The sequence below is a fragment of the Myotis nattereri genome (genome assembly GCF_964212035.1).
Source record: "Myotis nattereri genome assembly, chromosome: 9".
NCBI lineage: Eukaryota > Metazoa > Chordata > Mammalia > Chiroptera > Vespertilionidae > Myotis > Myotis nattereri.
The window spans coordinates 60,613,380-60,861,757 of record NC_138084.1 but is presented as its reverse complement, the minus strand read 5'-3'; the positions used below and the strand labels follow the sequence as shown (position 1 = coordinate 60,861,757).

The 248,378-nt window shown below is 41.8% G+C and overlaps 5 protein-coding genes and 2 pseudogenes across 7 annotated transcripts; 2 read left to right on the top strand and 5 right to left on the bottom strand.

Annotated features, from left to right (window-relative positions):
* Nucleotides 1-15,051: 15,051 nt before the first annotated feature.
* Nucleotides 15,052-111,006, bottom strand: PIWIL4 (piwi like RNA-mediated gene silencing 4). The gene is made up of 20 exons (XM_081099020.1): nucleotides 110,833-111,006; nucleotides 105,049-105,153; nucleotides 52,752-52,877; nucleotides 50,211-50,425; nucleotides 48,463-48,584; nucleotides 46,874-46,954; nucleotides 45,214-45,411; nucleotides 42,511-42,622; nucleotides 36,435-36,555; nucleotides 35,177-35,294; nucleotides 33,154-33,265; nucleotides 29,125-29,309; nucleotides 26,999-27,071; nucleotides 23,275-23,475; nucleotides 22,002-22,105; nucleotides 20,477-20,547; nucleotides 18,728-18,881; nucleotides 16,577-16,702; nucleotides 16,318-16,465; nucleotides 15,052-15,607 (listed from the first exon to the last, which is right to left on the bottom strand). Exons 1-20 carry the CDS (start codon nucleotides 110,966-110,968, stop codon nucleotides 15,491-15,493), a joined length of 2,625 nt encoding a protein of 874 aa, XP_080955146.1. The 5' UTR covers nucleotides 110,969-111,006; the 3' UTR covers nucleotides 15,052-15,490.
* Nucleotides 74,181-76,147, bottom strand: FUT4 (fucosyltransferase 4; the record flags this gene model as incomplete). The annotated part of the gene is made up of 1 exon (XM_081098078.1): nucleotides 74,181-76,147. Exon 1 carries the CDS (start codon nucleotides 75,732-75,734, stop codon nucleotides 74,181-74,183), a length of 1,554 nt encoding a protein of 517 aa, XP_080954204.1. The 5' UTR covers nucleotides 75,735-76,147.
* Nucleotides 111,007-126,517: 15,511 nt separating the features above from the next.
* Nucleotides 126,518-135,931, bottom strand: ANKRD49 (ankyrin repeat domain 49). The gene is made up of 3 exons (XM_081099022.1): nucleotides 135,217-135,931; nucleotides 131,807-132,158; nucleotides 126,518-130,608 (listed from the first exon to the last, which is right to left on the bottom strand). Exons 2-3 carry the CDS (start codon nucleotides 132,059-132,061, stop codon nucleotides 130,147-130,149), a joined length of 717 nt encoding a protein of 238 aa, XP_080955148.1. The 5' UTR covers nucleotides 132,062-132,158; nucleotides 135,217-135,931; the 3' UTR covers nucleotides 126,518-130,146.
* Nucleotides 135,394-208,917, top strand: MRE11 (MRE11 homolog, double strand break repair nuclease). Its single transcript, XM_081099021.1, has 20 exons — nucleotides 135,394-135,517; nucleotides 136,250-136,365; nucleotides 138,179-138,311; nucleotides 142,543-142,703; nucleotides 147,115-147,202; nucleotides 148,033-148,174; nucleotides 152,473-152,587; nucleotides 156,533-156,718; nucleotides 158,470-158,641; nucleotides 160,483-160,563; nucleotides 162,768-162,894; nucleotides 166,519-166,619; nucleotides 168,786-168,959; nucleotides 180,923-180,985; nucleotides 193,912-194,149; nucleotides 195,146-195,229; nucleotides 200,184-200,242; nucleotides 202,085-202,152; nucleotides 207,812-207,899; nucleotides 208,174-208,917. Exons 2-20 carry the CDS (start codon nucleotides 136,346-136,348, stop codon nucleotides 208,225-208,227), a joined length of 2,154 nt encoding a protein of 717 aa, XP_080955147.1. The 5' UTR covers nucleotides 135,394-135,517; nucleotides 136,250-136,345; the 3' UTR covers nucleotides 208,228-208,917.
* Nucleotides 208,918-214,276: 5,359 nt separating this feature from the next.
* Nucleotides 214,277-214,637, bottom strand: LOC308525545 (syntaxin-8-like; annotated as a pseudogene). The gene has a single exon. The product of its transcript is annotated as a syntaxin-8-like (transcript).
* A 9,829-nt stretch (nucleotides 214,638-224,466) lies between these two features.
* LOC308525543 (prefoldin subunit 3-like) lies at nucleotides 224,467-231,367 on the bottom strand (annotated as a pseudogene). The gene is made up of 2 exons: nucleotides 231,175-231,367; nucleotides 224,467-224,956 (listed from the first exon to the last, which is right to left on the bottom strand). The product of its transcript is annotated as a prefoldin subunit 3-like (transcript).
* Nucleotides 231,368-231,552: 185 nt separating this feature from the next.
* Nucleotides 231,553-247,996, top strand: GPR83 (G protein-coupled receptor 83; the record flags this gene model as incomplete). Its single annotated transcript, XM_081099236.1, has 4 exons — nucleotides 231,553-231,939; nucleotides 236,741-236,866; nucleotides 239,085-239,218; nucleotides 244,672-247,996. The coding sequence occupies 4 exons, from the start codon at nucleotides 231,553-231,555 to the stop codon at nucleotides 245,294-245,296; spliced, it is 1,272 nt and encodes a 423-aa protein (XP_080955362.1). The 3' UTR covers nucleotides 245,297-247,996.
* Nucleotides 247,997-248,378: the final 382 nt, after the last annotated feature.

Genomic DNA, 248,378 nt, shown 5'->3' with positions numbered 1-248,378 from the left:
CAGCTGAACCCACATGGAGCAGAGAGAGGTGTTCCTATGAGCCATGCCCAAATTACAGATTCATGAGCAAAATAAATGATTGTTATTGTTTCAAGCCACTGAGCTTTGGGATGTCTTGTATGTACAATAAATAACCCAACCAGATGGGGCACCAACAGAGCAGGGGGCAGCAGAGTTTTTCTGTTAAGGACTAGATAGTAAATATAGTAGGTCTTGCAGATCAAAGGGGCTCTGTGGCAACTACACAACTCTGCTGCTGCAATGCAAAAGCAGTCATTGTCAATACACAGATTAATGAGCATGGCTGTCTTTCAATAAAACTTCAACAGTAGGTTTCTCCTGAACATCTTATGGAAGTGCTACCTTGATTGCATGCTTTTCCTGTTCCTGAAACCTTCCACTCTTACATGGAGTAACCGAACTGCCAGGTCCTGCTACAGGTCCTCTGTCCTCCCTGCCTCTGAGCAGGACAGTGATGGAACAAAGTATTTTGCCAAGAACAATAACACATGATGCCTGGCAAGTCACAAAAATATGTATTTGCCTAGCAAGAGGAATGGCTTGGGAAATCACGTTAACAATAGAGGCATAAACAATAGAGGCAGGCATAGAGTCTCCTCTGAAAATCTGGGCCTGGGCCACAGGAGGAATCGAAGCACAATTTGCACATTTCCAGTTAAATTTAATTAAAATTTTTAAAAAGGGGAATAAAGAAAACAGTCTTTTTCTTTGTCTTCTCAGAATGCAGTGTCTGAAAGGAAGAGACTGCAGCTGAAGGCCAGCTTCTAGCTAAGGTTAAGGCTAGGAGACTCATCTTGATAATTTCCAGAAATTCTTGCTAATGTATCCTAGAAAAATAAAACTGACAACAAACACAGCAAAGCTGCATCACTAAAAGCCAGCAGCTTTGCATTTTTCAAACAGGTGAGTGGTTAGTAGTTGGCCTTAATGAGCAAAGGTCTTGAAGTTCATGGGAGTGAGAGAGAGAAAGGAGCTGAACATAAGATTTCTAGTTGGGAACTCAGGCATTCTTGCTTTTTAAACACCTACACTAATAAAAGAGAAAGATGCAAATTGACTGTACCTTCATGACACCCACCAGCCAATCAGGGGGGCGTATGCAAATTAACCCAACAAAGACGGTGGGTTAATTTGCATATGCAGGAGTTGAGCAGTGGGGGTGGGGCAGGATGCTTGCGTCATCGCCATGGTGATGACCCAGGCTTTCTGCACCGCCCCCGCTGCTCCGGGCCTCTGGGCAGCGAGGGAAGGTGGAAAGGTGGCTCAGGGCTGGAATGAAGGCAGAAAGGCAGCTCTGGCCGGAGCGAAGGTGGTGCCGGCAGCCAGGGGAAGGAAGGCCTATTCTTGCACAAATCTTCGTACATCGGACCTCTAGTCTTTTTATAAAAAAAATTGATTTTAGAGAGAGAGAAAGGGGGAAGAGAAAGAGAGTGATTTGTTGTTCCACTTATTTATGCATTCATTGGTTGATTCTTGTATGTACCCTGACCAGGGATCAAACCGGCAACCTTGGCATATCGGGACGATGCTCTGACCAACTGAGATACACAGCCAGGGCAAACCTTCTTTTGATAAAGCATGTGGAAGTCATCCTCGCTCAAGTAAAATGAGCAGCAACAACCTAAAATATGTGTGCTTTTTGAACAAGGATCAAAACTTGAAGCTAAAAGTAGATGCACTGAATAATGGTGAGCAGGGATCTGGGACAGAGTGGGCTCAGTGTCCTGTAAATCAGGAAGCAGGAGAGGTTTCCCACAGCTTTCTCTTCATGTGAGCTGGGTCGGCCCTGAGGGGAAGCCCATTTAGAGTCCCCAGCTACTTACAATTCCCTGACTGCCTTTTCATACCTCCCAGGTCCTCACTAGTCTGTATGTTGAACCCTTCTGTCCTCCCTTCAAACTCGCCCCAACACCCTCCATCCCTCCTCACCTCCAACAGCAGCCCTGCTCTGCGTGACCTCTGAACCTGGAGCATATCTCCGCTGCTGTACTCCGGATGCTGTTTCATGATTTATTGCTCCACATAATTTATTTGTTCACACACCCGTCCCCTCCACTAACCCATGGGATCTTCAATAGAGCATTGTACCCTACAGGTCTGGCACACCGGTGATGCCCAGACAATACTCATGACTTTGAACTGAAAATTGGTTTGAGCCCTCAAATCTCTCACGGTGGGGTCTGTTCTGGCTGAGTTTCTCTGGCAGCAGTTTCTAAAGCATATTTTTTTTAATTGTTGAGAACTCATTGAGGTGTACCTTTTAGATATAGGACAAATGACTTCCGCTTTACAGGTAAATGGCAAAGCAGTGATCTCACACATCCTGAAGCTGCCATATTTTGTGCGAATCCACTCCAGAGTAGCTCATAATTGCTCAGAAAAAAAAATGTTCTTCCTTATTTTGTCTGTGCTAGCAGTTAGGGATTGCTTGCAGACCTGGGGAGAGTGGGTCTTATCATTTAGACCCTGCCAGCCATCGCCCCAGCCTGCCACTCCTGGCAGAGGGCAATCTCCTTTATGAGAGCACCACCCTCTCCATCCTCACTTGCTACTTAGCTGGCATAGACCTGACTGGGCTTCCTTTCTGGGTCTGTATGTCCTACCCACTAGTCTGTATGTCCGTGTCTCATACCTCTTTAGGTCTCTCTCATCACCTTGCAAAATAATCATTTTTATTGAGCAATCACATAGTGGATACTCAATAAATATTTTTCGATTTTTGAAAATCAAGCTACTTCTTTCATGAGCCCTCAATTTCAAATTGAAATTAATTTTTCTGTTATTGCTAAAGAGAGTGAAGAACTTTTCATTCAGCACCAAAGAGTCACAGCATACCAAAAAAAATCATCGTTTCCTTTGAATGTAAGCATACTGACAATATTGTTGTTAACGTTTATTGAATGTGTACTCGGTGCCGGGTGTCATGTTGGTTTTGAATGCATTGTCTCACTTTTCACAATAACCCGTGAAGTAGAGGTTTCTGTCAGTTTTCATCATTTGTGATACAGAAAGGGCGACTCACATACTCAACATCAGGCAGCTAAGGAATGAAGAAGCAGGACCTGAACCCATCTCAGAGTCCAAAGCCCACGAGTTTTCTAACACATCGCTCTGCAAGTCATGGCGAGACATCCGGATGAACTGAACGGCACCCAGTTCCTTCCTTCTCAGTCTGTGCCTCTCCAGACTCTCCCTCCCCCAGAATTTTGAGGAGAAAACTTAAGAACAATTTTTTTTAAAATTCTTAATAGTTCTCTCATCATTCTCAAGATAAGCAATCTTTGGCTTCAGAAACTTGTAACACTAATGGGGTTAACCTCAACATGGCATTTTGAGCATTTTATGTAACGTGACATTTTCCCTCTGTTACCTAACAAGTTTTTTATTTTTTCTGCCTGGGGAGAAGTTCAATGTCTTCCTCAAAGAGCCCGATCAAACAGGTGAGCCTCAAGTGGAAACATTTTGCCTGATGCTGTGGGAGTCCCTAACAATGGGATATTTGAGGAGCCTTTAAAGTTCAGTTGAAAAAAAATTAAAAATAAAGTTGAGTTGATTCTAAGAGCTTTGGACTAAATGAAGGCTTGGCTGGGCTTCCTTTGTGCTCCAGCTGCTGTGTGGAAGGGCCTGCTTTTTCCTTTGTTCTGTAAGATGCAAAGCAAACAGAAGAAGCCCAGGAGATAATGAACACCGTGGAGAGAAAGAAAGCTTTGATCCTGTTTCTCCCTCGCCGTCACATTGCGGGTCACGGAACCCACCCTCTTCCCTGCATTCCCGTCACCATCACACTCACCATGTCCTTTGCTTGGACCACGGCAGTAGCTCCTCATTTGTCTCCCCATTTCCACGCCTCCCCCTCTAGACCTCTAGTCTGTTTCCTAGACGGCAGGCAGTGTGATATTTTAAAAATATAAATCTGAATATCTGACTCCCCTGGCTAAACACCATCAAGGCTTCCCATTGCCTTGAATCACGGCAAAAATCTTTAACCAGAACTTCAAAGTGCTACATGGCCTACCTAGCCCCTGCCTGCCTCCCCAGCTCATCTTGACCCCTTCTTCCCTTTTTCTACCCTGCAGCCATATTAACATAATTTCCTCTTCCATGAAGGGGATAGGCTATTCCCCTGCTTGGAATGCTTCCCCCCCACCACCCCCCACTCCTGCCAGTCTTCTGGTCAACAACTTTTGGCTTTCAGATCTTAGCTTAAATGTTATTCCATCGGAAGAAATGTTTCCAACAACTCAAACTAGGTTAGAGACCCCTCAAACTCTCAGGGGACCTAGCACCTCTTCTCCATGGTCACATTTTAACTAACGATTTCCGTCGTTGTTCATGTGATGGCGATGCCCTGGTCATTGCCACCTCCCCCAAGCACAGCACAGTGCCTGCTGCCTGAACGACCTGGGCATGTCTTTATGGAAGGACCTGGCTTCCAGGCCTGGTTCTGCCACTCAGCCGTGTGACCTTGAGCAGGTCATTTAACTTCTCTGGGCCTCGATTTCCTCATCTGTAAAATGGGGTTGATGACAACTGCATTGCTTCCAGGCCTGTGGATAGAACCAAATGATAAATGGAGCTTAAAGTAATTTGGAACCTGTAGCATGTTATGTGGATGTCATATATTGTCATTCTTTTACAGGAGGATTTGTTACTAGAGGATTCAACAGTACCAATACCCAAATCTCAAGCCCCTTAACTCTCATGTTTTCCAGAAAAGTTCTGAATGTCCAGGAGCCTGCTGGGCCTGTGACACGTGGTCTCTGGCCAGTGGGAGAGTGAGCTGGATAAAGAGGGAGGGCAGTGAGCCAGGATTCCTCTTGCCAGCGCAGAGCATCTGTCTGGTTTCCCCAGGAAGCCCTATGTCTACAAAGACATGAGGAGAGTCCCATCAGGAAGCCTCGGGCTGACATTGTGTGTCAGGGCATCTAATTCCCACGGGTTTTAATCCTTGGGACGAGGCACTCCTAAAAATTCTGCCGCCCACCTTTCTCCTCACTGCTGCCAGCAGCTGAGATGTCCTTTATGAGGAGCCACCAATTCCATGGCAAGCAGAACTGAGCAATGGTTTTCATAAGAGTTCATTGAGGTAAAAGGCTGAAGTGGGAATACAGCTAACTGACCGCTGAGGGTCCATCTAGACCAGCGGTTCGCAACTTGTGGGTCGCAGCCCCTTTGGGGGTCGAACGACCCTTTCACAGGGGTCGTCTAAGACCATCGGAAAACACATATATAATTACATACTGTTTTTGTGATTAATCACTATGCTTTAATTATGTTCAATTTTTAACAATGAAAATACATCCTGCATATCAGATATTTACATTGCGATTCGTAACAGTAGCAAAATTACAGTTATGAAGTAGCAACGAAAATGATTTTTATGGTTGGGGGTCACCACAACATGAGGAACTGTATTAAAGGGGCGCGGCATTAGGAAGGTTGAGAACCACTGATCTAGACAATCAATTGGTGTCTTTATAGACCAGTGCTGGTTGTTGTTCAATGGAGAAAGGTGGGAAGAGGGGGACTTGAATTAAAAATAACAGCACAGCCACTCATTTGCCTTTTTCATTTTTTATTTTCTTTATTGATTAAGGTATAACATATGTGTCCTTACCCCCCATATGTCCCCCCATCCCCCCGCTCATGCCCTCACCCCCTAGTGTCTGTGTCCATTGGTTATGCTTGTATGCATACCACAAGTCCTTTGGTTGATCTCTCCCCTCATTTGCCTTCTGTATTAGTTTTCCTTTTTGCTATGGAACAAATTGCCACAAACCTACCAACGGGAAATGTCCAAGTTTTGGTATATCAGAAGTTCAGGCCTAGTGTAACCGAGTCCTCTGCTCAGGGCCTCACAAGGCTGTAACCGACATGTCAGCCAGACCTGGCTCAGCTGAGGCTTGCGGTCCTCTTGCAAGCTCACATGGTGATTGCAGAATTCAGCTCTCAGCAGCTGCAGAACTTCCACACGTTGTTTCTTCAAGGCCGGCAGCAAAGAATGAGTTTCTGACCTCTCCACCCTTTTCAAGGGCTCACCTGATTAGCTTGGACCAGGCCAGGGTAATCTCTTATTTGATGAACTTTAAATCAACTGATTAGGGACTGCAAACTCCCTTCATTTTACACTAACGATGGATGCCAGAAATAGGAGTCAGGAAGGCCAGCTTAAAATTCTGCTGACCACACCTTGCATTTGCTGAGCTCCAACTGTGTGTGTGTGTGTGTGTGTGTGTGTGTGTGTGTGTGTGTAAGAAGAAATAAACTTGCTCCCACTCACTTAAGCAAACATAGGGAAATTTGTCGAGAGGAAACAAAGATGTCTGCGGCCAAGGGTACAGTGCAGTGGGCCTGAGGAAGGACGGGAGCTGGGATTTGGCATGCCCCAGGGAGAGCAGTCCCTGTGTGCATTTGCTTTTATCACTGTATCTCCCTGTGGACCAACTCTATCTACTGTCCATTTATGCTTTACAGTTGTAGCCACATGCTGCCATAGGTAGAATTAGCCTCTCTCTCTCTCTCTCTCTCTCTCTCTCTCTCTCCCCCCCTCCCCCCTCTGTCTCTCTCGCCTCACCTCCACTTCTAACCACTCAGGGGAGGAATCTTGGGCCAGGTGCTCATCTCTAGGGCAGTCACCTCTGGCCAAGTGGGAAGGACACACGCTGCAGCAGAGCTTGCAGCCATGATGACCCTGCAGAGAGAGGAAGAGGCTGTTTCCGGCAGCTGTCCGCTGCCCAGGGCAAGGCACTGTCCTCGGCGGCCAGGATGTGCACCCTCCGCATCACCTTGTTCATGATTCAGCGGCGAGGCCCTCCAGTTCGCAGTGGAGGGAGCAGACGGGTGTGTTTAATGATGGCCCACAGGTGGTGCCAGGCGCTGCCCAAGCCAGGGTCTGTTTCCAGCCAGGAATGACGGCCCCTGTCAAATGAGGCTAAAACCCCCTCCCGTGACCACAGCTCTCAGAAGAAGGGTCCTCCCACAGAAAGAATGCAGGGGTACAGAGCACGCAGGGACAGGCGGGAGGCCCAGTGTGGAGGCACAGCCAGGCGGCATCTTAACAATCCCTTTCCTAGAAATGGCTGAGAAAGAGAATGCTCTGAGTGAGTGCAGAGAGCAGAAGGGTCTGGGTAACCGAAAGCCCTAAAGGAGGAAGGCAGTGTTCCAGCACAGACTGTACTGTCATGATCTGATAAGAACAAAGAGAGACACAGGAGACAGATAGTCCGGACAAGGCGAATTGTGTAAACTCAGCCGTGCTGCTTAGGCGCGCTCACCAGTTCTCACTTGGGAGGCAATGGAGTCAGAATCCCTCCTGTGTCTGATCGTTGCCTCCTATAAATGTATAGAGTGATGTGTAAACGGAGTGTGGTTCTCTCCCTAGGGCATGGCTGCATCGCCACCACATTCCTCTGTGGTCTTCATATGGTTCAACGTTAAAGAATCATCTCCAGTGTTGGCAAACTTGTGTTCATTGTAAGCCTGGACAAGGTGGTCTCCACTAACCGTCGCAGCCAAGATTCTGACACTCAAGGGGCCAAACCAGCACCATGTCCTTAAAGACCTTGGTTTCCATGAGCTGATTCACATCTGGGGGTTCTACATGTTACAAAAACATTCTCAAAGGGGCATTTGACATGGCTGGTGGTAGAGCCCCACTAGATTGGGGGCGTCTTAGTGACAGGGCCCCAGGCCTGCTCATCTTCATATTGTGGTGTCAGCACATATTAGGTCTGCAAAAAATGTTCATTGAATGAAAAATCATAATTACTTATAATTTCCATATCATATAATCACCATAGTTATAATTTGCCCTCTGTCCTAGTAGGTAGTGATGTCTCTAGAATTGTGCTGTCCAATATGGTTGCCATTAGCCACACAGAGCTTTTTAAATTTAAATTAAGTCAAATGAAATAAAATTTAAAATTCTGTTCCTTCATCACAGAAGCCACATTTTAACACATAATGCACAAGTGGCTAATGGTACTGAACAGAACTTTCCCATGATCACAGAAAGTATTGTGGGACAAGATTGCTCTCAGAGGTGGAAACTTCATCAGTATCCCTCATAGAACCTGTATCAGGATCCTATAACATTGTGTTCAACTACCATTTTTTGAACTAATAACAATTACACTCTCCTTGTAACTCTTAGCCTGGTCTTCATTTCTGGGTGGAAGTCTCCACTGAGTTCGACTATGTGCTCCCTGAGACTAAAGCCAACCTCTGTTTTAGATTCTGACTCATCTCAGACCACACACAACAATCAACTCAAAATGGATTAAAACCTTAAATGTAAGACCTGGAACTGTAAAGCTCCTAGAAAGAAACATAGAAAAGCTTTTTGCCATTGGTTTTGGCAAGGATTTCATGGATATGACACCAAAAGCACAGGCAACAAAAACAAAAATAAACAAGTGGGACCACATCCAACTGAAGGTTCTGTACAGCAAAGGAAACAATCAACAGAGAGGAAAAGGCAACCTGTGGGTGGGAGAAAATGTCTGCAACTCATACATCTCATTTAAAACCATACATAAATCTCGTAAGGGGATAATCTCCAAAATATATAAGGAAATTCTACAACTCAATAGTAAAAAACAAATCAAAACAACAAAAAAACTTATAAGCCAATTAAAAAAATGGCTAAGGACTTAAAATAGACATTTCTCCAAAGAAGGCACACAATTGGCTACATGCATGCGAAAAAATGCTCAATGTCACTAATCATCAGGGAAATGCAAATCAAAACCATCATGAAATAGCACCTCATGCCTGTCAGAATGACTATCATCAATAAATCAACGAACGACAAGTGTTGGCAAGATGTGGAGAAATTGCCCTTGCACAAAAATGATGCACTGCTATGAAAAACATTATGGCGTTCCTCAGGAAATTAAAAATAGAACTGTCATATTATCCAATAGTCCCACTTTGCGGATACTTATCCAAAAGAATTGGAATCAGGATCTGGAAGGGATATAAGCGCTCCCATGTTCATCACAGCCCTACTCACAATAGCTGTGATGTGGAAACAATCTAAATATTCATCAACAGGTGAATAGATAAAGAAAATGTAACACATACAAGTGGAATACTATTCAGTCTTGTAAGAAAAGGAAATTCTGCAATATGAGACAGCATGAATGAACCTTGAAGAAATTATGCTAATTAACATAAGCCAGTCACCAAAAAGATAAATACTGCATGATTCCATTCACATGAGTTATCTAAAATCATCACATTTATAGATTCAAAAAATGGAATGGTGATTGCTGGGGCTGGGGCAGGGGGGTTAGTAACCAACAGGCACACATTTTCAATGAAGCAAGTAAATAAACTCTAGAACCTGCTGTACAACATTGTACCTATAGTAAAAAAATAATGCATTGTACACTTAAATTGAGGAGGGTAGATCGCATGTTAACTGTTCTAACTAAAATAAAACGCAAATGCAAATATTTCTGCTTCACATTGAACTGGCCTGTCCTCTGGGCAATGTCCTGCCGGCAAGGCAGCATAGCCCTTGAGAGCAGGGATGGCTCTGACAGCTCAACCCAGAATTAACAGCTGTTATACTTTTTGTAATATTTATTTTTAAAAGTGAATAAAATTAAAATTCTATTCCCTTTGTTCAGCATCCCTATCTACAGTCTCACAACACCCGCTGCCTCGTAGATGCAATGGTCTTATTTAGTGTGTAAGGTTTCATCGCCATCTTTTCCTTTTAGATGTGTGTACATGCACACCTATGCAACCAGGAATAATATGGTATTGTGTGTATTTTGAACTTTTCCATGAATGGGATTATACACACATCATTCTGTAACTTGGATTTTTTTTTTTACACTCAATGCTATTTTTGAGAACCATTCATGTAAAATCTACGTTGACCTAGCCAGCTCATTTCTGTTAAACTGCTATATTCTCTAATATGACTATTGACAGTGTGGCTATAAATATTCTTTAGTATGAGTATAGTGTATTTCATCCATTCCCTTCTTGTACCCGTGTACAAGAGATGCTCTAAAGTATATACCTCAAGGTAGGCTTGCTGGTTGTTAGGGTCTGAGCCTTCTAATATGACTGCACCAGTTCATACCCCAGCAGCAATGGTTAAATTTGTTTCCCCACATTCTCAGTATTAGGAAACTTTTTAATTTTTCCCAAACTGATGAGAGTGAAATTAAGTCTCATTGGTATTTTATTTTTAATTTCCCTGATTATGGTGAGCTGGAGCATCACCTCCTATAATCATTAGTCATTTAGTTCCCTTTACTATGAATTGATCATTTTTGGCCCACTTTTCTATTGGGTGATTTTGTGTGTTTTTTTCTTTCATTTTTTAAAAACATCTTTTGGATAAAATCCTTTTCCTGTTGTATATGTTACACATATATTGTCCTAGTCTGCTGTTTGTTGTTTAGCATTACTATTATCTCACTTGCCATTCAGAAGCTTACATTTTGACATAGTCAAAGTGATCAGTCTTTTCCTCTATAATTTATGCTTTTTTGTATATTGCTTAAAAAGGTTTTCCTTACCAGAATATCATAAAAATATTCCCTATATTTTCTTCTGGTTGTTACACTTTTTGTTTTTAGTAATAATGAAATTTCTTTTTGTTTTTCACTTAAGATGGAGATCTAATTTCCTTTCTGTAGAAAGCCCAACTACCTTTTATTGAATAGTTAATTCTCTCCTCTCTGATCAGTAATACTAGCTCTAATAGATAAATGGCCCCATGTCTTTAGAATTTCTATGTTCAACTGATCTTTTATCCATGGCTCAGCCAAAGCTACCATTTTACTTCTTTAGCTTTATAATAAACTTTGATACCTGATAGAATAAGCCTTCCTGTCTTATTAATCTTTTTCAGAATTGTATTGGATATTTTCGGACTTTTATTCTACCACATGAATTTTATAATAACTTTACTAGTGGCCCAGTGCACAAAATTCATACACAGGTAGGATTCCTAGACCTGGCCGGCAACCAGGGCTGATCAGGGCCTTCCAGCTGCCAGCTGGGGCCTTCCTTCATTCTGTGCTGCCCCCTGGTGGTCAGCGCATGTCATAGTGAGCGGTCAAACTCCCAAGGGAACAATTTGCATATTAGGCTTTTATATATATAGGTAAGTTTTATGGAAAACCATGTTGGGGTTTTTATTGGAATTACATCAAAGTTTTAGATTTATTTGGGGGAAGATTTCCATCTTTACCATATTCAAGCTTCCTATTGGTGAGCACAGTTCACCTTTTTTTTAAGTAACTTGTTATGTTTTTCAATGCAGTTTTGAAATTTTCTAAGCAACAAATTTCACAAAGTGCTTGTTTTATTTACTTTTAAGCATCAAATTATTTTTATTGATAGATTTTTTTCAATGTACTTGTATAATACTAACTCATAGAAATTTGTTTTTGAAGGTAGTTTTATATGTTCTATTTTGTTGAATTATTTTATTAATGTTATAGGACTTCCTGGATTTTCTAAATAGATAATAATACTTGAATAAATCATGATAATTTTGTCTCTTCCTTTTTGATCTATGTATCTCCATTGTTTTATTGACTAGAAGCTCAAATACATTATTAATAATAGCTCTATTATTATTATATATAATATCTTATAATAAAAAGTATATATTATATATAGACATATAATAATATAATTATATTATTATAATATAGCATTGTTAATGTGGTAGTGGATATCTTTGTCTTGTTCTTGACTTTAATAGGAAAACTTTTAAGCACATGATATATAAAATTTATTATAATAGGTTATAGATTTTTTTGTTAGAAGTCTTTTTTCAAGCCAAGGATGTTCGAGTTTCTGTTTATATTTTGTTAAGAATTGTCTTTTAAAATCACACACGAATATTAAATTTTCTTGAATGCTTGGTCTGCAGCTACTGCAGTGACCATGTGGATTGTGCTTTTAAATCTGCTAATTGCATTGATAGATTTTCTTAAAACTTTTGTGCATTCCTGAGCTAAACATGCTTGGTCTTCTATTTATTTATTTGTTTGTTTATTTGTTTGTTTGTTTGTAATCCTCATCCAAAGATATTTTTCCATTGATTTTCAGAGAGGGTGGAGGAGAGAGGGAAAGACAGAGAGAAACGTTGATGTGAGAGAAACACATCAATTGGTTGCCTCCCGCAGAAGCCTGGACCAGAGCCCAGGCCGGGGAGGAGCCTGCAACTGAGGTATGTGCCCTTGACCAGAATCAAACCCAGGACCCTTCTTTCTGCAGGCCGATGCTCTATTCATTGAGCCATACCAATGAGGGCTTGGTCTTCTTTTTAAAATGTATTCTTCTATTCTGCTACACTGGGTTTGTTCATATTTTATTTGGATTTTTTACATCTATGTTTATGAGAGGTTGGCATATATTTTAATACTGTCTTTGACTGGTTTAGAAATCAAATTATACTGTCTCATAAAATAAAATAAATTAAATGTCTCTATTTGTCTCCTCTTTGGAACAGTTTGTGTAAGGCAGGAATGATCTGTCCCTCGACCATGGTAAAACTCAGCTGTAAATCTTTCTGGCTCTGCTTCCTTCTTAGGCTGGACATTTTGACTACTGAGCAAGCTCTTGATTTGTTATTCCATATTAGAAGTAGGTAACACTTATACGGTGCCCCTGTTCCAATCTAAGCATTTCAACAACTAATTCTCATTCATCAATACCTATTCCTGAAAGTGGACCCAGCATCTGTATTTTTTAAATCTTTTAAATGTCTACTCCAACCCCCCTTCACATATGACAGATCGGGTAACTGAGTCTCGGAGAGGGGATCCCACAGCTAACAGTGTTGGAACCAGAGCTCAGATGAAGAGTTTCCTAATCCTATGTTGGTTTCTGGGAGCCAATTTGACATTGGCTCTTCTTCCACTATCTGCTACACCACACCTGCAAAGGGGAGGGCTCTTGCTCGCACACAGTCCTTGTCTGCCCCCTGGTGGGGTAAAATGGCAACGAATCCTACCTGGAGCAAAACTTTAAGTTACAAAGCTCTACAGAGTCCTTCCTGTGTGGATTAATCCTAAAGCCGGCTGCTGGTGATGGTGCTTTATAGCATCCTTGTACTTGGAAGGAGAAAACAACATCATCGACACAAAAATCCAACCACTCTGGATTGGTTTAGTACCTTGCCCTCACTTGCTAACTTCAAATATAAGGCACTCCCTCACCTAAGAAACTCAGGGAGAAAATTTTTAAATCTTACTGTACCTTGTGGTTCATCTCACAGGTTTTGGAGTCCAACACACCAAGGACAAATTCTAACTCCACAATTTATTCATTTTACAGTTGGTGAGCCATATAGCATCTTTAATCCTCAGTTTTATCATCTGCAAAATGGTCGTTATAGTGCCTAATTCACACAGGTGTGAAGATTAAGTGTGACTGTAAAGAGCTTGGTTTGGGGCTGTGCCTGGGACCCCCCTCACACCCACACTGGTTATCATTTCTCTTACTCTTACTGAAATGGACCATGTTACCAGGCCTGAAAAACACACTCAAATGGGAAAAGAATGTTTTCCGTGCCATCGTATATCTCTGCAGAGGGGCTTGCTCTCTTTGTCCCTCAGAAAGAACCTTCGGCTCTCCACACCCCCTTCACTACAGCCTTCCACCTACTCTCTCTCTGTGAGAAAAATCTAGAACTCTGATTTTTTCCTACATAACAATAGATTTTGCATGTGGTCATATTCTCATTCCTGGGGAATCTCCTATGAAGGATGAGATGAGAAGATGAGGAGAAACCAGCAATGGAGACAGGGAATGTGTGACTGATCTAGTGGGAGAGAAACTAGGAGAGTGCCTTATCCTAAGGCCACACAGGGTCCCAAGACGAAGGAAACCGTCAGTTGGGCCAAACGCTCTAACAGGCTGGGCAAGACCAGGACCTAGAATTGACGATCAAATTTCACAAAGTGGAGGTCATTAGTAACCTTGGCAAAAGAAATTTTTTAAATCCTCACCCAAGGATATGTTTTTACTGATTTTTAGAGAGAAAGAGAAACATTGGCTGCCTCTCGTATGGGCCCTCACCAGGAATCAAACCCGCAACCTAAGTATGTGCCCTGATTGGGAATTGAACTCGAAACCCTTTGGTGCATGGGACAGTGCTCCAACCGACCCACCCAGCCAGGGCAACAAAAGCAATTTTGATGTGGTGGTTGTGAAATTCTGATTGGAGTAAAGAATTTAATACATTGCGGATAGACTATTTTTTTTGAGAAGTTTTTCTAAAAGGAGGAGCAAAGGACTGGGATGGTAAGTGGAGGGGGAAATAGTTTCTTAAGCTGGAAGTAATAGCCCAGCTAAGGTGGCTCAGTGGTTGAGCATTGACCTACGAACCAGAAGGTCACGGTTCAATTCCCAGTCAGGGCACATGCCTGGGTTGCGGCTCGATCCCCAGTGGGGGGCGTGCAGGAGGCAGCCGATCAGTGATTCTCTCTCATCATTGATGTTTCTCTCTCTCACTCCCTCTCCTTTTCTCTCTGAAATCAATAAAGATATATATTTTTTAAAGATGGAAGAAATCACAGCACATTTATCATGCTGATGGGAATGATCCGGTGTGGGGGGTAGACTGAGGATGCAGCAGAGGGAGGGAAGAAGTGCCAGAGCAGCGTCCTTCACCATCAGAGGGAGCGGGAGCGAGCGCACAGGTGACAGCCGTCCATAGGGCAGAGACATGTTTACTTATGACAACAAGGGGAGGGGTCTGTGCACACAGAGGCCTTCAGATGGATGGAATGGGAGCCTGCGCAAGTCCTCCCGGAGGGAGTGTTTTCTCAGTGCAGTAGGAAGCAAGGTCTTCAATGAGAGTAGTTGTATGAAGGGAAATAAAGTACCATCAAGAGAGCAAGTGGTATGTTCAGTCTTAGGAACAGAACTCAAAGAGTGACGGTGATGATGTCTAGTGGGTAAAAGTCTTTGCTGAAAACACTTATGGTAAATACCGAGCTTCACAGGTAACTTCAACTGAAATCCAAGTAACGATAAACACAATATGCGATGCTCTAAATTGTCTTTATTTTCTAATATCTACTTACACCACTCTACAAAATGCTCTATACCATTGCTTAAGGAAACTTCTGAGACATTTATGCTGGGAATTAGACCCCGTTGACCTACCCATCAAAACATCATGCAAACACTTATTTTCTTAGAGGGTATTCAGCTTTGTGGACTTACTAACGTAACAGGTGATGGTACGTTTTTAATTCCACATACCACAGTGAGAATCTAACCCAAGCATATCGTTTTCAAATATAAACAGCACGCATTCCTCTTGAACCATTTCAGATTAAATTGTTTTTGTTTTCCCCAGAAGTTAAAGCTGGCTCCATCTCCTTTCCCCAGTCACAGCCTCGAGGTCATGGCAGATTTGTAGAGAGTATACTGACTACTCCTGGGATTCTTCATCCGGCAATGCCGACGGTTCATGTCCTCACAGGTAGAAGAGAGAATTGGCCAGCTGCAGACTTGGTTCTTTGTGGATGCTCTGTGCCACGAGGAAGCTCAGCTTGTGTGCGTACTGGCACGGTGCTGGGATACTGACTAAGCCCTGAGAGGAGAAAGTATGGGTGGTAATTAAGAGGATAACTTGTTCTTCAAAGCGATTTTCCCCTGAGATTCTTCATCTACTAGTTACATACACAATAGGATATGTTTGTGAGTAAACAGTAACTAGACCCAACCAACAAAGGGCATCTGCTCACTGGACCTTATGCTCACTGGGCAGAATGGGGCACAGGCCAGTCTGACTTCATGGCGCTGGGAGCTGGGAGCTACTACACTCAGGGCTAATATATGTTTCCTTCAACTTAATGTTCCAAGGGGCTCGGGACAATTCTTGGCCTTGGACTCTGAGAGCAGATCTTGGCCTCATGCACAGGCACACAGAACAGGGCCAGGCCCGTCACTTTCCCACCAGACCTCTGAGCTGGCTTCAACTTCCACTGTAACATGGAAATAACAACATCCTCATTTGCTCCCAGGCTTGTGTAAGATAATGAGTGTATACAAAAAGTCCTCTGGGAATGATACATATTAATGTATTAATAGTTACTGCCATTTCATTTCTGTGGCAGACTGGGTTTCTCCCATTGTGGACTCAAGGAGTCAGTCATTCATTCACTCATTCGTTCATTTCTCCTTTGTGAAAAAGTCGGGCATTGTGCGAGGTGTAGAGATACAAAGGTAAACTGGGGGAGAATTCCTGGGTGGGAACCTTGAACGTCGGTACTCGAGTGTCAGTAAACGGCTGTCACTCACCGGCCAGTTGTAGTACAGGTGGCACAGTTTGAATGTAAGTCTCTGCATGTGGTCGGGCTTCAAGCCGTTGTCATCATAGATGACATTATAGTGGGTGGGATTAACAGTTCCCCGACAGGCGGCTTGGCTGACCAAGTAAAAGTCATACCTGAGGGGGGAAATGGAATGAATGTGAGAAAGAAGGCAAACAAAATAAGACCAAACTTGTACAACACACAGCGCATGTTTCACTGAACATCCGTTTTCGAACAGCACTGACCATTCAGGACGCGTGGCTTCTGAATCCACCACGGTGCCGAGTGGTGGGTTCTGTAAGGTGCGGTTCTGTTCCATGAAGAACCGTGGCATGCACCTCTTCCTGACCACAATCACCGACAGCTTGGAGCTTGGAGCCAGAGAGACAAGAAAGTAAGACAGAGAACGGAAACCTAGCCATGCCGCTTCCTATCTTTTGATTTTTAAAAAAAGATAAGCTGACATATAGTAATTCTAAGTTTTGATGGAATAAATGAATAAATTCATTAGAAAAGCACTGCAACAACAAAGAAAATAAAAATCACCCTCGCCTTAGCAGGTTTGGCTCAGTGGATAGAGCGTAGGCCTGCGGACTGGAAGGTCCCAGGTTCGATTCCGGTCAAAGGTTGCGGGCACATCCCCAGTGGGAGGTGTGCAGGAGGCAGCTGATCGATGTTTCTCTTTCATTGACGTTTCTAACTCTCTCTCTCCCTTCCTGTCTGTAAAAAAAAAATCAATAAAATATATATTTTTAAAAATCAACCTCAATCTCTCCTCCCCCAGAGACACATGCAATTTTTTCAATTAGGTATTGTCCTCATTTGCTGCGGACAGTGTGGGAGGTCCAATCACCTGGCTAGTTTATATCATTTAAGGGGGGAATGGTCAATAGGACAATGAACTTAAATGAGCACTTCTAAAAAATGATTTTCCAGAATTTTCTGTGGAGACAAGATTCTTTTCCATTAGGAACAGTCCCTCTATTTTCACCCTCAGTCTGCCTCCCTCTCAATTTCTGAATAGGAACGGAAGAACCACAAGTCCCTCTTACTCATCAAATCATCGCTTTTGAACCATGCAGAACACGCTCTTGAAAGGATGGAGGGGTGAACCAAATACACATTTGGGCCAAATGCTGAATGACCAAGTGTTAAAGTCAGCATTTGGGAAAGACAAGGCCAAGTCCAAGCATCAGCCATCATGGAAGGGGCCTCTGGGATGCAAAGGTCACCGTGAAATTTCCCCTTAAGCATTTTAATTATTTAAAATCCATATTATTGTTTCCAATGTTGAGATTTAGACGTTGATGTCCTACTCCAGTGGTCAGCAAACTGCGGCTCGGCAAACTGCGGCTCGCGAGCCACATGCGGCTCTTTGGCCCTTTGAGTGTGGCTCTTCCACAAAATACCGACTTCTGCGCATGGGCCACGAAGTTTCAATCGCACTGTATGTGCACACCCGCACATTGTATTTTGTGGAAGAGCCACACTCAAGGGGCCAAAGAGCCGCATGTGGCTCGAGAGCCGCAGTTTGCGGGCCACGGTCCTAGTGCTAGAAAACTAACTCCTTAGCACCCTCAGCAATCCCTAAATGGCACACTTGTGATTCAGAATAGACACATTCACTTGCCATCAGTGAGCAGGGAGAGATTTGGGCTCTGACAATTTAGATGCAGCTGAAGATGACCTTGCCCTCAAACCATTCTGCTCTGCCTCCTAACAGTCACTGATGAGTTTAAGACAGCTCCTTTGTGGCTCTTGGCTGCCACACTTGGTTGATGGAGGTGATGGTATAACCCTACAGATGCCCACTGTGCACTGCTTGGAAGATGCTTTCCGAATATTTTCAGATGATCATCCTCCCCCACTTTCCAGTTCTGATATTTTTCTTGCACTTGACATAATGAATGTTGTACTGAAACATGGAAGCTAGACACGTGGCAGTGGAGCAAGGTGCCTGGTGTTGAAGACGGTCTGATTTCCACGTGCAGCTCGGCATTCACAGCACTCACTCTGCCTGCCACAGACCTCGGCCGCACACCAGTGCCTGCCCTGTGTGTGGATTTGGGTCTTGAGCTTGAAGCCATAGCTTGTTTTTTCCCCATGGCACGTTAACATGTCTGAGCAGCTTCGCCTGCCAGCAGCCCCCGCAAGCTTTCTGCTGCATCTCAGTGTCAGGCTCTGGAGGATGTCCCCCAGGCACCCAAAGCTCACGCCTTCCAGGCTATTTACATAAGACCATCCTGATTACCCTCCAATCTAGGGGAAATCAATCCATCCAGATGCAGAAACAGAGCAAAACTTAACTGCATAGAAAGGATATGCTGACAAACAGCAATTCTAACAGTTACAACAAATGTGCTCAGGAGTTGGAGAAAGAACGATGCACTGGATACCTGGTGTTTGAACGTGCTTCTGCCACACTGCTCAGCAGCTGTGGAACTTCATATTCAAGAAGTGCTTGGAGCTGACCATTTCCTACACCATCACGGTACACAATAATCCGTGCGGGCAAACCCTGATTGTACTCGTACCATTTGTTGAGTGCTCCTGCAGAATTTGGTATAAGAAAAGAATGACTCATGCAATGCTAACAAAGAATACAATTCCCATTAAATTTTAATGGTTAGCCCTAGATGGTTTGGCTCAGTGAACAGGGCATTGGCCTGCAGACTGAATGATCCAGGGTTCGATTCCAATGAAGGCACATGCCTGGATTGCGGGTTGACCCCAAGTGGGTGTTGTGCAGGAGGTAGCTGATCAATGATTCTCTCTCATCATTGATGTTTCTATCTCTCTCTCCTTCTCCCTTCCTCTCTGAAATCAATAAAAAAAAATATTTAAAAATTTTTTTCAATGTTTAAATAAGTTTGCTGTTTCAGACCACTGTGAAATAGGGTAATACCTAACTTGGGTTGTATTTGCAGTAACATAAAAACAAATAACTTTAGGGAACATTCCTGCCTCTTTGCTATTTGAGGAATCATAATGATTTCTATGGCAAAATAGATTCTTAAGCTTAGCATATTGCAGCAGTAAAATTTTAATATTTAAGCAATAAATTAAAACTTAATTCATGCAACAGACATACAAATTCTTTATATGAACCAAATTAACACTAATTTAGTTTTCTTAAGTCTTTAAATCTTCTCAATAAATACAGACTGGATAAGTTTAGTTCATTTTCTTCTTTAATGAGCATGGGTATGAAAATATAAGGAGAGACCTTGGCTGTTCCTCTGGAAGTATCTCCACAGGGACTCACCCAATTAGATTTCACGTCTCACTGACAGTATAAATTTTATACACATTTCCACCCACTCTAACCAGAAATCACCAAAAGGCAGAGACCAGACAGTAACTCCCACCCAACAGAAACTTTTCATAACCACTAAAAAAAAAGACCGGGTTTTGAAGTGAGAAGAAAGTAATACTATCATAAAGATGCAGTGATTCTTTTTGTGTATATATTGTATATACAATTTGTATAAGTTTATCATCCAGGAAATTAACTTAAATTCACTTTAAGAAGACGATCATACATGTAAGTCCATTCCCAACACCTATCACCAAATTCACTTTCTTTAAAAACCCCCAAAGTTTACAGATGGGAAAATGCAGGTCGGGGAGGGAGTGAGGTGCACACACACCTTTCAGGAATGACAACGCCAGACCCAGGCCTGGGCTGGTAGGGGTGGGAACTCCGGGTCCCTCTTTTCATCGGTCACACTGTGAAGAGGGCACCTTCCTCACCTGCTGTCTTCCCCATCTTCTCCTGCTATGCCACCCTGCCTGCTAGCATCCCCAAAACTTCGCTCCTGTTTCTACACCTAACACTGCTCTGTCGTAATCCTTGTTCCTCTGCAGTAGGTTTCTTTTGGCCTTCAAGCTGCTTGCGAGAGCCACCAGCAGCTACAAACTCTCCCTCCTCCTGGCTTTCTGTTTATCACACGCCGAAGACAATGTGAATTCCACAGTCTGACTGTTAGAGTCAGCACACGGCTCTGGGGATCTGCAACTGGCTGCCCACGGACTCAGGTAGGCTGGGGGAGTTTGCCTCCTCCTATCTGCTCTACTATCAGCACACGGACCTTGGTCTGAAGGAACAGTCTTGGAGCCCACCCACACTGTTACGGTTTCAGTACCGATCATGAAAACTTTTAAGCAGTCTGCAACCTCAGCGGTTGTTCTCTGAAGGATACAGCGGGAAAACCACCTAAAATAAGCAAAAAACAAAGGTAAAGTTCAAAAATGTCTACTAGACACATGCATTAAGGTTAAATTAAGAAATAAACATTACAAATTTAAATCAATGTTGTTCACAATTTTGTATATGCTATATGGTCACAATTACATTAAAATCTCACCCTCCCCCCAAAATGAAATTTATTGAAAAGAGAAAAAAAAGCATTGTGCTGACATCAGACACATCTGGGTTCAAATCCTGGCTGTATACTCATCAACTACGTGACTCTGCTATGAGAACCTAAACTTCAGTTTCCTCACCTGTAACAAGAACATGTACAAGCTGGTATGATAGTTACTACCTCACAGGGTTACGGTAAAAATTAAATTAGATAATACACATAAAGTGCTTAGCACTTGCCACATAAAAGCACTAATAGAGGCCTCTAGGTTATTATTATAAAGGAATTTATTAAGCAGTAGATTTCTACTTTCAAAATAATCAAAGATTTCTCAAGCATAAGCTTCCACTTCTAATGGTGAGCCTTTTGGACTTAAAAAAACTTAACATGATTAAGTTATTTATATTTCAGAAGCAAGTTTTCTTGCTAAAGTCATCAATTAAAGTAAAGCACTTAGAAAATGAAGGTCATGACAATACTATGTATGCCGTCCACTTTACTATACTCCTCTAAAAATAGGCAACAATAGTGATGCAATTAGGATGCTGCTAACTGGCTGGACATCCTTTATCTGCTTGATTAGGGAAGTGATACATGTAACAAGGATCCCTTTCAGCCTGGAATGAGGTTGGAGGCATGCAGCTATTTTTCTTATTTTCCACAATCCCAAGTAGATACCTAACCACAAACTTAATGGAGTAAATCAAACAGCTTAAGTCTAGGAAGAAGGAATTTGCCAACAGCTCCTACTGCCTCAAAGCATTGTTTAGTTACAAATATGGGAACAATTCTAAGAGAACTTAATAAGAACTATGAGCTCATGTTTAACGTGTTGTCCCTAATCCTGCCTATGTTTTTTCCCTGCTATGTTTTTAATAGTTGTGCCAACAGCCACCATATCAAGTGTCTGTGAGCATTAATAATAATATAATCATAAGCATGAATCCAGGCAATCTCTCAACTGCTTGACATAATGTATGTAAAGTTCCTAGTACAATGCCTAATACAGTGCAGATGTTCAGAAAATAAATGCACAAGAATTTCCACATGGCCATCCTTTTGGGAATATGACTAGTATGAGCAATAGCTTGTCCTAATGTATGTATAAAAATAGTTTTTTAATGCGGCAATGTATTGCCCCAATATTATCAATCATTTATGTCAGTATAATTTATGACCTTAAGTATTCACATTTTAAAAATAAGTAAAGAATACAAACTATTCCTTGCTGCATAGTCTTTAGTTAAACCACAATTAATAGTCTAAATAGTGGAAGAATATGTTAGAGTCATTGTAAAAGTACCTGGTGATTCTGAGGTTAATACTGGCCACAAATCCAACCACCACCATTCCCTTGTTGAACGCATCTTTACAGACATCGATGCCAACTACCATCAGGGACTTTAACTGTAAAATTAAATGTTTCATGATTTTAATGGGATGAGGTATTATTTCCTCAAACAACTTAATATGAAAGTTTTTAAAATTGCCACCATTGTTTAATTATTCAAGTTAAGCTATGTGCCAGGAAGATCAAGGTCCAGGTGAGGCAGATATTTAACCAGAAACCAAAGAGACTTAAAGAGGAAGGGAAGAATATGGTACATACTTTGCTTTAAGAGATTCACTACAGTCCAAAATAGCAACCATCCTCTGTGGAGATGGCCATGAGTCATCAGTGGCTCAAAGGATTCTGGGGAAGTGCTCAGTCCATTTATCCCTTGCCTCTGGGCTGAAGGAATCTGGAGAGGAATTCCAGCCCCCGTTCTTCAGCTCTCTAAGGACTCCTCACCTGGCTATGCAGCTGGGGTCACCCTGCTTATGGAAGCGTAAGAGAATGGGCTACATTCTCTCACTTCTCATTCCCGCACTTCCTCCCACAGTGGCCACAGTTCAGGAAAGACAAGAGGATTTTCTCAGTTCCCCACACCGTTTGGAGATTCAGATGATAGGCTCTGCCAGCTCTCCAAGGTTTGGGGAGGCCCAACCAGGATACAAGGCTACTCTGAGAGTTAGCACCTGGTGGAAGCAGATAAAGGCAAAGGCCGTGGAATGCAGATTTTAAATAGCTGCTAGAGGCTCTAAAGCACATCCTTCCAAGTCTATGCCAAACTAGATTCTCTCCCAGGATCGATTCTGTTATCAGCTTAACTGAAGCTCCTTGAGAACGGGGGCTACGCCTCACCTGTGCACACCTTCACAGTGGCTGTGGAAGCCAAACCCAGAGCAGAGCTCAACAAGCAAAACAAATACCTCTGGGATCCTATAAAAAATCTCCCACTTTGATTTCATTTTTTAAATGAATTAATCAGCCCGGCCAGCGTGGCTCAGTGGTTGAGTGTCAACCTATGAACCAGGAGGTCACAGTTCAATTCCCGGTCAGGTTACATGCCCGGGTTGCAGGCTCGATCGCCAATGTGGGGCGTGCAGGAGGCAGCCAATCAATGATTCTCTCTCATCATTGAGGTTTCTCTCTCTCCCTCTCCCTTCCTCTCTGAAATCAACTTTAAAAAATACATTTTAAAAATGAATTGATCAACTGATTACTAAAAGGACAAGAGTGACAGATTCCTCACAGGGATCTCAACGGCCCACAGCTCGCCTCCGAGTTTACAGGTCATCTGCATGGCAATCTTGGTGGCAATACTCATCATCATCCCCTGTTTACTCAAGGTCCGGACAAGCACACACTGGCTTGGGACTGGGCAGTCGGAGCTCAGATATTTTTTAATGGATTCATAATAGTTCTGCTGAGTGGAAGGCAGAATACACATGACCTAAAAGCAAAGCAAAAAAAAAAAAAAGAGTCAATTTACTTATGCTTAGGAATTGCTTTTTACAGAAAAATGAATACATGGATTCTTCAAACATCTTTTGCCCTTAAGTTCTCAAGCGGAAAATGTGAACATGCCTACAGGTCTTTAAACTTTGACAATTAATCAAGGCCATTTGAAACGCCTTCTCATCAGCCATCCACTCCACCAAGCCCAACTCTGTCTTACCATCTCCCTCAGTGAACCCTTCCCTTCCCCTTCACTTCTCTACTGATTTCATTCTGTCGCGGCCTCGAGTTCCCTTCTAACTGAGCTCTTCCTCCAGCCACCTGCCCCCTCTGCATGACCCTCTATGGCTCTCCTGCCTCACCCCCTCTGCCTCGCAACTTCACCCACAGAGAATTGGCTTACACTGTATTCTTTTCCCCATTAGGTACTGAACAACCAAAATAACGGACACAAAAACAACATATGTTTTGTTTCCTGGTGCTTGAAAGTAGGGGTATGGGAAGAGAGAAAATAAGGAGAAAGAAACTCGGTGTCCCCTGATATTTTTTAAGTCCACCCGGCTCTGTCACTGCCCTAGTTATCAGGTATTTCCCTTAGAGAAGGATGACCCCTGGACTACCTCCACCTCCTTTCTACCTTCTATTCTTTACCTTCAAACCCCCACCCCCTCAACTATAGAAAAGATAGGTACTGTCATGATAAGCTAAAGAAAACAAATAAAGTTACTTTTCACCTATAGATCTGTTCAAAATCATAATGTCCAGTGCTAAAGTTATTTAAGTAGGAAATTATAGAAAGTAGGAAAAGGTATTCTTAAATGGTCAGCAAAATTATCTTAGGAAAATTCCTTGCTTCCATCCATTGAGTTTGGGGCCAAGCAAGGTAGGTGGTAGAAGCAAGGCAGTAGCCCAACAGGACCAGGGCCAAAGAAGGTGGGAGCCAAGTGAGACTGGTTACACACCAGGGATGGAGAGATAAGCATACATTTAGAAAATAACAGCGGCCACTAGCAGAGGAGGAGGGGTACAAATTTGGAAAGGGAGAGTGCCTTCCTGTGGAATTGAATCAGAACTGGAGGTGTGAACATGTTTTTAATATATACATAGGTACATATAGTAATAAAATAGATGTAGTTATGCATAATATATATGTATGTACATGCAGGCACATGCACACATATATTTGCCCCAATTTGCCCATTGAGAGAGCCTGGGACAGCGACACTCCAGTAGCACATCCAATGCCCAGATCTTGGTTTCCAAATACTGTTCTCTACCCAGAGGAATCAGGGCTCATTAGAGAAATTTCTGATTCCAGAGCTGGGCAGCAAAACTTCAAAATTAGCCTGGCATATCTCATTGTGCCAGACAGTGAGGATGTGTTCCAAGAGCGATAGGGACATGTCAACAAGACGTAGAAGCCAGCTTGAATGGGGCTCTCACTGGAAAAACCAGGGACACTCTGGGCATAAAAATAAATAGTAGTAGTGGACTATAAGGTAGTAAAATAGGGATCTATATAAATAGATGAAGAAAGAACTGGAGAGAAAAGGAAGCTTTTCTTTATAATATAATGGCACCTAATCAATGTAAAAGGAAGTATAGAATTAGAAAGCCACCATTTGGCAACCATCATAGTAATAATGGATTCAAACAAGAATTACTAATGGATTCTAAAACTAGTGGGTAAAAGTTTGATGAGGAATAGATATTTACAGAGTCTCAAAATATCTCCCTATCAAAAAGAAGAAAAAAACTAATTATAAAGAGAAAAATAATAACTTGACAGGTACCACCTATATCCGTGGGGTACCCTATCGGACACAGTGAGAACACAGATTCATACTTCTGCCCAAAGTCCATAACCTGAATTTAATCATAAGGAAACATTGGACAAACCCAAATTGAGGAGCATTATACAAAATACTGGTCTATACTCTTCAAAATTAGAAGGCCACCAAAGGCAAGGAAAACACTGTGGAACTGTTCCAGATTGCACACGAAACTAAAGAGACAGCACAGCCAAGTGCAACACATTAGATCCGTTTACTAGACAGGACATAGAAACGGGAAAATGTTCATGGAGTCTGTGGATTAGCTGCTCATACTGTTTCTTGATGCTGATGGTTGTCCTAGGGTCCTGCAGGAGAGTAACCTTGTTTGTAGGGAATATGCACTAAAGTATTCAAGGGGAATGGACTAGCATGTCTGTAACTTACTCTCAAATGGTTTTTGGAAAAAAAGAGATAGATAGACAGACAGACAGATAGGACAATAAATAGATGGTAGATAGATAATGATAAAGAAAATATGATAAAATGTCAACAACTGGGGAACATTGGTGAATGGTATATGGGACTGTTTTGTACTAGCAACTTTTCTATAAGTTATATTTTAATTTTTATTGATTTTAGAGAGGGGGAGAGAGAGAGAGAGAGAGAGAGAGAGAGAGAGAGAGAGAGAGGAAATATTGATCAGTTACTTTCCATATGAACCCTGACCAGGGTTCAAACCCACAACCTGGGTATATGCCTTAACCTGGAATGGAACCCGCCACCCTTTGGTGCACAGGACGATGCTCCAACCAAACTGAGCCACACCAGCCAGGGTAAAAAAAAAAGTACATGCTGTGAGAGTGAGAATTCCCTGTGTTTCATACAGCATCCTTACGGACCATTTATGTTGTGTCTGACTACAAGAGCTGAGCTGCTCTGCCTGAGCTATGAGCAGGAATGTAGGGAGCTGGTGTGAATGAGCTAGGACGCAAGAGGAGGGGATGGGACAGGAAAGGCACTGCAGTGTAGTGCGAGGCCTCAGCCTTGGAGAAGCGCACACACTTCCAAGAAATAGGTGTGGCTGAGGTTTTGTAAGAACAGGGATGTCAATTTTAACTTGTCTGCAATGTTGGAGTGTGATGTCATCAAACCTTGGCCCCAAACCCTGTGCAAGGTCAGTCTCACCACACACACACACACACACACACACACACACACACACAACTACTTTGGAAAATGAGACACTTGTGGAAATCCCACAGGCTGATGCAATGCAGGAGGACATGGCACTCACAAAAGTTGAAAATACACACAGGAAGGCAAGAATGCAGGGGAAGCAGGAACATGGGGCCACAGGTGACATGGAAAACCCTCACCCTCCAGGAATCCCTGAAACACCGGAAAGAACACGGGTGCCCCAACATTTATGGGTTAAGATGGGAATCAATTTATCTTAAATCTCAAGTGAAAGATGACCCCCAAGAAGTAGAAAAATATGTAGACATCCAAGAGGCTGATAATAGGGGTAACAACAAGTATTTTCAAATTAATATTAGAAATAGGGAAAAAAAATAAACTGTTGATTAAAATGCTAAGATTAATACTTTCTTGGATGCTTGGGGAAATGCACAGCAATGTGTAAACATCACGGGAGATCATGTTCAGATTCTTTCTTTCAAGACTGTTATCTACAAGGAAAAATAAAAATTATACGTGAAAACACAAAAATGATCCTGTACTCACCAACTGAACATCAGGATCAACGTGTTTCTGTAAAGCGCCAAAAAACGCAGCTGGACTTTCCTGTACTTTTATGCTGCGTAAAAAGATTAATTTTGAAGATATAAAATCCCCTTTGTAGTAGCACATAATATAGAGTTAAAATAATACAAGTGGATTTTTACAACAGACTGGCAATTTAAGAAAAGAATCATTAGAGAAAAGTGACAACCTTTTGAGTCTAAACCCATTTCTCACACACCAAGATATGCCAGAAATATCTAATAACCATTTTTATTACCTTAAAAATAGTTTGGGGGGACATAAAATTTTTTGAATTGCCTGGTATCCCTACAATTAATAATTCTGTTGCTCAAAATGAGATTGAAAGTGAACTTTGGAAACCACAAGTCTCAATAGCAAGTGTCTGAAACGGGATTCAAGTTAAACTAGGAGTAAGATTTCTCTAATACCAAATCTCCATAAGAATTTTAAAATGAATGTTTCAAAATCATCAGGTTAATGAGACCAACATATTCAGCTAACCTTGAAACTGTATGATTCAGGCTAAAAGATTTTTCCCCCTTCGTGACAGCTTGTTTGAAGCCTTAATCAATCAGTCAGCAAGTGCTTATCAATGCTCTGTTCTGTGCTTACATTAAGTCAGGGGTCAGAGACTACAGAAATAATTCCCACACAGAGGAATTTCCAAATCCACTTTCTTCATGTATAATCAGACTCTTTTGAGTGTCTATGACTGGACTGCCCCAATGCGCTGTGACCTTTTAAAACTTGCCCAGCAGGGGGCAGGACCACTGTCTCCTGCTTGCTGATTCCAGTGAGCTGTCGGAAGGTTTACAGCTCTGTTAAAACGACTAAATGCTTCTGACTTCTCCAGTTCAATCTCTTGAATGCAAAGACCGCTATCTCACTGCCCATTTCTTCCCCAGTCATCTGGCAAATGTTTCAGGTGGGAGAAACCATGCACATAATAAGTCTAACGGGTAAATGGATACTTCATTGGGGGAAGGGGGGAAGATGGAACAAAATACGGGCTTTCAAATAAAACCGTCCAGGGACAGACATGAGCGCGGGCTTGCTGGTGGAACTGGTGTGAGAAAGGTGCCAGCGCAAGGTCTGCTGGCTGTGGCTTCTTCCATTAGTCTTTCCCTGCCTTATTAATTAGCTCATGGTTTAAGAGAAATGAGAGCAAGTGAAACTCAAACCAGGCAATCTGTTAACAGATTTGGTAAGAGGAGAATTCTAAACTGCGGTGTAAAATGAGACTTTGGGAAGACCTGTGGTTTTCAACAATGCTGATGTAATTAATTAGCAACTATGTGTTTAAAGAAAATTTCCCATCCTGCTAATGAGGACATCTACATCTCCACCATCACAAGAAAAGAAGTATCCCTACTAAGGATAGAAAAAGCTCCTTGCTAAGCATATCAAGCTCAATAAAATGAGACATGATCAACTTTATGACTTTTTAAAAAGCAAAACAATGTTCAGTTTGGAGTGTGCTTGGGTATGTCTGGATCCCTTACTAAATGAAAAGCAATTAATTTGTCTTTCTCATCCCCCTCCAAACCGGCATTATCTAACATAGAGTAGATACTCAATATATGTTGAAGAACTAAATGAGTGGCCTTGGTTTTATCAGAAAACTATGTAAAGGACTCATTTTATACTAAAGTAACAGCATCAGAAAAACTTATTTCAGATCTATTTTTACATTCAATTGTAAAGCATAAAATTTACCAAATAAGTCAGGAAATGCAACTTTCATTTTTTTCATATCCCATTTGCTATTAAGTTTTATAAATAACTAATATGAAAGAATTAAAGAAAAAAGTTGAGAGGGCAAGATATGGGTTTATACCCGAATTACTACTGACTTTGAAGTAATGAGACTATTGCCTTAAAAAACTGAAAAAATAAGTTTTACAAAGACCAACATAAAGTATATTTAAACTATATGAAAATTTAATCATTGCAAATGTCTATTTACTTAGAACTATCTTCTTGGCACTTCATATTAGGAAACTTTGCTGAGATAAAGAAGCTTTTATAGCTAAATCAGCTCTTATTTCCTAGATTCTAACCAAACTAAACACATGTAAGAAAGGTTGGGTGACTGACATGCTCACATTTTGGGATAGTCCACATTAAACCCCATGGAACTTCCAACTCTTCTCAAGCAGCTCAGAAAGTTATCAATCACGTTTTCAGCTCTGCTGCTACATATAATCAGCCATTTATTCAGAGACTGTGCGCTTAACAGCTTGCAACTTCGAATATCCTTGGACCAATCAGCAGCAGACACAGGTTGACACTGGGAAAAATAATGATCATGATAGGGCTGAACATTTTATTCAGAAAACAATTCAATAAAGAGTGTGAAGATGGTCCACATTGTCTTAACTATTTAGTACCGTTTGCTATTCAGACTCGAAACACTGACACAAGCTCTGCAGGTGTAAACAGAACGCAAGGTGCTTCCTAGGAGTGGAGGCATCTGAGCATCTCCCCAGGTCGGCCACTCATGGCTGCAGAGCCTTAGACAAGTCCCTTTACTTCACAGGCCTCCACTGTGTGCAAAAAAGGGGGTCTGGTTCAATGATCTCTAGGTTCCCTTCCAGCTGTAAGGATCTCTGATCCTGACTATGAATGGCTCAGGTGAGCAGACTGCCCAATTTGGTCTCTTTACTCTAGGCCAGTGGTTGGCAAACTGCGGCTCGCGAGCCACATGCAGCTCTTTGGCCCCTTGAGTGTGGCTCTTCCACAAAACACCGGCTCTTCCACAAAATGCTGACTTCTGCGCATGGACCACGAAGTTTCAATCACACTGTACGTGCGTGCCCACACGTGGTATTTTTTGGAAGAGCCACACTCAAGAGGCCAAAGAGCCGCATGTGGCTTACAAGCCGTGGTTTGCCAACCACAGCTCTGGGCATCTAGATAGGTCAAGCAGAAAATGCTGGTCACTGATACTCCAGGTCCTCATAGTAAAACCAACAAACCCTACAGGGCAGTTAGGAATATATGTATACAAGGAGTAGCTACATCTAGGGGCAAAAATGAGCCAGGATGCAAGCTCCTTGCTCACTCAGGAGGTTCCCCAGGTGACCAGGGAAAACAAGCTCCCTGCACTGAAGAGGGGAGTCATGAGACTGGCACGCTAGTCACCAGGCTTCTGCTTATATCCATGGGCTGAAATTGAATAGAAGCGTCCTTGGTATGGTGAGCCGGGAAGAGCCTCTGTTAGAATTTAGAAGAACCACACTGGAATCGACTCCCTCGCTCCTCAAAGTGCTGTCTTCAGCAGCATGGCTAGCTGCTGTGCACTTGTTGGAAACACCTAGTTCTGGGCCCCGCCCGAGACCCACTGAATCAGGATCTGCATTTACTAAGTTGCCAGGTGATTCATCTGCACATTCATGTTTAAGAAGCATTATCATCCCCTTGTTTTACAGACTCCAAAGCTGTGGCTGAGACAGGCTATGGAGCAGTTGGTAGCTGTGACAGGTTCAGAATGCTGGTCTTGACATTTCAGCCAGGGCACTTCCCACCAAGCACTCTAACTTTCAACCATCAGCACCTATCCTCACGATGCCTTGACATTAGGTGGTGAGGCAGGGACTCAGCTCCAAGAGGAGACGTTAGCCTGACAATGAGGGGGAAGGGTTAGCCCTCCCATGAGTGGTTCTGTCTGGAGTCAACGTTTATTCCTTCCCATTACAGCCAGTATGAGGAGAGCCATGGCCCTCTCACCTGCACTCCCACCTGTAAGGGCTGAGAGGAGACCCAGGACAAATGCCCAAGGCCCACTCTGGTGTCCATGAACCTTTAGTTTACTCGTTTCCTGGAACCCAATTCAGAAAAACAGAATTGGTCAAGACATCAATGACCCAGCCACCTGTAGCCATCCCCCACCACCTCTAGGGGGCAGCCTCTTCGTTTTAGTGCTCTGTCTATGGAAACCTGTTTCCAGGCCAAAAAATGCAAGAAAATCTCTGACAAACAGGACTTTACTTATGGAGATGATGAGAAAAATAATTTTAAATATTTAAATCCTGCTTTATATGTGGAACTAAAATTGAGCTTCTCTTCACTGACTCCTGACCAAAGTCCTAACAGGGGCTTACATATTAGTACTTTGCAAAGTTACATTTTGTTTTTAAAAGTAGTTTTTCCCTCAGCTTCTCCAGTAAGGTGTTGGTAATTTGGAATAGATTATCAAAAAGAAACGATGAAAAAAATCTGCATTCTGCCAACACAAACCTTTCGTTGCTCAGTTACATTAGTTTAGACATGTCAGTTTATATCAAACTAGAGGCTCAGTGCACAAAAATTTGTGCACTCGGGGGGGGGGGGGGAGGGGAGAGGTCCCTCAGCCCGGCCTGTGCCCTCTTGAAGTCTGGGACCTCTCGGGGGATGACCACCTGCTGGCTTAGGCCTGCTCCCCTGGAGACTGGGCCTAAGCTGGCAATCAGATATCCCTCTGGCAGCCCGGGAGCCCTCGGGGGATGTCCACTTGCCAGCGGGGAGCAGGCCTAAGCTGCAGTCGGACATCCTTAGTGCTGCTGAGGAGGCAGGAGAGGCTCCCACCACCACTGCTGTACTGGCAGCCATCAGCCTGGCTTGTGGCTGAGCAGAGCTCCCCCATGTGGGAGTCACTGACCACCAGAGGGCAGCTCCTGCATTGAGCGTCTGCCCCCTGGTGGTCAGTGTGTGTCATAGTGACCAGTCATTCCCAGTCTTTCTGCTGTTAGGGCCAGTTTGCATATTACCCTTTTACTATATAGGATAGAGGCCTGGTGCATGGGTGGGGGCCGGCTGGTTTGCCCTGAAGGGTGTCCCGGATCAGGGTGGGGGTCCAGCTTGGGTGCCTGGCCAGCCTGGGTGAGGGGCTGATGGCTGTTTGCAGCTGGTCACACCCCCTTCAGGGTGGGGGTCCCCACTGGGGTGCCTGGCCAGCCTGGATGAGGGGCTGATGGCTGTTTTCAGACTGGCCACACCCCCTTTAGGGTGGGGGTCTCCACTGGGGTGACTGGCCAGTCTGGGTGAGGGGCTGAGGGCCGTTTTCAGGCTGGCTGGTGACTGAAGCTCCCAGCCTCTCCTTTTTTTCTTTTTTTCTTTTAATTCTGGGATTTATTTACCTTCTATAATTGAAACTTTGTTGCTGTCACTGGAGCTGAGAGCCGACTCCTACTTGCTCCAGCTCTGAGGCCACAACCTGCTGAAAGTAGGTATCTGGGGTTTATTTACCTTCTATAATTGAAACTTTGTTGCTTTCGGAGCTCAGAGCCAGGCTGTGGCAGCCGGGGAACCTTGGCTTCCTCCATCACTGGAGCAAGCAAGCCTCCTGCTCACTTCAGCTTCGTGGCTGCCGGCCACCATCTTTGTTGGCGGTTAATTTGCATAGCGCCCTGATTAGCCAATGGGAAGCGTAGCGAAGGTATGGTCAATTACCCTTTTGTCTTTTATTAGATAGGATAAAGCAAGAAGAGAGCCTTTACAATAAAATAAAACATAACTGGATTTTGAAATGGGGAGGAACATGGAAAAAGTAGAAAGATAATGCACAATTTTGCATAAAATAGATTCATTTCTTCAACTAAAGCCCTAAAGAAGCAATGATTGGTCTTTTGAAGTTTCAGGATGCCTTCCTCCCTAAACACTATAGCTGGGGATGTGTCCTGTGTGAATTTCTTCATGTTTGTGCCAATTGAGCAGCATTTTACTTTGGGATAAAAACAACTCTGGTATCAGTGAAAATGTATTAAAATTAGCCTCCACCAGTTAGTAGAATTTTCCCAGGTATTATGATTTTTTTTTTTAGTGACATAAGAGTACTAACAGTATCTTATAATAGGTGGGCATGTTGTAATTGCAGTGGCTTAAAATACCATTTTTTAAAGTGCATCTTTAAATGTGACACCACATCACACCGATTGACCTAAATCATGTCCCCTGGATGCCGCTAAGCTGAGCAAATACCCTGAAACTGAAAAGAAAAACAAAGGGGACCTCGAGGTTTAGGACAAAGGGAGTGTATGAACATGGGCACAGAGAAACCTAATGAATACAAGCCCACTTGGCCACTCTGGCATACGATGGGACTTACACCCATTCAAGCAAACACTGTTAAATAAATATAAAATCACTGTACTTACTATGTGGTCTTGCATGAATATTTTTTCAGAAGGCACAACCCGGCCAGTCAGTGACATTTGGGATCCAAAATGCAGCCCCCAGGTCTCCAGCTCAAAACGAGCATCCTTGTTTCTGTTGATAGAGTTGAGTCTTAGATCATTGAAGTGCTTATTTTCTAAAGAATTTAGTAATTAGCCGAAACCGGTTTGGCTCAGTGGATAGAGCGTCGGCCTGCGGACTGAAGGGTCCCAGGTTCGATTCCGGTCAAGAGCATGTACCTGGGTTGTGGGCACATCCCCCGTGGAAAATGTGCAGGAGGCAGCTGATCGATGTTTCTCTCTCATCGATGTTTCTAACTCTCTATCTCTCTCCCTTCCTCTCTGTAAAAAATCAATAAAATATATTTTTTTTAAAAAAAGAATTTAGTAATTAGAGGCAGAACTGTAACTTGCCGAATTATTCAGAGACTGGTTTTTTGTTTGTTTGTTTTAGGATTCCCGACTTATTTCTAATCACTAATGGTTTTTCTCCTGCTCAAAAGAATCACGGGGCACCTGTGCCCATCTGGGACTGGCAAGGCTGGGAAAGGCTTCCAGTGCAGCATGTTGCTTAGCAAAATGGGCCTTTGAGTGAGACGACCAGGGCTTAACTCCCAGTGCTAACATTTCATGATATGTGACCTTGAGCTAACTCTTAACACTTTTTTAAAGATTTATTTTTTATTTTTGGAGAGAGAGCAAGGGAGATCAGCCCAGCTGGTATAGCATGGTGGTTGAGCGACCACCAGTGAACCAGGAGGTCACGGTCTGATTCCCGGTCAGGGCACATGCCTGAGTTGCGGCTCGATCCCCAGTGTGGGGCATGAAGGAGGCAGCCGGTCAATGACTCTCTTTCATCATTGATGTTTCTCTCTCTCCCCCTCCCTTCCTCTCTGAAAGCAATAAAAATACATTTTTGAAACATCATTCTACAACAATGTTGCCCAGTAGAAATAAAAAGCAAGCCACATATTTCATTTTAAATTTTCCAGTAGCTGCACTAAAAAAGTAAAAATTAACAGGTAAAATTACTTATATAGGGTGTCCCAAAACTCACGCAAGATTTGCAATTGAATTGAACTGCAAATCTTGCGTGAATTTTGGGACACCCTATATATATATATATATATATATATATATATATATATATATATATATATATATTATTTAACCCAATGTAGCCAAAATGCAACCACTCCAAGATGTGGCATTAACCACATTTTAAGTGCCCAATAGTTATGTGAGGCTACAGTACTAGACAGACAAGTTTTAGGAGGCCAACAGGGAGAACCAGGGAGCAGCTCAATTTTCCCATCACAGGTTACAGCTCATTGTCACAAATGAGTGCAGGAGTGCCATCTGAGAATCAGGTGTGCTGAACCGAAGGGCACAAAGGTATTCCTAAGTTTAAAGAGTACACAGAGGAGTTTTCCTACTGATCAGTGTGCTGAGGCCACTCTATTAGGATCTCAACAGTCCTGACCCTGAATGTTGGGGGCCTGGAGTGGTAGTTTGGGAGGATCTTGTTTTTGTTTTTTAAAATATATTTTTATTGATTTCAGAGAGGAAAGGAGAGGGAGGGAGAGATAGAAACATCAATGATGAGAGAGAATCATTGATGGGCTGCCTCCTGCATGCCCCTTATTGGGGATCGAGTCCACAACCCAGGTATGTGCTCAGACCGGAAATCGCACCGTGACCTCCTGGTTCATAGGTCGGCACTCAACCACCAAGCCACGCCAGCAGGGCAGATTTCGTTTTTTCAATTACAGCCCTTTTCTTCATTCAAACTTTTATCCAGAGCCTCACTGTACTAAATGGATGAAAGCAGAGGCGTCTAGTTGCAGTGGGTGGTACTTCTGCCAGTGTGACCCAGGACAACACAATCCACAAGTGCCTCACTCTGAGACATTCTCACCAGGGACTGAAACATTCCACAGATCTGCCAGTTCCACACTGAGGCCTTCGGCGGGTACACCCTGGTCCCAGGAAGGCACCCCCGTACCTCTGGATGTCATCAGCAAGCCTGGCCAGGCGCTGCTGCCTTCCTTGTGGACTGAGCCGCATTTCTTCTGCCACAGCCTTCATCAGCTGGAAATCCGACGTTGCCTGGCTAGTCAGTCCTATGAAATGTAAGCAAAAATAAAGTGAAAAAAGTGAATAGTCTACAATGTAATCCCAACCCATCTCAGGCACAGTGTAAGCTTTTCAGAGTTAGGGTCTGGATAGCACTCGCCAATAGAAATGATGCCACATGGGTCATTTTACCTTTCCTAGTAGCCACGGTAGGAAGGAAAGAAAGAAGGAAGGGAGGGAGGGAGGGAGGGAGGGAGGAAGGGAGGAAGGAAGGAAGGAAGGAAGGAAGGAAGGAAGGAAGGAAGGAAGGAAGGAAGGGGTGAAGTTACCTTAAATAGTATGTATTATTTAACTCAATTTAATCCAAAATACTATAATTTCAACATGAAATCTATGTAAAAAATTTATTGAGTTATTTTCCCATTTTTTATACTAAGTCTTAGAAATCTAGTCTGCATTTCGCACTCATGGCACATCCCTTAACCACACTCATTACATTTCAAGTGCTCAGTGAATGCATGTGCCTATTGGCTACCATATGGGACTGTGCAGATCTGGAATATCAGAACATCACTAAGACGAAGCATCCCTCCCTTCAAGGAATATATCCTTACGAGTATTTCTAATCACAAAGTAAACATTTACACACCCTCACTGGTTCGAGCAATACAAAAATGTAAAAAGTGAAAGTCCTCCCTTAGTCCCACCCTGTTAATCACATGAACATGAAGAAAAGTACTCGAGACCATTATTCAGATTCCACTCCTCAGTGAAGATTACCTTCTGGAAACACAAGCAAAAGGAAAATAAGGGTCCTTTGGGCACAGGACACGGGAGAAACAGTCCAATCACTTCCTAAACTAGTGAGTTTCAAAAAACGATGAAGAGCAGCAACTTGGTTTTAGGAAAACATCTGGGGCCTATCTATTTATTTTACATGGAAATAACAAATGGAATACACGAGATGCAGGAAACAGGTAACGTTTACTAGGTGCCAAGCCATTTCCCAAGGGCACTCCATCCTCCCCACTTTCTCTACTACCAAGTAGTGTACTTAAAAGGGTCCATCCTCCATAGGCTGAGTTCATGCTCAGGCGTTCAGCTAACTAAGGAGGCCCTGCCGCCTGCTAAGTGTCAGAAGCCTGTGATCAGGAGGAACCTGCCCGAGTATAAAACCTAAACGTTACCTGTTAGGAAGCAGAGCTCGGGTATCAGGTGAACCATCCGAGCCTCAACGTCATTTCTCTTGCTTTTCAACAGACTAACAAGCATTGGCTGATGTAGGTCAGATAAGGTAATATCATATTGCTGTAGAATGCAAGATTAATGAGGGAAAAGTTAATATGGAAACTGTAAAATGAGCATCTTTGCTTATAAGCAACAAGGTAATCGCAAAATGAACAGGTAAGCAAATATTTCAATGAATAAAAAGAAAATCCCATGGTTACCTAGTCATTTCTACCTCCTTCTTCTTGGGTTCTAGCTTTTATATTGGAGGGCCAGTCTTTAATGATCTTTTACTAGAGGCCCGGTGCACGGATTCGTGCATTGGTGGGGTCCCTCGGCCTGGCCTGTGGGGATCAGGCCAAAACTGGCTCTCCGACATCCCCCGAGGGGTCCCAGATTGTGAGAGGGCACAGGCCAGGGTGAGGGACCCCACCCATGCACGAATCTATGCACCGAGCTTTTAGTATGCATATAAGATCTTTGGTGAATCTCTTCCCACCCTCCCCCATCCCTCTGAGATTCATCAGTCTGTTTCATGTTTTCATGCCTGTGGTTTCTGCTCCTGTGTGAGCATCTGCCCCTGGTGGTCATTGCACATCATAGATGTGAAGGTCAGCCGGTCCGGTCGCTTAGGCTTTTATATATATAGTTCGGACAACATCATCCTGTTTTGTTTTTCATCATTTCCATGCTCTCTCTTCTGGGTTTCACCCACAGCCAGAGGAGCTCCAGCTGGCTCCATACACTGTGCCCGACCCTCCTATAGCTGCCTCAAGGCCAGCATCTCCACTACTGATGACTCAGTCAGGCTCCAAGATCCCACATTCATCTTGAAAATATCGATACACAAGTTGGAGGCAAGGGTTATTTTAAGTCAACCTCAGCTTTCCCAAAAAAGAGCTTAACTTCCAGGACTGTCAGATGTTATAGGGAAGCAGCTATGAAATCTGGCAAGTGTGAATCTGACCCCTGACCCTTCTACTTAATTGGATGAGGACATTGGAGAAATTACCTAACTTTCCTCATCTATGACATGAGAACAGTAGCTCAGAAGTAGCCCATGGAACCACTAGCATTGTGTCTGGTTTTTAATGAGCTCCTACCTCACCCCCTTGCTTCTCCCAGATTGAATTTCAGTATTTTCACCTTGCCAAAAGTTCATTTCTCTTCCAAAGGCAAAGGTTCCAATTAACATTCACTTCCAGTAGAATTTGCTCAACACTAATGACCGAACAACTGGAATTATGAATGACACCATGCCCGGGCACTGTGATGCTGACATCAATGCACATAATTAAGTAAGAAGTGGGAGTTTCTCCACTTCAATAAGGACTTTTAGTCCTTAAAATAAAAAACAATTTAGAAAATTGCAATTTAAAGTGTTATAGCTACAAAGCTTGGAGAGCCTTTGTAGAAGAAGGAGTGTTTACACATGACTTCATTAATTCAGTGCACGTCCTGGGCCACCACGTTCCAGGAACTGCGGTGGATAAGTCACCTATAAAGCAAGGTAGATGAGAAGCACAAATGATGACAGGCTAGGTTCTTATATTTTTCCTCATTTAACCTTAACAAACCTACGAGACATATTATCATCATCCCCTTCACAGATGAAGAAAGATTATGAGAAATAAACTTTCCCAAGGCCCCATAACCAGACATTAGCATGGCCAGGATGTATCCCTTAAGGCTTGGGAACCTCTGCTTGTTACACAATTTAGTACTGGGTCCTGGGGAGGGCGATGGGAGTTGGGGGAGAAATGGCGAAACCAATTTATGGCTTTTAAACCAGAGAAGACGTCGGGAAGGACGCAGAGTCCAGACGGCACCTTGAAGAAAATGTGGGAGGTGTAAGGACTCCTGGTAACAACCTGAACAAAGCTGGGACATGTTCCAGGAAGAGAGTAGTGTGTGTGTGTGTGTGTGTGTGTGTGTGTGTGTGTGTGTGTTGTGTTGTTTTGTTTTCTTTTTGTTTATTTACCTTCTCATTGTGGGGGAAGGGGGAAGATTCTATTTACCTGGAGCATGGCCAGAATTCTCCCCCCTATGCTAAGTCATAAGGTGAACTTTACCTTCTTCCTTGCTCCAATTTTCTCAGCCTATGAAAATATCTTTTATGAGAAAATAAAATAGAGAAATACAAGAGCCAATTATCAACATGTCCTTCACTTGGAAAGTGGACTGCATCATAATTTAGTGTTCCTTTCCTGGACAGAGAGGAGGACATTCTAGGAAAAGGCACAATGTGTTTCTTTCCCTCCCTAATTACAAGATAAAGGTAGTGAACAAAACTCACTTCAGAGAAAGTGAGTGGGTTTTTACAATGCCTCCCTCTTCAGCGTGTCACCGGTCCTGACATGCATCCGCTCAAGGAAGAACCAACCTCACCACACAGAACAGAAACCCAAATGTCGCACACACTTTGTGTTCAACAAACACACGCACTCGGGAGCACATTTTATGCACAAGATGCCGTGGGAGGCACGAGGCCTCAGGGGTTAGCCAGGCGCCAGCCCTGTTCTAGAAGGAAGAGTGTTCTGGAAGCCGTGGGATATGTGGTACAAGAGCTTCGAGAACAGCCGGCTCTTCTGTGACTGTGGCAGGAAGCAGAGGCAGAGAGGACCTCACCAATGAGAGGACAGTGACCTTGAAGCTAAGGTTTTACCTGCTGGCGAAGGAGAAAGGTACCGGGTGGCTTTCGGCAGATTTCTTTCCTGAACCTGAGCAAAAGCTGAGGAGCATTTAGTGGCAGCAAGTGGACTGGGCCACAGCAGCATGTGGTGAGGGGTGGGAACGCCTCTGGGCATGAGGCTGAAGCTGAGCTGGGACCAACTGTGTGATGCTAGAGATGAAAAGGGGAGGCTGGGGGAAGGGGGCAGCGTCTCCTGTTTACCCAGCGCTCCCAAGGTGCAGGCACAATGTGCCAAATGCTCCGTGCGCACTATCATCTCGCTCAGGGTTCACACCGCACCATGACGGCAGGCAGGTGACTCCCCTTACAGACGACACTTCACATTTCGTGACTTGCCCAAGGTTACACAGCTATGCCGGGGCCACCTCATTCCAGGGCTAAGCTCTTAACCACAGTTCTGGGCAGTGCTCCAGAAAGCTCTCTGGTGGCAGTGAGGATGACGGTCCGTGAGGGTGGGAATCCGGAATTCCTCGGGGTGGGGGGGGGATGGTAATCCATGAGAGGTTCTGCACCGAGGCGTGAACCGGGCTGGGGAGGGCACGGGCTCCAGGGAGAGTTCAAGGACAAAGGAGGCAGTGCAGTACTCATCTTGGTGACAACCGGAGGAGGTGAGGGTGAAGCAGAACAAGGAAGCCAATGATTTCCTGAGACGCAGAAATCCCAGGAGGAGCAGATGTAAGACAATGAATTCAGCACAAATTATGTTAGTTTGAGATGCCTGCAGGATGCTCATGCAAACATGGTCTGAAAATAGAGATGAGTGTGTAACTGAGAAATGAGGGCAAGGCAAAAATAGTGTGTTTGAGAGGACTCAAAATACGAAGAACAAATCCTGTATGAGGGGACCATGGAGAATAATAGCATTTAAGGTTTGGCGGGGGGGGGGGGGGGGGGGGTGTCGGGGAACCGTCAAAAGAGGCTGAGAAAAACCCATCCGAACCCTCATGGAGAACCCCCTGGGATGTGCCCCAGAGTCAAGGCGGGCAGGCCAGCCAGGCGGGCGTGGCCACTAGTGTCACATGCCACCAAAGGACCATTAGGATGAGAGCAGTAGTGAATTTGACCTTTAAAGAGCTATTTCTGAGGCAGAGTAGTAAGAGGCTAGGGAGACTCCTTCACAAATAGAATAAGGGAAACGGAGACAAAATAATTAATCAAGGCGAATAACTGAGCCATTTACAGCTCAAACTGAATCACAAGGTTTCATCTCCCCTCACCAGGGACACTTAGGATCAAAAGGTTTACACAGGTCAGACCATCCCCGGGCAGACGGGCCTTGGTCCCAGTCCCTCTTTGATGACTTTATTTGAAAAGAAAACTAATCAGAAAATAACCCTGATGCCCCCGTTAGCACATTTTGGTGGATCAACATACCGAAGGACACACCTGGAAAGCTAATATTCTGTTGAGACTCTCCCCTCCACCACCACCCCCACCACCCCCACCCCACAAACCTCCCCTAGGATTCCCACTGGCCAAAAAAGATAAAAAAGCCACAAGACAAAGGAGCCACAGCCCGCCCATGCCTTGTATCTCTGCTCTCTTTCTCATAAACTCTAGGGTCCCCACGAGACTTGCAACCTGGGGAGCAGTGGGCAGAACTCAAGTCCTGAGGTTGCTGAACCCAGGTCCCGTCTGACCCCTCAGTCTAACACCTGGTGCCATTCTCACCGTCACCAATAAAAGCAGCCCACCTGGGCTTTCTTTCCTATAATATTTCTAAGAAGCCAAAGCAGCCTCATCTAGGCTCTCTCCTGTTGCTACTGCCATCCTAAGTCCTTCCTTCATTCCATTGTCCCCAGCTATAATAAACATACTCTCAAAATCACCTGGACTCATTTGTGAAATCTTTCCTGCATGATGTCAGGAACCCACACACTACAGGACGGCCCCAAACAAACCCGCCCCAGGCCTGGTCCCAGATACCAGCCTGCGGGGGCTTGGGGAAGAAGAACTGAAGAGGTGCTTGAAGCTAATGCAGGTGACTTTCTAAAGAAATTAGTAAGGAGGAGAAGGAGACCACTTTTCTTGGAGGTGCGGAGAAGTCAAGGAAAGGATGTTGCTTTGTGTTTTTTGTTTTTCAGAACATCTGTGAGGTTTTTCAGACTCCCTGGAATAGGACTGTCCATTAAAGAGAAGGAGCCTCTGAAGAGAACCGTTGGTGGAGGTGGGGGCAGGGGTGATTGTGATCCTTGTGAATCAGGCTTCCAGAGGCAGCAGGGGATTCCATCAGTAAATGTTTGAGTATCTACTAGTGCAAGGCACAGTGCTAGCCACGGGCATCCAGAAATACAAAGCTCAAAGTCCAGAAGGGGAGCTGGACCATTCACATCCTACCTGTAATGACCTGCTGTGGCTAAGTGCAGGGAGGGGGGGCCATGGGGAAAGCTTCTGGGGGCCTCCCCAACACTTGACAGCTGAGCTGAGTTTTATTTTTTTTAATATATTTTATTGATTTTTCTCAGAGAGGAAGGGAGAGAGATAGAGAGCCAGAAACATCGATGAGAGAGAAACATCGACCAGCTGCCTCCTGCACATCTCCCACTGGGGATATGCCCGCAACCAAGGCACATGCCCCTAACCGGGATCGAGCCTGGGACCTTTCAGTCCGCAGGCTGACGCTCTATCCACTGAGCCAAACCAGTTTCAGCTGAGCTGAGTATTGAAGGGTGTTTAGTGGTTGGTTGACTGCGAAGGTGTGTCCAGGAAGAGGAAGCAACGTGTGTGAAGATGCTCAGGAGAGTCACCACAGACCATCTGAAGGGAATGGGAGTGGTAAGGGAAGAAGCTCAAGAGGCAGGGAAAGGTCATATTATAAAGGGTCTTGGGAATTCTGCCCAGGAGCCCCTAAGGCAATGGGGAGCCATAAAAATATTTTAAGTGGGGAAGTGACATTATCAGATATACTTATAAGGGCAATTGCTCAGCCTCCAGCAAGAAGGACAATAAAAGACAGGATGAGGGTCTGGGCCAAGCCAAGAGTGACAGGGATGGAGAAGGGACAAGTCAGAGAATCATGCTGGAGGCAGACTCAGCCTGACCATCTGAGGAACCTGTTGGACGTGGAATGACAGAGGGAGAGTTCTCTAAGCCAGTGGTTCTCAACCTTCTGGCCCTTTAAATACAGTCCCTCATGTTGTGACCCAACCATAAAATTATTTTCGTTGCTACTTCATAACTGTAATGTTGCTACTGTTATGAATCATAATGTAAATACCTGATATGCAGGATGGTCTTAGGTGACTCCTGTGAAAGGGTCGTTCGACACCCAAAGGGGTCATCACCCACAGGTTGAGAACCGCTGCGAGATGAGGGAGATGAGGATGACGGGAACAGAGTCCTACCTGCTTGTAGTAGTCCACGTAGGTGATCTCCGTGCCGTCCCGCCTCTGGAAGGAGTGCGTGGGCTTCACCGACCAGTCAATGTCGTCAACGCGATAGGTTCGGTTATTGTATCTGGTAAATGCCAGAAGTCTTAAAATTTATTTCAAATCATGTAATGTAAGCAGCAGTTCCACTACACGTTTAATTCAAAGCATTAGACTCCAGAATTTCACGAATATGAGAGTAACACAAAAATAGTCACTTTAAAACAAGTGATCAGCTCTTATCTGCAAAGAGTAGTAATTAACTCTTCACTCTACAGGGCGATCTCTGTATTCCAACAGAGCTGGTGGAAAACTTGTTAGACCACAAACTATTTTTCTCACTGACAGACACTCTGACTCCCGGTAAATCATTGATAAATGTTGGAAGGCCAACCATTGTTCAAAACTTTCCCATCAGCTTCCAGTGTCACATAGATTTTTTTTGAGCCCCTAAATAACTTTTGTTTTTCTTTTTTTAAAAAATTTCTTAAAATTGATTTGAGAGAGAAAGGAAGGGAGAGGGAGAGAGATAGAAACATCCATGAGAAAGAAACATTGATGGGCTGCCTCCTGCATGCTCCGTACTAGGGCTCGAGCCTGCAACCCACGCAGGATCCCTGACCTGGAATCAAACCTGCAAACTCTTGGTGCATGGGATGATGCTCAACCAACTGAGCCACACTAGCCAGGCCCCAGATAGATTTTCTGTTTAAAGAAACAAACAAACCACCGAAAACACACACACATACACACACACACACACACACACACACACACACACGAAGAGGGTTGATGAACCGCTGGATTCTGGGATGCCGCTCTATCTTCCATCTAGGGTTGGCCCTCGGCAAAAATGCAAAGCAGGTCAGCTATGATCACTCTAAGCTTTTGTCCCCTTCAGGCTGTGTGGCTGGAGTAGCTCCTCCTTACCCTGCCGGGTGACTTTAAATCAGTGAGACAAACCAATCAGGAAGCTCAAGATAGGAGAAGAAGGAGGCCTTCTCACCCCAGGTAGTGTGGAATCTAACCAGTCCCACCTCTAAACCAGAAAAACAAGAGCCTGACTAGGAGGCGGCCAGCAGGTCCTCCACAGGAAGTGTTGTGGATGAGCAACAATATGCAGAGAACTTTTGGGTACTCAGGGAGCTACAGCATCTGCCTGTGTGTGATTCAGTTAAAGGTGTATGAAGGCAAATTATGTACAGGCAAACCTGGAGGCTTGAAAGGTCTCAGCCTTAAAGACATCATACTCTTCTAGAGAAGAGGACATAATATTCTATCCTACACTGTCATTAAATGAAATAAATGACAATGAAGAGGTGGCTATAAGCAGTGTGCTATGAGAGCAGCACAGGGGAGGGCACTGAGGAATTCCAACTGGGCGGACAGGTGTTGGCAGTGACGTTTGAGCTGGGCTTTGTGGAAGTATATTTAAAAGGCAGAATTAGCCTGGCTGGCGTGGCTCAGTGGTTGAGCGTCGTGGTTCCATCCCCGATCAGGACACGTGCCCAGATTGTGGCCTCGGTGCCCAGATTGTGGCCTTGATACCCAGTGTGGGGCATGCAAGAGGCAGCTGATCAATGATTCTCTCTCATCAGTGATTCTCTCTCATCTATCTCTCTCTCCTTCTACCTTTCTCTCTGAAATCAATAAAAATATATTTAAAACAAATAAATAAGAGGCAGAATTAGGGGTAGGGAATCTAGGCGGAGTACAGCGAGAGATAATTCAGGCCCATGTCAGACTGTGGACAGTCCAGAACGCCACTCAAGGAAGTCTGAGCTCTCGACACCTGAGAACAGTCAGGTCTTCTAAACAGATGGTGAACTGATCAGATCTGTGGTCAGGCCAGTACCCTTGAGACAGGCCAGCAAACCAGGACAAGTAGAATAGGGAAACTGAGATAGATTAAACAGCCGAGCAATTTACAGCCACCTATTTTCCCTAACCAAAGACACTTAAGAGTAAATGGTTTACACTTTCCTTCCCAAGCAGAGGGCAAATAGCTTAAATCACCCTGCTCAGGCAGACAGATGGCAGAAATCCAATTAGTGCCATCTGTGACAACCACACCCAAGGACAGATGAAGTTAAGGAAATAAATCTCAGTTTGGTGCATGAGCATCAAGCTGATGAATATTCTATTGAGATCCTCCCCAAGACTTCCTTAAACTCCCAGCCTTTAAAATCCCTCACAAAGGACTCAGGGTGCACTCTCCCTCTGGTAGCATGCCCATGCCTGACCCTTCCCCTCTTCTTTCCTCTCAGACATTCATCTCCTCAACTCTAAGGGACCCCCAGGAGCCTTGCAATGAGGGGAGCAATGGGCCGTGGCAGCTAGTCCCGAGCTAGCCTCTGATCCTGTCTCCAAGACCCCCTTTTCTCTGACTGCTCAGTGAGCCAGAGCAGCCCTGCCCAGGCTCATTTCCCCACCTGTTCTCTCTCCTCTTGCTTCTTCCATCCCAAGCCCACCCCTGTCTCACTGTTCCCAGCTTTAATAAATGCACTCTCAAAAACCACCTGGGCTTGTGTTGGGAAATCCTTCCTGCACAAGGCAAGAACCCACACATGATAAGCTAGCCAGGTCCCTGTCCGGTCACAACGTGATGCTATTCCTGTTCCCAAATACCATAAGTAATTCGTTCTCTGTGGAAAAGGTTATTTGAAAGCAGGCTCTCACCTTGTAAGGACAATGAGCCCAACAAGCTGTTTTTCGCACATCTGGGTGAAGTTGGACATGCCAGTTTGGTAGCAGAGAGCAGTCATGAATTCCAGAACAGTCTCATTCCGCAGGATTTTGTAACTCACATTAGCACTGAACAGGAGCTTGCTTTCAAAGTATGACACAGAAATGGCGAACCCCGGCCAAAGGGACAACCTTAAAAAAAAAATTTAAAAATTGTGATATAAAAAAAACCCCAACACATTTTAAAATGGTGATTTGGCATTCCAATGCTCTAGGTTTTTATGAAATATTTTTTTTCTTTAGTCTAATTTTCTTCCATTTGCTGACTAAAACTTTAGATATTTCCAGCTGGAGTGTCTTTAAACACATATTTAAGGTAAAATATATTCCTGTACAGCAGGGCTTCTCAATCTTGACACTAGTGGTGTTGTGGACTGGATAGGTTTTTGTTAGGGGTCGTTCTGCGCATTGCGGGATGTTAGCATATCCTGGCCTCTGCCCACTAGGTGCCCCCCACATCCTCAGCTGCAACCCAAAATGTCTGTAGACATTGTTACATGTCCCCCAGGGGACAGAACTGCACCTGGCTGCGAACCACAGCATGAAAACGCCTGTGCTCCGAAGAGCACAGTGACTCGGTGGTGAAGACAGTGGAGAGTCTTATAACCAAGGTCAGGAAGTGATAGATACCACGTACAGACACACAAAAGAAACTGCAGCGGAGGCCAGCTCCTCCCCACACTTGTGAACATTCTAGACTGAAGTCTTAAATATGAAAAAGTGACAAAACGGCATGAAAGAGTAAACAAATTTTTTTAAAATCATTTCCGTTTATATTTTGTGTACTTCAGTCGCTGGGATACGAAGCCAGCCTTCACTCACTCCAGCCCAGTACACACTGGACCTGCGAGAATTTCTAATCCAGGTGGAAAGACAAACGCTGGGGATGAACAGCAGGCCTTTTGTAGACCACGCTGCCACTCTGAATTAGCATACAGAAAGGCCCACCTTTTCCTCCGCCTGGCAGACACCCTGCCCGCATTTCCAATCTTTATGTGCTTCCCCCTTTATTTACGTATCTGTCCTGGGCTGCTGGCGGCCTCTGTCATCAGCTTGGCCACATAGTTTGGAGAGCAAAACACCCAGTGAAGACACAGCTGAGCACTTCCTCTGCAGCGTCTACTCCCCAGGTTAGAGTGAACATTCTGCAGGCGTTCCTAACGGTTCTATCCTGCACTGGGGTAGTTGAGTTGACTTGTTTGTCTGACCTCTGCTTACCCGATGATTTCATGTCAACCTCCCGGCCACGCTAACTTCCTGACAGCGAGAAAACAGAACACTAACCATGTGGTAAAGCATAATATAGCTTATTCCCCTGTGACAAGTTATTACTTGTCACACAGAGAGCACTCAGTGTCTGAATTCTTTCTAGGATGTATGATCATGACCTAGCACTCTGATATAAGAAAACTGGCTGCTGGCTTCACGTGACCACTCCCCCATTCTATAAAAAACTTGAAATTAAAAAAAACACACACATTACTTTCCATGCCATGGAGTCTCTCATAGGAGGCATAACAGTATAATATTGCATCGTAAATTATGGTGCTCACATTATAACAATTTCAGAGTAACAGAATATAAATAAACCTACTTGTGCTGGGGAATTTCCACTGGCTCCGAAGGCTTATAGAAGTTCCGTCCAATTTGGTACATGGACAATTTTTTCAAGATCCTGCAAGTATATATATATTTTTTACTCTTTGGTAAACATCAGTGAATAAGAGTGTAATTCTAAGTTTTTTACCCTTCCTGAACATAATGGTAAAAATAGGTAGAAAGTCAAGATCTTTTATAGCCTTGGGAAGTTCAGATACTAAAGTACATATGAGTGTGTACATATAAGAACGATAACTTTATATTTGAGAATGACATATGATTATCTGTCTGGACTTAACTGCAATGGTAAGTATGGGGCCACTGAAACAGTTACGATGCTGGTTCTAACCTTCTGGTTAGCATGGATGGGGTGAGGCAGGCCATATTTGAAGGCTCTTCTGGCCTCCCCCCCGTTTTGAGATGAGAAGGCTGTTTCTAAGGAGGCTGTTCCAGCTGCCCAGGTGCTGCCAAATAACACGGGTGCCTCTTCAGCAACTAATCCTGGTCCCCTCTGGGATCTGCCACATCAACGCTCTGAGGCTGTCTGGCTCATGCGGGAAAGGTAAGGGTTGGAAGTCAGAAACAGGGGCTCCAACTGCGTGATTTTGGTTGTAGATATCACTGAGCCCCAGCCTTCTCATCTGTGAAGTGGGGGTTTTCATAGACCTGCTTCAGGGCACTCGGGTGAGGATCAAGTAAGATCAACTACCAGCGAAAGAGCTTTCTAACTAGACAGCACCTTCAAAATGTCAGCTGACTTAACAGAGTCCCCTCTCAGGAGGGTACACACAAGACTGGCTCCTGAAAGGCATTACACGGCACTGAACTGAAGCCCAGGTAACATCTGAAGATGAGAAGCCTGACGAGAATGAGAAGATAATGTATCCGTGCAGGGGGAGCGCCTTCGTGTGCCCCACTCAGCAAAACCCCAAACCGCCGTCATCGACATCCTGTCTAGATTCAGTGTTGAGCAAAGAGCTCGAATCTTCGGCTAACAGATCACCTGGCTGTCCACACCGGCACCATGGGAAACAGCGGTTCGCCTGCTTTGTGTACCCACGTGCCACCGGGCAAGCTCGCTAACAACATGCATTTTCAGATCCCACTCTGCGCGTCACCAAGCCCCACGCTACCCCCAAATGACTCTGAAGTCAATGATCTGCATCCGTTTGAAGGACTGAGCAGCTTAGCCATCGCCTCCCTTCTGCCTGAGAGAGAGAGCAGATGGCAATGCTCTTTTATCAACTAGGAGAAAAACAACCCTTCGGTACTAACCCAGACATACACAACTTTTAAGAGGAGGAGGTAGAGGGTCCAGAACAGGAAGAGAAGGGGAAAGGCACCCTCCCTGCTACCATGGGACATCACAACCCTGGAGTTCTGTCTCAACTCAGGGAACACTGGACAACAGCTAGGAATGCCAGTTAGCCAGAGACACGAATACGTGAAGGCACATGGGAAATGGCTCCAAGGATGGCGTTGTGGCTGGCAGATTGCCTACAAAATGGTTGATAACCTTAACACCCAGGCTCCGTGCTGAAAGGCATCAGCCTGAATTAAATTCCCATTTAAGGCAACATTTACTTTTTGAAGATGATGCTGAAGACCTGGATGCACACGGGGGAGCTTGCCGGCAGCTCCCCGGTCAGAGTGACAGTCATCTTTACGGTCTCGCCTCTTCGAGTTTCACTTGACAATTCTGTGACCTGGGAAAAGAAGTACTTCATACGCACGCCACCGAATATCCCCACGTGTGCAATGCGGCTGTGATGAAGCCGCCGCAGCTTAACACAGGTTAGCAAGAACACAGCTGCAGTTTGCCTTCTGAGTAATAATGTCATCAACACGTTATGTCTGAAGGGGTTATTGTCTCTGTATCTTGCTAATTCTAGAAACGCAACACGTCTCACTACTCTGTAACTTCTTAACGGAGAATCAAAACCAGGCTCAGCGTTCAAAGATTCTATCCAAAGTGAATTCCAGGGTAGTGGCTCTTGACTTTTTTGGGGGGTGCAGGTGGAGGTGGGAGAATGATTAGGTCACAAATTAAGAGTCTGATAAAAATCACAGTCATTCTTCCAAGAAAGTGCCACACATGTATATACCACAGTGATGTACATAATGTATCCGTTTTCAGGGAGTTCATGGATCTCAGAGTACCGCCTCTCAAAAGTTTATTCATAAAAGAAAAGAGCAGAGAGGAAGAGAGGAAAAAAGCGAAGGACAGGATAGACAAGAGGGGCAGTAAATGTGGGGAAAGAGAAGAAAGTGGTGGAAACTTAAATAGACTAGAAATCTGATTTTGTTGATTTTGAAAGGTCTAGAGAAATCCCTAGGGCTCTAATAATCTGGAACAATGTTCTAACACTAAAATGAATGCATGAATAGGTTTCTACATCAGCTGTCCAACTAAAGTTAAAGTCCCTAAAACTAGACAGAGCTCTGTACAGATTTTAGGAATAAAAGAATAAACACACACAGAGAGAATAAACAAATCAGTCAACACAAATCAATGATTAAGGATTTTTCAGAAGGGTAAGCAATTGGAAGAGGTCAATTCACTTGTAAGCATGTATGTATTTTGCCCTAACTTTCTATAGTTAAAGTGTAGTTTTAACCACTTTTAGGTTGAACCAAGAATGTAGGGTAGGCATGGCTCATTGCGTGGAAACAAAGAAAAGCAGGTTCTTTCCCAGGAGCTGAAATGTTTCATCGAGAGGACTTCTTGCTTCAGATAAAATTGCAGAGAAAGCAGAGGTGGGGAGCTGCAGAAAGAGCTCACCCACGTGTGGGAGAAGTCTAGCAGCCAGCAGAGCTGAGGGGCTCCCACTGCCGCAGGGTTCAGGATTAAGAATGAAGACAGCGAAGGATGGTGACCTGGGTGCGTGGCTAGGATGGAGGGGCAGCAGATGGTTTCCCTATTAAAGCATACCTTTAAGAGTGACACCAATGACTCATATTTCACATCATGGGACAAGCCATGAAATAAATTACAGTTTTAGAATCAGAGATTGATGTAACGTTATTAGGATACATGAGCACAACTGTGCAGGAGCAAAAAAAGATAGTAAATTTAAAGCCCTGAAGCCATAGGCCAAATGGTGTTTCTTACAGCCTTGCCTATTTGGGGAAAAGTTTTAAGAGGATGCCTATTTCACCAGACCGGTGTGGCTCAGTCTTTTTGCTCTTGGCCATGGGAACAGGAAAGAAGAAAGGAGTGAAACCCTTATTCCAACTGTCAGGAAAATCAGCTGACCTCATAAATATAGATGGATGAGCATTAGTATATGTGCATGTGTGTGTGTATGTATTACAAAGTAACCATACTGTACCCTTTCTTCTAGCTTTTCTGAGAGAAAAAGGATGACACCATCAAATGCCTTTGCTTTGTTGGAAAGTTCCTTCTGACTATACAGCAAAGCAATTCTCATGCTTCTAGATTCCAAATCCGGCATATATGTCACATGATACTGGTACAGCTTCCAGTCCTGGGGCAAATCTAAGCTAAAAAGATTTGTGACCAGTTTCACAGGTATTCCACTGGAACCTGAGGAAAAACACATAAAAAACATTTTATAACAAAATAAAACAAAAAAATATCACCAAGCTGAGATTAATCACATCATTTAAAGATGTATTTGCATATGCATAGCTGTTTCTGTAAAGCCAGGATTCTTGCTCGGGTGACACAAGATAAGCTAATCACCTGCAGCCTGATAGCATTTATGGAGTCCTATAAACATAAGTTTTGGGAATTAAAAAGGGATTCTGAGTTAAAAATGAGTTAAAACAAGTCTCATAAGAACATGCAAGCAGAGCGGACATTCCTGTCCCTGGGAGAACAGAAGCATCTGAATTCAGCTACCCTCGAAGTCCTTCCAAAGCCCTGATTCAGTGCAATTCAAATCAGGTCGACTGCTATTTTAGGATGCTGCTCTGGAATTATGCTGCTCTCAAATGGGGAAGACAGTGTTCCGTTCTTACCACGAATACAACCCCCAACCTCTTGGAAATCCAGGTAATCAAGTTAACCATACTTCTGGAAGTTCTCCAACAGTTCAATCAGTGGCTAGACCAGTGATGGCGAACCTTTTGAGCTCGGCGTGTCAGCATTTTGAAAAACCCTAACTTAACTCTGGTGCCGTGTCACATATAGAAATTTTTTGATATTTGCAATCATAGTAAAACAAAGATTTATATTTTTGATATTTATTTTATATATTTAAATGCCATTTAACAAAGAAAAATCAACCAAAAAAATGAGTTCGTGTGTCACCGCTGACACGCGTGTCATAGGTTCGCCATCACTGGGCTAGATGCTCTGCAAATCCCAGAGAAGGCCCTCGGAGACTGAGGGCAGGAAGCGTTGTATCGAATGGGCACTATTTCGTTTTTCTCATGGAGGAAGGGGAAACATGAGCCCCCATGGTGGTAAGAAAGAAAAAGTAAAATGTGTGTTTCAGTATTTCCTCAGCTTCTGCCTGTGGCATAAATCTGTTAGGAGCAAGGGATTATTGTGTTATTTTAATTAAACAAAAGCTTCCTTTTGTTCTTCCAGATCCTGAGGAAATGATAACATATTTTAGCTGCTCATATTAATGGACAAAGAGACGTCATCCTAGAATGTCAAAGCTGGCAAGGTGCTTTGAGGTCATCTACACCACTACTTGCAAACTAATCATGAGCTGTTCGTGCTGCAGCTATGAAAGCTCATGGGCAAACCCCCGCGTCTTCTGAAAGGACTAGAACACAACAGAAGCGGAGTGCCTTGCACGTAGTTGGGACAAGCACTGGTTCACGAAACTTTGTTTCAATTATATGTGTGCACTTCTGGATAACCATACTAGTACATGCATTTCTTAGTTTGTTGCATGGTTTTAAAAAGTCTGAAAAAGGCCCTAGTCCGTTTGGCTCAGAGGAAAAGAGCGTCTGCCTGCAGCCTGAAGGGTTCTGGGTTCGATTTTGATCAAGGGCACATGCCTGGGTCTCAGGCTTGACCCCCAGTAGGGGTGTGCAGGAGGCAGCCAACCAACGATTCTCTCTCATTGTTGATGTTTCTATCTCTCCCTCTCCCTTCCTCCCTGAAATTAATAAAGAAATATATTTTTTAGAAAACAGTCTGCATCAAGGAGTCTTAACTTTTGGGAAGGAGTCACAAAGCCTTTGGAGAATCCAATGAAAACAACAGACCTATTTCCCTGAAAATGCATATGCCCACAATTCTGGGGCAATTTCTGGGATAAGAATTCCAGAAATAGGCAACACTTGACTTTTTCAGCTCAAGTCCAGAAACGTTATTATTCTTGCACAGGAAAAGGGCTGGGAAAGAGACAAAACATCTTTTTAACTCCTATCCCAGTTGTAAGGAGAAAATCTTTTCCACAAGTGAAATGTCACTTTGGGGAAAATATTACTATTTCTATTAATAAAAGAGAGAATGGAGACTAAAACAACTGGTATCTAGATAATACCTTGAATATAGCAGATGTTCAATAAGTATCTTTTAAGTTAACATATGAACTTATTTATTTTATTTTATTAAATATGTTTCTTTATTGATTTCAGAGAGGAAGGAAGAGGGAGAGATAGAAACATCAATGATGAGAGAGAGAATCATTGATTGGCTGCCTTCTGCGCACCCCCCCCCCCGCACCCTCCCCCCTATCCCCCGCCAACTGAGGATCGAGCCCGCAACCCAGGAATGTGCCCTTGACTGGAATCGAACCTGGGACCCTTCAGTCCAAAGGCCAACACTCTATCCACTGAGCCAAACCGGCTAAGGCTGAACTTATTTATTTTAGATCTAAAAATTAAAATTCCTTAAGCAAAATTTGGTGACATTTAAAAAAATAAGTCACATGAAGACTAGGTACCTGTTTTGCTGTCTCTCACATGGGCCAGTTTCTCTCTGGTACAGACCCCCAAATCCATGACATCCGGGAAGATTTTCCCTCCTCTTTTCATGAGAGAACATTCAGCATTACCAGAAGATACGACATCTTTACCTAAAATATGAAGAGAATGCCATAAAAAGTCATATTTTTTTAGTGATATTGTTTGTAGCTACTATATAAAAAAAGGCATCTACAACTAAAACTCAGATTTTTGTGGTTTTTAATAAAATCGGCCAAGAATGCCCAAAACAATCATGACTATACAGAAGTCTTCAGCATAAAAATTAAAAATTGGGGACACCTGGCATGTTTTGTTAGAAATAACAGACCCTGAGTTAGTCCTACCTCATAATATTTTGGTCTGCTCTGATTCCCCTCGTGGCTAAGCTCTATCTCCCCGCGTCCCACTCCACGCCCACTGATGCTGTCCCTCCTTCAGCGCGTGTGTAACACCCAAAGCCCAAGACTGTCCACACCAACTTCTGCACAGACGGGGGCGGAAGCTCTCAGCGTTCCCAATCACAAGCAGAGAAATGCCCAGGACACTGCCATCAGTTTTTATGCCAGATCATTTCCTGGGGAATGCAAGCCAACATTTCATTCACCTTTGGGCATATTCCTCACAGTCAGGTTCTGGGAAATATAAAATTAAAACCCAATGACTATTTTTGTTAAAATGAGTACAAAGAGGTGTTGATTTTTAGATATTACTTGAGCTTTCTGGAGATAGCATGAAAATATAAAAATAAAGACTATTCTCACAAAGCGATATGACTCATAGTGTGACAAATCTCTGACTTGACCACCAGCCTTTGATAGTATAACTCAGTGGTCGGCAAACTGCGGCTCGCGAGCCACATGCGGCTCTTTGGCCCCTTGAGTGTGGCTCTTCCTAAGCCTTAGGAGTACCCTAATTAAGTTAATAACAATGTACCTACCTATACAGTTTAAGTTTAAAAAATTGGGCTCTCAAAAGAAATTTCCATCGTTGCACTGTTGATATTTGGCTCTGTGGACTAATGAGTTTGCCGACCACCGGTATAACTAAATGCAATACCCCAAACAGCACCATCCCCTGCTCCAACGTGTGGTCCATTCCTTTCTCAGTGGAGTCTGAGTCTACCCGGAAAAATATCAAAATTTATTTATTTTTTTAAAGATTATCCCCACTAGATTATCCATAGCATTCACTGATCATGGTTTCAAAAGATATTGGGTGGTTTCTAAAAATTCAATCTACCGCAGACTATCAGTTGCCAGGGGTGAAGGGGAGAGGGGAATGGGGAATTCATGAGTACAGAGTTTCAGTTTTGCACGATGAAGAACATCCTAGAGATGGATGGTGCGATGGCTGCCACTGGACTGTACAATTAAAAATGGTCAAAATGCTTAATTTTGCATTATGTATATTTTACCACCATTTAAATAAATAAAAATGCAATCTGCCCTCAAAAGATGAAGGGTTTGCATCACTTGGTAGTCACAAGAATGTGCGGCAGGCATGGAGAGAAAGCCCCGAAGAGCAGTTGGGGTAGGTTGGGATGGTGGCAGCAGCACTGCCTGAGAGCAGGTCTTCTGAGGGACCACGTGCACTTCTGTGGGTCCAAACCACAAAGGGCACTTGAGCAGGGCTAGGAAACCTGGCAGAGAACAAGAGAACCAGGCACAACATGGGTGGCACGGCCGATGGTCCTAAGAGTCTAGAACCAGGGATGGGCAAACTTTTTGACTCGAGGGCCACAATGGGTTCTTAAACTGGACCGGAGGGCCGGAACAAAAGCATGGATGGAGTGTTTGTGTGAACTAATATAAATTCAAAGTAAACATCATTACACAAAAGGGTACGGTCTTTTTTTTCAATAGTTTTATTCATTTCAAACGGGCCGGATCCGGCCCTCGGGCCGTAGTTTGCCCACGGTTGGTCTAGGACAGTGGTTCTCAACCTTCCGGCCCTTTAAATACAGTTCCTCATGTTGTGACCCAACCATAAAATTATTTTCATTGCTACTTCATAACTGTAATGTTGCTACTATTATGAATCGTAATATAAATATCTGATATGCAGGATGGTCTTAGGAGACCCCTGTGAAAGGGTCGTTCGACCGCCAAAGGGGTAAGTGCTTAGCATGTACATGGATGGTTATTAGCAATTAACCACTTAACTTCAAGGCCAGAGCAAGGGAGATGGCTAATAGACTGCAGCAGTGGTTATGAGCTGAATTGTGTATCCCCAAGTCCTAACCCCTAATATTTCAGAATGTAACTGTATTTGGAGACAGGGTTTTTTTAAGAGGTAGTTAAGTTAAAATGAGCTCATTAGGATGAACCCTAATCCAGTTAGACTGGTGTCCTTATAAGAAGGGATTAGGACACAGACAAGGACAGTGGGAAGGCTATGTGAAAACACAGAGAAGACAGCCCAGCCATCTAAGCCAAGGAGAGAGGCCTCAGAAGAAAGCAACCCTGCAAAAACCTTGATTTTGGGCTTCCAGCCTCCAGAATTATGAAATGGTACATTTCTATTATTTAACCCACCCAGTTTGTGGTACTTTGTCATGGCAACCTGGAGCATGCCAACTCACACCGTGTGACAGCAGCTACCTGGAACAGCATGTTGACAAGTATCCTGAGGCCAAATCTGAATTTGCAGGGAAGAGAGCCACCATCGAGTGGTGACATCTTCCACGGGTGGGGAAGGAAGAAGAGCAGTGGCAGCGGGCACTTGCGGTTTCCACTATCCTTGCAAACTGACATGTACATGTCGTAAAGAATTTTTTTAAAATTTGTGAAAAATTATTCAGTGGACAGACAGAATCTGAAAACTAGCATCCTGATGTCTGTAGGTATCTGGCTGCTAAGCCCGGTCCGCAAATTCAGCGGCAAACTCTGCTTGGGACTCCCAAAGAAACACAACAAACACAGGGGATCCTTCCAGAAAAGGTGAACGGGACGCTCACGAAGAGACCCTGCTGCGGTGAGGCACGGGAGACTCGCTCCTATTCCCGTCAGACGGAGCGGAACTGAGTGGAACAGAATACTGCACTTACATTGCTGTGAAATCCTACTCGTTTCCTCCAAGCCGTTGTTGGACGATGCTTCATTGTCACTAAGATCAGCAGAGACGGGCTAACATGGGCCAAAAACAACGTTTGGTCATATTTGAGATATTAACTCATTAACCAAAAAGTTATGACAAAAATAAGAACTCTCTATGTCCTCAGTCATTAGTCAGCATGAGCTTAATGTCAACAGGTAAAATGCTTGAGAGATGATTCTAGAAATTGCCCCCTCTAAAAGAAAGGATAAGGACAAGCTATAGTACTCCCCATTCATCAACGTTTAGTACCAATTGTGAACCAGAAACAGCTTTTGGACGCTGGAGGTGTAAAGAAGTAGAGAAGAGACCCCTGAGTCAGGGAGCTAATCAGGGGGGAGGTGGTACCCATGAGCACCACCTCGTGCTTCCACGGCTGTGGGCCTCCAAGGTGAGCATGTTTATAGCAAGAAAATAAATTGAGCTGGGGCAGCTCGCTCACCAGCTCAGGTGATGACCATCGTGAATAAACTTTTCCAAATTAGTTCATAAAATGGGTGAAGGGAACCATTCATAGTTTCTCTCTTAAAAAATATTCTCTTTTTCACAGTAACAGCTTCTCTTTGCCCAAAAAGAAATGTATCTCGGCCTGCTAAAACACGTAGGAAGTCAAGGGAAGCCCTTTTCGTGAGAGTAAAGGCATAACCAGACTACTCACTTGAAAATGTTTGAGTACGGCCTAAGAGATTGCTCCAAATACGAAAAGTATGTAGTAACATCACTCAGGAGTTGCTGATTTACTGGTCGGTTCATTCTAGCTGCCTAAGTCAAGCAAGGAGCCCTCCCCAAGGAGGCTGCTCAAGAAACAATGGTTAAACCAAAACCACACCTAGGCGTAAGATCTCTTATTTTTATAAATGAATTAACAAGAGGAATCATATTAGATTACACGCCATATCATGGCACCACTGAAGGCACAGCCAATTTTACCAAAAGACTTAATCCCAAATCAAGTAATTTAAAATTCAGAAAACGGCCAAGGACGCCATGCTTGCCTCCAATTTTTAGTCCTCTCCACTGGCCAAAATACCGACGTTAATATCTTACTGAGCTAAGACCCCAAAGGAAAAAAATTGAGAAGCCCTGGAAAGACTCAACGTTGAGAAAGGAGATAACCCGCTACTTCCCAGGAGGGAAGAAGACGCGTCCATGAAGAAGACAGAGAAGAGAGAGCAAGACAATGCCAGGTAAGCCTGTACACACCGTGGGGGGGGCCTGGAGGCACCCCACTGCCGCGGCACTGGGGCTGCGGGTGATGCCTCGCGCCCTAACGCGGGCACGTCCCGTCATGTTCCGGGTGAGCCTAAGGTGACTTCCAAGGCAGCAACGCTTCAATTAGGGTCTTTCTCCCCCTTGGCATCCACAGGGCAGGGCTGCGACCATGGGCGGTGGGGGTGGTGGGTCTCTGCGTAGGTGGAGGGAGCATGCACAACACGTGGGGTTCCGGCACAGTGAGGGTGGAGCAGCGTGTGGGGGTGGAGCAGCGTGCGGGGGGTGGAGCAGTGGGGGCGCAGAGGGGTCTGGGGTGAGGGGAGGCAGCTCTTGGGGTAGGGGAAGAAGCACACAGTTGAAGGGCTGTAGCACAGGGGAGGTAAGAGGGGAGGGCTTGGACCCTGACTTTCACTTTCTTTCATCATTCCCCCCAAAATCTGGCATTATCCAGTTCTCTAGCTTTTGCCCATCTTGTGTGTGTAAGGTTGCAGCACACTGTTACGTTGTTCAGTGTGTATTTTCTGCTTGCACCTGCGGGATAGCTGTGACGTTTTCCCTTCTGTCCAGTGTTCACATACATTGATGTTTTTAAAACTGGGCTTCTCATGTTTTCCCTTGTGATTTGGGAGAGATTTTATCTGTTTTCTTTTTCTCTCTTTTTTAAAATCCTCACGTGAGGATATTTTTCCATTGATTTTTAGAAAGAGTGGAAGGGAGGGGAAGAGACAGAAAGAGAGAGAGAGAGAGATTGGTTGCCTCCTGCACACACCCGGACCAGGGCCAGGGATTCAGCCTGCAAACGAGGTAGGTACCCTTGACCAGAATGGAACCTGGGACCCTTCAGTCTACAGGCCAATGCTCTATCCACTGAGCTAAACCGGCTAGGGCTCTTTTTTCTTTTTAACATTGCAAATGTCTACTCCCAATCTATCACTTGCTAATTTTGACCATAAAATCCTTTATCCAACCAAAATCCTTAATTTTCACAGAGTCAAATTTACCATTTTTAATTTTATGCTTTATAGGTCTTTATGAAAGAAAATTTTTCCTGCCCTAAGTTTACAAAAACATTGTATGACATTAAATGTCTCATACCCTTTAAGAATACACACACACACACACACACACACGAACATACGTATGCATATGATGTGAGGAGGGATCTAATTTTACCTCTTTAAAGTGAGCCATTTCCTCCCTGCCATCATCTATTAAACAGTATACTTTCTGTAATGGTTTGTGACAAATTCCTATACATACCAAGATCTGGTCTGTGCCTTCCATTTCTGCTCTGCACCAGTACTTTACCACTTTTTAACATGATTTCTTTATAATATTCATAAAACCTGGCAGAGTGAGTCTTTTTCCCCCATTATTTTTTAAAATAAATTTGTCAAGCTTCTTTTAAAATCCTGCTCTATTTTTTTTTAATTTTTTTTTTACAGAGAGGAAGGGAGAGAGAGTTAGAAACATCGATGAGAGAGAAACATCGATCAGCTGCCTCCTGCACACCCCCTACTGGGGATGTGCCCGCAACCAAGGTACATGCCCTTGACCGGAATCGAACCTGGGACCCTTGAGTCTGCAGGCCAATGCTCTATCCACTGAGCCAAACCGTCAGGGCATTGCTCTATTTTTAATTGGCATTGTATGGAATCTATAAATTAATTTAGAAAGAACTGTCATCCTTACAATTTCTCCATTTATTCAAGTTCTCTTTAATAGCATTTAATTTTTTTTCATAAAAGTCTTGTGTATTATTTAATTTCTGGAAATTTTATCGTTTTTGCTATTACTGTGAACTAGATCTTGTTTTCATTATATTTACTTACTAGTTATTTGTATAGACACATTGTATTGATTTTTGTATGTTGATATTGTTTATCAAGTTTGCTGAACTCCTTCATTCTTATAGCTTGTCTTTTGATTTCATTGAGTTTGAATGTAGATGATCAGATCATCTATAAATAATAATTTGGGCCCTGGCTGGGTAGGGCAGTTGGTTAGTGTGTTGTCCTGATATGCCAAGGTTGTGGGTTCGATCCCCAGTCAGGGCACATACAAAAGTCAACCAATGCATAAGTGGAACAACAAATTGGTGTTTTTCTCTCCCTCCCTCTCTAAAAAAAACACTAAATAAATAAATAAGAACCTTACCTTTTTTTAAAAAAAAATCATTTTATCTCATCCTTTCTTATTCTTATTTTTCTTATCATGTTGGTCAAGTTTTCCTGTACAATGTTGAAAGTTGCTGTGGTAGCTGGCATTCCTGTCTTCTTCCTGATTCCAAAGGAACTGTTTTGTTTGACGTTTGCTGTGAATATCTGGTTTACAGTGTTTATTATTTTAAGGAAGCTCCCCTCTATTCCTCGTTTTCGAAGATGATTTTAATCATAAGTATGTGTAGAACTTAATTAACTGTGTGGGTCTAACAAAAAGGTTGTGCTGAGGTTATAAAGGCACACTACAGACAGTTCATGAGAGTATTTGGGGTCCATAAGAAGGGGCAATAAGTGGGCAAAATGTGGTAGATACAGAGAGTGGAATACTAGGGCAACAGTCACAAGGGATGACTTAGAGATACATTCAGCAACAAGAATAGCTCTTCAACACATTGTGTTGGATGAAGAAAAAGCAAGAAAGGATTGAGATCTATACTATGGCAAAATATTACGTAAATTTTTAAAACTTAGGAACACATGTAACTGGGTATGTACTAATTTTTCTCAAGTAAACATACATTCAAGGATATCCTACAGACAATTGAGTACCAATAGAAGGAAGAAAAATAAGAGTGGGAATGAGAGAAGGGAAAGGGAAAGCAAAATATAATACAGTATAAATAGAACATGCACAGACCCATGAGACTAGTGTACCGTGAACTGAAGAATGTGATTCATTTAACTTCCTGGTTTTAGACCCTAAAATGAAATAAATATAATAGCTAATGTTTACTGAATACCTAGAGTATGCCTGGCTCTGGGGCAAACATGAATGTCCCCATTTTACAGTTGAGGTGTTACAGCTTTGTGTGGCAGAGCTGGGATTCCAACTCAGGTCTGTCTACGTGTAAAGCCCACACCATACCCCTTGTCTCCCTCCAAGAAGGTGATATGCCTTACTTCAGGTACTGGCCAAATGCTGTGTTCTATACCTTGCTCTGCCTTCTGTTTAGTCCCCATCAGAAATTCTTTTATCAGGTTCTCCTGGGAAACCATTGACCCTGAGGGCTGACAAATGCAAAAAGTACTGATGGCCTTGGGCAGAGGTGCCCAGTCTTGGACTTGGCTGAGTGAAGCTGCTGGGGTCCAACCCCAGCAGGTCCAGGGGTCCCCAAAGGTGTGGACGGAGTCGGCGAAGAAGGAATGACACAGAGACAGCGTTCAGTTGCTCAGCAGCCTAGCCAGGATCTCTAGCCAAGTTCTGGTCAGGATCTCCTGCGAAGTTCTGGTTAGGATCTCCAGCCAGGTTCTGTGTCCATATTCTCTTGCTAGGTTCTCCAGCCAGGTTCTGTCCAGGTTCTCCAGCCAGGTTCAGTCACCAGGTTCTAGTCAGGTTCTCTTGCCATGTTCTATCCAGGTTCTGTAGCCAGGTTCTGTCTCTAGGTTCTTCAGCCAGGTTCTCTCGCTAGGTTCTGTCTCCAGGTTCTGTGGCCAGTTTCTGTCCAGGATCTTTTGCCATGTTCTCTTGCTAGGTTCTGTCTCTAGGTTCTGTCTCCAGTTTCTGTCCAGGATCTTTTGCCATGTTCTCTCCAGCGAAGTTCTTCTGTCTCTAGGTTCTGTGTAGGTTCTGTGTCTAGGTTCTGTGTCTAGGTTCTGTGTCTTGTTGTCTTGTTACATCTGTATTTATACCAGTTGATTCCAATCCTATCAATCAGGTTTAGCCTGATACTATGGTAATACTAGGCAAAGTTCCTGGGACTCAGTGGAGCTTAGTCATTGAGGGAGAATTTCCTTGGAAGGGTGAGTGAGGAGAGCAGTGGGTGAGGCTCTGTCAATACACCCCAGCCCCAACAGGGCTGCTCTGCTTTAATTTGTTTCATGTATTGAGGTTCTACGTACAATTTTGTTTGAAAATTAGATTTTGCTCCTGAAAAAAGGTTTGAAAGCCATCCATAAAGGCTTTTCCCTTACTTTACGGAAAGAAACTACCTAAACAATCCTATACAACACTGAGAGATTTAGTGTGGCGATACTCCATCCACCTGAACTCAGTGCACAATGAAAGCAATAGTCTTCGACTCCAAGAGAATCAGCCCTAGCTCAGCAATGATGAGCTGTGTGACTTTAACCCTGTAGCACAGCCTCTTTGTCACCTATAACATGGGGATCATAAAACTTAACTCACAGGGAGAGTTGGGATTGGAAAATGAGATAACGTATGTGAGGAACTAGCCAGTTTAGATAGCAGGTCCAATAAAGTTTATCTTTACTCTGTGCTCCCTATTCCCCTGAGGGGGGCCCCATGGACTTGCCCTGTTAAAGGAACTTCTTTCCTACCCTATGGTTCAAAACCCATTTTCTCCTATTTGAGCCCCAGCAATGATAAAAAATGTTGGATATCATTCTGAACAATGCGTCCTCGTGTGTTAGAGAAAATTATTTTATTTATTTGGTTACTTATTTGTTTTCTGTTCCTTCCATATGGTTCCACCATGAGGACCTGAACTTTGTGGGTTTGCTGCTTATCCCCAGTAACTAACAGGGGCCCAGGACTTGGCAAAGTATTTGTTGGATGATTGAAGATGCTTAAAGACCATGAGGAAATTCCCATTAGTTTTTTCTTCTCTGCCTTATATTGTCCTATCATTTCATACTTTTCCATAAAGAAATTTCAGGACAACTCTGTAATCATCTTTTCTAAATGACTCAGCAATTTTAGCAATTATGAGAGCAAAATACAAAATCAGTATTTCGATGCTTTATAATACACAGAAGTAAACTTTAATCTTACTTACTAAGTGCAACTTGCTCACTGCTTAGAGTTTAGGCTGTAGACTAATATACTTAATAAATAAAGCAAGATATTATAACCATAATCCCAAGAGAATGCAAATGGAATTTCAGGCAGAATGGCAGGTTGCTAAAGTTGATGTCTAAATAATTGTGGTTTATGGTATAGGCTACATGCATATAGAATTACTAGGCAAAAAAAGGGCCTTAATAAATCTTTCAAGAGGGAACAGAATATTACTGATTTCCAAGAATGCCATGTAATACTTTTGATTCTCTTATTATAAAACAATTTTTTTTATATTTTTTATTGATTTTTCACAGAGAGGAAGGGAGAGAGATAGAGAGCCAGAAACATCGATGAGAGAGAAACATCGATCAGCTGCCTCCTGCACATCTCCCACTGGGGATGTGCCCGCAACCCAGGTACATGCCCTTGACCGGAATCAAACCTGGGACCTTTCAGTCCGCAGGCCAACGCTCTATCCACTGAGCCAAACCGGTTTCGGCTATAAAACAATTTTTAAAAGTTTAGAATTTTATTAGTCATTCGAGTACTCCTGGTAAAGTGGTTTCAAATGAAATAGGCAGAGATAATGGTAAAGACACTTTTTTTTCTTCAAGGGGAATATATCTGTTAAGACTAGGGGAAAGAATAAATATAATGCAGAAAAGTATTAAAAAAAAAAGGAGAAATTGATTATTTAAAAATCTGTTTTTTATTTCAGAGTGAGGAAGGGAGAGGAAGAAAGGGCCAGAAACATCAATGATGAGAGGGAATCATTGATCGGCTGCCGCCTGCACATCCCAACTGGGGATCAAACCCACAACCCAGGCATGTGCCCTGACTGGGAATCAAACTGTGACCTCTTGGTTAATGTGTCAACACTCAACCACTGAGCTAAGCGATTTTTGATTTTTTAAATATATTTTTATTGCTTTCAGAGAGGAAGTGAGAGTGAGGGAGAGATAGAAACATCAATGATGAGAGAATCATTGATCGGCTGACTCCTGCACGCCCCCTACTGGGACCATGCCCGCAACCCAGGCATGTGCCCTTGACAGAATTGAACCTGGGATCCTTCAGTCCGCAGGCCAACGCTCTGTCCGCTGAGCCAAACCAGCAAGGGCAAGCTGGGCGATTTTTAAAATTGGACACTTTTTAAATGGCATCTAAATCATGTGAGCATTTCTTGTTTAATTATGGATGAAGCATGATAAATAGATGCTCACTTAAAAGTGTAACAGAAAATACTGAGGGCAAAGTGTTTGTGTACTGAAAACACAAATAGATAAATGGCTAAGTGGAAATAAAGAGGAACTTTGTAGTCAGTCTTACTGACTTACTTACAGGTTGAGAATGAGAGAGCGAAACTGCCTGTGCTACTATGAATTAATCATCCTAATCTCATTTCAATCCTTTTCTATGAAAGAATTACAGGACTTGCCTGTTATTTGTATGGGGTAGTCTACTCTGGGCTTCCTAACTATCCTGCCCAAATCAGCAGTATTAACTTAAAACCAAGAATAGCACTACGCAGAGTTGACCTATTGGCCTTTTAGTGTCCTGGATACCAAACCAAGCATGTCAAACTCAAAGACTAACGTGGGCCAAATAAATGAGGCATGCGGCCTGTGGGCTGCATGTTTGACATGCTTGCCTTAAACCATTTCCTTTCCAGTACATCAAGTAAAAAGGACAGTATTGTCATATATTTAAAGAACAATATAGAAGAAGAAGAATGTGGCAGTAGCATCTAAGTCAACAATAAAATAACAATTTCTTCTTATTCCTTAGGACATAAAAACCTGAGAAAATATGGTTAAGTTGCACAGTTCGAGATATAAACTTAAATAACCAAATTCTTACCATATGGGTTCTGCAATGGCTTTCATTGCTATTTACCTAAAGGAGTTAAAACTTCCCACATGTAAACCTGCACATGGATGTTTATAGCTGCTTTATTCATAATTGCCCAAACTTGGAAGCAACCAAGATTTCCTTCAGTAGGTGAATGGATAAATAAACTGTGCTAGCTCCAGATAATGGAATATTATTCAGTGCTAAAAAGAAATGAGTTATCGAGCCATGAAAAGATATGGAGGAGCCTTGCATACATACTAAGTGAAAGAAGCCAATCTGAAAAGGCTTCACAGCATGATTCCAACTATAAGACTTTCTGGAAAAGGCAAAACTATGGACAAAGTAAAAAGATCTGTGGTTGCCAGGGCTTGGGGGCTGGGAGGAATGAATACATGGAACTCAAGGGCAGTATGAAACTATTGTTGTGAAAACATGTTATTATACATTTGTTCAAACCATAAAATGTACAACACTAAGACTGGCCCCCAGTGTAAACCTTATAAACTTGGGGTGACTGTGATGTGTTGACGAAGTGAATATACCATGCTGATGGGGGATATGGATAATGCAGTAGGCCATGCACATGTGAGGGCAGGGTATATATGGGAAATCTCTGTACCTTCCTCTCAATCAATGTTGCTGTGAATCTGAAACCACTCTAAAATATAAAGTCTAATATATATATGATAAAAAATTTGTATGCAGAATATAAAGATTTAATGGAATACTCTTCATCAATAAAAAGGAACTACTGCCTGGCCAGTGTGACTTAGTGGTTGAGCATCAACCCATGAACCAAGAGGTCACTGGTTCAATTCCTAGTCAGGGCATGTGCCAGGGTTTGGGGCTCGATCCCTGATAGAGGGTGTGCAGGAGGCAGCCAACCTATGTTTCTCATTCTCGTTGATGTTTCTATCTCTCTATCCCTCTCCCTTTCTCTTTCTCTGAAATCAGTAAAAATATATTAGAGGAAAAAGAAAAAAGGAACTACTGATACATGCAACAATACTGAAGATTCTCCAATGAATTAAGAAGCCAGATTAAAAGGTTACATACTGCCCTAGCCAGTTTGGCTCAGTGTATAGAGCGTTGGCCTGAGGACTCAAGGGTCCTGGGTTCGATTACAGTCAAGGGCACATGCCCAGGTTGTGAGCTTGGTCCCTGGTAGGGGGTATGCGGGAGGCAGCCGATCAATGATTCCCTCTCATCATTGATATTTCTACCTCTCTCTTCCTCTTCCTTCCTCTCTGAAATCAATAAAAAAATATATTTTTTAAAAAGTTACATACTACTCAGTTTCATTTATGACATTTTTTTTAAAAAAAGCGAAGTACAACCATAGAAGAGATCAACAGTTGTCAAGAGAAGGATGTAGTGGGAGCTGTTTCTAAAGAGGCATGCGGAACATTTGGAAGATGATGGAACTTGACCAGAAGACCTGCTTCCTGGATCCTGAAATGGCACAGTGCTGCACAACTGAAATGCCTGAAGTGAATTAATTGAACTAAGTTTCACTAGGTTTCAGGCATGCACATGGAACATGGTGAACTGAACACCTGAGAATTCCTTCTACTCAAAACCCTATAGAAAGAAGCACTGGCAAAGGCCATGTCTCCTATTTGGGATTTATTCTTGGCAAAGCAAACTAACTCCTTCAATGGTTCCCCTGTTAGGAAACACTCCAAAATTCTTAGCCTTTTTTTCAAGGGTCTTCCGGATCAGATCCTGAGCTCCTCCCCAGAATCACCTCTTACCTCCCATTCCTGTTCCCCAGCACACCCTTGTCTTCTGGTCCAGTTCCTCTAGCCCAGTGGTTGGCAAACCTCGGCTCGCGAGCCACATGTGGCTCTTTGGCCCCTTGAGTGTGGCTCTTCCACAAAATACCATGTGCAGGTGCGTACGTACAGTGCAAAGTTGACTTAAAACTTTAAAGTTTATTAAGTTAATTTTAGGGAACGTTGTGGAGTGAAAGAAGATGTAGTGTTGAGGATTGAGAAAGGTATGTTGAGATGGTTTGGACATATAGAGAGGATGAACGAAAGGAGATAAACGAAACAAGTATACAAGACGAGTGTGGATGGGAGAGTTGGAAGGGGTCGACCTCAGCAAACGTACCTCAATCAGATTGAGGACTTTTTTAGCAAAGGACAGCTTAGGAGTACCCTAATTAAGTTAATAACAATGTACTTACCTATATAGTTTAAGTTTAAAAAATTTGGCTCTCAAAAGAAATTTCAATCGTTGTACTGTTGATATTTGGCTCTGTTGACTAATGAGTTTGCCCACCACTGCTCTAACCCAAGCATGTCAAACTCATGAGGCAGGCCGTGAGTTTGACAAGCTTGCTGAGTTTAACCTATCATATTCTCTCCCAAGTATGAGCTTTTGCCCATGCTAGTTCTTCCCAATACATATCTCCTGTACTCACCTCTTAAGGGTACTTGGTAACTTCTCTTCATATTTAAAAATTCAAGATTCACACAAACATTCCTCTAGATCAGGAACATCTGCCCTAATTTCCACTCACTCTTGACACCCTCTTTGAGTTAGACACCCCTCATCTATGCTCCCGTTGCACTCCAAACATTGCTATGCCCTGATGCTAATCAAGGCACTTGAAAATCATTGCTTCATTAGTCTGTCTGTCAGTTCTAGACTGAGGTCTTCTTGAGGGCAGGGACCATGTTTTTCACTTCTGTGTCCCCAGAATCTAGCATAATACCTATTGTGTGTAAATATCTATAATAATAAAAGGGTAATATGCTATTAGATCGGATGTCTTCCAGACATCCTTCCTGACAAAGGCAGGGCCAGAGGGAAGCCAGCCCGGGTCTTGGGTGCCTGAGGGCAGCCCGAGAGAAGTCAGTGCCATCAGGAAGCCAGTGCCAGCAGCCGGGGAAGGAAGGCCTACTCTTGCATGAATTTTCATGCATCGGGCCTTAGTCTTACCTAATAATAGACAAACATGTAAATTAACCATCCCTCCACTACCCTCACCAGCCAATCAGGAGAGTATGCAAATTAACCCAACAAAGATGGCGATTAATTTGCATACGTAGGGGTGAAGCAGCGGAGCGAAGACTGAAGGCTCCATTTGGAGCAAAGGCCTGGGTCCCGGGTGCCGGGGAAGGGAAGACCTATTGCACGAATCTCTTCGTGCAATGGGCCTCTAGTCTATATATATAAAAGGCTAATATGCAAGTGTCCCCACTGGAGTTTGACTGGAATTCTATCGCTCGCTATGATGTGCACGGAATGAAGGAAGGCCCGGGCCAGCAGTGGAGCAGCCGGCAGCCAGGGAAGGAAGGCCCCAGCCAGCAGCCAGAAGGCCCCGATCGGCCCTGATCACCAGCCAGGCCTAAGGACTCTACCTGTGCATGAATTTTGTGCACTGGGCCGCTAGTATATTATAAAATGAATGAATGACTGGCCCAACTGGGTGTGACTCAGCAGTTAAGCATTGATTCAAGAACCGAGAGGTCACCAATTCAATTCCCAGTCAGGGCATATGCCCGGGTTGTGGGCTCGATCCCCAGTAGGGGGCATGCAGGAGGCAGCTGATCGATAATTCTCTCTCATCATTGATGTTTCTATCTCCCTCCCTCTATGAAATCTCAAAGAAGGAGGCTTGATAAAATCATTAGATAAGACTCATTTTTATCTAACAGTAATTCTGTTTGATCACTAAGCTGATTGTGCTTATTTGTATTTCAGATTAAGTTTCACAATAATGAAACAGATTTTTAAAATGTTTATCGAACATTACAAGAACAGAAAACCACAGGGTAAGAGCAGGTGTTCCTAATTGCTAGGAGAGAAAAATCCCTCTAGAGATGAGTCATTTTGAAGATGATGTTAATAATGATGTTTATTTTTAACTGTGGAATTATTGAAAATAATCAGGTAAGTATTGAGACCAGAGGCTGGCACACTTGTACCTTTTGGAAAGACCATTTCTTAGACTTAGTTTCTGATGAAGGAGTTCTAGTCCTGACATGTAATCCTCTGGCCCTTCTGCGGCTCCTACTGAGTTTGCTTTGTTTTCCCCTTAAATTCTGTGATTCTGCACATGATCTTTCTTTTTTTATATATATATATTATTGATTTTTTACAGAGAGGAAGGGAGAGAGAGAGAGAGTTAGAAACATCGATGAGAGAGAAACATTGATCAGCTGCCTCCTGCACATCTCCCACTGGGGATGTGCCCACAACCCAGGTACATGCCCTTGACCGGAATCGAACCCGGGACCTTTCAGTCCGCAGGCCGACGCTCTATCCACTGAGCCAAACCGGTTTTGGCAGCACACGATCTTTCTATGATATACCTTTATTACAACAACACTTATGTGTTAGGATTCTCTGCCACCATGTCGGTTTCTCCCACTAGAATAGACACTTTTTAAGTGCTAAGTCCTCACCTTAGTGTTATTTACATCCCAAGCCCTGGCACATACCTAGTCCTGGGCGTAGCAGGCACTGAAGCAGTATTTGTGCTGTTGAGTAGTCCATTTCTCCCCTTTTAAAAGTAATTCAGATTGAAATTTTAGCACTTGTGTTCAAATAGGGCATTATTGTTTAGCATATTTAGGTAAGATTCAGTAATTTTAAAAAACATTAATTCAAAGATCTCAAAATTAGATTCTTTACAACTTAACTTGAAATGGTTTTTACAATAGGGTTCCACATGAAACTCTGAAGTGTATCAAACGTACTGAGTCTTTTGACTCTTCTTCAAAGAGTCAATTTGTGATTATGTCTGTAAAGAAATAAATTTCCCTGAGAGTGGATATTAAGTACAGTTGAAGTATGCCCATTGGGAATGTTTTAAAAACTGCAATGAATGTGATTTTTCCAAGGTGAAAAAGAAGCATTCATCAGAGTTCAAGAATCTGTTGTAATTAATCAAGAGATCGTTTTATATTTCTGCTGAAATGTTAGTTTATTCCTTGTTAAGTTCCTAACTTTCCCCGTCAGTGAGTTCAGACTTCCTGATTTCATTCTCCATTTGCCACCAGATGCTGCTTTTCAAGCTGGAACACAGGTTTCTCTTTAGAAAGGTGGCACTGAATGGAGGCTCTGACCCCACTCCCTCATTCTCTGAGCATATGTTCCTCCTTTAGCCTACCTCCTCCATTGTCTTACCCTTATCTTATCTTCCCTCTCCTTTCTAATCTCATTTTCTCTTCAAACACTTTACTCGTTTCCTTTTCCTCTTCACTCCCCATCTATATTCACCATCTGTTCTACTTTATAGTGCACTGTTGTTTTCACTCATTCACTACTGATTCCTCTTTACTTGTCTCTCCTCCCCTCAAACGGCCGTCATCATTTTTCAAAGTCTGTGGTGAAATGAGCATGTCAGTGGTGGTGTGTGTTGGAGGAGGGAAAGCAGAGGAAATATTCAGTGTTTTTTCCAATTTCATATTTCCCCCTTTCAATAATTTGAGCACCAGCTGTTAAGAAAGATACCTTTGCCAACTATCACACTCCCAGACTTTATTCCACCTCTTTAAAAAATGGCATTTTTTAAATTTAGTGAACAGGAGCTAGAGAGGGCATCTGAGCACTTCGTAAGTAAGATGGAATGAAAGAGACGGACCTACTACTTAAACACTTGGAGAGATGAGCAAGAAAGACAAGAGGACCAGCCCAATAGAACCTGGTACAACTCAGAGGAGGCAAAGCCTTTGCATTTCAGTTACCCACCTAGAACCAATGAACTTACAGAAAACCCTTGGACCAAGTAAATCCCACATTAGTGCCTGGGAATACACATGATAAACAAAGACTCATTTTCCATTTCATTACTTTAATTATTTTGTCAAAATAACCTGAACACGTATACAGAAACTGATTTATTATAAGAATGTGTAGCATAAAAGTCCCTGAGACACATCCAAGAATGACTTGAAATGGATTCAATGCAATTATTCACCAGACTAATTACCAAGGACCTGGCTCCCTTCCCTGCCATCTAAAGCCTGTGACACTACATCAGTGTCCCTCTCTGGTGCCTGGTTTTCTGCCAGTTTACAGCTGCTGTACAGTAGATCATTTCCAGACTGTAAGGAAGGCACGTGGGGAGGTGAATTAGTTCTTAAAGCCCCAAGGTGCCAGTTAGTAGAATGATGGCAAGAGAACTAGAGGTCCCAGGAGACCTTGTACAACCCTCTCATTTTGCAGTTCAAGTGACAGAGGCTCCAAGCGGTTGTGACTTGCACAAGCAAGGCTGGTTCTGCCACTTACTAAATGCCCACAGCTAATATCTCCCAGGTGCTTCCTATGTGCGACACAGTCCTGAGTACTGTAAGTATCTTATCTAATTCTCCCAGCACCTCCATAAATTGTATATGATTACCCTCAATTAGATATGAGAATATCAAAACACAGAAAGCTTAAATAATTTGTCCAATATAAGACAACTAGAGGCCCGATGCATGAAATTCGTGCAAGAGTAGGCCTTCCTTCCCCTGGTTGCCGGCACTGGCTTCCTTCTGGCACCTGGGACCCGGGCTTCCCTCCAGCCTGGCTTCATCAGGAAGGACGTCCATCTAATTAGCATATTACCCTTTTATTATTATAGATTAGGAAATCTTGCAAAGCTGGTCTAGGAACCAGGGAATATCTGCCTCTAAGATTTTTAAGTTACAATTCCTAAGTCCATTCTAAGAAACCCCCATTAGGTAGGTTCTCAAATCCCTTCTATCTCTAAAAGTCTAAAACAGAGTTGACAAACTGACTGCAGGCAAATCCAGGCACCTCATTTGTTTATGTATTGACAACGGCTGCTTGTGCAATACAACGGGAGGTGACACTGCATGTCCGGCAAAGCCTGAAATGTTCACTCTCTGGCCCTTTATAGAAAAAGTATGCCAACCCCTCTTTGAGAGCCTTGGAAATGTAGAACATCCTGTAACTGTATAGCAACTTACAATGTACAAAGCACCCTGGCATGCATCATCACATTTAGTCCTTGTTTTGTAGGGGCATTCCTGCATTAAAAAGGAGGAAGCCAAAACTCAGAGTTTATTTAGGGGTAGAATGTGGCAGAACCGCTTACCCAGGTTCTGACTCCAAATTGCAAGCTCTTTCCATGAAGCCTCCGTCTCTAAATTACGGCCAGGCAAGGGCTTGGAAGCTGGGAAGGATCTGCGAATACTGAAAGCCAGTCAGACTGTCTTTCCTGATGCAAATTCATTCCAGATGCACTCATGTAATTAGGGTCATCAAGTGCTAAAAATACTCAGTCTGTAGTAAGTTGTAAAGAAAAGTGTATGCGTTAAAGGAAGGGCATGGCAATCATAGGAAAGCTATTTTGATGCATTTTTATACATTTTATATCAGTGCTTGTGAAATTTTAAGCTGCTCAATTTAGAATATGAAAAATAAAATGAACAACTGCCGCATTTGTCTTGCTCTCTGATGAGATTAACCTTTTAAAATATTCATTTCACACCCCAAATTTTCAAATAAATAATGCAATGATACCTTCCTCATGCTAAATATTCAATACGTGGTTACTTTTAAATGGACAATAGTAAAAAGAGCATTAGTAAAATAATATTTACTTATATAACCATATAACTCAACCAAAGCAAAAACAACCTTTTTTTGTTTGTTTGTTTTTCAAAGAAAGCATAGGCGGTTTGCAAATTCAAGGTCAGTCTAAATGGCAAAGATTTTTGAAATAATAGGCTTAGCTTTGGGGATTCATTTGAAATACATGATAGAAGGTCCCTTCCTTTTATTTCATATAGATTTAATTTTAAACATGTAAATGAATAGGGAGGCACCCTGAAACCACTGCAGGGAAAGGAGGAAAAAATATATTTTTTTTTCCTCACCAATTGAGTAACCACCTTTAAACCTGTTTTATTTCCTGACCTGCTCACAATGAGCTGTGGAGTGTTTTCTTGCCCCATTTTACTGATAAGGGAGCTGAGGTTCAGAGTTATTACTAATTTGCCCAAGGTCACACGGCTGGAATTCAACTCTAAGCCAGGTTTCCCTCAAAACCTAAACTCTCTCCCACTGCCTCATGTAGATTCCCAATAACACCAAGATCACTGGCCAGTATCCCGTAAATATTCATTTTAAGAATAGAATTTTTCCTTTTTCTTTGTTGGGCAGTTAATACCTTGTAATTATAATTCTGCCCAGGCCATAATATTTCAATAAGGAAGTCTTACCCACGGATTTTAATTTCTCCTTTTAAGGATAAAGAGAATTGAACCACTTTTTAGATTTTAGTGATTTTTTAAGTGAGTCTACAACAAATGCAGAGATAAAATTCTATGATTCAACTAATTGAAGTAGTCAAATGCAAAATTACTCTTCATAGCAGAACCATGTGTAAATCTAATGAATCTTGGACCCTACCCACAATAATTAGTCACTGAGGGTCCTTATTATAATAAATCAAGAAACATAAGCTATTATTTCGGGTTGTAAGTCAACTGGCTTTCTAATAATTCACTTGTGGTGTGTGTCACTAAGGATATCGCTTTAAACAAACAGGTACTGCCAGTTGATTTATCAAAGTTCACTGATTACTTGTTGGCAGTGATAGATTGTAAGAGCCTTAAAGAGAGGCGCCTTGCCTTACATATTTTTGTTTCTCCTGTGGCACCCCAAGCCCATTGTTTGGCACAGAGTAAGGCACATGATAACACCTATTGAATGTACTGCTCAAACAACTTTTAAAGTCAATGCATATATTTTCAAAGTTGGTCCCATGGCACAGTCTCAAGGGCATTAGAAATGTGAGGCTATATGTACCACTCACTACGCAGACTAGGAGGGGAACCAGCTGGCCCCAAGGTGAACTGCCGTTTAGCCTTTAACAAAAGACAAAGTTCATCACAGACACCAATTCAGTTCCATTCCCTAGCAACTAAACATTTAACAAAAAAACTAACAACAGATCGAAACAAACACTGCCATTAACAGACACCATGAAACTTTTTTCCTTTTGCATGATTCCACAATGCAGTACAATCTTTCACTGTTCTGCGGACAGGGAATGCCAGCTCCCCTGGAGGAATGATATTCCAGTTTAAATTCCAGGTCCAGTAAAGACACAAAATAAGTAATTTTGTGGAAGATGACACTGTGGCTTCCTTCTCTTCTGTCTTGTAAACACAGTCTGGTTTTCTGGGAGGTGGGGAGAAGAAGGTTGCTTCTGCTTTATTTTCACATCTGTAATTTTAATATGCTTTAAAAAAATCCAGGTTATAGAAAAATATAGACATAGAAGAAATTAGTTAGGGATGATTATTCACATTGTAAAGGGATTCTCCATAAGGTTGTATTAAATACTGAATTCCCCCTAGCGCAGTGAATTTGGGACGTGACTGATAAGCAGCTTGTTGGGCCCTGTCGGCTCAGTTGGTTGAAATGTCGTCGGTACACCAAGGGTTGTGGGTTTGAGTCCCGGTCAAAGCTCATACCTGGCGATTTTGGTTTGATCCCCAGATGGGGTGAGTGTGGAGGCAACCAATGGATGTTTCGCTCTCTTCCTCTCTCTAAAATCAATAATAATAATAAACATATCTTCAGTTGAGGATTAAAAAAAAAAAAGAAGGAAAGCAGCTCTTCAAGAACACATTTGTGTAAAGAGAGGTACACTTATATATTCACCCTAACTCCTCTCCAAGGACAATCCAGCATCTTGTTTCCATTCACTGGCAGGGGAACAAACAGTACTTGTTAAGAAACAGTCAACGGATTCTTGGATGACCCTCCTCACCTTTCTTAGGTGCTGAGGCTTTGAGGAATTCAACCAACAAAGAGAAAGACTTCCTTGTGGCCACAGCCACAGTCTGTCCACTATCCAACGACAAGGATCCTTCTAAAACCAGGGGTTTGCTGCACCTTGGTCCAGTGAAATGTGAAACGAGCAGCAGTCCTGACATTTGGACTCAGCACAGGCCACAAATATGACCTGTGGCAGATGAGGAAATTCAGAGCAACTGACTCAATGGCTTCTTGTAGTTAAGCTATTTCTTCACCTCTGCACTGGCGAAGTTACAAGGGGAGGACGCACCCCCCACCCCCCGCCTTCAGTCCTAAACACTGATGCCCATCAACAGCAGAGAGAGCCCAACTCCTACTCGCGCAAAAAACATCAAGAACTGAACGGGGATCCTACCCACCCAGCCTTTGTGCTGAGTAACATTGGCAAATCACCTTTCTCCCATAAGCAAAACCTTCATCCAGGATTCGGCATTCAAGGAGATGCACAGCAGAGGATCAAAAAGCGGATGGCTGGACCTCCCTGGGTGGCTTCACCGCTCGAACCAGCGAGCCAAGTTGCGTTTGCTTTGGGGCCGGTCGCCAGCCCTCTGCACTGCCTGGCAGGCCCGGCACCAAGGCTCATCCCAGAAGGAGGTGATGTGCACGGCGTAGCTCCGGCGCCAATGGAAGTACCGGCGGTAGACAGCTGGGTTGCGGTCGAGGAAGAGCAGGTAGGCGGCCAGGGCGGAGGCACTAGGGAAGTCGTCCACGTGGATGAAGGCACCGCGGGGCACAAAGCGCTCATAATTGGCACGGTCGGGGCCCAGCACCACCGGCACGGTCCCAGCCAACAGCGAGTTGCGCCAGAGCTTCTCCGTGATGTAGTCCAGATGCTGCGAGTTCTCAAAGGCCAGGTAGAACTTGTAACGGGCCACCGTGTGCAGAAGCCCGATGTCAGGCACCGGCCGCCGGGCCCCACCCTTGCCGAACACGTCCACGGACACGTGCTGGCTCAGCTGGTGGTAGTAGCGCACCCGGGCCTGGCGCTCATCCCAGTTGCTCACCACCCAGGCCACCAGCCCCCGTTTCCGGGACAGCGGGGGGACCAGGCCTGGGGGCTGGTCGCTGGGATGGGTCCTGGGGTAGAGGTAGCCATAAGGCACAAAGACGTCCGAGTCGGCCCGGTAGGACAGCGTCCAGTTGAAGAGGTTACCTGCCAGGCTTCGCAGTCCCGGGGAGTGGGAGGGCGACTCGAAGTTCATCCACACCCAGCGCTGGCCCGGGGGTCTGTGGCCCGACGTGGCCAGGGCTTCCTCCGCCTCGTTCAATACCCGCAGCTCCAGCTCCTCTGCCGAGCGCACGCGGACGCCCCAGGGCGGGGGCCAGTCCAGGGGTCCCTTCACCAGGTCTCGGTGGTGGAAGAGCACAGCCTGGGCTTCCCCGTAGGCGGCACGGTCCGTGAGCAGGCGGCAGCCGCTGATGTTGAAGCGCAGCCAGCAGTCGGGGGGCGGCCTCGTGGCGCTGTGGCGCCCCGCGAAGGGCTCCCACCACAGCAGCACGCCCACCGGCCGCGGCGGGGCGGGGGAGGCCCAGGGCAGCGGCGGCAGCTGCCCCCAGCAGGCGTAGGCGGCCAGAGCGGTGCACAGCAGGCCCGTGGCCGCCAGCGCCGAGGCGGCCCGCGGCAGCCCCCGCACTCCGCGCCGCGCGCAGCTCGCCGGGCCCCACGGCGCCCCCATGGCGCGCGCAGACGGAGCCGCCGCCGGCCGCGTGTCCGCTGGCGTGGAGCAGCGGCGCCCGCTCTCATACTGCCGCTGCGCTTCCAGCCGTCGTTGCCGCTCGCCACCGGCCCTCGACCCGGAGAGGGCGGGTCCCGGATCCCAAGGTCCGCAGAGCCTGCTCCCCTCCCCGCAACGCCCCGCGGGGCGCGCCGCCAGGGCGAGGTGTGCGAGCGCGGCAGGCCAGCCGGGCGCCGCCCCGACCCTCCCCTCCGCCGCGCCCCCAGCCCAACCGGCCCGGCCAGGCCCCGGGCGTTTCCTGCTGCCCCTCCACCCATCCCCATCCCCGTCCATGGCTCCCGGACTCCCGGCTGCGCCCCGCAGGCTCATCACCCGTAACTCCGGATCGTGTCTCCCCGGGGTCCCAGGCCTTTCAGCGCCAGCCCTGCGCACCGCGCCCGCCCCGCGCCCGGCCCGCCCGGCCCTTCCAGATCCGCCCCAGCGCTCAACCTCTGTGGCCCGAACCCGCGCCTTCGAGTGAGGACCCGGCTCACGCCTCCGTGCGCGCAGGGGACCAGAGACTCTTCAAAAGTCGCTACGGCGCGCAAGGGCGGGCGCAGGTACCGCGGGAAGGCGAGCCTGGGCTGCCGAGCCTCCTGGCTGAACGGAAGATCGGAGTCCACTTCCTTCCTTGCGGCTCTGCTGTGGCCAGCGACGCCTGTCGGAGAGAGCGATCCAGCCAGTCGGCGGTGACCTTGACCTTGTGACCCACTGAGACAGGCCAGATGTCTTGCAGAGGTTTTGCATTTTGTGAAACCAGGTTTGAATGTTAAGCCCTACTGCCGTAAGAACCTCCCCCTTGCCTACTGCCCCAGCAGAGGGTAGAGAAGAATAAAACGTTTTCTGAACAATTGAAACCTTTCTCTCCTTTGCTCCCCCACCGAACACTTCAGGCTGCCCAGCTCACAGCATTCTTTGTACTAGGGGTACGAGGACTCATTAAACCAAAGATAAAGATAAGATGCTGGAGGCCTTTGTTCTCAGGGAGCTACCTGCCTATTCAGTGAGGTGAGTGAATGTACATCACCGTTAATTTTACTAAGCACTAAAGAAACAATTCCCGCGTTTAAGACTATGCAGAACACTCTGGACTATAAAAGGATGACTAAGATAAATATTATATCTCCAAGCACGCTGTCCTGATCAGATTTATTCATAAGGCAACAATCCAGGCATCTACTTCTCCTATGGCTTGAATTTAAATGTCTGGGTTTTAGCCTTTTATTCAGCAAAATTCTAAATAGGCTGTGGATGAGCTGTTGACTTAAGGAGAGGAGGCAGTTTTGAGAAAACTTTTAGTAGATCACAGCTGTGCATCGGTGATGGCCCAGCCCAGTGCCATATAAGTTACAGAATGTTAGGGGAGAAATTGACTTTCTGGGAATGGGGCCAACCTGTCAGATGTCTTTAATGTTATGCATACGGAAAATAAACTTGGGTTTGCTGTTTGGATTTTTTGTGAAGAACTTTATCATTAAAAATCAAGTCAAGCCCTGGCCAGTGTGGTCAGTTGGCTGGGCATCTTCCCAGGCACTGAAGGGTTTCAGCTTCGATTCCCAGTCAGAGCACATGCCAGAGTTGTGGGCTTGATCTTTGGTGCGGGGTGTGTGGGAGGCAGCTGATCCATGTTTCACTCTCACGCTAATGTTTCTCTCCCCCTCTCTCTTCCTCTTTCTAAAAATCTAAAAAAATCAACAAAAAAATCAACTCCAGATTATAAATGCTTCTATGAAAAATGGTTTTAGGTGGCCCTGCCTGCTGGCCTGCAGTAACCATTTGGGAGCTGGTGTGAAGTGCTCTGACTACTAGTATACCCATCAACCTAGTAACACTTTCTTCTACACACTAACACCTTTTATAATGTTTCTACATTTTTTTATTTCATAGAATCATCTTCAAATGATTTAAAAGCAAATTGTCATTGAAACCAGGAAACCAGGAGCTTCAGTGGTTCTCTCCTGTTATTTCTAATTAAAAAGAAAAAGCTATAAATGCATAAATAACCTTTTTCAACCAAATGAAGGAAAGGACATATTGGCTTTTCTTTTTATTCAATTCATTAATCTATACATGTATGCACCTTCCTTCCCCACTTTAGTTAAGTAAGATAGATTTGTGTCCAGTGCATAGTAGGTAGGCATTTGGTAATGTTAACCTACTTCCTTGCTTCCTCCCCCTACTCCATGTTTACCCTTAAGTTCTGCAGATATTCCAATTAAACCAACAGAATGGCTTAGATCTCATGAATATCAATTTCCATTGTGTTCACTTACCTTGGTTGGGTGCAAGACCACAAACTGCCCCTACTTTAGTCTTATCTTGGTGTGTGGGGGTGAGGTGGGGGGGAGATACCTAGCAGGAAGATATGGCTGGGTCAGTGGAAGCCAGTCATGACTTCTCTACAAACTAGTCATGCACCACATAAGGACATTTCGGTCAATGACAGATTGTATATGTATACTATTATGGCCGTGGTCCCATAAGGTTTTAACATCTGAAAAATTCCTATTGCTTAGTGACATTGTAGATATCATAAGGTCAAATAGCACAATGCATTACCTTTGTGGTGATACTGGTGTAAACAAACCTACTGCACCACCAGTTATATAAAAGTACTAGAGGCCCAGTGCACAAAATTCATGCACTCTGGCAGGGGGGAGGGGGGAGGGTCCCTCAGCCTGGCCTGCACCCTCTCGCAGTCCAGACTCCTTGGGGGATGTCCACCTGCTGGCTTAAGCCAGCAGTCGGACATCCCTCTCTCAGTCCAGGGCTCTCACAGTCTGGGACCCCTCGCTCCTTACCGCCCACCTGCAGCAGAGGTGGGAGAGGCTCCCACCACCACTGCTGTGCTCTCCAGCGTGAGCCCAGCTTCTGGCTGAGCAGCTCTCCCCCTGTGGGAGCGCACTGACCACCAGGGGGCAGCCCCTTCATGAGCATCTGCCCCCTGGTGGTCAGTGCACGTCATAGCGACTGGTTGTTCTGCCATTTGGTATATTTGCATATTAGGGTTTTATTATATAGGATAGCCCACATAATCATGAGCAGTACATAATACTTGATAATGATAATAAATGATTATGTTACTAGTGTATGTATTTTCCATTTGATACTTTTTGTTATTTCGGAGTGTAATCTTTCTATTAATTTTTTTTAATGTTTGTTGTAAATAGTTGTGGTATTACATGGGCAGCAACCTCACCCATCTCATCTTCACCTTGTCTCCTGAGTGTGTCATTTCTCTTGTGTTTTATTTAATCTCATTTGTTTTGTACAGAAACATGCTGTACAGGCTTATAGCCTAGAACAATAGACTATACTGGCTAGGTTGGTGTAAGTACACAAGATGTACTTTCTCTTCAGGTGTTTGCACAAGGACAAAATCATGTAAGGGGTGCATGACTGTACTGATTGAAGATCAAACATGTTGATTTATTCACAAGGCAATGTTTTGTTCTTATTTAAAATGAATGGAGGGGAGGAGGATATGGGAGGAAAGGCGTTATGGGAAAGTAATAATGCCAGGTGTTCCTATTTATTCATTTAACCAATTGGGAAACTGGGATGAAAAACACGACTTCTACCTTCAAGAATCTATAAGAGAAACAGACCAAGGAGAGGAAAGGGATCATGGAAGGCTTTGAGAAGATGGCTCCAGGAATAATTAGGAAAGATTGAAATGGGGAAGGAAGAGGGCTGAGGGTTCATCTTAAAGGGAGCAGCATATGCAAAGGCCAGGCAGTGAGGACTAGGACAGTATGTTAGGAATTACTGGGGTTCTGTTTGGCCAAGGAGATGGAGTGTTATGCTGTGGAAAGACCTTGAAGGAATTTAACAAAGCAAGGAAGCAAGGTAGAGATCAGTATTTTTAAAGGCTTATTTAAAGGGGACAGGAGGTGGGCTTCTGGTGCGCTGACCATGTTTATTGATATAGGCACTGGTTAATGGGTGTGTTTGCTTGGGGAAATTCATCAAGCTACGTGCTTTTATATATTATACTTTAGTAAAGTTTTTTTTAAAGAAAAACCATTCTGTTGTTAGTAAAGGATGAATTGGGTATTAAGGAACCAGGATAAGAGTAGAAATAAATGAAGTTGCTGTTATATAGATGTGAAACAAAAAGCTGCCTGAACTAAGATACTGGTTGTGAGAATAAGAAAGAAAATTAAGGGAGAATAGGACATTAGGAATCCCTCCTCCAGTAAGCCTTTCTGGATGCCCCTATGCACATACCCAGGGTAGGCTACATGCCCCTCCTGTGTGCTCCCACAGATGCATCTTTCTGTTTCAGTCATAATTCCATTCCGTGCACAGATCTAGGCATCCAGTAGTATTTATCACCTCAGTGAATACTTATTGAATTAATAAGTGCTTTTTAAAAAAATATATTTTATTGATTTTTTACAGAAAGGGAGAAGGATAGAGAGTTAGAAACATTGATGAGAGAGAAGCAGCGATCAGCTGCCTCCTGCACACCTCCCACTGGGGATGTGCTCGCAACCAAGGTACATGCCCTTGACCAGAATCAAACCTGGGACCTTTCAGTCCTCAGGCCGATGCTCTAGCCACTGAGCCAAAGCGGTTAGGGCATGAATGCTCTTAATTACCTTTCAGTATCTGTTCTCCCACTAGAATGTGGGTAGGTATCAGGAGAAAATGGCTATGTGAATGACTTGCTGTAAACTTAAGAAGCCCCTTAAGCTTTCAGTGTAAAATGCTGCACGTGTACTAATCAGAACCCTGGTGACAGGCATCACATACTCGGTCAAATTAGGCTGGCTCTCACTGACCCAACCTGGATCAAGAGCTCATTCTTGAAGCAATCACTGCAATCAAGGGACATCGCTGTAGACCCTCTTTTAGAGCTACAGGATGGAATCAGCTCCATCTAAACCTCAGGCCTAACAGTGGGGGGGAGGGTAGTTCTCCAAAGGAAAAAGTACTGTTACCCGAAGAAGAGGTGGGAGTGCAAAAACAACATAGCCTTGTGTAAGTTATTATTATTCTAAACTAGAGGCCTGATGCACGAAATTCGTGCAAGGGGCTTGGCCCTCAGAGCCACGGCGGCTGCCCAGCCCACAGCCCTGGCTTTGTCTGGAAGGTCGTTCGGCTAACTAGTCTAATTAGCACATTACACTTTCATTGTTATAGATGAACTCTAAGCCACCTTAGAACTGTAAACATTCTGATTCTTTTTAACTTGGTAACAATCAACACACGATCCTTTGTGTACCGAAAGTCCTCTTCACTTCCACAAAATGTTACACAGAAAAACTAACTTTCAGTGGCAACAGGAGGGCAACGAGGTCAGGTATAAAGGAGGGCTTTGGAACCTGAGGGTTGATAGAGCAGCAGAGAGGAGAGCTTCAGACATCAAGGCTCATTTTTTCAAGCTGAATGCGTAATCACTCACAACGTGTCCAAGAATGACCTATTCAGTTCCCAAATGTAATATAGGACACGATTCTCTGGGGGCAAGAACCAGGCCAACTGTGGTTCCTAACAGACCAACTCATTCTTTGTTCCTCCCCAGGGGAATGGTTCGTTTTAAGCCTATCCTGGTGCTCCTCACCAGAGACATTTGGTGTTTCCTAGGGAAACCCCTAGACACACTCCAAGTGCTTAGGGCAGCGGTTCTCAACCTGTGGATTGCGACCCCTTTGAGGGTCAAAAGACCCTTTCACAGGGGTCACCTAAGATCATCGGAAAACACATATATAATTACATATTGTTTTTGTGATTAATCACTATGCTTTAATTATGTTCAATTTGTAACAATGAAATTGGGGGTCACCCCAACATGAGGAACTGTATTAAAGGGTCGCGGCATTAGGAAGGTTGAGAACCACTGGCGTGGGGTCTTCCCCACAGCACCCAGCTCTGTCAGCCTGGGCTCCAAGAGGCTACCCTCAAATGGTTGCTAATTTTTATTGGGTCTGAGATTTCTGTGACTTAATATTGACCTGAAAAGGATACTTTAAATTTTGTTTTTTTCTTGAAGAAAGAAAAGAGCAATTCAGAGTCCCTCCCAGTATGATATACTTACTGGGAAATGGGGAACAACCAGTGAGCAGGCGTGGTCAGAAAGGTTAATCCCTATGCAAAAAGGTGGGGATTGTTTCCTTTGGCAGATGAGTATGAGAATGATTGTTAAAAATGATCAAGAATTGTGTAGGTTCACCCTAACTGGTTTGGCTCAGTGGAGAGAGTGTTGGCCTGCGGACTGAAGGGTCCCAGGTTTGATTCCAGTCAGGGGCATGTACCTTGGTTGCGGGCACATCCCCAGTAGGAGGTGTGCAGGAGGCAGCTGATCGATGTTTCTAACTCTCTATCCCTCTCCCTTCCTCTCTGTAAAAAAAAAATCAATAAAATATATTTTTTAAAAAAGGATTGTGTAAGTTCAACAGCAACACATTGTTATTGCCCTGCTAAATCCTGGATAGAAAAATCCTTGTTTACCTAAGTGCAAAGAACATACTGCCCATAAAAGACATTGTTATAAATGGTACATATGAGAATGTACTATATTTATTGTAGGGTTTTAGTGTTTTGTGCAGTCAAGTTTTTCCAGTACGCTTACTTGACTGAACAGGTAATGCAAGATTTTTGGATGTTCAGAAAAATGTATGCAATGCAATTTTGATTAAAGTCAGATATGTTTGCATAATATTTTGAATATTTAGAGGGCTTACCTCTGAATTCTTGTTAAAATCCTCTAAAATACAGATTTTTCAGTCACATGTAAAAATTATAGAAATCATGACTCCCACAAAAGAAAATTATTTTGACAGTGAAATGAACATGCTAATATCACACAGTGCAATATGTGTGATCTAAGTGTAGGGTGAAAGTGGCCTTTCCAAATCCTCTTCAGATTCACCAGTACTATCCTCTTACCCCCACCCCAAAACTACTTGGGTCCTCAGTCAAGTGAGCCCAAATCCTGCACGGTCAGGAACTTCAACTTATTGGATCTGAGCCTACTACGGCACCCGCCCTATGTCAGTACTTATGTGTGACCACACTCCAGGCAACCAGACCCTGACTCAAGGAGGCAGCCCAGCCCACCTCTCTGAAGATGGAGGAAGGATCTTGACTACTCTCCCTCCCCCCTGTCCTGACCCACTTTTCACACAGATCCAGGCCACAACTCACAAAAGAAAATGGAGGGAAAATGCATTTTTCCCCAGAAGTCAGGTAATTCTGCCCTGACTAGCAAATTCCCCCCAAGCAACCAATCAGACCACAACAGTGGGGACTGAGTTCCATCACACTCATTCCTGTGACTCTTCCCTTAAGAGGGGTCTGAGAGAATTGAAATATTAGGAAATACTTGTTGGATTAAAGTAAACAAAATCAATGACCTATAAATGATTTTGGAAAAGTGTGGAAATGCGTGTTGCTCATACAGCAAGAAAAAAAAATTCTGAAGAAGTAGGACAGCCAAATTTATCATTCTAGGTTAAGCTTATTGTGGCTGAATACACCACAGCCCAGAAATCTTACATGACGCATGAAGGTGAAATCACACTGAAAATGCTGGTGATAACAGGATTCTTTTCAACCGCTCCGAAAAGAACCTTTGGTCTGTATTTACCCTTGGTGATGTTTATGGCAACTTAACAAACATAAAATCTTGGAGAGAAAGGGAAGGACGGGTGAGTGAATAAACACGGCCGGCTAACTGCATCGCAGGAGCAGCTGCTGTCCTGGCAGTGTCTCTGGGCTTTGCATAAAGAAGAGATTTCTTTCTTTCTTTCTTTTATATGTTTTATATATTCTTTTATATATTTTATTGATTTTTCACAGAGAGGAAAGGAGAGAGATAGAGAGTTGGAAACATTGATGAGAGAGAAACATCGATTAGCTGCCTCTTGCACATCTCCCATTGGAGATTGCCTGCAACCAAGGTACATGCCCTTAGCTGGAATCGAACCTGGGACCTTTCAGTCCACAGGCCGATGCTCTATCCACTGAGCAAAACCAATTAGGGCAAGAGATTTCTTTCTTAAGTGAGCTCACTGTTCAAAGACTTCATTTCCTGGGTCATCCGAGACAGCAGGGAAATGGCAGCAGCTCTTTAAATCAGAGACATTCGATGTGAATGACAGAGGGAGACACTGTCTGACCCCCCCACTCACAGAGCCCACCGCTCCTCACTCCCACCAGCTCTCGTGGCTCTTTGGCTCCCTTGAAGCTCCCCTGGGCACATGTCCCAGGCCACAGGTTAATAAAGAGCGATGAGGGTTGTTGTTAGAGTTTGATAGGCTGACCCTAGGACTGGCTGCGTTCCTTTGAAAAATAAAATACTTTCATTTCCCCCCCCCCTTTACTTTGATGGACGGTGGACTGAGAATTGTCCTGCAATGACATTTGCAGGACTACATTAGAGTCAGACCTTGTTTGAGCTTATAAACCCACAAAAGGATAACTTCATGCAATAAAGTTTATTGAATGCCGATCATGTGCCAGGCACATGAGGGACAGCTGAACAAACAGACCGACATTTCTGCCGTTGTGGGATAGCTAACTACCACACTCAGCCCACCCATTTGAATTATAGCTTTAGAGCAATTCCAGACCTGAAGAATCCAAAGATTGACGTGAGACACTGTGATGTGTTAGGCCAGCATACCGTTTCTCGAAGCACCATTTTCCTTTTTTTAAAAAAAATATATTTTTATTGCTTTCAGAGAGGAATGGAGAGGGAGAGTGAGAAAGAAACATCAATGATGAGAGAAAGTCATTGATTAGCTGCCTCCTGCAACCCTACACTGGGGATCAAGCCTGCAACCCAGGCATGTGCCCCAACCAGGAATCGAACCCTGACCTTCTGGTTCATAGGCTGACGCTCACCACTGAGCCACACTGGTCGGGCCTGAAGCACCATTTCCTTGATTGCCTTGTCACTCTGAGCTTTGTCACTTCTGCATTGATCAAGTGTCATTGTCAGAGTAGAAAGCCCTTTCATGCCTTTACCTTTATACCTTTTTCTGGTCCATTTACAATTAGGTAGGCAAGGTTTGTCAGATTGCCAATTAAATTTTTCAAGTTAAAGGGAAGACGGTTCCATTGGGTGGGGGGGAGGAGGGGTAGACATGAGTCTCTCCCCGCAAGTTCCCACTGTCTCCCTTTTAGTTATAGAGATGTGGAATTACAAACCAGAAGGAAGCCATTTAGCCCACACATGTGCTCCAAGCAAGCACTATAATTAAGTCAGATAAAACTAAAGGCAGTTGGTGGTATTAGTAAGAATTCTTTTGGTTGTAATTATAGTGACTTACTGGAGGCAGCTTTAGACAGAAAAATAGGTGGGAGGAGGCAAAATTTACTACCATTCTAAGTGGCATCGTCTATTGCATAGACACCAGAAAAAATAAGGGTTTGTTATTTCGCATATGTCCTTTCCATTTATCATCAAAAAGGCATCTGAAAGGTAAGAATATAAAGACTAAAAGTAACTGAGACATGGTAAGAAATAAATTTTGATATTTTGATGAATAAACAGCATATTATAGTATGGTTTGTATTCGACCTTCTTCCTTTAATATAAGCTTTGTCCCACGCCTTTCAATGCACATTGAAAACATGACTTTATCATGGTTTCACCATGTCACACACACACACACAAGAATCTGTAGTTGTCGCTGGCTGGAATTCTCTCTAAAAAGAGGCACACCCTGGACCGTACCCTGTATAAGGAAAACCACCAGTCAACAGCCCTTAAGTGAGCTCACTGTTCAAAGACTTCATGCACACAGTTTTAGTATCTATTTTAGCCACTTACTTTTTAAAATTTTATATTGGTGTCGTAAGAACACTTAACATGAGAGCTACCCTCTGAACAGATTTTTAGATATGCAATGCAGTATTGTTACCTGTAGGCACAATGTTGTACAGCAGATCTCTAGCGTGTACTCATCTTGTGTGTAACCATTGATCAGTAACTCCCCCGTTATGCCTTCACCACAGCCCTGGCAACCACCATCCTATTCTTTGCTCCTATGAGTTTGATTGTTTTAGATCCCTTATGTAGGTGGAATCATGCAGTATTTGTCCTCCTGTGACTGGCTTATTTCACTTAGTATGATGTTGTCCAGGTCCATCCATGTTAACCTCCAATTTCCTGTCCCGTGTGTGTGTGTGTGTGTGTGTGTGTGTGTGTGTGTGTGTGTTTCAGACAGGTGTGTGACTCTGGCTGAAATATTCTGGGAACTCAGGGGATTGGGGCTCTTGAAGAGACAAGGTGGACTCTCAACTTGATCACCTATTTTTATTCAAAGTCCTTCTGGTTTATTCCTTCTGGGGTATAAACACGCAGACTTCTATCAGGATTAAGGAGAGAGTCATCTGGGCTATGAGAAACATCAAGGGGTTTCCTATTTGTTGCATGGAAAGGAGGTGGAAATACTTCTTAAAATAGCAAGTTTAGAAAAATTGGGACACAAAATGAATGCCCATCAGTAGGAACAAGGTTAAGAAAATTTTGGTACTGTCATACCAGGACATACTAGAGAGCCTATAAAATCATGATTTAGACAAACATATGTTACATAGGAAAATGGCCATAATGTATGACTAAGTGAAAAAAATGCAGACTATAAAGTATGTGTAATGTGATAGTATTTTTTTTACAAACCTCCCCATTGTATGATTTCTATCTCTGTAAGTATTTTAGTTGTAAGATAAAGGATATTGTTATAAGATAAACCAAGGGGTAGATTTCTTCAAAAGACTAAAAAGTTGCCTCTTCAGAAAAATTGTGTCCCCTTTCATGCAGCTAAATAGTCTTCCCAATCATTTGGGCTTTTCACTTTCTACTGCTAATCCTTTTACCTGTGTGGCTCACAGATACTTCTGCCATGACTGGTTGGTCAAATGAAGAAGTGGGGTGCAAGCCCTATGACACTAAGTTACCCAGGAGCTATAGCAACTGTCTCTGGCACACACTGAGGACATTCCAGGGTTCCTGGGGCCTGGAGCATATAACATGAAGAACGAACGTGAGCAAGTTGCAAACATCTTTAAAAGAAAAAGAAAGCAGCATTTTTGTTTCATTCCTGGACTCAGAAGGAATGCTTCTATTGTATATCATCAACTATGAAAATGGCCGTAATCTAAGGTTACTATAGATTTTTATCATCTTCAAGAAGTGTCCTTGTAATCCTGGTTTTCAAAGAATTTTTATTTTTTTTAAATGCTTACTAAATTAAAAACTCAAAAAAGATCCATCAGATGTAGTAATTTTTAGAGCCATCCTCTACATTTGGTGTTTAGATGGTTTCAGTTATTCATTACTATAAATAATGCTGGCATGGATAACCCTGTACATGAATCCAGTTAGGAAGATGTGCAATGGGGCAACAAAGAACAGAATTTAACCACAAAAGGAACCAGGGCCCCAAGGTGGATTAAGGATGGTTACCCTAGCAAGGAAACAGAAATCAGTCCTCCGTGGAGCTCCCAGTCCAAGCAGCAAGTCTGAGAATGAATGGGGCTTGGGAAGGGCGCTGGGATGGGGGTTGGGGAAGGGGGGGGGAGGAGCTTGATTATGGGCAGTAGTCAAGTGGAAGAGAGGAAGGAAACCCCTCAGCAAGTTTGTAAAGTCACACTGGGAGCTCAAGTGCAAACAGGACATCATTTCTAATGGGTGAATAATATGCTCCAACCACTGCACTTTTTCTATGTCATCCTAACAAACAAGCAAAAAGGTTGAGGGTAAGTAGTTTTACAAGATTAAGATCTTTAGATTAGTAATGCTTTACCCCAACTCCAGGTCATTTTTTGGAGTTATATTTCTTGACTAACTTAAGGTGTAATCTCTTCAATTTTAGCCACTGGCCCCAAACACTGTTATGGAAGTAGCCAGTGATGCGAGAGTTCCATAAACACGGTGGTGGCTGGAATTGGCTTACACGTAGGGTCTCTGCTAGTGTGTATTAGCTAAATGGAAATTTTTATATTAAATCTGGAGAAGTTTGGATCTTGACTCAGAGCTTATTGACTGTGTCACAGTGTAAATATTTTTAAGTAGGGAAGGGACATAACCAGTCAACAATCTTTGTTTATCTGACTTGGTTTATTACATCAAAACTGAGAAATAGAATTGAGAACTGTAAACTGGAGGAAGTTTTTAAAGGTGATCTTAGCCCAGAGAGGAAGGAGAATGAAAGGTGTGTTATAACCAGAATACTGGGGGGGAGGGGGGTACCTTTTTTATTGGAGGTGGTGGTGGTAATTAAATCACAACAGTTACATATAAAATGAAAAATCCAAAAAAAACCCAAATATAAAAAAATAGATGAATAAGTGCAAAATTTAGTACAAACATATAAAGATTTTAATATAATTATTTAGAGTTAAATTTTAATGAATGGGAAATTATACGATGTTATGTTAAAAGGGATAACAGCTCAGCTCTGGCCGGGTAGCTCAGCTGGTTAGCGTGTAGTCCCTATGCCAAGGTTGCAGGTTCAGTCCTGGTCAGGTCACATACAAGAGTCAACCAGTGAATGCATGGATGGGTGGAACAAGAAATGCATGTTCTCTCTCTCTCTCTGTTTCTCTCTCTCCCACACACACTTCCTTTCTTTCTCTAAAATTAATACATAAATAAAAATTTAAAAGAGATAATAAATATAAATAGTATAAAATGTGATTTCAAACATGTAAACTAAAACATATTCATAGGGAAAAAGAATTAAAATGTTAAAATGTATCAACATGCTATCAATGGTTGTTTCCAGGAAGTGAATTACAGATTTTTTTTCCTTTATTTTCCTTTTTTTTTTTAAACTACATATATATTATTTTTGACAACTGGGGGTGGGGTGGGGGAAGAGATTGATCTCCCCCCTTCTTTTAACCTCTGTTTAACCCAGGAGTATTAGTAAAATATTTTTTTATCTCTCCATAAACTTCTGGCTGCTTAATAATTAGTGGACAAATTCTAGAAAAATGAAGGACTCTACCAAGGCTAGCACTAAAACGACTGTTTCTGAGCCGGAGACTTTTCATCTGTGTTATTTATTCACTTACCTGTATAGGCATAGCTGAATGGATGTTTTGTTTTGTTTTGTTTTAATGGATGAATAACGATACCCTAATGAAAGATTTAGGTTTATGTTTATTTGAAGTAAAGACAATAAATATGCCTTTGTTTTATCATGCTTTACATATTTAATAAAATAATCTGAATTAGAAGCCCAAAGTATCCCAACTGTGACAACTAAAAATAAGTTTATTTTTTCGTTGTTTTCAGGTGCTTAGTAAGCTTTACCAATAGTCTGTGATAACTTTGGCTTAATTTATAGATAGGAATTAATAGCAATAATAAAATTTATAGACACTTTTTTACACATCTTAAACTGTGAAACAAGTTTGGGGTTTCTTCTCTGTCTTTCAGACATTAGGAGAAAGAGGTTTCTTCTCAATGGAAAAATGTATTCTTCTTATCCTAAAGTAAAGAAAAATGTGAATAAGTAAGTAAATTTTCACTCTGGGGAAACGCCCTTTAAACCCAACCCCACTTTAATCTAAATTGGATTTGTTCCCAAATGTACTTCATTTCGTAGAGCAGAATGTAAAAGCCACAACCACATGACCAAGTGACCGAGAAACCCCTCCTCCTACCATGGGGGCTCGTTAGAAGCACAGAATGCCAGACCCCTGGCCAGACCTACAGCCTCCGAATCTGAATTCTAGTAAGAGACCCATGTGATCTGTAGGCACATTGAAGCTTGAGAAGCACTGGGCTAGACAACTTCTTGTTGTTTTCACACGCCACAGACTGAGAAGGCAATTGATCAAAGAAAATAAATGAAACTTGTGAGGATGGTGAAAGTGAAACGTCTGTTTGCAGTTTCTAACAGAAATGTGTTTTCGAGCTACAAATGGATGATCGTAATTCTAAATTTAAAATAATGTGCGTGAAATATTGGAAAAGTCATAGCTGCAATGATTGTGTTGTGCATGAGAAAGAGGAAAGAAGCCCAAGTGAATAATAATAATAAAAAAAAGATGACAAGTGAGGACTGATTGGACTATCTAGGTGAAGTACATTTTATAGGAGAAGTTCCTGGAAATATTGTAACCCCTGGAAAACCTCTCTTTGAAAGCATTAGTTCAAAGGTGTTTGTAAGATACGCGAAACTTATCATGGTTCACACACTAAAGTCAGTAGGTTCCCTTGCTTTTCCCTCTGTTATCGGCATTCTGTTTAATTTAGCAGTCTCCAGTGGTGGAACACCCTATGCTTTTGTGGAGGGGGAGATGTGAGTTAGCAGCAAGAATATTCTGAACATATAGTATGCATCATCACACACGTGCCGGTTCATCATTCATTGGTCATTCTCGTGACAAAACGTGATTGAGCACTTAGCCTGTCAGGCCCAGTGCTAAGTTCTAGATCAGTGATGGCGAACCTTTTGAGCTCGGCGTGTCAGCATTTTGAAAAACCCTAACTTAACTCTGGTGCCGTGTCACATATAGAAAGTTTTTGATATTTGCAACCATAGTAAAACAAAGACTTATATTTTTGATATTTATTTTATATATTTAAATGTATTTAACAAAGAAAAATCAACCAAAAAAAATGAGTTCGCGTGTCACCTCTGACACACGTCATAGGTTCGCCATCACTGTTCTAGATACACAATGGTGAGTCAGAGAGACACAGTTCCTGCCTTCATGAGCTTCTGATAGTGTATGAATTACTACTGATCAAATTTTGAGTTACCTGTAGATTTTGTTCATCCATGTTATTTCTGTGCCTTGTACCTCTCTACCTTTTTTCATTAATAATGAGAAATGTTTTATTCTTAGTTATTGGTCTGATTCATATTGACCAATCAGTTATAATTTGTATACAGATAGTGGCAGTTCTTATGGCAAAATGTGGCTGGCAGCTTACTGATGTGAAGCAAAGATAGATAACAGTAACAGTTACATATGGTAACATGATTACTATAAGGGCTTGACATGGGCTGGAGATAGAGGGCTGAGGCCTCCTAGGAAGGCAGTCTGGGTGAGTAACAATGAGCAGGAGCCATGAACAAGTCTCTCCTACATTGTATGGATGGAAGTAATGCAATTATGGTCAAAATGAAACATATTTTTAAATCATATGTCCCCAATTGAGGAATTGGGTAAATCTATTTTATGTCTTCAAATGAAGGTAATTTTGTTTTTTCAAACCAGTCTTGTAAGACGGCATTTAGAAAATTATTCACCTTGAAAATAAATTGCTTTAGAAGTTTGCTTGGAATGATGGATTTACCCACTGTAAGTGGACCTGACAACTTGGGTGGAAAGTTGAAATCAACAGCCCCCAATGGGCATGTGGCCCAGACTTGGGTTGAATCAACCATTGCTTCATGACACATATCTTTGTAGATTTTGAGTGTAGTTGCCTCCCAGCTTCTAACCCTGCAATCCCATAGCCCTGGCATTGTGCCTGTTTAATCACCACGACTCGTTCCACCCTTGTTTTTCAGCGACTGGAGTCTCTGCCATGATGGCCCAGTGATTCAGAGTATAGTCTCAGAAGTTGGGTGGACACAAAGTTTGTAGTTCTGTCCTCGCTACCTCCTAGATGGGATCTTGGGTAAGGCAATGTCTCTATGCCTCAGTTCTCACCTGGAAAACGGAGATTAAACATCTCATCTCATGGGATCATGTGGATTACAGAACTATATAAGACACTGCCAGGCCTGCCACATGGTAAATGGTGGCTATTACTACCTATTAAACCCAGGCCTCCATACTGGTTCCTTTTTGCTCCATGAATCTCCGATAGCAGCAAGGGTTTCTGTTTATTTGATTGTATTAACTTGTGTCTTAGTTTCTTAGTGGCAGTATTTTCTTTCTACTGATTTCATATTCCAGAGGCTGTCTCCCTGGGAACCCTTCTCCTTTGTCCCACTTTTGCTGACCTCTCACTGTACTCCAGGTTCAACAGACACCCAGGCTTGGTCACTGTTTGTCTCAAAGAGGCAGTCATGCCTAGTGGTTAAAAGCCACGAAGACTAGCTGCCTGGGTTTGAATCTCAGCACTTCCACTTACCAGCTGAGTGACTCTAATAAATTATTCAACCTTTCTGTGCCTCAATTTCTCATCTGTGAAATGAATTGTACCTGTGTCATGTGATTGTTGTAAAGATGAGAAAGATTAATATATGTGAAGAATCTAGAATCGTAAGTGCTACACAGCATGTGCTATCATGAATCTCACTTGAGTAATCCCGAGCTTGGCACTTACCCTCTTCTCTCTTCTCACTCTGGGGTAACCTCCTAATTGTAGAGATATTTTTTAGGATTTGTATACCCAGTTTCATGTCCCTAGACTATCTGGACACTGCTTGTGCTTCCATGTCAAGACCCCTGCCTTCTCCACATCCTGCCACAAGTGTTCCTGGAAGACACTGGCTGTGACAGTGAAGAATGAGGAATATTTTGTTCCAGACGTTATGTCTGTGAGGAGCAGTGCACTGCACCCAGCTTGGTGGCCTCCTACGTAAAATAGGGTGAAACCAAGGGAGCCCAGCAAAGCGGTTGCCTTATTCTCCCTTATTTTCCTCACCCCCCTCTCCCCATTTCCACTGGTAAACAAAGGTCATCCATCTGGAAGAAAGATTCCTCCCCACTGAGGCTGACTGCGTGCTACAGTCTCTTACTGGCTAATACAAAGCAAAGGAAAGAGAAGTGCAATTCAGAGCATGAACGTCCGTTGCATACATGGGGTCAGTTGGTTAGCTGCACTGTTACTGTTTAAATTCCACAATGAGGCAATGTGGCTAACCTAAAAGTAACCAGAGAGAAGCAAGGCAAAAGAAGACTGAATTTTGATTGAGAACTCTGACTAAAGCATATACCACTGGTGTGTAACGTGTTCTGTGCCTTTAGGGCCTTGGAAGAAGTCGGGGTATTGGGGTCTTACTTCTCAGCCCTCCGTGCCTCGAATAGTACTTGGCTTGTGGCAGTAACGTGTTTCTGCTGGGCAGTCCTGGCTTCAAGCCTCCCACGGGGAAATTCTTTTTGATGCTCCAAATCCCTTCCAGGGCCACTGTTAATATTTTCAAAAGCAAGATGATTATTAGCTTATTCTCTTTTTAGCACAAAGTATTTTTAAAATATTTATGTGGTAATTATTTTTGTCAGTCATTTGGGCGGCAGTTTATATGGTTTGATTAATCAGACCAAAGGTCTTTATTATTTGTTTAATCTTTTATTCCAGTTCATTCATTTCATTATTCCTTATGCAGTTAAACCTCTACAGTGCTTAATTAGGTCATTTAATTTGATCTTAAGAAGTAGATGAAAACCCAATATGGAAATATAAGTAATAAAATGCAGAAAGATCAAGAATATATAATAGTTAAGATATAGATTCCATTCAGTCAACTTTGTTTGACTCTGACTTTTTAAATTAAATCTTCATTGTTGAAAGTATTACATATGTCCTCTTTTTTCCTCCATTGACTCCTTCTAGCCAGCCCATCCCTGGCCTTAGGCCTTCACCATTGTCTCTGTTCAAGGGTTGTACATACAAGTTCTTTGGTTGATCACTTCCCACCCTCCCCTGCCTTCCCTCTGAGATTCTACAATCTGTTCTATGCTTCTATGTCCCTGGATCTATTATTCATCAGTTTATGTTGTTCATTAGATTCAACGTATGAGTGAGGTCATGTGATATTTGTCTTTCTCTAACTGGCTTATTTTGCTTTGCATAATGCTCTCCATGACCCTCCATGCTGTGTCAAAGGGTAAGAGATCCTTCTTTTTTTCTTAGAAGTGCAAATATTTCTAAAAATAATATAACCCAAAGTGACCACATTAATTCATCCAGGAGGTTCAATAATCTTCTAAAAGCCACAAACTAGATGCTGTTTAATCTCCCCTTTAAAGAAACATAAAGTCACTAGAAAACACTATAGCAAAATATTTGGAATGTGCTGTCTACACATTGGCAGATTATAGGCCTAAATCCTGATACCATCCCATAAGCATTGGTTTAGTAATGATTTGCACTGGGCTTTCCTCCCTATCCTAAAGACAATTAGTCCGTTTTCAGAGTCAGTCAACACAAATTTGGTGAAAATCTACTGTGTAGAAACCTGTGAGCCAAGTCGAGTAAGGTCGTGAATTCAGGTTAGCGCCCAAGTTGTTTTTCCCATTTTGGAAGCTGCAAATTTCAATGGCAAACATTTTCTACAGATCTCAGGTTGCCCACGGGCATCCACGCTGACATCCGATCCCTCGCTAAAGGATTTCATACCATGTAATAATTAGGGGCACAGCCTTTGAGTTGGTAGGAGATCTGGATTTTAGTCTCTGCTCCACCACCTACCAGTTGTATGACTTTGGGCAAGTTATTTAACCCAGTATGTCCCAGTCTCCTTGTCTATGAAATGGGGATGATAATAACTACCTTAAAGGCTTATTATAGGCCTGGGATAAAATGGAGAAAAAGTGCTCTACACTTAATAAATAGAAGCTATTATTTGGAAATGGGAAACAATTTTCCAGTCCAAGTATGGACTTGGGTTCCATTTCTAGGGGCATCGTGACTGAGCTAATTCTCTGAGCTGAATGTCAACGCTTGCTTCTCCTTCCCTCCCCTGAATAGAGCAGCTGAAGCTATCTGTCAAGGTTAGTTTCTTCCTTCTTCGTCAAAGACCTTCAAGGAAAACTCCACAATCTCCTTCTGTCAAGACTTACAAGGTTTGTTTCTTGTATCTAACCTAAATCTTCCCCCACCATTCAAACCAGGTTCCTCTTCTTCCATCAAATCTAGAGATAGAAAAGGGCTGCTCACCAGCCTCTGGATAGTAGACTCTCAGATCTAGGAGTCCCCAAACGATGATTAAGTACCCCCTGTGCAAGGCACCCCGTAAGAGACCAAAAGAAGATGATTTAGGTTTGTTCTGCACTATGGGAATGTCAGGTAAATGGAATACAGTTTAAAATCAGTTGGTAGAACTATGTAATAAAACCATGGCCAATTCGATAGAAGACCTGCACTAGTCTGATTTAGTTGTGGTCTTTTGGATGCAATCACAGGCATAGCTGGAAGTTTACAAGTAAATAGGAAAAATACCTGAAATGCAGATGTTCAGAAATGCATGAAAAAAAAAAACACCCTAAAAGGATAATATGTGCATAAGCATGTACTGTACTCAAGCGTAGAGGCTGCTGGAAAAAAATAGCATTACTTTGATGTGATGTTTGGATGAAGAAGTTACGAAAGAGGATATGTTCCACTGGAGAAAGATGATATATTCATCTGGAAAGAAGCGCGGATGCCCTGGGAAGCAGCTGCCTCTTTAAAGAGAAATCCAGCTCCCTCAGCTCCAGCCATGGTCATGGCCACGTGCATGCCAGGAGCAGGAAGGAACACAAGGGGGGGCAGTGTCAGAGACCTGTGTTGGCAGCTGGACCCGCAAAGGAAAAGGGCAGCAGGCACAAGAGAGAAGCTCCGAGAGAGGAATTAAATTCTTCCTCGAAACTCAGAATCTTCCAGACATTCTTCTTTCTCCTCCTCTCATGCCCCCAGCCCTTTCTAGTCAGAGACCTTTTGAGGTATGTGGTTTTTTTTAATCCCCACCTGAGGATATGTTTATTGATGGGAGAGAGAGAGAGAGAGAGAGAGAGAGAGAGAGAGAGAGAGAGAGAGAATGAATCAATGTGAAAGAAACATCGGTTGCCTCCCCTACTCGCCCTGACCTGAGATTGAACCTGCAACCCAGGTGTGTGCCTTGACCGGAATGAACCTGCAACCTTCCGTCGTATGGAATGACACGAGTCAATCAACCGAGCCACACAGCTAGGGCTTAGGTGTGTTTTTATTCTGAATTTTAAAGTTACTAAACCATGCCTTTATGCTGGGAAGTGCAGCCAGTGGGGCCTGGCCTGGTCTCTCAGGGAAGGAAAGCTCACCCTTTAAAAATACTTGTGTTCCCTTCAGCTATCTCTGGACTGTGCACAATAAACATCAGAGCCTGAAAAGCCAGTTTAGAGCCATATCATGTATGCCTCCTTTGTGTAAACACGGAAGGATCTGATCAGAGGAAGAAAAATGTAAGTGATTTAAATTTATGTTTGTTGGCTTCCAGGCTCTCTAATTATCTTGACATGCCTTTGGCATGGAGTAAATTCCTTGCATATTGTAGGTAAACGAAACATTTTTGTTGAATGAATTAACAAATAACAAACATATCCATTCTCACTGAGCAACATTTTACATTTTCTCAGTTGGTACTAAACATAATAAATAAACCAGACTCTAAATTAAGTTTCCGTGCATTAACACACACAGAGACACAGATGAATGGATTTGGCAGGACACTATTGAAAGTCATTGGGAAAGGAAATGTGGAAGAGGAAGCTAGGAAGCTTCATTAATCAAATTTATCATGACTACTTACTAAAGTTCTTAGCCAGAAAAATACAAAAGGCCTTGCAATGTGAAAACATGAAATTAGAATATTAGTTTTATTTCTGCAAAGTCCTCTGTAGAATTTCTTAGAAACATAGAAATCATTTTAAGATAAATCATTCCATAATGCATGCCTCCCAAACGTACCTCTTCTTTTTAAAAAGTTGTAAGGAGGGGGAAATCTTCAGGAATCACTAAAAATATGTGAATGATGATGTCTGTTAAATTCTCATATATCCAGAAAGTTCCATAAGTTGCCCCAAATTCCATTTTCACCTGACAGGAGATCTGATCAGAAAATTGCATTTCTTTTCTTTTTTTCCAGGATGCTGAGAACCTTTCTGTAGGTCCTGGCCCTGTTCTCACCTGTCAGGAATGTGTGTGATGAAACCTCCATTCTGAATCTAAACTGAGAAATAGTACATATTGCTTCTCTATCTGAGAGAACTTCTAGAGAGAGCAAAACCAGGCAGGTAATATAAGGAAGTAAAGTCAGGGGTAAAAACTAACTGGCTCTTCCCGTCTTATTTTCTTTCTACTTTTACTGAATCTAAACTGGGGAAATGTGCCAACTTTTGTTTTGGTGTTGGTTTTGTTGGGTGTGTGTATGTGTGTGTGTGTGTGTGTGTGTGTGTGTGTGTTAACTGAAGAGAGTACTATTTGTAATGTAGTCCTGTTTTTTTTAAAAGGGACAATATAACTCAATGGTTAAGAGCCTGCATTCAAATATCAGCTATTTCAATGTGTGACAATGGGCAAGTCACTGAACCGCCCTGAGCCTCGCCTTCCAGATCTGCAAAATGGGAATAATAAGAGCACAGGGTTGTTGCAGGAATTAAGAGAGATAATTTGTGGCCGAAACCGGTTTGGCTCAGTGGATAGAGCGTCGGCCTGCGGACTGAAAGGTCCCAGGTTCGATTCCGGTCAAGGGCATGTACCTGGGTTGCGGGCATATCCCCAGTGGGAGATGTGCAGGAGGCAGCTGATTAATGTTTCTCTCTCATCGATGTTTCTAACTCTCTATCTCTCTCCCTTCCTCTCTGTAAAAAAATCAATAAAATATATTTAAAAAAAAAAGAGAGATAATTTGTGAACACTATCATGTCCAGAAGACACACTGTGAATGCTAGTCATTATGATAATAATTAGTATTCCCATCATCACCATCATATATATAGACACCCTTCATCTACCTCACCCCTCACCACAGCATCCAATGCTTCTTACTGAGCCCATATGTCTCTGCTTCAGGAGCCTGGAAAAAAAATCAAAAGCCCAAAGAAGAGAAGGTTTAGAGGTCTGGAAGCCCATTTTTTCTGTGGCCACTGATGCCATTCCCTAAACCCAAGTATGGGGACACAGCAACCACCACCTAGGACATCTTGGCCACTGCACCGTCTTCGCAGCTCTTGTTAACTGATGTTACAACACAGCCACAAGAACAGATGGGACAGCGCGTGCAGCTGAGGGCCCCAGGAGACTGCACAGCTCCTTATCCCGAGTCCCCTGTTCCTACCCAAACAACAGCACCCCAAAAGAAACGTGTTGCTCACTCTGTTAGATGTCCATAACACCTAACTTCTGGATCTCCTGATTTTTTTTTATTGATTTTTTACCAATTTCACTCAACCAAAGGAGAGAAAACTTTTGATCATTTACCAACCAAAGAAAAAGAGAAAAAGCACATAAATAATTTAAATCTAATGCTTCTGGATACTTGACATTATTAACTCAGTCACAATTAAAACGTGATATAATGTGAGGTGCTTAACTTTGGAACAAACCCCCCTCTTAACAGATGGCATCATCTCTGCAGTAGGTTTACCTCCATGCACTTTTATTTATTTATTTATTTATTTATTTATTTATTTATTTTTATTGCTTAAAGTATTACAAAGAGTATTACATATGTCTCCTTTTTTAAAAAAATATGGAACGCTTCACGAATTTGCGTGTTATCCTTGCACAGGGGCCATGCTAATCTTCTCTGTATCGTTCCAATTTTAGTGTATGTGCTGCCGAAGCGAGCACTCCATGCACTTTCTTATGTGCCCATGTGTAGGTGCTTTATCACTGATTGAGGGGAAGCCCAGTCTGGACATTTTTTGGAATCTCACCTTCAGCAACCGTATCATTGTGAGAGTCTGTGAAGTTGATTGTTTAAAAATTCAAATGAACCAACTAATGTATACACAGCTCCACAAACATGCTCGGATACATGTATATACCTTGGAGTCCCTAGAATTGAGATAGACTAGGGTATACCTAAGAAATAGTACATATTGCTTCTCTATCTGAGAGAACTTCTGAGAGAGAGCAAAACCAGGCAGGTAATATAAGGAAGTAAAGTCAGGGGTAAAAACTAACTGGCTCTTCCCGTCTTATTTTCTTTCTACTTTTACTGGAAGCATGAATGCCAGAGAAATACTTTATCCCTATTTCTACCACAAGAAGAGGAAGTCTGCAGTGAATGTGTAAACATTGAATAGCATGTGATATACCCCACTTGACTGCGGAACTGGGTGAGCAACGTTTAACAGTTGGGTGGAGAGGCCAGCAGGGACAGTGTGACTGCGAATGTCGACTCTGTTGTCACATCTTTCTTTCTCTTCACCCAAGATAATCTAGAAATCTAGATTATGTAAAATGTTGACAACTCATTCATATATTTAAAAAACACAATGCAGAACAAATAAATATGTCCATATGTTTACAAGAGGGAGCTAGCATATGAGCCAACAGTTTGGATCCTGAGCCAAGCTAAGATAGCCCTGATAGCCTAATGAGATGCGGGATACGGTGATCTGGAGTGGGATGGAGGATGGCTCACCGGTTCTAGACTTGGATAACAGGCCATGGCATTCACTGGGATGGGAGACACGTGGGAAGGAGCAATGGGGAGAGGTATGAGTTTAATTTTGGACGCGGACCCTAGGTACTTATGGGACATCTGGGAAGAGAGATTTAGCTTGGAGACACAGATTTCAGAAGCATGGCAGTGATATAGTAGAGGAAACTACAAGAATAGCTGAGCCGATTCAGGGAGAACTCATGAAACAAGGTGAGAAGACTCTGGGTAATACCCTGGCAAACATCCACATTTGAAAATGGGGGTGATTTAAAATTATTCATAACTGGAACCAAGATGGCGGCATAGGTTAACGCCGGAGTTTGCTGCTTTGAACAACTACTTCAAAAGTGAAACCAAAAAATGGAAGGGACATCACCCAGAACCACAGGAATGCTGGCTGAGTGAAAGTCCTACAACTAGGAGGAAAGAGAAACGCATACGGACACTCAGAGGAGGCGCAGTGCTGAAGTCAAATTCTGAGGTGCGGAGTGCGCGGAGCGGGCTGGCAGCGGAGGGCGCGGTTGGCGTTTTCAATCGGGAGGGAGTCGCAGACTCTGAGCTCCAGATACAGGTGAGTCTTTAGGGACCCAGACTCAAATGGGAGAAGCGGGACTGTCTGGCTTCGGTCAGAGCGAGTGCAGCTTTCTCTCCGAGCTTTGCAGCCATTGCTGGGACTCAGAGAGGCAGAGCTCCTGGGGACCGGACTGAGAGCCGCCATAACTGCTCTCTCCGGCCCACCCTGTTGATCCTGTGCGACCCGCCCCGCCCAAGCCCTGCACACAGGCATTTGCCGGATAGCCTCAGGCAAAGGCTAGATTAGCACCTCCCTAGAGGACAGAAGTTCTCTCACTGCAGACACAGCTGATTCTCATAGCCACTTGGCCTGGAGGTCAAACCCTCCCTGGTATTAGCTACAACAATCGTTTAACTATAAGACTGCGCACAAAGACCACTAGGGGGTGCACCAAGGAAGCATAACAAAATGCGGAGACAAAGAAACAGGACAAAATTGTCAATGGAAGATATAGAGTTCAGAACCACACTTTTAAGGTCTCTCAAGAACTGTTTAGAAGCCGCCGATAAACTTAATGAGATCTACAAGAAAACTAATGAGACCCTCGATCGTATATTGGGGAACCACCTAGAAATTAAGCATACACGGACTGAAATAACGAATATTATACAGACTCCCAACAGCAGACCAGAGGAGCGCAAGAATCAAGTCAATGATTTGAAATGCAAGGAAGCAAAAAACACCCAACCGGAAAAGCAAAATGAAAAAAGAATCCAAAAATGCGAGGATAGTGTAAGGAGCCTCTGGGACAGCTTCAAGCGTACCAACATCAGAATTATAGGGGTGCCAGAAGATGAGAGAGAGCAAGATATTGAAAACCTATTTGAAGAAATAATGACAGAAAACTTCCCCCACCTGGTGAAAGAAATGGACTTACAGGTCCAAGAAGCACGGAGAACCCCAAACAAAAGGAATCCAAAGAGGACCACACCAAGACACATCATAATTAAAATGCCAAGAGCAAAAGACAAAGAGAGAATCTTAAAAGCAGCAAGAGAAAGACAGTCAGTTACCTACAAGGGAATACCCATACGACCGTCAGCTGATTTCTCAACAGAAACTTTGCAGGCCAGAAGGGAGTGGCAAGAAATATTCAAAGTGATGAATACCAAGAACCTACAACCAAGATTACTTTATCCAGCAAAGCTATCATTCAGAATTGAAGGTCAGATAAAGTGCTTCACAGATAAGGAAAAGCTAAAGGAGTTCATCACCACCAAACCAGGATTATATGAAATGCTGAAAGGTATCCTTTAAGAAGAGGAAGAGGAAGAAAAAGGTAAAGATACAAATTATGAACAACAAATATGCATCTATCAACAAGTGAATCTAAGAATCAAGTGAATAAATAATCTGATGAACAGAATGAACTGGTGATTTTAATAGAATCAGGGACATAGAAAGGGAATGGACTGACTATTCTTGGGGGGAAAAGGGGTGTGGGAGATGCGGGAAGAGACTGGACAAAAATCGTGCACCTATGGATGAGGACAGTGGGTGGGGAGTGAGGGTGGAGGGTGGGGTGGGAACTGGGAGGAGGGGAGTTATGGGGGGGAAAAAAGAGGAACAAATGTAATAATCTGAACAATAAAAATTTAATTAAAAGAAAAAAATAAAATAAAATAAAATAAAATAATTCATAACTGTCTAGGGCGGGGGGATAAAATGGACACATATGTAATACCCTTTGTAATACTTTAAGCAATAAATTAAAATAAATAAATAAATAAATAAATAAAATTATTCATAAAGGAGGATTAGAAGGACTATCCAGAGAAGAGAAGAATGAGGACATTTTAGTATCAAGGAATTTGAGGAAGGAAGAAGGGTTAAGGAGAGAGCCATCAACTATGTCAAATGTTGCAGAAATCCCAAGCCACTAGATTTAGCCATAATATGTCACAGGAGGCACTACAGTGAATAGAAAGTCAATGGTGCCCTGGCCTGGTGCTCAGTTGGTTAGAGCATTGTCCCAATATGCCAAGGTTGTGGGTTCGATCCCCAGTTAGAGTATTACAGAAATCAACCAATTAATGCATAAATGAGTGGAACAACAAATCTCTCTCTCTCTTTCTTTCTCCCTTGCTCTCTCTCCCTCTAAAATCAATCAATCAATCAACCAATCAATCAATCAGTCAATCAAACAAACAATCAAGAAAGTCAACTGCATTTGGGGTCAGACCTTAATTTGGAATTCGGTTTTGCCATTTACTAAATGCATAACCTTGGACAGTAAAAAAACTCTTAAACTATTAGTTTACTCATCTATAAAAATGGGTAACACTACTAATATATCTCAAAAAAGCCATAACAGCTATAGCACATGGCTTTGTGAGAATTTGTGGTAAGTAAAATAGAGACTCTGTCCTCAGGTGGCTTATGTTCTAGTGGGAGAGTCAATAATGGAGTACACAAATTAACATATAATTCAGGAAGTGATAGAAAAAAGCAGAAAGAAGAAAGTAATATAAAGGCTCCCGCAGTGGTTCTTTCAACCTTCCTAATGCCACGACCCTTTAATATATTTCCTCATGTTGTGGTGACCCCCAATTTCATTGTTACAAATTGAACATAATTAAAGCATAGCGATTAATCACAAAAACAATATGTAATTATATATGTGTTTTCCGATGGTCTTGGGCGTCCCCTGTGAAAGGGTCATGACCCACAGGTTGAGAACCGCTGGCTTAGAGAGTAACTTGGGAGGGTGGGTAGTTTTCATTTTAACTTGGTAGAGAGGTTACCTCCAAGTGAATGACATTTGAAGTGAAATTTGAATGGAGAGAGAGAGAGACATTTGATGGTCTAAGTGAAGTGTAAAAGTATGTGTGTGTGGTGGGGCCGGGGGGTGGGGGGTAGGGGCGGGGGGAGAGTAGGTTTGGCCTGCTCCAATATATCAAGAAAGCCTGTGTGGCTAAAGTGGATTAGGAAAGTATAGGAGATGAGTTCAGAGAGGTGAGTTGGCCATACAAAGAGATTAAAACATAAACAAAGACTAATATGGAGCCATTGGAGAGTGTTGAGCTTGGAGGTGATGTGCGAAGATTTACATGTAAGAGGTCCCTCTGATGTCTGTGCAGAGAATAAATGACAGTAGAAGCTGTTACAGGATTTTACTGTTGAGCCTGCAAGAGATGATGGAGGCTTGGGCAAGGCCGCAGTTGGGGAAATTTAGGCTATATTTCAAATGTAGATTCAATAATATCAGTTGATGGACAGGATGTGAAGTTTGAAGATTTGACTTCTAGGTCTTTGGCATAATCCACTGAGTGAATGGTGGTACTGCTTCTTGAGAAGGTTGGACCTGTTGAAGAGTGGGATTTCAAAAGCTGGAGTAAGAACATGAGTTCTGTCTGGGCCTGTTAGGTTTGAAGAACTATTAGATATCCAAGTGGAAAGTTAATTAGGCGTTTGGGATTTTAGGGGAAAGCAGAAACAAGAGAGATCAATCTTGGAGTACAATATGATTAGATATGACCACCCAGGGAGTCAGTGTTAATAGAGAATAGGGTCTGTGATTGAATTCTTCAAAGTTTAGAGCAAAAATTCTCCAAAGTGGTGTGAACGAAAACAGGAGATTGGAGCAGGGTGGTCTGGAGGCTACTTGAGAACGTGTTTTAACAGGAAAGGAGTAAGCAATGTGTCAGATGCTACAGAAAAGGTGCGTTTGATGAGTTTGTGGATTGTATATGATCTTCAAGATCATTGGATTTGATCTTCATGAGGAAAGCCATTTGAAAACTGGAAGGGAACAGTTATCCTGGATTCATGGAAGCAAAAACCTAATTGAAATGGGTAGAGGAACAAAGGATAAATAAAGAAGTGGAGACCATGGGTCAAGTGTACTAAACTCTCTCAACATCTATAAGAGCTGTCCAATCCCTAAAAGTGTTGTTCAGAATTCTGGGTGTGGGTAACAAGCTGTGTTTTCAGGAAGAGAAGCCATGACTTCACCATGTATTTAAAGAACTGCGTCACAGTAACCCTGCACCAGCAGGTCTGGTGGCTGGCCCAGAGCTGCCAACACTCTGAGACTAAGCTTGTGGCCAAGGGCATGGGGCTTTCAGCCATTTAAAAAAAAAGAAGAAGAAAAAGAAAAAAAAATAGCAGTTTGTTTTCCATAAGTAGAGTCCCTTTAAAACTTAACCTTAAAGAATTTATTTTCAGCTTTGAAAAATATTTCTAGGCTAAAATAGTATCTCTCTGCCACCTCTAATGGATATTATTAAAATGCAGCCCAAGCATTCTCTATTTTATTTGAACATATTTGAAAAGATTGCCTATAAAAATGAATTTTTATAAGCCAAATGATATTTCCTATTCATGTAGCCTGTCTTATAATCAAATATATACAGTAAGAATAATACAACATATGCCCAGCCGGCAGAGCTCAGTGGTTGAGCTTTGACCTATGAACCAGGAGATCACAGTTTGATTCCAGTTGGGCACATGCCTGGGTTGCAGGCTCGATCCCCAGTGGGGCGCATGCGGGAGGCAGCAGATCAATGATTCTCTCTCATCAATGATATTTCTATCTCTCTCTCCCTCTCTCTTCCTCTCTGAAATCAATAAAAAAATATATATTTAAAAAGATTAATATGACATCCAAATAGTATATAAATCATAAATTTATAAGTGTATAAATGAAAGTAAACCCCAAATATAATAGTATAGACTTAAACAATGTTTAACCACCAGGAAAATGGTATGTAGTCTGGGTTTCGGGGAAACAGGTTAGTGGTCATTCTCCATCCATTCACAGGAGTTCAAACTAGACTGTAGCTCTCCTTCCAGATACCACATGAGCAAAATTGCCCACTTTGCTGCTCTCTCATTCTGTAAGACTCAGTGACATGGGAGACCTGTAAAGATGTTTCTCTGGCTGGTTTTGAAAAAGAGAGCAAATATGTCAGGGGTCTGAAATTATGCACCTTGCGGCCTGCAGTGTCTGCTCTTAGGGATTTTTAGAGAATTCAGGCCTTACCTGCTGGGTGTTCAACAATCCTCAGGGTCATGTTTTCAATTCTTTTATTTCTCCCAGCAAAGCTGGTACCCAAGAGAGTTTCTATAAAAAACTGATGATTTGAAGGGCATGAAGTATGCACCTAGTAATCACTAAGAAAGAACTGTGAAAATGAGGGGCTCCAGCAGTTTCGAAATTACATCTGTGAGGGATTCGGATTCGAGAGCATGTCTTTTCCCCCAGTGAACCACCAGTGAAAGCTCTCCTACCATATAACTCATACACTCTATGTATGTGCAATAAATCCTTAGATAAGTTGACTTATTTAAATGACTTAGATTCTTCTGGGTCAGTGATTTGCACAGCAGGGCTCCTTGACCTGCAGCATCATCACCTGGGAATTTGATACAAATGCAAATTATTGAACCCCACCCTAGACCTACTGAGCCAGTTTCCAGCAATCTGCTTTTGATGAAATCTAACGCTGGGACCACTGTTATTGGTCATACTTATGTTGATAAAGATCAAAGATGTTATTGTGTTTTTCAGGCAGTTGGGGAAAAATTCTGCTTGTCATTAAATAGAAATCACTTCAAAAGACCTTAGATAGCAATGTACATACTGATATTTAATAATTTTTTCTTCTATATATAACAGCTTATTTGGGTATAGGCAAATAATTATAAAATTAGCTCAATAATTTCCTCAAAGAACCATTTTTCTTTTGATAGTCATGATTTTGCAATAAATAATCACTCTGCAATCAAATAGGCAATTTCATATCCATTTCACAAATACTGTACACTCATTTGTCTCTGAGATTACCTGCAGGTGTATTTTTAATGTGGCATTCATCTCTCTTAATATAGAGTTCTTCTTCCAGTACTTCCTTAATTCTCTTGTGTGGCTCACAATATAAAAATTTCTTCCCTATAAAGACATTAACGAGGTTGGTTACATACCATAAATTCTTCCCAACCTTCTAGCCATTACACTTATATGGGTAATTATTTTTTTTTAAAGACATATCCTTTTATATCAATGCAGATGATAAATCCTGCAGACTCTGTTTTGGGAAGATATCCTGGTTCTTTTGGGACTTCATACTGTTATATAATTCCTGAACTTTTGGGTAGTTTAAGATATCTCTTTTAGGTATTATGTGGAAATACATGGAGTTTTCTTCATTAGCTTCAAGAACACTTTCAGCCCTAGCCAGTCTGGCTCAGTGTTGTCTGCAGACTGAAGGGTCCTGGGTTTAATTGGGGTCAAGGGAATATACCTCGGTTGCAGGTCCTCCCCGGCCAGGGGCCTGGACAGGGCACGTGCAGGAGGCAACTAATCGATGTTTCTCTGACATCAATATTTCTCTCTCTTCCCCCCCTCTCTTCTACTCTCTCTTCAAATTAATGGAAAAATATCCTTGGGTGATAATTAAAAAAAAAAAAAGAAAAGAACGCTTTCATTTGTTCTATAAAATCCTATTAAAAACTTACTCTGTGCCAGGCATTTGGCTAGGGGCAAAGGACATAGCAACGAATAATTCAGATGTGTTCACGGAGTCTCCAATGCAGATATATAACAGAACAGCCTCAGCACTATTTAATCGTCACTTTTAGAGCCTGAACCTGAACTGTGGTAGTGAATCACTATGGGCCTATGACTTTGTCCTGGCCTCGAACCTGGCCCTACCGGACATCACTGCAATGGTGGAGAACCGTGTTATTTGTTCTAAGTACCTTAGCTATATTTTTTCAGCTCTGTGCTCTCTGACCCTGTCTGTCTCCCCAATCGCTCCTGTTGGCCTTTCTCTCTTGTTCTCTGAGCTGTAACATGGCCCTCTTGCCCATTCCCACATCTATTTTCTCTGCCTAAGGTGTGGTTCTCCTAGTATATTTGCACAGGGAACTTCCATTCAAATTTCATGTGTAGCCTTAAATTTTTCTTTTTTTAAAAAAAATATTTTTATTGACTTCAGAGAGGAAAGGACAGGGAGAGAGATATAGAAACATCAATGATGAGAGAGAATCATTGATTGGCTACCTCTCGTACACCCCCTACTGGGGATTGAGCCTGCAACCCTGGCATATGCCCTGACCAGAAATTGAACTGTGACCTCCTGGTTCATAGGTCAATGTTCAACCACTGAGCCACACTGGCTAGGCAAATTGCAGTTCTTTAGGAAAACCTTCCCTGACTCCACAATCTCAAAATGCTCCTGGTTATTTCTCCTCATAGCATTCTCCTCTTTCTTTAATTTCATTTATTGCCATTTATATATGGTTTTATTTATTTTACACGCAATTACTTATATAACTATTACCATATCTTCCTTACCAGACCATAAATAACCTAACCTAAAGGCAGGGATGTCTATTTAGTCACAGCTTGGCATAATAATAGATGCTCGGCAAATGTGTGTTCAAATAGTATCAAGCATTGTTAAATTAGATAGAGCTCGCCCTGGCCGGTTTGTCTCAGTGGATAGAGTGTTGGCCTGGGGACTGAAGGGTCCTGGGCTTGATTCCAGTCAAGGGCACATGCCTGGGTTACGGGCTCATCCCCAGCGGGAGGAGTGAGAGAAGCAGCTGATAAGTGATGTTTCTATCTCTCGCTCCCTCTCCCTTCCTCTCTGAGAGCAATAAAAATGTTTTTTTTTTTAAAAAAAAAAAAATTGGATAGAGCTGAAAACTATTCTATGTGCATGTCTGCCAATGCAGCCTTGTGAATGTCAGGGAACCAGTAGTTCTAGTCTCAGTACTCAAAAGCTCAAAACAAAGAACCATGGAACACCTAAACAATAAAATAATTTAGCTATTTAATATTTGGCTTTAAACTCCCAAAGATATGGCAGATGCATCATCTTTTCCAAACTAACCAATAGAGAACACAAGTGAATAAATTTGGCTTATGTGCAGACTGGCCCAAATGGGGCAAGGGACCTGCTGCTTCTGGCTGTGGCCCTGGGTCATGCCTGGTCATGAAGACCCCACACACCCTTAGACAAGGACAAGGTAGAGATACTTTCTGCATCTCATTCTTGTTTCCCCAAAGCTAGGAGTCATGGGAATGAGAGATGGGATCAGCATTACTCCAGCTTAACTTTGGTTTAAACTTTTTTGGTTAAAATTTAGGCAGAAAAGCTTTTAAGAAATGTAGCTAAGAAGAGAGAAGAGCCTAAAACTGGTTAGTAAAGAGGAAGAGACCACCTGCCTTAAGTTCAAGTCTCTTGGCAATTTCAGCCCAGCTGCTAGAAGAATTTACATAGGAAATCACTAAAGTTTTGAGGAGCTAGTATAAGCAAATATTTCCTGACCCCAAAAAGAAATAGGAGGGAAGGAAAGAAGGAAGGAAGGAAGGAAGGAAGGAAGGAAGGAAGGAAGGAAGGAAGGAAGGGAGGGAAAAATAAAAAACTAGCAGCAGTTTAATGTTGATTCTTTACCAACATTGTGAATGAACTGGTCAACAGATTGATTGTGAGTACAATGAGGAGCTGTGATTACTGTGTTAAGGACTGCTGAAAACAATATTATTTCAGATAAAACTGTTTTGTTTTTTTGTTAGGAGCTAATAACAATTGCTACAATTTATTGAATGCTACCATGCCCTAAGCATCATACATACATTATATCTTTCTCACAATCACCCTATGGGTAGGTATAATTATTCCTAGTTCATAGGTGAAAAAGTAACTTCCATAAGTCACAAAACTCATCGAAAAAATTAAAAGTCTTGCCCACCTGATTCTTCCAAAACCAAATTACTAACCAAGCTAGATTGGGGAGATGTGGCCACAACGTATCTGCATTGCAGCCAGGCGTTTGATAAAGTGCATCTGTAGGAGACGGAATGCCCATGTCATAGATGCTGATTGACAGGCCAGGGGCTTCTAGAGGCTCTTCTTGGAACTGTTGAGATCACCATCTAATTTGCGCACTTGGATGCAGAAAATGCCAGCAAACTAACCAAATGTGAGAATGGCACCAACTTGGTGAAGGGCAAACTCAGGACTCAAAGGGCTACTTCTATACCTGGAATGAAGTGCTAAAATCCATAGGGGGATAACTATACCAACTTGTATTTAGGAATTATGGGTGCCATAGACTGCTTTTGTTAATGTATTAATAGTATAACGTGTCTGCCAAAACAGCTAAGGCAATTTTGGATCCCCTTAATAGGAGTGTCATGTTCAGATCAAAGGAGGATATAGTCCCACATACTATTCTAATCTGATCATACCTAGAATACTGGATTCAGTGATTCAGTAAACTGGAGAGCATCGGAAGAGGTCAACCATTATGGTGTGTGGGCTACAAATTATTTTAAAGCTAACATTGAAGTCCATGAAAGATTTGATAGGTCCTCAAATGAACCTTTATACAATTCAAGGATGAAATTATATCATTTTAATGGGAAAGGACTATATACTATCTGTGTAGATTTGAGAACATATCTGTGATTAGGGAGTGCAAGCTGTAGAGAGACTGCAGACCTTTCCAAAAAATAGACTGAAAACATTTGAAAATTGACAGAGTATTTTGTGTGGGTGTGAACGGCCTGTCTCTACTTAGGCTGAGGCCCTGAAAGGAGGTTCTCGGGGAGGCTGAGGAGGGAACTCTAAAGGACTCTGTGAGCTTCCAGAAAGTTTAGACTCCTGCCTCAATTCATTACTCACTTCCCTGCAACTTGCCCAATGCCTGGCATGAAGTAAGGACTCAGTATTTGTTGAGTTGATGAGTGAATGGTTAATTCTACCTTTTACACCTACAGCCACAGGAATAAAGAACCTTTAAATTCAAGCATCTTTAATGAGAAGAGTCCCAGATAAGAACTTTGTCAAAATAAGGAATTATTTAACTATACTAAATACTTCCATATACTGAATTAAGTTGCGCTAAGGCAGCGGTTCTCAACCTGTGGGTCGCGAACAATGAAAATACATCCTGCATATCAGATATTTACATGACGATTTATAACAGTAGCAACGTTACAGTTATGAAGTAGCAACGAAAATAAGTTTATGGTTGGGGGTCACCACAACATGAGGAGCTGTATTAAAGAGTCGCGGCCTTAGGAAGGTTGAGAACCACTGCAAGGCCTCTGCGCGCAGAGAAATAATGCAGATAATCAGTTACAGTGGAAGCTGATGCTGAGGGAAGAGGCCCTTTCACCAGGAGGCAGAGGTTTTGGGGCTTCTTGATGAGGTCTTGCGGGAGGACTGTGTGTGATCCCCTGGGCGGGAGACTGAGCCTCTTCAGCCCAACTCTCCCTCCGGGGAACCGCTGAGCTGGGAGGTAGCTGCAGGAACGGAGACAGCTCTCCAGAGACGCAACAAGGAGCTGCAGAAGGGCTGGAAACCGCTGGGATTCCAACCTCTTCGGCTTATTATCTTCACCATCATCATTCCTTAGCACCTGCTGAAAACCTGTGGGGCGCCAGGGCCTGGGAAACATCTGTAAATCCATGGAACAATATGGATGAGCACTGCGACCTGGCACAGACTCAAGTTACTACGGCGTCGGCTGTGACTGTGGCCCAGCACTGCCTTCTGTGCGTTTGGCAGGACAGGGAGGAGACAGCAGGGTAAAACGTGGCCTGAAATTGTGAGATTCTAAAAGGATTAGGTAGTAATTTATGGACTGAAAGTCCAAGAGATGAGTGTATGTGTTTGAAGTGGTACAGAAGACCGGAGAAGAACCAAGCAATGCTTAGAGAGATGGAGTTACACTTTATTATTATTATTATTATTATTATTATTATTACTATGCGCGGGCTGAGAGAAAACTGTATTTCAAATTCTGGGCCCCAACATGGAGGAAGTTTCCTTATTTGTATCTTTTTACCTTCTTTGTCTCCCAAGTATGGGGTTTTCCGGTCCCCTTTGCAAGTTCTTAAAGAGACCTATGTGCTGGGGCTTTGAGACCTCAACCAAAGGAAGCCTGGCCTGGTGCCAGCACTGATAGCTTCATCTGGGGAAGGTTTGGCCTCTGGATTGGGAGTAGTCTTATTTTCCTTATTATTTAAGCCAGCAAGCATTTCTAGGAGCCAAAATGGCAGGGTTAAAATTTCAAACGGCAGTTTTTATATAAGATGGATGCTTCAGAAGTATTTCTCCAGCACTGGCTGAGTGACCGTGGAAGAGTCACTTCCTTTCCTCTAGGCTAGACCTGTATCCTGGTCTGTAAAACGAAGGAATTGGCAAACATGATCTACATGTTTCCGTGTATAAATTTTATATATTGTATTATTTACATTATATATAATATATATGTAATATATATAATATATATATAACATTTTAATGACTTTATATTTTGATACATTTTTATGTATACATTTTTTCCCCCCAATACCTTCCAGGCCAATGACGGGGCCAATTAAGTCGGAGGCTGGGGTGGGGGGGGGGGGTGGAAATGGCCTGGGTGCTTTCCACCACAGTGCCATCACCTCTCCTTTTGCCAAAACAGCAGCTCCACCCCCGCCCTCCCAAACCTTCCCGGCTTCAGCCAGTCTCACTCCGGTCCCCCCCCCCTCCCCCCGTTTCCTTCTCACCGGTTCTCCACACGGCAGGTCCCTCTGCGCAGGGTCCGCGGCTGCAGGGGAACTCACACTGTTTGTGGGACTCCCGGGGGCCGCCGTCGCTGGGCTCCCCGCGCGCCCCGCACTCCAGCCCGGCCGGCTGCCCAAGCTGCTGCGGGTCGCTGCCCGCCTCTGGCGCCGCCACCGTCGAGTCCTCCACCCTCATGCCGCGGGCGTCTTCGCGGCTGGCCTTCCCAGCTTCGCCGCAGGGGGCCGAGAACGCGAGGCGTCTCCGGTTGCCATAGTGACTGCGATCTTCCCCGCCCCCAGCAGCTCTCAGCCGGCTTCTCCCCGGCCCCAGGCGTCCTGCGCGCCCAAGAAGGCGTTGAAGTTAGCCGGCCGCGCTTAGCTACTGACCAAAGCAAAGGATTTGCCATCAATCTCTCCTTTGCTCCACACATCAGTTTGGCAAGAGAGGCTCTACTATTCCCGGGTAGGGAAACTAAGATTCAGAAAAAGCTAAGGAAAAGGTCTGAGGCCAGTCAACACAGCCGGAATACGAATTCAGAAAAGTCTAGCACCAAAGCCCAAAGAATAGATCGCCACCCAGAACAAGTAGGAGCGGGGGCAGGTACTGGGCAGGTGGGTTGAGGGTAAGGTTATGCTTTATGGCGTCTCGCTCCCTGCTACACACAGAACGTGATGGAATAAATGAATGTTGAGGATTCCCAACTTTTGGATTCTAAGTTTTTAATTGTTGTTGTTGTTAAACAACTCTTGTAGTTTTCAAGGGCTTTTGTATTCACAATCCATTTCAATCTATATAACAACCAATTTTACAGGTGAGGAAATCAAATTCAGAAAAATTTGATTTGATAGCAAATGGGAAAACCGAGAGTTTTGTTGCTTTTGTTTGTTTGGGTGGTTGTGTGTGTGTGTGTGTGTGTGTGTGTGTGTTTTGGCAGCCATATAAAAGAGGGAATTATGCTGTGTTAATTTTATGAAAGCTAAATGTGCATTATTTTAGAGTTAAATAGTTCTACAAGGCTGGTAACCAAATACAGGGGACCACATCTGCCTCCATTTCACCCCAGAGGCAGCCACTTTCACTTCTTTTGGCTGATAACGTACTATTTACAACCATATAACCAAGTGCTCCTTTTGCTGCTTTTTATTTTTCAATGTTAGGTGTATGTTGATTTTCTACCACGGAAGACAAGAAGTTAGCAATCATTCATGCTCACCATCTATTCATATCCTTACTGCCTCCTTCACCTCCTCATACAGATAAGCTGAAATTTTGGCTGGAGCATTTTACATAATCATGACTATGTAAACTCCAGTGACAGCCACACCAAGTCATATCCTTTTCCTTCCTGGAGTTAATAATTGCCTTGTTTTTTAATTTGCTTGATTTTTAATGTCCATATCACTAATCAATTCCCACACTCTTCGTCCTTGTGTAAATCTTTTTTTTAAAGAAGAATTTATTGATTTTTAGAGAGGAATGGAGCAGGAGAGAGAGAGAAACATTGATGTGAGAACATAACATCCATCACTGTCTCCTGCACTGGGGATGCAGATGCAACCCAGGCATGTGCCCTAAGCAGAAATTGAGTCGGCAATCTTTCCATGCACGGGAGGACACCCAACCAACTATGCCATGCCTGCCAGGGCTGTAAATATTTTAGTAAGTTCAAACACATGAGGAATTCTATCCATTTCATCTTTTCTAGAAAGTCTCTTCAGAGTCCGGACTGGTTGGTTGCTCTGTATACCTGTGGTTGCACAGCTGCTGTCTAAGAATTTCCCTTCACCATCATACCTCGCCTGAACTGGATCCCTTACTTGTGCATCCCATCTTTTTCTCTTTCTTGGTTGATTCACTTATTTGGAAGAGCGTATCTCCAGTTGCCCTTTGATAACTGGTCTATGGGAGATAAAAGGTCTAAGTCCTTACAGGATTACAAGGGTCTTTATTTTATTTTCTATTAAAGTGGAGGTCTAGCTGGATAAAGAACTCTAAATTGGAAATAATTTTTCCTCAGAATTTTAGTCATTGCACCATGGTCTTCTGGAATCCACTGTTACCATACAATTCTGCGGTCATTCTATTCCTCATCTCTTGTATAGAACTTGTTTTTTTCTTTCTAGAAACTTGGAGAATCTTCTCTTTGTCTTCATTGGTTTGAAACTTCATGATGATACACCTTGATATGGGTCAAATTTTCAACCATTTTACTGGGCATTCAGTAGATCATTTCAACCTAGAAACTCATGTCCTTCACTTTAGAGACTTAAAAAAAAAATCATTTTATTGCAGTGTCTGTTTTCTCTGGAACCCTGTTATTTGAATGTTAGATCTCCTGATTTGTCCTCTAATTTTCTGACCTATTTTATATCTGAACTAGAGGCCCGGTGTGCAAAAATTTGTGCACTTAGGGGGGCGGTCCCTCAGCCCAGCCTATGCCCTCTCACAGTCTGGGACCCCTAGGAGGATGTCCACCTGCTGGCTTAGGCCCGCTCCCTGGGGGAACGGGCCCAAGCTGGCAGTCAGACATCCCTCTGGCAGCCCGGCAGCCCTCAGGGATGTCCACTTGCCAGCGGGGAGCAGGCCTAAGCTTCAGTCGGACATCCTTAGCGCTGCTGAGGAGGCAGGAGAGGCTCCCACCACCACCGCTGTACTGGCAGCCATCAGCCTGGCTTGTGGCTGAACAGAGCACCCCCTGTGGGAGCACACTGACCACCAGGGGGAAGCTCCTGCATTGAGCGTCTGCCCTCTGGTGGTCAGTGTGTGTCATAGTGACCAGTCATTCCCAGTCTTTCTGCTGTTAGGGTCAATTTGCGTATTACCCCCTTTTTATATAGGATAGAGGCTTGGTGCATAGGTGGGGGCTGGCTGGTTTGCCCTGAAGGGTGTCCTGGATCAGGGTGGGGGTTTGCTGCGCTGCCTGGCCAGCCTGGGTAAGGGGCTGATGGGTATGTGCAGCTGGTCACACCCCCTTCAAGTTGGGGGTCCCCACTAGGGTGACTGGCCAGCCTAGGTGAGGGGCTGATGGCTGTTTGCAGGCTGGTCACACCCCCTTCAGGGTGGGTGGTCCCAACTGGGGTGCCTGGCCAGTCTGGGTGAGGGGCCGAGGGCTGTTTTCAGGCTGGCCAAGCCTGCCGGCGACGGAAGCTCCCAGCCTCTCCTTTTTTCTTTCTTTTTTTATTCTTGGATTTATTTACCTTCTATAATTGAAACTTTGTAGCCTTGAGAGGAGCTCAGAGCCAGCCAGGGCGGGCGGGAGGAAAGCCGTCTGCTCGCTCCAGCTCTGTGGCCACAGCCAGCTGAAAGCACGTATCTGGGATTTATTTACCTTCTATAATTGAAACTTTGTTGCTTTGAGTGGAGCTCAGAGCCACCGGGGCAAGCAGGAAGCTTGGCTTCTTCCATTATTGGGGCAACCAAGCCTCCTGCTTGCTCCAGCTCCGTGGCTGCCAGCCGCCGTCTTGGTTGGGTTAATTTGCATATAGTCGCTCTGATTGGCTGGTGGGCATGGCTTAAGGTGTAGCGAAGGTACAGTCAATTTGCATGTTTGTCTTTTATTAGTGTAGATTTTTGCACTACATTCTGGGAGATTCCTCATTATTTTCCAAACATTCAATTTTTCATTTCTGCTATCATGTTTTTAATTTCTCAGAGTTAGTTCTTTTTAAAAAATATATATTTTTATTGATTTCAGAGAGGAAGGAAGAGGGAGAGAGAGATAGAAACATCAATGATGAGAGAATCATTGATTGGCTGCCTCCTGCATGCCCCCAACTGGGGATTGAGCTTGCAACCTGGGCACGTGCCCTTGACCGGAATCAAACCAGAGATTCTTCAGTCCACAGGCCAACACTCTACCCACTGAGCCAAACCAGCTAGGGCTCTGATTATTCCTTTTTATATAACACATTGACTTTCTTTATATTATATCTGAGGATATTAATAATATACTTAATTTCCAACCTTTTCCCCTGTATAATTGCTGCCTCCTCCAAGTTATCTATTTCTGTTTTTTTTGTTTGTTTCTGTCTTAGTAGCTTTCCTCTCTCTTCAGGTGATCCTTTACCATCTTGCCCTACCTAGTAGTGCAGAATATGAATCTGTACATACAGGTGGAGATTATTGACTGGAAGTTTCACTGATGGTTTATCTGTCCGGGAGGGTTAGTTGGGGAACCCCTGATGTCTATTTTAAGATCAATCTCTCGAACTGCTCAGATTCTCCATGAGGTGACCCCTTTTGTCTCCCTCCTGGAGGGTATCTTCATTCTGGTGCCAGCACCCTGGGAAGTGAGTGGTAGAAGAGAACTGAAGACTGAGTATGAAATAACCCTGTTTCAATGCGGTGGTCCTGCCCCCAATTGTGCTTTATACCTTCCAGTCTGGAGAGCCCGTTTGACTTCCTCCAGAGCATTACCTCCAGTCATCATCTGGGGTGAAGTCATCCATCTAGTTGCTTAGAATGAGGGGCCTGGGGGTCTAACTGCTTTATTATTATTGTGATAAGATATAGGTAACATAAAACTTACTATTTTAACCATTCTAAGTGTAAACTCAATGGCATTAAGTACACTCACAATGTTGTATAGCCACCATCACTATCTATTTCCAGAACTTTTTCATTGTCCCAAACAGAAACTCTGTACCCATTAAACCCAAATTCCCAATTTCTTCCTCTCCCAGCCCCTGGTAACCTCTATTCTGCTTTTTGTCTCTATAAATTTGGCTACTTTAGATACCTCTTATAAGTGGACTCATACAGTATTTTTCCTTTTGTATTTATCTTGTTTCACTTAGCATATTTTTTAAAATGTACTTTTTATTGCAGGGGTCCTCAAAATTTTTAAACAGGGGGCCAGTGCACTGTCCCTCAGACCGTTGGAGGGCCGGACTATAGTTTAAAAAAAAAAAACTATGAACAAATTCCTATGCACACTGCACATATCTTATTTTGAAGTAAAAAAACAAAACGGGAACAAATACAGTATTTGTATTTGCATGTGGCCTACGGGCCGTAGTTTGAGGACCCCTGTTTTATTGATTTCAGAGAGGAAGGAGAGGAAGAGAGAGATAGAAACATCAATGATGAGAGGGAATCATTGATTGGCTGCTTCCTGTATGCCCCTCCACTGGGGACCGAGCCCGCAACCTGGGCACGTTCCCTTGACCGGAATCGAATCTGGGACCCTTGAGTCCACAGACCAACGCTCCATCTACTAAGCCAAACCGCCTAGGGCATAGATATGTTTTTAAAGTTAATCCATGCTCAGCATGTGTCAAAATTGCATTCTTTTTAAGGATGAATAATATTCCATTGTATGTACTATATACCACATTTTGTCTATCTGTTCATCTGTTGGTGGACATTTGGATTAAACATTTCCACCTTTTGCCAATTTCCAATAATGCCACAATGAACATTAGTGCACAAATTGCTTGTTTGAGCCCCTACTTTCAATTCTTTTGAGTATGTACCTAGAAACTGAATTGCTGGATGATATGGTAATTCTATGTTTAACTTTTTGAAGAACCATCAAACTTCTTCAAGTCACTGCACAATTTTACATTCCCACCAGCAATGCACAAGGATTCCAATTTCTCTAACCCTTGCTAACATTTGTTCTCTCCTCTTGCTCTCTCTTTCTCCTTTCATAATGCCTAGCTATCCTAATTAGGGTGAAGTGGTATCTCTTTGTTGTTTTTATTTGCATTCCATTAATGCCTAGTGATGTTGAGCATCTTTTCATGTGCTTATAGGCTAGTTGTACATTTTTCTTGGAGAAATGTCTATTCAAGTATTTTACCCATTTTGAATTGTGTTCTTTGTTGTTGAGTTGTAGTTCTTTATATATTTTGGATATTAATCTCTTATGATAAGTATGGTTTTAAATATTTTCTCCCATTCCATTGGTTGTCTTTTCACTTTGTTGATAAGAGTACTTTAAATGTTTTAATTTTGCTATAGTCCCTACTTATATATTTTTTCATTTGATACCTATGCTTTTAGTGTCATATCTAAGAAATTATTGATAAATTCAATATCATGAAGATGTTTTCCCTATGCTCTTCTTTTAAAAAAAAAAATATTTTATTGATTTTTTGCAGAGAGGAAGGGGGAGGGATAGTTAGAAACATCCATGAGAGAGAAACATCCATCAGCTGCCTCCTGCAGACCCGCTACTGGGGATGTGCCCGCAACCAAGGTACTTGCCCTTGACCGGAATCGAACCTGGAACTCTTCAGTCCACAGGCCGACACCACTGAGCCAAACTGGTCAGGGCCCTATGCTTTTTTCTAAGAGTTCTATAGTTTTGACTCTTACACAAGGTTGGGCAAAATTAGACTTACAGTTGTATGGAAATAATACAATAATTAAAAAATAATAATATAAGAATAAACTTTCACATACTCACCACTGTAAACCTACTTTTGCCCACCCTGTATTTAGGTCTTTGACCATTTTAACTTTTGTATTAACATTATAGTGTGATGTAGGAGTTCAACTTAATTCTTTTGCATGTGGATATCCAGTCTTCCCAGCACCATTTAGAGAAAAGGCTATTTATTTTCTCTATGGAATTGTCTTGACACCCTTGTCAAAAGTCAATGGTCCATAAATGGGAAGGTTTATTTCTGGGCTCTCAATTCTATTCCATTGATCATATGTCTATCCTTAATGCCGATACCAGAATGTCAGTTAACATAGTTTTCTAGTACATTTAAAATAAAAAAGTGTGAAGCCTCCAACTTTGGTGCTCAGTAACAATTTAGTGCTTCTTTCATCATGTTTGTAGTTCTCAGAACAAAGGTTTTGCATTTCTTTTGTTAAATTTATTCCAAAGTTTTTAAATTCTTTTTGATGGTATTGTAAATAAAATTTTCTTAATTTAATTTTCAGTTTGCTCACTGACAATGTTTAGAAAGGCAATTTATTTTTGTACATTGATCTTGTATCCTGAAAAATTGCTCATGTATTTATTAGTGCTAGTAGTTTTTTCAATGGATTCCTTATGATTTTCTATATATAAGATCATATTATCTGTAAATAGATGTGCTTTTATTTCTTTTCCAATCTGGATGCCTTTCTTGCCTAATTGCACTGGGTAGAATTTCCAGTATAATGTTTAATAGAAGTGGTGAGAGTCGACATTTTTGTCTTGTTTTTGATCTCAGAGGAAAAACATTCGCCACTAAGTTAGGATGTTAGTTTTGAGTTTTATAGATGCCCTTAATTGGGTTAAGGAAGTTCCCTTCTATTCCTAGACTGTTGAGTGTTTTTATCATGAAGATTACCTTCTTTGTGTATTATTTTAGTGGTTGCTTTAGTGTTTATAGTATACATCTTTAACTTTTCACAAACTACCTTCAAGAGATATTATACCACTTTAGGTATAGTTTTAGGACCTTCCATTTCTCTCCTCCCAGCCATTATATAATTATTGGCATACATTTTACTTTTAGATATGTTATAAACTCTGTAAAAATGGTTATTTTTGTTTAAACAATTATCTTTTTAAATACTTATTTTATAAATCTGTTTTATAACATTTACTTGTAAAATTAATCTATGAGGCCATTTAGGGCATTCTGAGAATCACAAACATTTGAAACTTTCTTTTTTATATGACTAATAGTTTAAGTGTTACATATATTTACATTGTTGTGTAACAGCTCTCTAGAACTTTTTCATCTTGCAAAATAGAAACTTTATACCCACTGAAGACTAACTCCCAATTTCCCCTTTCTCCTAGCCTCCAGCAACAATCCATTCTACTTTCTGTTTCTATGAGTTTGAATACTTTAGATCTCATATGAGTAAAGTCATGTGATATCTTATTGTGAACTGGCTTACTTCATTTAGCACAATGTCCTCAAGAATCATCCCTTTCTTAGCATGTGACAGGATTTTCTTCTTTTTAAAGGCTTGATAATATTTCATTTTATGTATATGCTACATTTTCTTTATTCATTCATCTGTTGATGGACATTTGGGTTGCTTCCACCTCTTGGCTATTCTGAGTAAGGTTTTAATGAGTGTGGGTGAGCAAATCTCTCTATTTTGGATATTGACCCCTTATCAGATATTTGATTTGCAATTATTTTGTCCCATTCTGTATGTTCCCCTTCTACTTGAATCTCCTCCAGATTTCTATTAGCTATCTTCTGTATATTGACTTTTCTTTCCTAGTAAAAAATATACAAAATCCTTGCCACGCTAAATATCCCAAGCCTATATTATTCTACTTCTTTTCCTTTATGGCCTATTTTCTTAACAAGATCTTTTATATTTGGTCTCCAGTTGCTCACACCCAATCCACTTTTTCACTTCCCACAGTCTGTTTCCAATCTCACCATATTATTAAATTTAGTCTTTTGAAGGTCACCGAGCACCTATTAATTCCCAAATAAAGCTATGCTTTCTCATATCTCTTGGCCTCTCTAACAGCATTTGACAATGATTTATACCCCATTTTTCTTGAAAGCATCCTCTTGGTTTTCAAAACTGCCTTTTCCTGATGTTCCAGTTACCTCTCTAGTGGTAACGTCTCCCTTGCTGTCATCATTTTTAGAATATGAACCTCATCAGTGTAGACATTCCTTTAAATTCCCTTTTTGCTCTTTTCTCCCCTTTTACTAATTCACTCAATTCCAACACTTTTATTATCACCTGAAGGTGCTAAGCCTTTTAAATATCTCCACATTCAATCTTTATCCTGACTCCAATCCTACATTTCTGCCTGCTGGTTGAACATCACAGTCATAGAACTTTGGAGCTGTAAAAAGCCTAGAGATCACCTCATTCAATGTATTTCAAACTGCTCCACAGCACCCAAGGGATTTCCTGCACACAGAGCAGGTGTGTCTGTATCTCAAGCAGCTCCGTTTTTTTCTGCATTGTTTGTTCATTTAATATGTATTCCTTGAATGATTCCTTAATGGCTTATAGAAATTTAAAAGATAATAATGTTATAAGTAATTTGATGTTAGTAAATCTGACAATTTTGATGAAGTGGACAATTCACTTAAAAAACACAACTTTTAAAAATGGACACAAGAAGAAATATCACTTTAATAGAAGTAAATATAGAAATATAACTATTAAAGATATTGAATTCAAAATTAAAACCTATTCCACAAAGGAAACATAAAGCCTCACTACTGAATTCTTCCAAACATTTACACATATTGTAACACCAATCCTATTCAAACTATTCCAAGAGTTAAAAAAAATGTTAACTCTTCTCAACTCATCTTTATGTCAAAATCAGAAAGAACACTATAAAAAAGTAAAACTGATGAAACTCATGAAAACTGATTCAAATATTAAATAAAATATTAGCAAATATAACCCAGCATGTTAAAAGAGAATAACACATTATAATAAAGTTGTGATTGTTCTAAAAATGCAGTTTGTTAAACACTTGAAAATCAAGCAATGTAATTTACTACATTAAAATGTTTTAAAGGAAGAAATGAAACTGTCTTTACTATCAGTCAACATGGTTGTGCACATAGAAAATTCACATGAATGCATGGATAAGCTATTAGAGTACATTTATTAATGTACTGGATACATAGTTAACAAAGAAAAATAAAATTTACAAATAAATAGAAAATAGAATATAAAAAACAACATATTTATAATAGTATCATAAAGCCACCAAATACATAAGAATAAACCTAAGAAAAAAAAAGAACTGCACCCAAATGCTCTAAAATATTACCAAGAAAATTTAATGAATACCTAAGTAAATGGAGAAATATATTATTTTCAAGAATTGAAAATTTTATGTTAATTGTTCTCAAATTGATCTATAACTCCAATCTAAATCTCAGCAGGGTTATTTTAAAAATAGAATTTGACAAGGGAATTCTAAAATTGAAAAGTACAAGTAAATACAAAGGGCCAAGAATGGCAAAAACAGCCTTGAAGAATAAAAACAAAGTTGAAATATTTACACTACCAGATCCCAAGACTTACTGTCAAGCTATAGTATTAAAACTTAGGTATGGAAAAAATAGAAACAGACCAAACCATGCATGATCACCAGATAAATAACAAAGTTGTCACTGAGGGGGGTGGGGGGAAAGGGGCGGGAAGAGGGGATGGTCTTTTTCATAGGTGATATTGGATAAGCTGGCTATTATTATGGGGAAGAATAAATATTGACTCCTATCACACATCAAACACAAATATAAACTCAAAATGAATTATTTCACTAAAGGTAAAATGCTAAAGCATCTTCTGATAATATGTTCATGATCTTGGGGTAGGCAAGCATTTCTTAAGTAGAAAACAGAAAGCACTAACCATAATGACAATTGACAATTAGAGGTCATTAAAATTAGGATATTCTCTTCATTAAAATCACCACTAAGAGAATAAAAAGGCAAGCCATAGACTGGAAGAACATTTCTGCAATCCCTATATCCAATAAATGACGAGTATCCAGGTTATATAAAGAATTGATTATAAAAATCAGTAAGAAAAGGGCACACAATCCAGTAAGAAAACGGAGAAAGATGAACAAGCACTTCACAAAAGAGGAGATGCAGATGGCCAATCAGCATCCAAAAACCTGCTCCACATACGGAAATTAAAAAACATTGAAAATTAAATGTACAATGAGATATTACTACATGACTATTAGAATGGCCATTATGAAAACCACCCCACCAGGTGGCAGTAGAAGGATTGGGAGGCTATGGACAATTGGAACTCTCATTCATTGCTGCTAGGAGTATAAATTGGTACAACTTTGGAGGATTGTTTTGACAGTATTTACTAAAACTGAATATAAATATATCCTTTGGACTAACAGTCCTAACACTAGGTATATACAGAGGTGTATAATGTGCACACCAAAACCATATTCTAGAATGTTCCTACCAGCACTATTCATGAAAGCCCCAAACTGGCCCTAGCAGGTTTGGTTCAGTGGATAAAGCATTGGAGCGCAGACCAAAGGGTCCCAGGTTCCATTCCGGTCAAGGGCATGTACCTTGGCTCCTCCCAGCCTGGGCCCTGGTCAGGGCCCTTGCAGGAGGCAACCAATTGATGTGTTTCTCTCACATCTATGTTTCTGTCTCTTGCCCTCTTTTTTCCACTCTCTCTAAAAGATCAACAGAAAAATATCCTCAGGTGAGAATTAACAACAAAAAGCCCCAAATTGAAAAGAATTCAAAGGCCCTTCAAAAATCAACAAAATGGCCCTGACTGGTTAGGCTCAGTGGATAGAGCGTCGGCCTGCGGACTGAAGGGTCCCAGGTTCCATTCCAGTCAAGGGCATGTACCTTGGTTGCGGGCACATCCCCAGTAGGGGGTGTGCAGGAGGCAGCTGATGGATGTTTCTAACTCTCTATCCCTCTCCCTTTCTCTCTGTAAAAAATCAACAAAATATACTTTTTAAATAAGAAGAAAGAGCAGTACTTTCTTTCCTATTTAAAAAAAAATCAACAAAATGTACTTATAAAATATTGTATGTTCAGATAACAGAATACAACAAAAAAACCCTCTGCTAATGCAAAAATATGGATGAATCTCAATAGATGTCATGTTGACTGAAAAAAACAAACACAAAAGTATACATAACAAATGATTCTACTTATGTAGGAAAATGAAATGATGGTGACAGAAATTGCCTTTGAAGGAGCACTGAGAGGGAGCACACAGTAAAGTTTGGGGTGCTGGTTTTGTTCTGTCTCTAGATTGGGTTGTAGTTACGTGTGTTTATTTTGTAGAATTCACTGAGATTTTTGAACTACTGTTTTCTATACCTCTATGAAATTATACAACTATTAAGCATATTTGTTAAAAAATTAGTCTGAAAGTTTTACTTTTAAAAAAGTGTTGTTTGCTTTGATCAAATAAAAAGGAATTATGCAATTATTTTTTTCTTTTTGTATCCAGTATCAAAAAGCTTGGAGATAAGTTAACTGTTAATTGCAGTAACTATATTAATTTAAATGGTTTATTTCCTTCTTTCTCCTTCTAAATGGCTTTTGATTATCTATTTCTAATTATTATATGTGTTTCAATTATACACCATCTTTAAGTTTTTTAGGAACAAATTATTGATAAAAATAAGTATAAAATGTACTGTTTTATCTAGAACATGTGGTTACAATTTACTATTTTATTAAAAAAAAATGAACAGCAAAAACAGCAGAATGGCTTATCCTATTTTCATTTTAATTAAATGTAAAACACTAATGTGACCAATAGAAGGAGGCAAAACCAAAGACTAAAATTTTCTTGTAATAAGTTAGAAATTGTATCGGTTCTATATACTTATTAGTTATTGGTACATTAGTAAAAACTAGGTGGATTAATTTTTACATTTTTTGGTTAATTTTATAAATTTTGAACACATCTCCAGAAGTCACTTCAGTCTTTTCTTCTGCTTAATAACAGGGCAACTGAATAACAATGGATTTTTAATGCTATTGTTTTTCCTCCAGAAAAGTAGATGCTAGAATCACTTTGGTATCCTAGATTCTAACATTCCTGATCTAAATTATTTTAAAGTCAACAAAATCCTTCTTATAATAAGTAAGCCATCTTTTCAAATTTGTTGAGTGTTGCCAAATGGACTATTTTAAATTAGTTTGTTTCCTACTCTACCATTTAATGGATAAACTGTTCCTTCCAGTTACAATGGGCTTTAAAAATTCCAGTGAATGAAATCTTTTTTTTTTCTTTTTTATAATTCACAGGACTCTGCAGCCCCTGAGGAATATATACTCCTAAAATCTGATGAAGAGATCCTCATAAGTCCCTACTTGCTGTGGAAAAGAACAAAAGGATGAAATTAGTCGTCGCTGGATAGCTACTTTTAAAAATCAATTTTATTGAAGAATAACTTAATGTACAAAAACTTAATTCCATTTAAGTATAGAATTTAATGACTTGGGCAGCTGTATACACCTGCAAAACTACCACTACAATGAAGATACAGAACATTTCCACCAACTTCCAAAACATTTTCCTGCCCTTCTCCAGTCCAACTTCCATCCCTGTCACCAGGCAACCACAGCTCTGGGGTCTATAAATGAACTAATTTTTCCCCAAGTAGATATTCAGGTGTTCCAGCACTATTTCTTTAAGGGAATTTCTCATTGAAATCCTTAGATGTTTTGTCAAACATTAATTGATCATTCATATCTGGATCTCTTTCTAGACTCTATCCTGTTGATCTATATATGTCTATTCACACTGTCTTAAAACTGCTGCTTCACAATTAGTTTTGAAACCAGTTTCTATAAATTTACCAACTTTATTATTCTTTTTAAAAATTGCTCTGGCACTTATGATTTAATGAAACATTTGTATATTTATATTTTATGCCATAAAATGCAATTTGCTTCTAATAATGGTAATTTTTACATCTTAAACACGACCATAAACTACATAAAAATAATACTAAAGAAAATGGAATCTTTGTTATGATTATTTGATAGACTAACCAGTGATACATGGATATTAACATTCAAGAACCCCACTGATGAACGTGAGCTTACTGGAAACTTACTTCATGAACACGGGCAATTTACTTAGTCTCCATAGGCTCAATTTCCTCATTTCTATCATGTCATCTACCTCATGGGGTTATTGTGAGGCTCCTGAGATAACATGTGAGCACCTATAGCACACACAGTAAGCACTCAATAGTTAGCTGTTAATATTATTACAGTGCGTCAGTATGTCACATCTTTGATATATAAGACTTTCATAAATAAGATCAGAGGAGAGTATTTCATTCATGCATTATATAAATGATGATTGGGGAAGGCTGTTAAACAAATGTGGAATATTTTTTACATTATGATTTTGATATAGTTCATCTTGGAATTAATTTTTAAAGTGAAAGTAATTGCCAAAATTAGTTACACCACATTATTTTTATATTTAAATAACAAACTAAAAGAATTTTACATCAGTGATGGCATTAAGACAGTATTGTCTAACTCCCCAGTGGTTTTATACCTGGAACCTGCTAGCTCTCTTCCCATCTCATTCTCCTCTGACAAAGGCTGTTGGCTTTGTTTATTCTTTTCCTTCTAGAAGTAAAAAGCCTGTGTTATCAACTTGGTAGCATTTTATTCAACAATGCAATAAAAATTTACATTTGTAGTGGTGTAACCTATTAAAAATCAGAATTTGATTATCATCTCCATTAATACCCAGAAGTAAGAATTTCTCTAAAAATAAACTAATCCGACCTAAGGGGTAAATCTCCTAGAGGCCAAATCTAGGAGCAGGGAGTGAGTTTTTCTTACAAATGACACTCAATATTGAAGCGCTTTCTTTTTCTAATTGTATGTTTTAGCCAATTTTGAAATGTTTAAATGACCTCATTAATAAAATACTAAAAACTTAATATAGAATCAATGATTAGAGTCTGAGTGTACACTGATGGATATTTGGTCTCTAAGAAAAACATGCTTTAAATAAAATTTAATTGCACGTTAATAAAACAACTTTGAGGCTAGCCAAATAATGAATCTTCTGCCTTAGAGATTTTTGATGACAGAGCAGGGAACATCTGGCAATGTCTGGAGACATGTTCGGTTGTCTTAAGTGGGGAGGAGGAGTGGGAGGTGCTACTGGCATCTAGTGAGTAGAGGCCCAGAAGGCTGCTAAAGATTCTGCAATGCCCAGGATGCCCCCACAACAAAGAACTATTTAGCTCCAATGTCAACAGTGTGAGAAACCCTGACATACGATTACCTTTCTCGATGAATTCCAAAACCACCTCATTTTCTAAATGTGCAGACTAAAATAAAAGGAATGGAAGGACCCTAAGATGTTTCTTCCTTTTGGATTCTTCTTATAAGCTTTTGCCTATCTTCAAATAAGAAATATGCAAGAGCACATGTAAGCAAATATGAGCTCCAGTGCTTTTTTTTTTTTTTTTCTGGAATGTGCTCTGAAGGATGTGTTTCTCATATCAGTTCTTAGTATGATTTTCACAGCACAGTTACATCTTGGTCTAGAGTCGACCCTTCAATCGGGATATGCTTTCTCTGTGAGTTATTAAATTGGAGTGTGAAAAACCCTGAGAGGCATCTGATTTTTAAAATAATGGCAGGCTCACTTTCTAATTTTTTTGATTGCTAAAAATTGCTTCTGTTTAAGGCAGTTATATCTGAAAAGGGAACTCTAATGACTGTTCAGGACACAGTGCTCTCAAGAACTCACATTAATCCAGTGATGTTTTCCTAATTTTCAAGTACTTACATCTAGTAGAGATGAAATGCTGAACCTATTATAACACAAAGAGAAGAAAACAAATTAGGTAACACCTTGCTCTTAGATTTTTATAGGCTATACATTTCATTAAGCAGATTTTTCTGGCCTACATATCCTGCTACTCTGAGCTCCTCTGGAGGTCATGGTCATGTCTATGTCATTAAATTCCTAGCAAGAACCATTACATTTACCTGAGTTTCGATTGGATAATTAAAGCGATCAATGACAAATGAATGCTTCTGCATTTTTATTCCATTTGCTTAGTGTTAGCAAGACCCACCTTAAAAGGGGGAAAAAAATTAGGTTTGGATTTAAAGAGCAACTCATCTGCTAGGTATTGAGAAGCTGCATATAGAAAGAGCAATAAGCCATTCTCAGTTCCCAGGCTCTGGATCCATTCTGGAAATACATTTTCTCTCAGAATCTCATTATCTTTAAGTCCTTGTAATTATTTGCTGAACTTCATTTGCCTTATTTTGCTTAGTTCCTGAGTTCTCTCTTCTGTTGGATACTGTTGACACCTAGCAGGGACCTTGGAAGATGAGGTAGGCATTTCTTCTAGGTGTGGAGGAGTTTGGATTCTATGCAGCACATTTTTTTTTTAAATATATTTTATTGATTTTTCACAGAGAGGAAGGGAGAGAGAGAGAGTTAGAAACATCGATGAGAGAGAAACATCGATCAGCTGCCTCCTGCACATCTCCCACCGGGGACGTGCCCGCAACCCAGGCACATGCCCTTGACCAGAACCGAACCTGGGACCCCCCAGTCCGCAGGCCGACGCTCTATCCACTGAGCCAAACCGGTTTCGGCTATGCTGCACATTTTACTGGAAAGTCATGAGAGGAACCACAGGAATATAAAGGAAGAGCTTCGGGATATTCAAGGATGCAAATACCTAAAGCAGGAAGGGCATTTCTGATTGGAATGCTGGGTAAGAGAACTACTCAATACCATTTTTTTTTTTATTGCAAACCTACCATGTAATAGGTATCTCATCCATATTATAGCTCATATATTCCTTACAAAACTGTAACAAGATAGATTATCTCCATTTCACATATGAGAAAACCGAGTTTATTTGCCCGAAGTCACACACAGGTGGCAATCATATTTGAACCCAGATTTGTCTGGCTCAGAGTTCAATGCGCCTCCCGGCTATTCTGCTATGCCTCCAGGGAATGTTTCAGGTGTCTGGACCTACCCTGTTCATTAGAGTAGCCATTAGTTAAATGGGGCTAGTCTGAACTGAGATGTGCCACAAAACATATACTGTTTTGAAGACCTATATTACCCAAAAAAGTAAAATATCTCCATAATTTTAAAATATGTATCTCAAGTTGAAATGAATATTTTGGATTTGTTAGATTAAATATGTATTATTAAAATTATTTAATAAATTAGTTTTTGTTTTAATGAAGCTACTAGAAAGATTACACAGGTGGCTCGCATTATGTTTCTGATTTAGATTATTTCTTAGGTTCCCAAAAGTAAAATTTTAGGGCTTCAAAGGGATATTTTCAGGAATTTAAATCATTAATAGTTACTGAATACTTCTTAATTTACTGTTTTCTAAATGTAATAAACAGAAATCTTAAATTCCTTAGGCAGAAAGCACTTGATATTACACAGGTTGAATGGTCATCTGGTCATCCTACAGAGGGGTTAAAGCATTCCACAATAAACTTATAGTAAAGGCATAATCAGTGACTGTGATCGTGCTTTGTACCTCCAAGTTCCACCAATTCCTAGAGCCATTTTAGGCAGGGTGACGGTGGTGTATGTGTTGATGAGGAATCAAGAACTGATACAGAGGTTTCATTTTGATTGGGACTGAATCAGAGTACATGCTACTTCTCTGGGTTTCTTTTGATCATGATGTCCTAGCATAGTGGTGGATATTGTGCTAAATGCCACCACATCCATTTAGACTCAAAATAAAGACTCAAAATACCATCACTGTGGTAGGTTGTAGGCCAGTAAACTCTCCAGAGAATTGTATTTAAGATTAAAAATAACAAAGCCATTTTATTTCACTGTGTGCCTATGAATTATGATGTGTCCCTTAAACAATCACAAAAAAGGCATATAAATTAATCACAATTAAGGCCTTAGTTATGAAAAGCATATACTTTATTTTTTTTTTTAAGTACAAGATATGAGAAAATTTTGTTTGCAAATTGAGTTATTTAGCCTTCTTAAACTAGAAAGTACAGGTAAGTAATATAGTAAAAAGCGTGATTAGTGAATGACTTCTGTAGACAGAAGAGTCTAGTAAATATTAAGAAAAGTATAAAGGAAGCAAATGATATAAACTCTGCCCTAAGGGATAGAAGGGATTTCCATGCACTAGTTTAGTGCTGAGGCCTGAAAACCAGGGAATAGTTACATATCAACTCACCTCCTGATCAGAAAATAGGTGGCTTCTTTGGCCCTACACTTAAGTGGAAAGCTTATATAAAATCATGGATGCAACTCATTCCCAATTAAGAAAGGAGCCATGGGCTCTTTGCCTTCCAGATAACCAGGCAGCCTCATTTAGCAGTCTACTGGGATAGGAGGGGTCCTGTTATACCGTCTATTAGCTGTATCTGTCATCTGGGTCAGATTAAATACAAAGCAACTCCCACTTTCTGCCAAAACCCTTGTATCATAGATACTGATACTCTGAAACCCAGACATCTCCTTGCCAGGTGTCACAAAACAACTGAAGTTCTCCTAACTCTTGAGACCTGTTTGTCACAATGATTCAGTCCATATATTACCTTGAACTTTTCAGAGATCATGCGATTTTATTCTCATCTAAAAATTGCCACACATATTTGATTAAACAACATTACTTAGTCTAGGTTGGGTTACAAGTGCTGATTCAAAATAGACAGACATTGAAAAAATATAATTGAAATAAGGGATCACTAATTTAGTGCCCTTTGTCTAGTGTTAGTTCTGGTGTTGAGAAGATATGAGAAAAGCCTTCAGGAATAGTCATAGAAGGGCTTGGTAGTCAATGGGAAACTGCTGCTGGAGAGGCTGAGAGAGCAGATACTTAATAAATGTATGCTAGATGAACAAATATGCTATGGATTCAAGGATGCTTTATACAGTTAATAAAAGAATTCATGCCTTTTTTGTTGTTGTTCAAAACTTCTTTTTGAATATTTATATTTATGCTTTTGTCACTATCCACACTGTAGCTTTTTAAAAAAGCCCAAGCCACGATGCGGTTCTAGCCCCAATATAATCATCATCACCTCACTCTTAGAATTCCTTTTCATTTGTCACTTGGCCTTTGTGTGGTTTGTATAAAAAGAGGACCCTGGAAAATCAGTACTTCCTGTGAACTTGAAAGGCTATAAGAGCAGTGCCCAAATCCGCAGGATTAGGCAGGTAAAACCAGCAGGGTAGCAGATATATTACGATCTCTTGGACCAAGGTTTAGGTGTAGGCATGTCTAAAAGTCATGCTAACTCACCAGTTGAATAAGGATTACGTAGGTGGACCCGGGTGAGGTAGGACTGTCCTCAGGACTGGGTGAATTGTGGTAGGAGAGGCAGTATATAACATTCATGGATTAAACATCCAGCTACTACTTTCCTAAAAGTCTAGGTTCTAAAACACAAAGATCTAGGCTCTAGACTTTATTAACTTATGAAGATTCAAGTCACTACGTTAGCTCTTATGGTTTAAAATGAAAGCAAATGGCTATGATAGCTGAACTGCACCAGTATATTTAAGACTTTTAAATTGAATTCTGAGTTGCTTTACCTTATAAAAATACATGTCATTATACTAAATGCTCAACAAAAATTCAGGATGGGGATATTTAAAAATACATTTTCCTTGGGTCAGCACCAAAAATATCAGTAGTTTTCTGTACAACCCATGACAAATTTTTAAGTATAGGTAAGTTAAAATTTTTCTGATAAAAACCACAGAAATAATTTAAGGTATATCCAAACAACTTCCAGATACATTTTGACATCAAGGTCAGGCAATTCACTTGGAAGGATATAACGAGTACCACTGAATTTTTGTAGTAAGACTTTTGATGTCAACTTTGTCTTATGGGGATTTTTGACATTTCACAGGAAGGAGGCACTGGCACTAAATGATTAGAACCATTAAGACTGAGGTGAAGAATTTGTGCAGCCTTCCACAATTTCAAAGAGGTAGTGATAGATACTTGTCCTCCTGGCAATGTCAAGTGCAGTTTCCTCCAAGGTGTTTTTCAGACCTGGTTTGACGTAGCGGTTCATCAGGAGGAGTTCTAGGGTATCTTTGCTGTCTCTGTTTCCAGCAGCAAGGTGTAAGGGGGTCAAGAGGCCTTTTGTCTGGGCATTGATATCTGCATCATGCTGAAGTAGGAAAGAAGCTACTCTAGCATTATTCCACTTACAAGCACTGTGCAGGGGTGTCCAGCCATCCACAGTCACCGCATGAACATCTGCTCCGTGTGCAATTAGCTCACGGACAACCTCTAAGTGTCCGCCATAGGCTGCTCGATGAAGAGGGGTATACTCATCTTCATCTCTAGTGTTCACAAGAGTGGCCTTTTCAGAAAGTAGTCTCCGTACTGTAGACAGCTGAAAAGAAAAGAGAGATATTTAAAAGATCCAACTCAAACTAAACAGTAAATTGAGGAAATTAAACTGTCTAGTGGTGTTAGATTTAATGAAGTTTAAAAAAAAGCTTGTTAGCAGATGACTTTAAAATGAAAACAAGATTTCATTTTTGGAGGGAGAGGGTCAATAATTTAAGAATGAACCAGTTAGTGTTAACCATAAACTGTTGACTCTAAGAATGTGATTCTCTGAATATCAAACTATATATTTACTCCCAGGTCCAACTAAGGCTTATTGCATAAAAGCTTTAGTCCTAGATGAATAATTATATTTAATCTTTTATATGTCACTGTAAAGAAAACATAACAGGTTGATTTTTTTTCCTGAGGAGCAGCACACCAATGTACATAATGTATAAAACTTTAAAAAATAAACTTCTTTATCAGAGTGTAATGGTAACAGAGAAATCTAGAGATTAAACAGCTCAATTCCTTCTAACTAAAACAACCTAAGACACGTTTCAAGGAAGTTTGGTCTATGGACCTGCGGTGGAATACAGTGTGCTCTTGGGTTAAAAAGTTATGCAAAAATGCAAGGCATTTTACTTATTAGTTTATTAAGACACATGAGGGGAATTAGTAAAATGAGGTGAAAGTGGCTGCATGGGAAGAACAGACTTTTGATGTTAAGTAGGACTATCCTACTTGGATGATCCTGGGCAAATTAATATTCCTGAATCTCAATTTCTTACTCTGTAAAAGGGAATAGTATCTATTTTTAGGAATATAAAAGCATTCAATCAAATAATAAGGCATATGGTATAGTTGGTATCCAACAAATGTTAGTTCCCATCCTCTTTTTCCTAAATAATACTTATTTCTAGGATGATCCTGACAATATAAATGATTTAAAAATACAGATGATTGCTTGTGATCTTCATAGTTAATTATCCTTAAATCCCCCCAAATACCTAACTTGACTTTTTGTAGCTGAACATGTACTTTCATGTACATTGCCTCATTTGATCCTCAAAACCCTGCATAAAAGAGGCAGATATTAAAATGGCCACTTTTACTGATAAGAAAATAGAGGTTCAGAAATAGGATTTCCCCAGAGTTACAGATCAAATAGAGGCTCAAGGACAGGTCTTCTGGCTCCAAATCGAGTACTTTTCCTATTATATTACGGTTTCTTCCTTAACTGTTTTTTGTTTGTTTACCCGATTGTTTTCAGCAGCCCAAAGAAGCAATTTGCTTGGATCGTTTTCCATTTTTTTTTCTTTGAATTGATACCACTCTTCAGTCTTTTCATCTTGTTCCTCATCTTCATCAGAATTCCCTACCCAGAGACTTTGGGTACCAGTGGGGATAAGATGTCCATGTGTTTCCAACAACTCAAGTTGGTTAAAGTGTTCAGAAAAGTCCAAGGAATTCTCTGGGTTTGGTTGTCCATCATTTATTTGCTCTTTTTCCATTTTTACTACTATTCTACACACAAAGCATTTCAAATACCAGCGTATAAATAATCTTTTTAGAGATGAATTATGTCTGCTTTATTTTATCCATCAAGACCTGAAAACACAAACAAAAAATGATTAGGAAAACAGTAATTGAGGCTTTATTAACATCATATATAAGTCTTATAAACACACACACAAATAAACCTTGTCTAAACTTTTTGATGTTTATTGATACCCTTTACATTTACTAGATATCAGAGTTGATGGATTTCAGTTATCTATATATTTAATAACCTAATATTTCTTTTTTGTTATTGTTTGCTCCTACTAAGACAGTGGTTATAACTGTACAGTCATATCTCATTTTACTGTACTTTACTTTATCATGCTTCACATTTTTTTTTTTTACAAATTGAAGGTAAGACCCTCCACCAGCAAAAAGATTACCATTTGCTTCAATGCGGTGGTCTGGAACTAAACCCACAATATCTCTGACGTATGGGTATATTTATTTTGAACCTATTGGTTTAGATACTGTTGTATTATGCTAAGGGTGATAAATGCTTGAAGCTTCTAAATTGTAACTAATAAAGACAGGCACATTTCAAAAATCCTCAGCCGAGGATATGCTTATTGATGTTAGAGAGAGGAATAGAGAGAGGGAGGGAGGGACGGAGAGGGGGAGAGAGAAAGAAAGAGAAAGAAAGAGAGAGAAAGAGAGAGAGAGAGAGAGAGAGAGAGAGAGAGAGAGAGAGACACAGACAGAAACATAGCTGAGAGAGATTGGTTGCCTTCGGTACATGGCCCAACTGGGAATCGAACCTGCAACCTAGGTATGTACCCCGACAGGGGACTGAGCCTGCAACCTTTCAGTATACAGGATGATGCTCCAACTGACTCATTGACCAGGGCAAGCCAGACACATTTTAATAAAACAGACACCTAGATGCTATAGAGAGGACACAAAAACTTCTAAACAAAAACTACTTAAAACAATCAGGGATCCTTCGAGATAGAATAGCCCTCAAAGGACATGTGTGCCAAACTCTTCAGTGCAGACCTATCTTTATCATGACATCTGTAATAGTTATCCTATTTCTACTTAAATAATGTCAGGCTTGGGAAAACTCATTGCTTGAAAAGTAGTCCTATTCACTGATACACAACTATAATTCTTAATTAGCTTATTGTTTTGAAACTGAATTTTGGCTGTCATTCACGCCTTCGTTTAAGAAATATGAATAGAATGCCTGTCTCTGGCTCCTGGGATTCAATAATGAACAAGATCCACATCGTAACCTCGAGAAGCTTACTGTCAAGTTGGAGTGACCGGAAGACAGCCGGTTAAAGGCTACGACAGGACCATGTCCAGGTACCATGAGCATTCTGGAGGGCCGCCATTAGCCCAGTCCTAAGGGGCTAGAGAAGGCTTCCCAGAGGAAGTGATGCTTATTTTGCTAGGCTGCCATACTGATTTATAAATCAGTATCAGCTTAAAGAGTTACACGGCATATTAAACTTCAACCAAAGAAAATGAGAAGAAAAAGCATTTTAAAAATATCATTTTTACTTATCGAAGTGATCACTATGTAAGGTATAAATGGCTAATCACTTTGTACACCTGAAACTAATATAATGTTGTACGTCAATTGTAACTGAAAAAATACATTTTTTTAAAAAAAAATACCATATTTTTAGCCTCCCAACTATATTTGTTTGAATTCTTATCTTTTCAAGGCTCTTCTCAGATGTTAAGTCTTTCATTAAGTCGTTCTTAATCCTCAGATTAGATCCCTCTCAAATTCTACATTTTTTGTGCTATATATGGTTTTATTTCTCCACTAATTTTGTTTTTTGGCTTCTTAAAATATAGTAAGTGTAAGTACAGGGACTATACTTAACTTATAATTATGTCCCACTTAAATACAGCAAGAAATATTGTAGAATTAAATTTAAATAAGGCCCTACATCACTTGATTTTGACTGGAATGGATTCTGAGAAGTTGGAGAGTTAGTCATACCCCTATGATACTTATTTCTTTCTACCTAATTTTACAAGTTTGAGAGTATACCATCCTAATGCGGTAGACGTTATTAGTAGTGCCAAGCGCATTAAACTCGAGTTTAAGTCTATCACTCATGTCTAGTGCCTTCTCTGGGCCTGTTATTTCATTTTAAAATGTTAAGAAGGATTTTACTAAAGAATTCCCGAGGCCTGTCCAGCTTTCAGTCTATGAGAGACACTCTCAGAACTGCTTTATGTTTTAGTAGTTCTCACTTTTTTCTTTGTTCTCAAACGATGCCCTGAACTTTGCAACACAAAAATGACCATACATCTAATCATGAAACAATAAACACCAGTACATAACATGAACTAGTTATCATATCAATTTATAGAACAGATCTCGTGGGCCACCTCTCCTTTTTATAACGCCTCTCTTCTTGTAAATTTTGAATTTACTGCTCCGGATACAATGAACTGCACATAAAATTTTCTTGGTGGATTTAGTCTAAAACAGTTAAAGCCAGGTGCACGCCCTGGTTCAGGATTTTTAAAAGTCCATCAGGATTCTTACTTGGTGATATTCCACTAGGGAGAAATAGGGTGGGGTTTTGTTTTGTTTTTTTGCTTTTTTAAAAAATAAGGTGTTTCTTAACCTAATGGACACATACACGACAGGTGGGGCCATAAACCCCATTTTACAGGTGAAGGAGCGGAGGTTCGGAGAGATGAAAATAACTTGCCCTCGATTAAGGAACTTCAATAGAACCGAAAGCCCAGATTTCCTCAAAGTTTCACTTCTTTTTTTACCGCACTAGACTCTCCTGCTGTCAGCACAAAGCCATGCGGCTGCGCTCCATCCGAGGTCGCGGGCTCAGGGAAGCGGAGAACGGCCTGTGAGACGGAAGGTCTCCAAGTTGCACCTCCGGGGAGTGGGAGTGACCGGGGGGAGTGGGGGGGCACCTGCCCGGCCCGCCGGGACCCGGGCCACTTCCCAGGCCCGGCGTCGCCTCCCCGGCCTTGGGAACCACCAGGAGCAAAGGAACGGCTCCAGCCCCACCTAGAACCCGCGACGCGGCCGGCGGGTCGACAGGTGACCCGCCCAGAAGCGGCCAGGAGGCCTCAGGTGGCCCCAGGCGGCCAGGGTGAGCCAGGAAGAGTTACCCACCTTACGGAGGGGAGTTCGCCGCCGCAAACCTCGCTTCCGGGGTTCGTCCCCTCGGCTGCTCGCGATTGGCTCCTGTGCGGGGGCGGGGCCTCGCTGCTAGTTTCCCAGCTCCCTCACGGAGCTCGACAGCCAATGAGAGCCGAAGAGGGCTTGAGGCGCCTACGTCATCAATGAGGTATCGCGAGAGGGAGCGAACTGGCTTCTGGCTCCCGCCGAATTCGGGTTTCTGTCCAAGCGGATCTCAGAGGCGAGCTCTGGCCGGGCTGTTGCTTTTCTGCTCACGCATCTCACTCCTTTCCGGGTAAAAGACAGCCTCGGTCCCGATGGTGTAGCTTCGGAGAGACCTAAGAGTGGGGTAACTCAGGAGTCGTACCCGCCTCCTATACGTGCAGAATCTCGGGCGGAAGCCCCGAGTGGCTCACCCTCTGAATAGAATGGGCTGGGTGGGCTGGGAGGAGTCCCGGGGGGTTCCGCGTTCTGCTGCCCAGAGTCCGGTGGCGGCGGCGGCCTGATGAGGCTTGAATTCCCGGCGCTGCGAGTCTGTACGTGGGAGAGGTTCTGCCCCAGCAGCCTCTCTCCCACATATGCTGCGCACTCGTCCCGCTGGCGGCGGAGGGTATTTCTCCGCAGACCACGTGTTTCTGTTTATTTGCTCTAGCGTTACGGGTGCGGCCGTGCATTCTCTGTTCAGAACTAGCCCGTTCCTTTGCTGTCTGAGCCGGAAGTGCGGGGTCGCCTCCCGGTTGCAGAGTAGCCTGCCCAGGCTCCTTGGACATTCACTCAGAGTTGTTCGTGTGCTAAACCAGAACCACATTTTGCCCATCAGTTTAACAGCTTCCCACAGGGAAAGGGAGGTGGTCCACGAGCTTAATCATAAACTAGAACGGCACGAGAGATGTGCTATTTTCTATTCTTAGCTCTTAAAAAGTACAGTAGGTACTTGGTTGAAAATGAGACTCGTCCACTATTGCTAGTCTGCTTTTTTTTTTTAAAAAAAAATGCGTGTTTTGTAATAATGTAATTTTGTTTTTAGAATTTGGAATCGAGTGAGTTTTCTGACTTTTGAGCGCAGAACCGGGGATTACTCGGCGAGAAAGCTGGTCCTAGAGGAACTGGCCTGACCATAGAAATGAGTCCTGCAGATGCCCTGTAAGCATCCGTCTTCTGGAATCTTTTTTGTTGCTCTGGGTTTTTTAAAGCCCATCAACTAAGATCACCCCAAAAGAAAACATACTTAATAAATTAGCAGTGAGTAGCTTAACGGAGCAGAAGTGATAGTCATCAAAAAGAATATTTGGACTGTTTAAAAATTAATACTATGTGTTTATTAACTGAAAGATTGGGTCTTGCAGCAGTTTGATTATGTTGCTATAGTATGTAAGCTTATGTTTCTTAGGTTTGTCTTAAAATATATTCTTGAGCTTTCATGGTAAAGTCTTACTAGTCAAGGCAAGTCTGTTGAAGCAAATTTTTAGAGGAGTAAATTGCTCTAGTATTGAATAAATTGGAAATTATTTTGGGAAAAAAGAAAATAAGTAAAAGGACAAGGAACAGGTATGTGGAAAAGCTTTCGACTTGGAGTCTTTCACCCAGGTTTTAATTTCTTGGTTAATACTATGACCTTAAGCAAGTTAGCAATTTTCTAAAGTTTGCCTCAGTTTCTTCATTTGTATAATTGGAATTAAAATGTCTTTCCTAGATTAATTTTGATGTTTAAGTGAGAGAATCCTATGAAAGTAATTCATAAGTTGCTGTGGAAGCATAGGGTAGTAATATGAGCTGAAAATATTCAGACCTGCCTGTGTGTACATAGCAATCAGAACTGTGTGCAAAGCATTTTTAAACTTTCTGAAGATAAATCTTTTCTGGAAGAATCTCTTGCATATAAAGATTTGAAGTGCGTGTATAAAATATATATTTTGAATTATATATACATATACATATGTATATCCTATGTAATAAAAGCCTAATATGCAATTCAACCAAATGGCGGAACCACTGGTCGCTATTACACGCACTAATCACCAGGGGGCAGACACTCGACATAAGAGCTGCCCCCTGGTGGTCAGTGCACTCCCACAGGGGGAGCACCGCTCAGCCAGAGAAGCTGAGCTCATGGCTGGCAAGCACAGCAGCAGTGGAGGAAGCCTCTCCCGCCTCCTCTGCAGCACTAAGGAACAGCGAGCCGAGCGGTAAGGAGCCAGGGGTCCCAGACTGCGAGAGGGCACAGGCCCAGCTGAGGAATTCCCCCCCCCCCTCTGCCCCCCCACACTTCGTGCACTGGGATGGATGGCTATATATAAACAGTTTAGTGAAAAATAGCCTGAATCATCCACAGATTGATTCCATGATTATTTCTTGATTCCATGATTATTTCTTTGCCCATTCTTCACTTTCTTTTCTTTCCTGAATAACCTCTTTCAGATATGGTTCAAGGTAGAATTTTGTGTCCACTGCTCTTTAGGCAAGATCTGCTGCCTCACAGACAGGTCCAATGCTCTCTTAAGGCAAAACACCTTGTCATTATACAGGTTCTCAGGGAACTCCCTTATGGCTTCTTTTACATCTTCATCCACACGTATTGTATTGTCTTGCATTAACCCCAGTTTATTGAATCATGCAGCATTTTAATACCATTTTCAAATACCCTGTAGCCACTGGCTTGATGCTGCAACAGCAGGCTGGCTCAGTATTTTGACCAAGGTTTTACATTTTTTAAGCAGTCACAGACCTTTTAAAAATTTGTATACATTTGTTATGTATTGAATTAGTGGTAGGCAAAACTATGTGACATTAAAGATCTTTTGAATACTTCAAATTCAGACTTAGTTTAAAACTAGAAAAGTGATTTACTCCAAAGTGATTTATTGCCATTATTTGCTTTATAAATTTAGATTTCAATTTACTTGAACATTCTTTTAATGAGTTATATTGAAACATTTCTTCTTCTTTTTTAACACAGTGATGATGAAAATACATTTAAAATTTTAGTGGCAACTGACATTCATCTGGGATTTATGGAGAAAGATGCAGTCAGAGGAAATGATACATTTGTCACACTTGATGAAATTTTAAGACTTGCCCAGGAAAATAAAGTAAGTTTGGTTTAATGTTTTTCAGTGTTCCTTACTCAGCAGGCTCTTTTCCCTTCTTAAAATTTGAGGTTTGTTTTATATGCTTATGTGCTCACATTGCCTATTTAAATATCAATATACTAAAAACCCAAAGCAGGTTTTGTGTGCTTTGTGCCCTTAATTCAAGTAGGAGTTACTTTTGAAAATAGTCTGTAAAGATTTACAGATATTGATGGGGCATTTTCTGAGTGCAGAAATGTCATAGTTTCTACTTTCAAAAAACATATAGCAGCCAAATTTGAGATAAGACAAATATCCAAAATGCTCAGATGCAAGGTCATATGTGATAAAAGTCATAAGAAAATTATTAAGAGCCTTTTCTGGAATTTTAGAGGAGGAAGAGATGGTATTTAGAAGGGGATAGCAAGATGAGTTCAATGAAGGAGGTAGCATTTAACTTGAGCTTTTGATGGGTGAAGAGTATAGAGAAAGTACATGTCACAGGAAGCAGGAGGAAGGGCACACAGGTAAGCCGATATAATGTATGTCGGGAACAGCAGGTCTGGTGCACTCACTGGTAGGCCATGTGTTTGTTAGAAAGCATCTTGAAAGACCAGAAACCTGATCTGAACTGCATTGAGGGGAGCTTCAAATGCCAGATTGAGGAGTCTGTACCCTATTCACTAGCATGTCTTCTGGCAACAAGGAATAGCATGAATTGGAGACCAGTTTGAGACCTCTTTAAAGTGATAGCACGGGATGGAAAAGAGGAAGTGAATGCAAGAGATATTCCAAAGGTAGGATTTGCATACTTTGGTTAGTTGTAGGAGGTGGGGGTGAGGGAAAAGAGGATGACAGTGACTGAAGTGTGTTAAGATTGGGTGAATGTTGGTACCAATAATAGGAATAGGTTTTAAATAAGGAAGAGGTACTGCTTCATGTGGGAAGGTGATGAATTCTGATTTAGACCGTTTGGGTTTAGAGATTCCAGTAGGACATTCAAGGAAACTGTTGAATATTTCAACGGCAGGCAGTTGAAATATCAGTCTAGGGCCCAAGAGAGAATCCTGTTTCCTTTATTTTCTAACTCTTAGGTGTTAAATTATATCTTTCCTTAAGCATAAGCTTCCCCCCCCCCCTCTACTTTGCCCTTTCCTTCTCTTTTTTTCTTGTTTTCCTCCCCTGCATTCCTTAAGTTTAACTGCCCCCTCCCCTCACAGCCCTATGGTTAGTATATTTACTTTTTGCCCCAGATACATAGTATATTTACTTTTTGCCTTAATTCTTCCTTACTCTGAAGTCCTCTATTTAGTAGGGCCTATGTATGCTATGTAATCCGCCTTATTTCTACAACCTAGTTCCTTGGAGTCCTTTTTTTTCTTCCTTTCTTTATCCTTTAATTTTGAAACAGTATCAGCCTTATAGAAATGTTGCTACAATAGTACAAAGAACTCCTTACCCTCCACCCGGATTTTCCTACATTTTACCACATTTGCCTTAACTCTCTTTACACACACACACACACACACACACACACACACTTTTCTGAACCATTTAAAGTAAATTGCATGTTTAACAATAGTGCACTTACCAAAACCAGGAAATCAATATTGACTCAATACCATTATGTAATTTTAAGATGTTACTACGTGTCTCATTAATGCATGTTATACCAGTCTGGGGGCAGGTAGGTTGTATCCAAGCCCTGAGCCAGGATTGCATTTGGCATTTAGTTGTCATGTGTCTTTCGTCTCATGTAGTTTGTCTTTGTTTTTCGTGATTGACATTGTTGAAGAGTGCAGGCTAGTTATTTTGTAGAATAGTCCTCAGTTGGATATATCTGACATTTACTTCCTCATAATTATATTCACTTTTGGCCCGAATACCACAGAAGCCAATTCTGTCCTTCTTAAGATTCCCTGGATCACAAACCAGTTCCTAAAAATATTTAAAAAGTTTTTCCTGCCCTAGCTGGTTTGGCTCAATGGATAGAGCGTTGGCCTGTGGACTGAATGGTCCTGGATTTGATTCTGGTCAAGGGGACATGGCCAGATTGTGGGCTCGATCCCCAGTAGGGGGCGTACAGGAGGCAGCCAATCAATGATTCTCTCATCATTGATATTTCTCTCTCTTTTCCTCTCCCTTCCTCTCTGAAATCAATAAAAAAAATATTTCTTTTTAAAAAAGTTTTTCCTTCTGGTAAAATACATAGGATAAAAGTTACCTTCTTAACCATTTTTAAGTGTACACTTCGGTAGCATTAAGCACATTCACATTATTGTATAATAAATCTCCAGATCGCCTTTCAACTTGGAAAAGTGAAACTATACCATTTAAACAACAACTCCCCTTTTCCCTTTCCCCCTAAAATTGTTTTTTATTTGTTTTGTTTCTTCTATGCCAGTAATGGCGAACCTATGACACGCATGTCAGAGGTGACACGTGAACTCTTTTTTTGGTTGATTTTTCTTTGTTAAATGGCATTTAAATATATAAAATAAATATCAAAAATATAAGTCTTTGTTTTACTATGGTTGCAAATATCAAAAAATTTCTATGTGTGACACGGCACCAGAGTTAAGTTAGGGTTTTTAAAAATGCTGACACGCTGAGTTCAAAAGGTTCGCCATCACTGTTCTATGCCTTTGATGTTGATTTTCTTCTTTTACTCAAATCATGTACATTTTTGAAGACCTAGCTTAAATCCCACATTTTTATTAAAGCTTCTCTGACTACTGTAGGGATGGAAAACTTTTCCCTTCTTGTCAAGGTTCTTTGGCTGGTCTGATAATTACATTGACAGATTAACAGGAGAAAAACAAATTTCATACATGAAAGTATGAGACTCCCTGGTAGTCAGGTAATGGAGGCTCACATACCATCTGAGCAAAAAGAAGACGGGATTAGGGGTGTGGGGCTTCAGAGGGGTGTGGGGAGGAAGGCAGTTCACGGGAAGATGGGAAGAGCAGATGTCGGGTAATGCAGATAAGGCTTTCTGATACAAAGAGTTGTCTCTGATAATAGTCTCTTCCTGGTATAGGCTGTCTATCTAAACTTTTTCAGGCAGTTGAGGGAGAGGTAGAAATGGTTGTCTTGAGTCAGCTGGGTCTTAATTGCCTTCAGCTCAAAACAGTCCCCATGCCAAAATGGTGTATTCGGCTCCCCCCGCCCGCCGCCCGCTATAGCTCGCAGTGATCTGTACTGCTGGGTTCTTTTGTATAATTAAGAACTTCATCAAATTTCTTCAGGCAGATGGAACACTTACTGAAAGCATCAGTGTTTGGTGTGGTTTCTCCTCTCTGGTTGCTCCTTAGAATGCACTTCCTCAGAATCTCATTTAGCCTCATAGTAACACTGTGTAGGCAAATCCTTCCCAGACTTACTGTTCTCAGAGGAATTTCCTTTCTTCAGTTAGAATTCACTGTAATGGCATCTCTGCTCCTGGTTCGTTTACATACCTATTCTAGTGCATGTCAGTCTGACTTATCTCTAGATACAGAAGAGTTTGTCTCTTCCATTATATTTTGAACATTTTTAGTTAGGATAGGAATTGTATTTTATTTATCATTGTATCCTCAGGGCTTAGTACAGGGTATTTATTGCACATTGTCAGTATTTAATGAGGGCAGGGCCATTATTGATTTTGTACAGGGGTCCTCACACTTTTTAAACAGGGGGCCAGTTCACTATCCCTCAGATCGTTGGAGGGCCGGACTATAGTTTAAAAAAAACACTATGAACAAATTCCTATGCACACAGTGGCGGCAAAAACACCTGGCGGGCCGGATAAATGTTTTCAGCCGGCTGCATGTGGCCCGCAGGCCGTAGTTTGAGGACCCCTGATTTTGTAGATTATGGTTTCTTTAGCTGCCAGTGCCTGTAGGAACTCTAAGTAATTGTTGAATAAATTGAATGAATAAGTTGGATTGAATTAACTATCTCTTCCATAGGTTCTATTAAAGTGCTACATTTATCCTTGATTTGAATAATGGAAAAAATGTGGTCACTTAGGGTTGCATCAGTTAAGAGATTGGTGTTGTAATTTGAAGATAGCTTGTTTGAACGTAGCCGAGAAAACTGAATTGGAGTCAGATTCATCACCAGATTACAAGGTGCTTTGAATGAGTAAAATGTAAAAATATAAATTTTCATATATAATGGCATCTTACATATATATATATTTTTTACCTTTCATCTATGGAAATACTTTGTCTATAAAACATACTAATTTTAACACTTTTCTGCTGACTAGGTGGACTTTATTTTGTTAGGTGGTGATCTTTTTCATGAAAATAAGCCCTCAAGAAAAACATTACATACCTGCCTCGAGAAATTAAGAAAATATTGCATGGGTGATCGTCCTGTACTGTTTGAAATTATCAGTGACCAGTCAGTCAACTTTGGTTTTAGTAAGTAAGTATATTTATGTGCTTACGTGAAGTTTCTTTATGTAGAGTATCTTCTGTTAAAGACACAAACACATCAACAATGAGCCATTTCACATTTATTATAGCCTGTTTTCATAGTAAATGTTCTTTGAATGTTCTGTACATCATATTAATTTGCAATTCCCTAATTAATTGTGGGAATAATATCTTCTTGAATTTTTATTGTACATTTTGATATCCTCTTCTGTTCATATCCTTTGCCCATTTTCTAACTTGGGATTTTTGCCTAATGCTACTGACTTTGCAGAAGTTATTTGTATATTCTGTATAATTAGTATTTTTCCCCCCAATCAATGGATTACCTTTTGACTTTGTTAATGGTGCCTTTTGTTGATTGAGATATTTAATTTTGATGTAGTCAAATATATTATAATGTGGGTTTTTTGATTTTTTTTTTTAGATTTGTGCTTTTGGGACTTATTTATGATATCCACCAAGAACCCTATGTCATAAAGATACTCATGTTTTTTTCTTAAACATTGTATTAAGATACCACATTGCATTTAGTTGAAATGTTGTTAGTTTTCTTCAGCCTATACCAGTTTCTCAGTCTTTCCTTGTCTTTATGATCCTGAAACTTTTTTTTTTTAATATATTTGTATTGATTTCAGAGAGGAAGGGAGAAAGAAATAGAAACATCAATGATGAGAGAGAATCATTGATTGGCTGCGTCCTGCATGCCCCCTACTGGGGATCAAGCCTGCAACTGGGCATGTGCCTTTGACCGAAATTGAACCCGGGACCTCTCAGTCTGCAGGCTGACACTCTATCCACTGAGCCAAACCAGTTAGGGCTTGGCTTAATCCTGATACTTTTGAAGTGTACTGGCCATATATTTTATGGAATGTCCCTCAATTTGGCTTTTTCTCGTGATTACACTAGGATTACGGTTTTTGGGGAAGAATATTCCCCACAGAGATGAAGTGCCCTTCTCATAGCCTATCAGGAGTACATGCTATCAACATGGCTTATCACTGGTGAGGTTAACCTTGATCATCTGGTAAAGGTGGTTGGTATATGCCAGGTTTCTCTGCAGTCAGGTTCCTTTTTTTCCCTTTCTATACACTATTTGTTAGAATGCAGTTGCTAAATCCAGCTGCACTCAAAGAGAGGGAATTAAGTTTCACTTCCAGGAGAGAGGAAAGAGTGTCAAAAAATTTATGGCCATAGTTAAAATTACCACTGTTACTAGTAAATAAAATATTTTGGGAGGGATATTTAGAGGCCGTGCAACTATTCTGTTTCTCCTTAAAGCTTGTCCACTAATTTTAGCATTCATTAGTGGCTCTTTCCTATAGCAGTTATAACTGTGCTGTTCTAATAGTGATTTTTTATTTTCCACATTCTTTCTGCATTTATTGATTGTCATTCTTTATTCAGGAAGATTTGTCCCTTGTCTCCCATTTATTTGTTTATTCAGTTGTCTCTGTCATTAGGAGCTAATTCAATTGTTTATTAGTATGAACTCATTTTTCCCCCTTTGGGTTATAATTTAAACTGTTGTAATCTATTTTGTTGTTCAAATACATTGTACCAGCTTTAGTCATTGGGTGTTCTTTCAGATTGCCTCCGATGTCCTTTTGACATAGTAAATTCCAGAAGTAGTTTCAATATATGTAGGAATTTAGTATTTGATGAAGATGGCATCTTGTATCTCATATGAAAAATAGGGATTATTCAATAAAAGTACTAGGAGAAGCTGTTACACATATTTTGAAAATCTAAATGTGGAAAGGGCTTTCTAACTATGACAGAAATCTAGGAGCCTTAACAGAAAAGATTGGTACTTTTGTCTTTGTAAAAGTAAATTTCTGCATGACAAAAACTGCCTGAAGCAAAGTCAAGAGTGAGTTCAACAAGGAAGAATATTTGCAACTAATTCCAAATTAAGGTCTAATTTCCACAATAGATAAATAGTTCTTTCAAGTCAATAAAAAAATCCACTAGTTAATACAAAAAAATAGGTAAAGAATATAGACATAGTTCACAAAAAAGGAAATGAAGTGGCATTTGAACATGTTAAAAGAATATGGAAGATATAACGTGAAGCTCATTCATAAGAAAGATACAAGCCCTGACACGGTTTGGCTCAGTGGATAGAGCGTCGACCTGTGGACTGAAAGGTCCCAGGTTCAATTCCAGTCAAGGGCCATGTACCTTGGTTGCGGGCACATCCCTAGTAGGAGGTGTGCAGAAGGCCGCTGATCGATGTTTCTCATCGATGTTTCTAACTCTCTATCCCTCTCCCTCTCTGTAAAAAATCAATAAAATGTATTTTAAAAAAGAAAGATAGAAAATGAAGTATACTGAAATATTTCTCTCCTATTAGATTGGCATAGATCAGTGATTCACAATCCTGGTGCTCATTTAGGTACTTAGGAATCTTAAAAAATACTTATTTCCAGATGTTAGGCCAATTAATCTCATTGAGTGTGTCATGGGCATTGGTATTTCTTAAAAGATTTCTTAGATAACTCGAACATACAGTTAGCATTTAGAACCACTGGCATAGATTTGAAAGCTTGATGATAAAGTATTATGTTGGTGGAATAAGGGGAAACTGTCTATTATGAATTGCCATCTATAATAATAATAAAAGTGTAATATGCTAATTAGACTGGACAGCCTGATTACCTTCTGGACGATCCTCTGGATGAAGCTGCGGCTGAGGCATCCGCCGCGGCTGCGAGGGCCGAGCCCCTTGCACGAATTTCATGCATCGGGCATCTAGTCTATATATAGAAGGCTAATATGCAAAGTGTCCCTGTGGGAGTTCCACTGGGAGACCGGGAGTTCTATCGCTCGCTATGATGTGCGCTGACCTCCAGGGGCGGCGTGGAACGAAGAAAGGCCCCGGCCAGCAGCTGGGGAAGGGAGGCCCAGGCCGCCAGCCGGAAGGCCCCGATTGGCCCTGATCGTCAGCTAGGCTAGGGACCCTACCTGTGCACAAATTTTGTGCATCAGGCCTCTATTTGTATTATGTATAAATTTGTACAACCTCTATGGAGGGAAATTGGCAGTGGTTATCAAATTTAAAAAGGCACAGATACTCTTTGACCAGTAATTCCCTTTTAGATATTTTCCTGTCCTCTTACAAGCACAGCTTTGTACAGGATTACTGACTTGAGCATTATTTATAAAACAAAAGACTGGAAGTGGTCTAAATGTCCATTGGTAGGTAACTACTATAAACACATTATAATCAATACTGTGGAGTACTGTCCAGCCGAAAAAGCACAAGGAAGCTCCTTATGGACAGTGCAGAATGATTTCGAAAATACGTTAAATGATAAAGGGAGGGTGCAGTAATCGCTATGGTGCTGTCATTTGTGTAAGAAGGAAGAAGGTGTATTTATGTGCTTGTACAGATACAAGGTAATTTTGCAAAGATAAATGACAAATTAATGTCATTTGTCCCTGGGAAGGCGAGCTAGATGACTAGGGACAGGAGTGGATGGAGATATTAAGTTGCATAAGTAGAAAGTGATAGAGCTGGAATTTTTAGTCTAGGTCTTTGGATTTAAAAGTGGATGTGTTGTCCTAGCCAGTTTGGCTCAGTGGATGGAGCATTGTATTGAAGGGTCCCAGGTTTGATTCTGATCAGGGACACATGCCTTGGTTGCAGGCTTGGTCCCCGCACCAGTCGGGGTACTTGCAGGAGGCAACCAATTCGTGTATGTCTTTCACATCAATCACATCAATGTGTCTCTCTGTCTCTCCCCCTTTCTTTCTCTCTAAAAAAAGAAAAATCAATGGAAAATATACCTCAGGTGAGGATGAAAAAATACAGAAAAGTGGATGTGTTTATTGCCCTTCCCCTTCTACAAATAAAAACCTTGCACAATTGCTTTTAAGTTTTTGAAACCTATTAATGTCCCATTATTTAGATATATCATTGTTTTATACAATTCATAAGCATTGTTATGGTAGGGTTTTATTTTTTTTTTAATATGTTTTTCATTGATTTCAGGGAGAAAGGGAGAGGAAGAGAGATAGACACATCAATGATGAGAGAAAATCATTGATTGGCTGCCTCCTGCACTCCTCACATGGGGGATCGAGCCCGCAACCTGGGCATGTGCCCTGACTGGGAATCAAACCGTGATCTCCTGGTTCATAGGTCGAAGCTCAACCACTGAGCCGCACGGGTTTTCTTTAATAAAGTGTAGTACTTTGACATATTTTCAAACTTGAATTGAAATAAATTGTTGCCTTTGATTTTATTTTTTAAACTTCAAACTTGTGGTCATTTGCCAACTTAAATCTTCCAGTTTGCCTATAATGAATTATTTTTTAGAGGATACTGGGGAAACAGCTTTTGTCTCTTACAGAACATTTAATTACCTTTAAAAAATTTTTATTTTTTATTTTTTAAGGTTTCCATGGGTGAACTACCAAGATGACAATCTCAACATTTCGATTCCAATATTTAGTATTCATGGCAATCATGATGATCCCACAGGGGTAATTATTGGGTTCTTACAGTTGAAATTTTAGAAATGACCAATTTAGTTTGTCTGTGGAAAGCAATTTTTATTAAAATAGAGTTAAAAAGTTAAATTGACTTTTTATCATTCATAAAAGCTTTTATACTGCTTTTTAGATAATTTTTAAAAACCTGGACTAACAATTGGTGTGTGAAGTATGCTTTTATTTCATTAGTGCTGAGATGAACAATAAGTAACCAGGAGTAGCAAAAAGCAAACATCTATCATTTGTACAATGCTTTACAGTTCACCATGTAATCTTGTATCTCTTATCGCATAGAATCTCAGCTGTAGGAAATGATTGTTTCATATACAGTTTTAAGTGTAAATTAGGTCATCTTATTACTTGTTTATTTGGAAGTAATAATAGAAGTCCTAAACTCAAAATACCTTTTTGTTTTATTTGTTAATGAATATTATAAATCACTAGTTATCTAGTCTCCCCCCCCACCACCCCCCCCACCCCCCGCATCTTAAGAGGCCTGCTTAATATTACAAAGCACTTATTTCATGGCTAGCTTTTATTTTTCAGTGGCCAAGCCATCATAAATTTTGATGAAATAATGTTTACTTTGCATTTAGCATATGATCCCAGTTGGAGGTCATTTCTAATAGAAAAAAAGGTAGCAAAAACTTTAGTACTGTAATTTTGTTTCGAGAAGACACTATGTTAATCTGTTTTTGTAACTAGTATATAGAATCTATGTTTTTGTAACTGGTATATAGAATATACTTTAATAGGTAATATGATATGCAGATTACTTATTTTTAATATACAGTAATGTTCTTTGAAAATATTTTACGTAGGCAGACGCGCTCTGTGCCCTGGATATTTTAAGTTGTGCTGGATTTGTAAATCACTTTGGACGTTCAATGTCTGTGGAGAAGGTAGACATTAGTCCAGTTTTGCTTCAAAAAGGAAGCACAAAAATTGCTCTGTATGGCTTAGGTAAGATGGTTTTATTATTTATGCCAATAAATATTTAATTGTCTAAGGAACTGGGAAATCAAATTCAGGAGTTAACTTTGTTGCTGTTTGGGGAAAAAATGAGGCAAATCTATATTCTCTATGAGTTACTATAAAAGTGATAGGAGGTTTGGTTAGATTTTTTTAGTATTTAATAAGAACTAGTAGACCTGATCCTTGTTTTCAACAGCAGTTTCAGTGAAGAAAAATTTTTTTAAAATTAAATCTTTATTCAGATTATTACAGTTGTTCCTCTTTTTTCTCCCCCATAACTCCCCTCCACCCAGTTCCCACCCCACCCTCTGCCCTTACCCCCCCCCCACACTGTCCTCGTCCATAGGTGTACGATTTTTGTTCAGTCTCTTCCCGCACCCCCACACCCCTTTCCCCCCCAAGAATAGTCAGTCCACTCCCTTTCTATGTCCCTGATTCTATTATAATCACCAGTTCATACTGTTCATCAGATTATTTATTCACTTGATTTTTAGATTCACTTGTTGATAGATGTGTATTTGTTGTTCATAATTTGTATCTTTACCTTTTTCTTCTTCTTCCTCTTCTTAAAGGATACCTTTCAGCATTTCATATAATACTGGTTTGGTGGTGATGAACTCCTTTAGCTTTTTCTTATCTGTGAAGCTCTTTCTCTGACCTTCAATTCTGAATGATAGCTTTGCTGGGTAAAGTAATCATGGTTGTAGGTTCTTGGCATTCATCACTTTGAATATTTCTTGCCACTCCCTTCTGGCCTGTAAAGTTTCTGTTGAGAATCAGCTGACAATCGTATGGGTACTCCCTTGTCGGTAACTGACTTTTTTTCTCTTGCTGCTTTTAAAATTTTCTCTTTGTCTTTTGCCCTTGGCATTTTAATTATGATGTGTCTTGGTGTGGTTCTCTTTGGATTCCTTTTGTTTGGGGTTCTCTGTGCTTCCTGGACTTGTAAGTCTGTTTCTTTGACCAGGTAGGGGAAGTTTTCTGTCATTATTTCTTCAAATAGGTTTTCAATATCTTGCTCTTGCTGTTCTTCTGGCACCCCTATAATTCAGATGTTGGTACGCTTGAAGTTGTCCCAGAGGCTCCTTACACTATCTTGATATTTTTGGGTTCTTTTTTCTTTTTGCTTTTCCGGTTGGGTGTTTTTTGCTTCTTTGTATTTCAAATCTTTGACTTGATTCTTGCGATCCTCTAGTCTACTGTTGGAACTCTGTCTATTATTCTTTATTTCAGTCAGTGTATGCTTAATTTCTAGTTGGTCCTTTTTCATAACCTCAAGGGTCTCACTAGATTTCTTGAGGGTCTCACTTAATTTATCGGCGGTCTCACTAGACTTATTGAGGGTCTTACTAAATTTATCGGCAAATTCTAGAAAATTCTTGAAAAACCTTATAAGTGTGGTTTTGCACTCTATATCCAGTAGTTTGCTTTCCTCCATTTCTGTCTTTTGTGATCTGTTTCTTTGTCTCCGCATTTTGGCTGCTCCCTGTGTTGGTAGAGTGGCTTTGTGTGCTAGGTGTCCTATAGGGCCCAGTGGGTCAGCCTCCCCAATTTATTACCTGAGGTGGACACCCTTGGTGCACCCCTTTGTGGGCTGTGTGCACAGTCTTGTTGTAGTTAAGCCTTGATTGTTATAGATATCACTGGGAGGAATTGACTTCCAGGCCAATTGTCTGTGAGAATCAGCTGTGTCTGCAGTGGGAGAACTTCTGTGCTGGAGACACTCTTCTGGGACAAGACTTACTTCAGTGGGGCTTTGGTGCTCACTGAGTCTGCCCCCTGAGTGTGTCCCTTATGGATCTGAGGACTTATAATTTGGATGGTCCCACTCTGACCACTGGGTACACTGGTTCTAAGGAGGTGCTAATTTAGCCTCTGCCTGAGGCTACCCAACAGGAGCCCAGCTGTGAAGCAATGCAAGCTGCTGTGGAGCCTTGGACCTTCTTTTGGATGTTCTCGGTTTCTCTCGAAAATTTTTTCTTTAGTATCTACCTATTTTTCTTTTTTTCTTTCTTTCTTTTAGACTTAGAGAATCCTGAACATTACAATTAGAGAGTAGATATTTTGGAAGTCTTTGAAAGGGCTAAAGCTTCACTGTCCAGTGCACTAACCAACTAGCCTCATGTAGATGCTGAGCACTTGAAATGTGGCTCATCTGAGCGCTAGCAATGTCAAATATACGTCAGATTTCAACGACTCAGAAAAAATGTAAAATATCTTACCTGTTTCTCTTTACTTGTTTTACTTAATGTGGCCACAAGAAAAATTCAAATTATAGATTCGGACTGCACTTGTGACTCACATTATATTTTTATTAGGCAGTGCTATTCTAGAGCTGTCATCTCTAATGCTCAGAAAATTTGCCTTATCAACTTCACTGTCTTCAATTTATTTAGTGTCCAGTAGGTAAAAGTCTATTTGCTAGGCTTTATTCCATATGAATGAAAGACCAATGACATTTTTAGAGTGCAAAGTTTATTTATTGTGTTTTCCCTAGGTTAAGTTCAGCTTGATATTTTATTTGTTTTATGGATACAAATAGCTTTATTATGTATAGAGTATCATAAAAATTATATTCCATGTTAAATCAACCTTGAAGTACCCTGAGAGAAGTTGGGGGAAAATTTCACACTGTAGCCTCAATGTAGTTTTTATTACTTTTTTGAATGATTTTAGTATAATAGAAGCCTTAGAAGGTCTTATTTACTTCAGTTGTCTTTGAATATGTTCATAAAATAATCAGTTATGATGGATTGGTTTATTTAAACACTTTTTCTAGGGAGCTTACAGTCTTTGTCCATTTTATAATTTCTCTAACAAGTAGAAAAGCGTCATGATTATATCTTCAAGTTACGAAAAATGAGATTGAGGTATATGTCTGATTTTGCAAGTAATAGAGCAGAAGGTTTTCTTAAAAAGAACTGGTATTTTAATCATTACAGTGTTAGGGTTCATAACTTCAGAAAATGGTTGATCCTCTCACTTTCAGACCAAAGACATCTCATTATGCTTCATTCATTCATTTTCTCTCTAACTCTCATCTCATCCTGTCTTGTTTTCCTTAACTGGACTCTGCCTACCCTCCACCCCCTGCTTTCACCCCAACCCTTCTCTATACACTCTAGAACTCTTTTTACAGTTAGCAATTCTCTCGTTTCATCAGGAAATTTGCTGAGTCAAGTATTGAATGTTGCCTCGGCTCTCTGGCCCTGAGGTTACTGTGTCCCACACAGTTCTCTCACAGCCTTTTAGGGGTTCAGGGCTAGAGGGTGGGCCAGGACGATCCCTGTTCTCCTGGTTCCCTGCTGCCGCTGGTTCCTGCCTGCAGCCTTCCTGCTCCCTCAGAGCTAATTGACAACTGGCTAAACTGCCCTTTCCTTTCCCTCAAAGTTTTTCTCTACCTACAAGTTTTGTGAGTGTTCTCAGTGCTTCAAGACTTAAATAAATCCACCTTCCAATGCCCTAGACTTTGTATGCCTTGACTTTTCCTCTCTAGTTACGGGTTCTGCGTTCCACCATCTATTCTGTTGGCCACACTCTAGGAATCCTCTTCAGAAACTAGGCCTGTTCTAGCTCTTCTACTTTTGCATTGTTGGCTTTTCTCCAAAGCCTTGCCTAATCTCTACATAAAGTAGCAAGCTTGTCCCCTCACTGATATTCCCCATTTTAACATTCTGACTTTTTCTCCTTTTTTAAGTCTTAAAATTGTAATCTGTGTGTTTGCTTACTTGTTTGTGTTGGCTTCCTGTACTAGACTAAGCTAATCCTCTGGGGCGGAGGAAGAATTATTTAAAATTTATTAAATTATTGAACAGCATAGTATTTTTTTATTGTAATATTCAGCACAGTATTTTTATTTAAAAACAATATATATGACTATTTACTTATAAATCCATTTATTTTTTATCTCATCCCTCTTTTTGTGTATATTTGTTAGATCAGAAGTGCTATGTGCTTATAGTAAAAGGATAATGAAAACAGTATTTTAAATAGAAATGTTAATAACAATTTAATATAGAAACTCAGATTTTTATTCCACATTTTTCAGATTTTGAAGGTGTATATGCTTGATAGGAAAACAATCTTTGAATGCATTTAACTGCTTAGCAGTTGTTGTGCAAGAACCTGGAACATATTCATTTGCAAGTAATGATTCAAGATATCAAATATACCTCTAATTGGAAAATGAAATATTTAGAGAAGCACATAATTTAGAAGCAAAACATATTCTTTTTTTTTTAACCAAGTAAGGAACCAATTTTCAAATAATGTCATGTCCATTTCAGGATCCATTCCAGATGAAAGGCTATATCGAATGTTCCTCAATAAAAAAGTAACAATGTTGAGACCCAAAGAAGATGAGAACTCTTGGTTTAATTTATTTGTGATTCATCAGAACAGGTAAAAATATTCTCTGGAAATTGTTGAGTCCAGTATTGAGGTTCTCCAAATCTGTTTCCAGACTTACCTATTTGAGTAAAATGCTTCCCACTTTTTGAAAGTCGTCAGTGCAGGGTCAGGCAAGACTTAAGATATGCTTTGTGTGACTGTATTTTAAAAGTTTTCAAAATACATTTATACCTATAAAAGAATATTTAGGGCATATGCATAAGGTATAAGGATAATCATAAAATGAATATGCCTAAATATAGCAAAGAAGTGGAAGTAGGGCCCTTCTCTGACCCCATTTCTTGCTGCATATCCCAGAGAGAAGCACAATCATCAGTTTTTATTTACTCAGCCCATTGCTTTTCTTTATTGTTTAATCACATATATATCCTTTGGTATAACTAGAACCTTGCTGTAAATTTTGCAGCTGGCTTATTATGTTCAATACTAAAGGCCCGGTGCACAGATTCGTGCACCAGTGAGGTCCCTCGGCTTGGCCTGCGGGGATCGGGCCAAAACCAGCTCTCCAACATCCCCTGAGGGGTCCCGGATTGTGAGAGGGTACAGGCCAGGTGAGGGACTGCACCGGTGCACGATCAGGGCCGGAGAGGGACTGCAGGAGGGCTCCAGGGCATGTCCAGCCCATCTCGCCCAGTCCTGATTGGCCTGATCCCAGCAGCAAGCTAACCTACCAGTCAGAGCATCTGCCCCCTGGTGGTCAGTGCACATCAGCCACTGGTCGAATGGTCGGACACTTAGCGTATTAGGCTTTTATATATATAGATTATGTCACTCAGGTGTATCCATTTTGCTGCCTAAAAGTGTAATCCATTTTTACTGATGTATACAGTTATATTTTTTTCCTGTTAGTGAATGTTTTATATTCTTTTCAGATTTTTGCTTTTTAAAACCTTATGCACATCTCCTGGTGCATATGTGCAGGTGTTTTGCCAGATTATTACATATAGCTGGATCAGCTTTCTTTTGTTAGTAGTTTTAAGAAGTTTAATCTTACTGATAAGGTGCAGGAATGGCGACTTGAAGAAGCAAGATTTATTATGTGATCATTAAAGTAAAAAAGTGTGAGATGGTAACAGTGAGGTCAGTGAGAAAACTGAGCAGTTATTAAGGAATAATCTCAAGGGATTTGGGTTTGATTTTTAGACCCTAGAGATACGTTTTCTACATAAAAATATTCCTAGGTACATGATCTTGCTCTAATTTCACTTCCTGCTCTGCCCTGCATTCATTGTGCTCAGTCACACTGATCTCCTTGCTGTTTTGAACTCACTGAACACATTCCCACTTCTGTACCTTTGTCATCTGCTCGTCCCTCTGCCTAGGTCTTTCTTCCCTTGCCTGCTTATCCCTTACATCAGTGTTCTGCTCACTTGTCACCTGTCAGAGAGGCCTTTCCTGGCCACACTGTAGGGCATCTCCTTTCCATGTCCCTTTTATTTATCTTTATCATATCCATCACTACCTGGCAAATTATACACACACACACACACATATTTACATATAGTCTCCAAAAATGTATACACACACTTTGAATAATTATAAAGACAGTGTTTAAAATACATTTCATTTTCAAAATTGAGCTGTCAGCTGTTAAAGTGTGTATACATTTTTTTAAGGATACATCTTGTATTGTTGTTTGTGTCCCTCACTAGGACAAGGACTTTGTTCACTTCTGTGTCTTCAGTATCTAAATATTTGTTGATTGAATATTGGTTTGCATTAAGTGAATGTTAGATCAAAGTATTTGAATATTTTTACTTAAATTCCCAACAATATAAATTAGTGTTAGGAAAAACTTTTCCTTCTTGTTTTGACTCACATTGGTTTTCACATATCTATACTAATAAAGAGCTAATGTGCTAATGGTCGGGACGCCTAGTAACGTGTACGACCAGACCATTAGCATATTAGCTCTTTATTAGCTCCTATCAGCAGGAGGCTGCCTGCCTGTGTGTGCCGCAGGACAGAAGCGGGAAGGCACCAAGAGGAGGCGGGACCATCCCGTGCCGGGGAGGGTGGGGGTGAGAGCTCCTAGCAACCCCCTCACCAGTCCTTCGCCACCCACCGCTTGTACTCATAGCACCCCGCCGCCCACCTGCCAGGGGAAGGAGCACAGCGCAGCACGGGGGAGGCTTCCATGCTCTCCTCTGGCACCATGACAGGGCGGAGCCTTCGCATTGCTCCGGAGAGGGGCAGAAGCGGGGAGGCGCCTCGGAGAAGGTGGGACCAGCCTGAGGTGACTCGGGGACTAAGGGCAGGGCTTGAAGCGTCCAGAGAAGGCCAGAGGGGTCGGGGGCTGGGCCAGGCGTCCTGGAGCTCTGCGTGGAGAGGTTCGGGTGTCAAGGCAGGGCAGCAGATGGGTGGGCGGCGCCACGCGACTTCATGCACTGGGCTCCTAGTCTTTTGTAATAATAACTAACCTCAGAATAAAACCAGAGTTTGCAAATCACTTATTCATATGATATTTTGTTTAATATGGAAAACGCCTATCTCTTATGTAAGTTTAACATTCTTTTTTTAAAAAAATATATTTTATTGATTTTTTACAGAGAGGAAGGGAGAGGGATAGAGAGTTAGAAGCATCAATGAGAGAGAAACATCGATCAGCTGCCTTCTACACACCCCCTACTGGGGATGTGCCCGCAACCAAGGTACATGCCCTTGACCAGAATCGAACCTGGGGCCTTTTAGTCCACAGGCCGACGCTCTAGCCACTGAGCCAAACCAGTCAGGGCAACATTCTTTTTTAAAAAATATATTTACAAATACATTTTTATTGGTCAGAGAAGAAGGGAGAGAGAGTTAGAAACATAAATGATAAGGGAGAATCATTGATTGGCTGCCTCGTGCATACTTCCTACTAGGGATCAAGCCTGCAACCCAGGCATGTACCCTGACTGGAAATCAAACCGTCGCCTCCTGGTTCATAAATCAATGCTCAACTACTGAGCCACAATGGCTAGGCAGACTTACATTACTATTCTAATTTTTATAATCAGTAATAAAACAGATGATGTTAAAAAAATGATTGAGCATATTTAGATATTTGATTTTATTCTACAAAGTTTCAACTTAACTCACTTTTATTTTCTGTGTTCTTCCTTTTTTTGCTGTATAATTCGACCAACTTATAGGTTTTTACTGGTGATAGAGCTCATGCTTTTCTGACTTGCCCAAAGCAGGTTATTCCTCTTTAAACCTTTCGTAATTTGTATCTAAAAGTAAAATTGACTGCTTTCTCTTTTGGGTCTCCTACTTGTCTGTGTCCTGCAAATTTGTCAGCCCTTGGAGGAATGAGATAATACCTTTATATTCCCATTCCTTTGCACACAGAAGGGGATGTAACAATTCTTTAATGAAAGGAGAATAAAGATCTGTATAGACCAGTCGTTCCCAACGTGGGGCACATTCCCCACAGGGGGGCAATTTGATTTTTAAGGGGGGCAATTAGAGAATGAGTTATTAACAGTGAATTTTTTGCATTTCTTATGGTTCTAGTGGCTTCATATAGAGTATGTAAATATATATTGTGACATATTTATCTGTTTCAGTTCTCTAATACATGTTTTGAAACTTTGCTATTTTTTCATATCACTTCATATTATTATTATTTTTTTTAACAATTTCTTAGTGATTTCTTCCTCAGTGATTTCACCTGTCCTTTCGTTCTTTTATTTTTCTCTTTCATGGATGTCATGTTCTTTGGAAGCTTGTTTAGAGCAAGTTAATGGCCTTTTCGGCTTCCTCTCTGTAAATAGGAGTTGACTTTTTGAATAATAAGAATTATATATCACAGAGGGGGCATCAGGATTTTAGAGATGCTTAGGTGGGGCATTGCCTAAACAAGGTTGGGAACCACTGGTATAGATACTTAATATGAAAATTTTTTATATCTCTGAACATTTATGTTATTTATTTTTTAAAATCTGGGTATAGGAGTAAACATGGAAGTACTAACTTCATTCCAGAACAGTTTTTGGATGACTTCATTGATCTTGTAATCTGGGGCCATGAACATGAGTGTAAGATAGCTCCAACCAAAAATGAACAACAACTCTTTTATGTATCCCAGCCTGGAAGTTCAGTGGTGACTTCTCTTTCCCCAGGAGAAGCTGTGAAGAAGTGAGTAATTGTTATCTTTTCCAAACCAACTTAAAAAAAAATCTGCTAAAATATTCTAATTATCCCAGAGTTTCAAGGTGCTAATGGTATGGTTATTTGTATGGTAGGTTTATTTATAAAGATGGATTTTTAAAAAAAATTAAAAATATATATATATATACACACTCATACATACATACTAGTATATCTTTATTGGTTTCAGAGAACAGGGGAGAGGAGGAGAGAGATAGAAACATCAATGATGAGAGATAATCATTGATCAGCTGCCTCCTGGAATGCCTTCTACTGGGGATTGAGCCCAAACCTGGGCATGTGCCCTGACCAGGAATTGAACCATGACCTCCTGGTTCAGCCACTGAGCCACACCAGCCGGACGCATATCTCATTTCTTTTGGGGGGTGGGGGATTCCTATATAATAAAACCCTAATATGCAAATACGCTCAATGCAGGAGCTGCCCCCTGGTGGTCAGTGAGTTCCCACAGGGGGAGCGCTGCTCAGCCAGAAGCTGGACTCATGGCTGGCGAGTGCAATGGCGGTGGCAGAAGCCTCTCCCAGACTGCGAGAGCCCCCGACTGCGAGAGGGATGTCTGCTTGCTGGCTTAGACACCGCCCCCCTCCCCCGTGCACAAATGTCGTGCACCAGGCCTCTAGTTATATAATAATGTAGTTAATAGTGATTGATAGTGGTTTATCCTTTAATCCTCTCAAGTTCTGGTTGTTAAGATGATAATAAGTTAAAGAATATGATAATAGGGTGTAAGTTAGCTGTTTTTTTCTTCATAGTGTGCTGCTAATTTATTTTATATGTGCATGTGCACGTATGCACACACAGATAACACATGTATATGTAATAGTATATACTATATATACTACTATAATAGCCTTGATAACATTTTATTATACTTACTGTTATGCTTGTCTTCTACTAAATTGAATATTTGTTCAGGCAGGAAATGATGGAACAGTGGATTTTATTCTGAGGAAGAAGAATATTTAACAGTTTTTCCCTGTGATATAACATCAAATTGCTAAAAATATTTTTAAGGGTATGATTTTATAAAGAACTAGAGGCCTCGTGCACGAAATTCATGCACTTGGGGTGGTGTGTTCCCACAAGGAGCGGGCCTAAGTCATCAGTTGGACATCCTTAGCACTGCTGTGGAGGTGGGAGAGGCTCCCACCATCGCTGCTGCACTTGCCAGCATGAGCCCGGCTTTTGGCTGAGAGACGCTCCCCCTATGGGATCGGGCCAAAACTGGCTCTCCGACATCCCCTAAGGGGTCGCAGATTATGAGAGGGAGCAGGCCAGGCTGAGGGACCCCACTGGTGCACGATCGGGCCGGGGAAAGACACGGGGAGAGCCAGCCAGGGAAGGACTGCGGGAGGGCTCGAGGGAGTGTCTGGCCCATCTCGCTCAGTCCCGATCGGCTGGACCACAGCAGCAAGCTAACCTACCAGTCGGAGTGTCTGGCCCTTGGTGGTCAGTGTACGTCATAGCAATTGGTCGACTGACTGACTGTCTTCCCCCTGGTGGTCAGTGCATGTCATAGTGAGTGGTTGAGCAGCCTTAGTATGTTATTAGCATATTACGCTTTGATTGGTTGAATGGCCAACTGGACACTTAGCATATTAGGCTTTTATTATATAGGATTATTTTGTAAAAACTTAGAAATGTGGTAGTTTTGGTGTGCACATTTTCCTGGGGAAAGTTACAACGTGACTAGCCTTTCCTTTCTCTCCTCATTTCAGACATGTTGGCTTGCTTCGGATTAAAGGAAAGAAGATGAATATGCAGAAAATCCCTCTTCGCACAGTTCGGCAGTTTTTTATGGAGGATGTTGTTCTGGCTGATCATCCAGACATTTTTAATCCAGATAATCCTAAAGTAACCCAAGCCATACAAAGCTTCTGTTTGGAGAAGGTAATTCTTCTAGGTAAAGGGCAATGAGATCTACTTTAATTGAGAGATTATTTACATTGAATTAAATAATTCAGTAGAGGTTAAGTCATTATACAGGATAGGATAAAAGTAGGTTTACAGTTGTTTGTATGGATAATAATTAATAAACGATACAAGAATAAACTGTTTCACATACTAACAGCTGTAAACCTACTTTTGCCCCATCCTGTATTTGTTACAGTCTCATGGAGCCTGTAAGGAACCACCTTTGTTCAGTAAATGAGCTTAATTGTATAAAAAATCTTTTAAGTCTTCCAGATGAAGGAATGTTATATATAGTAGAAATTTGAGTTAAGCCCCTCTCCCAATTCCTTTCCTCCTTCTCAAAAACATATACATAATCATTTCTCTCTTTTTACCCTGATTTGATCATTTATTTTATTTATGAAAGCAGGCAGTGGCTTTGATTGCGAATGGGAGAATATTATAAGAGATGAGTAGAACCTTAACCTCTCTAATAATCTGCATTAGGCATTCCTTTCACCCTTAAAGCTACCCCAAGTAAAGTCTTAAAATGTGTTTGCTATGTACCTTAACCCTCCCCTTTCATGCATTTGCCACCCCTAAACCTCTGCAGAAATTCTAGAGCCACTACTGAAGTTGGTGAATGCACTTAATAATATGTAAGTTAACAGCTTAATATTCATTGCTGAAACTCCATTCTTACTCTGTGCTAACTCTTCTGATTTGCATTTTATTCTCATAAAAATCATATGAGGTAGTAATAATGATAATAACAATTATCACTGATATTCATTGCCTGCTTATATATTCTGGGCACCATTGACAACATTTTGCATTTAATCCACTCAACGATGCTGTGGATAGATTGCCCATCCACATTTTATAGAGAGGAACTGAACCTTAGATAAAGTAACCTGCCCAGTGTTGAAACTTTACCAGCAACATGTAACTCACATAACTGAAAAGGTTAAGAGTATGCTGGTTTTAAAATGATTAGATCCAGAAACTCAAATTAAGATTATGGGTTTCTCTATCTCTGTTTCCAGCCCCGTGCCACCCATTCTGATGGTTTTTGTCTTAAACTTCACTATAAGGAAGGTGTTTTCACATCGTGGCCCACAGACTTATACCTGTATCATTTCCCCCAGTAGATCCAGATAAACCCCAACATTGGACTGAGGTCATGTGCTTGTTCCTAAACCCAATATCTGAAGCCAGGGAAATGGGAAATGAATAAACTGGTCAGGCCTGAGTCAGGGAACCCAGGGTCTCTCTACTTTAGCACAGCTGACAATTTTTTTTAATTTATTATTTTTTAAAATACATTTTTATTAATTTCAGAGAGGAAGGGAGAGGGAGAGACAGAAACATCAGTGATGAGAGAGAATCATTAATTGGCTGCCTCCTGCATGCCCCCTGTTGAGGGTCGAGCCTGCAACCTGGGCATGTGCCCTTGACTGGAATCGAACCTGAGCCAAACCAGCTAGGGTGAACAACTGACATTTTAGATTGGGTAATGTTTTGTTTTGGGAAGTTGTTCTATGCATTGTAGGATTTTAAAAAAATACATATTTTTGTTGATTTTTAGAAAGAGAGGAAGGGAGAGAGAGAGAAACATTTATTAGGCTGCCTCCTGCATGCTCCCTACAGGGAATCGAGCCCGAAACTTGGGCCTATGCCCTCACCTGGAGAACTGGCAATCATGGGACGATGCTCAACCAACTGAGCCACACCAGCCAGGGTGCATTGTAAGATTTTAACAATAGCCTGTCTGACCTCTACCCACCAGATGCCAGTAGTAACCCTCCCTCAAGTCATGACAATGTTTTTATTTTGAGATTGAAGAAATGCTTGAAAATGCTGAACGGGAGCGTCTGGGAAATGTTGGACAGCCAGATAAGCCTCTTATACGACTGCGCGTAAGTCCTATTTTATTTTATTTTTGAGTAGCTTCTGTTTTAGATAAATTGAACTTTATTGACTTTTCAGAAGATAGTATTGCAGAGTTTATTTCACTCCTTCGCACCTTTGCCCAACTGATCCTGCTGCATGGAATGTGCTTCTCTCCTTTCGTATTTCCTACAACACCCACTTAAGCTTCCCATCTTCATAGAAGCCTTTCTTGACCTCCCTTTAGATTCGATATTTCTTCCTTTATGTCCTCAGTTTATTCTGTACATGCTTTTTACAGCATCATTTCATTCTGCTTGCAGTTATTTATTTACATGTTTGTCTTCCCAGTCAGCTTGTGAATTTTTTGATGACTATGTTTTATTCATGGCTGTACCCCTGACCCTCAGCACAGTGCCTAGTACATTGTGAACACTCGATAAAGTTTGTGTAATGAACAAGCTTTGTGACTCCTAGGAGGAGAAAATCACAAATAAAGCTAGGCTGGAGTATAATTGTTAAAACAGCTGAAGAATCTGGGGAAATCCAGTAGCTTGAGCATTTCACATTTTCTGTTTTATAACATGGCAACTGTGGAGATGGTCTGGGTACCACAAACATAGTTGCTCTGGGAGAACCACATGTTCTCTTTATCAGGGCAGAAGGTCCCATGTTTCTCATCCATGTCTGCCTAAAACCATTAGAACCAACAGACTGAAATAGAAAATCGGCATTCCTTTTCCTAAGCACAGCCAATTACTAATTCATTTCTGAAACAAAAGAACAGATAGTTCATGTAAGTAATATTCCAAAAGTACATTGTATTAACCAGAGGCCCCTCATTAATTCATTGACTCAGTGGATCAATATTTATTGAATACATTCTGTCCTGCATGCTGGGAACATAGTGATGATAACACAGAGGAGCTGTTGAACTTGTGGAGCTTATGGGAGGTGGAGCTGCGAGACACAGTAAACAGATAGCAAGTAAATGAACAAAAGTTGGTTCGTGCTGAGTGTGATGAAGAGCCTAAGTGGTTGGGGAGTAGTGTGGATAGGCTGGTGATCAGTGTAATGCTGCTTCCAGTGCATTGCACAGCTAGTTTAGGAAATGATTACAGTTGACCCTTGAACAGAGGGTTTGAACTGCGTGGGTCCACTTATATGTGGGTTTTTCATGAAATACTGTAAATCTATTTTCCTTATGGTTTTCTTAATAACATTTTCTTTTCTCTAGCTTTATTGTAAGAATATAATATACACATAACGTACAAAATATGTGTTAGCCAACTGTTCATGTTATCGCTAAGTCTTCTGGACAACAGTAGGCTATAATTTTGGGGGGAATTAGAAGTTATATGTGAATTTATGTGTGGAGGGGCAGCATTTTTGACCCCCACTTTGTCAACTGCCTATCTCTTAGAAAGAAATGTAGTATTTTTCTTTGTAAAGGTCTTTGTACCACTATATACTTTTTAAAAAAGAGAGAGCCTTGAGGGTGATTGTTAGCTTTAAGTAGATCCTGTGTTTTGAAGGGTAATCATTTCTCAAAGCTCACGGATTTGATTCTTTTTCTACATGGATTTTCCCAGCATTTATTCTTGTCAAAGTGAGAGAATATACCTAAGAGGATAGACCCCTTAACTAATGCATCTGAAGCCAGCATTTTATTTTGGTGGAGAATTTTCTTTCTGTTTTGGAAGTTTAAGATTTTGTTTAAAATTCCACCTCCTTTTCAGATGGTACTTCTGGTGCCTAGGCTACTAATGTTTTCTTTTTTTTATTATTATCCTCACTTGAGGATATGTTTTTATTGATTTTGGAGAGGGGGGAGAGAGACAGATAGAGAGAGCGAGCGACAGACAGACATTGATGTGAAAGGGAAAATTTGATTGGTTGTCTTCCATACACATCCTGACTGGGCATCGAATCTGCAATCTTTTGGTGTATGGAATGACACTCCAATCAACTGAGTTATCCAGTCAGGGCACTACTAGTGTTTTCATGGGCAGATGTAATTATTCCAATATTATGAGAATTCTTGCTATATCTTGATTCCATCGAACAAAGTGTTTTGCATAAGCTTATAAACTTTCGAAGCTTTGTTTTTGCAGTTGAATAAATGGTATAACACTCTTAGGATCTTTAAAATGAACTGTAGAATATTAATTTATTAACTTAAAAGTATTGAACATAAACCTAAATACTGAAATGACTTATTCTGTATTTCCAGGTGGACTATAGTGGAGGTTTTGAACCTTTCAATGTTCTTCGCTTTAGCCAGAAATTTGTGGATCGAATAGCTAATCCAAAAGATGTTATCCATTTTTTCAGGCGTAGAGAACAAAAGGAAAACACAGGTATGCTAGTTATTTTTACAAATTTAAAAATGTTCTTACAGGGTTTATTGTAAATCAGTCTTTAATAAAAGACAGATAATAAATTGACAGTTGAATAATTACTTTTTTTAAAAAATTAGATAGCAATATTTTATTTTATTTTTTTGAATGTGGTATTTTTATAAAATAAATCTTTATTGTTCAGATTATTAAAGCTGTTCCTCTTTTTTCCCCCCCCATAACTCCCCTCCATCCAGTTCCCACCCCATCCTCTGCCCTTACCTGCCCCCCCTGTCCTCATCCATAGGTGTACCATTTTTGTCCAGTCTCTTCCCCCACCCCCCACACCCCTTCCCCCCCCCCCGAGAATTGTCAGTCCACTCCCTTTCTATGCCCCTGATTCTATTATATTCACCAGTTTATTCTGTCCATCAGATTTTTTATTCACTTGATTTTTAGATTCACTTGTTGATAGATATGTAATTGTTGTTCATAATTTTTATCTTCTTCTTCCTCTTCTTAAAGAATACCTTTCAGCATTTCATATGATACTGGTTTGGTGGTGATGAACTCCTTTAGCTTTTCCTTATCTGTGAAGCTCTTTATCTGACCTTCAATTCTGAATGATAGCTTTGCTGGATAAAGTAATCTTGGTTGTAGGTTCTTGGCATTCATCACTTTGAATATTTCTTGCCACTCCCTTCTGTCCTGCATAGTTTCTGTTGAGAAATCAGCTGACAATCGTATGGGTACTCCCTTGTAGGTAACTGACTTTTTTTCGCTTGCTGCTTTTAAGATTCTCTCTTTGCCTTTTGCCCTTGGCATTTTAATTATGATGTGTCTTGGTGTGCTTCTCTTTGGATTCCTTTTGTTTGGGGTTCTCTGCGCTTCCTGGACTTGTAAGTCTATTTCTTTCACCAGGTAGGGGAAGTTTTCTGTCATTATTTCTTCAAATAGGTTTTCAATATCTTGCCCTCTCTCTTCTTCTGGTACCCCTATAATTCAGATGTTGGTTCGCTTGAAGTTGTCCCAGAGGCTCCTTACACTATCTTCATATTTTTGAATTCTTTTTTCTTTTTGCTTTTCCGGTTGGGTGTTTTTTGCTTCTTCATATTTCAAATCTTTGACTTGATTCTTGGGATTCTCTTGTCTGCTGTTGGACCTCTGTATATTATTCTTCATTTCAGTCAGTGTATGCTCAATTTCTAGTTGGTCCTTTTTCATATCCTCAAGGGTCTCACTAAATTTATCAGCAGTTTCCAAAAAATTCTTGAAAAACCTTATAAGTGTGGTTTTGAACTCTATATCCAGTAGTTTGCTTTCCTCCATGTCTGTCTTTTGTGATCTGTTTCTTTGTCTCCGCATTTTGGCTGCTTCCCTGTGTTGGTAGAGTGGCTTTGTGTGCTAGGTGTCCTATAGGGCCCAGTGGCTCAGCCTCCCCAATTACCTTAGGTGCACACTCTTGGTGCATCCCTTTGTGGGCTGTGTGCACAGTCTTGTTGTAGTTAAGCCTTGATTGTTGTTGATATCACTGGGAGGAATTGACCTCCAGGCCAATTGTCTGTGAGAGTCAGCTGTGTCTACGGTGGAAGAACTTCTGTGCTGAAGACACCCTTATGGGTCAAGACTTGCTTCAGTGGGGCTTTGGTGCTCACTGAGACTGCACCCTGAGTGTGTCCCTTATGGATCTGAGGAGTTGTAATCTGGATGGTCCCACTATGACCAGTAGGTACACAGGCTCTTGGATCTCTAAGGAGGTGCTAATTTAGCCTCTGCCTGAGGCTACCTAGCAGAAGGTATGGAGAGATCTGCAGGTTCCTCTTCCTTGTTTGGGGTTTGGAGGTGCCCAGATGAGGCCCAGCTTGAAGCAGTGCAAGCTGCTGTGGGGCCTTGGGCCTTCTTTTGGATGTTCTGGGTCTCTCTGACCCAGCCTCAGTTTGTTAGGTAATTTTAGATCTCAAAGGGCCGGCCCATTCATATGCAAAAGTTTCTGCCGCAGCTTAGGTGTGGCAGGGTCTCAGGGAATCAACAGGGCAGAGCAAACAGCTATGGCTGATCCTCAGTCCTGCCCTAACAGGCCCCGGTCTCAGTGTCCCGAGGTAATCTCTGCAAGCCCCTCTGAGGGAAAGCCACCCTCGAGTTCTGCCTGCTGCCAGACAGTCTAGTTTCTCCCCGTATGAGTCTGGGTCCCCAGATACTCCCCCGGAACTGGAGTTCAGAGCCGTCGGGAGCTTGTGTCCCCCTCCCGATTGAAAAAGACACCGGTGTCCTCCATTGCCAGCCCTTTTCACGCGTGCCTCCGTACCTCTGCACTTTACTTCCACACCTCCTCTGAGTCTTTCCTTGTAGTTGTAGAATTTCCACTCAGCCAGCTGTGTGTTGAGTTGGCATCCCTTAGCCCCAAATTGTTCAAGGGGCAATTGTAGTGTTTGTTCATAATAAATATTATCCTGTTAAAGATAGCAGCTGTTTTTCTTAGAGCTATTTAGTCAGAATTTTCATAGAAAAATATGGCCATATTTACAAGTAAGCTACCTGGGTTCTTATTAACTTGGATTTAGTGGCCTTCTATATTCATTGTCAAATTGTGATAAAAATTGTGTATGCTGTTAATTTAACCTGAAATAGTTATGTAGATATTTAAATGGAGCTCATAGAATACTGTTTTAGGGGGGGAAATCTGTATCTGATAATTGTATTTTCATGCTATGAATTTTAATGAATTACTTATTGATAGTGTTTTACTTTAATGGTTCATCCTTATTAATTTCTTGAAATTTTATAGGTGTAGCATTTGTAAGAACAGAATATAGAACTAGTACCTTATGTTACTTGAGTTTTATTTATAGTCAGTTATGTTCTAATGATTTCTTTTTCGCATAACCATAAATTGCTCAATAGAAACAATGACCCCTTTGACTGTTTTATTGAAAGTATTTTTGTTGCCCTAACCGGTTTGGCTCAGCGGATAGAGCGGCAGCCTGCGGACTCAAGTGTCCCAGGTTCGATTCTGGTCAAGGGCATGTACCTTGGTTGTGGGCATATACCCAGTGTGGGGTGTTCAGTAGGCAGCTGATCGATATTTCTCATCGATGTTTCTAACTCTCTATCCCTCTCCCTTCCTCTCTGTAAAAAAATCAATAAAATATATTTTTTTAAAAAAAGAAAGTATTTTTGTTATTTTGACCCACTCTACTACTTAAATACAGGTGTTACATTTTGTAAATTACTTTACCTGTCTGATGTCTATGGAATCAGCACAACTGCTTTAGTATTATCAGTGCAGATGTCATTATAATGGAAAAAATAAATAACATCTTAGTATTATTATTATTGAGGGAATTTTTACCTTGAGCGATCCTTGAAATGGTTTGGGGACCCCCAGAGGTCTGTGGACCACAGTGTGAGAATAGTTGCAAGAGATATACTACTTGGAGATATGGAAAACAAGTACAGACTTTAGGGAAAAGACTGTGGCTATTAGCAAAAATGCCATGGTTTTTTTTTGCCTCAGAATTTACCACATTGAGCAAGCTGACAGTTGATAACGTTTGGCGTTCCTCCTGTACTGACAGCAGCCGCAGTGAGTTTGGGTACTGTGCCTGATAACAAGCTGCTCCTTTTTCAAGAAGTTCTTTCTTCTAGGAGAAGAGATCAACTTTGGGAAGTTCATTACAAAACCTTCTGAAGGAACAACTCTAAGGGTAGAAGACCTCGTAAAACAGTATTTTCAAACTGCAGAGAAGGTAATTTCTTAATTACAATGCACAATTTGAATAATGTCTATCTTATAATCGCAGACTTTTACTTAGGATATGTATAATTGAGAGTTGAAATAAAAGGGATCTTCAAAATGGTGGCAATTAATTGCATTCATTTATAGCTACTATACACCAAAAGAAATTATATGCTTAGTTAATGTTATTAATATTATTATTATTGTAGCTATTGTTGATGTTGTTATCCTCTTACTTTTTATTGCTATTGCATAAGTCTGAATCCAGGATTTACTATTCTTGCACCTGGATATAATTTCAGAATTACATTATTATTATTAAATTTATCTTTGTTATTGAACGTATTATAGATGTCCCCTTTTCCTCCCCATTAATCCCTTCTATGCTGCACCTACTCCCTGCACACCCCCTCCCCCCTCCCCCTCCGCCGCCTTCACCACACTATTTCCTGTGTCCATGGGTTATGCATATGTGCATATAAGTTCTTTGGTTAATCTCTCCCCACCTACCCACCCCTGCCTTCCCTCTTAGATTTGCCATTCAGTCTGTTCCATTCTTCTGTGTCTCTGGGTCTGTTTTGTTCATCAGTTTATTTTGTTCATTATATTCCACATATGAGTGAGATCATGTGATACTTGTCTTTCTCTAACTGGCTTATTTCACTTAGCATAATACTCTCTAGGTCTCTCCATGCTCTCTCAAAGGGTAAGAGAGCCTTCTGTTTTATAGCTGCATAGTATTCCATGGTGTAAATGTACCACAGCTTTTTTATCACTCATCTACTGATGTGTACTGGACTGTTTCTAGATCTTAGCTATTGTAAATTGCTAATTACAATGCATTATTAATATAGGAATCACATTATTAACATAGCTACCACATTGTGAAGCTTTTTTTTTTTAACCTTATTACTTAAGTTCTGGCTAAGAAAAAATTCAGAGACAAGACTGAAATTATAAGAGAAAGTTTATTTATAAAGTCACAGAGGTAGAATGAAGTGAACGGTAGAAGAAATGGGTTCAGAAAACAAGTTATAGAGGCAAAAGAAGGGTTGTTGGAGCTTAAAGAGACAGGCAAGGAAAACATGCTTGGGGGGAGGGGAGGAGAGAAAGATGTGGGCGTGTTTTATAAAGAGAGCTGCCAAAGCTACTCTTAAACCGTAAGTATAGGCCACTTTAAGATCCTCCAGTTGTATTAGTTTCCTCTTGCTGCTGAAACAAATTTTCACAAACCTAGCGGTTTAAAACAGCACAGGTTAATTATCTTACAATTCTGTAGGTCAGAAATCTGACACTGGTCTCACTGGACTAAAATTGAGGTGTCAGCAGGGCTGTGTTTCTTCTAGAGCAGTGGTTCTCAACCTGTGGGTGGCGACCCCTTTGGGGTCGAACGATCCTTTCACAGGGGTCACCTAAATACATCCTGCATATCAGATATTTACATTACGATTCATAACAGTAGCAAAATTATAGTTATGAAGAAGCAACAAAAATAATTTATGGTTGAGGGTCACCACGACATGAGGAACTGTATTAAAGGGTCGCGGCATTAGGAAGGTTGAGAACCACTGTTCTAGAGGCTCCAGGGTAGAATCGATTTCCATATCTTTTTCAGCTTCTAGAGGTGCCCACATTTTGTGGCTCCTGGGCTTCTTTCATCTTCACAGCCAGCAATGTTGTATCTCTCTGGCCATTTTCTCCCAGTTACATCTCTCTCTGACTCCCTCTTCCACTTTTAAGGATATTCATAGTAACACTGGGCTTACCTCGATACTCTCTGATAAACTGATTAGCAGCCTTAGTTCCATCTGTAATCTTAGTTCTCCTAAGCCCTGTTACATATTCACAGGTCCCAGAGATTAGGTGTGAACATCTTTAGGGTTAACACGCCGGTTAACATCATCTTTTTATCATTAGCTGCCACTTCTGGTCTCTGTATTTCAGCCATTCCGGCCTCTGCATGTTCACCAGCCTTGTTTTCACTTTACTTTTTCTGACTCCTAGTATTTATCAGTTGGCTTAATTACTGTCCATTGTTTTGTTTTCCCTTCAATAACTAGATAACTTGTCTTTTTCTCTGGAAACATTACTCTTTCATCTTCCTTTCTCATTTAGAATTATTTTGTAAGGGATGGATACTATTTTCTGCATCCAGTGATTTATATCTCTCTTACAGAATGTGCAGCTCTCACTTCTAACAGAAAGGGGGATGGGTGAAGCAGTACAAGAATTTGTGGACAAGGAAGAGAAAGACGCCATAGAGGAGTTAGTGAAATATCAGTTAGAAAAAACACAGCGATTTCTTAAAGAACGTCATATTGATGCCCTAGAAGATAAAATTGATGAAGAGGTGAGTAACTAATTTGGGGGGGATAAGTCTATTTAGATAGTCTCTCCTTAAGAGTAGCTCTGAGTTTCATTCTAGTAAACTGGTCATTATTTACTCTGATTTGTTTAGTTTTCTTTCTTTTTCTTTTTTTTTTTTAATTAAATTTTATTGGGGTGACATTAGTCATCATGGGCATATAGGTTTCATTTGTGGATTACTAATTTACAAAATCTGTGTATAGGACCATGTGTCCACCACCCAAAGTCAAATCTCCTATCACCTCATATTAGGACACCTTTCTCCCCCCAAACCCTTCCCTCTGGCAGCCACCATACTGCTGTTTGTGTTCATAAGTTTCAGTTTTATATTCTACATATGAGTGAAATAATATAGTTCTTAGCTTTTTCTGCCTGGCTTATTTCACTTCGCATAATGTTTGCAAGGTCCATCCATGTTGTTGTAAATGACGCTATTTCATCCTTTCTTATGGCCATGTAGTACTCCAGTGTGTATATGTACCACATCTTCTTTATCCAGTCCTCTGTCACAGGGCACTTTGGCTGTTTCCAAGTCTTGGCCACTGTGAATAATGCTACAGTGAACATAGGGTGCACATATCTTTGTGTATAAATGATTTCAAGTTTTTTGGGTATATAACCAGGAGTGGGGTTGTTGGGTCATATGGCAGCTCTATTTTTAATTTTTTGAGGAATCACCAGACTGCGTTCCATAGTGGTTGTACCAGTCTACATTCCCACCAGCAGTAAATGAGGGTTCCCTTTTTTCCACAACCTCTCCAACAGTTGTTGTTGCTTGTCTTGTTGATAATGGCCGCTCTAACTATATAAGATGGTAGCTCATTGTAGTTTTAATTTGCATTTCCCTAATTGCCAGTGAGGTTGAACATCTTTTCACATATCAATTGGCTATTTGTATGTCTTCTTGGAAGAGGTTCTCTGACCACTTTTTTTTTTTTAATATATTTTATTGATTTTAGAGGGAGGGAGAGAGAGAGAGAAAGAAACATCAATGATGAGAGAGAATTATTGATTGGTTGCCTCCTGCACGCCCCCTACTGGGGATTGAGCTTGTAACCCAGGCATGTGCCCTTGGCCGGAATCGAACCTGGGACCCTTCAGTCCACAGGCTGACGCTCTATGCATTGAGCGAAACCAACTAGGGCGTCTCTGCCCACTTTTTGATTGGATTGTTTATTTGTTTGGTGTTGAGTTTTACAAGTTCTTTATATATTTTGGAAATTAAACCTTTGTCAGAGCTACTGTTTGCAAATATCATCTCCCATCTGGTTGGCTGCCTGTTTGTTTTGTTGTCCATTTTTGTGGGGGCTTTTTTTGCTGTGCAGAAGTTCTTTAATTTGATATAGTCTCATTCATTTATTTTTGCCTTTACCTCCCTTGCCTTTGGGGTCAGGTCCATAAAATGTCTCTATCACCCAGGTCGATAAGTTTGGTACCTATATTTTTTTCTATGTGACTTATAGTTTCGGGTCTTATGTTTAAGCCTTTGATCCATTTTGAATTTATTTTTGTACATGGGGACAAACTGCAATCCAGTTGCATTTGTTTGCATGTGGCTTTCCAGTTTTTCCAGCACCATTTATTGAAAAGACCATCTTTACCCCAGAGTGCATTTCTGGTTCCTTTGTCTAAAAATTATCTGTCTATATACATGTGATTTTATAGCTGGGCTCTCTTTTCTGTTCCATTGATCTGTGTATCTGTTTCTCTGCCAATGCCATGCTGTTTTTTTTAAAATAAATCTTTATTGTTCAGATTATTACAGTTGTTTCTCTTTTTTCCCCCCATAGCTCCCCTCTACCCAGTTCCCACCCCACCCCCTGCCCTTACCCATCCCCCCACTGTCCTCATCCATAGGTGTACCATTTTTGTCCAGTCTCTTCCCACACCCCCCATACCTTTTTCCCCCAAGAATTGTCAGTCCTCTCCCTTTCTATGCCCCTGATTCTATTATATTCACCAGTTTACTCTGTCCATCAGATTTTTTATTCACTTGATTTTTAGATTCACTTGTTGATAGATATGTATTTGTTGTTCATAATTTTTATCTTTACCTTTTTCTTCTTCCTCTTTTTAAAGAATACCTTTCAGCATTTCATATAATACTGGTTTGGTGGTGATGAACTCCTTTAGCTTTTCCTTATCTGTGAAGCTCTTTATCTGACCTTCAATCCTGAATGATAGCTTTGCTGGATAAAGTAATCTTGGTTGTAGGTTCTTGGCATTCATCACTTTGAATATTTCTTGCCACTCCCTTCTGGCCTGCATAGTTTCTGTTGAGAAATCAGCTGACAATCGTATGGGTACTCCCTTGTAGGTAACTGACTTTTTTTCGCTTGCTGCTTTTAAGATTCTCTCTTTGCCCTTGGCATTTTAATTATGATGTGTCTTGGTGTGCTTCTCTTTGGATTCCTTTTGTTTGGGGTTCTCTGCGCTTCCTGGACTTGTAAGTCTATTTCTTTCACCAGGTAGGGGAAGTTTTCTGTCATTATTTCTTCAAATAGGTTTTCAATATCTTGCCCTCTCTCTTCTTCTGGTACCCCTATAATTCAGATGTTGGTTCGCTTGAAGTTGTCCCAGAGGCTCCTTACACTATCTTCATATTTTTGAATTCTTTTTTCTTTTTGCTTTTCCGGTTGGGTGTTTTTTGCTTCTTCATATTTCAAATCTTTGACTTGATTCTTGGGATTCTCTTGTCTGCTGTTGGACCTCTGTATATTATTCTTCATTTCAGTCAGTGTATGCTCAATTTCTAGTTGGTCCTTTTTCATATCCTCAAGGGTCTCACTAAATTTATCAGCAGTTTCCAAAAAATTCTTGAAAAACCTTATAAGTGTGGTTTTGAACTCTATATCCAGTAGTTTGCTTTCCTCCATGTCTGTCTTTTGTGATCTGTTTCTTTGTCTCCGCATTTTGGCTGCTTCCCTGTGTTGGTAGAGTGGCTTTGTGTGCTAGGTGTCCTATAGGGCCCAGTGGCTCAGCCTCCCAAATTTATTACCTGAGGTGGACACTCTTGGTGCACCCCTTTGTGGGTTGTGTGCACAGTCTCATTGTAGTCAAGCCTTGATTGTTGTTGATATCACTGGGAGGAATTGACCTCCATGCCAATTGTCTGTGAGAGTCAGCTGTGTCTACGGTGGGAGAACTTCTGTGTTGAAGACACCCTTATGGGTCAAGACTTGCTTCAATGGGGCTTTGGTTGCTCACTGAGTCTGCCCCCTGAGTGTGTGTCCCTTATGGATCTGAGGAGTTGTAATCTGGATGGTCCCATTATGACCAGTAGGTACACAGGCTCTTGGATCTCTAAGGAGGTGCTAATTTAGCCTCTGCCTGAGGCTACCCAACAGGAGCTACGGAGAGATCTGCAGGTTCCTCTTCTTTGTTTGGGTTTTGGAGGTGCCCAGATGAGGCCCAGCTTGAAGCAATGCAAGCTGCTGTGGGGCCTTGGGCCTTCTTTTGGATGTTCTGGGTCTCTCTGACCCAGCTGCAGTTTGTTGGTAATTTTAGATCTCAAAGGGCCAGGGCATTTATATGCAAAAGCCTGTGCTGCAGCTTGGGTGGGGCAGGGTCTCAGGGAATCAACAGGGCGGAGCAAACAGCTATGGCTGATCCTCAGTCCTCCCCTAACAGGCCCCGGCGCGTCTCAGTGTCCCGAGGTAATTGTTGCAAGCACCTCTGAGAGAAAGTCGCCCTCGAGTTCCGACCGATGCCAGACAGTCCAGTTTCTCCCTGTATGAGTCTGGGTCCCCAGAGACTTCCCCGGAACTGGAGTTCAGAGCAGTCAGGAGCTTGTGACTCCCTCCCGATTGAAAAAGACAACTGCGTCCTCAGTTGCCAGCCCTTTCCACATATGCCTCCGTACCTCTGCACTTTACTTCCGCACCTCCTCTGAGTCTCAGTGTGCTTTTCTCTTTCCTTCTACTTGTAGAGTTTCCACTCAGCCAGCCTTCCTGTGGTTCTGGATGATGTCTGTTTTGTGTTTTAGTTGTAGTTTTGAAGTGGTTGTGCGAGGCAGCAATTTCAGTTGTTTGCTTATGCTGCCATCTTGGTTTCCGCCCATGCTGTTTTAATTATCGTAGCTCTGTAGTATATTTTGAAATCAAATCCTAACACATTCTACAAGGCCAATATAACCCTGATACCAAAACCTGGCAAAGATAACACAGAAAAGGAAAACAAAAGTCCAATATCCCTGATGAATACAGATGCAAAAATCCTAAACAAAATACTAGCTAATCGAATACAATAGCACATCCAAAAAATAATACATCCCGATCAAGTGGGATTCATTCCAGGGCACAAGGATGGTTCAACATTTGCAAATCAAGCCACATAATACACCACATTAACAAAAGAAAGGATAAAAATAATATGATCTTGAAAATAGAATCAGAAAAAGCATTTGATAAGATGCAACATCCATTATTAAAATGCTCAATAAAGAGGACTAGAAGGAAAGCATCTTAACATAATAAAGGCCATTATATGATAAACCCTCAGCCAATATCATGCTCAATGGTAAAAAACGGAAAGCTTTTCCCCTAAGATCAGGAACAAGACAAGGATATCCAGTTTCACCACTCTTGTTCAACATAGTACTGGAAGTTCAAGCCAGAGCAGTAAAGTAAGAGAAAGAAATAAAAGGCATCCAAATAGGGAAGGAAGAAGTCAAACTGTCACTTTTTGTGGATGACATGATGCTGTATATAGAAAACCGTAAAAACTGTACCAAAAAAACTGGAAACGATAAACAAGTACAGTCAAGTTGTAGGATAAAAAATCAATGTGCAAAAATCCATTGTCTTCCTGTATACCAACAACAAAACTTCAGAAAAAGAAATGGAGAAAACAATTCCTTTTCCAATCGCAACCAAAAGAATAAAATACCTAAGAATAAACTTAATGTGAAAGACCTATATACTGAAAATACAAAACATTATTAAAAGAGGTTGAAAAAGACACAACAAAATGGAAAAATATCCCATGTTCATGAATTGGAAGAATCAACATAGTTAAAATGGCCATTTTACCCAAAGCAATATACAGATTTAATGCAATCCCCATCAAAATTCCAATGTCATTTTTTAAAGAAATACAATAAATTATCAGATTTATATGGAACCACAAAAGACCCAAATTAGCCAAAACAATCCTGAGGGGGGAAAAAAAAGAATGATGCTGGAGTTGTCATGCTACTTGTTTAGTTTTCGTATCTATCAAATTGATATCATAAAATGGGATTTAAATCAGAAAATGTTTAATACGTGTGTAGAACAGTGTTAAATGTGATTGACACCTAATAAATGTTAGTTTTGGTCCCCATAGATTGTATCTTCTCTTAAAGATCATGAAATGCTTTAAATTGAACTTTGTAGGATGCAAATTTCTGCTCATTTCAATTCTTTAGTAGTTTGAGATTTTGAATTTCATGTAGAAAATGCATCCTTATTTTTTAAAACATTTTTAAACAGCTTTATTGAGGTGTAATTAATATCTAAAATTCACTCATTAAAGTATACAGTTCAATGACTTTAGTAAAGAAAATGAATTCTAAGCATAAATACAGTGAAATAATCACAGGAAAAACACATTAGATTTGGCTACATAATAATTTTAAATGTTTGCATGTCAAATTGTAAAAAACAAAACAAAAGGTATTGACATGGAGAAAGTATTTGTATGTGGGCAGAAAAGGGTTAATATTGGTATAGTAAATTGTTCTAATAAATCTTAAGAAACATATTAAACATTTCAATAAAATAATGAACAAAGGATATGAATAGATGGTTCACAAAATAAAATGGTGTTTATCTAGGATAATCAAAGAAACTCAAATTAAATATGCAGTTGACCCTTGAATAACCTGGAGTCAAAATTCCATGTATAACTTTTGGCCCAGAAACTTAACTACAGTTGTCCGTGGGTATCTGTGGGGGATTGGTTCCAGAACCATCACCCCCAATACCAAAATATTCAGATGGTCAAATTTTTTATGTAAGATGGTATAGAAGATACTATAGAACATTGCATCCAGTAGGTCCTCTATTATTGGTTGAATCCACAGATGTGAAACCTGGGGATATGGTGGGTCTACTATATTTATTGAAAAAAATCCTAATATAAGTGGACATGCACAGTTCAAACCGCATTGTCCAAGGGTCGACTGTTTTTTATTGGTCAAAGCAGCAACAACTTGAGAAAAATATTTAGTATGCTGCTGCTGAGAGAACGAAGTTTTAACAGTTGCCCTGAGACACAGTTTAATAGTGTTTGACCCTTTCACTCAGCTCTGGGGAATTTTTCTAAGATAATTGTGAGGTAGAGATCGGTATATGGAGAAACTCATCCTAGTGTTATCTGTAGTGGGAAAAATTGGAAATGTATTATTAAATGTTGACACATGCACACACTATAGAATACTATGCAGCCATTAAAAATCACACTTTTGAAGAACATGCTTCCACTGTTAATGAGAACTTAATTTCAAACATGTAAAACTATACACAATATAACCTCAATTATTTTTATTTTATATGTGAGTGTGTGTATATGAAAAAAAGGAAAAAAATAATTTCTACATTACCAGTGTTTATGTTTGGGTAGTGGTATTATAGGGAATCATTTCAGTAGTTTCCAATTTCCTCTAAGCAGAGCAAAACATATTTTTTAGAGCTCATTTCATTTGACTTGAATTTTAATGCTTTTAGTTAGTTGACAGTTAGGTCACAGTTAGATTCCCAGGCAACTGTTCAAACTTCTTTCTCTCATGAATCTCTTAAAGCCTTAGGTTGTCAAGGAACAGCTAGTAATATTCATTGCCAAGTGCTTTCTCGGGACAGATAATCCACATTCTAAAACCACTCACTCTGTGACCCTGTATGTGTTGGGTTCATAAATTTTTAGCATGAGCAAATTTCTCAGTTAAGTACCAGAAATAAAGCATGACCATCCCATCTAAATGTATTAAGTTATAAAGCTCCTAGGAAATACATAGGAGAAAACCTAGATGACCTTGTGTATGGTGATGACTTTTTAGATTCAACATCAAAATCATGATCTATGAAAGAAATAATTGATAAGTTGGATTTCATTAAAATTAAAAACCTGCTCTGAAAAGACAGTGTAATGAGAACGAGAAAACAGGCTAGAGACTAATAAAAATAGTTTCGAAAGACACATCTTAGTTTTGAAAGTTCATCTATGAAAGACTATTGTCCAAAATATATAGAAATGCCTAAAATTTTAAGGAAACAAATAGTCCAATGAAAAAATGGGCCAAAGACCTTAATAGACACCTCATCAAAGAAGACATTCAGATGACAAATAAGCATATGAAAAGATGCTCCACATCATGTCATTAAGGAAATGCAAATTAAAATAACAATAAGATATACCACTATATACTTATTAGAATGGTCAAAATCCAGAATTCTTGACAACTCAAATGTTGGTGGTGATATGGAGCAATAGGAGCTCTCATTCATTGCTGGTGGGAATGCAAAATGGTACAGCCATTGTGGAAGACAGTTTGATAGTTTTTTATAAAAGTAAACATACTTGCCTGCCTGGTGTTGCTCAGTGGTTGAGTGTTGACCTATGTACCAGGAGGTCACAGTTAGATTCCCGGGCAGGGCTCGATCCCCACTAGGGGACATGCAGGAAGCAGCCAATCAATGATTCTCTCATCGATGTTTCTCTCTTTCCCTCTCCCTTCCTCTCTGAAATCAATGAAAAAATATTTTTTTAAAAAGTAAACATGCTCTGCTCATGTGATCCAGCAATGATGCTCCTCGGTATTTCCCCAAAGGAGTTGGAAACTTAATGTTTAGACAGAACCTGCACATGTTGTTTATAGCAACTTTATTCACAATTGCCAAAATGTGGAAGCAACCAATGTGTCCTTCAGTAGGTGAATGAGTAAGTAAACTGAAATGTCCAGACAGTGGAATATTATTCAGCACTAAAAAGAAGTGAGCCATCAAGCTATGAAAATATGTACTACTTAATATTAATTGCATATTATTAGTTAAATGCATTAATATTAAATGCAATTATTATTTATTAAATGCATACTATTAAGTGAAAGAAGCCAATCTGAAAAAGCAACAAAATATATGATTTCAACTATATAACATTCTGGACAAGGCTAAACTATGGAGATTAAAAGATCAGTGGTTGTGAGGAGTTTGACAGGGGTAGGGTAACGGGATGAATAGGTGGAGCACAGAGGATTTTTATGGCAGTGAAACTACTCTATATTATAATGGTGGATACATATCATTATACATTTGTTCAAACCCATAGAATGTGCAACACCAAGAATGAACCCTAAGATAAACTATGGACTCTGGATGATAATGATGTGTATGTAGGTTCATCAGTTAAAACAAATGTACCAATTCTGGTGGGTGATGTTGATAATGGGGAGGCTGTGCATATGTGGGGCAAGTGGTATGTGGGAAATCTCTGGTACCTTTCAATATTGCTGTGAACCTCACCTGCTCTAAAAATAGTAATAAACCAAAACATTTCCCCTAAAATGACCATCCCCACTTGGACTAACTTCATGACTCCTGAGAGGTTAAATCTCACTTGACCTCTTCCTAAGCCTTTCTCATGGATTTTAGGACTCCACACTCTTCTGGCTTTCTTTCTTCCTCCTTGTTTGTGCATTCTCAGTCTGTGTTGTTGATTCCTCTCGTCTCCAACCTTTTAAGTTGGAATCCCTAGAACTCAGTCCTTGGACTCCTTGCTATCTACACATCCCCTTTTGTAATCTCCAGCTTCCTGGCTTTCAGTATCATCTGTTTGTTCGGTGGTGACTTTCAAAGTTTAGTCAAAACCTCTCCTCTCAACTCTTCTATAGCAACAGCCTACTAGTTATTTCCACTGGAATGCTTAACAGACATCCCAAACTTTTTTTTTAACCCTCACTCGAGGATATTTCTCCATTGATTTTTAGAGAGAGAAGAGACAGGAAAAGAGAGAGAGAAATATCGATGTGAGAAAAACACATCGATGGGTTGCCTCCTACACGAGCCGGACCTGGGAGACCTGGGAGGAGCCTGTAACCGAGGTAAGTGCCCTTGATCGTAATTGAACCTGGGACCCTTGGCTCCGTAGGCCGATGCTCTATCTGCTGAGCCAAACTGGCTAGGGCAGTGGTTGGCAAACCGCGGCTCGCGAGCCACATGCGGCTCTTTGGCCCCTTCAGTGTGGCTCTTCCACAAAATACCACGTGTGGGCGCGCACGTACAGTGCGAAGTTGACTTAAAACTTTAAGTAAAGTTTATTAAGTTAATTTTAGGGAACGTTGTGAAGTGAAAGAAGATGTAGTGTCGAGGATTGAGAAAGGTATGTTGAGATGGTTTGGACATATATAGAGGATGAACGAAAGGAGATAAACGAAACAAGTATACAAGACGAGTGTGGATGGGAGAGTTGGAAGGGGTCGACCTCAGCAAACGTACCTCAATCAGATTGAGGACGTTTTTAGCAAAGGCCAGCTTAGGAGTACCCTAATTAAGTTAATAACAATGTACCTACCTATATAGTTTAAGTTTAAAAAATTTGGCTCTCTGCCGAAACCGTTTTGGCTCAGTGGATAGAGCGTCGGCCTGCGGACTGAAAGGTCCCAGGTTCGATTCCGGTCGAGGGCATGTACCTGGGTTGCGGGCATATCCCCAGTGGGAGATGTGCAGGGGGCAGCTGATCGATGTTGCTCTCTCATTGATGTTTCTAGCTCTCTCTCTCCCTTCCTCTCTGTAAAAAATCAATAAAATATATTTAAAAAAAAAATTTGGCTCTCAAAAGAAATTTCAGTCGTTGTACTGTTGATATTTGTCTCTGTTGACTAATGAGTTTGCTGACCACTGGGCTAGGGTGACATCTCAAACTTTTAACATTCCCCTCATAATTGCTAATTCTCAGCCACTACTCTCTCTGTAGTGTTCTAATAGAAGCACCATTCTTTCATTTGCTCAGACAAAAATCCTTGAAGTCATCCTTGACTCCTCTCTTTCTGTGCCTGTCTCCTGTCTGTAAATCCTTTTGGCTCTACCTTGAGAATATATACTGAATGTGACGACTACCTACATTCATCACTGCCAGTGGGCCAAGGCATTGCCATTTCTCAGCTAGATTATTCCAGTAGCCTCCAAACTGGTCTCCTTAGTTTCTACCCTTGCCCTGTCTCCACCCCCTATTCTGATCCTAACATATTTCAGATGAAGTCATTCCTGCCTTTAAAAAAGTTCTCCCAGTTGCTTGTAAAAGGCCTGGCGTTCTGTTACTTCTTTATCTTCATATCTGTTCCAGCCCCAGCAACCTTCTTGCTATTTCTTAAACATACCAGTCATGCTTCTGCTCCAGTGTCTTTGAACATAGTCTTTTGAATGGAGTGATTTTCTCCAGTTATTTGCAAGATTTGTGCCTGCCTTTTAAAATTGTTGCTCATACATTACCTTCCTGGTGAGACCTTTCATGATCATCCTATTCAGATTTTACCCCAGTCCCTCTTTATTTTTATTTTTCTCTGAGCACTTACCACCTTTTGCAGAGATTTCACAGGTTCAGATATTTAGAAGACTCACAGGACTCCACTGAGCATACTCAAGGTTTTTATTTAAAGGCAAAGGGTAGCCCTGCTGGTGTGGCTGGTGGTTGAGCACCTAGGAACCAATAGGTCACCAGTTTGATTCCTGGTCAGGATACATGCCCGGGTTCAGGCTTGATCCTCAGTAAGGGGGCATGCAGGAGGCAGCTGATAGATGAAGTTTCTCTCTCATTGGTGTTTCTGTCTCTCTATCCCTTTCCCCTCCTTTCTCTCTAAAAATCAATAAGAACTTTTTCTTTTTTTAAGGCAAAGGATATAGTACAGGAAGAAAAAGAGTGTAGGGACTCATTAAGGATCTTATTTGCATATAGTGTGTCCTAGATTGAAAACCAAAATTTGTGTAGAATTCCCAAAGGGGTGTTTTATGCCCCTCTGGTCACAGAATCAAGTAATGGCATCTAACTGGTTATTTAGATTGAAAAAACTGGTCTTAGAATTGCCAGAGGCTCCTCAGAGATAAAAATAGAGCTCTCCGGGTCTAGCTTTAAATTAAATGGATCTTACATGCCTTCTAAAATACAGTATAACTTCTTATTTTGTTTATTGACTATGCTTACACACACACACACACACACACACACACACACACACACATACACACACACATATCACACACCAGACTGTAAGCTCCATGAAGGGAGAATTTTTTACTATTTTGTTCACTATTTTAGTCTCATTTTCTTATATGCACTTGTGCATAGTAGGTGCTTAGTAAATACGAGCTGAGTACATTATTAAATGAGTGGAGCTTCTCTCTAACTACATAACTATTATGAGACCCTTTTGAACCAATATAAAAGGTATCTCTAGTATACTTCATGGTACTAGGACCATGGTCAGCAAACATTCAGTAGTTGACTGTGGATCAAATGGATCTTCAGGGGCCCACTACTTCAGTTACCATTTCAGAAAGGTTCCTGAATGTCTGTAGCTAGATGTTCAAGAATGGATTGAGCAATATAATAAATAATTCAAACCTCTTAAAAGTGAGATTTTTAACTATCTTGCTGAAATATAACACCGGTAGGATATTAGAGTATTTTCCTCTGCAGTTTGACACTTTTTTCAGAGACATGGAACATTTTGGCAGCAGGTAATAAAATTTTGATTAGGACCAATAATATTTTTTGGAGTACATTTCTGAAATGTTAATGTAAGTCACTGGGAAAATATGATTTCTCTAGTCAATCTTTTGTGAGATAAAACGATACTTAAATTTCCAAGTTGTGTTGTAATGGAAAGCATCTGTTGTTAACCACTTGTAGCCCATATTTTACAATTCACATAACAGGAATAAGCAATATGTTTGTTATTGACTCTGTTTAACCCAGGTACGTCGTTTCAGAGAAAGCAGACAAAAAAATACTAATGAAGAAGATGATGAAGTTCGAGAGGTAAGTTTTCTGCTCTGAATTCCTATGCTTACGTGTCAGTTTGTTAAGTTAGAATAACGAGTAGGTGTATTTTGAGTAATTAGTCCATGGGACCTCTATTTGGTGGATAGGACTGAGCAGGGGTGGCTGAGGACAGGTGCCTTTGGCTTATTCCAGGTCAGCCTACAAATATTCTGCTTGTTGATATTCCTTTTTTCCCTTTGGCTCTTGCCTAAAGTTTATTTAATTGTATGCTATGGGGGCAGGGTTTTCATATACAACAAGAGCCCTTAATCAAAATAATACCTAATTGTTATCAGAGCATTTTATCAGTAAGATAAAACCTTATCCTTACTAAGCTGATCTTATTTTGGGCGAAAAAGAAGAAGCTTAGTGTTTTGGTTAGCAGTGTTATCATAGGTAAATGTACAGTGCCTACTGGCCTCTTTAAAATGTTGGCATTAGCTTCATCACCATCATTGCTGTCTTCTTGGTCTCGTTGAAATTTAGGAGCTTGAGGTTAGCAACCATTTGCTTCAGTTTTGGGTCTTTATCTGATACTTGGTGGATTCATGATTGAAATATATCTTCTTATTGTCCTTAGTGTTTAATGATTGCTATGTAGTATTTAAAGTTATTTTATAAATTGCTTACTGTTGGGATTTTGCACTGATTGCTTTCATTCAGCATTTTGTATAGGACCTGTAATGGGTAGCCATTCTCCTCTATATAGGGAATACAAATATGAAAAAGGTATGGTTTGTGTCCACCAGAGATACGCAATTTAGTAGGTGGGACAGACATGTGTAGAAAGAAAATATTAAATCTTATGACCTGAAGTTTCATCCTCATGGAGTTAATACAACTCTATTTTGGTTTCCTAAGTATTTCAGAGCTGTAGCTGATAGGTGATGAATCAGAAAGAATTGAAGACATATCCTCTAACTTTTACAAATTCCACTGTTTCCTCTGCTACAATAATGGAATGAATAGGAGTCCTTCCTTTCTTTCAAATAATATATTTTGCCTTATTTTAAGCACTTTCCTTCAGTAAAAATCAACACCTGAGACACTAAAGGAAAAGGAAAAGAACGCTTAAGGAGATGGGACTCGGTTTACCTTTTTCCCCTGAACTCTTCCAAAGGAACCCATGTTTTAGTAGCTGATATATTAGTGACTATCAGGTACTACCACAGGCAAGCAGTTTTAGACTCTGACATGGGAATAATCATTCTCAAATAATTCTGTACTATTTCTGTGGGCCATGAGACAGACTCGAAGCCTTTTTTTTTTTCTTTTTAAAATATCTTCCAAGCCCTATCTAATTTCCTTCACTCACTTCACTTCTAATATTCCACACTTGCTATTTAGGATTTTAGATTGATCCAAGAATGTCACTTACCTGAAATTTTAAAGGATAGAAAAGTGACATTTCTGGTATTGTGGTTTTTTTCCCCTTCTGTCTTAATATAAAGTTTGATGTTCTCTGACTCCTATACTCCCAAATTGTGTCCCAGTTCATTAGAATTTGTGGAAATGTGAACAAGATAGTAAGTCAGTTAATAACCTTTCTCTACAAAGAATATGCTAGGGTAATCTAAATGTCTAGTTGTAAGTTTCACAGATATTGTTCCCTTGTATTTCTTACAGTAGCTCTATGGGAGCAAGTTTTGCAACATAAACTAACATTACTAGCAGTAAGGGCCAGTATTGACTACAGTCTTTTTCCCACACCGTGCCTTTCATTATTAGCCTTCAGTAATAGATTACAAAGTGAAAAACCACCGCCATCCACTACATTTCACACTCAGCATTCCCAATATCAAACTCATTCTCCTAAATAAAATTGGAAAAAAACAGAACTGATAACCTACTTGGCTTTTTTCATTATTTGTTTCAAGGGAAAAAGGGAAGATGTATTTATTGACTTTTTGCTATGTGCATTACTTACACTCCCAGTTTCCATTTTATAGATGAGAAGACTAGGCCCAACTGAAGGACACATGGTAGGGCTGGAATTTGAACCTGACAATTTCTATCCCCAAATCTAGACTACAGTACTGTGTCTTATCAGAATTTTATATGATAATAACATTAATATAATACATGGCCAATGACTGGCTAAAAAGCTAAAACTGCTAACCCTATTGTGCAGCACATCAAAAATCACTGTTCATAATAAGCACAGGTGCAACTCCTGCACTGAGTTTTGGAGCTAAATGGAAGAGGCTATAGATTAAGGATCCCCTACCACCCTTATTGTATTCGTACTCATTTTACAGAGTGCCCATGAAGTAGAAATGAGTTCTGGTTCTTAGATTATTTGACTTAAACTTGCTTAAATCCTTCAATTGAAAAGATTGCAGACATATTTTGTTACAATGGATCCTTTGTAGAGAATCAGTTTTTCATTAATCTTTTAAAGAATAAGAGGGAACAAATAACACATTCAGAAAGATCCATCAATTCAGCCCTGCAGAAGTATTTGTACCTCTAGTAGCCAGCTAATCCCCTTCCCTACAGATTTTATTAATCAGACCTTACAAAAGAGCTCTTTTTTTTTTAATCCTCCCTTGAGGATATATTTTTATTGATTTGAGAGAGAGCGAGAGAAAAAAACACACACATCGATTGGTTGCTTCCTGCATGTGCCCCGACCAGGGATTGAACCTGCAACATGGGTATGTACCCTGAATGGGAATTGAACTTGAAACTTTTTGGTGTAGAGCAGTGGTTTTCTACCTGTGGGTCACGACCCCTTTGGGGGTCGAACGACCCTTTCACAGGGGTCGCCTAAAACCATCGGAAACCACATATAGCATATCAGATATTTACATTACAATTCATAACAGTAGCAAAATTACAGTTATGAAGTAGCAACAAAAATAATTTTATGGGTGGGGGTCACCACAACATGAGGAACTGTATTAAAGGATCGTGGCATTAGGAGGGCTGAGGACCACTGGTGTAAAGGATGATGCTCCAGCCAACCATACCACCTGGCCAGGGCAAGAGCTTCTATTTGCATATCTCAAGAACTATGCCATAGTTTGCTATTAATTGTTCTTTTCCATATAATTATATTTTTAAAAATTGAACTAATCACCTGTAGTTTTTTCATTATAAATATACTAGAGGCCCAGTGCACAAAAATTTGTGCACTGGGGGCTGGGGGGTCCCTCAGCCCGGCCTGTGCCAGCTCGCAGTCTGGGACCCCTTGGGGGATGACCACCTGCTGGCTTAGGCCTGCTCCCCGGGAGATTGGGCCTAAGCTGGCAATCAGACATCCCTCTGGCAGCCCGGCAGCCCTCAGGGGATGTCCACTTGCCAGCGGGGAACAGACCTAAGCTGCATTCAGACATCCTTAGCACTGCTGAGGAGGCAGGAGAGACTCCCACCACCACCGCTGTACTGGCAGCCATCAGCCTGGCTTGTGGCTGAGCAGAGCTCCCCCATGTGGGAGCGCACTGACCACCAGAGGGCAGCTCCTGCATTGAGCGTCTGCCCCCTGGTGGTCAGTGTGTGTCATAGTGACCAGTCATTCCCAGTCTTTCTGCTGTTAGGGTCAGTTTGCATATTACCCTTTTACTATATAGGGTAGAGGCCTGGTGCATGGGTGGGGGCCAGCTGGTTTGCCCTGAAGGGTGTCCCGGATCAGGGTGGAGGTCCCGCTTGGGTGCCTGGGTGAGGGGCTGATGGCTTTGTGCAACTAGTCACACCCCCTTCCGGGTGGGGGACCCCACTAGGGTGCCTGGCCAGTCTGGGTGAGGGGCTGAGGGCCGTTTTCAGGCTGGCCAACAACTGAAGCTCCCAGCCTCTCCTTTCTTTTTTTTTTTTATTCTGGGATTTATTTACCTTCTATAATTGAAACTTTGTTGCTGTCACTGGAGCTGAGAGCTAGCTCCTGCTTGCTGCAGCTCTGAGGCCATGGCCTGCTGAAAGCAGGTATCTGGGGTTTGTTTAGCTTCTATAATTGAAACTTTGTTGCTGTCACTGGAGCTAAGAGCCAGCTCTGTGGCCACCACTGGCTGAAAGCAGGTATCTGGGGTTTGTTTAGCTTCCATAATTGAAACTTTGTTGCTGTCCCTGGAGCTGAGAGCTACCTCCTGCTTATTGCAGCTCTGAGGCCATGGCCTGCTGAAAGCAGGTATCTGGGGTTTGTTTAGCTTCTATAATTGAAACTTTGTTGCTGTCACTGGAGCTAAGAGCCGGCTCCGTGGCCACCGCCGGCTGAAAGCAGGTATCTGGGGTTTGTTTAGCTCAGGGGTGGGCAAACTTTTTGACTCGAGGGCCACAATGGGTTCTTAAACTGGACCGGAGGGCCGGAACAAAAACATGGATGGAGTGTTTGTGTGAACTAATATAAATTCAAAGTAAACATCTACACTAATAAAAGAGAAAAATGGTAATTGGTGTACGACGATACCCTTTTCATTGGCTAATCACGGCTATATGCAAATTAACTGCCAACTAAGATTGGCAGTTAACTGCCAACTAAGATTGGCAGTTAACTGCCAACAAGATGGCGGTTAATTTGCATATGTAGGCACAATGCAGGGAGGCGAAAGGGAAAGCAGGAAGAAGCCCCCTGCCACTGACAGTGATCGGAAACCCAGGGGGGAGCTAAGAGCTGGGGGGCAGGGCCGCCTTTGCCCTGCCCCCCAGCCATGATCGGAGAATCAGGCACCTTTGCCGCTCTGGCCAGTGATAGCAGGAAGTAGGGGTGGAGCCAGCGATGGGAGCTGGACACAGTCGAAGCTGGCAGTCCCAGGAGCTAGGGGTCCCTTGCCTGGGCCTAAAGCGGAGCCCACGATGGCGGGGCCGCTGCAGCTGCGGGTCCCCGCTGCCCGAGCCGGACGCCTCAGCCAGAGGCGTTAGGCCTGGGCAGGGGCGGAGCCTGCAACCGCGGGGAGCTGGGGGTCCCCTCTGCCGGAGGCCTCAGGCCTGGTCAAGGGGCCGATCCGGTGATTGGTGATCGGCGGGTGATGAGGGTCAACTCCTCTGGCCGAGGCATCAGGCCTGGGTGGGGGGCGGAGCCGGGGATTGGGGGGATATGATGGTCCCCTTGCCCAGGCCTGAAGCCTGGGTCAGAGGCGTCAGGCTTGGGCGGGGGGTGGAGCAAGCGATCAGAGGGAGATGGGGGTCCCCTGCCCAGGCATGATTCCTGGGCCAGAGGCCTCAGGCCTGGGCGGGGGCCAGAGCCAGTGATCGGGGGGAGATGGGGGTCCCCTGTCCAAGCCTGACACCTCTGGCGGAGGCGTCAGGCCTGGGCAAGGGGCCGATCAGGTGATCGGAGGGTGATGGGGGTCTACGCCTCTGGCCGAGGCATCAGGCCTGGGCAAGGGGCAGAGCCAGCTATCGGAGGGGTCTGGGGGTCCCCTGCCCAGGCCTGACACCTCTGTCAGAGGCATCAGGCCTGGGCAAGGGGCCGATCCTGCGATTGGAGGGTAATGGGGGTCAACGCCTGAGGGCTCCCAGTATGTGAGAGGGGGCAGGCTGGGCTGAGGGACACTCACCCCCCCCACCACACCCAGTGCACGAATTTCGTGCACCGGGCCCCTAGTCATTACATAAAAGGGTACAGTCTTTTTTTTTTTTTTTTTTTTTTTTTTTAGTTTTATTTATTTCAAACGGGCTGGATCTGGCCCACGGGCCGTAGTTTGCCCACGGCTGGTTTAGATTCTGTAATTGAAACTTTGTTGCTTTCGGAGCTTAGAGCAGGCCGTGGCAGGCAGGGAACCTTGGCTTCCTCCATCACTGGAGCAAGAAAACCTCCTGCTCGCATTAGCTGCGTAGCTGCCGGCTACCATCTTTGTTGGCAGTTAATTTGAATATCTCACTGATTAGCCAATAGGAAGCGTAGCAAAGGTATGGTCAATTACCCTTTTTGTCTTTTATTAGATAGGAGGATTACAGTCACAAAACTTACAAAATCAAGGGGAGAAAAGAATCACAATCCTCCCATGCTGGCACAAGCAGCTGTGAACATGGAAATACATTTCTATAAACATTTTGATATATTTAAAAAAGAAAGAAATAGGGAATAAGAGTAAACATTTTATTCAAGGAAGGTAGGAAAGGACATGACACATTTTATATGGGAGTTTTTCAGAAGAAAGAACTTTTGGGTTTAGATTTTCAGCTTTATTTTAAGACTGCTCAGGGTTTCCTAGGTAATTTTTTAGCATGTCATGGTGTGTCATGTTTAGATTATTACAGATGTTCCTCTTTTTTCCCCCCATAGCTCCCCTCCACCCGGTTCCCACCCCACCCCAGGCCTTTGCCACCCCACTGTCCGTGTCCATAGGTACTGCATACATGCATATAAGATCTTTGTCCCATCTCTTCCCGCACCCCCCACATCCCTTTCCCCCCGAGAATTGTCAGTTCACTCCATTCCCATGTCGCTGCTTCTATTACATTCACCAGTTTATTCTGTTCATCAGATTTTTTATTCATTTGACTTTTAGATTTACTTGTTGATAGATATATATTTGTTGTCACTTTGTTGTTTGTAATGTTTATTTTTACCTTTTTCTTCTTCCTTCTCTTTTTAAAGAATACCCTTCAGCATTTCATGTAATACTGGTTTGGTGATGATGAACTCCTTTAGCTTTTTCTTGTCTATGAAGCTCTTTATCTGACCTTCAATTCTAAATGATAGCTTTGCTGGGTAGAGTAATCTTGGTTGTAGTTTCTTGCTATTCATCACTTTGAATATTTCTTGCCACTCCCTTCTGGCCTGCATAATTTCTGTTGAGAAATCAGCTGACAATCGTATGGGTAGTCCCTTATAGGTAACTGACTGACTGTCTCTTGCTGCTTTTAAGATTCTTTCTTTGTCTTTTGCCCTTGGCATTTTAATTATGATGTGTCTTAGTGTGGTCCTCTTTGGATTCCCCTTGTTTGGGGTTCTCTGCACTTCCTGGGCTTGTAAGTCTATTTCTTTCACCAGGTAGGGGAAGTTTTCTGTCATTATTTCTTCAAATAGGTTTTCAATATCTTGCTCTCCCTCTTCTTCTGGCAACCCCATAATTTGGATGTTGGTATGCTTGAAGCTGTTCCAAAGGCTTCTTAAACTATCTTCATATTTTTGGATTCTTTTTTATTTTTGCTCTTCTGGTTGGGTGTTTTCTGCTTCCTTGTATTTCAAATCTTTGACTTGATTCTTGGGATCCTCTACTGTTGAATCTCTGTGAATTATTCTTTATTTCAGTCAGTGTATGATTAATTTCTGAATGGTCCTTTTCCATTTTTTTGGCATTCTCACTAAGATCCTTGAAGGTTTCACTAAGTTTCTCAAAGGTCTCACTAAGTTTCTCGGAGCTTTCTAGAGGATTCTTGAGTAACCTTATAACTGTGGTTTTGAACTCTATATCCAGTAGTTTGCTTTTTTCCATTTCTTTCATTTGTGACATGTTTCTTTGTCTCTGCATTTTGGCTGCTTCCCTGTGTTTGTTTACCTCCAGGCCAATTGTCTGTGATGACCAGCTGTGTCAACAATGGAAGATCTGTTGCGCAGGAGACACCCTGATGGGGCAGGACTTGCTTCAGTGGGGCTTTGGTGCTCACTGAGTCTGCCCCTTGAGTGTGTCACTTATGGATGTGAAGAGTTGTAATCTGGTATGGTCTCACACTGACAACTGGGTACACTGGCTCTTGGATCTCCAAGGAGGTGCAAAGTCAGCCAGTGCCTGGGGCCATGCAGCAAGAGCTACAGAGAGATCTGCAGATTCCTCCTCTTTGTATGGGGTTTGGAAGTGCCCAGATGAGGCCCAACTGTGAAGCAATGCAGGCTGCTGCAGTCCTGGCCTTTGCCTTTAGATAGCTTTGGAGCACTCTGACCCAGCTGCAGTTTGGCAGGTTTTAGGCTGAGAAATGATAGGCCATTCATATGCAAAAGCTGCTGTGCACATCTTGGGTAGGGTTGTAAATTGGGTGGGGTCTCAGGGAGTCTCCAGGGCAGAGCAAACAGCAATGGCTGCCAGTCAGTCCTGCACAGAAGAGGTCCAACCGCTGCTGTGCGCACCTCCGTCTGGAAGAAAACTGCCCCTGCCGCATTCCTGCCCCAATGCCAGACAGTCCAGTTTCTCCCCGTATGTATCTGGGTCCCCCAAAGTCTCGCCCAGCACTGGAGCTCAGAGCACGTGGTAGCTTGTATCTCTCTCCTGATTAAAAAGCCGCACACCCGGGTTACAGCCCCTTCCGCGCCTCCACACCTCCTACCAGTCTCAATGCTCTTTCTTCTTTATTCTTTTAATTGTAGTTCTTCCACTCAGCCAGGTTTCCCACGGTTCTGGATGATAGTTGTCATGTATTTAGTTGTAATTGTATATGGTTGTGGGAGGCAGCAAGTACAGGTGTTTACCTATGCCGCCATCTTGGTTCTCCTACGGTCCTTTAAAAATATAAAAAGTGTTCTTAGTCTGATCCACAGTCCATAGTTTATCTGGCCTCTGTTTTCTTACGTTCTATCTGAATTTGAGGCAGGGTTGGTATCTTCTTTCAAGTGGTAATATCAAATCCTGTTCTTTGCCTAGAATTTTCTTTGTGGGGGAGAGGGTTAGGGCATTGGTCTTTCTCTAATTGAATTGTAAGAGTACTCGTGTGCATGCTGTGTGTGTATATGTAGCATATTTAGGGTTTTTGTCATGTAAAAGAGTATCCACCATTCCTGAGGGTTGTGTTTTTTCTCTCTTTGTTTAAATCCAGAATGAGTGATGAACTAAATGACTTTATGGCATCTGTGGAGATAAGCATGGGGGCGGGGGTCCCCTACTATGTTCTGCTAATGTGGTGAATCATAATACATGTCCTATTATTAACCCATCCTCAATACTACTTTGTGAACCTCCTGGTAATGGGTGTATTGGTCTTTCCATAAGCTTCTTGATGCTCTTTGTTTGCTTTAATATTCATAAGTAAGATATTGTAATTTTCTTTTTGTACATGCAGTCCTTTGTCAGTTTTTAATAACATGTTCTGCTGGCTTTATAAAAAGAAATTGGAAACTTTCTGTATACTCTGGGACTATTTAAATAGCAGTGGAATTATCTGTTCTTTGAAGATTTGGTAGAATTTACTTGTGAAATTTTCTGGTTGTTGTTTTTTCGGGAGTGTAGTTCTTTTAGCAATTTTTTTTTGCTAATTTTTTTGATAATTAGTTTTTTTGATAATTAGTTTATTGAAGCTGTCTTTTTTTTTGCTCAGTTTAGGTCATTTATTTTCTAAATTACTTAGATTTGAGCATAATATTTTATCATGATTCTTTTTAATTTTTCTTGGATCTTTGTTTTCTCCATTGCATTTCTTTGCTTTAATTTAATAATTTAATGTTTTTATTTGTTCTGATATGCAGTATTTTTATTGCCATTATTTCCTAGATATTATAGAATTTTAGTTTTGTTTTTCAGTTTGGAGTTAGGGGTTTTGTTTTGCTATTATTAATTTCTAATTTTATTGCATGGTTATTACTCTTTAGACTTTATTGATATATTTTTAGCACCCCATTATATATTACTTAAAACAGTTTATGGGGTCTTGAAAAGTATGTTATTTTCAGAGTATATAGTTCAGCACATATCAATTAGATCTAGCTTATTAATTATGTAATTAGGTCCTTTTTTTCTTTTAAAACTACTTTTTTAAATGTACATCTGAATCTTATTAATTTGTGGTAGTTATGTTATAGAAAGTCACTGTAAACACTAAATTAGTGAACACTGAGCAATTTCTTAGAGGGGAAATACAGGATTAGGTTCCTGCCAGCCACTGGTTACAACATTTTCATCAGCTTAATAATATATAACCTTTTCATATGTGTTTCTGTTTAAAGGCACCATTTTAATATACATTCTTGATTTGTTAACATGGAACTCATGGCCAAGAGCCCTATAACTCAGGACAAAAGGGGCCACGTGCTAACCTGACATGCCTGGAAGTCTTGTAAACTCTAAGACCTAAAGTAACCACAAGGATGGTCTGAAATTAAAACTTTAACTAAAAGCAGTTATGGTGGGTAGTTATGTGCTAGGCCAGTATCTTCATTGACAAGTCAAACTATACCTTAACTGAGCCTATTGTCTTTTTGCATCTAAGATAGCATACCTATGAAATGTCTGGGTAACTTGTAACTTATCTTTTTCCGGACCCCTTGGGGCATAACCAAATGCTCCTGGGTGCCAGGAGAGAGACCATAAATTCCTTCATTGTTATTGTTACCATGTTGTTGTTTTCTTTTTAATATATTTTATTGATTTTTTACAGAGAGGAAGGGAGAGAGAGATAGAGAGTTAGAAACATCGATGGGAGAGAAACATCGATCAGCCGCCTCCTGCACACCCCCTACTGGGGATGTGCCCGCAACCCAGGTACATGCCCTTCACCGGAATCGAACCTGGGACCCTTCAGTCTGCAGGCCGACGCTCTATCCACTGAGCCAAACCGGTTTCGGACCATGTTAATTGTTGACTTAACTATCCTGCACCCACTTAAGTAAAAGAAGTGTGTGTCTATCATTTTACTTTGAATCCAATCCCAGAGGTTTCCCCACTTTGCTTTCTCCCGCCTTCCTAATCTATCACCAATGGATTTCATGTAACCCACTTACATCTCCTCTTTCAATTGTAATGTATAAAACAAGGTGAAAAACTGCCATTCTCCAGAGCATTATCCCAGTCCGTTGATATTCTGCTTCCCGGCAGTTGTCGATAGTTTGGCTCATATAAACTCACAAAAATACTTTACAGGTTTGAATTATTTTATGTTTACAACAGACACTTGTTTAAAGTACAAGAGCTGAAACAAAAGGACTGATTGTCACTTTGTTTGACTTCATCTGTGTACCTGTATGTCAGACTTAGAATTTTCCCTACTTTCCACATGTCTATGAATGACCCTGAAAGTATCAGGAATGTTGTTTTGCGATTACAAGTAAATTTTGGCAAATAGGTGAATTTGCAGATATGGAACCCAAGAATGAGGATTGACTGTACTTCAGCTGGGATAAGAAAGATGATTTGAAATATTTTTCTACTATTTAAAAACATTTTTTGTTGTGTTTTCTGAAGTTTTTTTCCTTTTGTGTTATGACATCATAATGAGTCCTTCATGTAATGATTTGGCTGTTATTTCACGTCAGCTAAGATCATCATTATGAAGCTGTATTACTTCCCGCTCCAAACATCCACTTCCTCCTGTTTCTACCCTGCCTGCTTTGTTCTCATCTCCTCATTTAGCTCTGTCTCTCCTTATTTCATGGCCTCACAGAGAGCTTGGAAATGCTTTAGCCACTGTAACCGGACAAACAATGGGTCTGTGCTGCCTGTCACTACGTGAGCCAATTAAGCAGAGACAGGGTTGAATCATATGTGAGTGTTTATTCCAATACTGCCAGCAGCACAGGAGAGGCAGCAGGTCATCCACAAAAATCTGCTCTGCACCCCACCATAAGCGGCTGCTTATATTGGTAGAAGTACAAAAGGAAGTAGGCAAAAGGGCAAATGGGCAGTTTACAGACATGCAAAGGGCTGGGGTCTTCAGAGGGCTTAGTGATCTGCAAAGCCTGGGGCCTTCAAAGGGCTGGCTATTCTGGTTTCTGCTGCAAAGTTGTTCATCTTTCCATGATAATAGGCAGCTCCAAAAAGGGAGGAAGGGCTGCATTTCCAGGTGAGCTCCCAGGTCCCGAGTGCGGCTGCAGCCAGGTTAGAATGTGCCTTCTTTAATCAGAATAAAACAATCATGGTTAACAGAGCATGATTAATATTTCTTACAGTTCTAGCTGGTTCCCTAACATTCTATTTCTGCCCCCATCACCACCTCTTTTAGACCCAGAATTTATCATTCCAAGCAAGAGAAACTGTTGTTATGGTCTCTTGATAAATAAATATATATATATATATATCAGTGTTGGAGAGCTCTACACTCCTAACACTCTTCTCAACTTTCTCCCTTTGCCAGGTCACATATTCACCATATCCATCAACTCTTCGTAGATTTTGTATTTCGGGGTTAGAACTATTTTTTTATTTTAGTGAAAATGTATTGTGTTTTGTTTTTGTTCTCCTTGTTAAATTTTGTTTGACTTCAGAGAGGAGATCAAGGCAGCATTGCTTTTATTCTATTTTTAATAAGAAAATCTGTTTTCATTTCGGCACATTTTGTTAAGTCTCAAATGTGTCTGTCTAAACAGTTTATTTCCCTTCCGTTCCCTTCCCTTCCCTTCTTTTCCCTTCCCTTCCTTGTTGCTTAATCCCTTCACCGTTTTTACCCACCTTGAAACCCACCTTCCCTGACAGCTGTCAGTCTGTAGACAGTTTTTTATCAAATTAAAATTTGTGGTATATTCTTGATTTTCATTCTTTCTCCAGGCTTTCAATTGCTATATTTTATTTAATTCTTGTTATACATTTATGAGATATTGCTCATGTTTTTCTGATTGCAAATGTAATATTTTAGAAAAGGTATATTGTAGAATAGTTGTAATATTTATGAATAAAGGAGAAAGCAAAAGCATCCTAAAATTTTGTCATCCAGAAATATCAGCTATTGTTTGTGATTTTTTTTCTTGTTATTTATTGAGCCCATTTTACAAGGTAGCTCAAATGGTGACAGTCTCTTACAAATGGTGGTATTGAATTAGGGTCATTGGCAATATGTCTCTCAGTTCTGACAGTTTAGATTCTGTGAAATTTTATCTTTATTGGTAAGCCTTTCAAAAGATCTCATTTTGCAGGTAGTATTATAAATTGATCTGACAAGTTATAGGTTATGAATCTGACTGATGGGGGAAAGAGGTTTTCTTGTTTTCTACTCTTATAAAGAGTTAGTGAAAAATAATAGCATAGACAGTTATTCAGTATTAAATGTTCATCTCAATGGCCAGACTAATGACTTTTAGGATGCTGCCTTATCTACTAATGTGTAACTTCTTCTTGTTATTCTCTCAGGCCATGAGTAGGGCCAGAGCCCTCAGATCTCAGGCAGAGGACTCTGCTTCCGCCTTTATGAGTGCCAATGACTTTATGAGTGCCGATGACTTTATGAGTGTAGATTTGGCAGAACAGATGGCTGATGACTCCGATGATAGCAGCACAGCATCAGCCAGCAAAGGAAGAGGCCGAGGAAGAGGCCGAAGAGGAAGAGGGCAGAGTTCAGTGTCAAGAGGAGGGTCTCAGAGAGGACGAGGTTAGCACTGACGATAGGACAGTCTTTGCACACATTTAGACTCGGCCCTTGAGTGGGAAATATAGTACTATATTCCTGTTGGTATAAGTGAGTTACACAGTCTTCTAACAATTTATTTTGATAATGCATAAAGTCAACTTTAATGTAGTTCTGACATGAACATTTTAATTAAATAAATTTTAATGGCTGTATGCACAAAGGGTTTTAATTGCTCTAAATAACGTGTGTGTTTTTTTTTTAAAAAGAACACTGTGTTTTTCACACAGCACCTTTGGGTACATTTGATGTCTTATTTTACGTGTACAAAGGAATAGTGAGGCAAATATGTGCTGTTGAGGAAAATGGCTAGCTAATGACATAGCAGCAGGAAGAAAATTCCAGATCAGAAAAATTATTATTTTTGTTACTGTCATAGATACAGATGCCCACCCTCAAGTGGCTTCATAAAATTTGTTTGAAAAAAACCCCACCCCAAATACAATTTGATTTCTTAAAGCAATTACTAACATTAATTGCCATCATTGTGTTTAATGTGACTTGTGTTTACTGTTGTTTCTACTATTGTCACTGAATAGTCCAAACAATAGAATATAGTCATCCAGTGACCTCGTGATGCATTATGTAAATCCATCCCTAGGAATATTTAAGCATTATATTTACTACGTACTTTTTCATAGGAAAAATGGATAGTACTTTAGTTAAAAATATCCAGGGAGAGAAACCTTAATCTTCTAGTGATAATCCTGATCATTTTCCTTACATTTAGAGAAATTTTTCTTAAATTTTAATTGGAAGAGTATTAGCCAAGTGTGGTAGAAATATGTAGTTTCTGAAAATTGACTGAACAAACTCTAGATGTTTCTTCTTGTGTATGTCTTTGGCTTTTTAGAAGGAAGTTATGTTTTGACATAACTTTATAAAGATTTAATTTGGTGTTGTTTCAAAAAAACCTTGGCTGCTGATGTGATTGTATGTTGATGCTCATTATTCTCACAGCAGGCACTCGTCTGGAGACTTCTACTCGAAGCAGAAATTCAAAGGCCTCTACATCAACATCTAGAAATATGTCTATTCTGGATGGTGAGTATAGACAACAAATGATTATCTAGCAGTTATTTGTAAATTTCAACAGAGGAAGACCTAGGAAACTCCTTTAGTGAATCTCATTCATTTGTGTTGCCATCACTGGGGAGTCAGAAAGGCTATTAGAATACAGGATAAATTATACTGATTTAAAAGATCTTCACCATTGATTGGAGCTCTTGCAGAGGGTGAGCTGAATTTGTTTTTTTTCCTTTTTTTTTAAGTAATTTTTTATTTTTGAAAGTATTAAACATGTCCCCTTTTTCCCCTATTGACCCCCATCCAGCCTGCCCCCGCCCCTGGCCTTCATCACCCCATTGTCTGTGGAGAGGGTGAGCTTTAAAAAGTAATTATTATAGCCCTGACTGGTTTGACTCAGTGATTGGAGCATTGACCTGTGGACTAAAGGGTCTCTGGTTCGATTCCCGGTCAAGGGCACGTACCTGTTGCAGGTTCAATCCCCAGCCCCAGTCTGGGCATGTGTGGGAAGCAACCAATCGATGTGTCTCTTCACTGTTTCTCTCTTTCCCCCACTCTCCCTCTTTCCCCGTTCCCCTTCCTCCCTCCTCCCCACTCTCTAAAAATCAATGGAAAAAATATCCTCAGGTGAGGATTAAAAAAATAATTGTACTGGGCTGCATATCTGGCACTTCGGCCAGATGAGGTGCACTGTGCTGTCTGTTCCTAAAACACACAGATAGGAAGGTACTGACATCAGGCCAGGCCTTGATATATGGTCTCATGGCCCCTTCCCAGCACGTAGGCCTTCTTTCTCAGAAGGCCTGGAAGTCTCATTCCAAATTTGGGAGACAAAAGACTGGAGAAAGTATAAATAAAGAGAGTTTCCTCCATACTGGGGGCCCAGAATTTGAAAGACACATTTGTCTCTGGGCCTCCACAAAATTTAATAATAAAATGTAACACCTGTAGTCATCGCTGCAGTTCAGCCTCTCTTCGGCAGGGTGCTGTAACTGTAGTCAGCTGGCCAGCTTAATAAAGGCTCTTAAATTTAAATTCTGAGTCGGTGGTCTATCTTGCTGAGTGAACCCATAACATAATGATAAATCTATTTTGAGTTATGGAGTCTTAAGAATCTGATGAAAGCTATGTCTTCTCGTTAAGTAAATACTTATGTAATTGCACTCAATTTCAAAGGGTTAAAGACCCGTGGCATCTATCCATGAGTCCAGATTGATAACTACTGGCCCAATGAGGATAGATGGGAAAAGCTATAACAATTCAGATATTTAAATTCATTATTTGATAAAATGGACTTGAAAGACAAGAACAACTTTGCCTATTCCCTCATTTATAAATGGGAGAATTGAGCTAAGCAATTTGCCCTAGGTTGATAAAACCACTAAAACTACTAAGAATACCTTATATTTATGAAACAGTCCATGCCTCCCAACAGCTCTATGGCACTGGAACTTAAATTATCCCTGTTTTATATAACTAAAGCTTTGAAAAAATAAGGCAACTTCCCAAGGTCTCACAACTAGTAAATTCTAGAGCTTGGATCGGTCTCACAATCTCTAAACTCCAGAACCAGTAGTTAACCATCGTGCTAGCTTCCAGAGCAAGATAAGATTAGCAGCCTAGCTACTGGTTCTCAGCAGAGGAGTCTTTGCGTTACACACGATAACCTATCAATGTGGAGGTGGAGAAAGCCGCTCAGGAGGAGTTGAACTGCGCCTCAGTCAGAGGAAGTTTTCACCATTTATTGGAGGAAACTGCCACTGGAGAAAGGATATAAATATAAGATCCGTTAAATGAATAAGGAACTTTCCTATCAAGTCTCGCTGTATTTTGATTCAAGGATTGTTCAGTATTTAAGGAGAGCCAGCTGAGATCCTGGTCTTTTGACTTCAGAAGCATGTTGTCTTAGTACCACTTAGGAAATGGCATCTAGAAAGGTCCTGTTCCGTTCTTGGCAGACTTAAGATAGAAGCAGAGAAGGAGAAAGAGAAAAGACAGCATGGTAAACATCAAGGCCGAGTTCACCATGTCAGAGCTTTGTGACCGTGGCTAGTCACTCTCCTGGTGTGTTTACATGTACATTGGGACTAATAATCTCCACCATATTGGATTATTCTGAGTAAAAACAAAAAACCTGGCACTTGGTAGGCATTTATGAAATGTTAGTTATTGCTATTAAAAAAAGAGAAAACAGAGGGAGTTAGAAAAGTAGAGCTAATAAAATATAATCCACCATAAATTGGTTAGCATGCAACACATAGGCATAGGTGTTATAATGACCAACCTTCACCTTTGCCCAAACTCCCTTTTTTCAGCATGATTTTTTAAGTGTTTTATGTGAAGCTTCTTGACATCAGTAGGTAGAATTAATCACTTAAAATGAGTCTTCAGGTTTCCATTGTTAAGAAATTAGTTAAGTTTATTGCTCTTTAAAAAAAAAAAGTTTGTTCCCCCTCCAGCTGGCTGTCCTTGATGTTCTGCAGTTTCATTATGATGAATCTAGAGGGGGATTCGTCTTTATCCTCCTTAGGATTTATTGGGTTTCATAAACTGTGAATTGGTGTCTTTCATCATTTTTAGAAAATCCTTAACTGTTATCCCTTCAATATCACCTCAACGTTATTCTTTTTCTCAATGTATGACCTTTGCACTCTCTTCTTCCATGACTCTTTACTTCTCTAACCAAGTTTATAAAGTTAAAAAGTTCTGTTTTATTTTCCTGTGCTACTTTCTGAGTAATTATTTCTGATCAGTCTTCCAATTCACTCATCTATTCTTAAAACTCTCCATTGAGTTTTTCATTTTTTGGAGGGGGAGGGAAGAGGAAGTTGAAATTCTATTTGGTTCTTTCTAAATATGCTATGTCATTTTTAGTAGTTTTTAAATTCTCTGAAGATATTTTTAAGCCTGGCTTTAATTTTTGTGTGTGTGCATAGTATTCTGTGTCTAATATCTGAATACCTTTGGCCTCTTTCTATTGTCCATTTCTGATTACTGTTTCTCATTTGTGGTGTCTTCTTTCCTTGCATGCTTTGTCATCTTATCTGTAAGAGTAATTTGACATCTTGGGTGAAGTTGTCTCCTTCAGAGAAGACTCATTTATTTTGGCAGGCTTGTAAGATTACCACTAGTCTTAGATCACTTTAAATTTAAAATTATGACTTGAGGACCAGCCAGGGGATATGTTCTTGTAAAATCCCACTCATCTGGGTCGCTAGTGGCAGTGGGTTTACCTTTCCATGCTGGGTGCTAGTGGTCTGGTTCTTACGAATGAGTGATTTTTAATTGCGTGAAGTTATATTTCTCAGTTTCAGAAGTCCCATCTCTGTTAAACCAGTCCTGGAAAAGGTGCAGCTGGGGCTTCAGCAGAGCTAGAAGCAAAGCCAGTGTCCAACGTTTGCATTCCACGGTGGAGCTGGGTCTGATGTAGCCTCAGACTAGTCACAGTCCGTTAGTCCATTGTGTGAAGGGTCCACCTGGATGTGGGCGAGTACGGAGTAGGAGAGCACACCCCTTGCAGCAAGAGTCTCAGGAGAGCAAGAGGGAACTCCGTTTGTTCAAGAGCTTCTGTATCTCAGATTCCGTGCCCTTGCAGTGGCCACACCTAGTCTGGCCAATGACCTGTTCCAGGTGTGACCGACATGTAATCACCTTTGCCATGTCATTCAGACCTTACTGGTCATTCAGACCTCACTGGGCATGCATCTGTTCTTTCCTTGTCTAGTCCCTTCCCCCAGGATCTCTGGGGAACAGATCTGGAGAGTGTTAAACCAGCTTTCTGGCAAAGCTATACAAATGGCATGCCTATGTTATCTGGCCTCTCCTTTGCTCCTTTTCTGTTAATTAATTAACTTATAATGGTATCAGACGTGGTCTGGTTCCCCACCTGGAAGTCCTCTGAAGCCCTTCCTTTGAGTTTTAATGGAGGCTTCATTACACAGATACCATGATTAAATCATTGGCCATTGGTGGTAAATACAACTTCCAGCCCATCTCCCCTCCCCAGAAATCAGGGAATGGGACTGAAATCCTAGCTTTCTATTCAAGGTGAGTTTCCCTGGCAATCAGCCTCCCCTTTAAATGCAGTCCTAAAGTTAACATAATAAAAGATACCTCCAGGCATCTCACCATTTCGGAAATTCTCTGTGCCAGAAATAGGGACAAAGCTAAATATACAGGGATGCGCAGGAGTGGGTTTACAGTTGTGAGCATGCCTATGTTATCTGGCCTCTCCTTTGCTCCTTTTCTGTTAATTAATTAACTTATAACGGTATCAGTTTATTCTTGTATTTATTATTAGTTTTTATTATTATTAACCTTCATTTGTCCACCTTGTGTATTTCTTATTGTAAAATCATAATATCACAGTTTGGGAATTGGAAAAAATCAGTGGTTTACTAACCTTCATGTTTCTAACCAAGTTTATAAAGTTAAAAAGTAACTATTCAAAGGAAAGTTTTATCGTGGAATAAAATTTAAGCTGTTCTCTAGAATTCCCCTCTGGACTATTTCTTAGGTACTGAATATGGTTAGCAAAGTAGGAGTGAATAAGAAAGCTCTCACTGGAACCATAGCTCCTAACATAGCCACAGGGAAGGGGATTGCCACCTATAAGAGAAGGGAGACATTAGGAGGGTTACCTATGATATATTTGGAATTCAGTCTGTTAAATTACCAGATTTTATTCTTTAGGTATTTATAAAATATTTTTATCATAGGTGTCTTTATGAGCATGGCTTGTTTGCTATATTTCAATAAGCCGAAAAATCATATGAAACTGGCAGCGAGGCATTGATTTATTTTAACATAATTGCACCTCCCTTCAGATTTTAAAAAATTTAAATGGTTTTATAATTAGGCATCACAGGTTTTTGCAGATAGGAGTTAGAAAATCTTCCGCTAAAGAAATGTGCAAATTTTTCTAAGTTATTTTAAGAACAACATAATGGATATTTCATCTTTTTCATTATAGCCTTTAAATCTACAAGACAGCAGCCCTCACGAAATGTTGCTACTAAGAATTATTCAGAGGTAAGAAAAAGTTTTATAGCTGTGTTTAATAACTTGTGTATTCTGAATTACAAATTGTCTGTTCTTTGACAGAGTAAATAAAAGAAGAAAACCTGTGGATCATTAAAGCTGGAGAGAACTTTACTAATTATCTAGACAGGGATTTTTTTTGTTTTGTTTCTCTTTTTTAAAAAATAATAGATTACATGATTAGAAATCCATCATGTCTGCATCTAGTAATATTTTTAAGGATAACAGTGTTGAAACAAAAGAGCCCGTGCATGAAATACTAATTTAGAAGTATGCTCAGTGCAGACAAGGGCTTTATTTATGCCTGGCTTCCTTTTGCTGCGTATAGTCTCATAACTCTGTCCTGTGCCTTAATGGCTGCAGCTGGATTCAAGCAACTAAAAGGCTGAAGTCTAAGGACCTCAGTTCTAGATATAACATAGGCCTCTTCTCTTCCTTTGCCTCCCAACAAGAGTCCAGTCTGGGCTTGGCTCTCCTGTTACCTCACTTTCAGAGCCCAGGTGTGTTCACTCCAGGCCAGTGCTCTTTTTTCTATATCAGGGTTTCTCAGCAGCAGCACTGTTGGCCTTTAAAAGAAATTGACTTTTAGAGAAGAAGGGAGAGAAACATCCGTTTGTTGCTGCACTTTCTTGTGCATTCATTGATTGCTTATTGTATTTGCCCTGATCGGGAACGATGCTCTAACCAACTGAGCTACCCAGCCAGGGCATTGTTGACATTTTGGACCCAAATAAGTCTTTGTTTTGAGGGACACATTGTAGGATGTTTAGCAACATCTCAGCCTCTACCCACTAGATGCCAGTAGTACCCACTGAGTTCTGACAATCAGAAATGTCTCCAGACATTTCCAGATGTTTATGGGATGTAAGTGGGGGTTAAAAATCACTGCCTGTTGAGACTCATTGTTCTATATCATACTGCCTCAGCAGCTTTTTCTAAAATATTATTCTTTTTAATATGTTTTTATTGATTTGAGAGGGAGAGGAAAATTTCAACAAAAGAGTGCATATGTGCCAGCAAAGCTGTGGAGGCCATTTACCCAATATGCTATTCCATACATAACCCTATACTGTATACTTTATGAATCGATAAAAAATTTACAATTTTTAATTATAAACCTGTGTTTTCTATCAAAATTACTTCTTGCGTGAATTTTGGGACACCCTTTATCTTTTTAGTATTTTGTCCTTGGCTTTACGTTAGGTGAAGACATAGCAAATGTGTGTATTAAGTGTCAAGACAACACAAAATGTAGATAAATGAGTAGCATTTTGGATGTTAGCATCAAGAATCACAAATATCTTTAGTGGGGCTTAAAGCCAACCAATTGTATTTAACAGGGGTAAATGTAACAGACAGATAGATACCTGGCACTTCCTACCCAGTCTTACACCTCATTTAAAATTTGAGCTGGATCGCTTCTCGGCCTTTTGGCTAAGATCAAGTGTAGTATCTGTTCTTATCAGTTTAAAATTTGAGCTGGAACACTGATGGTTGAACTCATTAGAACCCAAGAAAATCACAAGGCATTGTCTGCACTTGACCCTCTGTGAGTATTCAGCAAACCAGCTACATGTTCCTCTAGGTACCCAGGCTGCCCTGGTGGCCAGGAGAGAAGTGAAGTCACACATGTATAGAATACTGTTTGTGAAATGAAGAGGGACATTGGAGGAGTCCAGGTTGAGCTTTAGTTTTAATGGTTGCTCATTATGTGATTTTTGCCTCCTTTATTTTGACTGTTTTCGTATATTAAAAAGAACAACTTGAGATTCAGTTGTTTATTTTTAATTTAAATTTATATTCCCATTTGCTGCTGTGTTCTCTCCCCCTTAGGTGATTGAGGTGGATGACTCTGATGTAGAAGAAGACTTGTTTCCTACCACTTCAAGAACAGATCAAAGGTAGGTACAATGACTTCCTACAAAAAGAAACATCTGAAAAAATTAAAAGTTATCCAGAATTTTACTAATACATATTACTATGCCACAGATGTTTAACAGATTTATTTTCAACTAGTCAAGAATGTAGAGAAGTGAAAAATAGACCCAAGGACTATTTCAAAGAGGCGATTCAGCATTATTACAAGTATTTTCATCGAAAATTTATACGACTGTAATTTGTTTCCTTCTGTCTTTATTAGCCAGTGATTTTCTTGATGGAGTACTTTGTTCTCCCCAGTGAACAGAAAATAGTTTTGCATTTTGTTAATACTTGATTTCAAATTCTCTTCATCATCATATCTTTATATACCGCGTTAAACAGGATGCTGTGCTAAACACTAAAGAGAGGATCACGTTGACTTTCTCTGCCATCAGAGTACTGATACTTTTCCTGTCCTTTTTGGGTTTTGCCTCTTATCCAAAGGCTTGACTTGGTTCAGTGTCACTATTTTCTGTTTGTTAACATTTTAGATGAATGCTGTTTAAGTAAAGCTCACTTAATGAAAATTTTTACTTATGAAAATAGTCAACAGTTTTTTAATACTTATTTTCTGTGTGAGCATTATATTAGGTCTGATGGAGGACATAAGTGTTTTAATAAGCTTACTGCTTTCAGGCAACAAATTATAGTGGAAAAGAGATAAACACATTTCAATCCATTAAGGGATGATTGAGTCAGCACATAATTATATGTGAAATTTTATTACACAAACTAGGTCTGAGTGCATGCAGGTTCTCAGCAAGAGGAGCAAGTAGTGTGGACTCTCTTAGAAGAAGAAGCTTTATAGAAGGAGTAAAATTTACCTGTGATTTTAAAGATGGGAATTGGTTGGATTAGTGGGGTGGAAAATGACAGCTGAGGGTAATGCCATGAGCAAGAGCTATAGAAATCGGGGAGATCGAGGGAAAAGCTCTACCTCAATGCATCTCAAACTTTTTTCATGATCTTAACTTCTCTTTTCATTAGCTACGGATAAAAATTAAATTTGATTTAAAGTAATTAAAATGATTTTAATTTACAAATTAAATACTAAAGAATGACATTTTGTTGGGTAGGATTGAGCTTGAGAGAGCCAAAAACCATTGTAATATCCAAAATTTTTCACCTCCTCCATTCCTGGGAACTAATTTTCGTTCTGTGGATGTGAGATTGTATGGTTTATGTGAATTAAATGTCGATCTTGGAAAAATTGGTACGTATAGTTCCACATCCACTTTCTATTCAGTTAAACCCAATGCTAGGATCTGGGGATAGAAAGACGAAAGAACTTTAGACGTGGAAACTGTGAAATGCTTGTGAACTTGACATGAAGGAAGGGTATAGATCCGTGGTCGGCAAACTGCGGCTCGAGAGCCACATGCGGCTTTTTGGCCCCTTGAGTGTGGCTCTTCCACAAAATAACACGTGCGGGTGCACATACAGTATGATTGAAACTTTGTGGCCCACGCGCAGAAGTCGGTTTTCGGCCTGGGTGAGTCTATTTTGAAGAAGTACCGTTGATATTTGGCTCTGTTGACTAATGAGTTTGCCGACCACCTATACCAGTGATGGCGAACCTTTTGAGCTTGACATGTCAACATTTTGAAAAACCCTAACTTAACTCTGGTGCCGTGTCACATATAGAAATTTTTTGATATTTGCAACCGTAGTAAAACAAATATTTATATTTTTGATATTTATTTTATATATTTAAATACCATTTAACAAAGAAAAATCAACCAAAAAAATGAGTTTGTGTGTCACCTCTGACACACGTGTCATAGGTTCGCCATCACTGACCTATACTATAGGTGATTGGATATAAGACTCCAGAATTCAGATAAGAGGTGTGAATGGTGCCTGTATTTACCTCTCAATAGCTTGTAACTTGATATATAAAGTCACTGGAATGGATAGATCACCTTGAAAGAGAATGTGGAGAGAAAAGAGAGTTTATGTTTTGATCCTGAGGTAACAACCTTTAGAGTGTAGGTAGAGTAGAATGGGCAACAAGAAAGACATGAGAAAAACCAAGGAGAATATAGAGTTGCCGAAGCCAGTGCTGGCCTTTGCAGAAGGAGTGAAAAGTACTGAGGGGAGCTCACGTGCAGGTCAGCTTGTGTAGTTGTGTTAGGTAGTTGAGGATAATTGAGGTAGTTAGGTCTTGCTGAGAGATTTAGTGGAAGGATATCAGCATACTCAGTCTATCAAAGGAAGGAAGTTCCTTTCTGAGTACTTATTTGGTTGTTCTTATCTTTGTAAATTAAAACACACACAAGCAAAAAAGAACGGCTAGCTTTCTGTTTTGTTTTCCAGTAGTGAATATAGTTGAGAAGAATATAGTTCAGCTTGTGTAGGTCCTTATTTTTTATTACCAGAACTAATGAAAATACTGTCTTACTATGTTTGACATATATTTAAGGATATTAAAGGAAAAATATCTTGATTTTGTTAGCATTTTGGATTGTCTACTTCCCAGTAGAATGTCTGTTGACTTCTTATTTACTCATGAGGTGGATAATAACTGAGTTATTTAGCACTTCCTATGTGTCAGGCACTGTTCTCATCATTTCCATATGAATTAGCTCATTTGGTGCTCACAGCCACCTCAGGAAGTAGATATAACTACTACTCTCTTACCCCATTTTACCTTTGGAGACAATGAGGAGGGTAGGCGAAGTAACTTACCTAAGGTCACCCAACCACATGGCCGCGCAATCAGCTCCAAAACTTGTCTCTGCTATTGCTTCTTAACACAACAGACCAAGCTCTCAGATAGCAGTAAGAATCACTTAAGTGATGAGAGGCAGTTAGAAGTTAACATTCTGGCAAGAAATCTGACTTCAGCCTTGCAGACTTGTGTTTCTGATGACAGCAACTAAATGACACAAATTTAGGCTGTTTTTTTAATTACAGTGGAATCTCATTCATTCCGGAAGGCTGTTCGAGAAGCAATTTATTCATAAACCAAATCATTTTCCCCCATTAAAAATAATGTAAATTGAATTAATCTGTTCCAGATGCCCAACTAAGTCCCTGTTTTAACCTTTCTTATATACAGTGGGTGTCTAATGTATTGTTTAATCTATAAATAAACACTTCTTAAATGTCTCGAACCACCCCCTACTGACCTTAAAGGAATCACTTTCAGCACTCGCTCCAGGGGGGTCTTTCAGGTCAGCACACAGCATCTTTGCTTGTCCACATTTCACTGCGTTTGAAATGGCTGTCACTGGCTAACTGCTTTTTGTTTATCCAAATCAGCAACAGTTTTTCTACCTCGTCAATTGCCCGTGATTGTGCTTTTGTAAGCACTTTCACACCCTTAGCAACATTAAGTACAGGAACTGGCACATAGTAACAACGATATGAGTGCTTATTAAATAAAGAAGAGGCCAGGGAAATAGAACAAGAGTGATAGGAAGAGTGGTAAACAGTAACAGCACTAATATTTTCTGGAAGTTAAGTTTAAAAAGGAAATAATTTCCAGCTGTAAAAGTTCCTTCTGCCGGATGGGCAATGGAAAGCCTGATTTTCCCTGGAAAAATTGTTCTAAATTCTGCCATTGTTGTACTGGGACTACGAGGACCCTTTCAGATTTGATACTGGCAGATTTAAAACGCCCTCTCCTTAAAGCAGCAAGCAAGAGAAGAACTGGCTCCATCTGACCAGCTGGAGGAGGAGAGACTGAGGGGATTCTATTAAGCCTTGCAGTAGGAGAACTAACATTTTTGGGATACTGTTTATGTGTCAGGCACAGCTTAAAGGCCAGTTCAACATTATGCTTACAGCACTGCTGCACCTGACTTATTGGCTGACCGTCTCTAGACAGCATTCTAATATATGGCTCTCAATTTGATACAACCCATCCCTTATTTTTGAGCCACACATGAGGCTAATCAAATCAAACACTATCTTTTGACATCTGGGACAAAAGCCCATTTATTCAACCCTACAATCAAAACAGTATAGCCATTTCTTTCCCTTCTCACCATTGGTTTCTGGGGATAAGGGGTCTGTCACAGGTGAGGTCTCTAGGTCTCTGGAGTCCTCTGATAGAGAATTAGGGCTCTTGCTACGATCAAATGAGCCAGCGTTCATCGTAGGTGCCTGGCTTGTTTCTGGGCCCCATTGGTTATTTGTCTAGGGCAGGGGTGGGCAAACTTTTTGACTCGAGGGCCGCAATGGGTTCTTAAACTGGACCAGAGGGCCGGAACAAAAGCATGGATGGAGTGTTTGTGTGAACTAATATAAATTCAAAGTAAACATCATTACATAAAAGGGTACGGTCTTTTTTTTTTTTTAGTTTTATTCATTTCAGACGGGCCGGATCCGGCCCGCGGGCCGTAGTTTGCCCACGGCTGGTCTAGGGCGAAATCAGAGAGCAGAGTCGGGTCTCAGTGGGTGTTTCTTTCCATAACCTCCTCCACCTTTCCCCAAACCCCCAACAGGATCTGGTCACCTGAGTACATGCTTTATGCTTTTGATGATCTCCTCTCTGGCACAGATGGAAACAAATGAGCAGTTAACCATCGCCTGCTTATATCAAGTACAGAGAGATGGATCAGTGGATAAATTCCTTGATCCTCTACCTCTAAAGCTTGACAAATCCTCCTGTCCTTTACTTTTGTGCACAAGAACCTGTGATGTTTCTGCTTCCTTCTGACGTAAGACCGCTTGATTCTCAACCTGTTTGTCCAGAGAAGAGTTTCAGACATATTTATTTTGGCAAAATACCATCCCAAAGCATCCCAGAGTTAGCTAAGAATTCACAAACACTGTTTTCATTTAAGACAAGAATCAGCAAAAAAATTTTTGGCTTTGCAGACCAAGAGGCAAAAACGAGAATATTAGATAGGTACTTATATAACCATTTTAAATGTGACCATTTCAAAATGTGAACATTCCTAGCTCACTGGCGAGCTGGATTTGGCCTACTAGCCATTGTTTGCTGTCCCCTGAGCTAGGATGACTTAAATTTTTATTAATAAAAAGACCCAGGAATATGAGTTCCACTACCACAAGTTAAGCTTCATGAGGGTAAGAATCATGATTTTCTTGTGCACTGATATTTCCCAGGACCTATCATAGTACCTGGCCAGGAGCAAGTACTCAGTAAATATATGCTGTTTGGTTTGGATTGAACATGAATAAAACGAACAGGCAACCCTAGGAAGTGGTGAGCCTTTCCTAAGATCCTTTTATCTGTAATAGAAACATAACTGAGATTTGAATGAAAAAATATTTCAGTATTGCCACAATTTGCAGGCGTGGGGGATGGTAGTAGACACTAAATGATAATACAAGTAAGGATCTATGTAGTGCTTAATATGTCAGGCACTGACCTAAGTGTTTAAGAATATTAACACATTTAGTCTTGAAAAAATTATTATCCTCATTTTACATTTGAGAACATTGAGGCACAGAGAGGCTCTCAGTAAATGGCAGAACTGGAATTCAGACCCTGGCCTCAGAGACTGTTTCTCACCATTAAGTTTTTACTGCCTCTCATGTAGATCAAATGCAGTGTGTGGTTATTTTTATTCATGGCTACTACTAGAATGGAAAACTTAGTTAGAAAGGTATCTTTGCTGAGTTCCCTGGTTCATTTTCTTTGTTTTTCCCATGTTTTTGCCTCAGGTGGCTGAACACATCATCATCATCATCATCAAGCAAACCCGCATCCCAGAGCCAAACAGCTAAAGGGGTCAATTTTGAATCAGATGAGGTAATAAAGTAATATTGTTAAATCTTAATTTTTAACTGCTTATAAAATTTAAACAAGGACTGCTAAGTTAGTTGCTGGAAATTATTTTTAAAAATAATTTCGTTGGTAATTAGAAATTGAAGTTCATATTTATAAAGGAAATAGAAAAATGAAAATCCACCTCAAGTGAAAGAAAATTACTCTTACTGGTCTTGGTTTGCCATAAGAACTTCTATCTTGTCTCAGTGCAGTGTGGTGCAGCCATCACTAAAATAACATTTGTATGTCATTTCAGGACGACGACGATGATCCTTTTATGAACATTAGTGCTTTAAGAAACAGAAGATAATATATTCAGTGGCACTTGGAAGTTTTCAAGGTTCAGGAAAAATCAAAAATGTTACAAGCTAAGAGTTTACAGTTGAAGATTTTTAAAGTATTGCTGTTAACTGAAGAATTTGAAAGAGATGTACTTAACAGAGAAACTAATGTATGAGAATTTCAATTTTTGAGTATCATTTCCTGAAGTGGCTGCATTACTTGAGAAACATCCCAGCTCAAGGACATACAATATAGCCTTGGTTTCCTTCATTTTTTAATCTGGTTGTTAACATTACCTGGAGATGCTCTATAAAATTTAGACTGTTATTTTCCTGACATATATTAGTGTATGTCTTAGTAAGAACGTTGCTTAAATATTAATCTTGAATAAGGATTAAAATAAATATGCCATTATACATTTCTGCTTCACAGTCAGACTATGTTAGTCTTTTAATGCAGTTACATTTAGCTGCAGTTGAGAAAAAGAGCTTATAAATTTTAACCTCTTTATAATTTTAATAATTATTCTAGAGATTCTCAATCTGCTGAAGGTGAAACAGTCTACGCTGTGCTGAGCTTGCTGTTTGTTACTGAGTGTGTTCTCTTTCTAATGCTTGTGGTAGTGTTAGCCACGGGGACTTTGAATGGTTCAGATATACCTTATACCTTGAGTAATTAGATAGAAGTTAGTATTAAATAAAAGAACAATCAGCCAGGATTACTGACTTTTTTTTATTTCAGTTGTAGCAAAGATTTTTGAAGATTGTGTTCCCCTTGAGTGATAGCAGTTTTCTCCATTATTTTCCATTCTTTATGGTTCTCTCTCTCATCTGTTTCTAGGACAGTGGTTCTCAACCTTGGCTGCACATTAGAATCACCTTGGAATCTTTTTAAAATCCTGAGTTCTGGGCCTCATCCTCCAGAAATTCTGTTTCTTTGTTACTAATGTTGTGGCCCCACTCCATAACAAAGAAACAGAATTTCCGGAGGATGAGGCCCAGAAATCAGGATTTTAAAAAGATCCCCAGGTGATTCTAATGTGCAACCAAGGTTGAGAACCACTGTTCTAGGAGGAAAAGAAACTCTGTTAAAAGGCCCCTGAGAGTATTCCTTCTCTTCACCTGTGAGGCAGCTATAGTTAAAGAAAGACTCCTGTGGAAGCTGTAGATGGCAGTACAGCAGCCTGACATTTCGTCCCATGCAGAAACAAACCCTTGCCTGAGCAGTATCCATGTTCATTGGCATAGTCAGATCTGGAATGTGTCCATTATAAAAGAACATTTGCATAGTGGCTGCCTTTCTATTATGCTTCTGAAATGGCCTAGATAAAGAATTGTGATGTAGCATTCTAATGAGTTTCTTTAATAACATTTTCTCTATCTAACTTGAGCAGGAGGATTATTTTAGCAGGCATCATGAAGTCAATGGGAGGCATTGTGAAATGTTCTCAGACACCTCTCCCCACGTCTTTAATATTCCAAGTGTTTGAGTGAAGCCGAGGGGAAAGAGGAATGAGAGTTGCTCTCCATGGTGGAATGGACACTAGTTTGGATGGCAGACCAGCGTCTACTACTGGCTCTTCTGGCCTGCCTCTGAGACATGCTTGAGTGAGGGTCATCATGAGGGAGGTGGCCACTGAAGCATCCTGACAGGGTCCTGGGGAAACAGAAGAAGGCTTTCTCCCTGTCTAAAAATTTCCTCTGCAGTGTGAAAGGGGCACGAATGTGATGCAGTTAGCTCCGGGGAAAAGTGATTACACAGCCGAGAGGTAAAATTCCCTTGAATTAGTCACTGGTTAGTGTGTCACTTGCTGGAAATATGGTAAATAAAACATGAGAGAAAAACTTTTGGTGAACTATTGTTTCACAGTTAAATATACTGTATATCTTTGTTGTTCTGTATCAATAGGGTCCCATCTAGGGGCTTGCAGACAGTTTCAGACATGTTAGTACAGGTGTGTGGAGGTGATTCCAGATGATTGGGGAGCATCAGCAATCGCTCTTGGAGGCCGAGAGCAGCGATGAAAACATCCTGAGGAAAAAATCCTTCTATCATTTACCAGAGAGCATATCTCTGGTGTTTTGTTCCCTATCATAAAAATACAATAGTGCATTCACAAGGTTATGGATGCACTATGGTTTTAGGAAATATAACTGGTGCTTAGAAAATTCAAGCATATAGGCATGTAATTTTTTAATTCAGGTACATTCACATTTTCTAAACTTTTTAAATTGCAAAATACAATAACAGAAAAATCATGTGGTTTAACAAATAATTATAAAGTGAGCACTTATGGCATCTCTGCGGCTCAGGAGATATCAGTGTGTGTGGAAGTTGGCTGAGGGAGCTCTCTGAGTAAGTGCCTTGACTTCTGTAATTCAAAAGCTCTTTCTTTTGCCACAAGGGGGTGTTTCCACCATTAGATGGCAGATTGAAGATGCAACTGCAAATCTAAAATTTAAAAAAAAAAAAAGCGTTGTTTTGCAATAAATTTGGGACTTATGCAATAATACTCTCCCTGTGCAGTAATACCAAAACTAGCCTTCTAATCTTATTTGTACATTGCTTTAACTATTTTACCCGGCTCAGTCTGTTACTAAGGGAATTGATGGTTTGATAGATTTTACATATTATAAAATAGGTTGAAGAAGAAAATGTTTTTTTAATAAAGAACCTTTTATTAGAAAGGTTGAATTAAAAAGTCTCCCATTGTAAAATTTTTTTCTGTTGAAATGTACTATATTTAAAGATATCTTTACCCCAGCGTAATCTGATGCCTTTTTTCATGTCTATCATATATTTAATTCATAGTATTTTGTGGCATTTTTAAAGCTACTATTAACAGTATTACAAAAGTTTTATAGAATAAAGATTTGGTTTTTTGAGTCTAGAGAGCTTCCATGTTCTTGATGAAAAATGTACACATTTCATTGTTTGCTTATCACACCCCCTTCTAATATTTTTGAACTTCATGTCTATTAGCTAGATCTGAAAATACTAGGATTGTAGTTGATCTCTGAGAGCCAGTTCAGATAGCATGCAATTGCCATGGATGATATTTGTGTATCTTTGGCATGACTGATCACTAAATCTGATTTTAGTTGCTTTTATTTTGTTGTTGTTGTTGTTGTTGTTATTAATCTTCACCTGAGGATATTTTTTTCCCCATTGATTTTTAGAGAGAGTGGAAAGGAAGGAGGGAGGTGAGAGAGAGAAACATCCAGGGCAGGGATTGAATCTACAACCCAAGTACATGCCCTTGACCTGGAAATTGAACCTGTAACATTTCAGTGCTTGGGCTGGTACTCTAACCACTGAGCAACACCAGCCAGGGCTGATTTTAGTTGCTTTTAAGTTGTAAGGGCAGTATGTATTCTTCAAAATTTAGACATTGAAATATATATCAAAACATGGATATTTCCCTGTAACCCTCTCCCCAGAAATAACCCCTCAAGGATTAAGTAAATATTTCTCCAATTACTTTTGGCATGACTATTAACAAAATAGGACTTAATTTAATTGTTGAATTAGAACCCCAAATTGTACAGACAAATATTTTAGTCCGCATATCAAGGCATATATGTTTGCCTTGCTGTTTATCTTGACATTCTGATTTTTCCACATCAGCTTTTGATTGCACCGTCCTTGTCTGTTTTGAGGGGTAATTACATTGCTTTCCAATGTGTAATTTCAGAGTTATCACTCAATTTGGGTCAAATAGGAGAATATTTAATCTGTGTGCCTTGATGTCAGAAGTAGTAGAGTGATTTCCAAAGGGCTCTTGGCCATTGACTGCACATAATGGTTGATTAGCTGAAACAGATTGGCCCAGCCCCACTCTCCTGCCTCCAAAGCCACTGCAGTGCCGATGATTCATGTGCAGATGCCCAGCACTAGGGCACTAAGCACCCTTATCACATCCTGGCCTGTTTAGTTTCAAGGGTTTTGTTTACAATATTTAAACATCAGCATTTTCTCCACTATAAGCTGATACATGTAACTCCAGTCACCCTATTAATGCATGTGAACTGATCGTGTGTTTGGACTTGGACCAAATTGCTACAGGCAGAAAGCCATCACTTAATAGAATGAGAGGCTCTACTGTATTTCTGTTGGTCCTGTGATAATCTAGAGATGGGGCTCATGAAATGAAGGCATCCTTTTGACATTCATTAAAATGTCTTACCATAAATCCTGAAATCAGTCTATCCATCTGTCCATCCATCGTAGATATATCTGAAAGCCCACTTTTTATTTTAATATATTTTATTGATTTTTTACAGAGAGGAAGGGAGAGGGACAGAGAGTCAGAAACATCGATGAGAGAGAAACCTCGATTAGCTGCCTCCTGCACAACCCCCACTGGGGATGTGCCCACAACCAAGATACATGCCCCTGACCGGAATCGAACCCGGGACCCTTCAGTCCCCAGGCCAACGCTCTGTCCACTGAGCCAAACTGATCAGAGCTGAAAGCCCACTTTTGATTTCCAAGTTTTATAGTAGCGCTTTAAAACATCCTGTTTTTTAAACTTTTAATTTTGAAATAATACTGAATTGATGGAAAATTTGCAAGAATAATAGAATTCCTTTTACTGGAATTCACCTGTTTTTAACATTTTGTCATTTAAAAAGTATCCTCTTTCTATGTGTGTGTATGTTACATACATATTCATATACACACATATATAATTTTTCAATCATTTGAGAGTACATTGCAAAGGACAATGCTCTTTTACCCCTTAATACTTCAGCGTGTATTCTCTAGGAATAAGGATATTCTCTTACATAATATCAGTACAGTTATCAATTTCAGAAAGTTTAACATTGATTTAATACTGTAATCTACAGTCCATATTCCAATTTTGTCAGTTGTCCAAGTAATTTCTTACACAGCATGTTTCCCCCTCTAGTCTAGGATTTGATTTGATTTTCTGAATATGTAGAAAATGAACATGCTTCCAGCAACCTGATGCAGCAAAACCATTCAAGATGTGTGCTCAGATCTTACTCCCTTCTCCATCCTTTTACTCCTTTCTGCTCCACTGGTCTGTCTTTTCATAGACCGCCAGCACAGGTTTGAATATAGAACCTGTGTTGTGTGTTTTAATGTCTGAGAGGACTGAGCAGCCCTCATAATTTTCCGTTTTCAGTGTTTTCCTAGCTGTTTTTTATGTTTGCTCTCCCAAATGAACTTCAGTATCAGTTTCCTAGCTCCGGCAACAAAAAAGCTTTTTGGTATTTTTATTGGGATTGCATTAAACGTATAAATTAGCAAGAACTGACATAAGGATGTCCTGTCTAAGAACAAAGGATGTCTTGACATTTATTCAAGTCTGTTTTGTGTTTCAGAAATGTTTTAATGTGTTCTTCATAGAGGAGTTGAACATTTTTCAAATTTAATCTTAATATTTTGTCTTTTATGTTGCTACTGTGATTAGAGTTTTTCTCTTCCATTAGGTCTTTTAATTGGTTTTTACATATGAAAGCTATTTTTGCACATTCATTTTATATCCTTCTAACTAACTGAATTCTGTTTTCTAAATTTGTTTTATCTTTGATGCTCTAGGATTTTCTAGATATAATTTCATGTTACCCACCAGTAAAAATATTTTTACTTCTTTTCAATTCTTATGTCTTTAATTCTTAATTTTAATGAAGTCCAGTTTATTAATGATTGATGTTTTGTGGCCTATTTGAGAAAACCATTTTTCCATCTTAAGATCATAAAGAAATTCTTCTGTGTACTCTTCCAGAAGCTCATCTGATTGCCCTTTCACAGTGAACTCTACATCCCGTTGGACATTGATTTTTATGTGTGGTGTGAGATGGGAATTTTGTTTCATCCTGTTTCATATGGAGATGCACTTGCCCAGCAGTATTTGGTGAAGTGACTGTCCTTTTCCCCTGTTCTGCAAACTTCCCTCCCCTCCCTCCCCCCCCCCCCCCCCCCTCTCTCTCTCTCTCTCTCTCAGAACTTTAAGGCAATGTATTGAGAGCAGCTTCTGTATATCCAAAAGGTGCTGAGCTTTTCTCCATCATTGGCAGCTGTTATAGCTGGTGGTTCCTTTGTTGCTATTAGCCGGTAGGCCAGACTGCAAGGACCACATTAGCCACAAGCAGCAACAAAATCACCATTATCGTCCCACAAGCTGCTGATTGTCTGTCCACCATATTCACCCACCTGATTTCAGTGCAGACTCTCACCTGTTCCTCCACCAGGTTGGCAAGGTCATCATCTCATTTTGTCCATTCAGCTCATTCCCAATCTCTTGCTCCATTTGTCTTTGGCGACTAATGGAAGGAAGGGCATTGAGGCTTGTGTCCTTGGATGATTTTCTGCTGCTGCTGCCAGATTTCATCAAAACCCAAGCCTCTGGTCTCCTGGCTCCTCAAAGAGCACGGGGTTGGGTTTGCCTCTCTTAACCCCTCCTGTCATCAGGCTGGACCATGGTTGTATTTTCACCATTTCTTTCATACTGGTTTCGTTGTTGCATTTTCTCAGCAATCTCTTGTGCCATCTTTGGCAAGTGGAATCATATGTGGAGAACCCTGGCCTCCAGCAGAGGGAGGGCAGAGTGGACTAGAGTGTCTGTGAGGAGACGCTGGGGTTTGTGGCTCTCTCAAGAGAGCTGAAGGGCCAGCTGCCAGGATCCCTGTGCTGAGTCCCTTTCCCACGCCGCAGACACCTTCTTTCCTGCAAGGCTATCATAATCGTTTCTTAACCCGTAGAGTGCCGGGGAGCGCGATCACGCTCCTCCTGTCTTTCGCCAAAAGTGCTGGGAGCACTATTGCGCTCCTCCTGCAGTGTCACTATTAGATGCTAGTAGTTCACTCTTTATTGGCACCTAAGTGCAGATTACTTATGATGCCGAATGTTTGTAGTTCTAAAATTGACCACTGGCATTTATCTGCCTAATTTTTTACAGGTACTACGATTTTATGAAGTTTACTCAGATTTTGTAGCCCTAAAGCTTCAAAATGGCGTCCAGTTCTAAGCCTGCTTTTATTAGTGATGATAATATTGCTAAATATGTCAATTCTTGCTGTGAAGATGACTATTTTGTGGAAGATACTGGAGAAGGGTGTCCCTCTATTTTAACATTATATATATATATGTTCAAATTTTTTTTTTACTAGTATTTTATAATACAATCAGCAAACAATATATGTCAAAGATGAAAACAAATGTAGTAAAGGTTTCCTTAAGTTTTTGAATATGTAACTTCATTTACTTGCGATTCATAATTTTTTTCCTAAACTGCTATAAAATCAGCAAAAATGCCTTAGCAATTTTAGCATAGTTCCTAGGATATTGGTTGGCACTCAAAGGGTTAAGAGACCACATACATACAGATCTGGTTTTGGACTCTTTACTCTGTTCCATTGCTCTATTTGGAATGAATTACTGTAGGTTTATAATGAGCCTTTTTATCTACCATAACCTTAGTTTTCTTTTTCAAGGGTGTCTTAGTAATTCTTGGCTCTACAAATTTTCAAGTAAATTTTATAATTATATATGCTGCTGTAAGCTAATATAAGGTTTATCAAAAATAACTGTTTAGTTTCAGTTTGGTTATAATTCTTAACTATTGTCAGTTGTAGTTGATTTAATTTTCACCTGATCTCATTCCCAGGGTTGACTAGACATTTCCTTTGATAGCCAAAGAAACTGATTTTGGTGATTTATTAATGATAGTCATTCTGACAGGTGTGAGATGATATCTCATTGTGGTTTTAATTTGCATTTCTGATGAATAATGACATTGGCCATTCTCGTTGTAGAAATGTCTGTTCAGGCCCTCTGCCCATTTTTTAATTGGTTTGGTTGTATATTTGATTTTCGTGTTAAGTTGATGAATTCTTTATAAATTTTGGCTGTTAACTCCTTATTATATGTGTCATTGGGATATATTCTCCCATTCAGTGGGTTGTCTTTTTGTTTTGTTGATTTCCTTTGCTGTGAAAAATTATTTAAGTTTGATGTAGTCCCATTTGTTTATTTTTCTCTTATTTCCCTTGCCCAAGAAGATATATCAGAAAAAAACATTACTAAGGACAGTGTCAGAGGTTTACTACCTATTTTCTGTTAGGAGTTTTATGGTTTCGGGTCTTACAGTAAGTCTTTAATCCTTTTTTTGAGCTTATTCTTGTACATGCTGTGCAAAGGTGGTCTAGTTTCATTTTTTTGCATGTATCTGTCCAGTATTCCAGCATCATTTATTAAACAACAAGTATTGGCAAGTAGTGGAGGAAAGGAAACCCTCATTAACTGTTGGTGGTGAGGTTTACTCAAAAATTAAAAATAGAACTACCTTATGACCTAGCAATTCTACTTCTGGGTATTTATCCAAAGAAATCTAAAACACTAATTTGAAAAGATATAGGCACCTCTATGTTTATCGCAGCATTATTTACAATTACCAAGATATGGAAGCAACCTAAGTGCCTGTCAGTGGACGATTGGATAAAGAAGATGTTGTATGTATATACAATGGAATATTACTTGGCCATAAAAAAGAATGAAATCTTACCGTTTGCAACAATATGGATGGACTTAGAGAATACTATGCTAAATGAAATAAGACAGAGAAAGAAAAACACCATATAATTTAACTTACGTTTGGAATCTAAAGAACAAAATAAAACAGAAACAGACTCATAGATACAGAGAACAAACTGATGGTTTCCAGATGGAAGAGGGGCTTGGGAGGCTGTGTGAAAAAGATGAAGGGATTCAGAAGTACAAATTGGTAGTTACAAAATAGTCACAAGAATGTAAAGTACAGGGAATATAGTCAATAATATTGTGTTATATATATATATATATATATATATATATATATATATATATATATATATGCCTAAGTAACCATTCGACCAGTAGCTATGAGTGCACTGACCGCCGGGGGGCAGACGCTCAACACACAGGCATGGAAACATGGAACAGACTGATTGATCTCAGAGGGAAGGGGAGAGGAGGGGAAGAGATTAACAACTACAGATCTTATATGCATACTAGCCAGTGCGGTCTGGATCCCCAGTGGGGGGCGTGCAGGAGGCAGTTACTCAATGATTCTCATCATTGATATTTCTCTCTCTCTCTTCCTCTCTGAAATCAGTAAAAATATATTTTAAAATAAATAAAGGTTTCTTTCAATGATTTTTAGGAAAATGAAGACAAGAACTGTTTATTGAATTGCTATTCTATGCCAGGCTAAGGATATGTGTGTGTGTGTATGAAATTATCAATTCTCAGGACAACACTGCAGAGTAGGCATTATTATTTTTTGTATAGGTAGAGCTAAGATTGAAATCTAATTCCATCTGAATCCAAATTGCCTTCTTTCTTCATCACCACACTGTCTCCCATAACCGAGGCATGTCCTGCCTTACAAGTAAAAACGTTAGCTTCTGATCCTTATGCCTCTTTAAACAGGGACCATACAGAAAAGCAAGACCAAGTTCAAGGCAGAATGTGAGCTGGTTTTAAAGTTGGTGACTGGCCCAGGCAGGGTGAACCCCAGAGGAGGGCTCTCCTTTGGAGAGAAACATTTCAGAGGGCTACAGGGATTCGTATTAAACCATGAGTGATAAATACGGGTGAGCCAGTGACCAAGCACTTGAGAATATTGAAAATGTAAATGGTTTCTAATTGGATTAGATAAAATCTAGTAGATGATTGACTGAGAATGGACTTCCACTGGGATTCTCAGGATTGATTTAGTACGTTTACTGTGTCCATCAACCAAAAATCTATTTAATAGTGATTTCCCACAGGAAGCTTTTCAATTTTTTTGTTTTTTCCCCCAAAATCACATTTACTAGTTTTCTGGTCATTATATAAAAAAAATTCTAGGAAACCCCAAAAATACTAAGCAGCATAAAGAAAAAATATTTGTGAATATAGCTACTTTGTTCCTTTAAGATAAATTATTATATGTGAACCTTTTGGACATAGAGTATGGTCATATTTAGAGACTTGGTAAAAAATGACAAATTTCCTTGTGTGGCTAAAATATATGAAGTAAAAAAATAACATACTGTGAATGCAAACATCTAATAAGCTGAAGACATTATTGGTAATTATATTAAACTATCAAAATAGAATATTTAATTAAATATTTTTTTAATTTTCACTTATTCATATATATTTGTATTATACAGAGTATATTTGATTACAGTTAGTGATTTGCTATATAATTTCTTTTTAGGTCAATGAAATTGAAAATTGTCATTCATTCAATATTGAGTGCCAGCTATGTATCAAGCACTAAGCAAATACCAAATAAATAAATAAGTAAACCCACCATAGACATGACCTCTTGGAACTTTTAGTGTAAAAGAAATATACCATTTATTGAACTCTTTGCAGCCAGACTGTGCTAAGCACTTTATAAACATTATTTTAAAATATATATATATTTTTTTATTGATTTCAGAGAGAAAGGGAGAGAGATAGAGAGATAGAAACATCAATGATGAGAGAGAATCATTGATTGGCTGCCTTCTGCACGTCCCCTAATGGGGATCGAGCCCGCAGCCCAGGCATGTGCCCTTGACCAGAATCGAACCTAGGACCCTTCTGTCCACAGGCTGACGTTCTATCCACTGAGCCAAACCAGCTAGGGCACATTATTATATCTTAATCACCACAAAGTCCTATGAAGGCAGTATTTTTATCTCCCGAATTAGAAAGCAGATGTTCAAGAGCTGACCAGCACAGTCACATGGCTATACGGGTTAAGGATTGAAGTACAGCTCTGATTGACTCCAAAGATCTCCCCATTAGCTTCTAGGTGAAGATTTTTAAACCCTAAAATCATTGAAAAAAAAACCTTTTACATTGCATTTCAAAAAATCAAGTAAATGACTGGATGTGGGTGAGGGAGCAGCAAAAGAGGTGCTTTCATGTTGCGAATGGGAGTACAAATGGATATATCCTTTTCGCAAGCAATCTGCAAAATTATCATGAGCCCTAGGACATTTTCATCTCGTTTACCTAGAATTCTATTTTTTAGACTGTACTCTAAGGAGAGAATCAAAAATGTATGTACAACTGACAATATTTGATTTTTAAAAAAGTAGAATATATATAATATGCTCTCTCAATATTGCATATACTAGAAGCCCCCCCCCCCAACTGCCCTCCCCTGCAGGCCTGGTCACCGGCAGGGGAGGGCAATTAGGGGCGACCGGGCCAGCAGGGGAGGGCAGTTGGGGGCCATCGGGCTGGCAGGGGAGGGCAGTTGGGGGCAATTAGGTCAGCAGGGGAGCAGTTAGGCGTCGATCAGGCTGGCAGGGGAGTGGTTAGGGGGTGATCAGGCTGGCAGGCAGAAGCGGTTAGGGGCAATCAGGCAGGCAGGCAGGCAGGCGAGCAGTTGGGAGCCAGCAGTCCCGGATTGTGAGAGGGATGTCCGACTGCTGGTTTAGGGATCGGGCCTAAACCAGCAGTCAGACATTCCCTGAGTAGTCCCAGATTGGAGAGGGTGCAGGCTGGGCTGAAGGACAGGACCCCTCCCCCCTCCCCCCCCCCCCCCCCGCATGAATTTCATGCACCGGGCCTCTAGTTATAGATATAATGTAGACTATATCAATGTCAGGTTAAATGACATAATTATATGATGTCTGGAATTTGCTTTAAAATAACCTGGGACAGGGGAGGGGAAATGGATTGGAGCTGGAAGATGTATACATGTGAGTTTATCATACCATATTTCCATATAAAAAGTCTAAAAATATTTATGTAAAAATATGATTTCATCAAGAATTTATTATGCTGAAAAATACGTTATGGTATGGTATTCCACGAGACAAAAATATGCAGCTGCTCATAGGGATGTTTTTGAGAAAAATTTAGTAACATGGAAAATGCTCTCAATGTAAGCAGGACACAAAACTGTTATCTCATTAAAATTATGTGAAAAAATTTAAAGGAAACACACCAAAATGTTAATAGCAGGATTGTGGTGATTTTTATTTTCTTATTTATGTTCTTTTGTGCTATTTTACAAACACCATTTATACTTGGGGGGGGGGGGGGAGTAATTTACAGAGGAAAATAGTTCATCTTTACCTGTAACAGGTCCCTTACTATTGTCACTGTTCTGATCAGCCAACTGACCTGGTGTAACCCAGATGTCAATTTTTGATTATGTGTTAAGAGATCATTGGCAGAGGGAAATCAAACTGCTGGCTTTGTAAATTTATATCTTAGACTTCTACTGCAGGACACAGCCAGTTCTGTTTATCAGAGATATTTCCATTGTCAAGGAGTGACAATGAAATGAACAGCTCCATTTTAGTTCTGAATGCTTTGGAATTTTTGTGTTAAAAAATTTAATAATTAATTTTTCATGCATTAAATATTTAGTAAGAGCCTGCACTGTGCCAGGCAACAACCTAGGCTTGGTTCAAAAGATGAAAAGAGCAGAGTGCCTGCATTCTAAGGGAGCTTCGGTCTGATGGGAGAAGCTGATGTAGAGTTGGTATATGTTGTAAAAAATAAGGCTGTATGCCCTGCTGGCATGGCTCGGTGGTTGAGCATTGACCTATGAATCAGAAGGTCACAGTTCAATTCCCAGTGAGGGCACACCTTCAGGTTGCAGGCTCAACAACCAGAAGGGGGCATGAGGAGGCAGCCAATCAATGACTCTCATCATTGATGTTTCTATCTCTCTCTCCCTTTCCCTTCCTCTCTGAAATCAATAAAAATATATTTTAAAAAATAAGTCTGTGGTGGAGATAAGCTCAGGATGAGCCATCAGACCCAGGCCGGGGGGCCACAGCCTTGCCAGAAGTTACTTGTTGCTAAGATCTTTTATTTAGCAATTAAATTTCGAGATATACTATAAACAGTGCAAATGTTTTTCTCACAAAATGTAGATTTTATGACTCTGCCCTTAATTTCAAGATTTTAAGATATCCTTAATGGTATTTTCCCCCAGTTTTAACTTCACTATTTTAATATCATGAAATACAAGTACAAAACATTGGAGATGAAATAATACATTTGTGTTTTTACTGGAATCTGTATCACCCACTCCTAACCATTGTATTAATGGCTTTCTATGGGAATTTTCTATTCCTATGAGGTTTTATCATGGAATAAAAAAAGCTCGTGAGTCTTTTCAACCATTGCAGATTTATATGTATCTTATTCCTATTCAGCTGCTTTGGAGAACTGCTAAGAAATACAAAATCACCTTAGCCAAGAGTTTTGAGTACTTTTATTTCATGTTGGCTGAAATGTCCCTTATGTTGGCAGTGCAAAGACACTGTGCCATTATAGGGGGTAAGAAAAAGTGTCTCAATAGCCCTCTTAAAGTTTAGGAAGACCAATGACCATTTCCTGAAAAGTACAGAATCTATATATATAAAAGCCTAAGTGACATCACAACCAAATGGATGACTGAACGGGCTGCGTGGGGTGACCAGGCCAACAGGGGGGTTAGTGAAGGATGACCAAATGACTGAGAAGCAGGCTGTGTGGGGCAACCAGGCCTGTATGGGGGGCAGTTGGGGGTGACCAGGCTGGCGGGGGGTGGCAGTGAGGGGCAACGAGGCCAGCTGAGGGGGGCAGTGAGGGGTGACCAGGTGGTGGGCAGGGCAGTTGGGGCCGACCAGACTGGCGGAGGAGGGGGGCAGTTGGGGGTGACCGGGCTGGCAGAGGGGACAGTAAGGGGCGACCAGGCCAGCGGGGGGGGGGGGGGCAGTTGGGAGCAACCAGGTTGGCAGGGGGGGCAGGTGGGGGTGACTAGGCCAGCATGGGGGGCAGTTAGGGGCGATCAGGCAGGCAGGCAGGTTAGCAGTTAGGAGCCAGTGGTCCCAGATTGTGAGAGGGATGTCCAACTGTCAGTTTAGGCCCGTTCCCAAGGGGTCCCAGATTGGAGAGGGTGCAGGCTGGGCTGAGGAATTTCATACACCGGGCCTCTAGTCTATAATAATAAAAGCATAATATGCTAATTAAACTGGACAGCCGAACGTTATTCTGGGTGTCCTTCCGGACAAACCCACAGCAGCTGCAAGGCCTGAGGGCAGCCACGGCGGCTGGCAGAGGCAGGGTGATGGGGGTGGTGCCTTCCCCTGGTCGGCCTGGTCACTTCCCGCAGAGGGAGGCCAGACTGCAGCTTAGGCCTGTAGGGAGCGGGCCTAAGCATCAGTAGGACATCCCCTGAAGGTTCCCAGACTGTGAGAGGGTGCAGGCCAGTCTGAGGGACCCAGTCCCCCCCGCAGTACACAAATTTTTGTGCACCGGGCCTTTAGTTTTATCCTATCTAATAGACAAACATGGTAATTGACCGTACCTTCGATACGCCTCCCATTGGCTAATCAGTGCGATATGCAAATTAACTACCAACAAAGGTGGCTAATTTGCATACTGCAGGCAGGGTGGGACAGCACCATTCCGCCTGCCCTGCCGCCATCCGGGTCTGCGACCTGGGGTGGCGGGAGTCCGGGTGTGCGACCTGACGGGACAGCTGGGCGGGGCAGCAGCGATCCCCTGGCCCACCTGGGTGTCCCATGTGCGACCCAGGGCAACGCGCCAACCCCTGGATCGGCCCTGCCCTGTGTGCAACCGGGGACGGCTCCCCAACCCCCAGATTGGCCCTGCCCTGTGTGCGACCCAGGGGCGGCGCCCCAACCCCCGGATCTGCCTTGCCCTGTGCATGACCGGGGTAGCGCCCCAACCCCCCCCCCCCCCCCGCCCCCGATCAGGCCCTGCCCTGTGCACGACCCGGGGAGGTGGGGCAGGCACCTAGGGATAAGGCCTGCCATCTGCCACCCCGGGAGTGGGCCTAAGCCAACAGGTGGTTATCTCCTGAGGGGTCCCAGACTGTGAGAGGGCACAAGTGGGGCTGAGGGACATCCGGCACCCGCCAGTGCACAAATTTTTGTGCACCGGGCCTCAAGTATATATATAAAAGCCTAAGCGACCAAACGACTGAACAACCGGTCGACCGGTTGCTATGATGCACACTGATCACCAGGGGGCAGATGCTCAATGCAGGAGCCGCCCCCCTGGTGGTCAGTGCACTTCTACAGCGGAGTGCTGCTCAGCTCACCAACAGGCGCCAGACACAGGGCTCATGCCTGGCCACTGTAGCCCGGAAACCACAGCAGAGCGGCTACGAGCCTGAGCTGCAGCAGCAGGCACAGTGGGGCCGGGATGAGCAGGAGTGGCAGGTGGCGTTGGACTGCCAGTTTCGCCCTATCCCCGAAAGCCACACCAAGGGACCCTACCAGTGCACAAATCCGTGCATTGAGCCTCTAGTACTATAATAAATAGTTATTGGCTAAGCAGTAATTCATGGAACTATATTTACATAAGGCAAATAATGGCAACAGAGGGCCATAAAGCCCCACATCTACTAAAATAGTAGTTTGCAAATATTGAAACTGACTTTTTCTTTCCTCTAAACTGGTTGAACCACAACCAGTGAGAGTAATATCAGCCAATAAAGAAAAAGTAAACTGCTAACGGGTCCAGAATGAAGCCTCCATGGCATATATCAATTATCAGTCATTTCAATTAAGACTTTTCTTATGGCAAACAAACAAAATAATGAAAGCAGCATTTACTTTGTTTTGGAAATTAAAAAAAAAAAAAGAACCGCCCCCCCCCCCCCCCTGCTGGGCAAGCTACCGAATGTCCCTGAGCCTTGGTCCCCCTCTGTAACATGAGGATAAGGATGACCTGCCTTAGAGGACCAGAGGCATATATAAATGCCTGGCACATTTTAACCATTGGATAAATGGGAACTGTCATTATTTTTATCGCTGCTAATTCCATAAAATATTTTTATTGATTGCTAATTCCATAAAATATTTGAAACTGATTTTGTTTTTTATAAATTTAAAAAATGGTGTTTATTTTTTTAAAAAAAGTTTTAATTATTATTCTTACTGTTAAAAAATCATCCAAAGTTAGGTCAACCTTTAAGGATAAACTTTGGAGTATGTATTTAAAAGAACATGTTTGGAAAACTGAACCACATTTTTTAAATTTTAATTTTTAAGAAATATATTTTATTGATTTCAGAGAGGAAGGGAGAGGGAAAGAGATACAGAAACATCAATAATGAGAGAGAATTATTGATCGACTGCCTCCTGCACGCACCCTATTGGTAACTGAACCTGCAACCCAGGCATGTGCTCTGATCAGGAATCAAACCGTGACTTCCTGGTTCATAGGTTAACACTCGCCACTGAGCTACACCGGCAATTTTTAATTGCCAGCATTATGCTTTGTTCTTGGTGGAATCATCTTAGTTTCTTCTTTTTATGTTTCAATTATAAACCTTGGCTATATTGACTTCTGTGGTAGTAAATTCATCTGGAAGAAAAGTCAAGGTCTTCCTCAAGAGAATAAGATTCTTTGTGGCCGTCAATAAATTCTTTTCCAATAATGCTGAGCTTCATCAATATCATATTCAAGCATAACATTACCCCCCATCCGCAGACACACTTTAACAGTAGGAGGAACTGAAGCTTTGCCATACAAGTTTCCTGCCAGGAAGAATCTGGTCTCCAATGAATTGGTGGACACTTCTTCTGCATGTATTTTAGAATTTCTAAAGTCTGCTTAATTTTAGGAATCTGACCTTTTAGCCTCCATTTCTTTTGAACAAGGTTGGGTTCCATAAACTTTTGCTTCTGGTACTGTTCATCCAGCTTCTTTAGTACTGGCGATGCACCCATTCCCAGGCTATTTCATGAGGGAATCTACATCTTCCACAAACACAGCCCCAGGAATCCCTGGGTGGAGCCCTTCTCCACTCTCTGTAGCCCTTCTTCTAAGTCACAACGTATTTCGTGACCGCCATCCTGGAGGAGCGAGAGTGCAACTCTTTAATGGTATTTTTAAGAACAGTCTGCTTGGTTAAGATCTGGCTTTTCCATTCAGATCGGACTCGTTTACTTCACCGTGTGGTTTCTGTCCTCAGCGAGGGATGATCACTATATTTCAAACACCACAGACTTCCTCTGCTTCATTGCCTGCAAGCTGAAATTTCAACTGTAATTGCTAGAATTTGTCTTTATTATTAGAGCATGAACTTTATAAAATAGAAGTCAGTATAAAATTAATGAGAAAAGACAACTTTTTATGTGTGCTCAAAACGAATGGCCTCAAGTGGTAATTCAAAAAAAAAATTTTTATTAAAGCATTTTTCAAAACAGTGTAAGATCAACGACAGCTTACATCCGGTGAGAAGGAGTTGCAAATCCAGTGATACTCTCTAGAAAACTTCACTTGTTAAAGAAAAAAACCACACAACACACCCACTAATCATTCCCTCCTCAATAAGATGCAGTATTAATCAAGTGGCTTAAATATCATGCTTAATCATCCTCTTTCACTTTCTGAGGATTTGATTTGAAGCAAAGCACACAGCAGAAATAAAAAAGAAGTAGAAAAAAATAGCTCGACAGTAATTAAGAACATAGAATTACAGCTAATGCTAAGAAATCTGACTCAACCTGTAAGATTCCAGGAAATCTTCTTGAGACATTAATTTCATGGTTCTACCCATTAGAGAAACTGTATTGTCTTCTCTTTGCCCCCTCAGAGATCGAATTAAAAAAATCCTCATTTTGCCCTAGCTGGTTTGGCTCAGTGGATAGAGCGTCAGCCTGTGGACTTGAAGGGTCCCAGGTTCGATTCCGGCCAAGGGCACATGCCTGGGTTGCAGGCTCGATCCCCAGTAGGGGGCATGCAGGAGGCAGCCAATCAATGATTCTCTGTCATCATTGATGTTTCTATCTCTCTCCCTCTCCCTTCCTCTCTAAAATCAATAAAATATATATATTTTTAAATCCTCATTTCAAGTGCTTAACCAGCTACAGAACCAGAAAATACAGTTTTCACAGTTTTACACTGAGTTCAGAAGATGGGGAGTCATATAATTTTAAGTGATTAAATTTTAGCTAAGTCCCAGGATCTTACTAGATAGAAAAAGGAGTATTCTGAATGAAGACTAGCAGTATCCTGGAGTGTCTGTCATCTCCCCTGTGTGAGGATGCACTAGGCTCCTGAAGGGAACATCAGGAATAAGATCTTCTGGCCTGGAAGAGCTGACCGTTTAGTGCAGTGGTTGGCAAACTCATTTGTCAACAGAGCCAAATATCAACAGTACAACGATTGAAATTTCTTTTGAGAGCCAAATTTTTTAAACTTAAACTATATAGGTAGGTACATCGTTATTAACTTAATTAGGGTACTCCTAAGCTGTCCTTTACTAAAAACATCCTCAATCTGATTGAGGTACATTCGCTGAGGTCGACCCCTTCCAACTCTCCCATCCTCAACTCCTGCATGAATCTCGCGCACCCCCCCACCCCCCCAACCCGTGCTGCATATCCCGCGGCCCGCCTGCGCTGTCTCCTGCGCTGTCTCCCGACTTCTGCACATGGCCACGAAGTTTCAATCACACTGTACGAGGGTGCCCGCATGTGGTATTTTGTGGAAGAGCCACACTCAAGGGGCCAAAGAGCCGCATGTGGCTCGCGAGCCAGGGTTTGCCGACCACTGGTTTAGTGGGAAAGACTAAAGATAAGTCACAAATAGAGTACCACAAGGGCAGAGCAACATCAGGGAAATGGATCACATGTTGTGGGAGCAATAAGACATATTTTTTTAAAAAATAAATGGTTTGTTATGTGTTGGCCCAAGAACCATGCCACCATTTATAAAACTTTCTATGTAAAAGTGCAGAGTAAGTTTAAGCAACTTACAAAAAACTTTTGAGCCACAAACTGTAAGTTGGAGCTTGGGCGCACTTCCTTTGACTTATCCTAACCATATCTTTTTACCTATGGCTCCAGTGCACTGGAATTTGGAAACCCATTCCTAGGATAAGCTGCTTATCCACTTGGTGTTTTTATTGTATTTGGGAATATCTGAAGCTATGTTTTATATTTCAGGCCTACTTGGTTCATTTGTAACAAGTATGATGATATACTTTTGCCATGAATACAAACTTTGGGTGACTGCTGTGTGCCTGGCATGGTGCTAATTGCTCTTTCTTGCCCCTGTCTGCCACTGTGATTGACACCAGAGAAGAATCATGGGTGTGGTGAGTTTTGAACTTTTCAGGAAGCAAAACTGGTGTCAAAGTAGCAATTCCTTGTGGTGCCAGGAACGTTGATATGGTGAGGCTCTCAGAAACACCTCTTTCGAAGGCCTTTGTGTGATAGTATTCTATAATTCTTCATCTCATTTTTATTATAATATTTGTGAAGTGATTTTGCATTTTTCTTTTTTTTATTTCAAGTTCATTTGGAAGAGCTATACACTAAACTCTGTTCTCTGGCATGTCCAAGACGTGTGACTATTAGCAGAGACATAAATACAGGGGTGGGAAAAAGTAGGTTTTCAGTTATAATACAAAGAAATAATACAAGAATAAACTGTGTTTCGCATACTCACAACAGTAAGCCTGTGTAATTACTATTTGGCACATACTGACTGCATGCAGTGTCAGGTTTTATTCAGAAGGTACAAAAGAAGGAGTTGCTTCATTCTGTAACAGTGGCTTTGTGTCTCCCCAGATCTCCTTAGTAATAGCATTGGGAATGTCACAGGACCAATGAAGCGTCTGAGGCAGGAATTTCTTTCTTTTTTAAGTTTTTTTTTTTTTGGTTCAGAGACAGGAAGGGAAAGGGAGAGAGAGATAGAAACATCAGTGATGAGAGAGAATTATTGATTGGCTGCCTCCTGCATGCCCTCCACTGGGAATCGAGCCTACAACCTGGGTATGTGCCCTGACTGGGAATCCAACCGTGACTTTCTGGTTCGTGGGTTGACGCTCAACCACTGAGCCACACTGGCTGGCCTGAGAAAGAACCTTATTTTAGTAGCTTAATCTTAGTGTGCGGTTAATGTGGGGGATGTTCTTGTTTCATGAAGCGCTGGGCTGTTCCAGCAGTTCAGGGTAAGCTGGGTAGGCCAAGAAGGGCTGGGAACTCAGGAACTCAGGACTGGGAACCAGGCTGCGCAGAGAACTGAATGCCTGGGGAAGAGGAAGAGGAAGTGAGTCTAGACTTTGTGTCTAATCATGGCTATTGTCAGTACTCCCTAACCCTTCATCACTCCAATCCAGTTGAGCTGCCTTCTTGGCGAGCCAGAAGTGTGGGGGAATTACGCCACTAGGAGCTGCTGTCCATCAGTGATTGACAGACGTTGGTGTGTAGCTATCCCAGCTCCCTCCCTCACTGGCTTTGCTTTACACGGGCTTTCCCAGTAAAACTACGCTCCACTCACCCACAGTGGCAGCTGGCCTGACAGTACACTTCCCTTCCTTGTCCCCCTGCTCCGCCTTCCTTTCCTTGTCTCACTTTTCTAATCTCCTCCTGGTGTTTGCCTTCACCTCCAAATAAACCCTTGCACTAGAATCTTTGGCTCAGGGTTTGCTTCTGCAGAAAGCTACACAGTAAAGTATATTACCTCATCTTTCAGAGAGAAAGTTTCAGGCATGTGGCCCTCATACCTACCAGATGGGCATGGTGAGCAAGGAATCAAAGCTAAATCATTAGTTAAGTGGCCCAGATTATGCTTACATACCTTTGATTTATTTCTCTGGGCTCAATGCTGACTAGCCCTCTCCTGCCAATACATTCTTCCTCAACACTGGGCACAATTCGGGTAACTAGGATTCTGTTTTGTCAATTACCTTTACATTCCTTCCCCTCCATGACCTTGCCCTTCCCCCAAATGGTCCTAAGTCATCGTGAAGCATCAAATCCCCTTAAGCTCTTGAGTTACATGTTTATAGCATCTCTTGGTTTATTGCCTGTAGTTAAATACCTATTATTTCATCTTCCTGGCACCCCTGTCCTTCCTCCTGGGATCATCACATAATCCTCTTTTCCAAGCACGGAATTCTATGGGACCTGACAGGTCCATCAGCAAAAATGAAAGACTCCTGCTCGCCATCCTTTTCCCCCAGTCATAGTTGCTTGCAGAGTGAACGGGAGGTGATAAAGGAGACAAGCGTGCACTTCTTTGAATTTGCTGATAAAATCATGGAGAGAGGTAGGTTGGAAGCTCTCGGAGGGGTTGAAGTCAAAGGAGGATTTTTCATGTTTTCCTTGTTTGATCTCAGACTGAAAACTTGGCAATCATCTTGATTCCTCCCTCCAGTCCCTGTCCACCTTGCTCCTCCCCTTGCCAGAACCTTGTGTTAGGTCTCACCAACTCCCCTGGATTACTTCGCCTCCAAGCCTCCTGCCTGAAGCCCGGCTCCTCTAGCTTCCATTAAGTTGCTAGCATATTCTTTCTAAAATGCAAATCTGGTCTTGTCCGTCTCTACTTACAGCCCTCTGGGCTTCCATTGCCCCCTGCCAATCCTCCACATCCGTATGAGGGTTTCAAAACTGGTGAGGCCCTTCTTGTTCAGGCTCCTTCCTACCTGTCTGGGCCTCTCCTCCCTCATCTCCTTGCAGAACACGATCTATTCTTTATACTCCTGCAGCCGGTGGACGTGTCATACTCTTATTCCATGTCTTTGCATGTACCGTGATCCCTTCCTTACAGAGTACTCCATCGGAAGAAGCACTCCCTTTGCCCCCTCCTCCATGCCCAACTCCTCCCTTGCTCAGGACTGCACTGAAGTGTCACTTCCTTTGGAAAGACTTTCTTGACTTCCTCATACTTGGATAAGTAACTACACCATGTGTTTTACCATGATGGCATTTAATCAAAACATTTTCTTTAAAAAAAAATTTTTTTTAATTGATTTTAGAGAGAGGGAGGGGAGGGGAGAGGGAGAGAGGGGTAGACACATCAATGATGAGGGAGATTCATTGACCAGCTGCCTCCTGAATGCCCCCTCCTGGGGATGGAGCCCCAAACCCAGGCATATGCCCTGATGGGGAATTGAATCGTGACCTCTTGGCTCATAGGTTGGCGCTCAACCACTGAGCCACATCAGCCAGGCTCAAACCATTTTCTAATTGCTCAGTAACAGGGGTGCTTGACCTGTGTCCCTGGAAAAGCTGATGTCTAATTTTCCTGGAAAAGTTCCAAAGTGAGAGATGGCTGGGCTTCCCCTCATGGCCCAGGGGGAAAAGAGGACTTTGGTGGGAGGGGCCTGTTCTCTGGGTTTAAGTGAGACAAAGGTGTAGGCTTTCGCCTGGGGGCACCTAGGCTTGATGGAGTCCCAGCCAATGGCACTGCTCAGCAGGGTGAGATGACAATAGGAAGAGTCTCCCTGGGATTTGCCATTAGAGTAGGGGTGGATGGGCGTTTACAAATAGCCAACCAATGGTTGCATCCCAGCACCAGCGTGCAGGGTGTGGGGGGATCCATACAGGGGTCCCTGTACTAAAATCCCACATATAGGAAAAGGAGAGCTTGTCACCAAGCCCAGAAAAGTGAAGTAACTTCCCCAGGATGTTACAGCTCAGAAGAGACGCAGCTGGCATTTGCACCTGATCCCACAGGATCAGGCGGGTGCGTGGCGGGCAAGGGTGTGCGGGTGAGACCTCACACTGGGCGTGAATACAGGTGAGCAAGATATCAAGATTTCCTGGAAAAGTGAATGGGGAACAGAAAAAAAACAAAAACTACATGCATAATATCCCTAACTAGGCTTCAAAACTTCCATGGCAGAAAACTCACTGTGAGCTGAGAAGTGGGCTACTCATCTCTTCGGATTCTCTGATCCTGTCAGAAGAATTTCCGGCTTTGAAGAGTTTCCTTGAGAAGCAAAGCCTCCCACGTGAGGTCTGAGTAAGTGGAAGGAAACAAAACAAGCCCCTCAGCTCGGCAGCAGTCTGGTCCCTGAAGGGTCTTGGAGAACCCCTACCATCGATGTCCTTGTTAACCTCGATCCCGGACCCACCCGGACTCGGGGACCCACCTCAGTGTTGGAAGCTCCCCCGCAAACCAGTGGGGTTCATCCTTGTCGCCCAACAGGGAGGCCCTGGAGCACAGACCGCATCTCTGCGGGGTGCCCGACACCATCCCAACTCGCCCAGGCGCCAGGCTGCTCGCTTTGCAAGAACGAGGCTGAAGCAGAAGCCGAGCAGGCGAGTGCGCTCCGGGGAGCCAGGCTCGGACGCCCTGTCGCAGTTTTCGTCTCGAGTGGGCGCGCGCGGGGCGGGGGAGCGCGTCACCGGCGCCGCCAGACGCGCCGCGCTGCCCAATCGGCGGAGGCGCAGGGACATAAAAGTGCGGCTCCAGCTCTGCGCGCGCGGATCCGGGGCTGGAGGTCGGGGCGAGCGGGCGCCCCCCGTGCGCGGAGAGCCCCAGGGGTCCCTCTCCGGACCGCCCCGCGCCCGCCCGCCCGCCCGCCCGCAGCCCGGCGGGGACACCCGGACGGCGCGTGCCCGGGCGCGGAGGCTCCAGCAAAATGGTCCCGCGCTGGGCGCTGCTCCTCCTCCTCGTCCCCTTGGCGGGGGCCACGGAGCGCCCCGGAGGCCGGGAGGACGGCCCGGGCCTGGCGGCGACCCCGGCCGCGCCCAACGCCTCGCACTTCTTCTGGAACAACTACACCTTCTCCGACTGGCAAAACTTTGTGGGCGGGCGGCGCTACGGGGCCGAGTCCCAGAACCCCACGGTGAAAGCGCTGCTCATCGTGGCTTACTCCTTCATCATCGTCTTCTCGCTCTTTGGCAACGTCCTGGTGTGTCATGTCATCTTCAAGAACCAGCGGATGCACTCGGCCACCAGCCTCTTCATCGTCAACCTGGCCGTCGCCGACCTGATGATCACGCTCCTGAACACCCCCTTCACTTTGGTGAGGCCGGCGGGGCGCGCGCGGGTCCCCTCCTCGCTCCGTCCCACCGCCCACCCCGCCACCCGCCACTCTCTCTCCTCCTTTCTCTCGCTCCCTCCTTCCCTCCGCCACCCTCCCTCCCTCTCCCGCCTGTCTTCCTGTCTCCATCTCTTAGTCTCTCTCTCTTGCTCTCTAATTTCTCACCTCTCCTGTTTTTCCATCTCTTAGTCTTTTTGTCAGTCTCTGTCGTTCTGTCCGTGTCTCTCTGGAAGCCTTCTGTCTCTCTTTGTCCGTCTCTCTGAGTCGTCATCATTTTTCCTCGTTGTGACTCTTTCTGTGCCTCTGTTTCCAACCTCCCCCTCTTTACCTTACTTGTTGGGTTGTGTTCTTCCCTTCCCACCCCCCACACGCCTTCTAACCCAGAGCTTCTGCAGCTGGTGGTGGTCTCGGGATAATGATTTTAGTGTCTTGCAGTCAGTTTTGAATGAATGAGCATCTTCTGTTGAATGTTAATGTCACTGAGCATGAGCTTGTTTGATAATTGAGCAGTACATCAAAGTCCCTTGAAATATAAGCAAAGATTGTTCCGTTACCCTCCTCCCCCCACTCCTACCCACCACCACCACCACCCCTACCCCTCACCCCCCCATCCCCCATCCCCCATCCCCCACGGCCAAGGTGAAGCCTATTAAATACACCCCTCTCCGGATGGGGATGCGTTTAGCCACAGGGGAAATATCAAACGATTGCTAATTGTTAGTAGAACCTGAAGTGCACCTTTACCTAGACCACGTATTTAAATTGCATTTCTCTGCTGTGCTTTGACAGCGAGGCAGCCATGAAGTCTGTGTTGGGGGAGAGGTTGGGCCCAGGGCTGGGACAGGCTGGGGCTTCTGCCCAGGGAGGCAGGTGAGCCTCCTCCCCAGCCTGGGCTGCTCGGTGTTAGTGGGTGGCTTAGTGGCGTCATTTCTGTCCCTCTGGGACTTGGGAGTGTACTTGGGAGTGTGGTGCTCATGGATGATTTAAGACTAGGAGGGCCCTGACTGAGCGGCCATAATGACAGCTACATCTTCCGTTTCTGTAGCACCAGTTAACATTTCCCACCTAACCTGTAGATAACACCTTGTGGAATTTGAGCTATTACCAAAGCAGTGTCTGTTCATATCTCTCTGTATCTCATTGTTTCTCTTTGTCACATTAAAACTACATTCTTTGTCCTCACTTATGAGAACATCCCTCACATTTTACAGATGAGGAAACGAAGGCACTGAGGTATTCAATCCCCTGTCCAAGGTCACTTCGCTAGTAAATGGCAGAGCCAAGATGAGAATTACTTCCCTGATTAAAGTCCAGAGGTCTGTCCACTAAGCACCCACCCAGGAGTGGGAAAGGGGGCAGTCTCAGGCCATGTTAGGCTACACGACTCCAAACCGTGGGCTTTTCCTGTTCTCCTTCCAGCTCATGTCTAAAGGACTCCTGGCCACTCAGGGTCCTCTAGGCGCTAACCAAGGACACGGGGGCTAGCAAATACCCCTGCCCCTTCCACCATACTCCCCTCTGCTGCCTGGAAGCACAAGAGAGTGCATCTCTGTCTCCCCTTGACTCCCCCCTTGGTTTCTGACCTGACAATCTGCAATGTTGGGGTTAGGCTGGGCCACCCAGGATGGTCCCAGGGCCTGGCTTTGGGCTGCTGCCCAGAGTAGAATGCAACAGACATGAGGTGGGAGGGGAGGGAGGCCACAGAACCCAGGCCAGGCTGCAGCCAAGATCTGGCAACCCCTGCCCTGGAGAATGTCCTTTGAGAGAGGAGCTCGCAAGGTCATGAGAACCCAGCACTACTTCCAGGTTGATTTAAAGCAGCGTGGCCTTCAACCTGACCCCTGTACCTGTCCCAGTCCAAACTCCTATCACAGCTTCCAAGGTGCTGGCCACCAGGGAGAGTGAAAAGGTAAAGGGAGGGTCTTCTAAGGCGTCAGCCAGGCTCCTCCACTGGGTAAGAGGTCCTTTCTGCAGGCTGGTTGCTGACAGTAGCCTTCCTCTGCGGTCTCTCTTTCTATCCTCTTTGCATCCGATATCAGCATCCAGTGTAGCTCTGGTCATTGGGAGAACAATCACTTACAGTTCCCATGGTAGAGATACAGGCTATGGTGGAGCCCTGAGGAGGGAGTCATTCATTCTGACCTGCCAGAGTCCCAGGAGAAGGTCCAAGGATATCTTACCAAGAACATGACATTTCAAAGGGGCCAGAATGTGCTGGAATTTCCCAGGTCAGGATGAATGCTCAGTGCGGACAGAGGGACCTGGAGGAGCAAAGACAAGAGGCGTCAGAGCTCATGTTGTGTTGAGGGACCGTTGCGTGGCGCAGTGTAGCTGGAGCAGCGGAAGCAGGAAGCCCGGTGAAGGAGCCAGCAGGGCAGGAGAGAAGCAGGGCCAGAAAGGAAGGCTGGGCCCAGCCTGTTAATGGGCCTGGATACTTATAAGGCATCTGGCACTGTCCTCAGGGCCATGATGATTCTAAGCAGGAAGGTAACAATACAGTTTAAGAAAAATACTATCAGCAGCATGAAGGTTGAGTTACAAGGGGACAAGATCGGAAGACAAGGAAAGCTGCCAGGAGGCTGTAATAGTGCAGGTGAGAGATGATGGGGGACTCCACTAGAGCCATAGTCTTCAGACTGAAGAGGAGGAAATGGATTGAAAACTATTTAGAGGTAGCACTGGTTGGCTTTTTTTTTTTTTTAATATATTTCTTTATTGATTTCAGAGAGGAAGGGAGAAGAGGAGAGAGATAGAAACATCAATGATGAGAGAGAATCACTGATCGGCTGCCTCCTGCACACCCCCTACTGGGGATCGAGCCCACAACCCAGGCATGTGCCCTTGGCCGGAATCGAACCTGGGACCCATCGGTCCGCAGGCTGACGCTCTATCCACTGAGGATATCCAAGCCGGCTAGGGCAGCACTGGTTTGCTTTAGCAATGCATTGAATATAGCAGGTGAGGAGTAGGCATAGCTAAAAATTTCTAGCTCTGTAATGTTATTGGACTGTTCAAGGCCTCATGTCGCTCCTCCCTGCCCATTCCAAAGATAGTCAAGTCCATGATCTGCTGGCCCAGCTTTGTGATCTGACCAGACTTGTTCCTCATGACTCTTCCACACTCTCCAGCCAATACCCTTCCACCCCTTATTCCCCAAACAGGTCCTGAGATTTCTGATCCAGTGCCAGATTCTTTGTTCTTATCTCCACATGTGCAAATCCTACCTATTCCTTTTAAAAAATAAATATATTTTAAATTGATTTCAGAGAAGAAGGGAGAGGGAGAGAAAGATAGAAACATCAATGATAAGAGAATTATTGATCAGCTGCCTCCTGTACACCCCACACTGGGGATTGAGCCCACAACCCGAGTGTGTGCCCTGACCGGGAATCCAACGCTTGATTCATAGGTTGATGCTCAACAAATTAAGTGGGCCCTACCTATTATTTAAAGTTCATCTCAAATGTCTCATGTCATAATAATGACAGTTAGCAGTGTTAAGTACTTGCTGTGGACTAAGCGCTGTTGTACCTGCTTTATATGTAGTGTCTCCTGTTTGGCTTTCATAGCAACCATGTGCAAAGGGTTAGCCCCGTTTTATCGGTGATGAAAGTGAGACTCATAGGACCTGAGTGCATTGCCCAAGGTGACAGCTGTAAGTGGCCAATACCCTGCTGTAAACCACTACGCACTATTCTTTCTGTTGGCCTGACCTGCTCTATTTTCCCCACTCATACCCTGCCTGGGGGCCTCAGTGCCCTTTGCTGGAGCCTTCTGCAGGGCGTTAAAAACTTTCTGTTTTTCATCTGAGGTACCTGAGTCCTCCTTTGCCCAGACTGGAAGCTCCTTTATCAGAATCAGTGCTTGACCTCTCTCGGGCATGGGCCGTGACTCACAGCAGCTGCTCCAGCACTGACTGGATGGTGTGGGATGGGGCCTAAGCCGGCTCCTAAAGACTGCATTGCCCTGGAAGCTCCTCTTCTCCCCTTCCCCCCCCCCCCCCCCGCATCCCTCCCTGCCCCTGCCACACCTCTTCAGGTCCCTGGCTCTCCTTCCCAAATGATGGATTGCAAGGCCTGCTTAGCCAGCATTGGAGAGCACAGCCCACACGCGATGCTGTGACTTTTCAGTTGTGTCTTCCTCATTATTCTGAACTCATACAGACCAGGACTTAATTTTATTATTATTGTGAAAATAGCTACTATTCATTTCTAATATTTCTAGCAATGTGCTAGGCATTGTGTTGCACCCTTTGTAAATTTTAAAACACTTAATCCTTACATAAGTTTGCAAAGTAGAGATTTTAAGCCTTTATTTTTTTTTTTACAAATGAGCACATTGAGGTTCAGAGATTGCATACCTTGCTCAAGGTCACACAGCTAGAAACTAGCAGAGGCGGGAAGGGTACCTCACAAGGGGACAAGACTGGAGGACAGGGAAAGCTGGGATGAGGCTATACTGATCCAGGTGCGAGATAATAGCAGACTTCACCAGGGCCATGACCTTGGAACTGAAGCCCAAAGCCCATGCCCTTCCTATACTCTCCTGACACCCAACAGGGCCTGGCCCCAGCAGCATGATCGGAGGCTGTTGAACTGAATGATGGACAATGAGTCACACTAGAGAAAATCATGTGTGACCCACAGTCTGCTGTGAAGAGTGGAAGACGCAGGAGCTGGACGAGGCCTTCCAGGGGATGCTCCTTAGAGGCCACAGGGTCAGGGAGGGGGGACGTCAGGGTCAAGGCCTATCTGTCTCCTGACCTCTGCGGGCTTGTCTCCAGGTCCGCTTCGTGAACAGCACATGGGTGTTCGGGAAAGGCATGTGCCACGTCAGCCGCTTCGCCCAGTACTGCTCCCTGCACGTCTCTGTCCTGACGCTGACAGCCATTGCCGTGAACCGCCACCAGGTGAGGGCACCTCCCCCAGCCCCCTGTCCTCCCCTCTCTGCCTTTGTTTTCCAGAGGGGACGTGAGACCCTTAAACAGTACTCTAGCCCCCTTTTCAATGAATGCATTTGTCTTATTGAGTAGTATGAAGGCTTAGATTAGGTAGATTAATCCCTTTATACTAGGTGCTGCGGAAAGTTATTCCCCGTTTGTTGTTCCAGTGAAGACTCATTGCTGGTATTTGGTGCCTTAGAAATTAATGAATTTGCTTTACAGGCAGAAAAGCAAACCTGGGAGATCACAGATGGAAAGAGAGTGACAAATAATTTTAGGTTGGAGAAAAGGCTCCTGGCAGGGAGATGGACATTCGCTTGCCCACGCTGCTGATGAGGAAAACAAACTAGGGTGCCCAGGTGGCCAGAGCAGGCACTGGGGTGGGACAGGAAGGTCCTGTTCGCTGTCCTGCTTCAGCAGACACACATGGGTGGATGCGGTGAGGGGAACTGAAGAGGATCTGGGGGTCCATCCTGGAGGAGGAGGGTTCCGTGGCAGGCGTCTTACACTAACTCAGTGAACCCATGTTGAATACTTGGGTCTTTGCTGAATCAAGGAATAGAAGCTCAGAAAGTGCTTACATAACGTTTCCAAGATCATATGCCTGGCGAATAATGAAGCTGGGATTAGACTGAGGTCTCTCTGGCTCCAAGCGCATTCTCTGATCATCGTCCACCCTGCTCTAGAAGACGCAAGGCCACCTGCAAGGCCAATGCCATAGGGCCACCAGGACAAAGAGAGGTAGAATTGATGCTGAGTAGCTCTGAGAGGTGCCACAGGACTAAGAGGCTTCAAGATGCAGATGCAAAGATGCAGCTTAATATGATGAAGAAGTGGCTAATGGAAGATTTCGAAAAACACACAGCTGCCTGGGGAGGTATGAGTTTCATGTACCAGCCATATTTAAGCAAAATCTGATAGGGATGTTCAGAGTAGATTCATACATCTGATAGGGAATTGAGATCTCTTTATCCCTGCGATGCCATCATTTTGACATTTATGTTGCAGATGCTTTGGTGCAAAGTGTGAAAAGGTTGCACACAAATGTTTCCTGCCTTTTCTTAACCTCCCCTAATTCAACAAGAAGGACTCTGGGTTACCTTTGCCCGGCCTATGCTTATCCCATTTAACACTGCTACCTGAGAGTTGCCCCTTGGGTAAAGGTGGGTCTGAGGAACAGGGTGGGAGTATTGACCACGTTGCTGTGACTTATACCCAGACAGGACACCCTGTCCCAAAGCCAGCGGAGTCTTTGAGCAGTGTCTGGGGCCTCGGGCCTAGGCTTTCAGTCCCTTCAGCAACCTGAACAACGGAGTGTGGGGGCAAAGGTGGCAAAGTCCAGAGTGGAGATGTGCTGGGCTGCTTCTAAAGCCTAGGCACTCTCTCCTGTAAAACCTTGAAAACGTTGGGAGAAAAGTTTGGGAGGACACAGCCAGAATGTCCAGCGTGTCTTGGGATGGACTGCTGAGGTAGTGGCAGCTCTTTACGACCTATCCCCTGGATCCTGGACTCACCTACCCCAAACTGCCTTTTTCAAGACATAATATTCTAATCTTAAAATGAGGATGCTGCTAAATACCCAAGTGTTTATTTAAAGCTTTTAGGAGAACCAGTTGGCATACAGTAGCAATTTCAAGATGCTTTTCAGCCTGAAACCTATAATACTGAGAAAGACATTTAGTAATGACTTCTATAAAGAGTGCTATGAACCCCCAAATCAATGTCAGTACAGCTTCCCATGATAGGTGGTGGGAGTCTCCTCTCCACAACTGTCACCCTCAGAGCCCTTTGTAACCCAAGGGGCTTGGAATCATGAGGCGATGAGGTCAGATCCTGAGGTGGAGGCTGGCCCTGGCTTGTTCCTCTGCCAGCCTTGCTGTGGGGCTGTGGGTGTCCTGAACGCAGACCCATCTTTCACCCTCCCTATCTTCTCACTGCACCCTGGTCCTGCCACAGACGACTTTCATTACTGCCTGGAGACTCTGAGTCCAGGTGACACCCTCTTCCTAGCCCTGGAGGTGGGCTGTGGGTTGGTGTAGCTCAGGGGCTCAATAATGAATCAGAGGGTGCTTTACTTTATAAATAGGAGCTACCTGCTTTATTGTGACGAGTGAGCCATGTCATTCAGATTTCTCATTTGTTTCAAAACTTCTTCAGCCGGTGATGCAGTTTGCTTGTTTTCCAGGTCATTATGCATCCATTGAAACCCCGGATCTCCATCACAAAAGGTGTCATCTACATCGCAGTCATCTGGACCATGGCTACCTTCTTTTCACTCCCACATGCTATCTGCCAGAAATTATTTACCTTCAAGTACAGGTGAGATTAACCAGTAGGGAGCAGCCTGGGGACTCAGAGGACTTTGACACAGGGGAGTTACCAGTACCGGCCACCCAGAGAGAGCCAGAGCCATTCTCTCTGCCTCTCTCACATCCTGTTGTTTCCAGACCTGTGCCTATCCTCTCCTTTTCTTTTCTTTTCTTTTCTTTTCTTTTCTTTTCTTTTCTTTTCTTTTCTTTTCTTTTCTTTTCTTTTCTTTTCTTTTCCTCCCCTCCCTTCCCCTCTCCTTTCTCTCTCTCTCTCTCTCTCTCTCTCTCTCTCTCTCTCTCTCTCTCTCTTTTTGTTCTTTCTTCTCATCTTTCCTTCAATTTCCTCTTTAGTCTCTGTGCAGTTTACAAGGCCAAGGCAATATTGATTAGCGTTTGTCCCTGGGAGCATGTACTCTCAGAGACTGAGCTTTACTAGTCAATCACCCAGGCCGTGTTTAAATGGTGTAGTTTAAATTCTCTTGCACAACCTACAAAACAAACATGTATGTGTCTGAGGCAGGGTGCCCATTCAGGTTTCTTTGCCAAATGCTCTCACGGAATGAGAATTCCTTTCAAAGCACTCAGTGTTTAAAATGTAAGCACTTGACTGTGCTACTAGTTTATAAAGGCGATTGCCCCCACTAGATTGTAAAGTTGGGGAGAGCTGGCCCCATTTTTTATTTTGCTTCCTTGGTCTCCCTAGCACCTAACTTACTGTTTCCACATAACAAGCCCTCAACAGCTATTGACTGAATGAGTGAATGAATGAATGAATGGGCTTGGAGTGATTTTTGTCAGTTCAATAATTGTTTTACATGAGGTTCCTCAGAAACAGACCCCGTTAGGCAGGGCAGCAAATGGGAGAGCTTGGAGAACGGTGGGATTTGAGGGGAAAATGTAGCCTGCTCCACAGGGAGTTCTGGTAACAGAGTTTGCCAGCCTTGAGGCAACTGGAGCCGGGTTTTCTTATTCTAGGCTTCCCTTGGGAAAACAGGAACTCCTAGCCACATCTGGATCTTAACGGATCTGTAGGGAGTGTCTTCAGCAGCCCTGGGTAGGCCTAGGCACCTAGGAAGGTCACAGGTGCCAGCTGCTTCTTAGGGGACAGCCAGGAGCTGGGGGTCTGGCACTCTAGACAGGTAAAGGGGATCTAAGAGGATCCAGGGGGTGCGGTGCTGGCATGTCCTAGAGTAGCCATGTGCTGCCCCAGGTGCTGTCACACTCCAGTGACATAAGCAGGGTCAAGAGAGTAAACTCTGAAGGCCGATTTCAACCAACTTAAAAAGCTCCCTCCCGAATGCTAGTATATTAGAGTGGGTCACATGCCCAGACCCCCGGCACTCAGACTCCCCATCTGCCTTCACACATGGAGGGATGTTTTTTTTTTTTTTTTTTTCTTCTTCTAACAAAAGCAAACAGAGTTCTCTCTTTCACTAGTGATGACTACCAGCATATATAACAAGAGCAGCAGGCCACAAGGTGTGATGAGAAAATAGCCATTTTGAGTTGCTGTCTAGATATTTTACAGTCTGACAACCCTGATCACACTGAGTCTGGACATTTAGATAAGGGCCCGAGCTTAGGATCCCACCACAAGTTCCTACCTTGCTTTTCCCAGGGCACCTTTTTATTTATTTTTATATTAGAGGCCCAATGCATGAAATTCGTGCAAGGGGTTTAGTCCTCACAGCCCCGGCTGCTTCGGCCAGCCCTCGCAGCCTCAGCCAGCCCACCCAGCCCCTGCTTCATCCAGAAGGTCTTCCAGATGGTTGTTCTGCGGTTTGGTCTAATTAGCTTATTAGCTCTTTATTATATAAGATTTTATTTTTAAAAATTTATCTTTATTGTTGAAAGTATTACAGATGTCCCCTTCCCCCCCTCCCCCCATTGACCTCCTCCACCCCTCACCCCCTAGGCCTTTACCCCACTATTGTCTGCATTCATGGGTTATGCATATCTATATATATAAAAGCCTAATATGCAAATTGTCCCCTTGAGAGTTTGACCGGGAGACCAGGAGTTCGATCACTCACTATGACGTGTGCTGACTACCAGGGGGTGGCATGGAACAAAGGAAGGTCCCGGCTGGCAACTGGAAAGCCCTGATCCACCCTGATCGCCGGCCAGGCCTAGGGACCCTACCTGTGCATGAATTTTGTACACCAGGCCTCTAGTATGCATATAAGTTCTTTGGTTAATCTCTTCCTGCCCCTCTTTCATTCCCCCCCTCGCATCTTTCAACCAACAAAAAGTTCTCTGTATCTATGAGTCTTTTTGTTTGTTCATTTTGTTTGTAGATTCAATTGTTGATAGAATATAGTTATTGCCATTTTATTGTTCATATTTTTTTTATCTTCTTTGAGAAGACCCTACAACATTTCATATAATACTGGTTTAGTGGTGATGAACTTCTTTAGCTTTTTCTTGTCTGGTAAGCTCTATATGCCCATTGAATCTAAATGATAGCTTTGCAGGATAGAGTAATCTTGGTTGTAGATATTTGCTTTTTATCAGTTTGAATATTTCTTGCCATTCCTTTCTGGCCTGCAAAGTTTCTTTTGAGAAATCAACTCACTGTCTTATGGAAGCTCCCTTATAGGTAACTAACTGCTTTTCTCTTGCTGCTTTTAATATTTTTTCTTTAACTTTTTGCATTTTAATTATGTGTCTTGATGTGGGTCTCTTTGGTCTCATCTTGTTTGGGACTCTCTGTGCTTCCTGGACTTGTATGTCTGTTTCCTTCACCAAGTTAGGGAAGTTTTCTGTCATTATTTTTTCAAATAGGTTTACAATTTCTTGCTCTGTCTCTTCTCCTTTCAGCACCCTGTCTCAGGGGATCCTTACACTATCATCATTTTTTTATTTTTTTATTCTTTTTTTATTTTTGCTGTTCTGATTGGGTGTTTTTTGCTTCCTCATATTCCAAATTGATGGTTTGATTCTTGGTCTCCCTTACTCTATTGTAGACTCCCTTTAAGTTATTCTTTATTTCAGTTAGTTCTTTTTTTATGCTTCTAAGGTCCTCACTAAGTTCATTGAGCATTCTTATAACCAGTGTTTTGAACTCTGCATCTAGCGATTGCTTTCTCTCCATTTTGTTTAGTTCTTTTTCTAATGGAGTTTTGTTCCACTCTTTTATGTGGAACATGTTTCTTTGTCTCCTTGTTTGGGCTGTCTCTCTGTCTTTGTTTCTATGTATTAGGTTGAGCTGCTATGTCTGCTAGGCTTGGTAGTATGGCCTAAGGTAGTAGGTATCCTGTAGGGGCCAGTGGCACAGCCTCCCTGCTCACCCCAGCTGGGCACTTGAAGTGTGCCTCTCCCCCACCCAATGTGGGCTGTAACCCTTCTGTTGTAATTGAGTCTTGATTGCTGTTGGCATGTCAATGGGAGGGGATTACTCAGGCTGATCAGCTGCAAGGACTGGCTGTGACCACTGACCTCCAACCACCTTGGAGGATCAGCTGTGCAGGGGCACACACATAGAGCAAGACTTACTTCAGTGGGGCTCTGCTATTCACTGAGTCCACCCCTTGAGTGTGTCACTTGTGAAAGTGGTTGGGTGATGTGGTCTGAAGCTGTTCACTGGGTGTGCTGGATCTGGGGCCTCCTGGGAGGTGCAGGCCAAGGTCAGCCACTGCCTGTATTCTGCCTGAGGCCACTAGGCATAAGCTACAAAACAATCTGCAGATGGCTGCTTCTTGTGCTGGGCTTGGAGGTGCCCAGGCAAGGCCAAGCTGCTGCTAGAGCCAGGCATGAGGCCATTTAGTGAGGGGTATGGGACTTGCTGGGGCCAGATGCTGCTTGTTTGAGAGATTTTAGGAAAATCTGAAGCCTGAACCAAGACAGGCCATTTTATTGTAAAGCCCTGGAAACAGCTTGAGTGGGCCCAAAAGTTGAGTGGAAAAGGGCCTTAGGAATCACCAGGGTGGGATAAACAGTGTGATCCAGGTTGCTGGAGTCTCATCTGCCAGCTCTGTAGGTGAAGGGCTCATCAAAGGAACAATGGCTACTGCCAGCACTTCTGTCTGGGAGAAAGGTGCCCCTCTGGCTTGCCCTGATGTCAGACAATTCAGTTCCTTCCCGTATGTCTTTCAAGTTGCTGTCCCTGCACTGGAGCTCAGAGGGAGTGAGTCCAAGTAAGTTCATGCACAGGCTTTTTAAGAGGAACTGTGTGAGATGCTAGCAGCCTCAGTCTCCCTCCTCAATGCACATTGGTTTTTATAGTCAGAAGTTATGGGTACTTTACTTCGTGGCACTAGAACCCTGAGCTGGGGGACCTGGTGTGGGCCTGGGACCCCTTGCTTCTCAGGGAGGACCTCCACAGCCCAGCTACCCTCCTGATTTTTATCTGACACACATGGGTATGGGACCAGCCCTTCTGCACCTCTGCCCCTCCTACCAGACTTGATGTGGCTTCTTTAATTTTATAGTTGTAGGACGTCCATTTAGCTTGCTTCCAGGCAGTTCTGAATGATGGTTGTTCTGTAGTTTACTTGTAATTTTGATGTGGTTTGGGGAGGAGGTGAGTACCATGTTTACCTACATCACCATCTTGACCAGAAGTCTGGGGCACCTTTTTACATGACCCCTCAAAGTTGAGCCTGCAAAATATTAGTGACCACTGCCTCAGCCACCTTATAATAAGTAATAGGTCCTTGCTACCCTGCTCTCTGCCTCCTGTTCACTGATGACTTAGGATGGAGGACTATCCTTCCTCCAGCTCATTGCACCTCTGTTCTGAAATCTGTAAGCAATAAATCTTGTGACTTGACTTCCTTTGTGTGACTATATTGAGATAGTGCCTTCAAAATGGACATATGATTTTTACTTCCCCAAAGTGGGAGCTTGGATACCTAGAGAGCTGTCTGCTGCCCCCATATGAGTGGCTTATGCCTCCTTATTCAGCAGGTCATTATCTTTAACACAGTATCTCTGGATTTTTCAATACACATGGATATCCTTAAAAAGTTTGAAGAAGACTGGGTATATTACATAGAAAATAAGTATGTTATTCTGGGATTGCCACTCATAGTATCAAGACCCATCATGTCTTTGGCCCATTTCTTAGTTCCCTTCTGGAATGGCAATAGGTAGTATAATGGGGAATTCTTGAATACACTGTGCTCCCAGGATGAGTTAGGTATAAGATGAGGAACACCAGTGTTGCATTCATTCATTGAACAGATGTTTATTGGGTCTCTATTATGAGCTAGGGAAAATGCAAAGTTAAGAGGACACAGAGAGATCCAGGTATATTCCTTATCTTTATAGAACTCCCAACCTAGTGGGAAAGTTGGAAATGTAATCAGATAATTAGGCTGGAGCATTAAAAGTGCTATAACAGATGGATTTACCAGCAGGCTAGTGCTTCTTGGGCTGAGGCCTTTCTAGACTAATTGCACACTTTCCTTCTCTCTGTCTCCCTGTGTCTCTGTGTCTCTCTCTCTCTCCCCTTGCCCCCAGTGAGGACATTGTTCGCTCCCTATGCCTGCCAGACTTTCCTGAGCCAGCTGACCTCTTCTGGAAGTACCTGGACTTGGCCACCTTCATCCTGCTTTACATCCTACCCCTCCTCATCATCTCTGTAGCCTATGCCCGTGTAGCCAAGAAGCTGTGGTTGGGCAACACAATCGGCGACGTGACCACGGAGCAGTACCTGGCCCTGCGGCGCAAGAAGAAGAAGACCATCAAGATGCTGATGCTGGTGGTGGTCCTCTTTGCCCTCTGCTGGTTCCCCCTTAACTGCTACGTCCTCCTCCTGTCCAGCAAGGTCATCCATACCAACAATGCCCTCTACTTCGCCTTCCATTGGTTTGCCATGAGCAGCACCTGCTACAACCCCTTCATCTACTGCTGGCTTAACGAGAACTTCAGGGTGGAGCTGAAGGCATTACTAAGCATGTGCCAGAGGCCACCCAAGCCTCAGGAGGAGAGGCCACCCTCTCCAGTCCCTTCCTTCAGGATGGCTTGGACAGAGGAAGGCAAGGGGCGGAGGGCTACACTAGCCAACAACCTCCTGCCCTCCCCCCAACTCCAGTCTGGGAAGACAGACCTATTGTCTGTGGAGCCCATTGTGGCGATGAGTTAGAGGAGGGTGAGAAGAGGCAGAGGGGAGGGCTCTGTCTACAGCTGAGATTGGGAGAGAGCCTGAGGACAGAGCCTGGAAAAGAGCCTGTCCTCTCATACATGACCTTCACCATGCTGGAAACAAGTTCCTGCAGAAGCCATAGGACTCTTGAGTTCCTAGGAAACTGCTTAGCTTCCTGGCCACATTTGATGTGAAGACTAAAAGGCACCTACCAACTAGACATATGTTTGTGAATTTCTGTCTAAGAAATGCTGTGAGGAATATCACCCTGGTTCCTGAGCCAGAGAACAAGACAACTTCAACCCAGATGGAGGCTGAGTCAGTCAACTGCCTCCAACTGTCAGGCAGCTGCCTTACCTCCCTCCCTGCCACTGAGCATCCTTAAGGACACCTGAGTCATATTTGGGTGTGGCTGACCCAGATGCACAGAGCTGTGCTTGAAGAAGCTCATTGCACAGTGCAAGGTTAGCGAACCAGAGTTGGCACAGATGTTTTCACGCCTCACTTTCTGAAGTCATGGGAACAGGATGGATCACAATTTTGTGGTAGCCTGGCCTGATATTTGATAAGAAAGGAACAATTTGGTTGCTTAAAACAACAACAAAAATTATTATTAAAACTTTGGAAAATTCAGAAAAGCACAAAGAAGAAAATAAAAATCACCCCCTTCTCCCTACGTGTGATAAGCTGTTAGCTGTCGATTTATTTGCAACTTTTTCTTTCGTGCCTGTGTGTGATTCATTTCATGATGAACTGCACTTTGCCATGCAGAGATAAGCAAGAAACGGGCACAGCAGAGAACCCTTGAGCCTCTCTCCCAGGAATAGTGTCCACCACTAACAGAAGAGTTGGAAGACGAGGTGGGAGAGGAGCTCCACGAGAAGACTGTCACAGAGCAGACAGCCTGCCTTCCTCTTGTAGTCAGTGGTGAGGGGGGCCTGGCTGAAGTAACTCTTTTCAGATGGTGGCCATTGTGATGAGCTGGGAACAAAGCTCATCCAAGAGCCACAATTCCTTCTGTCCTGGAATCACACAGAATGGGAGGCGGAAAGCCTTGCCCTGCTTTCACAGGAGATGAGGGAGCAGACTTTCCAACATGCTGGAAATCATTGTAAGACACCTCACACCCCCTCCCCCAATCTATCTAGAGAGGCCATTTCTCTGTGTTGCCTAAATAGTAAGGCTTCTTTATTTTCTTCATTGTCAGCATCACTTACAGAAACCTGTGCCATCATTGTGATGGTCCTTCAGGACTCAACGTGCCAGAGAAACCTCATTCCAGAGACTGAGCATTTCATCACCTTCTATCTAAAAGACGCCTCAGGCAGAAAAGAGCTTCATTCACCAGCCTGACATCTGGGTTCTGGGTTGCCACTCTCACTGGTTTTAGCTTTCTTCTAGCACCAGACAGATTCAGAAAGCAAAGCATGGTTATGGTACAGAGTGGAAAACTCAGGTTTGGGGAGAAGGGGTTTCCTCCAAGGTTCACTTAGATCGCGTGGCTGTTAATGGAAACTGAACTTGGTCCTATCACTTGCTTCTCTATAATGAACCATGGGACTTTGTTATACTATTCTATTTATGAGGAAGTTTGAAACTTTTCAGGATGTAAAGTTTTGAAAAAAATCATCTTTTGAACAGTGGGTAAGAAAGTGACTTTCATGGAGCAGAGAGAGCTGTCTGAATCCATAGGGATCCCCAGGTGGGTTTTTCTGGCCAAATGGCTCCCATGTCTGTTGGGGTCCAGCCCCAGCAGGTCCAGTGGTTCCCAAAGGTGTGGACAGAGTCGGCGAAGAAGGAATGGCACGGAGACAGCGTTCAGTTGATCAGCAGCCTAGCCAGCTTCTCCCTCCAGGTTCTCTAGCTAGATTCTCTCTTTATTCTCCTGTTATATCTGTTTTGATACCATTTGATTTTAATCCTATCCATTCTATTCCAAAGGTTAGGGCATTTGTTATCTCCATTCCAAGGTCACTACTCTACTGTTCTGTTAAGCTCCAAGGAAGTAACTGAAGGAGATTATCCTAAGTAAAGATTATGTAGCTTAAGCGTGATTGTTCGTAGTTAAGGTGATTAAATACCCACCTGGCACTTAGTTAAGGGGTTTTACTGGTTTATTCCCTTCCTTAGTCCTGTTAATCCCTAACTCCAGGGAAAAATCCCCACCTGGGGAAACAACCTTTCTCAGAGAGGTGACCCTGGTTAAACACATAGCGCTAAGAAGGGGAGCAAACATATTAAAAAACAGTATGCCATATATGCCAGGTCCCTTGAAACATATGCTATGCAGATGTTTCTTCCCTGCAGCGACTGTGTCAAGCAGCAAGCGTGTCTGTGCCTGTTGTCTCTGTAGCATCAAAAAGTAGCTTAGTGTTGCCATAGAAATTCTATGAACCAGAGAGAGAATGGGCAGCGGGGCCACCGTGTTCCTGAACTTTGCCTCGCTCTCTCCCAGAGCTTCTAGAAATATGGTCGAGTCACAGAGAAGCTCTTTTTGGGGGAAGGACTCACTGTTGGCCCATTAGGTCTGTGTCTCCCACCTGTAACTTGTCTGTCCCCCTCCCTATGTCCCCTACGTGCCTCAGAGCAAAAAGTGAATTATATTGTGAATGTGAAATTTGTAAAACTTGAGTCTTTCTAATGTGCTATAATGTGTATTTTAGTGTACATTGCTCTATTCTCAATAAAATAACTTTGGGTGTGTGGACTGTGCTTCTCGGACTTGTGCTTAGGCCACAGTGAGTCACCTTTAAAATGGGGATCCACATGGATTAGGTGAAGAGTATGTGGGGATCACCTGCCACACCCCTGTGCCTAACAGCCAAGGAAGTGCAGACCCTGAGGTGGTGAATAGCCAGTTGAAAACCTCTGACTTCTAGTCTAGTGCTTCTTCCACTGAGCTGGCTGTCAAGTTCCCTCTCTGTGACTATGAATCTGTGCTGTGTGTTTTTAACTTGGGGCTCCATCTGTTCCTTGGTGATTCAGGAGGTGGTGAAGCTGCCACTCAAGACCTGAGAGCGGGACTCCCACTTGCAGTGTGTCGTGGGTACTGTATTCCTACCAGGTGAGCTGGGGAGGAGCT

Bases quoted from the DNA above. Each gene is read 5' to 3' on its own strand.
- PIWIL4 (XM_081099020.1), bottom strand. From the start codon at position 110,968: ATGAGGGTGGAGGACTCGACGGTGGCGGCGCCAGAGGCGGGCAGCGAC. The intron at 48,585-50,210 runs GTACAGTATGGT...TTCTTTTCCCAG, and splicing joins CAGAAAAGCTAGAAGAAAGG to GTCACAGAATTGTCAAGTGA. The intron at 46,955-48,462 runs GTAAATGTTGCC...ATATACTTGCAG, and splicing joins TTCAGCATCATCTTCAAAAA to GATCTTGAAAAAATTGTCCA.
- ANKRD49 (XM_081099022.1), bottom strand. From the start codon at position 132,061: ATGGAAAAAGAGCAAATAAATGATGGACAACCAAACCCAGAGAATTCC. The intron at 130,609-131,806 runs GTAAACAAACAA...TTTTCTTTTCAG, and splicing joins GGGCTGCTGAAAACAATCGG to CTGTCTACAGTACGGAGACT.
- MRE11 (XM_081099021.1), top strand. From the start codon at position 136,346: ATGAGTCCTGCAGATGCCCT. The intron at 142,704-147,114 runs GTAAGTATATTT...TTATTTTTTAAG, and splicing joins GTCAACTTTGGTTTTAGTAA to GTTTCCATGGGTGAACTACC. The intron at 158,642-160,482 runs GTAATTCTTCTA...TTTTATTTTGAG, and splicing joins AAAGCTTCTGTTTGGAGAAG to ATTGAAGAAATGCTTGAAAA.